This window comes from Mesoplodon densirostris, chromosome 8 (assembly GCF_025265405.1).
Source record: "Mesoplodon densirostris isolate mMesDen1 chromosome 8, mMesDen1 primary haplotype, whole genome shotgun sequence".
In the NCBI taxonomy this organism is placed as follows: Eukaryota; Metazoa; Chordata; class Mammalia; order Artiodactyla; family Ziphiidae; genus Mesoplodon; species Mesoplodon densirostris.
Window position 1 is genome coordinate 36,222,541 of NC_082668.1, and position 288,358 is coordinate 36,510,898.

Below are 288,358 nucleotides of genomic sequence, written 5' to 3' on the forward strand. Positions count from 1 at the left end.
AAAAAAAGAAATCCTGAATGGTAAGTAGAGTATTTAGGTATTGCTCATATTAAAAAAGATAATTGACTATGCCCTTCCAGGCAATCTGTGTTGAAAACCGGTTTGCCCTGATTAAAACTGGTTAATTATAAGGTGGAGAGGCTAAGGCTGGCAGTAGGAATCTACTGAAGGATTTGTTTCATTTGTATTTTTAAATAATAAGTTTTTGTTTCAATATTGCTTTATGTTAGTTTATGAAGTATTTTCATATATTTTATTTCACTGTGTTCAGTTTGCTTTTTAGTTTCAGAACAACATAATGAAAGTAGTCTTTTCCAGTCCTTTAGAGATCGAGAAAATGAGGTTCAGTAACGTAAAGGCTGTACAGTAATGATCCCCCCTCCACACACACATTTTAGCCACGTAATCTAATTTCACAGAATGCCACAGCAGCACTGATCAAAGGAAAAGCCAGAGGGAGGAAGTAGATGTCAAATTGTGGATTTGTTTAATATTTAAAGTTTTTGAACAGGAAGGTATTATGGTGTTAGGATGACATGTCTGACTTCTACTAGAGAGTGACTGCCACCTCTGTACTTGCAATGCCTGGTACACAGTAGGCCTCCGGTAAATTGCTGACAGGGCAACGCCCCCTCCCCCAATTATTTTATAAACTGTATCTGGTATGGTCTTTGGGGGCGCAGAAACTGATTTCCGACCTTGGAAAATTTATCCTGTCAGAACAAAGGAGATGCTGGCGGAAATCCCTTAATTTGGTGATGGTTGCTAATGACCACAATTACCATTAGTAATGACAGTAACAGTTATATAACTTGTCAAGTTGTTTAAAGTAATTCAGAGACATGGCTCATGAGACCCCAGAGAGGTCAGACAGATACTGCCTGACTTCTGAGAAAGGAAAAAAGCAGTCTGGCCCCTCTCCTCCTGCTTTACTGCCCCTGCTAGACTTGCTGATGCAATTTCTTTTTCATTCACAGATGGAATCCTATTGCTTCCTTAGCGAGTGCTAACATTGAAAAAGTTGTTGATTCACTTCCCAATCTATGGTTAAATACAGTGTAATTATTATCAACTATACTTTGATTTCTAAAGAAGGAATTAATGTACAAGCGTATTTGGCTTTTCCTGAGAAATTGTTCATAGAAGAATTTTTATTTAAATAGCATTTTGAATGTGCACAAAAACTTGTGGTAGTAAATTGTTCAGTAAAGGGAAAACTGCTAACATATGAGTATGAGGTGCCTTATAAAGGATTGCCTTATTTATACCTGCAATCCCTTTGAACAGCTTTAATCTATGTTTGGTAGGATGTTGGTTAGAAACTAAGTAGAAAATATGCACTTAATAAAATGAAGGGAAAGAGCTTTTACTATAGCAAATGAAAAATATTTTTAAATGATTTACATATGTGTATTCCTAAGTTAACCAGGAACTTTTTAATTATGGAAAATACTGTCATTTTCCCATATGCTGAAACTCTCCCTTGGAAACTGTCAACAAGTTGCTGAATTCCTCAGCCAGTGAGGAGTGGATGAGTGATTCTTTGTCGAGGGCTGCAGTTTTCACTCAGATGAAATCAAATGCAGGATTTCAAGCATGTAGTACAGCCAGAAAAGGAAACATCCTGAATAACTAACAGAAAAGAAAGATTGGTTTCCAGCTGTTTTCAGAATTTCATATCCACGGAATTTGGTTGGTGGAGCAGCCAAAGAACCGTTTTCACTTATAGTCCTGTCAGCCTCATGAGCTACACATGGTTTATATTGTTACAGAAAAGCTAATTTTTCTTTGTTCACATATGTTGCCTCAGACAGCCCATACACATTTCATATTTGCTGGCTAGACACTTCCTGATGTAAGCTGTGGCTAAGACAAACATAATTTTACAGTAACTGTCAATCAATATTCTGTCCTACTTGTTTATTTAACAACTTTTCATTTTACAATGTTGTTTCTCATACTTTCCTCTCTTTTACCCTAAAACCTTCATTACCTTAGTAAAATTGTGCTCAGCTACAGGAATGAATCTGAGGGCCTGAAGCTTAGAAGAGAAACTTGTTTTAAACAGCACTTTATGGAAAGCAAGAGATTGGAAAAAGTCGGAAAGGTTTGCTAAAGTTGGAAAAAGACAAATATTGCTTCCTTCTGCCAAGATTTCTTAAAATTTTGGACATTCTGCTTCAATAGCAGCTCTTTCAAGAACTTATGCCCTAATTTCTTGGTTTGGAAGATGTGGAAACCCAGCTTCTATGTAGATGACATGAATAGCCCAAGGACATCAGAAATTGTATATTTAGACTCCAGCTGTGGGCCAGACAGTCTGGATTTCATGACATAGGCTGAACCAACCAGGAACCCAGCGTAACTGGAGGAACAAGGCACAATGTCTCTGCTCATCCACCGTTTCTGTTTTCTTTCTCCAAAGCCCCTGGACCCTCCAGATCAGGGTTTTTCAACTGTGACACTTGGCATTTTGGACTGGATAATTCTTTATTGAGGACGACTGTACTGTGCACTGTAGGATATTGAGCAGCATCCCTGCCCCAGTTGTGACAATCAAAATGTCTCCAGACTTTTCCAAATGTCTCCTGGAGTTGGGGGGTGGACACAAAATCAGTTACCCCCAGTTGAGAACCATTGCATTAGCTGGGTGACTTAACCTGAGCAAAATACTGGTAACTATTTCTCCTAATTGGGGGGTGTGGATGAGTAAGAGAACATTAGAGCTGTCAGTCACAGGCAGGAGTGGAACCCTGGGAATTGAGGGGGAGGATGATACTAAAGGATGTCTCAGGCCTGCCAATTAAAGAATTCGATCCTGTTAGCTCTCACTTACATTTCTGGTTTTGGTATAATATTAGAAATATTTTTGTTTGCTGTTCTAACCAAGCAACTATCTAATGAAAACTAAGATGTACCCTTCTAAGCCCTTTATATGTTAACTTATTTAATACAGCAACCCTATAATGTAGGTATATTATTATCCCCATTTTTCAGATGGAGAAACTGAAGCACAGAGGGGTTTGGTAAGCTGCCTTGCATCTAGTATGAGGCAAGGGCAGGATTCACGTGTATGTCATCTTAATCGAGTCCAGGCCTTTAAGCACTATTTTAGGCCCCTTCTTATAGGAACTTGACATTCCTCCCAGAGATGAGCTAGCCAGGACTTAGAAAATTTGTGTGCCTCATAGCTATTTATCAAATACTGTTTATTTGTTTTAGATTTATTTATCAAATACTGTTCTAGTGCTTTCTAAGGGTATGCCAGGTATCAACTCTTTGCCTCTTGGTTCCAAATCTACTCTTCACTGCCCTGCTGTGATCCTGGAGCTGGACCCCCCTAAGCACTTCCCTTTAGCCAGCTGGCTTTGTCACTGGAGGGACACTGCAGCAGGAGGGGGCTTTTTCCTGGTTCCATGAGTGTCCCTGTGTTCTTGCTCCTGCAATGAGTGCTTGGCTGGGATATGGGAACCCCAACGGGCCCAAGTTTCAGCAGCAGCAGCTTCCCGTCCCATGGGCCTCCTGGCTGGCTCCCCAGATAATTCAACAACACGCCTGCAGGAAGCTTCCTGGCAAGTTTTGCTGGCGCCCCAGCAGGATTCCCAGTGGGTTCCGTGGCACCCCTGCAGGTGGCCCCCTGGTGAGTCGGCCAGCTCCTCCGGGGAAAGCTCCTCGGTTCTCCAGTGCCCTGGGGGGTGGGGCTTCTCCCTTGCCAGTACTTCAGGGGGCTTCTTGGCCTCTACTGGGGCCACAGGGTCACCCTCCCTCACAAGGTCAGAGTCTCAGCCTTGGGGGCAGGGGTGGGTGGGCAGGGAGTTCTCCCAAACTTGTCCTTTCCTCTGCCTCAAGCTCTAGTAATAGCCATCCCAGTACCTGCTATTCCTGTTTTCTTTAGTAGCTAATCCCCTTACTAATAATTACTTCATATATACATGCATTTCTCTCTCCATAAAGCTTCCCCATATAAATTTATAAAGTGTCTCCACTCACATTGCTCTGTGGTTGCTGTCTCCCTACAAAGTACCAGGCATTACTCCAAGTGCTTTGCAAAGATTAACTTATTCAGTCCTTGTAACAATCCTTCCAAGTAGGTATGGTTATTTGTCCCATTTACCCATGGAGAAACGGAGGTATTGAGATGTTTAGAAACGCATTTACACAGCCAGCAGGTGGTGAGGCCCATTGTGAATCCAGGGGTCGGAACTTTAGCTGCTGCTCTCTTCCCACCTTCTCTAGAATTGACGTACTGGATTATTTTGCATGGGCCACTTAGAGTCCAGAATTTTCTAAGGGTATTAGAGAAATACTAGGGGTCATTCTTTCATAGCTGCTCTCTCTTCCTTGTATTTACTGAGTACCTACTGTGTGTCAGGCATTAGCAGAGGGGTAATGACATTATTGGCCAGCTTGATGACAATAATTTACAAAAAGTATGTTCTCTCAAAAGGCTAGGAATAGGTAAATCTAACTCAAACTTAAGTTAAAAAATAGAATAGTTTTCTGGTTTTGATAGGAAGTGCTTTTTTGTTTTTTGAAGCTGAAAAAGAATTTATTTTTTTTATTGGCAAAACAAAAATTTTTTTATACAGCATGTTCTTATTAGTTACCTATTTTATACATATTAGTGTATATATGTCAATCCCAATCTCCCAATTCATCACACCACCACCACCGTCCCCCACCACTTTCCCCTCTTGGTGTCCATACGTTTCTTCTCTACATCTGTGTCTCAATTGCTGCCCTGCAAACCGGTTCATCTGTACCATTTTTCTAGGTTCCCCATATATGCGTTAATATACGATATTTGTTTTTCTCTTTCTGACTTACTTCACTCTGTATGACAGTCTCTAGATCCATCCACGTCTCAACAAATGACCCAATTTGGTTCCTTGTTATAGCTGAGTAATATTGCATTGTATATATGTACCACATCTTTATCCATTCATCTGTCAATGGACACTTAGGTTTCTTCCATGACCTGGCTATTGTAAATAGTGCTGCAATGAACACTGGGGTGCATGTGTCTTTTTGAATTATGGTTTTCCCAGGGTATATGCTCAGTAGTGGGATTGCTGGGTAATATGGTAATTCTATTTTTAGTTTTTTAAGGAACCTCCATATTGTTCTCCATAGTGGCTATATCAATTTACATTCCCACCAACAGTGCAAGAGGGCTCCCTTTTCTCCACACCCTCTCCAGTATTTGTTGTCTGTAGATTTTCTGTTGAAGCCCATTCTAACTGGGGTCAGGTGATACCTCATTGTAGTTTTGATTTGCATTTCTCTAATAATTAGTGATTTTGAGCAGCTAGTTTCTTGTGCTTCTTGGCCATCTGTATGTCTTCTCTGGAGAAATGTCTATTTAGGTCTTCTGTCATTTTTGTTTTGGGTTGTTTGCTTTTTTAATATTGAGTTGCATGAGCTGTTTATATATTTTGGAGATTAATTCTTTGTCCGTTGATTCATTTGCAAATACTTTCTCCCATTCTGAGGGTTGTCTTTTCATCTTGTTTGTAGTTTCCTTTGCTGTGCAAAAGCTTTTAAGTTTCACTAGGTCCCATTTGTTTATTTTTGTTTTTATTTCCATTTCTCTAGGAGGTGGATCAAAAAAGATCTTGCTGTGATTTATGTCAAAGACTGTTCTTCCTATGTTTTCCTCTAAGAGTTTTATAGTGTCCAGTCTTACATTTACATCTCTAATCCATTCTGAGTTTATTTTTGTGTATGGTGTTACAGAGTGTTCTAATTTCATTCTTTTACATGTAGCTGTCCAGTTTTCCCAAAACCACTTATTGAAGAGACTGTCTTTTCTCCATTTTATGTCCTTGCCTCCTTTGTCATAGATGAGTTGACCATAGGTGCATGGGTTTATCTCTGGGCTTTCTATCCTGTTCCATTGATCTATATTTCTGTTTTTGTGCCAATACCATATTGTCTTGATGACTGTAGCTTTGTAGTATAGTCTGAAGTCAGAGAGTCTGATTCCTCCACCTCCGTTTTTTCCCCTCAAGACTGCTTTGGCTATTCAGGGTCTTTTGTTTCTCCATACAAATTTTAAGATATTTTGTTCTACTTCTGTAAAAAATGCCATTGGTAATTTGATAGGGATTGCCTTGAATCTGTAGATTGCTTTGGGTAGTATAGTCATTTTCACAATATTGATTCTTCCAATCCAAGAACATGGTGTATCCCTCCATTTGTTGGTATCATCTTTAATTTCTTTCATCAGTGTCTTATAGTTTTCTGCATACAGGTCTTTTGTCTCCCTAGGTAGGTTTATTCCTAGGTATTTTATTCTTTTTGTTTCATTGGTAAATGGGAGTGTTTCCTTAATTTCTCTTTCAGATTTTTCATCATTAGTGTATAGGAATGCAAGAGATTTCTGTGCATTAATTTCATATCCTGTAACTTTACCAAATTCATTAATTAGCTCTAGTAGTTTTCTGGTGGCATCTTTAGGATCCTCTATGTATAGTATCATGTCATCTGCAAACAGTGACAATTTTACTTCTTCTTTTCCAATTTGTATTCCTTTTATTTCTTTTTCTTCTCTGATTGCCATGGCTAGGATTTCCAAAACTATGTTGAATAATAGTGGTGAGTGTGAACATCCTTGTCTTGTTCCTGATCTTAGAGGAAATGCTTTCAGTTTTTCACCATTTAGAATGATGTTTGCTGTGGGTCTGTCATATATGGCCTTTATTATGTTGAGGTAGGTTCCCTCTATGCCCACTTGCTGGATATTTTTTATCGTAAATGGGTGTTGAATTTTGTCAAAAGCTTTTTCTTCATCTATTGAGATGATCATATGGTTTTTATTCTTCAGTTTGTTAATATGGTATATCACATTGATTGATTTGCATATATTGAAGAATCCTTGCATCCCTGGGATCAATCCCACTTGGTCATGGTGTATGATCCTTTTAATGTGTTGTTGGATTCTGTTTGCTAGTATTTTTGTTGAGGATTTTTACATCTATATTCATCAGTGATATTGGTCTGTAATTTTCTTTTTTTTGTTGTATCTTTGTCTGGTTTTGGTATCAGGGTGATGGTGGCCTCATAGAAAGAGTTTGGGAGTGTTCCTTCCTCTGCAAATTTTTGGAAGAGTTTGAGAAGGATGGGTGTTAGCTTATCTCTAAATGTTTGATAGAATTCACCTGTGAAGCCATCTGGTCCTTGACTTTTATTTTTTGGAAGATTTTAAATCACAGTTTCAATTTCATTACTTGTGATTGGTCTGTTCATATTTTCTATTTCTTCTTGGTTCAGTCTTGGAAGAATTTCTAAGTCTTTCTAAGAATTTGTCCATTTCTTCCAGGTTGTCCATTTTATTGGCATAGAGTTGCTTGTAGTAGTCTCTTAGGATGCTCTGTATTTCTGCAGTGTCTGTTATAACTTCTCCTTTTTCATTTCTAATTTTATTGATTTGATTCCTTTCCCTCTTTTTCTTGATGAGTCTGGCAAATGGTTTATCAATTTTGTTTATCTTCTCAAAGAACCAGCTTTTAGTTTTATTGATCTTTGCTATTGTTTTCTTTGTTTCTATTTCATTTATTTCTGCTCTGATCTTTATGATTTCTTTCCTTCTACTAACTTTGGGTTTTGTTTGTTCTTCTTTCTCTAGTTCCTTTAGGTATAAGGTTAAATTGTTTATTTGAGACTTTTCTTGTTTCTTGAGTAGGCTTGTATTGCTATAAACTTCCTTCTTAGAACTGCTTTTGCTGCATCCCATAGGTTTTGGACCATCGTGTTTTCATTGCCATTTGTCTCTAGGTAGTTTTTGATTTCCTCTTTGATTTTTTCAGTGATCTCTTGGCTATTTAGTAACGTATTGTTTAGTCTCCATGTGTTTGTGTTTTTTATGTTTTTTTCCCTGTGATTGATTTCTATTCTCATAGAGTTGTGGTCAGAAAAGATGCTTGATGTGATTTCAATTTTCTTAAATTTACTGAGGCTTGATTTGTGACCCAAGATGTGATCTATCCTGGAGAATGTTCCATGAGCACTTGAGAAGAAAGCGTAATCTGCTCTTTTTGGATCGAATTTCCTATAAATGTCAATTAAACCTATCTGGTCTATTTTGTCATTTAAAGCTTGTGTTTCCCTATTAATTTTCTGTCTGGATGATCTGTCCATTGGTGTAAGTGAGGTGTTAAAATCTCCCACTATTATTGTGTTACTGTCGATCTCCTCTTTTATAGCTGTTAGCAGTTTCCTTATGTATTGAGGTGCTCCTATGTTGGGTGCATATATATTTATAATTGTTATGTCTTCTTCTTGGATTGATCCCTTGATCATTATGTAGTGTCCTTCCTTGTCTCTTGTAGCATTCTTTATTTTAAAGTCTATTTTATCTGTTATGAGTATTGCTACTCCAGCTTTCTTTTGATTCCCATTTGCATCAAATATCTTTCTCCATCCCCTCACTTTCAGTCTGTATGTGTCCCTAGGTCTGAAGTGGGTCTCTTGTAGACAGCATATATATGGGTCTTGTTTTTGTATCCATTCAGCAAGCCTGTGTCTTTTGGTTGGAGCATTTAATCCATTCACATTTAAGGTAATTATCCATATGTATGTTCCTATTACCATTTTCTTAATTGTTTTGTGTTTGTTTTTGTAGGTCCTTTTCTTCTCTTGTGTTTCCCACTTAGAGAAGTTCCTTTAGCTTTTGTTGTAGAGCTGGTTTGGTGGTGCTGAATTCTCTTAGCTTTTGCTTGTCTGTAAAACTTTTGATTTCTCCGTTGAATCTGAATGAGATCCTTGCTGGGTAGAGTAATCTTGGTTGTAGGTTCTTCCCTTTCATCCCTTTAATTATATCATTCCACTCCCTTCTGGCTTGTAGAGTTTCTGCTGAGAAATCAGCTGTTAACCTTATAGGAGTTCCCTTGTATGTTATTTGTCATTTTCCCTGGCTGCTTTCAATAATTTTTCTTTGTCTTTAATTTTTGCCAGTTTGATTACTATGTGTCTCAGCATGTTTCTCCTTGGGTTTATCCTGTATGGGACTCTCTGTGCTTCCTGGACTTGGGTGGGTACTTCCTTTCCCATGTTAGGGAAGTTTTCGACTATAGTCTCATCAAATATTTTCTTGGGTCCTTTCTCTCTCTCTTCTCCTTCTGGGACCCCTATAATGAGAATGTTGTGGTGTTTAATGTTGTCCCACAGGTCTCTTAGGCTGTCTTAATTTCTTTTCATTCTTTTTTCTTTATTCTGTTCCGTGGCAGTGAATTCCACCATTCTGTCTTCCAGGTCACTTATCCGTTCTTCTGCCTCAGTTATTCTGCTATTGATTCCTTCTAGTGTAGTTTTTATTTCAGTTATTGTATTTTTCATCTCTGTTTGTTTGTTCTCTAATTCTTCTAGGTCTTTGTTAAACATTTCTTGCATCTTCTCGGTCTTTGCCTCCATTCTTTTTCCAAGGTCCTGGATCATCTTCACTATCATTATTCTGAATTCTTTTTCTGGAAGGTTGCCTATCTCCACTTCATTTAGTTGTTTTTCTGGGGTTTTATCTTGTTCCTTCATCTGGTACATAGCCCTCTGCCTTTTCATCTTGTCTATCTTTCTGTGAATGTGGTTTTTGTTCCACAGGCTGCAGGATTGTAGTTCTTGCTTCTGCTGTCTGCCTGGCCTGCAGTCCCCAGGGCTGTCACGGCTTCCGCTGCTGAGGCCCCTCCAGAGCCAGTAGCCTAAGTGAGGCTGTCCTCCCCTTGGGCTCCAGGGCAGTTCAGTGACGGTGGAGGGAAGAAACCCCGAGCCAGAAATTCCAGCTCTGCGGAAATGCGGGCTCCATTCTGGGCGCAGGGGGTGGGACTGCTCCATAAAGTGCTTTTTTACACTTATTTTCTGTTAAGAGTCTTTGGTCCTGGTTGCAGTCATGGTTCTGAAATATATACATATATATATTTTTGGCAGAATCTACATACTCTCTCAGGCAAATAATTTTGCCACTGAATTTATGTATTCTCTAAAAACTGTGTGCTGTAATTTCTCCTGTGAAACTTGAACTTAGTGGTAACACTGAAAACTCTTCTGAGCTGTAGAGTTCACAAACAAGGGGACTTCTGAAAATCAATCACCAAAAACAATTTGTGAGAAACTTGTGTGTTTCTCAGCATGACTGGGTACAGATGGGAGTTCCTTTGCCTGAGGGGCTGTAATGAGATTAAACTCTGGTTTGGGCTGATCTGCCTCCAAGGCTTGGGGACTTGGTTCTTGGAAACAAGGAACAGACAGAAAACTTCTTTAGGAGTTATAAAGGTTTGTTGGGAAAAGGATGAAAAAAAAATCCTTTTAACAGTTTGCAATGAATAATATTAAAATTATGCCTCATATTCTTGAGCTAACAAGGGAAATCCTGGGGCCTAGCAACTCTTCATATTTTTTCTCACAAAATTAGATCAGTTAAGATGGCTCAGTATTTTCAGGAAAATGCGAGAGCAATGTATTAATCAGTTGAATAATTATTATCTATTATTATCTTTTGCTATTTTATGGTTTGTTTAGGAAATTTGGGAGTGACTCTTTCTCCTTTGCTTCATTTTTTTGGCACCTGGGAGCAATGTGGAATCCTAGCCCACCTGTGCCTGAATTTTAGGTATAGGCTCTGAAGCAAGTGTGGTTAAAAAAAAAAGTGCCATTACATATTTTACGGATGCTGTCACTAGAATGTCTGCTGAGAAATGAAAATGTTACCATCTCCAGACACAAGAGGGCACTCTAAACAGCGTAGGTTACAGCATCAAAAGGGAGGGATGGAGGGAAGGAGGAAGCTTAGTCAAAGGTACTATTGAATTCAGGCATCTCCCTAGCTGTCTCCGTTGTTCCCCCTTCTCCCCGCCCCTCACCTCACCCCACCCCCGCCTTGCCCTGGGAAAAGAACTGTCCAGGCCTTGGATTCCCTCTTCTCATGGTTAAATCGAGATTGAGGCTTTCAGAGTCAGAATTCCCAAATCTCTTACTTCAGTAAAAATCTGCATGTCGCTTTCCTCTGCTAACTCACCTCATTAACTTCATTTGATGTTGCTTCCCTAAGAATGTTAAATTAAAATCTCGTTTTCTGATGCCAGCGGAATTGAACTGAGCTCTAAATTGGATATAGTATGGGTTTCTTATTTCTTCCCCACGGTATGCGGGCCTCTCACTGTTGTGGCCTCTCCCGTTGCAGAGCACAGGCTCCGGACGCGCAGGTTCAGCGGCCATGGCTCACGGGCCCAGCTGCTCCGTGGCATGTGGGATCTTCCCGGACCGGGGCATGAACCCATGTCCCCGGCATCGGCAGGTGGACTCTCAACCACTGCGCCACCAGGGAACCCCCCCCACAAACTCTTGTATGGCCTTTATTGAGGGTGAATTTTGCACCAACTTATGTTTAACCTTCTGAGCCTTGCTGTACTCAGCACCCCTAGAATAGGGTCAACGGCACAGAGCTGGAGTATGTAGAGATTCTCAAACGAAATGTAAATTTGGAATGTAATTGGGAACCCAACAGGGAGGTTTTGCCTTTAATGGATGGAGCCTTGGTTGTACAATGTAGGTGAGTTTTGAAGTTATTCAATCTTCACAGGTATCAAAATGGTTTAACCTCTACTAGAGAAGTGTTTAAGAGAAAAGAATCTATTCTTCTAGGTACTGTGCATTAAGTAGAGAGATTAGAGTGCCCATAGCCCATGGATTTTTTTTTTAAGAAGTTTAAAATATCTTAAAAGAATGGCAAAATTCAACCCAGATTTCTAGGATCACACCAATGATTCCACCGGAACAGATGTAGATATGTAATATAGTATTTCAATGGACTGACACTGGCACTAAAATATTGAAACGACTATTTCAAAGATGCACATTGGTGAATGCTTACATGCCCAGGGTCTACAAGAAAGGCAAAAATCTAGAAAAAAATGTAAACAGGTCTGAATATTTCTTAGCATTCTTTTTTGTTTCTTTTCAGTGACCCGGAGCATTTGCTACGTGCTTAGGAATGTGGCTGAGCTTTCTTAACCCCAAGAACAGCATAATGGGTGCATCAAGGTTGAGGGTGGAGGGTCCACCCTGACAAAGGCAGATGTACTCCTGACCTGGCAAACCCATCATTTTCCTGTTGCAATAATCATTTGACTCATCTTTAAAGCTGTTACGTTTGAACTGACATTTTTCTGTGGTGAGCCAAATCTTGGTACACAAAATTTGTGCAAAGTCCTCCTGTCTTATAAAATATAAATCCAGGGCCTCAGATGGAATAAACGGAGATTGCAGTCCTGAACATTTACCTTTCTTATTTGAACGAACAAACCTTCCTTCCTTCCTGGAATGTGACTTCACATTTAAAATTCCTACTAAACCTAGAAAAATGGTACAGATGAACCGGTTTGCAGGGCAGAAATAGAGACACAGAAGTAGAGAACAAATGTATGGACACCAAGGGGGGAAAGCGGTGTGGGGTGGTGGTGTGATGAATTGGGAGATTGGGATTGACAGATATACACTGATGTGTGTAAAATAGATAACTAATAAGAACCTGCTGTATAAAAAAATAAAATAAATTCAAAAATAAAATAAAATAAAATTCCTATTAAATCTCTGGGTACACCCAGAGACCTCAGAAGTTTCTCTCCAGAGAGAGCAAACATCCTCCCTGCACTTGGCGAAAGAAGAAATGGATGCTTGCGTGGTGTGCAGGCTCAGGTGCTCGGGGCTGCTCTGTGGAAGAGAACCACTGAACCTGGGCTGCCAGAAAAAATGTTAACTTTGAGTTGAAAATAAGCATTTGAACTTGAAAGAGGCCAACACATCTGTAGGACACATGGAATTTCGATGGAAGCAGTGGCCAAACTGAGCTGCCTTGCCCTCCAAGACAGGGGACTTGGGGCTCCTTGGGGTGTGGGCCCCGGTGTCCCCTCTCCCTTCCTCAGATAACAGGAGCCCTGCTGCACACAGCCCCTGTGCTTCTGGGCAGCCGGCCACAACCCAGCTTGGGGGTGGGCTCTGATTAGTCTATGCTAATTAGCACATGTCATTTGCTGATTGGTTGAGGGACAAGCCTACCAGCAGTCTGGGCCAATGATATGCAAGACCCTCGCTGGGACTTTTGAGAAAGACACTTGCTCCACGTGGACGCTACCTGGAGAGCTTCTCTTTTCTTCTGGACAGTGTAGGGGTGGACATGACTCTTAGGAGTGAGGCAGCTATTTGCCACCATTCTGAATACAACGTCAGCCTAAGGAGAAAGGGAGAGCTGAGATAACCAGGAGAAAGGAGCTAGAGTCCTGATCCATTTGGACCCAAGCATACTTTGATACTGGGCTTTGCAGCCACTAAACCAATACCTTTTCTTTATTGTCTAAATGAGGCTAAGGTTTATATTACTTGCAACCAAGGTTTCGTCTAAGACGATCGGGGTGCACATCGATCTATATGTGTGTAACGAACTGGCAGGGCCATTGTCAGGCATTGTTTTTTTCCAAAAGGTTACCTGTCCCGAGAGAAACAGTATTGTTCAGAGCTCTGTGCCACAACTTCTAGTCTCTAAAGTTTTCTTGAAAGTGCTACCTAGTACACTGGATGATAAAGTGGGCATAAATTTAAAAGGAAAAAAAACAAGCCAGGTGTCAAATGCAGCATATTTTAATTGGTTTCAAATAAAGCAATATATGTATATATATATTTTTCAGAAAAACACCAGATGTTAAACTCTAGAAAAGCGCACGTGTCTTCAGCAGATCAAGTTTGTCTGATCAGTAAGAATTTTGTTTTCAACATGAACTCTCTAAAGACGATCTATGGACTGACATCACTGCTACAACATAGGTTGCTACTGAGCCTCTGATCTTTAGCCACATCTTGATTTTCCTAACAAATGAGTAAATACTGCCTGGCTAAAATGCTGCAAAGTCTTGATGAGAAAAAGCGCCAACAGATCAAGCAAAGCCATGAAAGTTATGAAGCAAGCTAGAGCTGATTATTAGAATTAGAAAAAATGATTAAGAGAGGATGACACAGCCGTACAGGATTCGGATATTCGGATTGACTCTCTTTTGGCAGCGAATTGGGTCAGCACCTCGGGCAGGGAACAGAAACTGAATGAAAACGGCTTTTTTTCCCCTCTCCTAGCTCAGGCCACCAACGTCACAGCTGGGACGGAGAGAACCGCGGCATCTGTGGAAACTTCTATTCTCGTGGGGCAGAGATTGCACTGTGAAACCCTGGAGACGTTTCCCCGGAAAGGCCTGGCCTCCGAGTTGTCTGCAGCGTGCTGCCTTCGTCGGGGCTTTTCCGGATGGGCTGCGGCCTCGGGGGTCTTGGTTCCCAAAGAGGCCTCCTGGTTTTTGGTGCCGCCTTTGTTTTTGGGACGGAAGCCGTTGTGTGGCTGTCTTCTGTGTTCATGGCGGTTGTTGCCTTTCCCCATCGGATCAGCTTCGTTACCACTGCCCTGGGGCTTTGCAGACCCATTTAGCCTGTTGTTGTGATACTGCGGATTAAATCTTCGTCTTTGGCTAGAAGACCCATTCTACCAAAAAAAAAAAAAAAAAAAAAAAAAAAAGAGGTAAGTATTAGATGCCAACAAACCTCAGATGACATCAGTAGACATCAGGGAAACCAAATCTCTAAGTCACAGGTAAGCTTTTTTACACCCCAGAAGAATGTGACAACATGCAAATGAGGTCAAGCTGATAGAATCCTCGAGCTTAAAAGAACAGCGGACTGTCTTGTAAATGGAACTCCAAGAAAATAAAATCACTGATGTTGAAAGAGAGGTTACAGAAGTGTAAGAGAGACAATTCCAGAACCAGGCCAAATAAACCCCATAAAGAATGCCTGAAATAAAACAGAATGAAATGTAACACAGAGGCAGGGAAACAATGATTCTCTACCATAAACATTTCTAGGACATTCCCTATAGACTATGTATATGAATTCTCATGACATATATGAAGAAAAACATAAAATTCTATTTGTCATTTTTCATCTCTGAAGCAGCTTTTCTATTTTATTTCAAAACAAATACCATAGTTCAGAAATCTTATCTTGGGTAAATACAGGGATGAGGTGTCTCTGGTAGATCTTGGTGAGATGTAGAGGTGATGTGTATTTTCAAAGAGATAATTAGTTCTTTTTCTAAACTTTTTGCAGTTCTCAGCTAATGAATTTTGAAGCATCAGACTGAAAAACTGGCAACGCTCAACAAATCAGCAACCAAGAACATAGATGGATAAGTAAAAAGGAAGCAGTGGATTAGCCAGCCTGTGTGTCTTCATACAAGGGAAAGATGTCTGAACTCCTTGAGGTCAATAACAGCCAACAGGTATGTAGTGCTTAAGTGTGCCAGGCACCAAGCGAGGCACTTGACCTTGTGCCACCTCATTTGTCATTGCCATCACCTTTTAAGAGAGCTTCTATAATGCACTTCATTTTATCGATGAAGATAAGGAGTTTAAGGGACTTGCCCAAGGTCTACAGTTAGAAAGTGGTGGAGCCATTCTCACTTCACATATTCCCTCCAGACAAGATTCATAAGCAGGTTGTTACATGAACACAGACCTTTTTTTGAAAATCAAACCTCTATTACTAAAATGTGTAATTTTTTGAGTTACAAATATATCAAGTTCTTAATTTGTGCATTGTGACTGGATGGTATTGGTTTAGGGCAGATGCGCCCCTAGTAACTCAGGGCCCAGGGCAAGAGTACATAGGCAGAGGCCCACATACCATGTGTCTGAATATTTTCTCTTCCTACCTTTGGCTCCATCCCACATTGTGAGGGGCCGTGCCCACAGGAATGTGGACGCTCCAGCCTGCTCACCTAAGCGTCGTCTCCACCTCCACAAATCATCACCCTTTGGACCTACGGGTGCGCAAACTGGTAGTGTGGTCAGCTCGGCCCTCAAGGTGATGCATCCAGGGAAGTAGTCCAAACAGACCCTGAGAGTAGGCTTGGGGCTATCCGGGAATAGAATTCCAGGATCTCGAGTATTTGAAGCACTTTCCAGAAGGGAGAGTGCAGATTCTGGGTAGTCACATCTTGGTCTCGCTCCGTAGGGAGGGCCATGGGCCATGGCTGGGGGAGGGCCATGAGGGTTTACGCTAAAGCACAGGACCCAGCACAAGGGCCCTTCTGAGGCTCAGATATATGTTTAAGGTTAAACAGGCCATCGCCTGAAATGCTTTGCTGAAAATGATGAAACAGTGAACTGAAAAAGTATCTACATGGACAGCATTTAATCTGGCCCCCTTTACTTTTAAAAAAATTGTGACAGAGAAATTCAGACTAAATTTTGGACTTAATTTTAGCAGGGGGTTTAATGATAAGCAAAGAAAAAAAGCTATGAAGCTGTATTTAGACAAGTGAAACAGATTTGATTATGATCTTGAATCTATGACTGTATGAAATACTCCTTGTCCAAGTGCTATTTTAAAGTTCATGAAGACATCTGGGGCCAGAGAAATGCCTGTCAGAGTCACTAATGAGAATTCTAAAAGACCAAGACCACAAAATCCAACAGGGCACTTGTTAGAAAACCAGCATTTTGGAATGCTTAAAAAAAAAAGTCTCTTTATTCAAGCTCTCTTTCTGAGAGCTCAGGAAAAATGTCTTTATAGCATTCCCAGCTTCTGAATCATCAAATCCCATTTCTTGGTCATTCTCTAATGATAAGGAGGAAATCACTTCTCAAGGATATAGTGGAGAAGCAGAAGGAGAGAAGCCTGTCCTCTGGATACTTCTATTTTTAAGGGTCATAGTAGATAAGAATTAATAATGTCATTTTGAAATGTATTCTCTTTACTGAAAGCCCAAGAGAAGAAAGAGCAGTTTGAACTAACTTTGGCCTCTTACAGAAAAACTAGACATAAATGGGAGTTAAAGGATCATAAAAAACATGCCAGGGGGCCTCCCTGGTGGCGCAGTGGTTGGGAGTCCGCCTGCTGATGCAGGGGATACGGGTTCGTGCCCCGGTCTGGGAGGATCCCATATGCCGCGGAGCGGCTGGGCCCGTGAGCCATGGCCGCTGGGCCTGTGCGTCCGGAGCCTGTGCTCCGCAATGGGAGAGGTCACGGCGGTGGGAGGCCCACATACCGCAAGAAGAAAAAAAAAAAAAAAAAACATGCCAGATTTCTTCTCACTAATGGTGTCAGTGGCCAGGTTCTGAATCTTGTTCCCATGTCTGTGTGAGTCCCTTCCACATGTGGGCCAGTTACGAGGACCTGGGTGGCACTCAGGGCATGAGAAGCACCGTCTCATTTAGGTGGACTCTTTGCTGATGCTGTCAAGTGTGTGAAGACCACTTCCTCCACAGGGGACAGCGCCTATGAAATGGGGACCGGATGGACCAAGGGAGCTCTGGGAGGCCGGACAGGCAGATGGAGGCTCTGGAGGTCGGGCTGCTGCTGGGGGTGGGCGGAGCCTGGGTGTGACCAGTGGAGGCTGTTTTCTTCCTCTGCAAACGAGTGGTTTCTTGCCCAGGCAATGCATTAGGGTCTGCGGGACTCCTGGAAGCAGGGCAAGGTGGCCTCCCTGGAGCAGTTTACCTGCTTATTAGCCGGCACAGCCTGGTGAGAGCTGTCAGCGGTGCTGGGAAGGTTGCTCGCCATTTTGGGGTTTGCTGCTTTACCCTCAGAGGGCTTGTTGTGATTGGATGATTTTCTGGTAAAGTTACTCTGTTTCCCAGAGGTGGTCGCGTGAGCGTTGAGCAGTGGCAGCAGGGAGCTGCAGGGAGTTCTTGAGGAATAGTTGTTCTTTGGATGTGTAACTGCAACAAGAAAGCACTTGGTGTTAGGGGCTGTGCCTCAGTAACCCATTAGGAGATGGAGAAATTGGCAGAAGTTTCATAAAAACATTAAGGTTTTTTTTTTTTTTTTTTTAGAAAGATATCGTTTGAAAAAGCACCGAGGTGCCTGGAGACCAACAAATGTCTTCTGTGAGAATCACTGAATAGACTGAACAGCATCATCATTCAGGTTGGGAGACATTTGTAGGAAACAAGACAGATCTGAGCACCTTTAATATTATGCCTTAGGTCAAGAACCACCGAGGGAAGAGGGCTAATGAAACCCCGAAGTGCCCTCTCAGCCCTGTCCACAAAGGTACGCTGCCTCTTGGGCTCCCCATTACCAAACCTGTTCTTGCCGATCTTGTCATATCCCTAGACCAGTTGGTGTTGCAGAGATGCAGAAAAACCTAGAGGTACACGGACACTTGGCTGGTCAGAGCCACAATATTTTGAGAGCTTCAGAATGGGGTGATGCCAGGTGTCAGGAATTTTGTCACCCCGGGGTGGTATATATCCCCTGACCTTACGGCCAGGCCTTCCAGCCAAAAGATGCCCCAAAGAATCTTCTATATTCCATTAGAGTTACATTATCTGGCCTTTTATCAACTCCATTTTCTACAGCCCCACTGCAAATCTGCAACAATTCCAATGCTAAAGTCCACACAGGCTAATCAGACAGATCCCCGGCAGGGCTCGGACAGGTCTGTTCAATTTTTATTATCACCCTTCCCGCTGGTTTTGAAAGGGGTGGTTTTTGATGGGATGTTTCTGTGTGATTATGCTGAATCAGGGCCAGAGGGAATCAACTTAACGATATAATCATGACTTTCCTCTCATAGTTCACCAGAATTTGACTGCCGGTCTGGACAGCAAGACCTCTGAATCTTAAAAAATTGTCACCAGTTTTTAAAAGCAATTTTCTCTGCTACCTGTGTTGGATCAGACTTAATCCTAGCATTCTTCCTGAGGATTTGGAGTGTGAGTAGGGATCCCAGAACATTAGAAGTGGAAAGCACAGGGAGGTATCTCTAGTCCCTTCATTTTACAGGTAAGGTGTGATGGCACGTCGGGGACTGTCCAAACATGATGAGGGGATTTTAGTGACTCTTTGCTAACTAGATTCACTTTCATAGGGGTCATTACTATTTCCGGTTCAGTAGCTGTGGGCTTTCCATGTGCTCTCAACAAAGCTGAGAAGAAAAGGGCCTTTCAAGGACTCTTGTCTCCAACAAGGGAGGCTGGCTTCCAATGTGGACACCTGGGATTTGGTAAGGGACGGTTCCTCCCACTAGGTGGCACTGGAGTGCTCTGGAGGACAGCAGGTGACGCTGCACCGCCCTCCCCTCCTCAGATGGTGGCAGAGTCACTTGGCATCAGGGTCTTGCCCATTATCAGGCTGGAGTGGAAACCAGGATGGGCAGTTAAATTTCCAACTGTGAATCAGATCGTCTGGTTTTCTAGAGGTGAGGCAAAATCTGGGGGTGGAGAATGGCAAGTGGGGGTAAATTCATAAGGGAGGGAGTGTATAAAAAATAATAATTTAAAAGAAGTGCAGTCAAAAATTCGGATAATTGCCAAAGATATGTGAGCAAGGATGCTCACAGCAGTGTTATTTTAATGGTGAAAAACTGGAAGCAACCTAAATGTCCACAATCAAGGGACTGATTGTGCCAATTATATTTAAATAAATTATGGGTTAAATATATTGACATGGAGAAATATTAGCCATATATTGTGAAATGATAAAAGCACAAATTCTCTTACTATATATGTATATTGCATAGTATAGTAAATGATGTAGTATAATTAAGTATACTATATAATTTACACAGTAGATTATATGTGCATAAAAAGTGTGATGGAGCCACAAAAGTAACGTCATGTTCTATTTTATATAGTTTGTAATTTTTAGATCAAGCTTATATTTTTTATACTCAGAAAAAAATGCAATTTCCACATTGAAAAAAAAAAGTGAAGCCAAATCTCAATTTGTCAGCTCACTACGAGGCTGTAGATATTGCATGTCCTTCACCAGTTGTTCCTTCCTCCTTGTGGCGTCCTTGAAGCCACTTTAGTGCTAATTCCCACCTCCCCTGGTGGGTGGGCTGGAGCAGGGGAAAAAGGATCAGCCAATTTTGTTGCATGTTAACTGCTCTAATTAAGGGAGAGGCTCAGTCAGGCACTGCTGAGCAGCGTGTGTGACACACACACACGCACACACGACAGCTGGGCCCTTCACGACAGTAGCCCATTGTTCTCAGGCTCATTAGGGAGACTCCCTCTCCCTGTAACAGGTCTCTATAGAACCAGGCTGTTTGAAATCAGAGAGGCAGTTGACCTGGCAGTGCTTAAGAAAAGTTTGCGAAAGGTATAAACTAGATGACCTGTTCCGTTCCGCTTAATAAATCCTGGGGATTTACTGATGGGCAGTGGCATTTGAAGACTCGAAGTTCGGATCTTGACATTTTTAGCGACTTGTGTCATGACCTTAGATCATTAAATCTCTTTAGACCTCACTTTAGCCCCCTGGGGGACCGCACACCTGACATTTCTGATATCAACTCCAAATAGCACCAGGCTTATATGCACACAGAATTATTTAGCAAGTATGCAAAACTCACTTTCTCCACAGAGCATGATTTGGGCCTTTAGCTGTTCAATGTCACAGGAGAACCGGGCAGCTTTCCCAAGCTCTTCATCATATTTACGCTCGCTGACAAAGTGCTGTAGGGAAGAGACAGGAGCCCCATGATGACAGAAATGACTGAGGCATGCTGCAGATCCATTCTCTGGTCTCCCGCCACCACTGATGACGTGAAAGCATCCCCAGGTGGGGAAGCATGCCAGCTCTGTCACTGGGAGGCTCTGTTAAAGCAGGCTTGGTTTTGACCTGCCTGGAGCACGATCACCTCCTTCTTCTGGGAAACACGTGTGGGTCCTGTCTGTACAGGCAAAATGTGTGTCTGGACTCATCTACTTAAACCTTTTAGCACCCCACGCCCTCCTTCTAGCACTTCCTGTCCTATTGTAAGTTACGGGATTGCCTTCTGGCAGTCTTCCTAATCTGGCCAATGGCCTCCTAAGGTATCACCCCTCATGAGAAAGCATGTCATCCTTCCTAGACGTCCGTCTCCATTTTAATAGGGTGCCAGGAAGTCCAAAAAGCCTTCAATATCAATAACTAGAAACCATTATCTTGAAATGTAGAATTTCAAGTGCTGTTAAAGGAAGTGGGAAAGAGATTACTCTTCAGTTCATTTAAAATTAAGATCTATGTGTAGATGACAGAGTGAGCAGAAATAACTATGAGTCAGTCCCTCTGTGATCTACCAGGGAGTTTACCACATGGCAAGAGAGACAGATACCACAAAATACAATGTAACGTAGAATGTAGTAGGTGCTTTAAGAATATGAAAGAGGAAGAAATTATTTCCTACTGAGGGGAATGGGTAAAGAGTTATGTAAGAGGAAGCACTTGAGCTGGAACATTAAAAAAATATTGAACACTTACCAGACATGGGCCAAATTCTTAACAGTTAATCTCATTTTCAGCTGATCACATTATTATGAAATCAGTACTATCATTTTTTTTTTTTTTTTTTTTTTGCTGTACACGGGCCTGTCACCGTTGTGGCCTCTCCCGTTGTGGAGCACAGGCTCTGGATGCGCAGGCTCAGCGGCCATGGCTCACGGACCCAGCCGCTCCGCAGCATGTGGGATCTTCCCAGACCGGGGCACGAACCCGTGTCCCCTGCATCGGCAGGTGGACTCTCAACCACTGCGCAACCAGGGAAGCCCAGTACTATCATTAACTGTAATTTACAAAGGGGGAATCGAGGTTCTAAGAAGCTAAGAGAATATATAATTTATCCAAGGTTGCAAGAGCAGGACTGTTGCACTCCAAAGCCTGTGCTATCAACCATTTTACAATGAGTGGGGTTTTGATAGGTAGAAGTGAAACCTGGAAGATGAGTGGATTTCAGTTGACCAGGAAGCTGGCAACTTCATAGTTATCAAAACAAGTGTGTGTTTGTTTGTTTTGCTTTCCAGGATGTTCTTCTGGGTATCAAGATGGGTTCTGCCAACCAGCCCCATTCTCCATTCTAATCTCCTTTGGGACCAGGGAACATCTGTGACATTAGAAGTGCATCTGTGTCCACAAGACGAAGGGTTTTGTTCTACTGAAACTAATTAGCACTGGCCATAATAAATATATACTGGAGTCCAGTGGTGGATTTTATTTTGAAGGGAAGAGGAGACCATAGTGGGGGAGACCAGACCTGCTCTAATAACTCTGGTCTCAGCGTGAATGACCAGGCTGGAGGGAGACAGTGGATGCAGAAAGACTAGTCAGGAGGCCACTGCAATTGACTGGGTTGGAGGAAACAAAGACCAGGAGAGCAGGTGAGAAGGGAAAGACCTATAGAACTTCTCAGAACCTTCAGGGGAAATCCTCATCCCCATGGGGCGCTCTTTTACACTTAACCAGGATGGATGGGACCAAAGTCACTTGCCACTTTCTACCATACCCAACCAGTGGTTATGCTGGGATGAGCAGACAATCCTACTTATAAAGCTGGCAACAAATATGACTTCAAAGTACACTAGTTCCCTAAAAGTCGGTCAGAAGCTGGAGTGCGTGTGCATGTGTGTATGTTTACTGTATTGGGGAAAATGAGGATAAGGGTAAATTTATAAAGTGTAACTTCCTATTTTGTTGTAGATACTTGTTTTTGCCTTTCTGGTAACAATTTCTCCTTCTGGTAACTGTACCCCAATGCAGTTTCCAAGATTCACAGCGTTGGTGGGTCTTTCAATCAAGACCTCTCTTGGCCAAATGGTGGATGTGACCCAAGTGGAGGCCAATCAGAATCTCTCTGTTTGGGATTTGAATCCAGTGGGGCGGCCCAAGGGGTGATGACAGCTGGAGGTCACTCACTCTGATGGTGCCCTGAAGAGTGTCTGGTAATTACTACTGCCAACATTTCTGCCCAGTTATAATCTGGAGTCTTCAGAGCACACTCTGCTTTGGTGAGCTACTCTCATATCCTTTCCAATTCTACTTGTTCTTGAGGTTAGCCAGGATCAGCTTCTGTTGCGTGCAACTGAAGAAATCCACTAAATACGTATTTGTGGGTGGTATTCTTAATAAAAGGGCAAGTAAGCTTGAAAAGGATATAGGAAAGAAGTCTCCACATATTGTACATTCTTTAGAATCCTTACTGTTATACTAAGTTCATACTTAGTGTGTGTTCACATGTGTGTGTGTTTATATACATATGCATAAATTACATATGGTGAAAATAATGTCCCCCTTCCCAGCTATAAGTTATGGTTGAATACATTTTATTTGGGTCAGTTCCACTGGCTAAAAAAATAGCTTGTACCTCTCCTCTGTAATGATATAGCCCTTCAACACATAGTATACATAAATATAGTGATAAGGTGGTTCTTTAACCTTTCTGTATTCTCGATTTCAACCCTGTGAAAGACAGCTGGGTGTCTGATGTTACATCTTCAGAGAGCAGCACTCTATGTATGCAGAACAGACAGAATGGGGATCAGAACTCTGGCTCAGGGTTCAGGCTGTGATATTTTAGAACTGACCTTAATTTCTGCCCTGAGTTCGGCCAGCTGCATCTCTGCCATCTGACTGGCTAGATCAGTAAGTCTCTTTAGTTCTTCTGCTTTCTTTTGACGAGCAGTCAGGATTTCCACTGCCAGATAAGAAGGAATAATACATTAAGGCCAAAGATGTAAACATATTCAACGACCTAATTTCTTGGATCGGTTCTCTCTCCGCAGACTGATCGCTTTGTTGGGCCATGGCTGTTTTCTGAGTTGGTCACTAAGCTGGGTTGGCCCTTGGTGCTCATCACCAACCACTCATTTCCTTATGTCTTTATTCACCAAGCCCCAAACCAAACACGGTCCTTTCTGATTCACTGTACACCCACAATCTTCTTCATTTTCCCCACTGGCATCTGATCTCACTTACTTAGTTTGGACTTTCAGATTTGTGCATTACTCAGAACAACTATCTCCAAGAAGAAAAAAAAAAAAACATTAAAATCCTATCTGAATGATAATGCAAAGACAGTGAGTCCACTAAGCAAAAACCATTATTCTGTAGGTGCTGTACTATTAAATTCTAACAACATCAGACCCTCTGAACTTTAACACATATTCATTTAGGGCAACTAGCTGTGTCATTGAAAGTTGACCTAAAAGTTTTCCTTTATTAGCTTTTTGTGAGCTAAAAAATGCCTCTGCTTTTGCTACTCTGCAGATATGTTTCCATTTTGCAACCAGAGAGAAGTTGCAAACCAGAGTTTTTGTTATAAGTGTCCACAATGGAAAAATTTCAAGGGTGAGTCAAAGCTTGCTTAAGCTGAATTCATGTGCACTCTTTAGCATCTGCACATGCAGCGAAGTCACAAGGGAATTCTCGGCATCACATTTCACACACCTGTCAGATGAACTACTAAAGGTTCAAGTAGATGTAGGAGCCCACAGGTTAATTGTCTGTGTGTGTGTGTGTGTGTGTGTGTTTCCCAAAAGACCATGGAGCTCAAAGGCAATGAATACAAATACATTGGGTGAGATTTAAACAAGAAGTTTGATTTTATAATAGAGAAGATTTGTAGTTCTCTCATTCCAGTCACATATGAATTGTCTTCATTTCTTTTGGACAAAGATTTTGAGTGATAACAAAAGAAAAGTCCACCTAACTAATACGATATGCACATGGAATTCACATTCCATTCTTGGCTGAACAAGGGTCAACTGCTTTATTAGACCAGATTCACAGCACAATGCCCAAACAAGGTGCTTTCTGATTTTAAGAGTTCTTAATTTATAAATGTCAAAAATAGTTGCTTCAAAAGCCCCAAAAGAAGTTCAGAATCAATCAAAAGTTAAGATTTCCTGCAAACCATAATCCATGCCTCAGACAGGATGAGAAATATCTTTTTATGCTGATACCAATGTTGAGATGTCAATAAAATAACTAATCTATAACTCATAAAGCCTAACCATCTGCCAAACTACTCTAATCATGCTTTGATTATTTACCGGGACGCCCCCTGCCTCCCATTTACAATTCCAGGTAGCTGGGAAGAGACTGAATTGTGCCTGGTAGCATTTCAGAGTACAGAGAAGCTAGTGAAAAACTTGTCCTGATGATGGGAGTGAAAGGAATTTTCATCTGAACATAGAAAATGTATTACTGAGTGATGTCCCAGGTTACCCAGTCAGACCAGAGGTCACAAAAAGGTAGCCAGCTATCACTTTCAGTGACAGGGTACATATATTTTGTTTGGTCCACACATTACTTTTACAAATAAATCACCCACACTTGAAAGTTAAGTGATTCCATTCAAAAGCTGGATTTCTGGTTGCTCTTAAAATATTGTTACTTCTGGCTACAGCAGGCATCTCTAGTCCTGGCAAAAACTGCACATTTAGTTCTTTGTGTCCAGGATACCTAGGGCCTGGTACACAGTGGGTGCCCAATATGTTTGCTGAATGAAGGATTCCAACGAATGGATCAGTGCATTACTTAAAATGAATATGCAAAGAATGAATCAATGCATTACTTAAAAGGAATATGCAAAGAAAGGCAGAAGTTCCTTTTCTACAGGGGCCACTTGAGAATATCTAGGACTCATACCTTTGACTGATTATTTATTTCCCATTATAATTCAACATGTGGCTGGGACTAAAGCCTGGAGAATAAGAAAATGATTCTTGAGTAGGAAGATGAAATGAGGTACTTTCCTTTTGCAAAGTAAGATAAATAAGAATGCTGAGGGCCCAGCTTTGATGAGCAGCTAGTAAAGGGGTCAACAGACCCTGAGTGACTACATGGATAAACAGATCTGACTTTTCTTAACAGATCATTTGTGGGACTGGTGACAATTAGGGGTGATTGTTCTTTTTGATTAAGTAGAGCTTGGGCATTCATACCGAACAAAAGATTTTGTAGAAATAGATATAAATGGGCCCTAAAATAGAAATGCAGGTGCAAGATCACCAATAAATTCTGAGTTACACTCATGCAAATGTGCATGGGAATGAATACTTTGCATCAGCAAGTGTTGGGATGAGTTTTACATATAGTCTCATTAACATTTCAAAGACTTTCATTATGAAAAAGTCCTAAAACTTGAGATCCAAAGCCAATATTCTCTGGGGGGAAGCCAACATTTTCACCTCAAAAGCATCAATCACAGAAACAGAAAGCAAGACTGAAACAGATCAGTTCCTAAAATTCATTGATCCTATAATTTAAAATAGAATAATAAGTATGTTTTGAAAGCACCATCCTTTTGGAAATTTGTAGAGGGAGACAGTCCCATATGGCTTTAGATTTTCACTGCATTCAACACTCGATTAGTATTATTTATGTAGTTTTATAAACAGTATCTGGTATGCTGAAATCCATTCGCTCAGTAGGATTTATAATTTCTTTCAAGTTTCTGGAACACATTAGAAGCTTGTTCTTATTACTTGAACCATGGAAAATTTTAGGGCTTCTCGAATAATGTGTCTTAGCAGAGGGTATACTTGAAATCCTGGGGGGGTGGGGGGCCAGGAGCTGGGGCCCAAGTAGCTCTTCAAGCACAAAGGTTCTTTGAAATCCTTTTAATTCCTTAAAAATTCTTGCGAATTTTGCGTTTTACTTCATAATAGATCTATGTTCCTGTTAATATAAAGTAATGTTTTCTTCCCATCTCTAGTAAATTTGACACTCTGAGAACACACCTGTCTAGGCCTCCAATTCCCTGGGCAGGCAGAGTTTGAGATCATAGCACGACAGCATCCTTACTTTCTTCATCTGTAAAATGTAATAATCATATACCCCTCACAGGGTTATTGTGGAACTGAATGAAATAACCTATATGAATTGTTTAGAATAGTACCCTAAAAAACCCTAACTACAAATACTATTATTTTTTTAATTAAAAAAATAAATTTATATATTTATCTTATTTTTGGCTGCACTGGGTCTTCGTTGCTGCACGTGGGCCTTCTCTAGTTGCGATGAGCAGGCGCTACTCTTCCTTGCAGTGTGTGGGCTTCTCATCGTGGTGGCTTCTCTCATTGTGGAGCACGGGCTCTAGGTGCATGGGCTTCAGTAGTTGTGGCACGTGGGCTCAGTCGTTGTGGTGCACGGGCTCTAGAGCACAGGCTCAGTAGTTGCGGCGCACAGGCTCAGTAGTTGTGGCTCCCGGGCTCTGGAGCGCAGGCTCAGTAGTTGTGGCGCACAGACTTAGTTGCTCCATGGCACGTAGGATCTTCCCAGACCAGGGCTCCAACCATGTCCCCCTGCATTGGCAGGTGGATTCTTAACCACTGCACCACCAGGGCAGCCCACAAATACTATTATTAAAGTGAGATATATTTATCTAGAATATACCTCCCTCTTGTTGCAATTACGTTCATGTTCACTAATATTGGATCCCACAGCCTGTAGATACTGAATTAATTACAATAATTCTTTTAAGAAATACAATGAAGTACCCACAGTCTTCTCAGCTTTGTGTTAGGTGCCATGAGGGATATAGGAGCTTATATTATAATTGGGGAAATATGGTTTATATCATGTGCAGGAAATGGAAAACGTGGAAAATACTCTTGAGACCATAGATAAGGAAGCTCAAAATGGTGGTTGTAAAGACAGTTCAGCACTTTGTGGGGAGAAATTCAATGGTTCTTTCTATCGATGGAGAAGACTTACAGTTGACATAGGTGTGTCACCTGAGAGAGGCTGCATAAGCCCTCTGACCTCTGTTTTCTGAGGGGTTGGACTAACCTCTCTACTAAGATGAGCCTTTCTCTTTTTATACACACCATGTCAGGCACTGTGCTAATAACTATTTGATATAGACACTCTGCTTATGCCCTCTTTTCTGATTAGGAACCTGACTTTAGAAATTCACAAAATAGTTCAATGTCACACAGCCAGTAAATGGGTGGAACCTGGATTTGATTTCATTTCTGTTCACCTCCAAGGTAAGCAAATTGGTTTCCCCAGGGTGCTGGGCAGTTCTAAACCAGGACCGATTCCTGAAGTTAGGGGAACCCTGTCAACCAAACTAGCCGTTTCAGCTAGCCTGAAAGCTCCATGTGTGCAGGTCCCAGATTTATCTGTTTGCTGTTTGTCCCTCTCTCTGCCAGTGCTTAGCACATAAGGAAGCACACAGTCAATGTTTACTGATTGAATGAGTTTTCAAAACGGGGATACTCTCAAGAGATGCCCAAATTCCACAGGTCTTGGGACTGAATACTACTGTCCCAAGAAGGGAGAATGAGCCCTTGAAATCTGAGGCCCTCTGTTAAACTCTGAGAAGTGATGTGCTAGTAACTTTCTATTTGGTGCTAGAGAAACATTTGTGTTTGTGTTGGCTGTTACATTTTTATCATTAGGATATGAAACTGAAAGGGAAAATAAGCTGTACCTGAGAAACAGGGAAGATCCCAAGTCATGGGGTAATCTACTGCTACTGAAGAAATCAACAAATTTCAATAAAATAAAATAATTTCACAGTCAAAGAAACTGTGTAACTATCTAAATATTCCACAGCTTAACCCTGGATCACATTTAGTTTTATTTAATAAAACCTGCTGTATTTTAGATTCTAAAATGTTGTTTAAAATTATTTGGAAAAATTGTCTAACAAAAATAATGATAGCTATTTTCCATAAAATAACTACTGAATTTATGGCCAAGGGCCAGGCAAGAAAAATATTTTTAAAAGAATGAAGAATCTGGTCTGATCCTTCACTGATAAAAAGGAAAGCACTGAAGTCAAAAGTAAAGGAATTTTGCTGAAACCTGACTGGGGGTGCAGACTGCCATTTATCCAATTTATGAGATAAGATTTGGGTAAGGATGAAGAATTTAAAATGCCTAGGAGATATGGATTGTAAAACTAAATCCCAGCCGAAAAATATGGTCTTAGGGAAAAAAAAAAGAAAAAAAAATGTTCTTAGGGCTCCCATTAACATAGCAAATGAATTTAAAAATAAAAGAGGGATCAGCATGTACGCTTGCGTTGAATCAGACTGAGCAATCTTGTCTCAGTTGAAATTTCCAACCCATGAACCTCAGCCTATTTGAGATGGCAAATCCACCCTAATGGCTGTTGGGTAACCTTACAGCAGTGGAAAGGTTTAGAAATAGGTATAAAAATAGTAAAATAAATCAAACCCAGAGTACTAATATTTTGTGTTAAATTCAGAAAAAGTTTTGCAATGATCAAGATTGTCTGCGTGTGTTCATTATTTAAATATAGAGTATTCTGTATATTACACAATCTCACTTGTGATTTCAAACACGTAACTGATTTTCTTCTGAGGTGTTAAGTTGGCAGGTGTTAGCGAATTTGGCTGAGTTTGTAAACAGAATTGGAGTGTTTTAAGAGAACTTCATTTAGTACATCTCTAAGTTTGAATTATTAATCTTATAAGAGTTGCTTAAGAGCTTGGAATACTTTGCTGGTTAGGTTTGTGAGTTTGCCTTGTCAGGTATCCGAAGTGCTTGAAAAAAATAAGATATATTAAATTTACAAACGTAATTCAAAATGTTAAGGGGAACTGAAGTAACCTTCAAATAGAACACATTTTTTAGGGGAACTTAATTTGGTAAACTTGAGTTAGTTGAAAGAACAAGTGAAAAGGATTGTATAAGTAGTATAGCAAGATTTGTAAGTTGCGAAGGCATAAAAACTTATGTTTTAAAATTTAATACTACATTCAATGTCATTTTAAACCCAATTAACTATAAGTAGTCCTCTACAGGCACAAAAGTCTCCCTGGACTTTAAATAAACTCAACTGGCACCTATTCTTTGCTGCATGCCTATTCTGCCCTCCGCTCAGTGGGTGCTACTACTCCATCCTGTTGGACCCCACTCAGAATCTGTATCATTGTCAATCTGACCTATGGATTACTTCTGATTGGGAGACTCCTAATCAAACAACCATGTGTCTACTTACTGGCTTCTTCTTTAACTTTATCCATTTCTGCCATTAATGAAACTTCTTTGTCAATGATGCTGGGGGAAAAAAACAAAAACAAAAGCAAAGAATGCTTAATCAAAGATAAACTTTTAATAAGCACTGGAAGTAAAAGAAAAATTATTTTCATTAAACAAAATACAAGATTACCATAAATATTTCTATGTTACATTGCCAGCAGCAGACTCTGCCTTTCCCAAAATGAGGCAACATGGAAGGGATGCTCCCAGAGTTACATAGTGACATCTGCTGATTAAATCATTGTCAGCAAAACTAAAAAAAAAAAAGCCTTTTCAGACTTTCAGAATTGCACTGCTTTGAATTTCAATTTGGGAGTATTTTTGCCCTATGAATTTTTGAAGTCCCAAAACAATATAATAAGTATTTAAAAGGTGGCACTCAGGTTATCAAGGCCTGTAATTCTCAAATGTCTCTGTGCTTCACTCTCCCAGATTTGGGCGGGGAGGGAGAGAGGTGGGCCCAATGCTGACGCAGAGGGTCCTAGGACCCACTTTGAGAAATATGGTTCTGGGTCAATCCATCCACATGCTCTATAATGAGTCTATGCCTTCTCATTCCCCCAAATAAGCCTTGCAAGGTTAAATTAACTTTTTTCCATTATATTTAATATATTTTTGGCTAGTCCTTTGAAAAGGTATTACCTGCAAAAGTAATAATTTTCTGTCCAAAAGTTCATTTCTCTCCCATCCTGACTCTTCGCTCCCCTTGCAGTATCAACACATCATCACAAATCCCTTATGTACCCTTTCACAGATTTTTATGTGTAAATAAGCACAGATGCCAGATTTTTAAAATTTTCATTTCAACCATAATATTTCAATATAGGTATCTCAAAGATAAGGACTTTTGGGGAATATAACCATAGTATTACTGTAATACCTAAAAACATGAACAATAATTTAATGTTATCAGATATCTACTCAATATTCAAAATTTCCTAATTGCCCCATACATGTTTTTTAAACAGTTTGTTTGAACCAGGATCTAAATAAGGTCTGTTCGTGACAATTTGTTGACTGTCTCTTAAATCTGTTTTAATCTATACATTCCCTCCCATCTCTCTTTCTTCTTTTTCCTCCCTTGCAATTCCTTTGTTAAAGAAACCAGGTCCTGTAGAGTTGTCCAAGGTCTGAATTTTGCTGACTCCATGGCCATGGTATTATTTAACCCATTCCTTTATATTTTCTATAAATTTGTTATGAGATACAGAAATCTGATTAAATTCATATTTGTTTTTTATTTCAGGAGAAATTATGTTATGTACTTCCATCAGCAGACACATGACAGGACACACTTATAAATACTCCTCCTGAAAAAAAATTAAACCTGAAGGTACTCAACTTTATACATCTCAAAATAAATGTACAGGAAATACAAAGAACCTCTCTATTTTTTATGATATTAGCAGCTATTGGTGATCACTGCCTAGATCAAGAGGGTTTGAGAAATGAGGATATTCAAATTCTCTCACTCCTTGGTTTAGTTACTGAAAACTTCCATAAAGAGAAATTTTCCTTTATCAACTATTTGGTTATCATGAAGTACAGTTTGCATAGGCAGGGTAAATGCTTGGTTCTCTCTTTTTATTTATCAGTTTTCAAAATGATAGTTGGCTCCTCCAAAAGTAACCAATGAGATTTTTTTTGCTTGTTTGTATAGTTTAATTGTGAACTCATATTTAATGTGCTTCAATACACTGCAATTATTATCCTTAAAACATCCTTATTTATTACTACTCAGATTGTTCCAACAGGTGTACATTTTTTTCTCCATCAGATGTATTCTTAAAATTTAAAGTGTGTTGAAAATCTATTTCCCCTTAAGAGGAAATATTTTGTAGCATTTGTCAAGGTACGAAGTGGCTCCTAGGATGTATCTCTAGGAGTTTGGGTCTCCTCATCCAAATGATGTAAACTAAACACTTGGAGAGTAAGGACTGTGTGTTGAAGAGCTTGGCGCTTTCCAACCAGGAAATCCTCATGGAAAGAGCTGACGTGAACAAGGAACGGCAAATTCTCCAGAACTGGGCTCGAAGCCTAATCCATCAAGCATAGACATCAGCTCTCCCCATGACGCTTGTGGCTTTAGGTCACTGGCTATAACCACTTTGGTGTAACTAGCGTATCAAGAGAATTGTACCTTATTTATTGACATTAAACACATATGATGTCAGTGTGTTTTAAGCACAGGAAATACACAATACAGAAAGGTGCACAGCGAGAAGGAAGTCTTTATCCAAACTCTGTCTCAGTTTACTCAGTCCTCCTCCCTGGAGGTCTCCACCGTCACCAGCTTCTTGCGTTTCTTTCTGGAGATCATCTATTCATAAACCAGCACATATTCGTTAATTGTACGAAATGCTGAGTGAAGTCAATAGGCTTGTGCTCCTGTGATTATGAGGTATACTTAGCCTTCCTGTCAAGTTCACAAATGTAGCCACAAGTGATTGGAGAGGGCAGTTCTATGTTAGTTTAGAAAAACAAGGCTAATAGATAAGCTGGTAGGGAGATAAGGTGAGAACCTAGAGATTTGGAGTCAGGAGCCCAAATTATAACAACACGGCTAAGCTATTCTACCTGAGACAATGTTCTGAACGTTTATTCCCTATAGAAAAGGAGGTGAAAAGAGAGAGAGTCAGCCAGAATGCTGGGAGCTGTGTAGGGTGAAGAGGTGGGGAGAAATCACCAGTAGTGGGGTGAGCAAAGGAGCTTCCAGAAGCGGGAGGACCACATATGCTACTGTGAGGTATCCACTGTAAGGTGTGTGATGTGAGCCTTGCTTGGGATGTCCAGACCTTCACCACGCTTGGTGTGAATGGTCTGAACGTGTGTGGGTGCGCGCGCACACACACACACACACACACACAGAGGAAGTGGCTGGGTTTCACGTCTGGGTCAGTGCAGGGCTGAGAAATGGGAAGAGCAACAGCCTGAAGGCAGAGTGAGCATTGAGAATGTCGGGCCTCACCCGCATCCCTGAACTGGCACAAATCTTAGAGAGGTCTTTTGACTTCCAACGGACATGAAACGGGAGTCCAAGGGGCTGGGACTCCGCTGACTTATGGGCTACAGGTCAGGTGAGACTTGCTCCATTCTCTTAATCAACGAAGTGAAGCCGGCTTGCACAAGTGTGGGGTGACGGTACAGAATATGTCACAAAGAGCACTAGAAGACTCCAGTCTCTGGAGAGACTGACAAAACATTCATCCACTGGACAAACATTTGCTGAGTGCCTGCCACATGCCAGGCGAGGGTGGAGCTGGGAATACAGCTGTGGATTAAAAAAAAAAAAAAAAAGATTCCTGCCATCCTTGTGGAGCCTCCATTCTTTTGGGTGAGCTGAGAGGAAGAGGGTGAGAGGACCTGCCGAACTTGTTGGGGAAAGAGCGTAAAACAGATGGAGAGGGAAGAAAATGATGATGGCAGGAGGAAGAAATTAGAATTGCCCACCCTCCATCAACCAGAAGGCTGTAAGTAGAGTCTCCAGGATTTGAGAGCATGCAAGGTGCACAACCAAAGCAAATACCCGCACGTGATACAAGATGGGGTACCTTTAGACTTCAGGGGGCAGGAGGGGGTGGACCGCAGTGACAGTGCCAAGACAGCCTCATGTAGTCCCCACGCCCTCAGTCCCCACACAAGGCCACGGACCCTGCAGCCTGTGTGTGTGCTGGATGAGAGCATGGTGTAGGAAGGGGCCTTTGCTCATTTCTTTACCAGCTACAAGATTATAGTGCATTTTTGTTGATTAAACTTGTTAATATAATCATGTGCCCAGAGAGTTTACAAGATGGATATTTGGGGTGCAATCCGTATCCCCAGGTCTAACACATTAAACATTGTGGATATTCACACAATGGTTAGTTTAGGCCTCCTGGGCTAGCAACAGGAGGGATGAAGGCTATACACAATAAATTGTTAATCTGCTTAATGCCCACTGGAGGATGTGAAAAGCCTCTGAAGTCGGCATCAAACCATGCTTCCATTCCTCTGGGTATTTCAGCAAAAGACTGTCCTCAAGCATCTTAGTAATTCAAGCACCGCTATGTATGATTGCTTTCAAAACTCACGCATAAAAGCAATCCAAGGGATCTCTGCTGAGTCAGGACCCTGCTCAGAACCCATGAACTGGATGCAAACCAGCATCAAGGTGCTAGCTCGAGGCCGTGCCCCAGGACCTCCCATGAGAATCTCAATAAGGTGCACCTCAGAGTTTCGCTGGATTTTTTTTTTTTTTTTTTCCTTTCAAGGCAGCAGGCTTGTGGAAGGGAATACTAAGGGAAGAGGATGTGGAAGATGAAGAGAATGAAGTAGCGGAAGCCGGCCGGTCCGCTGGCAGGCTGTCAGACAGTGGGGAACCAGCATCACAGCAAGCTGAGAGCCAGACCAAAGGACTGTCCAAGATGAAAGGCCGCGTCTAACACCTTTTTGGGCCGCACCGTGGGGCCTGCGAGATCTTAGTTCCCCGACCAAGGATCGAACCTGTGCCCTCGGCAGTGAGAGTGCAGAGTCCTAACCACTGGACCGCCAGGGAATTAATTCCCTGTGTCTCACACCTTCTAAATGCCCGCAGTGCTGGGGGCCACACCCAGCTTCCTGAGTCACTTCCTCAGTGCCATTTACAAGTCCCACTGAATCTTCTTAGAGACCCCAAGACAGAGATACGCACTGAAGTGCTGCCTGACGCAGGACAACTCTGCAGGCTGGATAAAAGAGGAGGGTGCTGGGCAAAACCCAGTAGGGAGTTAGCAGATATGGAGGTCAGGAGGGAGGAATGGCACAGAGGGAGGAGACGAGTCACAGGAAAATCACAGGCAGTGTCACTGTCCCCATTCCTACTGGAGAAGCAGGAAGGTCACGTGCAGGCTTTCGAGATACCACTGTGTATACAGCCTCAAAATGACAGCTGCTCGTAACTAACCCTCCTGAGTGCTTACTGTGCGAGGCCATCAGGGAGAGCACCAGTGCCTCACGGGAGTGATCTCACTGAAGTTTCCCAACACCCCAGGAGGTATGAGCTCTAATTCCCCCTCACCACAGGACCTTGGCACGTGCCCTTCCCACTGCTAGAGGACAGCTCTCCTCCCCAGCTCTGCCTTTCTTCATCTCCTTCACTTTGAGGCTTCCTTCAGGTCTCTGCTTAATCATCCCTTCTTCAGAGACGCTCTGACAGAGTTTTAGAAAACTTCTGTTCAATGTTACGGTCTTCGACCATGGTGGGCTGCTCGACAAAAACTGCTTGACAGTGATGAATGGAAGGGAAGACAGCATATTTATTTTCCTATGGCATAAAAATAATGAAACTCCTTAATTGGTACACTGTGGTGCTTGCATATAAATCTTTATGCAAAAATTTATATAACTTTTGTCACTGACAGAATCTAATCATTTGAGACATAAGCTTACGAATAAAAGTACAACGATATTCACTAAACCACACAGGGTTTGGCTCAGAATCAAGACACGTAGTTAATGATTCTGTTTGTAAATTGGGATGGTAATAAATTACTGAGATTTGTACTTTCCCCCACTAATCCTCTGCAATTCAGGTTTGGGGCATTTTTGCTTTTCAACGGTGATCCTCCGTACGTGATAGAAACACAGAACTCTTTAATCGGCTTTTCGCTGACCACTGAAAGTTCTCTAAATGGCTGGATAAAGTCCTCAGGAGGGCACCAGACTGAAGACACATCAAACGTGTTCTACATAAACTGAGCTCACATAAAACCCATGCTGAACTCACATGTTTCAGATGTGCCCTTTATCCTTCCAAAAACACATCTTCTCATTTTATCTAAACTGCCTGGATAGTAAAATTTTATTCTCTTGCCATAAAAAAGCTTTTATTATTAAAGCAATAAGGTGTAAGGAGAGGGAGATGACCATGGCAGAGCCTTCATGGTTTATTATATTGTTAATCACAGAGATAAAGTGTCATTTTATAAAAAATGTTTCCACTGTCTTGATTCCTTTCTATAGAGGACTAATAATAACAATAATAAAAAGAAACAGAGGCACTTTAGCAGGAATAGATTTATCATTTTCTGCTCTGTGAAAGACTCTTCTTTAAATGTGGAGACAAGATACTGAGAGACAAAACGGCTTCATTTGGCAGCTCGAAAGAGCCACGTCGAGTCTGGTGTGCTTCATAAATAAAGATGCTGTGATGGGGAGCGGCCATAGGACTGTCAGTGGGTGAGAAGCTGGAGGGCAGAAGCTTCTGGCGGATACTGAGGAATGAAAGTAGGATTTCAATAGGAGTTGAACGAGATCAATCTGCAACAGCAGCCAGAGTCAGACGTTAAGAGAGTTAAAACTAGGCTACATTTCATCTGCCTGAGCTGGCCTCAGGGAGGCCATAGTGAGAGAAACGGCCTGCGACTATCTGATCCCAGACAATTTTGCTTCAGGACCTTGTGGTGGACGAAGTGCTTCGGTGCGGAGCTTCCTTAACTCCTCGGTTGCCAAGCAGAACAAAGCAGGTGGAGAGCCTCAGGAAGCAGACAGAGCCCCGCGCTTGCTGGCAGGATGATCACGGGGCAGAGCCTCCAGACCGCCGGCCCGTTAAGAGAGAAAGAGAATGTGGAGATTGATGGGGAGGAAGGATCCTACCGAATGCTAAGGGGATGTTTCAGCCCTCCTGGCCCGTAACAGACAGTTTAAAGCATGCGAAGGAGGGAAAAGCTGTAAAGCCAGACTTCCTGTTTAAAGAATTTCTATTTCTTTCACTAAAGAGAGAGGGTAATGTACAAACATTTCCCCCCACTGTGGGCCCTGCTCCTTACCTGCTGCATCAGGAGTAAGAACTGTGACCACGGGAGGAATGCCTGCTGAGCGCCTGGCAGCCTAGTAGCACCCAGGGGCCGCTATGTGGATCCTGAGCTGGGAGCAGGTACTGATGGAAGAGGCCACCTGTACTGCCCAGGAGTTTAGGCATCTACGTCCCTTGCCCTGGCTGAGAGGACTGTGCCCACCAGGTGGAGGGCAGAAAAACTCCCTTTATATACTTAGGATGTACTCTACTGTTACCATGGGTACCATGTCTAGTCCAATCTCCCAAGTATTACCAGGAATTCTTGGGCCCAGGGCAAAACTAGTCAGGGGTTTCGGCCCACCCATTTCTCAACTATTGTTGCTGTCACCAAAGGCGTCCCTGGCATGACAGGCACAAATACATCAAGACTGTGTATGGTTCTCTATTCTCAGGGTCAGAAGGACAGGCAGCCCTAACACGACAGGTGCCCACAAATGGTGCCCACGCTCTTGCATGGCTGTCAATTCCCTGTTCCTCCTTTCTCTGTTCTGCTCCCTGAAGGCTAGCAGAATAGGCCACCCCAAATATGGCACTTTGGTATATTGATCATGATGAGCTGTGGGCACGTGAAAAACAGCAAATGCAGGGACAGGCTTTCTCCAAACTCCCCTTTTCTGCTTAAAGACAGATTGTCTAAAAGGAACTCAGTTGTCATAAATTCCTTCTCCAGAAGTTTCACCAACCAGGGAGGATGCCGACTCTCGCCCATCAAAGGAGAGAAGACTAGACCTGACACCACACTCAGCAGACTGTGTCACAAGCTATCATACCTCCACCTGTTCTTCTAAGGACCCATTCATCTTTCCTAAAAGTCATTTACTCTCCCCTCAGAGGCCTACACCCCCTCTCCCCTTTCCCTATGAAGATGGTATTTGATCCTGAATTCCAGGCCACCTTGGGGAGTTCTTCATTTTTCCCTGGGTCTCTCCCATGTGTACATGAGGCGTACATGTTAATAAACGTCTGTTTGTTTCTCTCTTGTTAACCTGTCTTTTATTACAGGGTCTTAGCCAAGAACCCAGAAGGGCAGAGGGAAAATATTCTTCCTCCCCTGCATGTCCATCCTGTCCCCACTCCTGCACCCGTCTGCTGGCTACTGATCTCACTACTCACCAGTTTCCACGACACCCCTTCCTTCACTTCCCACGTGATCAAGTCCTCCCAAGTCTACCCCAGAAATGTCTCTCCTACCCAACTCCACTTGCCAATTTATCTCAGGCTCATTATCAAGTAGCTGGCTATGCTCATGTATTTATGTTTTTTGTTGGGATTCCTGGGTCCCTTACCTTCTACTCTGTACACTTTTGGATTTTGGTTTCACAACAACCTGCGTTCTTCTTGTAATTGGAATTCTTTTTCTGAGTGCAGCAGTGATTGACAAATTGATCTAAAGATTTCTTGAATTCCACAGCGTTATGTGATAAACATATAAAACCCAACATACATGTCTACAGCCTGTCAGCTGGGGTTGGGACACAACTCTTTGAAGCTGCCTAGTAATCATGACTCTCAGGGTGACAGAGTGTCCTCTAAGCATGAATCACTGTTGACATATACAGCAGAGTTACACCCCTCTGGCTGCCAGTGAATGTGGCCAGTGCACTCAATCTGCCAATCAGGTTGAGCCCATTTTCTTTCTATTTCTTTAATCAGAGGTAATATAATTTGTTAATGTTAATATCTCTTAGTCTGCATATTTTATATTGGAATTCGACAATGATTTAAATTACTGTTAATGAATATGTCATCACACTGTCCGAGGTATGCTTCTGGAATGAGACACGAACAAATGTAGCATAAGGACTAACTCCCAATGCTTGTAAAATCCTGGAGTTCCTCACAGATGACACAGTTGATTGAAAAAACAAACAAACACAGACAGGGATTCCTTTTTCTTCTTGGAATTTAAAAAATGACATCAGAGTTATAAAATCCTGCAAATTCTACAACTCCCACAACATCACATGTTCACCTGAAAAATCTGTATTCCTTGTATACCTCTATTTAGAATTTTACATATATTTGGCTTAATAATGTAATTTCTTATCTTTGCTGATTACTTTTTAGTTTTGTTTCTTTCCATGGAGATCACTATTGAGGGAAAGTAACTAACCTGTATGTCAGTTTCTATAGCTATAAAAGTGATATGACTTACCACCATCTCTTTTTAAAAAAATAAAAAACAACCAAACTACATATAAAGAAAAGAAAGCACACTTCTATCTGTGGGTGTTGTTATAGCACAAGGGTACCAATGAAGGAAGTAACATTCTTGTCCATTTACTTCATTTTACATGCTCATTAAAAAAAACTGGGAAATGTAGAAAGCAGGATAAAATAAAACAAATTTCAAAATAAAACAAGGCAAAATCTCTCTTTGTTTCATACCCAAAATAGAGCCAACCACTCTGAACACTGTTGCCTTTCCCTCCAATTTTGGGTGATGGGGGGCATCTGTGCAGAAGCCATCATGGTGACTGAACCTGAATAACTCAGGAACAGAAACTAGAGGAGACTGATGTGGCACAAAAATTCATAGAAATGCCGGCCCACTTCCAACCCAAGGCAGCCAGGCTTAGCCTCCACTGCTCTGGCCTCCTGGGGTCTCCTGAATTCCTTACCTCTCCTGTGAAGAGGGGAGGGGAGAGAATGTGGACTTCCCGGTTTGGGCCAAAAGGCTCTCGTCAGCCAGCATCTCCAGGCTCACTTGCTACCCCTCCTCTTTAGGACCTGACCTAGCCAGTGGCTTCCCAAATGGGGGCAACAAAGAAAACAGTAAACTGTATGTACTTTTTTTTTTGGCTGCGCCATGCGGCATGGGGGATCTTAGTTCCCCGACCAGGGATCGAACCCGTGCCCCTGCATTGGGAGCGTGGAGCCTTAATCACTGGACCACCAGGGAAGTCCCATGTACTTACTTTTTATTCTAAAAAGTAGACTTTCCTAATCTTTAGTATACAGATTAACCACAGTACACATATATGATTTATAAATAAATTTTCTGGTTTGAGAGGGATGTGCTCAAAATTCATTTATTGCTGGAGTGAGACCCAGGGAACGCACTCCTCCTAGAGCACACCGTGGTCTCTCTTATTTCTGGTTCCTTGTGTTGTTTCTTCTACATGGAATCCTTTCTCCTGTCTCAGGCTGATAAATTACTAGTCTCCCTTCAAAGACCAGCTCAAATGTAACCTCTGCGGTGGACCCTTCCCTAACCAGCCAGCCAGTGTTGATTTCCCCTCCTCCACTCCCAGCTCCATTGCAGGATTTGCCATCGTGCATTACACACTTGTTTCTGTCTTCACCCACTAGCTCCTGGGCTCTGCTGGGTGGATGAATGAAGAGAGGGGAAGGGAAGGTAGAGAGAAGGCATGGCAAGACGGGAAAGGGGCAAGAGGGCTGATGTGGTGACAACTGTGGCCACTCAGAGTCGGGGTCCCTTTGCCTGACTTCTCTCTTCTTCAGGCGTCAACAGCAAAAAGCTGTGGTGAAATGCCATCTCCTACAGCTGGCATCTACTGCATAACCAAATAAACAGAAAGGTGGAACAGATGAACTTCCTCCCAGTGTCTTGGTAGAGAGGGAAAGACATTTACTAAATGCTCATCTGGAAGAGAAGAGAACCAGCCTAGATTGAACTTCGATCATGGGCCAGGCAAGAGATTTTCTAGAATAATCTGAGACGTGCATATCTTGTCCATGAATCTTCACAAAACCCCCAGAAAGTGACAGCCGTACACCTGTTTTGTAGCTGAGTAGAAGTTAAGAAACTCAACCATATTCAGAGCTAGAACACGTGGAGATGAGATTTAAACCCTATTCTGTCTAAGTCTACACCCCACACCTCTTAATTATGTTGTTAATAAACCTTGGAAAATGTCACTTTTGTTCGAATATGGCCTACTAAGAATCAAAGGTCACCATCACTAGAAGGATAATGTAACATACATATATGGAATTGGCTATTCTATTATACTGGCTTCAGGTACAGTTTTTGTATGATTTGTTGCTGTCCTAGCTGACAAATCGCCCCAAATTTCTCCTTGGTCTCACTCTAAGAGACTACAGAATCTCACTCTGTACTAGTCTAATAAATAGAAATAAGCTCCAAGATCCACTCTGAAATTGTGATCTAGGATATTCCACTTTTCAAACTATAATGTATTTATATTTCTACTAATGTATAGGAACAAATTTGTCTTTTCTGCTCAGTGAAAACGGATTATACTGTATAAATTCAAAACACACACACAAATGATACATACTTTCCTTCTGGGATTGTGTAGTTAGAACAATTTGGTTAATTCCTTTTTATATTTCTGTTCTATGATGAAAGCTAACAATTCCTATTCAGGAGCATGTTACAAAGCTGGTTTGACGGGTAGCCTTCATTTGCTGAAAAGATTCAGAAATCTTTTCAGATCTCAAGCTGAAATCAGAATCAACTTCTTATCCTCCAGCTCTTCTTGTGGGTTTAGTACTCTGCAAGAAGGCTACAGTGAAGGAAAGCTGTCTCCCAAGGCTAAGTGTAGCACTGACATGACGTATAGAGGTAATCACACATGGAGCTCAGAAAAGCTATTAATACAAGGCGCTATTTATGCTAGTTTCCTGGGGACTACACCAAATTGAAAAGGCCAGTTCTGTACTTTCTGTATTTATCAGCCTGCTTTTCCTTCATGTCGACTGATTCACTAGGTCCTTGCAGTGGCCCTGGGGAAACATCTAATGCAGAGAAAAACCTCAGGGAGGAAAGAGAATAGGAAAAGAGAAGCTTTCTCCTCCAAAGAGCGAGCTACCCCTATTTAGAATGACACATAGTCACAAACAAGGCAAGATATGAAATGCCCTGTACCATGGGGACTTGCCATAGACCCAAAGTCACAGGGACCTTGAGTTCCTCCCTGGCATAAGGTATTTACCCTTTTCATGATTTCAGAATGGCTCCTGGAGCTGATTTCTGTTTATTGGACTGGTGCAGAGTAAGAAAAAAGAGCCATTTGGGGCAGTTTGTCGGCTAGGACAGCGACAAAAACTCATTATGGCTCTCTTGAGGCATAACTATATTTATTAGCCTCTTCTATTATTGTCTCTTGATCCTTTGCAGGTGGATGTTCATCTCAATAATGTGTGTTCTTTTAATATGCTGGTATAATCTCCAATATTGGGTGTTGGGAGAAGGAATGGGTTTGTTTAATTTCTACTGTACAGTACAAGTCACTAGCAGGTGGGCACTTAGAAAAACCATCTGTTGAGAAGAAAAGAGATTAGTCAGAAAGTTTTGTTTGCAATAGGTTTTGATCAATGGGAAGTATGTATTCCTTTCCAGAGCAGAAGGACGTAGAGACCTTGTATTAAATTTCTTTTAAAAACCATAAAAAAGTGTAATGTTAGACTCTTGATTTTGCCTGTGTCTCGTGTATAGGCTAAGGAGCTGGCAAAATCTAGCAATCATTTAACACGTTGTTGATACAACGTGGGAATAGGGAACTGAAGTCCTGGTGAAGTTATCACATGACAATACTAAGTGGCTGCAAAGGTTCCTAACGTCAGCTCTCCTACTGGTGGTAACATCCCTTGTTGAACGGCACAGAGAAAAGCATCACTTTATTACTGGCCAACACACTGCTCCAGACACTCGATGCTCATGGGCATGCTCAGAATGCTTGCTGTTTCAGCCACGTGGTTTTACAAAGGAGGCCCAACTCATCACTCATGCTTACACCCACACCCTACACGTGACTGAACTCAAAAACCCCATTTGCTTGTTTTCACAGCACCTATTCTGTGACACAGATCTGATTCTAGGACCTGTTTCACCTAATGCATATTTTCCCGGTACTTACCTATCAGAGTAGACAGACTGTCATAATTTCAATATTCTCCTAATTATGAGAGGGTAATTCAATGGTCAACAAGTATTTGCCCAACCACTACCGCACCATAAGATTGCAAAAAGACCTTCTGTTGGGAATTCCCTGGCGGTCCAGTGGTTAGGACTTCACACTTCCACTGCAGGGGGCCCGGGTTCTATCTCTGGTCGGGGAACTAAGATCTTGCAAGTGGCACAGTACAGCCAAAACAAAATCAAAAACAAAAACCTTCTGTTGTCATTCAATTTAAATAGCACAAGGGCAGGCGCACCTGAAGATGTCACTGGCATCAGAGTAGATGGATATATACCATGTATAGCCAGGAACACCAAGTAGTATTGCTGCTTGACTAAAGCCCAAGGAAAATAATAATCCCCCAAAGAGACACTTAATGGAACAATTCCCTACTGTATTTATCTTCACATGCCTCAGATCTTCATCCTAATCCCAGTCCCCACTGTGATATTCGGTTTTATTGCAAAATGAGAAAAAAGACTCAGGTTGAGACAGAATGGTGAATGAAAGTGATGGCCTGTCACCAGCTACAGCCTTCAGTTCTTAATTGTTCCATTTTCTCCTAAGGACTGACTTGCATTCCATAATGAAAAATAGACAAAGCAGCAAAGCCCTCAATTTTCTACACTTCAGTGTAATTGGTTTTTTTTTTTTTTTTTTTTTTTGCGGTATGCGGGCCTCTCACTGTTGTGGCCTCCCCCGTTGCGGAGCACAGGCTCCGGACGCGCAGGCTCCGGACGCGCAGGCTCAGCGGCCATGGCTCACGGGCCCAGCCGCTCCGCGGCATATGGGATCCTCCCAGACCGGGGCACGAACCCGTATCCCCTGCATCGGCAGGCGGACTCTCAACCACTTGCGCCACCAGGGAGGCCCAGTGTAATTGTTTTTGCTTGTCTTAAGGAAACAAAAATGTAATTTGACCTTTAAAATGTGTAGCTAGAAGGTTTATGTTTCAGGAAGTATGGGGAAAATATCTCGCGACTGCACTGATGTGGAAAGAGAAGACACTATGGCTGTGTTCTGGGGTATGTGCCTGATCTGGGCATGTGAAGGAAATTTCCTCCCTCGGGTCTGCAGTGGTGGGTAGGAGGGCGGCTGGGAGAGGGGCAGAGAGGCACTCAGGTGCGTTGCAAAGGGAGGTACAGCAGACCTCGCAGAAGGGCTGTGCAACCTTCCTCTCCCTTTCCTCTCACCCAGGCTTTCTCAGCCTTACTGATACCTTGGACCAGATCATTCTTTGCTGGGGGTGGTGGTGGAGCGGGGGATGCTGTCCCGTGCATACGAGGATAAGGAGTGGCATCCTGGCCTCTGCCTACTATATGCTGGTAGCACTACCTCTCCACAGCTGTGATAACCCCAAATATGTCCAGACATGCCAACTGTCTCCTGGGGGGCAAATTCATCTGGCTGCAAACACTGCTCTAGCCCCAGACATATCACCTCCTCTGCAGGATTCTCAGTCCATGGTTTTCAACCACAGATGCACAAGAGAATCACCTGGGGTTCTTTAAAAACAAAAAAAAACCCTCTTTCTGGGTTCACTTATGCCCAGTGAAATCAGCATCTCTCCGGGTGGTAGCGAGGCAAAGGATGACCACAGAGCTCTGAGAGTGTGTAATTACAGTGCAGACACATACACTTTGGTATGGAGAAAAGTACATATTCATTTACAGACATCATCTTTCAGTCAGTGTTCAGTTACTTATAAAGAGAACAAACAAAAAACCCAGAGCACAGAAAAACCAGGTTTTTAGCATCGTATGGAAAGCAAGGTATTAAAAAAAAAAAAAAGGCAGCTAAAAGTTTAGGGAATTTTGGGGGGAGGGAGGAAACAACCAAAAAAGAAAGAATCCTATGTGATAAATCTGCAAAAGTGAAGAAAAATGGTCTTATTTGGACTCAAACTGAAGTAGTTCCAAGGCTGCATGCTCCAAGAATTTGATATTATTTGGGTACCCAAGGAGCAGTAAAGTGGGAATATGGGACAGATTGCTGCTTGGCTTGTTCTGAAATGCAAGAGCCCCACTGGCAATTTCTTCTTTGGGAGGCCTTCTCGAGTTTATATTCCAGAAAAAGACACAATATTTAAAATGTCACAGCAATGATATCTGGTGGTCTGTGTGTGATTCTGCTTGGATACCAACAAGGCTTTAGTAGAAGATAAAGAGCCCTCCTCTGGAGTGGGATTTGAGGGATGCAGAAGAAGATATCTCAAAATCGTTCTTTCTGGGCTTCCCTGGTGGCGCAGTGGTTGAGAGTCCGCTTGTAGACTCAGGGCACACGGGTTCGTGCCCCCGTCCGGGAAGATCCCACATGCCGCCGAGCGGCTGGACCCATGAGCCATGGCCGCTAAGGCTGCGCGTCTGGAGCCTGTGCTCCGCAACGAAAGAGGCCGCAACAGTGAGAGGCCCGTGTACCGAAAAAAAAAAAAATTGCTTTTTCTTCAGCCTGCAATTCTCACTTTTAGAGTTATTCTTTTGGCTGCTGGAGAGTCTCAACAGACTGTCAACTTTGGTTTACATGCAAATCTGTCACTTTGGGACGGATGACACATGGTCATCAAAAGGATGAGGTTACCAGTTACACGAAAACGAGTTTCAGTCGTTAAAAGGAAGGAAAGGAAAAGGATACAGGGAGTCTGCTACAAGGTCCTATGGCGTAGTGAGTGGGGTCACGGTGGGGAGCCCCTAGCCTGTAGGGGGCAGTAGGAGGCTCACCTGCCTTTGCTGGAAGGGAGGAAACTCCAAGATGGAGGGTAAGTCGGCAGAGAAAGGGGAGGTGGGGGAGGGCTTCGGGTCGGGGGAGCTGGGTGAGGGCTTAGGGTCCGGGAGCTGGGAAACTCCTGACCCACTTCTAATTTCCTGGCACTGCTTCAAGAGAAAATAAACACCGACCGGGTCCAGGAACACTTCTGGCCCCTTTTTTCACAGAAGGCATGCTTTCTTTGACTGATGTCCCTTTCCTTTTTGAAAGCAAAGCAGCCTAAAAATATTATCCCCTCGGGCCCCCATTACCCCAGTACACACCCTAACCCTCTGGCTTGTTACCATCTTCTGTTTTCTTTAGGAGTGCTTTTAATTAGATGTTAAATTGACAATAGCACCTAGCAATTTTTACAGCTCTATTTTGGAACCCTTTCTCCCCCAGCATATGGAAAAACTATCAAGTATTACTCTCCTTCCTCAATGTTTTTTGAATTTAATGTTTTATTGCTCATTTAAAGCCGTCAACATCAACTTGGCCATGCACACACACAGATTTGTGGTGAGAAGCTAGACTAGTTTGCACACAAAGCAATTAAACCTGGCAGCTATGATTCAAAAGGATGAATATTTTCCAGTTGTGGTAGAGGCCAATCATATAGGAAAGAAACCAGCTGTTTCATGTTAGTTCCTGATGTGACTTTTCACATAGACGCTCATGTTGCAAAATTTATTTTCTGTGAAGACATACTGTGAGGGCATTGTGTCATCTTTGTTCCCCTCTTAAATCCCCAGTTCTTTCTGGAAAAATGAGAAGGAGTCATGTAATGGTCATTTGGCCCTGTGTAACTGTGTCCTGGTTAAGTGCCAACTCTGATATTATAATTTAGCTACTTAATGGTTTTCTTCAGTAACATACTGAGCAAAATATTCTTCACAGCCAGATGGGAAGGACAAGCATTTCCTTCATTTCACTCAGATATCCGCTCACTCAGTACTGAGCATATGCAAACAAGGGCTTTCTCCCAACCTCACACAATCACCATTCCCATGAATTCCAGTGAGATCTGGGGGGAATTTAGTCACACAGGATTCACCTCCTGAAGTTGGTGCTTTGGTAGCAAAGTGAATGTGGAGAATTCTTTTACCAAGAGTGTCTATATTTCTAAACTACACGCACCGCCTATTGAGTGCTTAGGTGAGAGAATGGGATGGCCCCGAGGAAAGGGAGCAGAACCTGCAGGGGGATGTATGCCACCTCCCTGTCGCCTGTGCACCAGATGAGTCAACATCTGCCTCAGAACCAGCACTCTTTCTGGAAATCTCCAGAGGACTCCACATCCTCCAAATCTGGGTATACTTTACGATGTTACCCTGAGGTTTCCATTCTATTAAATGAATAGGGCTATATTCAAAATTCTCTCTGGTGCCTAGAGTTTGTGATTTCACCACCACTAGGAAAGCTTCATTTTTTAAGCATGTAAGCTGCCTCCTTCGATTCCGTGACCCGCTCTTTCTCAAGAGCCCCACAACCCCTAAAATCCATCCTTTGCTCCTCAGAAAATTAGAGAGAGGCTTAATTCAAGCACATCACGCCGTTGCCTGGGCTGCAGGCTTAATTGGAACAGAGGCAAAGTTTTTCCCTCTGGCATAAATGCATGTAAATGGTTGATAAAAGTGGTTTTATTTTTAAGTTGGCATTTATGTAATTATTTTGGGATCATTTTAATGAAGGGTTAGGTCAGAAAACAAGTGTTTTGCAGCAATAGAAAATAGTTGATCTAAAGTTTTTCTTCTTCAGTTTGGAGGAAAAGTTCCATTCTGTCAAGTAGGTGACTTTTAAACAGCCGTACTGCTTGGCAGGGCTCATTCAGAAGTGATCCTTCCCATCAGTTTAAAACACAAAATGAATTACAAGCAGAGACAAGATACACAACTTCCCTGGGCGCTGACCTTCCTGGCCTCACACTTCCACCTCTTGAGGAGTAAAGCGCTCAGAGACTCTGTTCTAAATCTCAAGAGTCTCGTGAGCCATGTGATGTTCATTTTACTAAGGAAATAAAATAAAATAAAAAAGAAAAGTATTCAGAGCAGCTGGAGGAGAGAGGTAATTTGGGGTCATTGCTACACTTTGTCAATTAGTGCGTGAGTCACTCAGTTGGAAGGTATCATACAGAGGCCTCAGAGGAAGAGTTTATTCTAAAACGCCACACAAAAGGACAAGACAGAGTGGTCTTCTGTGAGCAGCTCACTAATACCTCCAGACAGAGGCTGGCAAACTACGACCCCCATGAGCCAGAGATGACTCACTGCCTCTCTGCATGATCTCTGGCTGCTTCCACGCCACCACAGCAGGCCTGAGTAGGCGCACTCAGACCTCACCACCCGTAAAGCTCAAGATTTTTACTAGCTGGCCCTTTACAGGTGAAGTGGGCTGACTCTGGCTCTCGAGAACAGGCCTGGATGTTGAGTGTGCTTTTATATATTAGGGTAGCTTAAGGATAAACTGTAAAAGTCATATAACTGTAAAATTTAAAAACCAATGATGATGATGATAATAATAACACCTTTTATTTGTATAGCATCTTTACCTTCTCCAAGTACTTTCAAACGTATTCTCGGAGTTTGCTTTGAACAATTAGTGAGGTTATAATCTGATCAAACAGAGAAGGGTTCCACGAAGGTTGAGACGGTGTGACGGGGTGGAGGGTAAATGATTCCTCACTGAATAACTGAAGGAGAGGCTTTCTTTCAAGTCCCTGGTGTCTATGCACTCTTGGAATCTCACATTATATGTAGCAGATGGTTTAAAGTTCAAGAATTTTTAGATTAGGCTAGCGCTCGGCGTAATCCTTAGTTTTACGCAACTCTACAATTAGCAAAAAAGCACATCAGTGTCAAGGAAACGACTTAGAATGGGAAGAATATGCGGAAGATGTGATCAAATTCTAGAATCACAGGACGCCAATATAGGGAACATGTTATGTGAGCCTGGGCATTGCGGACATGTGTTTTCTTTGTTCTATATTTTCTTCTTTAACACCATGTTTCCTTCCGGGAACCATGGCTCTTCAAGTCTCACTTCATGGAGTTCAGGTGGGGCTCCCCCCACCACTAACTCTGTGGTAGGCACATGACTCCGGCCTGGCTAGTGGGAAAACTCCGTCCCTCTAGCCACAGGGACAGGTTTATTGACAGATACATGACCCAACCCGGCCAATGGGAATTAGGCCTTTTGGACTTTTTGTTGGAACTACTGGAAATGAAGCCCTCTCTCAGATCACAGGGGCTAAAGATTATGTAAGCTTGGAGCTGCCAGCGTGTCATCTTGGCTGCTACATGGAGTCAGTACCTAAGAATGAAGCCAAGAATAAGCAGAACCAGGAGATTGTGGGAGACATTGAAAGAGGAAAGGAGGCAGAGACAGAAAAATTGAATCCTGATAACATATTGGGCTTAGAACCAAATTTGCCTAAAGGAATCTCCTGGAATTTTCATGTACATCAGTCAGTAAATCCTCTTTTCTCATTAACTAGTGTGACTTGAGTTTCTGTCACTTGAAAGTGAAAGCGTCCTGATGGATACACTGGTAACACTTTTCTGCTGATAATAACTTAAACTTTTTACTAAGAGGTATTTCATTCCAGTTGTGGACATGAGCAAAAGCATAGGGCTGAAAGAAATGTCTTCCATCAAAATCTGTTGCAGAGCAGGGCAGGGCAGGACCAAAACCACACTGGTGTACCATTTCTTAATTCCAGTCTTAAAGATACCCAAGAATGGGGTTCTATCACTAAGCTTACGTAAGATGTTTCTCAGTTTTGTTAAGGGAGTTTTTCTTATTTTATGATGATATCAGGCTGGAAAGTATTTTCTTCTGAGTAGCATTCATGATGTTAACCTTCCAAAGATCTGTCAAAAATATCATTTTTCATGTTTTGTTCTTTGTTGAGGTTGCGTTCTACATCATTCATATACTTTTGGGCCAACTTCAACCTCCAATGAATTATGTCTATCAGGTTTCTCTTTATTCCAACATTTTCTCTTCTTTTTTATTCTCAAGATATATGCACCTGTCTGCAGGGCTTAAGAAAATCTGCTGAAGTGTTGTTCTGTGATGTTTATGGATTAAATAAACAACATTTTCCATCTGATGTCTTTACCTATAGGAATAGCTGAAGTGCCATAAATTCATAGTTTCTAAGTCAAATTACTCACCAGTTGTGTAATTCAGCAAAGGCAGCTTTGATCTTCTTCACTGAACTATCCACTTCCTCCTTGATCATGACGCGATATCTAGTTAGAGACACAGTGCAGCGTTGCAAATCCTTCACCGATTTCTCAATATTTGGGCCTAAAATTAATGTCAAGAGAAAGCATGTTAAAGCGAGCACTTAATTTTTTTATTTTTGAGCTAAACAACAACAACAAAAGCAACTAACTCACCCCCTTCCAATAAAAAGAGAGAGATTTGTCTCTTGTTTTTCAATGGAAAACAAAGTTCCTTTAAGAGGATGTTTATAACCCAGACTGGGTGGTTGTGTGGCCCTGGGACCGCTGGGATCTCACCAGTGGGCTCTCTGGATGGGCCATTTGGGGCACATGTGTCTCCTCTGCCCTCTGGAAAAAGGCTCTGATCATTATGTTCTATTGCAAACTGTAGTTTCTTAGACTCTGATTTGTCTAAAGACCATTTGTGCTGCCGGCTCTCTCGAGAGACACCACTCTGCGTAGTTTAAAGCCAGCGGGGCTTTTGGAAGAGGAGAATGACAGAGAGGTTGGGAGAGGTACAAATGGGCTAGAGAGAGGACAGAGCATCGCTGCCAGGTACCTGGCTCTGGCCCCAGCAGTCCTGAGCCAGGCCTGTAATTATAGCAGCAGCACTTAAAGCAGCTCTGTGGGTGCCAATCTTGCCTGATTTCCTGAAACTGTCACTAGGGTTTACAGACAGTGCAGAGCAAACAGGCAAATTGTACTTATCCCAACAAGGGCATGTTTCTTAGAAGAAAGAAATCTCTCTCAAGAAAAGCGAGAAGGTATAATCAAACCCAAGCCAAGGAAATCAGATGCAACTGAGGCTGAATGAGAAGAGTATTATTTAATCTTCTGGCAATCAGAAAGGAAGTGATTTAGCCCCTTTCATTGTTCATACCAGTTATGTGTAAAGTATATCAAAGCTCAAAAAGTGATAAAAATATAATGTGTCAAATATAAAACTCTCTTTCAGTGTATATTGTCTGCAAGTCCTAACACAGAACTGAATTTACGTGAGGAAGGTCATATCAGAAGAAGACACAGCAGCCTCTAAACTCATCTTCATTCAGTGCAAGTTCAGCACTTACAAACTCACATATTGGGGAAACATTCAGCCTTCACATTGCTAAAAGAGCTCCTGCATTAACATTTGCTTTATAGGATGTAAGGGGAGAAAGTATTTGTGGTGCAAATTTATCCATGCCTACAAAGAGAAGAACGGCCACAGAGGGGCAGAAAAAGGGGATATAATTCCACTTAGACATTCAAGACCTTTAATTAACAGTGAGGGAATCACATCTGGCTTTCAATCTATGTGGCTCACAGAAAGAAATGCAGTTTCATGTGTATCTCTCTTCACTAAGCAGCATCTTTTGGAAAGTTCTGTCATTCGGGTACTCCTCTGTGTGTACAAAATATGTTGAATCATTTGTGCAAAAGAAATCACTTTACCTCTTTTCTTTGCCAACTCATCTGGCTTTATTTCAAGATGAGCTGCAGGGGCATTGGACTTAACAGGAGAAGTTTTTGCCTTAGGCTTGCTTGGGTTACAAGGCTGCTCAGCTGACCAGTGTAGGCCATCTGACCCCTCTGGTGTTCCATGTATAGGTTTGGGGTTCCCATCTAAGGATAGTTTCTGTTGCAGTGGTCTGTTGCCTTCTGTAAGAAAACACCAAATAATGACTGTGAAGTGATAAACTAAAAACACTGATGATAAAGTGATGGGGGATGCCGCGATTTTTGTTTTTGTTTACATGTTGGCAATAGTACCCTTCACTGCAAACAGTCAAGAAACTGTTTTAATAGATGCCCCAGGAGATGAAAGGGTATACTGGAAAGAACCTTGTACTTGGAGTTACAAGACCTGGGTGGGTGTTTTGGCTCCAGTAATTACTTGCAGAGTGACCCCCAGGCGAGCCACTTATCTCTGAGCCTTAGTTTCCTCACCCATAACCACCCAGGAAGGTCATTAGGAGCTTTACATGAGGTGAACAGTTTGTTTTCCCCCATTCAGTAAAGGCTTAGGCGTCTTTAAGTATGATTTCATATTGAGGCAATAAAAACATAGCCCTCCCATCTCCAAGTGCTACATCAATGTCTTGTGGTATTTTATTCAGAATTAATGAAGGCAGAAGAGTGACTGGAGATAGGGCAAGGATGCAGTGACAACAGGTTCTATGATCATTTCATCTAATTTATGGAAGGATTAAATCAGGAAACATCATCACAGTAACTCAACTATATTTAAAATCTAGGGAGTCAGATTCTCTCTGGAGCTTTAACAGATGTGGCAATAAATTAAGCAGCGCATTGCTTTCAGCGTCTTTTAAAGGTAGGTTCCGATTTAGTTATTGCTGGAGTGAATTAAATGGCACCTTAGTGGCCTGAAAAGGAAATGTATCACCATTAACATCTTACTCACAACCAGAGAGAGCTTTGGGTGTGAGAAAAGGGCAAGCCGGCATGCTTTTGCAGGTCAGGTTCTTAGAGAAAGCTGGGGGTAGTGGAAAGAGGGCAGGTTTGGCACATTCTGATCTTCCCAATGTCTGGGTGACCCTGTAGGAATGACTGCACTTCTCTGGCCAACTGCAGCTTATACCCAAACAGAGCACAACATCATCTCTGCGACACCCAGCCCCCTTTCAGACAGTCACCCTGCCTCACTTCTCTCTACTCCGTGGTGCCTTGTAAAAACTTCGTGCATTATACTCTAACACAGGGTTTCCATGTCTGTCCCTTCCTTGCAGAGGCTATGACGCACTTGAAGGCAGGTGCTAAAATCATATTCGTTTTTGAAGCTCCAGTACTTGTGTCTAGGTCAATAGCTATCTGTAGAATTGTGACTGAATTAAAGTCCTCTTCAAATGATTTCATAGGAGAAAAACAAGAAGCAAAGAATACCTTTCCTGACACTGTCACAAACATTACAGCGACTACACTTGGAAGGTACAAAAGAATACGATCTGGTCCCTGTCAATTTGATTTTAGACATTTGCCCATTTATGATGGGTAAATTTGACTTTAGTTGAATCCATCATTTACTACCTATATATCAAAAAGGCACAGCATACGTTTTTATGGGCTGAATACTGAGTGCCCTTTAAATTTTACTTAAAGGGAAATTATAGCATCCAATGAAATGTTCAGCCCAGGTGGTGAACAAAGTAAATAAGTACTGAAAACATCATTTCCTCCAGTAATAAAACAGATTTAAATGGTAGTATACAATTTTATCTTTAGTTATAATAAAGTTTGGAACTTCCCTGTAGAGCAGTAGTTGTCAAACTTTAGTGTGCATGAGTTTTTCCCCTAGTACTTACTGCAAATGCAAATTCCCCAACACCACCTCCAGAGATTTCGATTCAGAAGTAGATCCAGGGCCTCCCTGGTGGCGCAAGTGGTTGAGAGTCCGCCTGCCGATGCAGGGGATACGGGTTCGTGCCCCGGTCTGGGAGGATCCCATGTGCCGCGGGGCGGCTGGGCCCGTGAGCCATGGCCGCTGAGCCTGCGCGTCCGGAGCCTGCGCGTCCGGAGCCTGTGCTCCGCAACGGGGGAGGCCACAACAGTGAGAGGCCCGCATACCGCAAAAAAAAAAAAAAAAAAAAAAAAAAAAAGAAGTAGATCCAGGATTCAACTTCCTAGGTATTTCTGTTGGGATGGAGATGGGTGGTACCTAGGTAGTACCACCCACCAGGAGAAACTCTATTGTGAAAGATGAAAAACTAATTTTTGGGGGTGGGGGCATGCCCCGTGGCATGTGGGATCTTAGTTCCCTGACCAGGGATTGAAGCTGCGCCCCGCCCCCCCCGCAGTGGAAGCGTGCAGCCTTAACCACTGGACCATCAGGGAAGTCTCGAAAAACTAATTTTTTGATGAATCTATAAATGTTTTGTTAAAAGTAATTAAGTATAGGCTGGTTCCACCTCACTCCCTCTCTAAATCATAGCTGAGATTCAGGCTTGATGAAATATTATAAATTGAGAATCTAAAATACAGCTCATTGTACATAGTATAGTAAATTACTGTTATTCTTGAAAATAAGGGGATTTCTATTATAGCCTAGTGGAAATAAAGACCTTAGAACAGAGGAAAATATTATTCTGTTGAATGCAAAACATTTTAAATGAAGACAAGCATGCAAATGAGCTTGGGCTCATTAACCTAGAGCTGAAAATATTTTGTTTGTGTATCAGAGAACTGATATGTGGGCTACTGGTTCATTTCATCATTCATCCAAAAACTATTTATTGAGAAATTTGAGTAGTAGTATCTTTTCAGGTCCTGAAAAGCTGTCTCATTAGTGAGGTCATTGAATGCTGGAAAGATCTGAATTCTCAAAGACTACTTGGATATATTTTCACACCTGTTATACAGATCTGTCTCCAGATATAGTAAAACTCTAGGACTCTTTCAGATGAAAATTGGTGGAGAGTTATAGAATCATAATAGAAGTAGGTTCATCTTGACCACAAATCCAGATATTTCTAGCAACAGAATAACAAGAGTTCTTTCCTGGATACAGTGATTTTCCTCTAACATTATGGGCTAGAAGCACCATCAGTCTTCTACCTTTCTGGAATCCACTTGTAAACTTCAATAGACTATAGTTGACTTGGAGTTGTTTCATATCACTGTCCATTAAGGTAGCCCCTAGCCACATGTGGCTATTGAACACTCGAAATATGGCTTGTCTGAATCAAGTTGGCTGTAAGTGTAAATTACACACTGAAATTTGAAGACTCAGTACAAAAAAAGAAGAGTTAAAAATATTCCTTTGATAATTAAAAAAATATTGATCACATGTCAAAATGATTTTGGGTATGTTGTTAGGTAAGATATATTATTCAATTTAATTCACCAGCTTCTTTTTTTTAATGTGTCTACTAGAAAATTTTAAATTACATATATAGCTCACATTACATTTCTATTGAAAAGCACTAATATACACCAAAAGAAGCACGAGATTGCTGGTCTCTCTAGACTAAGAGAGTATTGATTTTAATGCAAACTTAAAATATCCTCTGCAATTTCTACATGAGAAAAGTGGAGACAGTGATGTATTATCTTGTTCATCATTACATGCTTGGTGCCTTGTGAGTACATGATGAATACTGAATGGATGCCTGAATGATTGAATCAGCATTACTTTGGTACTGTGCATGCCTGGGGCCTTTCCAATTATAGGGAGCCTAGTTTGATATGAGTCTCTGGTTGTGTCTTTATCCTATAGTCATCAAATTCTTGAACCAAAGTAGCTACATCTTGGAAAGAAAAGTTCTCTCTGGAAACACCCAATCTGCCCAGATTTCAATAAAAATTATACATATTTTAATTTAATCCTTGTCCATGTATCTAAAAAATTGCTCCTAGAAGCTTATGTGTTTTTGAATCTATTACCTAAGCCTTCCTTCTATTAAAAATACTTATCAAATCCCAATATTTATATAACTTCTTGAGTATGGCTCTGGTTTCTGATTCAATTTAACTCAACAGACCTGTATGGAGTGCCCACTCACTATGTGCTTGCCTTGGCTAATTCACAGGAGTTAAATGGGACATAGTCTCTCTGCCATTAACAACTAGTATATAAAATTGAAAAAGTAATATAAGACTCCAGCATGATAAATCTGAGTTGACCTTTCCCCACTGTACTGTCTTGGCACCTTTGTTGAAAATCAATTGACTGTACATATGGTATTCTATTTCTGAACTCTATTCTATTCCACTAATCTAACTGTTTCTCCTCACTCTGATACCACACTACCTTATTTACTAACTACTAAATAATGAGTCTTAATATCAGGTAATGAATGTCCTCCAACTTTGCTCTTCTTTTTCAAGACTGTTTCAAGATCTTAGGCCCTTTGCATTTCAATATGTGTATTTCTTACAAAAAAATTCTGATGAGATTTTGACTGGTTTGCATTGAATCTATAAATCAATTTAGAGATAACTGGTACCTTAACAATCTTGCATCTTTTGATCACTGAACATGATATATCTTCCCATTTTTTAAGGTTTTCTTTAATTTGTCTCAGCATTGTTTTATAGTTTTTAGTGTCTTGTGCATCTTTAGTTAAATTTATTCCTAGGTATTTTAGATGACATGCAAAATGTCACTGTATATAATTTTCTTTAAATTTCATTTCCCAACTGCTGGTTGCTAGAATGCAGAAATACAAATTAACTTTTTATATATTTGAGCTTGTACCTAAAACACCTTGCTACTTTCCTTATTAGTGTTTTGTTTTGTTTTGTTTTGTAGCTTTCTTAAAATTTTCTACATGGGCAATAATGACATCTGTAAATGAAGTTTAATTTCTTCCTTTCCAATCTTTCCTTGCCTTATTGGGCTGGTTAGGAACCCTAGTACAATGTAGAATAATCATTCTTGCATTGTTCTTGATCTTAGGAAAACTACATTCAATATTTTATTATCAAGTATTATATTAGCTGTATAGTATATTTTTCATATGTTTATCAGTAAATTCTCTTATATTCTGGGAGTTTTTATTTTGTCAAGTGATTTGAGATGATCATGCTGTTGTTCTCTTTGATTTTGTTAATGCAGTAAATTACATTGATTGGTTTTTAAATGCTAAATCAATGTTGCATTTCTGGAAAAAAGTACCCTGGTCATGGTGTATTACCTTGGGTTTAAATATTGCTTACTTCAGTTTGCTAATATTTTGTGGAGGATTTTGCTCTTTTACTCATGAGCAATATGGTTCTTAAATTTTTCTTGTAATGATTTTTGTCAGGTTTTGATAAGGTTATGCTGGCCTCATTAAAAGAGTTGAAAAGTGCTCCCTTCCTTCTATTTCTAAACTATTTCAGAAAATAAAAATATGTTTAAGATTGCTATTATTTCTTTCTAAAATGTTTTTAAGCGTTCACTGGTGAAGCAATCTGGGCCTGGAATTCTAATTACCAGTTGCTTTGATAGGTTTTGGGCTATTCAAATTTTCTATTTCTTATGTACATTTTAGTAATTCGTATTTTTTAAGAAATTCAGCCATTTCACTTTTTGGCATAAAGTTGCTTATAATATCCTGTTTGTTGTTAGTCTTTAAATGAATGAGGGGTCAGGGTCAATTTCATTACCGATATTGGTAATTGGGTTATTGTATTTTCATTATGATGTAGTTCAAAATATTTTCTAGTATCTCTTGTGAAATTTTTTTCTTTGACCAATGGATTATTTATTTATTTTTATTTATTTATTTTGGCCACACCATGTAGCTTGCGGGATCTTAGTTCCCTGACCAGGGATTGAACCTGGGCCCTCAGCAATGAAAGCGGGAGCCCTAAGCAATGGACCGCCAGGGAATTCCTGACCAATGAATTATTTAGAAGGCTGATTAACTTCTGAATTTTTGGAAATTTTCTAGATATCTTATTCCTATTAATTGTTAATTTACTTCTATTTTTGGTCAAAGAGCATATTCTAAAGATTTCAAAACTTAAATTTTGTTTTGAAACTTATTTTATGGTCCAGTGATTGGCCTATTTTGGTGAAAATGCCATGTGCTCTTGAAGTCGTTGGGTGTAGTGTACTACAAATGTCAATTAGGTCAAGTTGATTGATAATATTTTTCAAATCTTTTACACTCTTACTGATTTTTAATATACTTACTCTATCAGTTGCTAAGAAAATGGTGATAAAACCCATAATTATTGTGGATTTGTCTCTTTCTTTAGTTCTATCAATTGCTGCTTCATGGGTCTGGAAGCTTTGTTGTTAGGTGCATGTAAAGTTAGGGTTGTTATGTCTTCTTAAGGAATTGATCAATTTATTATTATGAAAAGATCCTAATTATCTCTGGTAATATTCCTTGTATTGAAATCTTCTATGGTGTTAATATAGCTTCACCAACTTTATTATGCTTACCTTTTGGATAGTATATCTTTTCCTTTCTCCTTTAACTTTAGGCCCGTCTCTCTTTCTATGTAAAGTGCATCTCTTATAATCAGCATATAGTTGGGTCTTGCTATTTTATCCAGGCTGTCAATCTCTGCTTTTTAATTCGAGTTTTTAATCCATCTCCATTTAATGTAATTTTTGGTATTATTGGGTTATGTTTACCATTTTGAGTTGTGTCTATTCTTTATTTCTTTGATCTGTTTCCTTATTTCTTTTAGGTGAATTTGTTTTCAAGTAATAGTTAGTCTTATCTTTTTTTGTGATACCTCTTCATTCTTTGTCTTTAGAGACTGTTCCAGGGATTACAGTATGTATCATTAATTTATTACAGTGTCTTTTGAATCAATATTATACTGCCTCATGTATAACGTAACAACCATACAATAGTATAATTCCACTTACCCACTCCTGTCAATTGTATATTTATAGTCATATATTTTACCTCTACATTTGTTGTAAACCTCACAATACATTGTTATTGTTTTTGCTTTACACAGTCAGTTGTTTTTTTTAAAAAATATAAGAGAAAAAAAACATTTCTTTTTATCCATATATTTACCATTTTCAGTATTTTTCATTTCTTCCAGCAGATCCAAATTTCAATCTGGTATCATTTACTTTCAGCCTAAAGAATATCTTTCAGCTTGTTTTGTAGTGCAAGTCTGCTGGTGATGAATTCTTTCAGCTTTTGTTTATCTGAAATTATCTTAGCTTTACCATCCTTTTTGAAGGATATTTTCACTAGATATACAATTCCATATTGGCAGTTATTCCCATTACATTACAGATTTCATTCTAGAGTTTTCTGGCCCATATTGTTTCTGATGAGAAGTCAACCTTTATTCTTTTTGTTGTTTCCTGTTTGCAATGTGTCTTTTTTTCCCCTGGCTGCTTTTAAGATTTTTGTCTTCACTTTTGACTTTCAGCAGTTTGACTAGGATATGCTTTGATGTGATTTTCTATCATTTACTCTGCTTGGATTTTGCTGAGCTTTTTGGATATGTGGGTTGTTGTTTTATGCTGAGTTTGTAAAAACTGTGGCCATTGTTTCTTCATAAGCGCCCTCCCTCCATTCTCTTCTTTTTTTCTTTTGAGATTCCTATTGCATATCTGTGAGACTGCTTGATACTGTCCCTTAAGTCACCGAGGCTCTGCTTTTTGTTGATGTTTTGTTTTTTCTTTTAATCTTTTTCTCTGTTCTTCAGTTTGTTTATTTTTATTTTTATTTTTAATTAATTAATTAATTAATCTTAGTTCCCTGACCAGGGATCGAACCCATGCCCCATGCAGTGGACGCATGGAGTCTTAACCACTGGACCTCCAGGGAAGTCCCTGTTCTTCAGTTTGGATGATTTCTTCTGACCTGTCTTCAAGTTCACTGATCCTTTAGCCTTTATTGTCCAAACTGCTGCCAAAGGCATCTGATGACTTTCAAAAAAATTTAGTTATTGTACTTTTTAGTTCTAGGATTTCCATTTTATTCTTTTTATCTCTCCTAAAATTCTCCTCTCTTCACCTTTTTTTGGTAAAATTTTAAAACATATTTATAATCCTCATCTGCTGATTCCAACATCTGGGTTGTCTATGGGTCTGCTTCTAATGACTAATATTTTCCTTCACTATAGGTCACATTTTCTTCTTCCCATGTCTAGTAATTTTTTAAACGGGATACTGAATATTGTGGATGACACATTGAGAAACATTGGATTTTGTTATTTTCCTCTAAAGAGTTTTGTATTTTGTTCTAATAGGTCATTAAAATACCAGCATATCACTCTCTGCTCTCCCCACCCTGCCTTTTGCCTTGAAGGTACATGTTAGGCATCTTATAAAACAAGCTGGAATGGAAGTAGGTAAGGGGATAGTAGACTGTTCCTTAAAATACCTTTATTTAATTACCCTGTTTTATATTTCTTTTCTTAAGTTTGCCCCCCATATCTACTGACTCCAAATCCAGAGTTTCCCCATTTTCTGACAGGCAGTCAGCCTCCTCCCTCCCAAAGCTCTCTCCCTCTAAATTCTATGCTGCAGTTTCCCATACTCTGCTTCATCAGTCAATCCTCTTCCACCTACTTTCCTTCCTCTAGAAATTGAGGCCCTCTTCTCCCTTTTCTTCATTATTGTGGATTTCTATATTTAAAAATCCTTTACTATAATTCAGTGGCGTTTATGATGAAGAAGATATAAATTCATGCCTTTCTTTTTCTTAAAAAATTCTTGATATGCTTTGCCAAATTATTTTCCAGTCACTTGGACCCACTGACATTCAGCTGTAATGCATGCAATTGTTCTCACACTTAACTCTTGCCAATACTGAGAACTATCAATTTTCCAGTTACTAAATCTCAGTATCAACTTATATATTGGACTTGTCCTTGACTTGATTTATTTTACAGAGCAAAACATGAACTGTGGTGGTTATTTTTTGTTAACAGCACCAGAGAAAACAAATCTTCCTTTTGGGAGAAATACAAGAACTTAGATTCAAAGATTTTCATAATATATATACAGCCATGTATGTGTTCAGATTTGAAAGTTTCTGAAAACTCCTTTTTCTCTTTAGCTTTTACTTTTTAGTGAAAGCCTCATGTACTTAAAAGTAGACTGAAGGAAGTATACGCAGAATTCAAATCTAAATTTAAAGGATGTCTTAAATACAGAGTAGTTCTAAAACAATTATTTTAACCCATTGAGTTAAGATGATTTCATAGTCTCCTACACAAATGTAATTTCAGTAAATCACATCACTTCATGACAATTAACTTAGTATTGTAAAGTATTTCTATCTAGAAAAAACCGATAAACAAAAAATAATTTTGTTGTTATAAAATAATGCCTAAAATTGCTAATATCTGTGTTACTTAAAGCATTACCATTCTCTTAAAAGTATCAATACTTAAGTGAATTCAATAGTGTTTTATAATAACCAATAATAAAGTAATTGGTAGTTCTTTAATCATTGATCTTAGTGTTCTTAAGTACTCACAAAAGAAGAAATGGAAATGGAAATTAAACATTTTAAAAATGTTCCATCTTTCTACTAATCAGTTTTACAAATAAAAACAATGAGATTAGTGCAATGTTTCTGGACAGCAATATATATATATATATATATATATATATATATATATATATTTTTTTTTTTGCGGTATGCGGGCCTCTCACTGTCGTGGCCTCTCCCGTTGCGGAGCACAGGCTCCGGATGCGCAGGCCCAGCGGCCATGGCTCACGGGCCCAGCCGCTCCGCGGCATATGGGATCCTCCCAGATCGGGGCACGAACCCGTATCCCCTGCATCGGCAGGCGGACTCTCAACCACTGCGCCACCAGGGAGGCCCCTGGACAGCAATATATTAAGCACTTAAAAAATATCCATACTCTTTGAGCCCAATAATTCCACTTCTAAGAAAATATGCCAAGGAAATAATCATAATTGTTCATAAAGATTTATATACAAGAAATGTTTGCTACAGCATTGTTTATAATAGCAAACAAATGGAAACAATGCACATGGACAACATTATGGGAATAATTAAAATAAACATGGCAAATTGCAGTCATTAAGGTCATGTTTTTAAAGAACATACAATGATAAGGTAATGTTTATAATGTCATGTTAAGTAAAAAACGGAATACAAAAGTTCACCCGCTAGGGCTTCCCTGGTGGTGCAGTGGTTGAGAGTCTGCCTGCCGATGCAGGGGACACGGGTTAGTGCCCCGGTCTGGGAAGATCCCACATGCCACAGAGTGGCTGGGCCCATGAGCCATGGCCGCTGAGCCTGCGCGTCCGGAGCCTGTGCTCCGCAACGGGAGAGGCCACAGCAGTGAGAGGCCCGCGTACCGCAAAATAAATAAATAAATAAATAAAGTTCACCTGTTATATAATATTTGTAAAAACAACTCCTATATATGTTTGCATTTAAATCATTCTGAAATGAAATTTAACAGTGTTTTTTTCTGAGAGGATATTTTTCCCCCTAAACCTTACTGCATTTTTCATATCTCTCCAAGTAATATAAATGCCTTTTAAAACCAGAAATACAAAATCCATAATTATCTTTAAAAAGCAGCACAGCAACTTAAACTTTTTAATTAACCTACACTTATCCACATATTTTATCATTAATAATTCAAATACAACCATGAAAATGGCTTGTTTGAGTTCCTATCATGTCCAGTTATTGTTCTAGACGCCAAAAACACAACAGTGGTAAAAGACATTTGTGGTTCTCATCTTTATAGAACTTGCAGTCTCATAGGAAGACATATAAATCAAACCACCACACAAAAAAATGTCAAATTACAGCTGTGTTAAGTGTTATGAAAGAAAGGTACACAGTATATGAAATCCTCAATTGGAGTATTTGACTTAGGGATATCAAGAATGAATTCTCCATGGAAGTAACAACTAAGCTCACCTGAAATTACATGAAAAACTAATCAGATGAAGAGGGCAGGCAAGTACATTCCAGGCAGAGACAGTATTTGAGGCAGTTATCAAGTTATTGTCTCTCAACTCCAAATCCACTCTTCTTTGCCCTACTTTGTGATACTGGAGCTGGACCCTGTAAACAATTCTGTTTTGCCAACTGGCAGAATGTTAGCTTTGTCAGTAGAGGGCAACAAAGGGGTCCTGCAAGGCGATGAAGACAGAAATACACTTCCCGTCTAGGTTCTGGTCCTTCCTTATTATTATTATTAGTCACCACAGGAGCCAGCAGCCATGCAGAGGAGCTCCAGCTGCACTCTCATGCCATGTTCCCTGGCTCCCCTGCCCTGATAGTGGCTTTGAGCAGTTCCAGTCTATCTACACCCTATGGCAATGGTGGGCTTTTTCTACAGAACAGCTTGGGCCAGGCCCTATGCCAAGATATCTTGCCACCGCAAGGCGGCATGCATGTTCCTCTGGGTAGCCACACACCTTGTTTGATGAGGTCAGTCTCAGTTTTAGACTGGGGGCCTCTCCCAGTCCTAGTTCCTTTATTGTCCAGTCTTCCTGGAGATAGTGACTGCTCTCTTGACACATCTAGGCCCCTGAGAGTCCTTACTTACCCCTTTTAGTAGTTAGCCACCTCCTACAGTTTTAGTTAGCAGTTCTTCCTATTACATGCCTCCCATCCAAATAACCGGTGTGGCTTCTGTCTCCTGACTTGAACCTGACTGTTATACACGGCCAGTACGTGGGAGTAAGAGGACACCAGTACGACTGACGCAGAGAGCAAGAATGAACATGCTGTGCATTGAGGCTGGAACGAGACACAGGGGCCAGAATATGCTGGGCTTGCAGGCGAGGGTAAGACTTTTGGTCTTTATCTTAAGAGTTCAAATATGTGTTATCTGAAAAGATTACAGGATAGAGAATGATTTAGAGGGGAACAGAGTGAATGCCAGGAGATGAAAGAGTGGACCCTTAGAGCAGCAGAGGCAAGAAAGGATGGTTTTGATCGGAAGGTAGAGGTAGAGACAGTGAGAAATGGATGGATTCCAGGAATATTTGAAAAGGAGAATCAACAGAACTTGGTGATGAGGAAGATGTCATGACTGATGCCTGGATTTCTGGCTTGCAGAATGGATGGACGGTACACTAAGATCAGGAACAATAAAAGAAAGCTAAGACTGCGAAGGGAGATCAGGAGTTTGTTATGAGCATGTTGTTCAAGTGCTTTGAAATTATCAAAGTGAAAATGTCAGGTAAGAGTCTGAGTTCAGAGAGTAGCCTCAACTGGGATGATGAGTTTGTGAGCCAGGGCACGTAATTAAGGCTAGGGTATGGCTGAAATGATCTACAAAAAGAGCAGAGCTCTATATGAGAAAGGATTTGGCACTAACCCAGCCTTGGTGAGCCTCAACAACTAACAGCCAGTAAGAGAAGACTTAGAGGTAAACGTGGTGGGAGCAATTTCCTTGGAGTAATGGGGCTGTAAGCCATAGGAAAAGGTTGATAAGTGACAGAGAGGTAAAGGAATGGAGACCGTGAGTAAAGACAACTCTTTTAAGATGTTACAGAATAACGGTCCAGTGATGAAGCCCCAGGAAAACTCTTTTCACATTACAATTATTGTACACCTTAATTTGCATTTTTCATCATTCTTCTATCTCTACATGACAGGCTAATTAACAGAAATTCAGAGGAACCAATAACTTTGGAACAGAGACCAAAACAGGTTTATTCAGAAGACATAATGTCAGTCAGTTCTGCCTTTTCATAACTTCTTTATCATATACAGGTAGACTTTATTATTTCATTCACGTTCTATAAGACTTGATCAGCTCAGAGGTCATAAAAGCTGGAAACTTTCTAATTGGAAACCAATCTCTTAGTTTAATTTACGTTGTCTTTACAAGGTCTCATACGTCATTCATACTTTTACAGGTTTATTTACATTAAAAGATAATAGATAACAAAGTCGATGGATTAATAAGCTGTCAATGACACAAGGTAGCCATATTAACTTGATTTGTTTTGCAGATTTATTTCTCTGAAAAACAGGCTTAATTCTCATAGCGTTCTGATAGAACCATTTAGATCTTTGTTCAAAATTAAGAAAAAAAAAGGGAAGGCCTTTTATTCTTTGCAAGGAGTGCCTTCCATTTAATTAAGTCTATTTTTAACTGAAACTGCCGTAACAAGGTTTGAGTGGGAAGTTACGAAGGTATCAGCTATTCAGAGATGAGTAGGTTTGTGGTTTTGCTGTTAAGGATGCAGCAAAAGTAGTTTTCAAATGAGAAAGAGAAGGGAGAGGGCTCTGGATTTCGCTGTACCCAGGTAACAGAGAAGCACCCGAGGGGTTTTAATATCCTGTGTCCTCATGTTGATACATCCTATGTCTGTCTCCATCTCTTTCTGCTTTATCACACACACAGAAAGGAAGCAGAGGCCTAAGCCATTGAAAACACAATGTAAGGCCACCCCTAATATTACCTGAACAGTTCAGACACAGTGCTGCCGGAAGCAGATGTTGAGACTGAACAACACACAACTACAGACAAGAGTTAACACCAAGGATCTGATGCCAAAATAACAGAGTGAGAATAATGATTAATGTGCTCTAAAATATAAGCTTCAAAACGCCTGTTCACATGACAGTACTTAAGGTCAGCTATATATACGAATAAAGTACTATACTTTTAATTAAAAACCAAAGGTTATAACCCCACAAGGGCTTCACCTAAAATAATCCTTAATTAAAGTTTAAATAAAACATTGGCTGTTCAGACCAAGATAGCTTGATGTGACAGAATGTGAACAGGGGCATCCTCAGCCTCAATGTCTCAGCATCCATATCTCCTCTTCATTCACTCATGTCACGTATGGCCTTATCTGAAGTTGCTACCCACACTTCCCTTCCTGCCCCAGTCTTTCTCCTACTTGCTGGCTTCACAACATTTACTATAATCTATAATCATTCAGCTGTATTCTGCTTTACTGTGCATCTCTCCATGAGGGCAAAAACTTTTTAATTTTGTTTACTTCCTCTAGAAGAATTCCTGGCACATGTTAGATGCTTAAAACATTTCCTGGATAGATAAGAAATGATTTGAGGGTTTACTTTGTGCCAAGTGCTGTGCTGATCACTTTATGTATCTCATTTACTGCTCACCACAATCTTGTAAAGTAGGATATTTTGCAAGTGAAGATAAAAACACAGGGGAAAACTCTGGAGCTGCCGAAGAGGCAAGAGACTTTTTCTTCCCTCTTGGTTTCCTGGTGCGCGAGGAGAGGGGATTAAGAGCGCTGCTTAAAGGAGCTCCACAGACGGGCGCAAGTCGCGGCTGAAAGCGCGGAGCCCAGTGACGGGCGTGGGACGCTGGGGCTGCTGCTGCCGCCGCCAAGAAGCCTGTGTGCGAGCGCAGGTCACTGTCCACACCGCCCTTCCGGGAGCCTGTGCAGCCCGCCACTGCCGGGGTCCCGGGATCCAGGGGCAGTTTCCCTGGGAGAACGCACGGCGCGCCTCGGGCTGGTGCAACGTCACGCCGGCCTCTGCCGCTGCAGGCTCGCCCCGCACTCCGTGCCCCTCCCTCCCGCCCGGCCTGAGTGAGCCAGAGTCCCCGAAGAGGCTGCTCCTTTAACCCTGTCCTGTCTGAGCGAAGAACAGACGCCCTCCGGCGACCTACACGCAGAGGCGGGGCCCAATCCAAAGCTGAGACCCAGGAGCTGTGAGAACAAAGAAGAGAAAGGGAAACCTCTCCCAGCAGCCTCAGAAGCAGCGGATTAAAGCTCCACAATCAACTTGATGTACCCTGCATCTGTGGAATACATGAATAGACAACAAATCATCCCAAATTGGGGAGCCAGGAGTCAGTGCTGTGCCTCTGAGGTGGGAGAGCCAACTTCAGGACACTGGTCCACAAGAGACCTCCCAGCGCCACATAATATCAAACGGCGAAAATCTTCCAGAGATCTCCATCTCAACACCAGCACCCAGCTTCACTCAACGACCAGCAAGCTACAGTGCTGGACACCCTATGCCAAACAACTAGCAAGACAGGAACACAATGCCACCCATTAGCAGAGAGGTGGCCTAAAATCATAAAAAGTCCACAGACACCCCAAAACACACCACCAGGCGTGGACCTGCCCACCAGAAAGACAAGATCCAGCCTCATCCACCAGAACACAGGCACTAGTCCCCTCCACCAGGAAGCCTACACAACCCACTAAACCAACCTTAGCCACTGGGGACAGACACCAAAAACAATGGGAACTACGAGCCTGCAGCCTGCAAAAAGGAGACCCCAAACACAGTTAACATAAGCAAAATGAGAAGACAGAAAAACACACAGCAGGAGAAGGAGCAAGATAAAAACCCACCAGACCTAACAAATGAAGAGGTAATAGGCAGTCTACCTGAAAAAGAATTCAGAATAATGATGGTAAAGATGATCCAAGATTCTATTTCCAAGATCCAAAATCTTGGAAATAGAATAGACAAAATGCAAGAAACAGTTAACAAGGACCTAGAAGAACTAAAGATGAATCAAGCATCGATTAAAAACACAATAAATGAAATAAAAAATACTCTAGATGGGATCAATAGCAGAATAACTGAGGCAGAAGAACGGATAAGTGAGGTGGAAGATAAAATAGAGGAAATAACTGCTGCACAGCAAAATAAAGAAAAAAGAATGAAAAGAACAGAGGACAGTCTCAGAGACCTCTGGGACAACATTAAACGCACCAACGTTCGAATTATAGGGGTTCCACAAGAAGAAGAGAAAAAGAAAGGGACTGAGAAAATATTTGAAGAGATTATAGTTGAAAACTTCCCTAACATGGAAAAGGAAATAGTTAATCAAGTCCAGGAGGCACAGAGAGTCCCATACAGAATAAATCCAAGGAGAAATACGCCAAGACACATATTAATCAAACTGTCAAAAATCAAACACAAAGAAATCATATTAAAAGCAGCAAGGCAAAAACAACAAATAACACACAAGGGAATCCCCATCAGGTTAACAGCTGATCTCTCAGCAGAAACTCTACAAGCCAGAAGGGAGTGGCAGGACATAATTAAAGTGATGAAGGAGAAAAACCTGCAACCAAGATTACTCTACCCAGCAAGGATCTCATTCAGATTTGATGGAGAAATTAAAACGTTTACAGACAAACAAAAGCTGAGAGAGTTCAGCACCACCAAACCAGCTTTACAACAAATGCTAAAGGAACTTCTCTAGGCAAGAAACACAACAGAAGGAAAAGACCTACAATAACGAACCCAAAACAATTAAGAAAATGGGAATAGGAACATACATATTGATAATTACCTTAAATGTAAATGGACTAAATGCTCCCACCAAAAGACACAGATTGGCTGAATGGATAGAAAAACAAGACCCATATATATGCTGTCTACAAGAGACCCACTTCAGACCTAGAGACACATACAGACTGAAAGTAAGGGGATGGAAAGATATGCCATGCAAATGGAAATCAAAAGAAAGCTGGAGTAGCAATTCTCATATCAGACAAAATAGACTTTAAAATAAAGGCTACTAGAAGAGACAAAGAAGGACACTACATAATGATCAAGGGATCGATCCAAGAAGAAGATATAACAATTGTAAATATTTATGCACCCAACATAGGAGCACCTCAATACATAAGGCAAATACTAACAGCCATAAAAGGAGAAATCGACAGTAACACAATCATAGTAGGGGACTTTAACACCCCACTTTCACCAATGGACAGATCATCCAAAATGAAAATAAATAAGGAAACACAAGCTTTAAATGATACATTAAACAAGATGGACTTAATAGATATTTATAAGACATTCCATCCAAAAACAACAGAATACACATTTTTCTCAAGTGCTCATGGAACATTCTCCAGGATAGATCATATCTTGGGTCACAAATCAAGCCTTGGTGAATTTAAAAAAATTGAAATTGTATCAAGTATCTTTTCCAACCACAATGCTATGAGACTAGATATCAATTACAGGAAAAGAGCTGTAAAAAATACAAACACATGGAGGCTAAACAATACACTACTTAATAACGAAGTGATCACTGAAGAAATCAAAGAGGAAATTTAAAAATACCTAGAAACAAATGACAATGGAGACACGATGGCCCAAAACCTATGGGATGCAGCAAAAGCAGTTCTAAGAGGGAAGTTTATAGCAATACAATCCCACCTTAAGAAACAGGAAACATCTCGAATAAACAACCTAACCTTGCACCTAAAGCAATTAGAGAAAGAAGAACAAAAACATCCCAAAGTTAGCAGAAGGAAAGAAATCATAAAAATCAGATCAGAAATAAATGAAAAAGAAAGGAAGGAAACGATAGCAAAGATCAATAAAACTAAAAGCTGGTTCTTTGAGAAGATAAACAAAATTGATAAACCATTAGCCAGACTCATCAAGAAAAAAAGGGAGAAGACTCAAATCAATAGATTTAGAAATGAAAAAGGAGAAGTAACAACTGACACTGCAGAAATACAAAAGATCATGAGAGATTACTACAAGCAACTCTATGCCAATAAAATGGACAACCTGGAAGAAATGGACAAATTCTTAGAAATGCACAACCTGCCAAGACTGAATTAGGAAGAAATAGAAAATATGAACAGACCAATCACAAGCACTGAAATTGAAACTGTGATAAAAAATCTTCCAACAAACAAAAGCCCAGGACCAGATGGCTTCACAGGCGAATTCTATCGAGCATTTAGAGAAGAGCTAACACCCATCCTTCTCAAACTCTTCCAAAATATAGCAGAGGGAGGAACACTCCCAAACTCATTTTACGAGGCCACCATCACCTTGATACCAAAACCAGGCAAGGATGTCACAAAGAAAGAAAACTACAGGCCAATATCACTGATGAACATAGATGCAAAAATCCTCAACAAAATACTAGCAAACAGAATCCAACAGCACATTAAAAGGATCATACACCATGATCAAGTGGGGTTTATTCCAGGAATGCAAGGATTCTTCAATATACGCAAATCAATCAACGTGATACACCATATTAACAGATTGTAGGAGAAAAACCATATGATCATCTCAATAGATGCAGAGAAAGCTTTCGACAAAATTCAACACCCATTTATGATAAAAACCCTGCAGAAAGTAGGCATAGAGGGAACTTTCCTCAACATAATAAAGGCCATATATGACAAACCCACAGCCAGCATCGTCCTCAATGGTGAAAAACTGAAACCATTTCCACTAAGATCAGGAACAAGACAAGGTTGCCCACTCTCACCACTCTTATTCAACATAGTTTTGGAAGTTTTAGCCACAGCAATCAGAGAAGAAAAGGAAATAAAAGGAATCCAAATCGGAAAAGAAGAAGTAAAGCTGTCACTGTTTGCAGATGACATGATACTATACATAGAGAATCCTAAAGATGCTACCAGAAAACTACTAGAGCTAATCAATGAATTTGGTAAAGTAGCAGGATACAAAATTAATGCACAGAAATCTCTGGCATTCCTATATACTAATGATGAAAAATCTGAAAGTGAAATCAAGGAAACACTCCCATTTACCATTGCAACAAAAAGAATAAAATATCTAGGAATAAACCTACCTAAGGAGACAAAAGACCTGTATGCAGAAAATTATAAGACACTGATGAAGGAAATTAAAGATGATACAAATAGATGGAGAGATGTACCATGTTCTTGGATTGGAAGAATCAACATTGTGAAAATGACTCTACTACCCAAAGCAATCTACAGATTCAATGCAATCCCTATCAAACTACCACTGGCATTTTTCACAGAACTAGAACAAAAAATTTCACAATTTGTATGGAAACACAAAAGACCCCGAATAGCCAAAGCAATCTTGAGAACAAAAAATGGAGCTGGAGGAATCAGGCTCCCTGACTTCAGATTATACTACAAAGCTACAGTAATCAAGACAGTGTGGTACTGGCACAAAAACAGAAAGATAGATCAATGGAACAGGATAGAAAGCCCAGAGATAAACCCACGGACATATGGTCACCTTATCTTTGATAAAGGAGGCAGAAATGTACAGTGGAGAAAGGACAGTCTCCTCAATAAGTGGTGCTGGGAAAACTGGATAGGGACATGTAAAAGTATGAGATTAGATCACTCCCTAACACCATACACAAAAATAAGCTCAAAATGGATTAAAGACCTAAATGTAAGTCCAGACACTATCAAACTCCTAGAGGAAAACATAGGCAGAACACTCTATGACATAAATCACAGCAAGATCCTTTTTGACCCACCTTCTAGAGAAATGGAAATAAAGACAAAAGTAAACACATGGGACCTAATGAAACTTAAAAGCTTTTGCACAGCAAAGGAAACCATAAACAAGACCAAAAGACAACCCTCAGAATGGGAGAAAATATTTGCAAATGAAGCAACTGACAAAGGATTAATCTCCAAAATTTATAAGCAGCTCATGAAGCTCAATAACAAAAAAACAAAAAACCCAATCCAAAAATGGGCAGAAGACCTAAATAGACATTTCTCCACAGAAGATATACAGACTGCCAACAAACACATGAAAGGATGCTCAACATCTTTACTCATTAGAGAAATGCAAATCAAAACTACAATGAGATATCATCTCACACCAGTCAGAATGGCCATCATCAAAAAATCTAGAAACAATAAATGCTGGAGAGGGTGTGGAAAAAAGGGAACACTCTTGCACTGCTGGTGGGAATGTGAATTGGTACAGCCACTATGGAGAACAGTATGGAGGTTCCTTAAAAAACTACAAATAGAACTACCATATGACCCAGCAATCCCACTACTGGGCATATACCCTGAGAAAACCATAATTCAAAAAGAGACATGTGGGCCTCCCTGGTGGCGCAGTGGTTGAGAGTCCGCCTTCCGATGCAGGGGATACGGGTTCGTGCCCCGGTCTGGGAGGATCCCATATGCCGCGGAGCGGCTGGGCCCGTGAGCCATGGCCGCTGGGCCTGCGCGTCCGGAGCCTGTGCTCCGCAACGGGAGAGGCCACAGCAGTGAGAGGCCCGCATACCGCAAAAAGAAAAAAAAAAAAAAAAAAAAAGAGACATGTACCAAAATGTTCATAGCAGCCCTATTTACAATAGCCCAGAGATGGAAACAACCTAAGTGTCCATCATCGGATGAATGGGTAAAGAAGATGTGGCATATATATACAATGGAATATTACTCAGCCTTAAAAAGAAATGAAATTGAGCTATTTGTAATGAGGTGGATGGACCTAGAGCCTGTCATACAGAGTTAAGTAAGTCAGAAAGAGAAAGACAAATACTGTATGCTGACACATATATATGGAATTTAAGAAAAAAAATGTCATGAAGAACATAGGGGTAAGACAGGAATAAAGACACAGACCTACTAGAGAATGGACTTGAGGATATGGGGAGAGGGAAGGGTAAGCTGTGACAAAGTGAAAGAGCGGCATGGACATGTATACACTACCAAACGTAAGGTAGATAGCTAGTGGGAAGCAGCTGCATAGCACAGGGAGATCAGCTCGGTGCTTTGTGACCGCCTGGAGGGGTGGGATAGGGAGGGTGGGAGGGAGACGCAAAAGGGAGGGGATATGGGAACATATGTATATGTATAACTGATTAAATTTGTTATAAAGCAAAAAATAATAATAAAAAAATAAAATTAATAGAAAACATTTTCCAACTTAAAAAAAAATAAAAAAAGAAAAAAGAAAAAAGCATTAAATCTAATTTAAAAACACAATTTTAGTCAGCCAGTACTCTGTTTTAAAGAAAGAAAGAAAAGGAATTTGTAAAAAAAAAAAAAAAAAAGATAAAAACACAGAGCGGTTAGCTTGTCCAGGGTCACACACCTAGTAAGTGACAAGGCCAATATTTGAGTCCAAACATATTTAATGCTAAAGCCCTGGTTCTTAGCTATGATATTATGCTGCTTCCATCTGAGAGCTGGTACGGCTGAAATCCTGGAATATTCACGTTTGGCTTTTCTATTAAAGTTCTCGGCAGGCTGCTTTCTTCTTGTTGATCTTTTCTAATCCTCTGGTCCAATATAGGGTTTAGAAAAGCAGGGGGGATAATCTTGTAGCTAGGGCCAACAAGAGCATTAAAAAATCTGCTTGGAAATCCTACAGGGAACCTCACACCATAAAAATATTGTAAAACAGTCTGTTGTTGTTGTTGCTTTTTAATAAGAAGCACAAATGAAGGACAAGGAGCCAACATTCTAAAATAACAGGACCCTTTCTCTCACATTTGGTTCAGTTCACCTAGAGAATGAGAAAGCAGTTCTGTGCCAGAGGCATGCCAAACACAGAATCTGCACTGCAAAGGTAAAACGATGGAGCTGCTACTGTCCTCCAATACAGGGCAGACTGCGAAGTCTGGTTTGTGGAGGTCAGTGAACACTGCATGGGGCTTTCTGTTTGAGACAAGTAACAGGTAACAGAAGAGCTGGCTTCCCAGGATCCTTGACAAGATGAGAGGGTATAAAGGAAGCCTGCTGGGAAGAGAAGCTGAAGACAAGGAAAGCCCCGCCCCCAAGTTTATCTCAATGGAGCCAGTTGGTGGCGCACAATCCTGCTCCTTTCCTATTGGATGGGAATTGTGTCCAGAGGGAGAAAGACAACACAGGAATCTGAATTCCTATTCTGGCCCGAACGGTGATAAGCACCTATACATTTCAGCAATCTGAGCCTTAAGAAAAATAGAGCAGGAGCAACATTTAAGATAATTGCACCCTAAGGGTATAATGTGCTTTAGTCATTTAGATGGAGCCTTAGAAATAAAAATGATCCTTGGCATTACATTTGGTAAAACTAAATCTTGATCTACTCCTTGTCTGAGTTTGTACTTGGACACAGATGATCTTGATTGGATTATGTAAAAGATCTAATTTGAGCTGTTATTAAAAATTCTGAAATACAGAAAAAACTACTCCAAGGCTTAAAAAAGTAATTTTGTACTAAGTTTAAATCAAACTCCCCAACTTCAAAGCTATATGCTGACATGCAGTGTTGTCCCACTCGACAGTACTATATTTACAGCCTGAAATGATGATGCTTTGGGTGGTTATTTTTCATGTGGGAAGTCACACTAACACCCTGGAACCACCTGCATATATCTTAAAGCTAACTTTTCTCCTACCCGAAAATGATCCTTTTAAAACTTTTAAAAAGAGAGATCTTGAATGTCAAGGTGTTAAAAAAAGATAAAACATGCATTCCACATGTTCACAGCCTGCTGCCCAGCTGGGCATTCAGAACAGGCTTTCCTGAGGCAGTTTCATTATTGGAAAGCTTGATAAATGCTCCACCACTAGCAGACTGGAGATTTCTTTTAGGCTCATACTTCAAACTCATTCAAGTAAAGAATACCATTATCTAGCTTTGTTATGATTACTTTTTCCTAATTTTTCAATTATACATCTTTTAGGAGTAAGGGAGCCTGTGGTTTTAGCAATAACTCTCTAACATGTGCATAAAATTGCATTGACTTGAGTCAGGCTTTTGCTAACCAAAGAGAGTTACCCCCGGGTGTGGGTCTTCTCAGTTTCTCGACCCAAGGGCCTTGGTTTCCTCAGCTATAAAGTGAGGGGAGTAAGGAATCGTTCCCATCCTTTTCAGTTCCAAAGGTCTACTCAAAATGGGGTGCAGAATGCCCAAGACCCAGCACTCATCTGTGAAATATCTAGCAGAGGTCTCAGGATTTCTGATAGACTGAATAAGCATTTCAGAGTCATTTGACAGCTTTGGCATCAACTTCCTGATGAACCTTCATTATCTTTGGGAAGGAAAACTTAACTAGTTATAAACTCATTTTAAAATTTATGATCACAATAAGTGAGCTGCTGATGAATGGTCAACCAGGAGGATTCCCTTCCTTTTGCAAAAACATCTAATAACCTTCCATTATCATCATTTTATTCTTTAACAGAAAAATTTACATGAGTGATAGAGTTGTATTATTAATTATTAACAAATAATACTGACATACCTCAATGCCTTCATGCTAAGCTTATAAAACCGAAGGGATATTGGGATGGCTCTTTGTGCAATAAAGTATTCTTCACCAAAAGTTTCATGATAGGGTTCACAAAAGCCCCCTGGTACAGAGAACTCATCTGATGGGTACTTTCAAGGCAGCTATCCACTGTGAAGTGAAGCGATTCAATACTGCATTTGCTCTAATGTCATATACTTGGTAGAGTTACTGAAATTGCTTTAGGAAGAAGGTATAAATTATAAGTAAATGAACAACTATATGTGCTGGGCTTTTAGTGTATGATTGATATCACAACAGCAACTTGAAATAATTGGTGTGAAGGCAAATCACAAGCAAAGTTGGGAATGTGCCACTCGATTATTTAATTTCTTTCTCCTGCCCTGACTATAAATCAAAACATTCTCAAAATTGTAGGCAGAGGAAAAGCTGAATTAAAAGATTACTGGAGGGGCCTCCCCGGTGGCGCAGTGGTTGAGAGTCCACCTGCCAATGCAGGGGACACGGGTTTGTGCCCCGGTCCAGGAAGATCCCACATGCCGCGGAGCGGCTGGTCCCGTGAGCCATGGCAGCTGAGCCTGCGCGTCCGGAGCCTGTGCTCTGCAATGGGAGAGGCCACAACAGTGACAGGCCCGTGTACCGCAAAAAAAAAAAAAAAAATACTGGAAAATCCAGATTCTAAATAGAAGTAGGTTATTTTCGTGGTTTTTTTTTTTTTTTCTTTTTTTTTTCGTGGTACGCGGGCCTCTCATCTCTGTGGCCTCTCCCGCTTCGGAGCACAGGCTCCGGACGTGCAGGCTCAGCGGCCATGGCTCACGGGCCCAGCCGCTCCACGGCATGTGGGATCCTCCCGGACCGGGGCACGAACCCGTGTCCCCTGCATCGGCAGGCGGACTCTCAACCACTGCGCCACCAGGGAAGCCCTCGTTGTTTGTTTTTAAGAAATCATTGTGTAGTAAGGATTATCTGAATTATAGCACTATTAATAGTGTTGTTAGGTAATGTGTTTATGGAAGAAAATTAGAGCTTTGTGAGCAATTAAAAAACTTCCTAGTGTGTCATATGGTGTCAGTTATGTAATGCTTCCTCATGGTATCCCTGATTCAATACTGGTTACCATGTGATTTTCTGTTTGCACTTGTCTTTTCTGCTAGACTAAACTCTTCTCAAGTAGGGCCCCTGTCTTATTCATCCTTGGTTTACCTTAGGAGGAATTTTGAAAAACAGGGCCCTTTTAAAATTTATCTAAATGATTGTATATGGGGGGGTGTTGGGGGCAGGATGCTAAATGACTCACAATCACAGGAATCCCACACAACGAAGAACTGCCCTGTGACCTGAACTTTCTCACATCCTCCTAGACACATGACATGTAAACCCAAGTATTTTTTGTACAGTTTTCCTATGGATTTCCAAGGTTTACTTGGATTTCTAGGGTTCAACTACTGTGGAAATTAAGAGAAAATTGTACTCTGGTGTTCAGAACTTTACCAAGAGTTTTTCACCATTTGGAAAATCCCATGGCCAATCCCATGGGCAGTCACATTATTTGAGTTGACAATCAGCACTTGTCAGTCTGTATTTGTAGCAGCTGCATTCACAGTGACCCCATGTCTACATGAAAATATACTTATTCCGTTCTTCCTTCACACATCACATCTACAGAAACAGTGTTCATGTTATCCAGTTGACTGCTGTCTCCCTTCTTTTAAGTGCAAAGTGAGTCATTATAATTGGGTGTCAACATCTGGCTATTTTACTAGGCCTTCTATTTTAGTTGTTCTTGAATTTCTTATGTTTTTACATTATTGACATTTTGTTTCTAGGTAGATTATATTATCTATGAATTTTATTTGAGTATTTGATATAAAAATGGAGCATTGGGTCAGACAGTATTGGAGACCACTGATCTAGTAGATATCTGTACAGCTGCCTTATTTGGCAGAAAAGAAATGGGACACTAGAGATGAAATGATGCCCCCAAGGTCATACAGTTGATTAAGTAGGCTTTTGTCGAGTAATGAATGTATAGCTATAGCACAAGTAATTAACATTCCAGATTCTAACACCCTGGGATATATATTCTACCACATAATACAAAATACCGGGAGTTAAAATAACTTGGCCTACCCTTTAATAACATTTCCTTTGGTCACCAATTATCCCTCCCTTATCCCAGCAAAAGTGTCTACAAAGAAGATTTCTTTAAACTGGAATTTCCTTTGTCCTGATGATCCCAATACAGACTAGAACTATATTTTTTAGATTAAAAAACCCTCTGACTTAGTGCAGGGCTAGATTGCACACTTCTTCTTTAGCCTTGTCACCTTCCTCCCCGCCTCCACCATCCTGCGAGAAGACCGCTTGAATCTGTGGACACCATAAAAGAACAATCTTTCCCTTCCAACAACATCAACAGTAGCAATGACTGCCCCAGTGGGTCCCTTGGCATCCTTTTCTTCTATGTCTTTCTAAGCAACTTTACTTAAGAATAACTGACCTGTGACCCCACGGAGTGCCTTGGAAGGTTCCTCGAGTATTGAGATCTTTTTCTCACGGGGGGCAAGGGCTGGTTTTTCACTGGCAGAATCAGTGGATGAGCTGTCCTTCTCACAGCCGTTGACGTGGCCATTTTGTATCTCTGGCGGAGGTGGCTGCACAGGCCCTGCTTCGGGCCTCTCTGCCTTGTCTTTAGCATCTTTGTTGCCTTGATGCTGCTTGGACTTGCTTCTTTTTCTCTTATTGTTCTAGAATGAGAAACAAATGAGAAGCTCACACCCTTGAAATAGAAGGTGAACCCGAGAGACCAAAATAAGATATGTTACCCTTTTTTTGTTTTCTGGCTCTTCTAATAGAATGGGTGAAAACGCCTATGTCTTTATTAACCACCCAAGTCAATGTAAATATCTTCTTTCCTATAGTGAGCTGTATAAACTTTTACCTCGTAAATATAGGAAACAAAAAGTTTTCTTTAAAAGGGAAAACGCAGCAGGAAATGGCTTCAATAGCTGACACATTATTTGAGCACATTGAGTTGCTACATATTTGAATGGTCATACAGTAGAGTCTTGTGATAATTGCCCTGGAAGAATCTGAATTCAGCTATTGTGCTATTGAAGAAGAGGTCTCATTTCTTAAAGAGACGATGGGTCGGGGGGGGAGTCCAGGCTGGGTCTAGGAAAAGGCACCAACCAACCAGGAGATCCCTGGATTGCTGTCACTGTCCGGGAATCATCCCCATGAATATTTAAGCTGGAGTGGACAACTGCTACAAAGGAACGCTGAACCCACGTGGGTCTACCTGGATTCGCATTGTGCACCTGTATCTGGATCTCTCTGCTGCTACCTGAACGGCATTACAAGACTTCAGTTACATTTAGTTCAAAATAACACAACCCTGCATTCTAGATCATTGAAAACTTTTAGACCCTGGTGCAGGCCTCAGCCAATGAGAGCAGACATGGGGCCCATCAGGGCAGACACTGTCCTGCCTGTTGCATCAGTGTCCCACCAGCTGAACATCAGCCCGGCTTTGTTCTTCAATACATTTGGAAAAAAATAAAGAGAAGGGCTTCCCGGGTGGCCAGTGGTTGAGAGTCCGCCTGCCAATGCAGGGGACACGGGTTCGTGCCCCGGTCTGGGAAGATCCCACATGCCGCGTAGTGGCTGGGCCCGTGAGCCATGGCCGCTGAGCCTGTGCGTCCGGAGCCTGTGCTCCGCAATGGGAGAGGCCACAACTGTTAGAGGCCCGCGTACCGCAAATAAATAAATAAATAAAAATAAATAAAAAGGAACAGTTTTCTCTTGATTCTCCTCCCCGCTCTCCTTCTTTTCCTTTGAAACCACAATCATGCCCCTGAGTAAGGGCTCCTCCAGGGGAGAGAAATGCACTGACTGGGTAAAGGAAGGCCCAGGGGCACTTATTCCCGCGCAAGCCCTGCATCTCCTGGGCTGGGGAGACAGTTTTCCCACTGAACCTCTAAGAGTGAGGCTTAGTAATGAGTTGGGTCTGCAGCTGCCATCTGCTCTGTTTCTCACATCAGAGAAATTTCATACCCAAACCACACATCTGAAATTCTTCCAGGTAAGTATAAATACTGCCTTTCAATCACCTGCAAATTGTCTTCATCTCACATAGAAGCCTGGGAAGCTATGATTAAAGATAAGCAGAGATTGTCAAAGACGGTGGCATACAGAGGTTAAAAAAATTTTCATAATTCTTCCTATTCTCCATGAAGCTAGGAGGAGAAAAAGGAGGAAAGGATCATTCCAGTAATTTCAGTAATCTCGGGATTTTATGAAAGCAATACTGGTTTTTTGTGTTTGTTTAAAACCTGTGCCACAGGCCTGCGATCTTCCCTCAGTGGGAAGGAATCCTGGGATTCCCAAAACACAAGGCTTCTCTGGGAATAGTGGGAACGGGTGGGGAAGTTACTTTGAAAAGAGAAGCAGACGTTTTGTGAAAGTCATGAAACAGGTTACAGGCCAAGAACAAGAAGGAAGCTGCACCTCACTGAAGCTAGTGAGCGCTCCAGTGCTCCATGGTCACTCACAAGACCAGAAAGGCATGTTCTGGAGACAGAGGCCAGTGTGTGCGCTGCATACCGCACATGCGCCCGTAAGTCGAGACTGTGTGACTAGACAAGAAAGCAAAATAACTTGAGAGGGGCAGAGTAAAATCTCCCCTCTGTTCTCAAGGAGCAGTCAGTCTGTCAGGGTTCGAAAGAAGGGAAAACAGGTCCCTTACTTACTATGGCTTTAAGGCGCTTTCCTTTTTTCTTCCTTTATTAAAAATCTAGCTTATTAGAACTCAGGAAAAAAGTATCTCGGGGCAGCCCTGGACAGATTCTCTCAGCTGGAAAAACATGTGAAAATATATTTAGGGCTTTTCAAGTATCTTTAAAACACTCCTTAATTTTTTCCTTTGTGCTACAGGATATGTTCAGGCACGTTAACGTCTAGAATCCTTTGAATTCTCTGGTTGGGCTCGCCTTAATACTTAAAAAGAAAACTCTGGGATTTCTAAAGCACACCTGGTAGTTAAAAACACTTGAACAGAAAACAAGGGCATTAGTAGGGAGGGAGGCTGGTAATTTAAGAGAGTTGTGAATCTGGAAGCTTCCTGGGTGTACATATTAACATATTTGAAAGAAGCACACAATCGGCAGCCTTGTTAAAATGATAACAACCATGAAGGTTCTGATGGAAGATGCTACTAATTTACAATCAATATCAATCTTACCTTCTTTTTTCCTGTCATATTCCATTCTTTTAGAACTTGAATTGCACTGCCTAGACAAAGACAAAGAATCTTCAACATGCATTCACATAATAAAGCACCACACAAAATTCATCTCTGTCTTTCCATCTTGGTAGCGATTTTTTTTCCCGCTTTTTCATTTGTTTTGATACATCCTACCTTAATAAAAATGTCAGTTTCATTTTTTATTCCCAGATTTTCATTAAATTCACTGCATGATCTTGGTTTTATCAAAGTATTAAGCCCCACTACATGAAGCTGACTTTGTTTTATCATTATGTTGTCTTAGAGAAAATGAAATATATCTTGAGAATTTTCTGATAGCTTCATTGCCATAGGTAGAATTAAAATTGTTCTGTTTGATATATGAATCAAAATACCTCTAATCTTCCAGGCTAAACATGAGATTTTGAATATTATTAGCCATGTGAATCCTAACTTTTTGTTTGGCTATTCCTGCTCATTTTCTGCCTCTCTACTCATTACGTTCACAACCTGCAGGGTGATAAGAAGGCCAGATGATCTGATGTTAGCTTTGCTCTCATCACTGTGAATAGGGATGGGATGCAGTCTTTGCAAGGTTCCACTTTGAAACAAAAGGAGCTCATCAAGTAAGTTGAGTCCTAGGTTCTGTCAATGCCATTCACATGCATACGTGGCATTGCTCAGATGCACAAGAAAAGCCTAACTTGATTAAATTAGAAAACATTTTAAAAGAAATGCTTAACCACTGGTCAGCTACAATAAGTATCTTCATGTAGTCTAAGTAAGTTCTTCACTCATTCCAACTCTGCTGGGGGTAATTTCAACAATAAGTTATTGGTAATGAGTAGACCAGTTGTTCTCATTTAAATAGGTGCTTCTAAAAGAGTAGCCCTTAAATGTATCCTTTTAACAATTTTAAGCATTCTCATACAGTCTCATTATACTAATGGTTCTCTACAATGAGTGTGTTGGCTAAACAAAGATAAACTTCAGGCCGGTCTTTATAACACATTTCAAATTAGTAGGGCCCCAATTATTGAGTCTACTGTTACTGGTTGATAAGCAGAAGGCCACAGTGTTTAGACTAATGTTGAGAAAGGCTAATTATTCCTATCCATTCACAGTTTCCAATTCAATGCCCCTCTTAGGCCTTTTGCGTTACATGTACTTGAAATAATAAGACTGCACTTAAAAGTAAGCTATAATTCAGTCTTTTTATTAACTGGGCTGGTCTTTTTCTAATTTGCCCAGAGAATTAATGTTTCACAGTATTTTCCTTTTGAAGAACTTTAGGAAGTCACTTTCACTAGGTTACTTCGTAAGTCACACCAGTAGTTAATAATCATTAGGGTAGTTCTTACTTATAGCTCAACTTCAGTTTTCCAGATAAAATTAAATTTTAAAAAATGTTAAATACTGTTCTTTTTAATCAGAGGAGGGAGGTGAGTTGCTTACTGCTTTCAACTGCAATATTCAATTATTCCTCTAATTTGCATATTTTGACATAAATTCTATTTGCAATTTGGACAACAAGCTTTTAGAGGGTAATTCTGAAGAAGAAATAACTATGTTTACAGACAATTTTGAAATTGTTGTTATTAAACTTTAATTATACTGAAACTGCTTGGAGGTCTTTAAGCCGCTCAGACAGAGTGATTTTAGTGTGCCTCGTAAATGATTCTTAACAATTATTTCTGATTTTCAGTGATTTTTAAACAAGTTTTCTGACTGCTCCCCATCCAAAATGATATGAGGTTTCTCAGCAATTGAGGAGTCTTTAAAAATGAGACCTCAATACCGACAAGGTGAAAATGTCAAGAAGGACAAGCATGGTGCTCTATTTAAATATGATTGGATTTGATGACAGTCCAGCAGCTACTGAGTATCTGTGCATCTCATCAGGGGTCACTCTGCAATAAAAACTTTCATGATGGAGAATGTCCGGGCCTCAATCCAACTGAGGCTGGGGAGGCATGGGGATAATAACCTTTTTCCTTTCCTAAAGCTTTTTTCCGTGTGAGTGATGTTGGCAAGTGAAACCTGAAAAGAGTTTATCTGAGCCAGGATATGCATGTTTCCCCCAATTTTTTCTTGAGACGAATTGCACTAAATGATGCAAAGGTGGAGGAATAATCACATTCTCTGTATTTGTATCTGGTGAGTAAAGATTCTTGTACATGAAGCAGGAAAAACAGTCAGAATAGTTATGTACCGTGGGTCTGCTTGTAGGTCTATTTTGAATGATAATCATTTTTAATTCAGTTAGGACCCTAAACCCTGACTGCAGATATCAGAATGTAAGTGTGTTGCCTGGTTCCAAGACCTTATCTGAAATGCAATTGTACTATATGTAGAAACTTAGGAAGATTATTCTACTCCTAGGAAAGTAAGTAAATCAAACTGTCCTTAACAAATAAAGTGTAACTAGGATAAACCCGAGGAATGTGCTGATAGGTCTTCCCTGACCTTTCGGTCAGATTATGTTTAGTTAGTCCACACTGACAAAACAGAAACTAATGCTGGGACAGAAGACATATGATAACTAAGGACAGGTATGAGATCTCTGTTCATAAATGGAACTTTAATTTGAGTAGGAGAGAAGAATTTCCCATAATTTATAGGAAATCTAAAGCAGTAGGTTATCCATTTATAGAATAAATACATTCCTGAGACTTTAGATTCTATACCGTCACTGGCAATGGGCTGTCCAAAAAAACATTTTTTTTTAGACAGCAAAAAGTTCTAGAGGTAGATAAGATGAACTGATATTCTGATTAATTAGGTAATCTCAAAATCATAAACTAAGGATATTAAAGACTAAACCAGTCCTCTCAGGCTACATAAGCATCAAGTTCAAGGATTCCAGTCGTAAGGCCAAGTAGAACCATACTGGTTGAAGAGTTGAGAAGGCTTCCCAGATCAGGAGTAAAGTACATTATCTTCCATTAACAAGGGCGCCATCAAATAAAGGACATGTTTAGTAACAAATTGGACAGACTGCTTGACAATGGAATCAGTAGCATTATAATATCTATCCTTTGCAAACTATCTACAGTCTGTCTTTTTTTTTTCCCCAATGAGGAAAAAAGAAGTTCCAAATTCTGCTCTTAATATGTAGATGTGTTTTTAAAACCTAGCACATTTTAATGAAAATTAAAGTATTAGTGAATAATTGGTATTCAATGCATTCAAGGAAAAAAATACAGAATATATGGAATATCTAGTTCTAACATCTTCAGGTTCAGGGGACATGTATACTTACCATCCACGAAGGCCTGCACTGCTTTATCTACATTAAAATCAAACTGTTGTAGCACCAGAACTATTTCATTATTGCTTTTGTTGGGAACAACTGATCGAACCGCATAGATCTGAAAAGGAGAGGAAAAGAAAAAGAAGGGTAAACATTTTGAATATTTTTCATCCATATTAGTCTCTCACTGGATAGAATAATAACTGTTAGAAAGGCCTTGAAAAGCCAACTAATCTACCTTCTTGCCATGAAGCATACTCAAGGCACTTCAGACCACTAAAAATTAATCTTGGTGATCACCTTGATAGCCTCTTTACCTGAATACACATTTCTACAGAGACGTCCTTGTTAGGACTGGAGTAGCACGTGGGAAAAGCCAACTCTGGTTTTGCAACCTACTCCCCCCACCAACCCAGCCCCAAGACTCCAAATGCACCCAAGGTGTGCTTTCAGTGAGGACACAGATAGTTTTCTGTCTCAGGCTCTCTTCTCTGTGGGCTCAGGGCAGATCTTTGGAAAATTTACAGAAATAGCTTCATGCCTCAGCTTCTCTGATCTGCACAGTGGAGACAGTCATAGTGAGGTTCACAGAAGCGTGTTGTGAAACTCCATTAATTTTTATAGAGATATAAAATGTGGGGCATTGTATTTTTGAAATAGCAATCTTAGCCATAATATGGAAAACGTTCCCCAACACACTTCTGAAAATCAAACATTTAAAACAGTAAAAGTAAATACATATATGAGAGCTAAGGACTTCAACAGGTTAAGCTGATATTCAATTTTTAATGACCTATAGGTATTTCTTCATCAAATTTTGCACATGTTCTTTCTTCTTGCCTAATAGAATTAATTGACCTTTATCTCACAGAACTTGCAATTACTACAGGACGCTCTATCCACTTCAGCAAAACCTGGCTCACCCAGCTTTCTATCAAGGGGATTACTTCAGCCACTACGGACAAATATGAGAGTACTGCATGGTGCCAAGGTGAGTAGCATCCATAATGATGACCACAAAAGCACTGCACAATCCTTACATGTTTTCATCAATGGTTAAACTGAGTTTTAGAGTTACAAGCAATTTATTGTAATCAGATTCATGGACTATGGATTGTATGTGTATGATAATGTGTAACGTGATTCTATTGCCCAGAACACTCAATTAAGCAGCATAGCCTATTTCCTAATTATGTTAGAAAATAGACAGCCTACTCCATATCAATGTACATGTAAGAGTATTTAGATTATAATGAGAAAACAGCACAAGGTATGAGTTTATAACTTGGAGAGGTTCTGACATTATAGAAAGCTGGCTTTGAATCTTGACATTCAGAAATGCTACATATGTAGGGATTTTCAAGGACTCTAATTATACACACACACACACACACACACACACACAGAGTTGTATATATGTGACAAGAGTCCTTTGATTTTTTTCTCTACTTTACGGTTCTTAGTTTTCCTAGCCTCTATTTTAAAAAAATATTAACTTCTTCAAATCTAAGTTCTTTCTCACTTTTTCTCTTGCTCTCTTTAAAAATCCTTTCAGTGAATAATTTTTAAATGTCTATTGTGTGACAAGGCACCAAACTTCCTGTAACTTATAGACTAGAGGGGGATGCACAAATTGTTCAAATGATCACACAAATACATACTTATACATTGTGATAAATGCTACAAATCATAGGACAGGGAGACGACTTTATATAGGTATGCTGAAATCTGAAGGACAGGGGAGAAGAGAAGGGTGGGAGGTTAAGAGGAAAGGCATCTTAGGCAGAGGGAACAGCATGAATGTGGAGCAAGGCACAGGTGAGGGAGTATAGAGGGAGGCAGAGGCTGAGGCTTCCAAAGTACAAAGATGAGGCCAGAGGCGGGCAGGGACCAGATCATGCAGCCTACAAGGCTATGCAAAAGACTTAGGTCTTGTGAGCATCCCATAACCATCCTTTTGTGTTGTCCTTTCTTATTCATTCATCCTGTTAGAAAGATAGCTCTCTCTCTTTTCTCTCTCTCTCTCTAATTTATCCTTGTCATATACACATTTTATATGTAGATAAATGTATATTTATATATCATTATATTTAAGTTATGTGTGAGTTAAGGTGTACAGTATGTTGATTTGATACATTTATATACTGCAAAATGATTACCACCATAGCATTAGCTAATACCTCCATCCCATTAGATAATTACCACTTCTTTTTTGTGGTGAGAACATTTAAGATCTACTCTCAAGTATATGAATCAGTATACAATCACCATACTGTGCATGAGATCCCCAGAACTTATTAATCTTGTAACTGAAAGTTTATACCCTTTGACCCAAATCTCCCCATTTATCTCTTTTTTTTAAAGAGAAGCCAAGATGGGGACAAAAACAAGAACAAAAACACCTGCATTGACCCGGGAGAATCATTAACAGTGCATGTCCAAAACTAAATACAATTGGCCTAGCAGGCACCAGTGCGCCGGAGTTATGTATAAGCATTATGTGTTGTCCTTCTAATGTAGTTCTTTTAAATAAAATTCTAGCATTTCAAGCCACTATGATTGGTTAGTATTATATAAAATTTCTTAATAATAATTACCATCATTATTACCACATCAGTCATGCCCTTCTAAATAATAATTTGCAGTAACATGGATGAACCTAGACAATATTATGCTTAGTGAAACAAGTCAGAGAACACATATGATATCACTTATATGTGAAATCTAAAAAATAAAACAAATGAATGTATATAGCAAAACAGAAATGGACCCACAGATATAGAAAACAAAATAGTGCTTACTGGTGGAGAGAGGGAAGCAGGGAGGGGCAAGATTGGGGCATGGAATTAAGAGATACAAACTACTATAAAAAAATAGATAAGCAACAAGGATATATTGTACAGCACAGGGAATTATAGCCATTATCTGTAATAACTTTTAATGGAGTATAATATGTAAAAATACTGAACACTATGCTGTATATCTGAAACTAATCTAATGTTGTAAATCAACTATACTTCAATAAAAAAAAAAGTTTTCGATCCACCTACATAGTTGTGTGACCAGTAAAGACCTAGAAGTATGGAATAAACATAAAATAATTGTTCGCCCTGTTTCCAGTCTCTCCTCTGCAAAACATAATTTATTTTATTATGTTAAGGCAAAATATAATAGAAACCCGAGCTTATAGAGATACTTCTTCTTCAGATGTTTATACTACTCTTGCCTGTCCCTCTTTAAAAGAAAAAAAAAAATCAACCACGGTAGGATATAGAAGACATCTATCCTTGTCACTTTATATATCCTAGCACTGAACATATCCTTAGAATAGTCAGTAACTGAGTTCTGATATCAAATATAACTATGAATATTGCATATAACTCCTGGAGGAAGACACAGTTAAAACAGGAATGTCGAGTTTTAAAGAAAAGAGAAAAAAAAAGGAAAAAAATAATTTCTGCCTATTCTTAGATATTCCATTGTAATGTTGAATTCTAGTGAATTTCTGGGCCAAGTTTCTGCTTTAATCACAGCACTTGGCTAATGTGAAGAGAGTAGTATTGTTTCTACACCTTCTTATTTATAAATTCACTACATTTATTTTTCTATGAAACTGTGTTTGAGAAAGATGCAGAAATCCAGGCACTCATATGCACGCATAAAAATACAGGAACCTGGGCTTCCCTGGTGGCGCAGTGGTTGAGAGTCTGCCTGCCGATGCAGGGGATACTGGTTCGTGCCCTGGTCCAGGAAGATTCCACATGCTGCGGAGCAGCTGGGCCCATGAGCCATGGCCGCTGAGCCTGCGCGTCTGGAGCCTGTGCTCCGCAACGGGAGAGGCCACAACAGTGAGAGGCCCGCGTACCGCAAAAATAATAATAATAATAAAATAAAAAAAAATACAGGAACCTCACAGTGTCACTATTCAAGATGCAGCAGTCATAAGGGGTCTAAGCATTTAAATCTAAAAAAAACCTCCTTATGAAGGAGGTTTAAAATATAAGGAGTGGATGACAAAGGCAGTGTTATAGTGAGGTAGTGCTGAAAAGCTGCCTTTGCATTTGGAAATGAAGCTCCTGGAGCAATGGATCAATCAATGCATGACTAATGGTAGTTTGCATGCGGAGAACTCATAAAATTCACGCCTGCAGTGGCTGTTTTGCAGAGGCTGTCTTTGGCGGCGATGCTTCAGATACATGGCCTTTACTTCACTGCCACAGCCCAAGCTGGTGAGTCTGTTGCTGCAGCTTCACCCCGAAGCCCACTGTTTGCAGCTGCACGTGAGTGCATCCCTCAAAGGTTCTCATGCCATAAACATGCGTTCCAGGGGGGTCAACCAGGCAGCGGCGCAGGATGTCAGGTGACAATATGCCCCGTTAGTTAGTGGTTCATTTAGCAACTGCTTTACCTTTCCCAAATCACATTCCCCTGTTTTGCTTTTACTAGTTTAAACTTAGTTTGGCAAATTCAATTTGCTATTGAGAAATCTTCCTTTTGCACATCAAAAGTTGTTTTGATTTTAAAAGCTTTTACACAGCAAAGGAAACCATTGATAAAATGAAGACAGCCTACTGAATGGGAGAAAATATTTGCAAATGATATGACCAATAAGGGTTAATATTCAACATATATAAACAGCTTACACAACTCCAGAGAAAAACAAACAACCTGATTAAAAAATGGGCAGAAGAACTGAATAGACATTTTTCCAAAGAGGAAATGCAGATGGTCAACAGGCACATGAAGAGATGCTTAACATCCCTAATCATCAGGGAAATGCAAGTCAAAACCACAATGAGATATCACCTCACACCTGTCAGAATGGCTATCATCAAAAAGAACACAAACAGCAAATGTTGGCAAGGATGTGGAGAAAGGGGAACACTCGAACACTGTTGGTGAGAATGTAAATTAGTGTAGCCACTATGGAAAACAGTATGGAGGTTTCTCAAAAAACTAAAAACAGAACTATAATATGACCCAGTAATTCCACTCATGGGTATATATCTGAAAAAAACAAAAACACTAATTCGAAAAGATAACATGTGCCCCAATGTTCATAGCAGCATTTACAATTGCCAAGATATGGATACAACCTAAGTGTCCATCAGCAGCTGAATGGATAAAGAAGATGTGAGATATATATATATATATATATATATATATATATATATATATACACACACACATACACATATATATAATGGGATACTACTGAGTCATAAAAAAGAATGTGATTTTGCCATTTGTAGCAACATCCATGGACTTGGAGGGTACAATGCCAAGTGAAATAAGTCAGACAGAGAAAGACAAATACTATATGATGTCACTTATATGTGGAATCTAAAAAATACAACAAATTAGTGAATATAACAAAAAAGAAGTGGACACAGATATAGAGAACAAGCTAGTGGTTACCAGTGGTAAGAGGCAAGAGGGGAAGGGCAAGATAAGAGTAGGGGATTAAGAGGTACAAACCATTACGTATAAAATAAGCTACAAGGATATACTGTACAACGTGGGGAATATAGCCAATATTTTTCAATAACTCTAAATGCAGTATAACCTTTAAAAACTGTGACTCACTGTATTTTACACCTGTAACTTATGCTGTACATCAACTATACGTCGATAAAAAATAAACATTTAAAAAATTGTTTTGATTTAACGTCAGCATTCTAATCTCCCTTTCTCTCCTCTCTCTGGGGCTTTCTATCTGGCTTGGCAGGTTTTGCCCCATTCTGCCTCAGGCCCACCCTGTGTCATTTTGACTGCAGTAAGCAGCAAGGCAGTGTGGCTTTCATGTTTGATTTCAGCTTCCCACATTAACCTACCTCCCCTGGACCTGACTTGTCTGGTTTAAGAGCTGTTAGATTTCCTCATTCACACTGCACATTTCTTGAGCCTGTCTATGATGATACCTTAGAAATTCTTCTTGGCTTACTGATGAGTCACTTAGACTATGTCTGAGTTTCAAAAAATGGTTCTGACAGAAGTTTTCAATCCACCTACACAGCTGTGTGATCAGTAAAGACCCAGTATTATCAAATAAACAGAAAATAACAGCTCCCTCTGCTTCTGGTCTCTCCCCTGCAAATTCACCCCAAGGCTGTTGCCAGACTACTCTTCTTCAAGTATAATCATGACTATTTCCCCACCTTCTTTAAGAGTAAAGTTAAATGTCTACAACCTGGATTCAAGGCCATCAACAACTGGGCACCCACTTGCTTTTCCAAGTGCCCCTCTTGCTCTGCCCTTTATAGATAAGTGCAAGCCCAGTGTTGGCCCCCTACCTCTGTGCGAGGTTTGCCCTTGACCTGAGATGTGTTCACTTGCCCAAATCTTACACTCCAGCTGAGATGCCATGTGTTCCGTGAAGTCCGTCCCAACCATCCCTGCTGTAAGTCATCTCTGTCTCCTTTCGGTTCTCACAGACCTTATCAGTGGGTGCCTCCTAACCTTAGCATCTTCTACGTCACAGCCTAAGTGTCTGTGTAAGGTGTGTCTTCTAAACGGTAAGCAACATGTGGGCAAAACCTTCCTCTCAGCCTTTGCATTGTTGCCAAGCGCACCCCGAGTGGCTAACAATGTGCACATAGTAGGTATTTAATAACTATTTGTTGAATGAGAGAATGCTAATTTGTACCTATACAGGCTGCTCTTTTTTTTTGACATGTCATGCTAATATTTTTATTACTTTTCCATTAATTCCTATGTGAAATTGTGCTACAGTGGGGTTTTGCTAAATACGCTATAAAGCTCTCCTTCATTCTCTACCCTCTAAAACCATTTTTTTCCACTGGAGTATAGTCGAGCTGATAACGTTGTGTTAGTTTCAGGTGTACAGCAAAGTGAATCAGTTATACATATAGCCACTCTTTTTTACATTCTTTCCCCATATATGCCATTACAGAGTATTGAGTAGAGTTCCCTGTGCTATACGGTAGGTCCTTATTCAGGCTGCTCTTTTGAGTCAAAGGAATATTCTGCCAGTGTTTGGACCATCCCATCACTCTGTACTTACCATCCACAATAACAGGCAGGTGAGTCTCTGTAGACTGTGATATGACCTAAACATTATATGGTTATGGAGAATAGACATATGTTCTTTAACTTTCAACAACAGAGATGGGAAGAATATTTATGAGACTTCTGTATAATAAGATACTCATGGTATTTTGTGGAGTTTTAAAAATACAAAATAGCATAGTAACTGCCTATCCTTCCAAAGCTCAGCCCAGCAGACAGGTATTGGTTGAGCCTCCACAAGGTAACAGGCACTGAGGGCACAAAGGGGAGCCAGCTACAGTCCCTGCCCTAAGACAGACAGTGTAGCAGTGGTTCCAGAACCGTCCATACCTGAAAGCACGTAAAACGCTGTGCTGCCTCTATGAAAAAGGCTGTAGTATCACAGAGAAGGGAGCAGTTAAGTTGGCCCAAGGAAAGGAGAATATAGAGGAAACAGCCAAATGTCGCAGAAGCAGCTTTGGAATTAAACAGACCTATTTTCCAATCTTGGCTCTGCTATATGCTAGTTCTATGACCTTGGATGAGCTGCTTAAATTGTTGAAACTTGGTTCTGTAGCTGTAAAATGAGGATATGACCAGCTAGAGTCTCAGTAAAAATGAAAAGAGATGATGCATGTAAAGTGTCTGATATAGAATTTGGCATATATTAGCTGCTCAATAAATTTTAAAAAGGAAAGGGTGGGAGCATTTACATTGGGCCATGAAGGAGAAGGGTCTCTCTAGGTATAAAGGTTGGTGTGTCTTTGAAATGGAAAGAATGTGTGTCTAGAGTGTTGGCCAAGACTTATTTGGGGGAGATTCCCCCATATACTTCCCTTCTTTAGAACCTTCCTCCTCAGCCTTGCTGAGCAGTCAGTGGACCCAAGGCTCTTCTCAATCTCTTTCTCTCCTGCAAGTTGAGTGGCACCACAAGGAAGCCCATCACTAGGGTGGTTAATAGCATGCACTCCCAGACTCCCCCCACCCCACCCCCACCTCCTGCCCAAGTCTCATTCTTTCATTTATTTATTTACTAAATGCCTACTATGGTCAGGCCTTGCACTAGTGGCTGAAGACAGCAGTAATAAAACAGACACAGTCACTACCAAAGGCAGAGAGGAAAACAGATGTAAAATACACAGATTAAAAAATACACAACTGGGCTTCCCTGGTGGCGCGGTGGTTGAGAGTCCGCCTGCCGGTGCAGGGGACACGGGTTCGTGCCCCGGTCCGGGAGGATCCCACAGGCCGCGGAGCGGCTGGGCCCGTGAGCCATGGCCGCTGAGCCTGTGCGTCCGGAGCCTGTGCTCCGCAGCGGGAGAGGCCACAACAGTGAGAGGCCCGCGTACCACAAAAAAAAAAAAAAAAAAAAATTTATATATATATATATATACACAACTGCAACTCGTGCTAAGTGAGTGATATGAAGGAAGCAGAGTATAGTGACAATGATCGCAGCAGTCAGGTTTGAAAAGACAAAGTGGGCCAATCAGATTCTCTGCTTTGGCGTCTGGACTATTCCACACAAAGGGAGAGAAGCCAGAATGGAGATGAAGAGGGGCCGTTTGGAGCTGCCTTACTTCCTGGCTTTCCTGCTTCTTTAACTTGTCCTGAAGTCCCATGAGTCCCTACCAGTTCTTTAGAGTAACCTCTTTTTCACTTGCACGAGTCGGAGAGGTTTCATTTTCTAGAACAAGTAGCGAGTGCCTAGGGCCAACATTAGTAACTAGAGCTGAAAATAAAAGTAATAAAGCCAGATTACTAATCCAACTGGCAAAGGGGAAAAATGGGCGATTTTAAAGATAAATCCTGATAGAATGGGAATGACATTTCAGAGAAGAGAGGCCCACGAGCCTTGTTCACAGACCTCATCTAGCACTAATGTTGCCCTAATTATTTACTTATATGACTATTTGCCCCACTGGAATGTGAGCTTGTAAATGACAGGGATCATAGCTGTATATCTACAGGGCCTAGAACAATGGGTGGCATTCAGTAGATGATTCATAAATGTTCAGATAGATGAATGAACAAAAGGAAGTAGGGAGTCTAGTAAGATGATCATTGAAATATTATTTTTATTTATCCAGTTTTTTTTTCCCAGTGCATCTCTGTAATTCAGCTTAACATATTATACGGTAGTAAAAAGTATTCAAGTCCAAAAATGTATGAAGTGCCTCCTAGGTCCCAGGCACTGTGGGTCCCAGCCTTGAGGACCTTGTAATCTTGGAGGTGAGCTTAATCCTATGCCCTACAAGAAGGACAGCAGTCAAACAGCCTGCAACTTCCTTTTTGCACCAGTGAGAACCAGAGTTATTTATGGGTTGCCGTTCCTGCAGCTCTGAAAGGAATTTTATAATCAGCTTTGGTCACATTTCTCAAATGCTGAGCAGTTCAGAGATGCCTTAAAAACAGCTCATCTGTGTACGTTTCGCTTCACTTGCTGGGCCACTAATATTATCTACACTCTAATGAAGGCAGTTCGCCTATGAATCTTCTTGGGGAAGAAAATATTCTTTGCAGACCAATACCTTTGCATCATGGATAATTCTATAATTTAATTGCCTTTTCTAACATCTACTTTCTGCCAGTAAAAAATATGCAAGAAGTGTTGTCATGTTCTACTTGGCTGGCTTTTGGGGAATTAACACCAGGCATATAAATCAAAATTAACTTTTTTTTTTTTTGGCAGGAAACCAGGATTAGAAGGAATAATGAAGATTTGAAGGTGGAAGAAAGTGCAGTTTTCACAGAATTGTGGGAAGTTTAAAGTTGAGAGAGTCTTACAGATAGTCAAGTAGTGGCTCCACAAACTTTAAAGTATATTCACCTGGGGATCTGATTAGAATGCAGATTCTGACTCAGAGGCTTGGGGTGGAGCTCAAGAGTGCATTTCTAATAAGTTACCAGGTGATGGAGATGCTGCTTGTCCAAGGATGTGGTGACAGAATAATAGCCCCCAAAGCCAACCACCCCCTAATCTCCAGCAACCTGTGAGTACGTTAGGCTACTGGCAAATTAAGGCTGCAGATAGAATTAAGGTTGTTAATCAAATCACCTTGAGAAGGGGAGATTATCTGGATTATCTCAGTGGACCCAATATAACCATGAGGGTCCTTATAAGTAGAAGGAGGAAGAGAGTGTCCGACTGACTCACTGTGAGAAAGACCTGACCAGCCATTGCTGGGTTTCAAGATGAAAGGGGGCCACGAGCCAAGAAATGCAGGCAGCTTCTAGAAGCTGGAAAAGGCAAGAAAACGAATTCTCCCCTAGAGCCTCCAGAAAGGAATGTAGCCCTGCTGACACCTTGGTTTTAGCCCAATGAGACCCATTCAGACTTCTGATCTCCATAACTGTAAGATGGTAAATTTGTAGTATTTTAAGCCACTATGTTTGTGGCGATTTGTAATAGCAAGTCCCATTTGTTACAGCAATGGGAAAATACTACAACAGACCACACACTGAGGAACAAACTCTACTTTTTTCTTCCTCCTAATATGGAGCCATCTTTCCCTGTCTCAACAGCTATCCTCTTTTTTAAAAAAATATACCTTCCAGAGTGCTGCTCTCCCTCTCCCGCACTCCCCCTGACACAAACATTTTGAGGGAATTCTAACCATTCATTCCAAGCCAGATTTCATGAGAGAAAGTGAGATGAATCTGTGAGATGAATCTGACACAGTATTTGCCCCCAAGGAGCTGACAAAGCCATAGAAAAATAAGGCAACGTCATAAATAACAACTAACTCAAGGTCGTTCTGACAACAAAATCCTCTCTGAGTCTCACCTGTTCTCTCTTTTTTCTTTCACTACCTTGGACAGGTTCCCTTTGCCTTTCACCTGGACTCTGGAAAAAGCCTCCTAATTGGACTCTCTGGCTTGGTTTCTGTTCTCTCCAATCCATCTTAAAACAATCACCACACAATTCATCTCCACAGAGTGCCTGAGTGTGTTGAGTGACGGGAGAATGGAGCCGGCAGTGAGAAAGAATTTGAAGAGAGGAAAGACGGGAGATAAATTATGAAACAAAGTCCCAGAGGAAATGAAAGAAAATGGTATCAAAATCCATGTGGAAAGGCAAGCTTTGGAAGGGAAGGCAGATTCTTTCTCTTTCTCAGAATTCTGAGGAAGGAAGAAAGGAGAGAAAGGAAGAGTGAAGATAGAGAAGAAATTTGAGATCCTGAGGAGGACAGTCGAAGGAAGGTATTTCCTCTGAGTGAGAGTTTTAGAGTTTGCCTTAGGGCTAAAATGTGGAGAAAGGTTTAGAGCTGCCTTATGGCAATGTGATAGGAAATGGCCTAGATGAATGAAAGAGGGCCGAGCTGGACTGAAGGGCCGCTAATGCCGGATGATGGCACGGGTTTGTCATGGAGCCAACTGGTGTGGCTTTCCTCAACAAGCCAGAGGTAGAAGCAGACAAAAGGAAGGATCCAAGGTTATGAACTCTAAGAAACATAGTGGTAGATCCTAGGACTCGGGGATACGGCGGCTGAGAATCATAAGGTAGATGATCAAGGCGTCTGTGGGCAATGAAGGAGGACAATGAATTGGGAGACTAGGGAGAGACTAAGGGACGAGAGATCCTGTTGAGAACACAGAGCAGCTGCTCAACAGAACGAGAGGATAAGAGAGGTCAATGATAAGAATGTGGCCAGAGAGGGGATGTTAGATGTTGCCAGTCCTTGGTCCTGGTTCTGCCTTCTGGTGTAATCTTTTCCCTAAAGACCAGCCCTTCATTTTTTTTTTCCAAGGAACGAATGTGTTCCTCAGAATTCCATCTCCTACGGAGCACAGTTATGCTCTTCTGTTTTTCATAAGCTGTGCTTCCCAAGCTTTCACCACCCTGGTCGAGCTCCTCTGAGTGCATCCTGGTGAAATGTGGTCCTATAAATGACGGACCTTGTTCCAGAGGTGGCTGGATCAGAGCAGAGGATTGTGGGACCTGCACCTGTCTTGGTGGGGCCCTACTTACCCATTAAAGGAATCTAAGGTGGCATTAACACTTTCAGGGTCCTCATCAATTACCGGTTCAAACAGAGCTTACTATGTTAGTAACACACCCTGGATTGTTTCTGTGACAAGCGTCCCCCATCCTATACTTGTATAGTGACTAGAACGCAATGGTAGGATATTGCATTCACCTTTATTAAATTTCAGTCTGTAAGTTCTGACCCATCACTCCAGTCAGCTGTTAGCTTTTAGAACCTTGCTTTCTGCCATCAAAAACAGGGAATGTGGGCTTCCCTGGTGGCGCAGTGGTTGAGAGTCCGCCTGCCGATGCAGGGGATACGTGTTTGTGCCCCGGTCCGGGAGGGTCCCACGTGCCACGGAGCGGCTGGGCCCGTGAGCCATGGCCGCTGAGCCTGCGCATACAGAGCCTGTGCTCCGCAATGGGAGAGGCCACAACAGTGAGAGGCTTGTGTACCGCAAAAACAACAACAACAACAACAACAACAAAACACAACAGGGAATGCATTAGCCATTCCTTCCAATTTTATATCATTTAAAACATTAGTTGCCATCATCTGTATCTTATCCAAATTGTTGATCTGAATTTAGATGGGCCAGAGCCAAGTACGGAGGCCAGAGTATCATGACAAGAACTTCCCTCAGAGCTGATACTGCTCTTAATCCACATTCACTTGTTTATTCACTCATTCAGTCACAATGAACAGACTATGCCAGACGCTGGAGTGTAGCAGTGACAGAAACACTCCCTGACCTGCTTTGGAGCTTATAGTCTAAGGAGGCAGATGTTTGATGAGTGTTACAGAAGGGGAGGTAAAGATGAGTTGGGCACCTGTAACAGGGAGACCTATCCTAACCCAGAGAATCAGGGAAGCTCCATCTGAGGACTGAAGTTTGTTTACGCTGAGAATGAAGGGTAATAAGTCCAAGCCAGGAGAGGGAAAGGGGAGAAGAGATGGAGTATTCCAGGAAGAGTATACAGCATCTACTCACGGACAGGACTGAGTGACTGGAAGCACGTTCAAAGGAATGAAGACCCAGGATTGTTGGAGCATTAAATGTTAGAAGAAATGGGATTTCTGATGAAACTTGATCAAAAAGGCATGAGGCAGGGCTTCCCTGGTGGCGCAGTGGTTGAGAGTCTGCCTGCCGATGCAGGGGACACGGGTTCGTGCCCCGGTCCGGGAAGATCCCACATGCCACGGAGCGGCTGGGCCCGTGAGCCATGGCCGCTGAGTCTGCGCGTCCGGAGCCTGTGCTCCGCAACAGGAGAGGCCACAACAGTGAGAGGCCTGCGTACCGCAAAAAAAAAAAAAGCATGAGGCAAAGTGTGCAAGGCTCTGCAAGCCATCTTATGATTCTGCGCCTTATCCTAAAGGTAGCCATTGGAGGCATCTACTCAGAGGAGTGTGATATTTGCGTATTTAAGAAGGTCACTGTGGTTTCTATGTGGATGAGCTGGAGGAGAGCAAATGGATGCCAGTTAGGATTCTAATACAGTATCGAGGGGAGAGAAAGTAGACCAAGATGGAGCAGTGGAGAGAATGACTCACACATTACTTGGGGGGAAGTGACTGATTTGTGTCGCGAGGAATGAGGAAGACGGAAGATGAAGGAATCGGGATGACTCCCAGGCGTGTGGCTTGAGCATTTCTGTCGATAGTGCTGTCATTTCCTGAGAAAAGAAGTAGTGGTGAAAATGGAACCTTCTGCTTGAGGGGGTTGGGAGGCATCCATGTCCAGACATCTAGAGAACAGTCAAATCTATGAATCTGCAGCTCCAAGGAAGAACTGAGCCAGGGATACAGATTTGGGCACTGTCAGCATCTAACAGTGGTTCTCAGCCCTGGCTGCAAACTGGAAATCACCTGGTGAGTTTTAAAATGTACCTACATCCGGGTCCCACCTCAAACAATTAAATATGGGCCTGGACATTCACTATTTTTTAAAGTTTTCCTAGTGGTTCTAATGTCCACTCTGAATTGAAAACCGCGAGTAAGAGATATAAGGGAAGGCTTGGAAGCTAAGGGATAGTGTGGAAACAAGAGAAAAGAAGGTGGCTACTAGGACAGACCTCTTTTTAGGTATAACTGCTCACCTATTAACTAATTTACCTGCATGTAAACACCCACGCCTCTGTATTATTTAGGCAACATCATCATTTTAAAAATATCAGTTCTAGTTTGAACAGTTTTAATTTTTGAGAGGGTATTCCACTTATTTACTGCTGCATAACAAGTCAACCCAAAACTCTGTGGCTTAAAACAACAATCAATTGTAATTTTTCAATGTTTCTGTGGGTCAGGAGTTCAAGAGGAGTTTGGCTGAGTGGGTCTACCTTGGGGTCTTTCATGCAGACAGAGAGAGCAGCTGGTATAGTGGGGGAGGTGCAGCTGAGGTCTGGCTGGCCATCTCTCTCTTCCTGTGCTATTCTCAGGTCTTCTCCACGTGGTCCTTATGGGCTAAGTCTGGGCTTCCTCAAAGCATGGTGGCCTGAGAACAGTCAGATTGTTTACGTGGCTGCCCAGAGTTCCAACATAAGTGTCCCAACTAGTGAGGAAGAAGCTCAATCACCCACGATGAAAGCCACAGAGAGACACTTCCTTCCACTATCCTGGTCAACCAGTTCCAAAAGCCTACCCAATGTTAAGGGGAGGGGCTCAGACCCCACCTCTTAATGGGGGAGATATTTTATAGCCATTGAAGAATACAATCTGGCTCAAAGGGTTAAAGCAACAACAACCCAGACTTCTTTCCATCCATTCAGAGTCTATACTTTCTCAAGTCACTGAGCATTTGAGGGCAGAAAAAAAAAGCAAATTAATGTAACAGTTACAATACTAAATGAAAATTGATAGCTTAAAGAAGTTATATAACTTCTCTAATTCCTAGAAATAAGCCTGATAAATTGACTTGTTGAGTATCTGATACTTAAGTGAATGCTTCTCCTATGCAAAGAAATAGTAAAATTAAAATCAGATAGAGTGTCTTAAAGGTTTTAATTTAGTCCATGACACATTTTTCATATCAGAATTCTCGTCTTTAATCTGGCACATGTAGGTTTAATGTTTAATGCTGTTAGTAGCAGCTGCCCTTCTAATCTATATTGAGACAAGCAATGGACTTAATACACATTTCATTCCCTTAGCTACTAGCTTGTATTCAGTGTGTACCTGCACGTTCTCCATAACTGTGCTTTATTCTTCTTCATGTCTTCCCAGAACTACCAGTTAGACCTGCACATAATTTAGGATAGGGTGAGCCTCTGAGTCCATTGGAAGTCTATTTTCAGCCAGCCTTTTATACCCACACAGTATTAGGACTCAGGTAAATGTTCTGTTGAGCTACTTTCTCTGATGAAATCCATATTTGGATTTATTAGTGAAGACAAAAAGAAAAAGGGAATTTTATTTTTTTGTTTGTTTTTGTTTTTGTTTTGCTGTACGTGGGCCTCTCACTGTTGTGGCCTCTCCCGTTGCGGAGCACAAGCTCTGGATACGCAGGCCAGAGTTGCTGAGACTGCGCGTCCGGGCCTGTGCTCTGCAACGGGAGAGGCCACAACAGTGAGAGGCCCGCGTACTGCAAAAAAAAAAAAAAAAAGGAAATGGGAAGTTGTTGTTCAATGGTATAAAGTTTCAGTTATGCAGTTTAATTAAGTTCTAGACATCTGCAGGGCAACACTGTGCTAGAGCTAACAACACCACAGTGAACACTTAAAGAGAATAATCTCCTGTTAGACACTCTTACCACAATTTAAAAAAGAAAAACGTTAACTTTAAAGTATATCATTGTGCCTCAATCATCATTTCAGTACATTTTTGTTGATAGTTATCTTCAAGAACTGAGCAGCAGAGTTCTGAAGTGTCTGTAGACAGGGAGGCATCAGAAATGACATACCAGTGAGCCATAAATGTACCTTATAAATAGTTTAATCAAAAAAAAATTTTTTTTCTGGTATGCAGGCCTCTTACACTGTTGTGACCTCTCCCGCTGTGGAGCACAGGCTCCGGATGCGCAGGCTCAGCAGCCATGGCTCACGGGCTCAACCGCTCCACGGCATGTGGGATCTTCCCGGACCAGGGCACGAACCCATGTCACCTGCATCGGCAGGCAGACTCTCAACCACTGCGCCACCAGGGAAGCCCTTTTTTTTTTTTTTTTAAACAAGGAACTGAGTATGGACAGGTTGTGTACCACATTCAAATTGAGGCAGCGATTTGTATCAGGACTAAGGCTGCCCCCAGGTTCTCTGATCCGTGGTACAGTTCCCCTTTTCAGTCTTTTATGGGGCCTATGAGGTGGAAAAGACCATGGATTCATCCAATATTAGAGCTAGAAAGGATTCTGGAGATCCTCTACATAAAGGAGACCCCTCATTTGGCAGATAAGAAAACTGAAGCCTTGTGAGGTTCCACAATGTACCAAAGGACACACAGTTTTTCAGTAATATTAATGTGTCCCTTTGTTTCCTTAAATGTGGTTAGAGAGTATACTTCTGATAGAAAATAAGACTCCTAAATTATCCTTTGCCCTAGAAGTTGAGACGACTCCATATAACAGTGGCAGTATGGCTCATCTTGCTAAGGGAAGGGAAATTCTAGTTTGTATTTGAATTTACTAATTAACAAAGGTTCTTGAAATTTTTATTAAAAATTTTTAAAATCTCATGCTTTTCTCTTATGTGATTGAATTCCAAAATAGACATTTCAATTTCCTTTTTAAACATAAAATTTTGTTATACTCTCAAATATTGTGGTGGCACAGAAATCTCCCTCTGTGGGAAACAGAGTTGACTGACAGCCTAGCTACCGTCCCTCTGGGTCCACTCAAGCCTCAGTCCACCCAGGATGCACCCAGTCAATGGCTCAGGTAGGGGGTCCTAGTGAAAGCTCATTTCTGAGGGATATGGGAGTTCCCCAGCTGGGGAATGAAGACTCGCCATCGACCTGCACAAACCTTCTTAGAACTGCACTGCCCAAGGAGACTCTTTCTTCTTACCCAATTTTTTTTCCTTCTCCTTCTTTCAGCTATGGCAGACCTGCATGCTTGGCAGTCTGTAGACTCTCCCTGCCCGCACATCCTTCCTCCCCTTTCTCTTTTACAAGCACCTGCCTCCACTGCTTCCCACCCCCAAGGCACCTCTTAATCATCTAATCCCACCTTGGCTTTGGCCTCCGCTCTTGGAAACTCAAAAGAACACAAATATGCTTTTTCTAATTACTCCCGTCTTTTCCCTACTGACATTCTAATGCTCGTCCCAGCACAGGGAGGCACGCTCCACTTTCTTCTCCTTTCTTCCTACTGGCTGAGAATCACCATTATAGAATCTTGGCTCAGTTATTTGACTAAATATTGTTTCACAAGTATTTTGGGGGCATAAATTCTATGATATTACTATTACAGGAGCTACTGAGTACACAAATAAATTGAAAATCCATTTGTGCTTATAAGGAGTTTGTAATCAAGTTGTGGATAAATCACAGAGAAAAAGTTGTTATAATAATAATAATAATACAAGCAGTATACTGTTAAGTGGTGACTCAATCAATCCACCTAACTACCTATCTAATCCATCTGGATAGATTTTTAATGCTCAAGGTCAGAAGAGAAGAAACCACTGCAGCTTTATCATTTTTTTTTAATTTGTAAAAATTGGATAATTTAATAGGAAGGATCATTGTGAAAAATAACTAGAATATTGGTAAAGTACACATAAATTCCAAGGGATTGCCAACAGAGGTAACTTTTTTCCTGTCACCAAAGGTTTTAATTTTGACATGCTCTTGTATTGTTTAGCATTAACCCTCTACCTTGTATGTAACTCTCAGCCAGAGTGCAAAAGGGGCTGTGATGAAAGGCTGGAAGCAGGGGGGACGGGAGGGCAGGAGAAGCAGAACAGAAACACTGAATTCCGATTGTGTAGCTTGGGAAAAAAAAACAATGTGATGCTAATCCTACAATAGTAAATTTCTTCTTATCTGCAGAAACTGATGCTGACATTTCCATTTATTCATTCAGTTCCTTTAGACTCCTTGTCAGATCTCTTCTAGTTGCCAAGCAACAGTAACAGCAGTTCTGTACATAAGCATTAGGCAATAACTATTGTCAGTGTTTCTCCGTTCTTTGAAAGGGAAATTTAATGACCCTTTCCTATGAGAAAATGATGACAAGAACCTATTCATGGTGAAACCTAAAAGCTGTGTGTGTGGTTTGTGTTTTTGCTGTTGGAATCCAAGGACTGGGCTAAAGTGAAGTAAACCCTCGTACAAAATGATGAAATTAAGTCTCGCTCCAAAGCTTGCATGGTTTGGTCTTTAAAAACAACTGCATATCATTAAAACTTGTACCACTTCCCATAAAATGAGTTCACTATTAAAGGGAGTTAATATTTTAAAGATGCTTGATGATGGGTTTCTTTTGTACTTCCTCTGATCCTGTTAAAAATCTCTTTAATCAAACTCTTGGGTTTTTCTGACAATACTCCCCCACATAAAGACTTGAGCCATATTTCAGTACTTTATAAAACATAAATCAAGACAGTTACAGGAAAAAATAAAATAAAATGGGACATCTGTCCACCTGCTGAGGACAGACTCCAGGACACAGAGTCTATGTCAGTCACCTGCACAGATGTTGAGATGGCCCCTCCCTGTTCCCACTGTGGACAAAAGGCTCCTCTTCCCTTGTCTAGTCCTCCTCCTCCATTTTCATAAGTCTATATGATTATTGTTTACAACCCAATTTACTTCCATAACTTTAACAGCTCAAAAAGCTATTCATAATAAGTGGCACATTGCAGCGAGGATATTATAGACTAAGTGATTCCCCATTTCCATATCATCATATTTTCTAATCCCACTTATTTTTTGTGAGGCTCAGCAATAGCTATAAAAGTTTGAAAAAGTCAAGTCCAGTTTTATGTTCTTTTTCTCATGTGGGCTTTTTATTGTGTTTTCTTTCTAATCTCAGTTCTACGTGAATTTATATTTTGAGTCACTAACAAAAACATTAACTAGGGCTCCTTTTCCATTTTTTAATTGTAAAATACACAGATGAGCTCCCCCAGATCCTTTATAGTTTATAGGATTAAGAGCTCATAAAGCAGCTCTACTTTTATTACTGTATTTGATGGTTTTGTCAGGTAGGTTTTGTTTTCATGTCCAATCTACAGATTAGAAAACTGAGGCCCAGAAAAGTTAAGTGACTTCTCTAGGCTGCTCAACTAGTAATCAGGGAGCTACTTATCTCTGCTACTGTCTCCAAACTCCAAGCTCCTTCCATGACTTTACCTTGCTGGAGATCACTTCCCAAGCATACTTGATTCCCTACAGTGGCTTAAGGAGCACTTTTTGTTGGAATTAGTTATCAGACCATAACTAGACATTCAGCAAATATTATTTTGTAACTCCATTTGTAATCCCATTTTACAAACAAGGATACCCTTGGATTTCCATCACCAAATTGTACTGCTGAATTGTATTCTATATAAACTGATTTATAATAATGCATGAAAATATCTGACTGAAAATGTTATTTCGTGCATGACAGTTCCAATAATCCTTTCTTACTCAGTTGAGAATTACATCTAAAACTTTATAAATCAATTTAGGTTGGTACCCTAGTGCTTCACATGAGAATAATGTAATAGTCACTACTGAGCCCTATCCTTAACTCATCTATGAGGTTCTAGTGTTAAATTTCTTCTTAAAAAATACGTTACTTAGAAAAGAGCTGTAGAAATTGAATTGGCCCTAAATATGGGATCCCTGATTAGCCTGAAGGTTTTGTTCTGGTATCTTTCCTTAATAAAATGAGATATGGAGATTTTTTTCATTTTTTTTTTTTTGGAGGGGTTACAGTGGGATGTGACTGGTTACTCACCAAAGGACCTCATCTGCTATTGGCAAAACCTACCTGAGAGCACCAGTATTTGATAACCATCTGATAAAGACGCTGCTTTTCTGCAGAACCACAGGTAGTCAACCTAAGTAACCTAAGGTTGTTTTTAGAAGCAATTTAAAACTTGCTTTATTTAATAGCAAAGAGAGTACCAAAATAAGATGAAACTTCCATTAACCCACATTTCAGTTTTCAAGAAGGCTTGAGGGGGCTTCCCTGGTGGCACAGTGGTTGAGAGTCCGCCTGCCGATGCAGGGGACACGGGTTCGTGCCCCGGTCCAGGAAGATCCCACATGCCGCGGAGCGGCTAGGCCTGTGAGCCATGGCCTCTGAGCCTACCCGTCCGGAGCCTGTGCTCCGCAACGGGAGAGGCCACAACAGTGAGAGGCCCACGTACCGAAAAGAAAAAAAAAAAAAAAAAAAAGGTAGGCTTGAGGTTTTGCAAGATATCGTGAATGGGAAATCTGTTCCTAAAGAACGTAACAATTCAAGCAGGCGTGTTCATTCATTTGTTATCCATTCATTTATCTAAATCGAACTGGGGTCAACTATGTGTCAAACCCAAGAGTACGAAAGGCCCAGTGCCTGCCCCCAGGGAGCACACAATCTCCCTTGGGGAGACAGACCACTAACCATCATGGTATGGAGGCAGAAGGCAGAGAGCCTCACTGAAGCACAAAGGAGAACAGAGGAAGGGCCAATAATTCAGGAGGGGCAGGAGGGCAGAGAAAGGAGCCATCTGAAAGGCTTCCTAAAAGGGAGGTGGGTGAGGCTCGGGTCCCTGTGGAGGATGTCCCAGAGAGAGGAAACTGCCTTTGCAAAGGCCTGGAGGCAGAAACATTCATGGTCAGGATGGCTGTGTTGAAGGGAGAGAAGAGAAATGGCTACTGATAAAGGTGGAAATGTAAACAGGGTCAGCTCACACAGAGGATGGATGTCACACTCCTAAGGAGATCAAACTTTGACTTCAAGGATATTTCCAATTTAAATCCTTTCAGTTATCGTCCAATAATATAGAGATACTTTAAAAGAGTGTCAACTGTAAATTTCATTCTTGGATATGAGAGACCTTAAGTTAAGCCGCATGAGGACAGAAATGATTCTCTCACCAAAGCACCTCTCCCTTTCCAATTCATCCAATAGAGATAACTGATGAACTCATTTCACTGCAAGACTTTTTACTAAGTATTTAATTTCCCACAGTGCTTGGCTAGCTAGTGTATAAAAACACCACATGGATCTGTTCTCACATCTCTAAAAGCTTATAATTTATAACTTAAGACATAACAGTTATTATTCTTAATTTTCAGAACTAAAATGTCATTGCTGTGTGACAGATTGGGAAACAAACTAATCATAAAAAGGCCATAAAAGCTAATCACTAAAGGAAATAAAAGTACGAAAATAAATCAATGTAAAATTACAAATGATCAGAATTTTCCGTTGTTTATTATGACTTATTTTATTGAGCTGAGAAATTTATTAACCTTTTGATACGGGAAGATGGAATTTACTAACTGAGTTAGAGGAGTTTTACTTCCATTGTCATGCAGATGGATAATATTTACAACTTAAACATCACCCTCTTTCAAAACGATGCCAACATTTTGATAAGTTGCTGAAGTGCAATGGCAAAAACACCATCTCCTGTTACTCTTCGTATGTGTATGTGACACTGGTCATGACAAGTGGATGAATGTGGCGCCTGAGCCCATACACGGAGCATTCACACTGAACCTCTGTGGTCTGTGAGATCACAGATCGGCCTCCTTCCCCATTTTGGCTCGAGGCTACCTCTGTTCTGAATAAGACACTCTATCTGCTGAGCCTACCATACTGGTCTGTCCACTGGCCATGTTTTGCAGGGAATCAATTACTATGACTGATTCTTTAAAGTGCTTTTCCTTCCCATAACCCAACTTTAGGAGCTGTTCAACCCATCCATCAACAGATACTTGGAAAGGGGCCAATATTTGGTCAGCACTGTGGTGCCGGACCCAGCTTCTCAAACTGGGAACACATAGTCTCACCCGAGTGTATGACTGTGAGTCACAGAGAATATGAAGCCACAATGTAAAAGGGCCCAGACTTCTGCCACTGTTTGCTCAATGGTCGATAAGTGAAAACAGTTCTGTATTAATATAATATATGGAATATATTACGGAATACAATGGATAAAAAGATTGCATCCATTTTTAAGATCACACAGAAGACTCCAAAGAAATTATATGTGGAAGTTGGTTTTGACCATGTCCCAAAGTAGCAAGTTTGTTCTTCTGTGCTCTGGGGTTATTTTGGTGGAAAACTCTGGGAAGCAGTAATACAGTGGGAAGAGCATGAGCTTTAGAACCAGACAGAGCTGAGTTTGAATCCTTGCTGTTTCATATTCCCTGAGACTCTGACTTTGACCAAATCACTTTATCTCAAGCCTCTGTGCCCTCATCCAACAGAAAATTATTTAATATGAAGATCTATAAAATAAGTAGTACAGCAGCTGGCAAAGCTGGGGGAGGTTTTAAAAATATACCACACTAAGTCATGTTCCTGCTTAATTCCTTTCAACGGCTACTTTCGCCCTTTGAATAAAACCTTACATGTTTCTGTCTCAGCTTCTAAACCTTTTGGGGCACAGACCCCCTTGGGCAGTCTGGTGAAGCCTCGGGGGTCCCTCTCAGAATAATGGTTAAATAAAACATGCACAATTACAGAGGAAACCACTCATATTGAAATAATATTAAAGTATTAATAAAAAATTTTATGCTACAGTGATGTACGTGCTTCTCTGTCAACATCAAATAACACAACACAGCGGCAGGTTCTGTAATTACAGTAATTTTGAAGTAGTGATGAACAAACAGCTTTTCAGGATATCTGCAACCAATGTAATTTGATATGAAGACACCTGTGATTTCTAGTTGTGAAAGTCACAGGTACTCCTGCTACTCCTGTGGGTTGTTTTTCTCCCTTGCCTAGATTCATGATTGAAGGAAATGCTAAATATCATTTACATATGAGTAAAGATGAAAATTCATTTTTTATTTTCATCCAACTTTGTGAAACCCTGGCTTCCACCCCTGGATGCTGTGGAGGATGAGGAAACAGGTGAAGGGTCAGTATTCTACCAGTTCCGGTTCCTGGCGTACTCTATGCCCTCATCTCCCATCACCACCCCTCTGCCTACCACACTCTGGCCACACCGGCCACTCAACCACTTGCTCTTCAAACACGATGAACTTTAGTCTTCCTCAGGCACCTGCTTTTGCTTATCTACCTGGAATGCTCTGCCCTTGGATCACTGCATGGTGTTTCTTTCCTGTTTTCTCTATCTCAGCTCAAATATCACCTCCTCTGAGAGGGCTGCCCTGACCAACCCCATCTAAAGTAGCCACCTGCCCGTGCCGCCCTGCTGTATTTTCCTCATCATAGACGTCACTATATGAAGTAGTTGTGTTCATTTATATGTTCTTGTGTTTACTTTCTGTTTCCCTGCCTTAGAAAACAAGCTCCATGGGAGCAGGAACCTCATCTACACGTTCAGTGCCACATCATCAGTATCCAGAATAGTGTTTGGGACAAAACAGGAGTCTGATACATCCTGGCTAAAGGAAAGAAAAATTACTGAGGATTCCAGTAATGTTACTTCTCTCATCCTTCATTCAGGGTTTTAGGCACTGTGGGATACAAAGAGATGAAAGACCAACTCCAGCCCCCAAGTAGTTAGCCTAATGGAGGTGGGAGGTGGACCTGTGGAAGGCTGGAGTGAGTTCCAGGTGAGGCTCTCTCACTTTGCTGTGTGACCATGGACAAACCCCTTCTAGGGCCTCGGCTCCCCTGGTGCCAGACGAATGGTTTGGACAAATTTAACTCCCTGGTCTCATGGGATCTACAGTGTATGATCATTTAAGATCTAACAGTGTGGGCTTCCCTGGTGGCGCAGTGGTTGAAAGTCCGCCTGCCGATGCAGGGGACGCGGGTTCGTGCCCTGGTCCGGGAAGATCCCACATGCCACAGAGCGGCTGGGCCCGTGAGCCATGGCCGCTGAGCCTGCACGTCCGAAGCCTGTGCTCCGCAACAGGAGAGGCCACAACAGTGAGAAGCCCGCGTACCGCAAAAAAAAAAAAAAAAAAAAAAAAAGTTAACAGTGCAAGGGAGCATATATGGCAAGGGAGGGGTTGTGACCCTAAGCGGAGAAAATTCACAGAGGAGGACAAGACTTGGAAGGGCTCTGAAGTACACTCAGCCTCCAACGAATAATGAGGAGGGGGGATTTTCAGAGTCATGAACCCTCAGTGTTGAAAGAAACTGTAAAGGCTACCCAGCACGACCACTAGGGAATGCTTTGGATATCTCTACGAGGCTGTTTTTGGAGATGTAGCATAATGCCCCCGCTCTTAGATGGAACCCAGCATGGTGGTTAAGAGTATGAGCTGCAGAATAGCACGGCTGGGTTCAAATCCCAGCTCTGTTGCTTCCTAGCTGTGTGACCTCAGGCAAAGTACTTACCTTCTCTGTGTCTCAATTCCACCCTCTGTAAAATGAAAATAACTACATGGCGTTATAGTCAAGACTAAATGAGAAAATGAATATAATATGCATAACACCCATTTAGTAAATGCTACTTATGATTCTGTGGAATGGCTTTCTCGTGTGTCAAGCTTACTATGTATTCTCCCAAACCATTTTTCCCTTCTTTCATTATAATTGAGTTTTTACTAGCTAGAGACTACATTATCCAGTTTGGAGTATCTGCAAGCCAATATTTAACTATATCTTACCTTTTCCTTGACATTCACATGAGTATTGAGTTCAGCCATCTTGCTTCTAGTGGAATAAGCCCTACCAAGAAGGGGGAAAAAAAATGATTAACTTTAAAGTTTTAAAATTGATTTCTCAATGTATTATTTTTATGCTCTCTTCCAATATAGTAAACAATTTCATTCAGCCATAATCATAAATACCAATTTAGAATATAAAAATACTTTCAAGCTAAGCACTTGTCTTAGATATGCTCTAAAAGCATGTTATGATAACTCCAGATGACAATGTAAAATATTTTATTCATACTGTAACAACATGGAAAATGACAAACACAGATGGGTATGGACCTAAACTTTGTTTCTTATTATGTAAAAGAACGGTGGTCAAAAACGGTGAGAGGAAGAAAGTGTACCTATTTTAACTAAGCATTGTCATCACAACCTTTACTGTTCCAATGTTTTTATTAGTCTCTAGTCAATATAGCAAACATTGATTGAGTCTTTCCTGCATGTATGTAACTACACCAAAACACTCCAGGAAGAAACAAGAGAAAGGTTCCAGATTAAAACATAAGAAACACATAATAGTTTTTAAACTTGCGTTTTCACTTATCAATATATGCACATTCTTCCAGATCAACACATATATACCTGTATCATATTTTTAATGACCATAAATTCATGATCTGTAGTCTCAAATGTACTCTTCAAACTGCCCATAACCCTTCTGTTTTCCTAAATTCTTTAGGTTTTCGGCCTTTGGCGTCCAATCTTCTTTGAAAAGTTGCCCACTATGAGAAGATCTGTATTCTTAATATCAAGCTGTTTTTCTTCTTCTCATCCGGTCTAAATCTTTTACCATTATTATAGAAGCTACATCTTAAGTCTTTAATAGTTTCAATCTCTTTTTGAAATAGGGCATAACTGACTTACAATGGGCAAACAGATTGGTTCAGAAGTTAGCAGCTAGACAGGCCAAGATATCAGTATATTACCTATTTGCATGTTTAATGCTTTTTGTCAATCAAGAACCACTGAAACTCTTTCTTATATCCTTTTTGACTTTGGCTACAAAGAGTGTATCTAGAATTGATAACATTTCAGGGATAACTTGCAAAAATTCTCTGATTTCTCCCCACCATTTTCTTTTAAGCCTAGGTCTTAAATAAAGCATAAATTCAGATCCATTACCTTTTGTTGATTTAGGATGAAAGCTTGGCAATATGTAATCTTAACTCTATTACCACTCAAATAGGAATCCATATACTATTATCTACTATATTGTTAAATATTAGAAACAGTAAAATTTTATTTTTACAAGTTTCCAAATGACATTGCCACTGATACATGCATTTGGGCACGGTGGCAGGGGAGACCCTGCATACTCAATCTCCAGTAAGACAGCTCCTTCCCATATACTGTGCAAAGAGTGCCCATCCCACTGGATACACCTTCCATTTAAATAACTCTTCCCAATGGTAAATGCTATATCCTCTGCCTTGGCATAAGGGAGAAAGTAAATAATGCTAGCTGGCAAATAATGTCTGAATTTCATTCTCATTATTCTTGCCCCTGAGAGTTACTAGTAAAAGACATTAGGATTATTTTCTGATTATCCATAACAGTGAATACAGATGGTATGTGAAGTATAAGGACAAATAATCAGGTGTTTTTGTTTACAAGCCATAGATGTGAAACCTTTGATCAGTCATCACAATGCCTGCAAGGTAGTCTATAAGCGTGATATCTGAAGACATTTGAATGGTTGATTTCCTTATTCAAATGGAAGTTCTGGCATTATGTAAACATACACTGCATACACATAGATTTTTCTACATGTGATAGTGTATGTATGTATGTGAGAGAATGAGGATGGGGAAGACAGAGAAAGAGACACAGGCTGTGGCTATGGAGTGAGGAAGGCTCAAAGAAGACAGCAGCACTTGCGGCAATTTGTTAGGATGGATCTGAGCCACAATTCCTCTCATTAGACTGGATTAGCTGCATCTTCTGGACACATCAACTGCTGCCATTATAGATGTGTGAAATCTGATAGAAAAAGGGTTTTGTTTTTGTTTTGCTTTGATGTCTAGGATTTGGGTGTGCAGCATTTTCTAAAGCTGGAGTGTTATAATCTATAGAGAAATCAGGGAGGAATTCCACAGGGGACAGAAAATTCCTGAGATCTGAGTAGGTGGCAGTACTGAGCTAGATTCATAGGAATACATACATTTCCTCGGCAATTCCCTTTCTCATTGCTTCGGCGTCTAAGTCAAGGAAGACTCTTCTTTGGTTGTGATGCCAGCAAGATTGATTACAATATTATTTTTTTTGTGGAAGGAAAAGGCTGGCTGTGAGAGTAGAATGGGGCTATTACAGGTTCCTCAGATGGGAAGATAAGATAAAAATAATTGGTAGGGAGCTCTTCTTTGTCCATTTTACTCTTTATTTCCCCCCCTGTGTGCTATCTCTACAGGCAATTCCTTCCAGCTGGATTCCTATGGCCTTTGCACATCAAGGCTTTCCGCTGGCTGGTATATAACAGAGAGATTGGGAAATCAGTTCCAGCTCCAGTTATGGAAACTAAATGAAAGATTTCAATATAAATAGAAAATAAATCTGATTTGCTTTAAGAATTGAGAATTTAAGTGGCTAGATAGTTAAATTGGGTTCTATTGATAAGGACAATCAACGGGGACAAGATTGACCTTCAGTGTCAAAGGCCCTTCCTGAGTGTCCACACCTCAGATTGGCACTAGCCCTTCCAGAATATTCAGAAGCACACCTCGCCCTGGCATGGCATCACATGCCCATGACCTTTCCTCTGACTCCCTTGCCCCTAGGAAAATGAAACTGTGCTGTGCCCCTATTCTTCTGGGATTCTGTTCTCTGCTCTGAACTATATCGGGAAAGCCAGATCCACTTAATCTGAATCTTAACTGTTTAACTTAAATAGTTAAGGAACTTTTCCTCTAAGAAACAATATATTGTCACCTCCTCCTAAATGACAGGCCCAGAGTTCAGCAACTTGAAACTCCATCCCTCAAAGCTGCAGACCCCCTGGGTTAACCCGAGAAGCCTTTGAGGCTGTGAGTAAGTTGACATGTTTGGGGCCAACGGACCTCCTATTTCCTTCTCATCACGCTTGGTCACCATGCTTGATGGTCTATCTCTAACACAGCTCGATCTCGAGAGCTTTTAAGTCCATAAGGAAGGTACAACGATCTCTGACTTCTTGGGGAAGAACCTGGTCTCTAATTCCTATTATCACTACAATTGTTCTGAGAACAGACCAATTACTGGGGCCTAACTATTCAAATCCACACATACATGTCCCATGCATATAAATAATTGGGGCCTAACTATTCAAATCCACACATACATGTCCCATGCATATAAATAATCAATAGAAAATGAAGATAGCCAGAAATACAAGTCCTGATATTGGTGCAACATTTTAATAGCTTAGGTATTGTTTGAAATTTTTTCCCTATAATTACACCTCAGCTTTCAGTAATAACATTACAAACATACATATACATCATCTAAGTTTTACACATATCCTAGAGAAAAATAAAGATCAAGGAAACTGTTGACTGAAATTTTATTTATGAAATCTCAGATTGATCTCTCACCTCAGTTTAGATATATGTTCCATAATCAAAAACTTATTAGGAAAGATGTCAATCCCAAAGAAAAGCATTTCACCATTAATCTATCACCAATATATCATCTATACACGTCTCCAGTGTAAAATTAATAATCCACAACTATAGTTACCATCAAACTGAACTTACTTATGCAAAGATCTTAATATGCATTAATGCTAGTCAGAAAATCTATTAGTTTGTAAAAAAAGACAAATATTCTTTATGAAAAATACACCTGAATAGTGCAAATTCCGGCACATACGTTTCAGTATTTCTAATTAATACAATTCAGAGAAGTTTAATATATACCACAATCTGATCAACTACCAAACTTGGAGTTTAAAAAAGATATGTATATGTTTATATTTCTCATGCAATCATATAAACTATAAAAAGTTAAAACAGTATATTGAAATGCCAATTGCTTTCTGATTTACCAATCTCCGTTTTCCCTCCTGTTTCACTATGTAGACAGTAATAAAGTTTCACTTTTGTTTCTCTGAAACCTATTACTGCTCTTGGACTGACTTTCCTGTTCTCAGGTGTCATATCACTTTTCTTGAATGGAATTTAGAGAGCCAGAGGAAATACATAAGAAAAAATTTAAAATAATGATTTTAACAATTTTTTCAAGGTCATTTATGCAAAGTTTTCCCATGATTTATAAAAAACATAAAAATAGAGAATGCCAGTTGGTATGGGGGGGAGGTGGAGGCCAGAAAAAAGAAACTTCCTCGGGTCATTTTCTTGCAAAGTCAGATTTGAATGCGGCTGGTCTGAACCAGAATGTCCTGGGAGCGTAAAATACATCCTGGATTTCAAAGGCTTGCTACAGAAAAGGAATGTAAACTGTCTCAATAGATTTTTATGTCAGTTGTGTGTTGAAATGATAATATTTGACACGTTGAGTTAAATAAAATATAACATTAAAATTAACTTCACCCATTTCTTTTTACTTTTTTAATGTTACTACTAGAAAATTTTAAAGGGCTTATGTTGCTGACATCATACTTCTACTGGAAACTGCTGTCCTAGAGCAGTGGCTCTTAAAGTGGGATTCCCAGAGAAGCAGCAACAGCAGCGTCTGGGAACTTGTTAGAAATGTAAATCCCTGCCCCTCTCCAGAAGGACTGGATCGGAAGCTCTGGGAGGCGGGCACAGCAGTCAGTGCTCTAACCCGCCCTCCAGGGCATCCAGACACACGCAAACCAAACTGTGAGAACCACTGTTTATAGTCTCTGGCCTGGGAATATTAAGAATGGGCCACTTCCTTGATCCCAATCACCACACACAACAAACAGATTCTCCAGATGCCTAGACAGATAAATGGGTGGGGAGCTAGTTTCGTTAGGGAATGGTCTTTTCACCAACATATTAATAATAATAATAATATGAAGCACTTAGATTGTGCCAGGCACTCTGCTAAGTGCTTGACACGTATTTATTCATTTAACCCTCATACCCCCATAAAGTAGAAACTGTGATTATCTTCCTTTCATACATGTGAAAGCTGAGGCACAGAGATTCAGTAACCCACCCAGGGTCCCACGGTAAGTGGCAGGGCCAGGACTCAACCCCAGGCAGTCTGAAGCTCTGGAGCCCAGAGCCATTGTGCTGATAGCACCTCAAAAGCATCATAAACAAGTCATGGGGCTCATTGTATAAGAACTGCAGTAAGAACTCTGCAAGGAGAATAAAAGCGGTCCCGGGAGCTGCCTTCTCCAGCCGGTCAGGCATGTGACGTATGCTTTGTACATTCGCAGGGCACACAGACTGCAGAGCAAAGCACTAAAGTCTCACAGGAATGGGAGGGAATGTACCTATTATAAAGAGATGGCTGTTTTCCTGTGGCTTCTACCTCAGATGAGAATGTTAGAAGCTTCACTTAGTGGGCCCTTGACCAACAAGCTGCTTTCCTGGTTCTACAACGTTGCCCAGAGGCTCCACGACATTCCAGGGTCTAAAGTTTAACTACTCCATCTTTCTAAGTTAAAGTAATTAAAGTGCCTCTGTATTTGATTTTGGTACAGCCTAGACAGTGTTTTGATCACATAGCTCCTGAGACATTTCCTCACGGCTGCCTCATAGAGGAAGAATCAGGACTGATCTTGTGGGAAGTCAATTATGCGATGTGATTGGAGAAGCAGCAAAAAGCTTCTCCGTCAAAACAGAGCGTCCCACAGTCTCCCAGAGAGCCAGCTCCTAACCTGGGGAAACTTCTTAAGAGGTGTCTACATTTTTACTCAGCTTATGGGTTACCACCACCTCTGGAAGCAGGTGCAATTTCACACATTCATTTATTTCATTCTCTACTGCCATCATTTGGCCCTTAGCAGACAGTGGTGCTCTGAGAGAATGGGAAACAGGACAGGGAAATGTTGACAGAGAGCTTGGGGAAGCCTGCACATCTGTCTATGTGGGCCACCATTTACCCTGATGGAACATCTGAGTAAAGGTTCTAGATTGTCAGAGTAGAGCATGAGGGCCTCAGGCACTCAGTTGCAGAAAAAGAGATTGGAGTTGTAGGGAAGAAAAACAAGTTTCCCTCTACCCTTTGAGTTCTTAGCTGGGACCCCTGTAATAAAAGATGAATACGTGAAAAACAAACAGACGTTTATTAACATGTATATCTCACATACACATGGGAGATACTCAGGGAAAAATGAAGAACGCCCCCGAGGTGGCCTAGAATTCAGGATTAAATACCATCTTAACAGGACAAGCAGAGGGGAGAGTAAATGACTTTTAGGAAAGATGAATGAGCCCTTAGAAGACCAGATGGAGGTATGGTAGCTTGTGACAAGGTCTGCTGAGTGTGGTGTCCATTCTCTAGTCTCCCCTCCTGTGATGAAAGTCAACATCCTCCCTGGCTGGTGAAACTCCCGGGGAGGGAATTTATGACAACTGAGCTCCTTTTGGACGATCTGTCTTTAAGAAGAAAAGGGGAGTCCAGAGAAAGCCTCTTCCTGCATTTGCTGGGGTTTTTTTTTCTTTTTTTTTTTCCTTTGCGGTACGCGGGCCTCTCACTGCTGTGGCCTCTCCCGTTGCGGAGCACAGGCTCCGGACGCACAGGCTCAGCGGCCGTGGCTCACGGGCCCAGCCGCTCCGTGGCATGTGGGATCTTCCCGGACCGGGGCACGAACCCGTGTCCCCTGCATCGGCAGGCGGACTCTCAACCACTGCACCACCAGGGAAGCCCGCATTTGCTGTTTTTCAAGGGCCCACACCTCACAATCATCAATACGCCAAAGCGGCATATTTGGGGTACCATGTCCTGAACCACCACTGCCGTATTTTGGGGTGGCATCTTCTCTAGCCTTCAGAGCACAGGACCTCTGTGGTCCTTTTCAGCTCTCAGGTATTCGAGTCTGTAAGGGCCCTGGGGGTGATGCAAGCACTTAGTAGCCAGGGTAGCTGAAAGCTGAAAATTCACCTTAAAAAAAAAAAAAAAAAAAAGACGTGGGTGCTGTCTCCCATGTACTAGGCTATTTCTCTGTAAAGATCACCTTTAAACTGGTCATGGACTAACTGTGCAGTCCCCTAAGCACAGTCAAGGGCACTTACATGCCAGCTGGAGAGGAAAACAGTGCTCCCTCTATAAAACTGGGACTTTGCCTAAATGTATCAATAACATCATATAGGTTTTCTGTTGCTTAACTCTTCCATTGCCTAATCTTCCCTCTCTTCCATTTTGTGTCCTCTTCCCTTTCACTCCTACCTTAGCTGTTCCTTATCTGGTCTTGTAATTACTGAGGTCTCTCATAATCTAAGTACTTTAGCTCTTTTTTCTGTGGTTTAATTCCCACAGTTTAATAAAGGTTCTTGTGCAGTGCCTTGCTCCTCGGAGGAAAGTTGCTTTAATTATTGGGAATGGTGTATGTGTATGACTGATTCACTTTGTTATAAAGCAGAAACTAATAAAAAAAATTATTGGGAATGAAGACACATAAACAATGAAACAGAGAATAGTGACTGAAATATGAATTTCATATGAAGACTCTTACCTAAACTTTTTTGTTTAATTTGAAGGGGGGAAAAAAAATCTCAAGGTTGCATTTTTATTCAAAGACACTTCAGTGTTCTAAACCCACTGTTAGAACAACTTCACTGAAAAGCATTTTAAGGGCAAATGTCAGGAAAAAAAATTTCACTTTTAAAAGCCCTGTCTCTGCTCCTTTTGAAAAGCAGGGTTAGCCTTTGGTTTAGAAATGTCACTGCCTACTAAGTTCTTTGTGGGGGGAAGAAAGAAAATTGAATGTTTTCTTTAAACAGGTCATTAACAGTCAATACTTACTCGAAAAATCCTGCTTCCAGAGGCAGATAAAAGCTTCCAATCACTTAGGATATCACTTGAGCACATCTAGGGCAAGATGTGCTGATGCCAAGTTTCAGACCTTTATGAGAGAATGTCTTGACTCAACAGCCCCGAGTGCTTGCGTAGGAAGCGGAGTCATCGGGACTGTGCGCCCTTGGACGTGCTGCACACACAGAGCCGCCGGGAAGAGCACAACGCACACTTTACGGCAGGCTCGGCTTTGCATTTTCCATTTTAGTACCGGCACACGCGTATGAATGAAGATTAACCATTTTTGCATAAAGTGCCAAACCACCTCCCCAAGGCAGCAGAATGCAAATGGGCGGAAAAGAGCAAAGGACAGCTAAAATAAACGTGCAGATCTCAGGCACCGCCAGCACAGGGGGAGGGCGCACAGGGGGAGGGCGCACGGCAGGCTCTATTAGCATTCATCTGCGGCCTGATTTCTCTATTTAATTTGAAATTATTTCATTGCATAGGTCTCTGACAGCTCGAGAATATAAATAAATGCCTTTTTCTAAAAGTGACCCGATGCTGGCTCCTGGAAGGCTCTGCTTCTGATTGCTGGGCTTTCAAGCAAACATGTGTTTCCATAGAGATGTGGGTGACCCGGGGCCCGATGCAAGTACCCACTTGTATCAGCAATTCAATTATGCTCAGTTCTTTTAAGATGCGATGATGTCAGCTCAAGTCTTTAAAACAGGCCTATCCTCAGAGACGCCTCGGGAAAGGTGAAGTGGCCAGCGTTACAAGGCTCGGAGGAATAAATTCCACTCTCTCCAAGCACGCCATAATAGGCTCTCTCCCCACAGATCGCACCGCCTTGCCCACCATCCCCTACTGCCCGCCTGCAGAACAAATCCCAAACTCCAGAGGGGTTTAGACAAAAGACTAAGCACAGTTCTCCTTCACACCTCTGAGCACCAAACTCACGCCAACTCCCCAAATGTTGAAAAGGAAATACCATGCCTTCTCTTTCTTTTTTTTCCTTTCCCCCAGCTCTTCAACCAGCTATGGCAATTCCTACACAAAGGGCAATGATTTTCATTAGTATGTGACAAACATTTACTAAACACCTACAATGTGCTGGGCTCTATGGGGAATGCTGGCAATGGTTACAAAATACCACTTATGCAACTCTTGCTGTATACCTGGCACCTTCCATGTATGAACTCATTTAATTCTCATAAAGACCCATATGGAGTATGGCAGCCCTCATTTTATAGAAAAAGAAGTGCCAGCACAGAGAGGTGAGCTACTCAAGTCACACTGCCAGTAAGTGCCTGAGCTGAGATCTGAACTTGGACCTCCTGACTGCAGCGCTCCTGGCCCCAAAGGAGCTTAAACCCTCTGATGAAGACAGATATACAAGCAAAAACACAGAAAAGAGGAGGTGGGGAAGGAAATCAGCGTGTGAACTCAGGAAATTAGACCAGGAATTCAAGGCTCTGGGCAGAGCAATGCTGGTGCTGTGATCTGCCCAGCTGGCCAGTCTCACCCCAGAGACCGGGCTTCCCATAGGGTTAGAGGTGGGCTCGCAGTTAGAGGGGGTGGGCTGGAAGTGGAGGCTGTATACTGTTTTAAAGATTTTACAGCAAATTTTGAAGGAAAACACTGATATTCATCTCCAAAGAAAACATGAACTGTGGTTCTGCACTATAGCTCTGGCCTGGCAAAGAGAAACCCTGACAAAACCTGGCAAACAAAAGCTCTACGTTCACAGCCAACTCTGGGCAAGCGCGCTCATCTGTCATGGAATAAACACCTGGTAAAGGAAGCCACGGTCTCTCCTGAGGATATTCTGGTTTCAAAAACCCCTGTTCTGAGGTACTCACAATATCCCTGGTTCATTAAGTCAGAACCCTCCTAGTAAACATTTAATGGTTTTCTCAAAGTAGCAGAGCAAGTCAGGTCCCTCCTACTTCCTTGAAACGTCCGTCACTGGCACTGGCTGAATCAAAACAGTCTGTGATGTTCTAACTTACAGGCACTGGCGTTTGCTGGGAGAGCAGTGCTAGGGAACTGAGGCAGAAGAGAACTACAGGCAGCCAGCCCCTCTCACGCCTCCTCCCCCGACCCAGTACTACTGCTCCTAAGCCGTTCCAACAAAATCCATCTCGACTCACTTGGTAAGGTGTCCTGGTGTTCCACATCAGGGCTTCCAGTGCACGGCTTGCCTGCCTTTTCTCGATAGACAGATAGACAGATGGCCTGTCCCTGAACTGGCCACCTTTATCAACTTGCTTTTACTGCGTCAAGTTATCTCAACAGCGAGGCAGGTGGAGTCAGAGACTGGGGTAGGTAGCAGGATCCTGGGGGTGGCTGAGGCCACCTGAGGCTCAGAGGGACTCACCTACTTCGAAAAGACTTGTTTCCTTTTTGTAAAACTGCCCCGTGCTTTTGCCTTCAGGCCCCTGGTAGCGAATGCCCAGTTCGTCGTTCTTCTCCTCTTGGGAAATGCAGAGCCGTAAGACTGCACTTGCGAACTTTACACGGACCGCCCCGGAGGCTAAGAGACAGTATGGGCTGGGACCGCAGTCATCGTTCCAAAGGTCAGTTCCTGAGAGTGGGAGTCAGCCAGGGGCTTCTAATCGTCCAATGACAGCAGTACAGGCAGATCAATCAATTAGCAAACATTCCTAGCACTGCACCCTGAGCCTTTCTCCCTCCCCTCCCCATTCTAAAACCTGTTCCTGGTTCTAGACCTAACCAGAGGTATCTGCATCTGCTGGCTAATTTTACACTAAATGAATAATGTTCTACTGTGTCCAGGGGTATATACAGTTTATTAGGGGTCATGCCCTCACCCAAAGGAAGGAAGTTTTCATGGTGAATTTCACCAGGGAAAAGCTAGTGTGAGGAGCGCGGGAGTGGGGATAACCATTGGGGGAGCAGAATGGAGAAGGCCTGTCAGGCCTGCGCCACCTACAGGCACCTCCGTCCTATCTATGTTTGTTTGCTGGTTTGACTCTTAAAAAAAATTAACTCGTAAATTCAACATGTTCTTAGAAAGGCACTGTTTCTCTTTAGGGTCAGGCCTCTCACCCACCATCTTGCTCACCGTCCACAGGCAGCCAGCCCGGGAGCCCCTAGAGCCAGCCCTGTGGCAGAGACATCTACATGAATTACTGTGCCTCTGTCACCACCACACAGGATCTTGGGCCCCCAAATGATCGCAAACAGGAAACACTGCCCATTTCTGCTACTCAGATTCTTCCTTATCCTCTTATGATCGAAAATAAGTAATTGCAATTTGCCAAGTTTGAATCTCAACTTTGCCTCTTACTGGTTTTGGGATTTGAGCAAGTTATTCAACCTCTCTACATCTTCACTTCCTCACAGGTAAACTGAGAATGATTATAGTAACTACCTCATGGGGTAGTAATTTGGATGAAATGAGTTCATATTTGTAAAGCGATTAAAACAGTGCTTAGCACACATTATGTGCTAGAAAATAAATATAAATAAATAATCTCATTCGATTCCTCCATAGCTTATGTGGTTGCTTTCCCCTCCATCCTCATTTTGCAGGTGAGAAACTAAGGTGGAAGAAGTTATGGTCATGCATCTAGCCAGTGATGGAACTGGCCCTTGAAACACAACCTTCTGACCACAAGTTGCCCTCATCTGCATACACCTTTCCCTCACCATGGACACTGCCACCTTAAGGGAAGCCTAGGGCAATTCTAGAGAGGTGTGGGTAGCAGTCCAAGGCTGAGGCCTGACTGCAGCACTGCTGAGAGAGATAGAGACTTCCAGGGCTCAGTGTCCACAGGGTCATTTGTTTATCATGTTCTTAAATTTTCAGCACAGGCAAAAGTGAATCCAAGACTATAATACCTCTTCCTTGTAGAATGGCTCAGAAACCCATGCCAGGTCACGGTTCCCTGTCTTGTGGCTACCAGATGTGGTCAGTGCTCTAAGTGACCAAGTTCACAGCTAAGGTACTTGTCTTTAGAAGACAATAAGCAGTTATAACATGGAAAGAACAAAGTATAATAAAGTCTTAGAGCTAATAACAGAACAGCCTAAAAATTACAAAATCTCCTTTCATACGTGCTGATTTCAGGTAATTGTATCAAGATGGATAAAAGAGAATTAACATGATTTTAATGCCCTTGAATTTATTCTAACGCAATCACAGATAATAAAACTCATTTTGACCATTTTATGATATGGTCAAAATTCTAGAGGTCATATTCACTGCCTTAGTGAATTTTATTTCAATTTCTAACTATAATAAAAAAATAGAAATTTGTCACCTGAAATATATGCTGTTTTGGGGAAATTAATAACTGTTTTTAAAGTGCTTCAAATATATGAGATATTAATAGATTTAATGAATCACAAAAAGAATTTCTTCCTTTTAAAAAGCCTGTCTCTGATCAATTCCACTTCTCCTTTCCCTTTTCCAAAGTACCTAGTAGAGTGCCTTTGACCTTTTAAATGTTCAATAAAGACATGTAGAAAAGAGGAGTGAATGTCCTCTCATTTTATTTTTCCTTTCTTGGTTTCAGTGAGTCTTCAATAATTTATTCCCCAGGTTTCAACATCTAGTGCTGGAGTATCACTTTAAATGCCACCATTAAAACCAGCATTGTCAAATGCTGCTCTAGCCACATCGCTTTACACCCCGTCCATTCCACCCCTTCTCCCTCCTCCCCCCATATCTCCAACCCAGTAGTGTTTCAGTCATTCTCAGAGTCAAGGTCGAATCATGAGCGCTGAAGCCCTCTACATCTTCCCGTGTTGGACCCCACGTAGCCCATGTCTTTAACCAGGTAACTTCCCCAACATCTCCTACTTATTTTATTTCTTAACTCAGAGCCTCGTATTCAGGATAATCAGGTCACTAGGCTAGCCCTCTAGTTCCCCTGCACCAAAGCCTATGCTCTGTCTAAAAGAGATAGGCCAAAAATTTATCCTTTCTGTGGAATACAAGGGGAAAAAGGTGGTTTCCAACCCAATGCTAAACACCTTTAACCACTAACCTCACCAATATATACCCTGTAACTCCACATATAGATAGGGATTTTTATTGCTGTTGACACCCTTATGCACTCTATGGGTTCTTTGTAAACCTTCTCACAACCTGTCTGCTTATCCCTTTAGTTTACAGCAATCAAAGTCCTGCCTGAAAGCATACACCTTGCTCTGAGTCCCAGCCTGACCTATGGCTCAACTCACATTGGGGGAAGTTTGGAAGGTACCAAAGGCTTATGGTGGTCTATAAGCCATAGCAATATGTAGTTTAATCTCTTTCAAATCATTTTTCTAAAGATTGAATGAATCGAAACTGGGTTTTGTACAGTAGTTCAAATATTGTACGGGTCTCTCAATTAAATATAATACCATATATTATTTCCCTTTGGAAGACTTTCTGTTAGTCATCCAATCTCCTTTAAAGCAATTTTGAGGTGTAAATATATTAGGTTTTGATCACTTGTCTGATGAAAAAGATCCATCTCTCACAGCCTTGATTCCATTTATACCCATTCTTGGCAGACCGATAGAGACAAGCAATCAGGGTTGCCTGGTTTTCTACACTAATGTTAAAAATTTCATTACTTAGCTGTAGAACACATCCTTTGAGTGTGCTTTCCATAGGTGGACACTGAATGTGCAGGGGTATCCCTGTGTGTGTCCCTGTGGGAAATAAGACTCAATGCCTATTCTTGATGTGTGTATATTGTGGGGCATGGGGGATGTCAGAGCCAAGAGAAATAAGAATCTTAAATCATTCTGAAATGACTACAACCATGTTTATAAAAGGGGCTTCTCGATGGGTGAGATGGCTTTAGTTCAGGTGGATTAATCAGAGAAGGCTTCTAGGAGGAGGTGTTATTTTGCCCTGCATTGAGGCAGTATTGCCAATGATGGGAATGCCATTTCAGGTAAGAGAAAGAGCAAAACTGAAACCTCTCTGGTGGAAACAAGTAAGTCATACATGAGATCAGAAAGAAAACCCACCTGCATAGTGCACAGAAGTCATTCAACAAATATTTACTGGGAGTCCACTATGTGCCTTGACTACGTGCAATGTGTTTAGCTAATTGCAACGCAGTGTAATTTTAAGATCGGCTCCTGAGGGAGATAAGATTAGCAGGCAGTAAGTAATTAGATGACATCAGAAGGCAGTATGTGAAAAGGTGTTCACAATTTGGTTTCAATTATACACATGTCCTGTTCATAATACAGCTAAGAGTTAACATCCTTCTATCGTTTTCCTTTTAGCGAATGCGAGAGTTTCTGCTCATCCGAACCCCACACCAACTCCCCATCCCACCACACTGTCATTTTTGGTTACAAGGTTCTGAAACCAGACCCTATTTTCTCCGTTATTCTTGACATGCTGAATCAGACACTGGAGATTTTTTTTGTTTTTTTAGCTATTTTAACATAATTCTTTGTCCTTACAGTTTTATAAAAACATAAGCTTTAATCTGACTAATATTAAAGGCCCCAAAACAAATAAAAACTATGAAGCTGAGTTTCACTTAGCTCTAAGAGAGAAACTCATAAATTACATTAAAGACTTCATTTGGTTTTATTTTTTACCCGGAAGATGACCAACAGCTAATACTATGTAATTTACCAAACTCAGTCTTGAAAAAGAGATAACCAGACACTGAAAAGATATTCCTGTTTTATTAAATGCTTCTTTAAAAACAAGGAAGTCTTAAAGAGGAAAAATGTCTTTGAAAATTAATCTACTTTAAAAAAAAAATCTATTTCTGAATGGCTACCAGCCAGACTTAACTTGGTTTCATTTTTCATTTCAAGCTTTCAAACAATATCTGACTAGGCAGAATGAGACCTCTCTAGATACCTCATGGAAGAATGGTGTAAGGACTGAAGAAACACTACAAAGACGACCTAATGGTCACAGTTTTACTTTAATTTTCAAAAAATCCTGAAGCTACCCTGCATGATGGGAAAAAGTAAACTTAGCTATGGCAAAGCATTCCCCTTCTTCAAACCTGTGAATAATCAGTCTCTTGCTTTACAAAGACTTCTCACATCTGAAAACACTGCCATGCCTTTAGTAAGAACTATCCTCTACTGAACACATTCATTCACTCATCCATTCATTCATTCATTCAGTATTCACTTAGCAAACACCTCTGAGCACCTCCTCCGTGCCAGGCACTGGCCTACATGATGGGGCTACAACAGTGAACCAAATGAAACACCCTCGGGCACCACACTTTGATGATTTTATCTCTTTATGTCTACTTCCCTGAGTCCTCAGGATGCTCCTGCAAGGTAGGCATTATTATCGCCATTTTCTAGATGAGGGAACTAGGCGTACAGACGTTAAGGCCAAGACCCCAGAGCCAGTCAACAGCAAGGAGGGGACTCAACCTCTGGGAGTGACTCCCAAGCTTGTGCTTATTCCACTAGTCTGCTGCCATTATTTTGGTTCAATGAAAATAAAGGGAATCGTCTGAAAAGTATTTAGTGGGTTCATTCCAAATTAGAAACCTTAGTATTCCCTAGAATTAGAATAAAAAATGTAAAGCTGACTTGGTTAAAAAAGAAAGTCAAATGGGGTGGAAAATTATCAATGGGAAGAAGAGCAACATTTTTAAATTTTGCTCTAAGATTGCATTTTGTTGATAATCACACTGTACATCGGTCATAATGAGCCTGTATTAAATGAAACTCCCAAGACTTCCTCATTTGATCTATTAGTAGGTCCCATCTCCCCAATCTTTACGTTTGCAGTTGAGTTATTTGGAACTTAAGTGTATGAGTTTATATTTGACTCAAATTAATTTTATCTTTATTCATTTGGCTACTTTTTCCAGTCTATTACAGTTTCTTTTTTCTTTTTTTGGATACCAAATCTATAACTTTACAATTTTAGCTATACACATCACTTCGGTCATCCACAATTTAATGGATATCATTGATGTAACTTATGCCACTAATTAAACAGTCTGGGCTTGAATGTCAGCTCTGCCACCTAAGAACGGTGTGACCTTGAGGAAGTTACTTCAACCCTCTGTGTTACTCATTTATAAAGTGGAGATAAACATAGCAACTGCATAGGGATTGTTGTAAGGATTAGGTCCCATTTGTTTATTTTTGTTTTTATTTCCATTACTCTAGGAGGTGGATCAAAAAAGATCTTGCTGTGATTTATGTCAGAGAGTGTTCTTCCTTGATTTATGTCAAAGAGTGTTCTTCCCATGTTTTCCTCTAAGAGTTTTATAGTGTCCGGTCTCACATTTAGGTCTTAAATCCATTTTGAGTTCATTTTTGTGTGTGGTGTTAGGGAGTGTTCTAATTTCATTCTTTTACATGTAGCTGTCCAGTTTTCCCAGCACCACTTATTGAAGAGACTGTCTTTTCTCCATTGTATATCCTTGCCTCCTTTGTCATAGATTAGTTGACCATAGGTGTGTGGGTTTATCTCTGGGCTTCCTATCCTGTTCCATTGATCTGTATTTCTGTTTTTGTGCCAGTACCATATTGTCTTGATGACTGTAGCTTTATAGTATAGTCTGAAAACAGGGAGTCTGATTCCTCGAGCTCCGTTTTTTTCCCTCAAAATTGCTTTGGCTATTCGGGGTCTTTTGTGTCTCCATACAAATTTTAAGATTTTTTTGTTCTAGTTCTGTAAAAAATGCCACTGGCAATTTGATAGACATTGATTGAATCTGTAGATTATTTTGGGTAGTACAGTCATTTTTACAATATTGATTCTTCCAATCCAAGGATGATGGATGGTGTATCTCTCCATCTGCTTGTGTCATCTTTGATTTCTTTCATCAGTGTCTTATAGTTTTCTGTATACAGGTCTTTTTTCTCCCTAGGTAGGTTTATTCCTAGGTATTTTATTCTTTTTGTTGCAGTGGTGAATGGGATTGTTTCCTTAACTTCTCTTTCAGATCTTTCGTTGTTAGTGTACAGGAATGCAAGAGATTTCTGTGCATTGATTTTGTATCCTGCAACTTTACCAAATTCATTGATTAGCTCTAGTAGTTTTCTGGTGGCATCCTTAGGATTCTCTATGTATAGTACCATGTCATCTGCAAACAGTGACAGTTTTACTTCTTCTTTTCCAATTTGGATTCCTTTTATTTCTTTTTCTTCTCTGATTGCCGTGGCTAGGACTTCCAAAACTATGTTGAGTAACAGTGGCGAGAGTGCACATCCTTGTCTTTTTCCTGATCTTAGAGGAAATGCTTTCAGTTTTTCACCATTGAGAATGATGTTTGCTGTGGGTCTGTCATATATGGCATTTATTATGTTGAGGTAGCTTCCCTCTATGCCCACTTTCTGGAGAGTTTTTACCATAAATGAGTGTTGAATTTTGTCAAAAGCTTTTTCTGCATCTATTGAGAGGATCATATGGTTTTTCTTCTTCAATTTGTTAATATGGTGTATCACATTGATTGATTTGCATATATTGAAGAAACCTTGCATCCCTGGGATCAATCCCACTTGATCATGGTGTATGATCCTTTTAATGTGCTGTTGGATTCTGTTTGCTAGTATTTTGTTGAGGATTTTTGCATCTATATTCATCAGTGATACTGGTCTGTAATTTTCTTTTTTAATAGTATCTTTGTCTGGTTTTGATATTAGGGTGATAGTGGCCTCATACAATGAGTTTGGGAGAGTTCCTTCCTCTGCAATTTTTTGGAAGAGTTTGAGAAGGATGGGTGTTAGCTCATCTCTAAATGTTTGATAGAGTTCACCTGTGAAGCCATCTGGTCCTGGACTTTTGTTTGTTGGAAGATTTTTAATCACAGTTTCAACTTCATTACTTGTGATTGGTCTATTCATATTTTCTCTTTCTTCCTGGTTCAGTCTTGGAAGGTTATACCTTTCTAAGAAATTGTCCATTTCTTCCAAGTTGTCCATTTTATTGGCATAGAGTTGCTTGTAGTAGTCTCTTAGGATGCTTTGTATTTCTGCGGTGTCCGTTGTAACTTCTCCTTTTTCACTTGTAGTTTTATTGATTTGATTCCTCCCCCTCTCTTTCTTGATGAGTCTAGCTAAAGGTTTATCAATTTTTTTTATCTTCTCAAAGATCCAGCTTTGTTTTATTGATCTTTGCTATTGTTTTCTTTGTTTCTATTTCATTTATTTCTTCTCTGATCTTTATGATTTCTTTCCTTCTACTAACTTTGGGTTTTGTTTGTTCTTCTTTCTCTAGTTCCTTGAGGTGTAAGGTTAGATTGTTTATTTGATATTTTTCTTGTTTCTTGAGGTAGGCATGTATTGCTATAAACTTTCCTCTTAGAACTGCTCTTGCTTCATCCCATAGGTTTTGGATCATCGTGTTTTTGTTGTCATTTGTCTCTAGGTATTTTTTGATTTCCTCTTTGATTTCTTCAGTGATCTCTTGGTTATTTAGTAATGTATTGTTTAGTCTCCATGTGTTTGTGTTTTTTACATTTTTTCCCTGTAATTGATTTCTAATCTCAGAGCGTTGTGGTCGGAAAAGATGCTTGATATGATTTCAATTTTCTTAAATTTACTGAGGCTTGATTTGTGACCCAAGATGTGATCTATCATGGAGAATGTTCCATGTGCACTTGAGAAGAAAGTATAGGCTGCTGTTTTTGGATGGAATGTCCCATAAATATCAATTAAATCTATCTGGTCTAGTGTGTCATTTAAAGCTTGTGTTTCCTTATAATTTTCTGTCTGGATGATCTGTCCATTGGTGTAAGTGAGGTGTTAAAGTCCCCAAATATTATTGTGCTACTGTCGATTTCATCTTTTATAGCTGTTAGCGGTTGCCTTATGTATTGAGGTGCTCCTATGTTGGGTGCATATATATTTATAATTGTTATTACTTCTTCTTGGATTGATCCCTTGATCATTATGTAGTGTCTTTCCTTGTCTCTTGTAACATTCTTTATTTTAAAGTCCATTTTATCTGATATGAGTATTGCTACTCCAGCTTTCTTGTGACTTCCATTTGCATGGAATATCTTTTTCCATCCCCTCACTTTCAGTCTGTATGTGTCCCTAGGTCTGAAGTGGGTCTCCTGTAGACAGCATATATATGGGTCTTGTTTTTGTATCCATTCAGCAAGCCTGTGTCTTTTGGTTGGAGCATTTAATCCATTCACGTTTAACGTAATTATCGATATGTATGTTCCTATTACCATTTTCTTAATTGTTATGGGTTTGTTTTTGTAGTTCCTTTTCTCCTCTTGTGTTTCCCACTTAGAGAAGTTCCTTTAGCATTTGCTGTAGAGCTGGTTTGGTGGTGCTGAATTCTCTTAGCTTTTGCTTGTCTGTAAAGCTTTTGATTTCTCCATCGAATATGAATGAGATCCTTGCCAGGTAGAGTAATCTTGGTTGTAGGTTCTTCCCTTTCATCACTTTAAATATGTCGTGCCACTCCCTTCTGGCTTGTAGAGTTTCTGCTGAGAAATCAGCTGTTAACCTTATGGGCATTCCCTCTGTGTTGTTTGTCATTTTTCCCTTGCTGTTTTCAATCATTTTTCTTTGTCTTTAATTTTTGCCAATTTGACTACTATGTGTCTCGGCATGTTTCTCCTTGGGTTTATCCTGCCTGGGACTCTCTGTGCTTCCTGGACTTGGGTGGCTATTTCCTTTCCCATGTTAGGGAAGTTTTCAACTATAATCTCTTCAAATATTTTCTTGGGTCCTTTCTCTCTTCTCCTCTGGGACCCCTATAATGTGAATATTGTTGTGTTTAATGTTGTCCCAGAGGTCTCTTAAGCTATCTTCATTTCTTTTCATTCTTTTTTCTTTATTCTGTTCCGTGGCAGTGAATTCCACCATTCTGTCTTCCAGGTTACTTATCCATTCTCCTGCCTCAGTTATTCTGCTATTGATTCCTTCTAGTGTATTTTTCATTTCAGTTATTGTTCATCTCTGTTTGTTTGTTCCTTAATTCTTCTAGGTGTTTGTTCTTTAATTCTTCTAGGTCTTTGTTAAACATTTCTTGCATCTTCTTGATCTTTGCCTCCATTCTTTTTCTGAGGTCCTGGATCATCTTCAGTATCATTATTCTGAATTCTTTTTCTGGAAGGTTGCCTATATCCACTTTATTTAGTTGTTCTTCTGGGGTTTTATCTTGTTCCTTCATCTGGGACAAAGTCCTCTGCCTTTTCATTTTGTCTATCTTTCTGTGAATGTGGTTTTCCTTCCACAGGCTGCAGACCTGTAGTTCTTCTTGCTGGTGGATGAGGCTATCTAAGAGGCTGTGCAGCTTCCTTGCTGTAAGGATTATATAAACGAATACACATAGAGTAATAGAAAAGTGTTTGACACTTAAGAGTTCAAAAGATGTCACTTATTTGTATTATCTCTAACAGATTAATCATCATTCACATTACTGATACAGAGAGATCTAGAGAAAAACAGAAGTAGATGTCTATAGATCACCCCTGCAATCACATGGGCCCATTCTTTAGCACTCCTTGGGTTTGGTTATGCAAACCTAGCTGTGAATCCACTTGACTATTCTGTCATTCAGTTCATATTTCTCCATTAAATCCTAATAGGATCATAAGATATTGTGAAAACTGCCTTGATGAAATTCATACGTACTGAATCTACCACATTTTCTTCATCCTGCATTCTAGTTACTCTACTGAAGAGGAAAATCATTTAGTCCTGCTTGACTTCCTTTTGGTGCCTAATGATTACCTCTTTCTTTTCTGAGTGTTCTCAAAAAGTTTCAGAATAAATTTTAGAATTTTGCTGGGATTTTATATTTTCTCTTTTTGTCAATCTCCAGGCTTTTGGGGACTTTTCCATTCGCTGAAATGTCTCCAGTGTGGCTGGCTGGAGTGGGACAGTCACAGGCATGAGTGTTCTCAGGCTTGTGGATACAGTCTGGGCCAGGAGACCCCAATCCATGCCAAACAGCTAAGGATCTAGTGTTATGCTGCTGTGTGCCTCAATTCCCTCTTGTTCACATTTTGTTCTACCCTACCAGGTGGGAAATCATGATCCTCAATTAAAAGGCAAAAATAAGAAGAGATGAATAGGCTTTTGTTTTTCTCATCAGAGGTCCTGTCACTTTCTTGTTCTTTTTTCTACAAAAGTAAAACAAAAAGTCTACAATAAAAATAATATTCTAGTCTTGACAGAAATTATAACTATGTCATTAGCAAAAATGGGTACAATACTGAACATCACAAGCATTCCAGTTTTCTATGTCTGGCTTATTTTGTCACCATCATTTTCTGTAGAATTGTTCCTTGCCAGCTTTTTAAGTCTCTTTTATTGTTTTTAGAATTTTTTACATACTTCAGCTCACTCTGGACTTTAGGCTTCCTGACACTATTCTAATGGGATTATCTCTCTCTTTGGTATTCTCAGTTATTTGCCTCTCCTTGTGTTCTTCTTGAAATGGTCTTTTATATTTTGAGTTAATTTAAACATGCCCTTTGCAGCCACAGCCATTTCTTTTCCTCATTATTTAGAACTTTCAAACCTTTAATTCGAATCATTCAAAAAACTGAATTGTTAGACTTGGAACGTGTGTGTGGGTGTATACATTATCTTTGATAATTTGGGAAAATATTCATGATTATATTATCAGAATTTCATCACTATTTATTGCTTAATTCATTATATATATAATGAATTGTGGGTGTGTATGTATACATAATTTATTGGGCATATATAAGCTATGTGTCAGGGACTGTCCTATTTGCTGGGATACAAAGATAAACATGATAGATGCAGCCCTGCTGTCTTGAAGCTTAAAGCTTCAGAGTAAATAGAGATGAGCGCAGGGGAATTATGACCCAGCATGATACTGGATTTGAGAAGAGAGTTTTGAGGAGTCTCGGGAACACATAGAAAGGGCCCTAATTTGAACTTAAGGACTGGGTTTCTCATCTCCTTTGTCATCTCCTCTTTTACGGTCTCAGACTATGGAATCACATCTACTTCTTTGACTATTTGAAATTTCCCTCCTAAAGTCTGCTGTATGTAAGTAACCTGCTCCTTGGTTATCACAAAAGTTAAGAGGACATCACGGCTATAGTCTTCCAAGTGCTTGGCACATAACAGACGTCCAGTAAATATTGGTTGAATAAATGGATACACATTCCTTCCACTTCTATTTCAGCAAGCAATCTCTTCTTGGTTAAAATTTGATCCCTAAATAGAAGTTTCCTTCATTTTCTTTACCTTTCTAAAAATGAAAATGTCAGGTAAATTGGTATCTGAGATTTGTCTTCATTTAAACATGAATAAGACTTCTAGCGATGCCCAAAGAGCTTAAGTCTCTCCCCACTCCTACTAACTACCTTTGTGTCACTTTTGTATGCTATATCAGAAGTAAATTAGATCAATGCTTCATATGGTTGGGTGGTCTAAGTTCATTTATTCACTCAAAACTACTTATTGAGTGTTTACTATTTACAAAGGACTCTTCTGGGCACTGTATTCCTTCTTTCTTCCTTTTAACTTCTCCAAGTGTGTGTCCTTTCTTGGGTCTTTAGATATGTACCCTTCTGCCTCCCCAAGAATGTCTGGATTTCTGCTCAATGAGAACAACTCATTTTCCTTCTGTTTCTTGGCTGTCAAAAATTATGCCATGGACCAACCTTTAACTGCACATTAGTTAAAATGGGTTTCTCAGTCTTTTGATAATGAAAACCTTTCTTATTTTCCTATAATGCTATTGGAAATATCAAATTAAGGATAGTAATTTAAAAAATCAGAGCTATGAGAGAAAGTACTACATTGTTTACAAAATAGACCCTTACCACCCACCATTAAGAATCACTGACCTTAATGATGGAAATAATTAACATTTTAAAAGAATATGGCCAAATTTACAATATTCAGTTGATTATCAACATAATGAGTAACTTTCAGGATTTGAACTTTAATTTACTTATCCATATACCCCATGTTTAGCATAAAAATTGGAATTCACTTCCAATACTAGGACATGTAAATATGAGCATTACTTTCTTAATTTCTTTAACCTACTTTTTGCAAAATAATTTAAGTAGTCTATAATAAAATGTCTATAATAAAATGCAAAAGCTGTCCCAAATAAACCACCACAATTTATCTTCCATATGAAATAAAGATATACTCTTATTTTCTTGAAAAGTATAGATTTTCATCAAGGTTTCTGTACCAAATATTTGAGTCTTTAAATCATTTTTACCAGTTATGATTTGAGCTCAGAGTTAACTTGTCAGTAGAGAAACAACAAATCCATTTGTCTTTGGTGTTTTCTTGATGTGCTGCTAACAGACCATGCTCTGTCCACACAAGGTCATGGCCACCTGACCTGGAAGCAGGCTTTGCTGAGTCAGGAGGTCAAAGATCATCATGGATTGCTAAATAAGCAACAATACATAAAAGTAATGGAGAGAGAGGAAAAGAACCCTAATGGTAATTAGCCTATAACCTAAGCCAAATACAGTTTTGTCCAAAGATAAAAGAAATTCTGCATTGGGCAAGATAACTTTCAGTTAAAAACAGAAAATAAAATCCATTTGTAGTGAGTTTACTTAGAATACTGATGATACTGCTGTTTTAACCCATCAGGTATATCATTTCAAAAATACTGAATTGTGAAAGACTTCGTAGTAAGGTTAAGAGGTAATTTTTGAAAAAAAATTCAGTTTATTTTTAAGTCTTGAATTAGTCATAATTACCAGGAAACAGAGCAAATTTTAGGAAAAATTAATTGTACCTATAGAAACTCTTAGTAAATTACTACTTCAGATTATTACATGTAATATATTAACAAAATATCTAAGCATGTTTAATTTAGTAGCAAGAAGTACTTGAGACATGGTAAGATTCTGATACGTATGATAATAAGCGTTAGGAATGTAGAAGGAAGCAACCTCCAAAATCTGTAATCTCAGATGCAATCTTGTAGTTTGGTGTGGATTCCCTCTTCAGGGATAACCTAGCAGACATCATGTGTGAGCTATTACAATGATTTATATTTCACATTCGTACTCTTACTACTGGCATGTTAGTAGTTCTCTTTTTTCCTTTTATTTTCATATCAAATATTCCACACTGTTAATATATGGTATTATGTCCATTACGAACTCACGTTCACGAATAATCAGCAAAATTTGCAGTTTTTTTCTTATTTGATACCGCTGTTCTCATATAATGGTTTATTTAATTACCTTCAATTGAAATTATTAGTACAGCAGAAGATTTCATTAAGTCCCTCTCTAGGTAAAAACAGATGGACATAAGAACAAAAAAGTAGACATAAACAAAATTTATCATTTTCTCAGGCTTAAGACGCTCCTTTTGGATGTGCTTAGTGGCATAAATGAAGACTATCCGGCAGAAAATAAACCCTTGAGTTAAGGACGTAAATATCAACACAAGTACAGGTATGAATCTATTGACCATTAATGTATATAAGTAGATGAAGTGAAATAATCAATCTACATTAAAGAAATGAATTCCATGGCAATGCTCCCAACTTATCATTTGCAAGATACAACTGACTGTTGATTTATGTTTTCTGGATGGCTAATGAGTTGCATTAGAATCCCAATATGTTCATGTTTGGAAAGAACTTCATATCATCTCAATGAAATTTCTCTTTTTAAAAATGAGGCAACTGAGGCCCTAAGCATGTAAAGAACTTGTCAAAAGTCGCACACTAGAAAGTGGCAAGGCCAAGACTTCAACATAGGTCTTCCATTCTCTATTCATTCAAGAAAATTTTATTGAGCACTTCCTGTATACATAGGCTTGTGCCAAGTAGTAGGTAGCAGAGTAATAGTGAATGAAATATGGACCCTGGCCTCAGAGAACTGAGTAGATGTGGTCACGCAGATTCTGGTGAGGGTTACCAGACAAATAAACAGGACACAAGTCAACACAAGCTATTACAGAGGAAGTACAAGGTTTTATTAGATCACTTTGACTTGGGGGTACAGGGTGGGAGCAAAGACCGAGATTAGGAGGATCAAGGGAAGCTTCCAGTTGGATGTTAGAGCTAAGCTGACCCCTGAATTAGCCAGATGAATGGGGTACAGTGAAGAGGAAAAAAAGGGGAAGAACATGATCTCAGCAGAGGGACCAAAATACACCAAAGCACAGATGCAAAAAAGATTCAGGGCTGACGGGGGTGTTCAGTATCCTTAACACTGAGTGAAGGGAGGAAAGATGAATCCAAAGAGAGAGAGGCCTGTGACTTAAGTAATGGAGCCTCAACTTTATCCTGAGGGGAGCAAGGAGTCCCTGAAGGGTTACAGCAAGGGAGTGAAATGGCCGGATGCATATTTCAGAAAGAACTCGGGGGCACTGGGGGGATCAGATTGGCGTTAAGGGCAAGAGAAGTCTGTGAGCTCTTGATTTTGGAAAGAGGAAGTCCTGGTCCTTAGAAAGAACAAATGCCCTAATAATAAAGACATAATCTTTCTGGTTGATCCATCATCCATAGAAAAACTCTGTTAGCCTGAGTATATCACTATAGAGTCTGAGCATCTCTGAGCTCACAGAAAAAAAGTCCAATGTATGGACCTCCAAGGCTAAAAACTGGGCTTTGAAACAAGGCCTCAATGGAAAGGTCCTGCCTAGGCAACCAGCTTGCAGCAGCCCCACACAGCAGTCACCTCGCTGTCCCAGACAAACCAGTACAGCTGCCGCCCTCCCTGAGCCTCTGGGCCCTCAGCTGGAATTGGGGGTCATGATATCTATTTATCTATTTCATAGTGATATTGTGAGGATACTCGCCCTTCCTCAGCGGGAAGTGAGAGTAATAATATCTATTTCACAGTGATGCTATGAGGATTAAAAGACAACATATGGGGCTTCCCTGGTGGCGCAGTGGTTGAGAGTCCGCCTGCCGATTCAGGGATCGTGGGTTTGTGCCCCGGTCCGGGAAGATCCCACATGCCACGGAGCAGCTGGGCCCCTGAGCCATGGCCGCTGAGCCTGCGCATCTGGAGCCTGTGCTCCGCAACAGGAGAGGCCACAACAGTGAGAGGACCGTGTACCACCAAAAAAAAAAAAGACAACATATGTAAACACACATAGTTTTAGCACTTTAAGTAGTAGGAACACCATTCCATTGGTTTCTTTTCCTGTGATAATGCAAAAGCTGTTCTCTGTGAAAATAACTGACTCAACAAAGAGAGAAAAACCTGTGGCCTTCACTTCATTTACACCAGGCTCAACCCAACTGACTTAATGAAGCAAGTCAGTGAATGCTACATTGTGAAGATTCTCATTTTCAGAATTTTCTGTCATTAAAAAAAAAAGAATGAGCACACACACACACACACACACACACACACACACACACACACACACACACTGTCCTTAAGTTAAAAAAAGAAAACAATGCATCTGAGTTCATTCTTCTCAGCCCAGGCAGGCTCTAACTTGGAGTGCCTCTCAGGAATGGCAGCCCACTTGGGGCTCCCCCTCCCTCACTGGGGTGCTTGGCAGCTGGCCCCTTTCTCCTCTCTGCTATTGCTGGAAATTTCCTTCTCCATACACTCCACCAAGGTTTCAGACAGAGCAGAAGAGGGGAAGAGAATGGGGCGAGAATTTGCTTAGGGGTGGGATCTAAGAGTTGGTGGTACCTGGAAGGCACTGAAAGAAACATCCCACAGTTGAAATATAAAATAAATACATGATGGTTTTCTGAGGTCAGTCTCCCAGGGCAATAGAAATAAAAGTAAAAATAAACAAATGGGACCTAATCAAACTTACAAGCTTCTGTACAGCAAAGGAAGTCATAAACAAAACAAAAAAATAACCTGTGGACTGGGAGAAAATATTTGAAAATTATGAGACTGACAAGGGCTTAATTTCCAAAATACACAAACAGCTCATACAACTCAATAACAAAAAAATAAACAACCCAATCGAAAAATGGGCAGAAGACCTAAATAGACATTTCTCCAAAGAAGACATACAGATGGCCAATAGGCACATGGAAGGATGCTCATCACTGCTAATTACTAGAGAAATGCAAATCAAAACTGCAACGAGATACCATTCATACCGGTCAGAATGGCCATCATTAAAAAGTCTACAAATAATAAATGTTGGAGAAGGTGTGGAGAAAAGGGCACCCTCTGATACTGTTGGTGGGAACGTAAATTGGTGCAGCCATTATGGAAAACAATATGGAGATTCCTCAAAAACCGAAAAATTGAGTTGCCATATGCTCCAGCAATCCCACTCCTGGGCATATACCCAGACAAAACTATAATTTGAAAAGATAATGCACCCCTATGTTCATAGCAGCACTATTTTCAAAAGCAAAGACTTGGGAACAACCAAAATGTCCACTGACAGATGAATGGATAAAGAAGATGTCATACATATATACAATGGAATATTACTCAGCCATAAAAAAGAATGAAATAATGCCATTTGCAGCAGCACGGATAGAACTAGAGGTTATCCTACTAAGTGAAGTAAGTCAGAAAGAGAAAGACAAATACCACATGATATCACTTATATGTGGAATCTAAAATACGACACAAGTGAACCTATCTACGAAACAGAAACAGACTCACAGACATAGAGTACAGATTTACGGTTGCTGAGGGGAAGCGGGGTGGAGGAAAGAAGGTTTGGGAGTTTGGGATTAGCAGATGCAAACTAGTGTATATAGGATGGATAAACAACAAGGTCCTACTGTATAGCACAGGGAGCTATATTCAATATGCTGTGATAAACCAAAATGGAAAGGAATATGAAAAAATATATATATATTGGGTTGGCCAAAAAGTTCGTTCGGTTTTTCCATAGGATTGTACAGAAAACCCAAACGAACTTTTTGGCCAACCAAATATATATATATATATATATAACTGAGTTACTTTACTGTACAGCAGACATCACCACAACATTGTAAATCAACTATACTTGAATAAAAGTTAAAAACATAAAATAAAATCAATACATGAAGAATCTGAGAAATCTACAAAGTCTCCTTAAAATAACAGGGCCAGTTTGAGGCTTGACTGTAGTCACTGAAATAATCAAAGAAGTCTCTCAGCAACCTCAACATGGGAAAGTACACTGAGGGTGCAAACCTTGCCTGTCTGAGTACTGTCAAAGCCAGCATATATCACTATGTTCCCTATGCTAAGTACCACTCACAAATTATTTTATTTAGTGCTTACAACAAACCTGTGACAAAAATCATTCTATTCTTCTCAGTGAACAGGAGAGGAAACTGAGTGTATTCGTTTTCTACTGCAGCTGGAACAAATTAGCACAAACTCAGTGGCTTCAAACAACACACATTTATTATCCTACAGTTCTGTAGCTGCAGAGGAGGATCTGTTTCCCTGCCTTTTCCAGATTCTGTAGTCTCTCCACATTCGAGAGCCCATGTCCCCTCCCTCCATCTTCAAAGCCAGCATGTAGCATCTCTCTGACTATCCCATAGTCACATCTCCCTCACACTCCGACTTCAGCCATAATATCTGATTTTTTTAAGCCCCAAGAACCAATTTTCACCCTCATGAGGGAAATACAGCCCCTGTTGAGAATGCACAATCTATACAAACAGGAATAATAATACTGAAGTAGAACCTATTGTTTATCTTCCACCCAAAGCTCCCCAGTACCCCTTCCTCTGCTGTGTAGCGGCCATGCAGTTTGGGTGGGACCGATTCAAGGCTTAAGCTTTGACCACAGAAATTGGCACAGGGAAGATACACACTAAACACTCAACAAATGAGTTTTTATTATTACTATATTATTATTTCTACAATGAGCGATGAAAATGTTAAGATTTGTATACCGAATACATGATCAGCTGAGAAACACATTTTAAATGCAATTTTTAACATCCCCTGTATACTTAAATTAATCCAATACTTAGGTAGAGCCATATATTTCTTTTTTGTTCCTGGTTAAAATAATGGATGTCCCTGATCTAATTCTGCCTCGGTTTTTATTACTTTTCTTAATAACAAAAGCCAGGGACAAAATCTGATTTTGCTTCTAGCAGTTTAAGTAGATAAAAATCCGTGTGACTGTCAAAATCCAGGTTGGTCTTGTCAGGTTGAGATGAAAACCAGGGTTACATTTGAAAAAGATGAATGTGGACACTAACAGGAAAAAGCGCCTGGCTACTCAAGTAAGCAAATATGACATGCGAGTCCCAGATGGAATATGTATAGCACTGTAATCAGCAAAGTGTATTTTCACCATTATTTTCCTAGAACATTCTTAAAACAATGCAGATCTTACAATGGGGTGGTAGCAGTAGTACAATTTTTTAAACTTAAAATTTTCATTTACTAGGATTTTAAAAGTTTTATCTTTACCATGACAGGGCTCAAATATATGTTACTGCCCCTTTCAGAGAAGTGTAGCACTTTCTTAGACTAACGGAATGATTTGGATCGAAGGGCGATAGGGCAGCATGGCTTTGGGAGCCTGAAATCACAGTCATGAAGCAATGTGTGATCTGGGTTTTATATTGAACCTATTTAGTCTGTAAACTTCACCTAGATAATCTATTTTAATTCAGTTATACAGTAGTAAAAGACATTTCTGGAATTTAGCTTCAATTTCTTTCCTAGTAGCAGGAGAGGTATGCCTCATTGTTATCCCCAGGCCTGAAATCCACGAGGTTGCAACACCAGGCTTATCCAAGAGTTTGGGCTTCTACTGCAGAGCAAGATTCTTTCCTTCTTTATATCCTTAGGTATCTTCTACGTTGCTTACAATTTCCCTAGTTGAGATCATGCTCAAAACACGTTTCTCAGGCTTCCCTGGTGGCGCAGTGGTTGAGAGTCTGCCTGCCAATGCAGGGGACATGGGTTCGTGCCCGGTTCTGGGAAGATCCCACATGCCGCGGAGCAACTGGGTCCGTGAGCCACAATTACTGAGCCTGTGCGTCTGGAGCCTGTGCTCCACAACAAGACAGGCCGCGATAGTGAGAGGCCCGCGCACCGCGATGAAGAGTGGCCCCCGCTTGCCACAACTAGAGAAAGCCCTCGCACAGAAACGAAGACCCAACACAGCCATAAATAAATAAATAAATGAAGCAAACTGTCAACAAGTAAAAATAAAAATAAACACTATTAAAAAAATAAAAGAAGGAGTGCAGATGGACTCAATGACCTCAACAAAGTCCCTTGGCCAGGGACCAGATATGCTTCCAATGCATCCCTCTCTCTCTCGAGAATGACACAAAATTGTTTTCTGCTTACGAACAATGAGAAGCAACAAAGCTTTTGTTTCTCTTTGCTTTGTTTCTCGTGACCACATGCCTTGACCTATGTCTTCCCTTCCACAATGTGCCAGAGACTGCAAAATTTAATAGTAGGAACAGCTTGGGTCGGGGTGGCATGCTGTGCATGGAGGGGAATGGGCGAGTGGAGCTTGGAAAGGAGCTATATGTTGTATCTAGATGAGACTGACAGCCAGACCATTCTTTTCAAAGAAACACACACACACAGAGCACTCTTTTCTGTGTAATGAACTCTGGGGCAGGGCCACATAATGGCATATCTTAGGCCTTCAAGTACACAATTCAAAATCTGGTCAACAGGTTTATGTGTTTTGCTTGTTCTTTTGGTAAAAGAGAGGAGTGCTCTTTTTTAGGCAGATACATTTGAAAGAACAGGAAACCTTACTTATTAGGAGATGATACAAGCTGAAGCAACAGTGGCCTATTTATGAGGAGAGACCTCTCTCCACCTGCTCCCTCCTTTCCTCCCCCCAAGAAGGAGTGGCCTCTCTCATAGGCATATTTGAAAGAATAAACTGAGCCTGCCCCACTCCATTCCTCCCCCTCTCCTCTGTTAGGAGCCTCTGGCCTTCTCACCTGCTCTTGGTCACGAAGGAAGCTTTAGGTGCAGCCCCTGGTTGGGGAGGAGGGAGGTAGAAAAGGAGCTATAATTGCCCACCCACTTTACCTGTGACTTGTCTGCTAACCGCAGGGGTGAAATATTAGCAAACAATCCTGGCCCTGATCTAAAGCCACATTTTCCAGCGAGCTTTTTTCAGAAATAAAGCTGACATTTTGATCTTGCCTGATCTCTCTCTCCAACTGCGTGGCACGCTGTAGGGGATGAGTAAACAATTTTTGAACGAGAGGATGAATGGACCTGGGTGGGCCAGTTTGCTGACCTCCTAAAACCCCGATGAAATTGTCCTGAATTTGAGGCTTTATATATTTTTTGACCATTCACTCTATTAGTAAAATGGACCCCAACATATGTATATTATTTATTTGTAAATGTTACACATGTATCTTTGTACTAAATACACTTTATAAAAACACTCTAAAATAGGCATTTTTAGAGATATGAAAAAATGTAAATATAAGTTCCAACAGGTTCTTCCTGCACCATGGGGTTATTTTGAGCACTCCACTCCGTTGCCTTCTGGTCTAGACTTTAAGTACTTAGAAGTTCAGAAGAGAAGGATGTGGAGGTCTGGAGCAGTCCAGACAGACTCAAGCAGTACAGTATGACCCTGTTTCACACAGCCCTGTAGTCCTCACCATGTACTCACTGTAAGGTGATTTTCAATTTGATGGCAGGTGCTCAGTCAGTATGTGTCAAAATGAATGGGGAGGAGATAGTGAGTGGGTGTTTATCAAGCTAGAAGGAGAAAGGGAGGGGTGTCCCAAGTAAGACTTATCTTGGAATGCCTTATTCCAAGAACAGACATCACAGAAATGGGAGAGAGGCTTGAGCACCAGTACACTGTAGAGGAGCAGGAAATAAAGTCAGTTATTAGATGAGAGAGAGAAGAGAGAAGGTAGCAGGTTATCCTGAACCATGAAATCTAGGCAGAGATCATCCGGATCTAAGTGCTGTAGAACAAAATAGGATACTATTGAATGATTTTGAACATCATCATGGTTTCAATGTTTTATGAAGATTACACTGGAATTAGGATGCTATTCGATGGAACAAAATTTGGATTGGGTCTGAGCAGCTCTGAAGAGTCTAGAATGAGAGACCGTGAGAGTCTGACTAGAGGAATGAAGGTAGTAATGGAAAAAAAGTATGAAACTAAAAGTCCATTAGAGGGCTTCCCTGGTGGCGCAGTGGTTGAGAGTCCGCCTGCCGATGCAGGGGACACGGGTTCGTGCCCCGGTCCGGGAAGATCCCACATGCCGCGGAGCGGCTGGGCCCGTGAGCCATGGCCGCTGAGCCTGTGCGTCCGGAGCCTGTGCTCCGCAATGGGAGGGGCCACAACGGTGAGAGGCCTGCATACCGCAAAAAAAAAAAAAAAAAAAAAAAAGTCCATTAGAAGGAATAGGAATCAAGCATTGGTAACCAATGAGATGCGGAGGAAGAAAGAGAAGAAACCAGATATGCCTAGAGATGATCCCACCCTTATGGAAAATGAATGACCTTAATTGATTTCTTGAAATTTTTCTCTAACCTGAATTGTTATGGTCTAAGTAATCCCAGTGTGAGTTGATGTTTCTTTGTTCCTATTTAAAAGCTTGGGGCTCACCCTACAACCTCAAAGTAAAATTCTTAAACACAGAACATGAACTAAATCTTCATGAGTCCAAGGTGCCTAGTTTGCTGGAAGATGCAACTTAGAAATGGCACTCTGCCTCAGAAAGAAAGGAAACATCATGTTTGAGTGTATGCAGTTGAGAACTGCTGGCTTTCTGCACTTGGGTGAACAATCTAGTCAAAGACAACACTAGTAATAAGTCCATGACCTTTTCAGCCACATTTTTCCTTTATGTGAACTCCACAGTATTGTAAGCTACAGAGTTTAGCTCTGGAGTACTTTAGCCTGCTGAATAGTAAAAAAGATAGGATAGAGGAGTAGGTCATAACAGTGCTGGAAGAGAAAGAAATCCAAGCACTTTCACCAAATAGCTATAATTCTGTGGACAGGTTATATGACATGCCTATGTCTGTGCAGCTCATTTTTTCGAAACCTGTGTGCTTTATCCCTCAATGACTCATTCTGAAAATGGTCTCCTAAGATGGTAAGAAATGACCAAAAATTACATAAAGCTCACTTTCCAAATAGAGTTCTGCAGAAAATACAGCTGCCATCTGGCCTTCTGGCTAACTTCACTTCTTTCCTTTCAGGCAGATATTATTTAATCCAGACCACATAGTTTGTGCGTCTAGTTGGTTCATGAACATTTCAGAACATGAATCTTTAGCAGGAATGTCTGGCAAGTGACAGAACATTAACTGCTTGACACGAGGGCAGTTTCCTTGTCTCAGTGGTTAAGCAAGTCTCTCCCAGGCTCTGTGTGCTCAGGTGCCTTCAGCTATGAAGCCAAACTGATTACCCTTGTCATTTCTCAAAGATGACGTCTGCAGTGCACTTTGAGACAGGTACTGCTCCTGTACATATATTGATGCCTTCAAATTAACTACAAAGACTTTAAAACCCAGTGCTAGTTCACGGTTAACGTGACGATGGTCTACCTGAATGTAAACGTATCTAAACCAAGTCACCGTACTTGTCATTTCACGCGAAATAGGAATAAAGTTTCCCTATTCTTATTATATAAAATACAACCTGTGCTTTAAAATTTATCCAGGGTGTATTAAAGTATGGAAAAAGTAATTTGGTCTGGGTTGGCTTTTCAAATCCTGTTTAAATGAAGAAAAGAGGCATTTAATAAACTAACTCACATCAGTTACATAGTTGCTTTTTCTCCTTGCCAGGTTTTTAGGCAGAAACTGCTGGTGTCTGTAACTGCCTCCCTGCCTCCAAAGAAAGTGAGAGGGTAAGGGACTCACAGCCTGAAAACTCCTGCCCTGTTCAGATAGGGCAAGTCTTTTCAACACACTCTAGGCTTGGCTTCATTTTTCAGTGGTCTCACTTAAGTAGCAGCGCTAAAGACTGCGGCAGAGCCCAAAGCATAATTCTATAGATTCTGCCAATGAAATCGCCATCAGGAATGGTAGTAATCCATCCCAGTGAGGCAGATTACCAGGGTCAACATAGGTCAAAAAAAACCCAAAAACAAAACCTGGCCATACAATAAAAGTGAATGGAAAAACTTACATCTGTTAAGAATGTTAGAAGATGATATACTATAGTTTTCAAGAAATATTCAGGTAGAACTTTACACAATTCTAATCAAGAACAAGATTCTAGCAAATAATAATTCCATGATCCTTAAGGTTTTATTAGATATTTACCAAGTTTGTTTTCAGATTTTCATTTCCTATTAAATCTAATTGGTAAGTTTATCTTTTATTTGTATAATTCCATTTCCTTCATCATTTCTTATTCAGAGCATGACATCATGGAGTCAGAGAATGGAAACTGTTTCTATACTTTGGGAGGAAAAATAGCAATGTTTGTGATAAACCAATTTTTTTTCCTCCTTCTAAGCTAAACTCTTAGAATTCTTAACACATGCTTTTTTCTTGGAACCATTTTTACTTCTGGCTTTATGTAAAATGTGAGAATTTTCTATCTCAGGAAGTGGCATTAGTTCGTCTCTTATGACGCTCCCATTGTATGTTCACTGCTAGTGAGATAATTTGTTTAGAGCCACCATTATTATTACTATAAATTGACCTGTATAGTGTACTTTTATGCATGTTTATCATTTTCAGTTTCAGAATTGTGTTACTTAGGCCCTGATCAGAAAGGTTATCACATGAAAATATCTAATGAACCTGGCTTTAGGGTATGGAATTCAAATATACTTTGTAGCTACAAATAATACCCATTTACTAAGAGTGGACTGACTTACTATAAGTAATTCAAAACCACAGATGTAAATATACTATCAGTGTTGGAATTAGGCCTGTAAACAGAGATATAATTCATGAGTTTTATTATTTAATCAACCACTACATAGATATTTCTACGTCAAGTTGTAAAATCTTAACACTCAACTTTAAGTGTGTTTTATAGGTACACGCAGTACTCTCTATCTCTAATGCTTATGAAATGAAACCCCGTCATCTAATTTTCACCCTCCAGGTATAAGGATCTTATAAAATAGCAGAATATCGAGGTAAGAGATGGTTTGAGCTTCTCTGGATTGTTTGCTGATCACCTGCACATGTGTCTGCTTCACTATTTAAAAAGGCAGAGATGTGATCATGTGTGTGTACATACAAAACCCAGACATGTATAGAAATACTCACACACACAACGGGATATGGAAGGCAAGGAGAACTCAAATCTGAATTTAAATTTGCAGTTTCTAAAGTCCTGCTTGCAGCACCTCAAATATTTCAAGCTCTCTGAGTCCCAGTCTCACCATTTGCAAAGCAGCTGTGAAGAAGAGATGCGTGTGGGGAACCCTTTGTAAACAGTGAGATATAAAACACTAAGCATACATGAGAGCTGTGTGTTTGTGTGTGTGGCCACTGTAGCTTGACCCAGTTCACACAAACATACAAATGAACGAAGGTTGTTTTCTTCGTTTCTCTCAGACATCTGGACATTTTTTTTTTTAAAGGATACTTGTAAGTCCAAATGAGTAAAAGTAAATGGTATTTAAAAGACTCCTACCACATTAGAAAAAATATTGGGGTGTCCACCTGGTCCTGCCCAGGAGTTGTCTCTGGGGTCAAGCCCAACTGTGCCCATTGTGTTCAGCTTCTTCTTCCACGTTAGAAACGACAGTTTTTCCAGAGTAGCCAAGCTTTTCCACGGGCAGTTTCCATGGCAGTGCTGAAATGGCTCTGGCATTGAGGGGACGGGAGGGAGGGAGTGGAAGGGCAAAGAGGAGAAATGAAAGGGATCCTGAGAGGGGAGAGGTGGAGGAGGGGCAGCCTTTTATGTCTGCTGGAAACTTGTTTGTCAAGTTCTTGTAAATCAGGGGTTGTACGTATATCCAACCATACTTTACTACAGTTTTTTAAAAAGCCATTCACGGCTGACATTTCCTAAATGTCATGTTTAGCTACAAAACACAACCCTGGCAAGACATCAAAGGTGCTGCCTTTGTTGCTGAAATCTGGTTTCTTCAGTCACAGCAAATAACTAACAAACTTATGGCTATTTTCTCTTAAACACAAAAGCATCTTCTTGTATATACCAAAAAGTGCATTAAAATACATGTACAGACAGTTAAAAGCTATTTGTATTTTCTACAAACTACCCCCCAAGATGGGAAGAAAGGACATTAACAAGAATCCTTGGCACTACTTACAATAGCCAGGACATGGAAGCAACCTAAGTGTCCACTGACAGGTGAATGGATAAAGAAGATGTGGCACATATATACAATGGAATATTACTCAGCCATAAAAAGGAACGAAACTGGGTCATTTGTAGTGAGGTGGATGGACCTAGAGTCTGTCATACAGAGTGAAGTTAAGTCAGAAAGAGAAAAACAAATACCGTATGCTAACACATATATATGGAATCTAAAAAAAAAAAAAAAAAAAAGGTTCTGAAAGACCTAGGGGCAGGACAGGAATAAAGACACAGACGTAGAGAATGGACTTGAGGGTGCGGGGAGGGGGAAGGCTAAGCTGGGACAAAGTGAGAGAGTGGCATGGACATATATACACTACCAAATGTAAAATAGAAGCTAGTGGGAAGCAGCCGCATAGCACAGGGAGATGGGTGCTTTGTGTCCACCTAGAGGGAGGAGATATGGGGATGTATGTATACGTATAGCTGATTCACTTTGTTATACAGCAACAGCTAACACAACAATGTAAAGCAATTATACTCCAATAAAGATGTTAAAAAAAAAAAAAAGAATCCTTGGCACTAAATAGCCTCCCACTTTGGTGAGGATCTCAGAGGCATGACAGTGAAGCAGGTAAGAGATGGCCACATGCAACTCTACTGGGGCTGGTTAACTGCACCAGCCCTACAGCTCCACTGCCAACGTCTCGAGCTAAAGCTGAAGTCATCTCATTGCATGAAGGTGAGGGGCGTCAATATCCATTTCTACTGAGAACGAAGAGCCTTCACTAAAATGCACGGTGTTGGCCAATGCATCTTTTCCTCTTTGGGATAAAAGAGGGGGTCTGAGCTAATGATTCACAGTGTTTATAAAATGACAGACGTAGGCAAACACTTATTCACGGTCAGCTAAGCTTCGGTCTGCTCCAACATGCCTTCCTGAAGCGACTCCTCTCAAAAACAAACTCACTTGGCAAATGTTTAACTTCATTAAGTCTGAATGACATCAAGAGGGTACATTTCCAATGGATTCAGACATGCAAAATGTGGATCGGGCATCTTTACCAAAGGCCCATTTTGATATTTGTGGAATGTTCTCAAATGGAGACAAAACTAGAGCGTGGCCAAGAAAAGGTAAAAGCTGTGGTTTCCTACAATAGTGTGGTACATTTCTGTTTTAGACTCTAGCACTGCTTCCATAAGAGTTGATTACGTGTTTATTTTCTCAAGAACAATGTGTCTGAGTGGCAAACACCTTTGGAATTATTTTTTTAGGGATAAGCTAAACTAAGTCAGATTTCTTTGTGAAAGAAGGGATGCAGTAAGACAAAGGGTGTTGAGATTTAAAGTCTGAAAATTTAGGGTCTGGCAGCTATTGGGGGTGGGGGATGGTGAAGGCCTCTTGGAAGAGGATAAGAAGATCCAGGGACCACAGCCATGTGCTCTGGTTTTCCTCTTTAGGGGCAGTGACTTCTTTTGAAAAATGAGAGGTTTATTTTCCTAACAGGCAGTGAGGAAAAGCTAGGCAGATGTGTGTGGGCTGGTTCTGGCCCTTGAGGAGCAGACAGAAATGATGCTGCCTTTATGTCTCACCAAATATATCCATCCAAACATATATGAGGGGCCTCCACTTGAGTTGCACATTCAAGATCCTAAATTTCAATGCAGTGCTGGTTCTGTTTTAGGAAAGTTTACATGGCCAAATTTCCATTAGCAGAACCGTTCTCAGATGTGGTTAGCAAATTACACGGACATTTCCTCCCCCCCCCCCCCGCCCCCGCTGCTCACTCCTCTAGGTTGAAAAGTCTGAAATCAAGGTATTTTGAAAATGTTTCTGTGATTTGATCAAGTAGGTAGTTGATAGGGGGCCAGATGTAATTCTTAGGGCAAAGTGAAGACTATGACCAAACAATCCCCTTCCTTTGAACAAGAATGCTCCCAGCCTTTTAAAGACTGTCCCTGTCATGTACAACATGTAGATGCTCTTGTCAGTGTAGCTCAGGTTTTTGACAGCTAAAAGTGGAATGCGGCTTTGAGCACTCACTAAAAAGCTCCCTGTGCAGCTATGTTTGTGTGTCAATGTGGGTGTTCCCCCCAACCCCGCTTTTTCCGTGTTTTTTTTTCCCTCCTAGAATAGGGGGTTTTGTGCTGTTAATCCTCTTGGAATGTAGCTCTTATCACCACCTAGATGAATTCATTACCCTTTTGCCCTCAATGCTCCCCGGGCCCAGGAGACTTGGGAACAAGAGAGCAATTGTCTCGGGAGCTTCCCCCTGAATTCAGGTGTGCTGGCACTGGGTTACCCTGCACCCGATTTTTCCTATAATCAAAAGGGAAGGGGAGAAATTAATCATGCTTCCCTCTCCAAGGGAGTGGGAGGAAAAGAGCCTTCAGGAACAGAGGCTGAGGCCCCCTGCCATTAAATCCAGCTATTCTAAAGCTAAAGGTTTTTTTTAAAAAAAAGGCAGCAGGCTCAAAAGAGCATTCTGTAGCTGTATCTGCACAAGGCCAGAGCAACTGATCAATACAGTGGGGGAAAATACTAGTTAAACCTGTTATCTGGGAGGATGTTTAAGAGAGAGAGAAGGAAACATTGCTTGCTTGTCTTTATTTTTCTTAAACTTCTGCTGGTTATACAATGGCATCAAAACCAAAATGTTCTGTACTTTATACAGAGCTTGCAAAACTTATTTTACGTCTTTAACTGTATGTCCTTCTCTATCATCTTTAAATCATGAGTTTTGCTCACACAAGAAAACAAACTCAGAATACAGATGCAGCGTGCATCTCTTAGGGTTGTAAACCATAAGGCATTGTAATGTCATCTAGGCAAGAGGTGCAGACACAGGAGTGCATCCGTCTCTGGTTCTTCCTTCAAGCACATAAACATGAAACTGAGATGTACACTGGAACGGGCAATGACCCAAACCAAAAAGGTGGCCAAATAGACTGGAGAAGAGATATGAGCATTCTTAATCCATTAAAAGGCGAAAGAAAGCAACCATTAATTGAACAATACTGAACTAGATCCCCCCTCTTAAAGAACTCTGTCAGAGGGCAGGGATTTCTAACCAAACTCCTCAGATATTTCTAGAAACCAGTACTCCCTGAATAAAGTCCACAGGACCACTTTACACTAAGGTCTACATTCTTTTTTTTTTTTTTTTTGAATTCTTACAGCCATTTATTGCGCTTTTTTTTACATCTTTATTGGAGTATAAGTGCTTTACAATGTTGTGTTAGTTTCTGCTGTACAACAAAGTGAATCAGCTATACGTATACATATATCCCCAGATCCCCTCCCTCTTGTGTCTCCCTCCCACCCTCTCTATCCCACCCCTCTAGGTGGTCACAAAGCACAGAGCTGATCTCCCTGTGCTACATAGCTGCTTCCCACTAGCTATCTATTTTACATTTGGTAGTGTATATATGTCAATGCTACTCTCTCACTTTGTCCCAGCTTACCCTTCCCCCTCCCCCCTCCCCGTGTCCTCAAGTCCATTCTATACATCTGCGTCTTTAACCCTGTCCTGTCCCTAGGTTCTTCAGAACCCCCTTTTTTTTTTTAGATTCCATATATATGTGTTAGCATACGGTATTTGTTTTTCTCTTTCTGACTTAACTTCACTCTGTATGACAGACTCTAGGTCCATCCACCTCACTACAAATAACTCAATTTCGTTTCTTTTATGGCTGAGTAATATTCCATTGTATATATGTGCCACATCTTCTTTATCCATTCATCTGTCGATGGACACTTAGGTTGCTTCCACGTCCTGGCTATTGTAAATAGTGCTGCAATGAACATTGGGGTGCATGTGCCGTTTTGAATTATGGTTTTCTCAGGGTATATGCCCAGTAGTGGGATTGCTGGGTCATATGGTAGTTCTATTTTTAGATTTTTAAGGAGCCTCCATACTGTTCTCCATAGTGGCTGTATCAATTCACATTCCCACCAACAGTGCAGGAGGGTTCCCTTTTCTCCACACCCCCTCCAGGACTGATTGTTTGTAGATTTTTTGATGATGGCCATTCTGAAGGTCTACATTCTTGTTAGCTGTGTTTTCACAAGGCTGAAATGTCTTGTATCAAAATAAAACTCAATTTATAATCCCTCACTACAGGTATGGTGGGGGAGGAGTGAATACAAAACTTTTCATGCCTCCTCCTTCAGTTTAAGGCTATGTAAATCCATCATGGATTCTGAATACAATATTAGAGAATCCCTTTGGTAACAATTATGTATGTCAGAACACCAGGAATAATGGAATACTAACTAAAATACATCAGGTTTTGGATAAAAGTTCTGACAGGCTAATATATTTATTTTTTAATGGAAAATTTTAGTCCCTGGTAAAATAAAATACGTGCCATTCATTTAATTTTCTCAGGATCTTGAAAAGCATCTTGCCTTCACTGTTTTTATTGCAAACACGTTGCTGTAGTCACAAAATTGTCTACCATATATTAAGTTTATTCACTTAACAAACACTTCTTCCTCTGCATTGCAGGTATGTACACAGTCGGAGGAAAGCTTCCCATTGCTGGTTGGTGCATCTAAAAACACAAACACCAAAAGATGTTCTGCACTTCCTCCCAACAAGTGTTCAGCTACAGAAGAAATACACAAACACGCCTCTCCCTCAGCAGTTCTCATTGATTTCCAGCCATTGATTTCATAGTGGCGCATTTCATTTTCAAAACACTTTCATAAACGTGATTGGGAACCATGCTGGGAGATTAACTTTTGGTGATAACACAAAACCTGATAAGATTTGTTTTTCGGAAGGTTCTTGGCAGTGAAGGAACATATGGTGCACTCTTCGCTGAGCATAACTCCTTACACCCGAGAACTGAGATTTCCTTAACTCATTCTCTGTATTGCTGAAGGCCAAAGTCCTCAACACCCCCCCAAAAAAATTAATTGTACTCAGTCCTGGTCGGTCACTATCCACTTGGCTTCGGGTCCACATTAAAACCTTGTATTAAGAGAGAAAGAAATAGGGCTTCCCTGGTGGCGCAGTGGTTGAGAGTCTGCCTGCCGATGCTAGGGGACACGGGTTCGTGCCCCGGTTTGGGAAGATCCCACATGCCGCTCGCGGCTGGGCCCGTGAGCCATGGCCGCTGAGCCTGCGCATCCGGAGCCTGTGCTCCGCAACGGGAGAGGCCACAACAGTGAGAGGCCCGCGTACTGCTAAAAAAAAAAAAAAGAGAGAGAGAAAGAAATAAACAAGGTATAAGCCTCAAAGGAGACAAAATGGCTGAGACACAACAATTCTGAAAGATAGAAAGCGAACAGAGGAGTGGTACCTGACTCAGCAGAGGCAAGTGAGAAGAATACAGAGGAGAAGCCAGCTAGTTGGGCCCCAAAGAACCCCCAGGAAGGCTGGAGACCAGACATTACAGAGGACAGTGTGAGGCACCGGGCTGAAAACAAGGGGCTGAGGAGGAAGCCTGGACAGTAACCATGAGGCCTCCAGCCCTGCTCCCACTCAAAGCTGAGGATGGGGGCTACTCTTAGACCCCTAGGCAGCAGATGTGGGTTCCATCAGTGGCAGATTAAGTGGCCACAATAGGAATCATTTGGGGAGAGAGTAAGATGGCTTCTAACAAACTGAACTGGCTGAAAGAAATGAATTCCTGTCCTTCAGTGGTTGGATGAGACTAGCAATTAGCAAAAGACCAGAAGGAGAGGTTTTGAGGATACCCAGGAAAGTCTAGGGACTACTGTCATGATCTCCTTGACCTGGACACCAGGAACCTTGGGTTTAAGATCGTGCCTGTGTCCCTGACTCTTCATGTAGCCTTTGAGTTACTTTTCCTTTCCAGGCTGCAGTTCCCTCATTGTAAAATGAAGGGCTAACAGTCCTAGGGTCCTGTTATTCTGAGATGCTCACTCTTCCCAGCAGATCCAAAATGACAGACAGAGTCTCAGGGGTCTCTGACATGGTGCCATGCAGCCCAAGGCTTCACTGACTTCTCGGGGTCCTTGCAGCTCCCACAGCAGGTGTTTACCATTCCTGGATGTGATGCAATGACATCATCCTTCCAAAAAGGCTGTTTTCAACAAACTTGCATCAGAAGTACAGGACAGGGGCTTCCCTGGTGGCGCAGTGGTTGAGAATCTGCCTGCTAATGCAGGGGACACGGGTTCAAGCCCCGGTCTGGGAGGATCCCACATGCCGCGGAGCAACTAGGCCCGTGAGCCACAACTACTGAGCCTGCGCGTCTGGAGCCTGTGCTCCGCAACAAGAGAGGCCGTGATAGTGAGAGGCCCGCGCACCGCGATGAAGAGTGGCCCCCGCTTGCCACAACTAGAGAAAGCCCTTGTACAGAAACAAAGACCCAACACAGCAAAAATAAATTTTAAAAAAAATCAATAAACTCCTACCCCCAACATCTTAAAAAAAAAAAAAAAAAAAAGTACAGGACAGGACTCTAAGGCACTTACGATATGCCCGTATCCACTCTCCATTTTTCCATATAACAAAGTAAAAGCATTGTCAGGCGCAGCTAACCCAAACTCAACTGCTTTACTCTCACACTTTTCTTTTTTTCTTAATGAAACTCAGGAGAAAAGAAAAGAGTGAGGGCCTCCCTGGTGGCGCAAGTGGTTGAGAGTCCGCCTGCCGATGCAGGGGATACGGGTTCGTGCCCCGGTCTGGGAGGATCCCATATGCCGCGGAGCGGCTTGGCCCGTGAGCCATGGCCGCTGAGCCTGCGGGTCCGGAGCCTGCGCGTCCGGGGCCTGTGCTCCGCAGCGGGGGAGGCCACGGCAGTGAGAGGCCCGCATACCGAAAAAAAAAAAAAAAAAAAAAAAGAAAAGAGTGAAAAACTCAACACTCCTCCCTCTTTTCAAGGGGCAACTGTGAAAACAGAAAAATAGTTAACACTTGTTGAACACTTAGGACAGGTCTGAGGTACTGGGCTAGAAGCTTTACATGTCTTTTCTCACTAGATTCTCAAATACCCCCATTTTACAGATGAGGAAATTGAGGCTCCAAGAGCTTAAGTCATCTACTGGTACACGTGGAGGGGCCAGTGTCAAACCAAGGTCTCTAAACTACAGGGGCCACACTCTTGTTCCTACTATCTTCAGCCCAGGTAGCCAGTCCCCTGGACACTGCAAGAGAGCATCCTGCAATCCAGCCTCCAGTGTTATTTCCAGTAGCTTCATAGGATTGACATGATTGGCCCTTCTGCTGAAAAGCTAGGAGGCATTCTGAAAAATCAATACTGGCTTCTGCAAGAAGCAGCCTTGCCCAAAGCTAATTGAAAGCCATCTCAACATTTTCAGAACTGTGGCCATAGTCATCTGTCTTGTGGCATACCCTGTCCCATCATGCAGTAAGTCACTTCCAAATCACATCTACATGTTCACTCATACAAAACAGCAGACCACGATATTTTTTGTCATTGCCCAGTAACTCCTCCACCTAAACTCAGAGCACTGGTATTATGGTTTACATAATAGGCAGCTTGCTGACATTACTATTTTAAAGTACCACTTTTTCAGGGATTATCACAAGTCATTTTAAATTTCATTTAGCTCTAACTTGTTATGTAACTTTATGTTTAGAGACAATGTCCTCTGCTGCATCAACAAGCTGTGTTGGAAAATACAATTATTTGGGGTCTAAACATTTTTTTGGCAAACTTTGATTCTACCCTTTTAGAAGGCCATAAATAGGATGGTAATGAAAAAGGGAAGTTATATGGCTTTTTGCAAGACGTTAATCTGGAAAACTAAAAGATATATATTTTGATATTTAATCTGGATTTATGGTATGGCCTTGAGACTTCAATTTCATTTACCATAAGTGAACCCAAAGACCAAATCATTATTCAGTGTAACTTTGCAAGCCAAATGATCATCTACCTCATTACTAGAGACTAGAACTCAGAGAAGAAACTGACAAATTTGGTGGGGTGGATATTTGTGGTTTGGTCATCATCCAGTATCTACTCACTCCCACTTCTCCTGGCCACGAAAGCTCCATTTTGCTACCTCCCGAAAGGGTGGGGAGTGAGGTATATGACCCAGGATGAACCCATCAGCACATCATTCCATATGTCTCAGTTATGGGTTCCACAAAAACCCAAATGGGCACTCAGACCAAAGAGAAGCCAATCCAGGGCTTTGCTTAAGGCTATTAGGAAACTGGACTTTCTTTCTGCTAGGCTTGAATGGAAGAGGATGATGGAACTGAAGCTGCCTCAGCCATCTTGTGAACACGAGCTCAGAGAGGAGAGTACACAGAAGAACACAGAGGAAGCAAGAGTCAAGAATACACAGCCCAGTCAACCCCTGCCAAAGAGGTTTCCTGAAAGTCCCATCTAACGACCTCTCCACTGGCTACCCCTAACCGCAAGGGAGGCTAGGAAATGCAGCCTTTTGGCTGGGCACGTTATGCCCTTGAATAAAACCAGGGTGTGCTGCTAAGGAAGAAGGAAAGAAAGGGTGTCGAAGAGACAATTGGTAGTCTCCTCCATGGCCTGTTTCGGTTGGGTTTTCTGTGCTCACTGTAGAAAACAGAGATCCTATATATGTAAAGGAGTCTACAAATTAGAGATAAAGTAAAAACACACAAGTGTTTGATTTATAAAATCTTTCATTAGGGTAACCTGATTCTCCTTTTATAGTAGATTCATTTGAAATCATTACTCAATCTTAAAATATGGTATCTACAATTAAAAGTGCAGGATCAGCAAGCATGTGCAGCAGCCCAATTTTGCGTATTCAGTGTAGTTACTGAAAAAAAAATGTTGCTAAAAATGTTAAATATCCTAATTTCTTCTTAAATTATAGGGATAAATCATACTACATATTTATGAGTTCACTGTCTCAAGGCAGGAATTTTTCTGTTTCAGATTATGCCTTAGAATTCTATAGGTTAGGTTAGAAATGATAACAAATATGGGAATCTTTGAATTGACATTTAGTTCTCAGGCGATAGCTTTAAAAACTAGAGAAGCAGCTGCTATTAAGAATTTTTTTTCACTAGTCACAAAGACACATCATACATTAGAGGATATACAGCATACCAAAATGAGATGCTCTCTGAAATTATTTAGTGTGGCACAAGAAAAGCAAGATGAACAAGAAAACAGCGTTTATTGCACCAAGGGAGATAAGAGACTGAGGACTCATAAGGCTGGATTGTTAACAGACACCCTGCCTTTGGTCTAGAGTCATGCAGGCAACAATAAATGGCCTCTGTAAATCATTTTCATATAATTTCAGAACTGGAAGGAAGCTTGAAAATCACTGAATTCAACCCTCTCGCTCTACAGAGGAGAAAAACTTGGACCTAAAAAAACTCTTTCTACAAGTTCATGGAAGAGCCAGGATCAAAATACAGTTTTCTTTCCTAACTCGTGGCCCAATATCCTTTCCACCAACTTCCATTCAGAAGTTACAGAATTAACAAGTCAACCTGCCAGATGTGTCCTGTCATTTACCTCTATGTTGACTGTGAACTCATTCTGAAATTGTATTTTTACAGGTAGGAGGAACTGATGGTAATACCATAACATCTGCCAAGGGTGATTAATGAGAAAAATATATGACATCTCGCCTCACTGAGCTAAACCTGGCCCAGGGTGTATGCACATACAGAGGCCTTCCTTGATACCAAAGGAAGAAGCTGAGGGGCTGTAAGGGTTAACAGCTGGCGGGACTTTTATTTTCTAGTGGAGGTTAATTCTCTGTCACTCCTTCCTTCAACTGCTTCCCACCTACTGCTGAAGTTCCCCTGAAACACTGAGCAGTTCCCTGCAATGTGACCCTCACGGTAAGCTCTTCCCAAACATTCAAAACTAGGGTAATCAACAAGTGATGGAAAAACTAGATCATTTGAAGGTCTCTCTCCAAAGCATCAGAAGACAGAACCAAGAAAAATCTTTCAGAGTGGGCTGGTTTGAATGTATTACAAATAATAAGATGAATCCTTCTTATTAATACACTTTCATCACATGGCAGCTTGTAATTATGAGAAATGCAGGAAGTCCCCACTCAGCAGTTTTTCTGAATAAACCAAGAAGGTATAGACCTGGCATTTGGGAGTAGGAAGAAACCCCAGAGATGGTCTAATAAGTTGAGTTCCTTCGTTTTGCAGAGATCAGGAAGAAAGCTAATAATCTCTGCTAAATCAGGGAATTTTATAGGAAAGAGCAGTTACTGTTCTCAAATCACGGCATATTCAGCTGAAGTATGTTTACAAATATATTCTCCTAAAGAGCATCACATGAGGTCTCTAGAACCCATCATTTTCAGATGGCTTGACTCATATTTTCCTTTTTTCAATTAAAAATAAACTTTGTTGGTTCTTTCTTATTAGAAAAGGCAGTATAGGGAGGGCTTCCTTGGTGGCGCAGTCGTTGAGAGTCCGCCTGCCGATGCAGGGGACACGGGTTCGTGCCCCAGTCCGGGAAGATCCCACATGCCGCGGAGCGGCTGGGCCCAGCCATAGCCGCTGAGCCTGCGCATCTGGAGCCTGTGCTCCGCAACGGGAGAGGCCACAACAGTGAGAGGCCCGCGTACCGCAAAAAAAAAAAAAAGCAGTATATGTTTAGAGTAGGAAATTAAAAACACACAAAAATGAAGAACATTTGAAATGCTCATGGATCTTACTACCCAGAGAACCACTTTAAAAACCCTTAAATATATTTCCAGGTCATTTTCTAAGAATATATCCATATATTACCAAAATGTGATCATTCTGTGCATACTTGTTTTTTTTTAATAATGGGATTTTAACACTTAACAATATATGATGAACACCTTTTTATTATCAGTATTGATCTATATCATCTATAGTAACTGAACAGTATTTCACTATTTGTAACATAATATATTTAACTAATCTGTTATTGTTGTACATGTAAGCAATTTCTTATTTACCCTATTATGGGCAATGAATGGTGTGATTAACACCTTTGTGGCAAAAACCTTTGCACATATCTTTAATTATTTCCTTAGCATAAACTCCTAGAAATGAAACTTCTGTGACAAAACAGTGAACACATTTTAAAAGGTTTTTTAGAAATACATATTGCCTCCACAGATTGAGTCAATAGTTTAATTGACTTGAGTTACATGCATATCAAGTGCTCTGATCAGTTCAGCACTTCATGAAGAGAAACCATATAGGCTTGGGTTGGTGAAGTGTAATAGATGTGCTATTATCTATAATTCTGATGAGTGTTAACTGCAAACACTTTAATCAATTAGATAATTGTTTTTACTAGAAGCTCTCTCTTTATCTACTTCCAGTCATGGCTGACTTATACACTCCATTTTGACTCTTTCTTTGTAATTTGATGCCTTTTTTCCCCTCCTGTGTAAGTACTCTTTTTACACACTTACCAATATTCTTAAAGAGATTCTAGATGTTTAGTTCCTGGCAACATTCTTGTAGTGCACTGATTACATGCATCAGCTAGAAAATCTATCTTCCAAGTTATGCTCCCCATTAGATGGCAGAACCAGTTTGCAGTTGGACATTTTAAGGAAATGATAAAAACAACACCTGAAGTTCAGGCAAAATTGACAAGTACCTACAAGACTAAAGAGAGGAGGTAGAACGTGTTGTCAGGCTGCACATTGTACTTCAAATTTTTTATTTATTCATTTTTATTCTACCTGGTTCCAAAAAGGACTGAAAACAGCTTTTCTTTTTAAAAGTATCTTCTAAATTGGACATTTTCACATCACTGAGGCTGCCAACTTCTTTCCTAACATAAGGATATTCTTCTACCATGACTGCTTGCTATATTTGAAAACTGAATGGCAAGGATATTGTTCTTATCCAGAAAAGAGGAAAAAATAACTCATTATGATCATGACTCCTGCCTGGAAGACCCTCCAAACAGCATGCCCTAGGTATGAAATGCAAGTCTCATAAGAAACCAGGAAGAACTCCATTTCTAGGACGTATGAGAGCTCCAACAAATCACAAAAATTCAGGCCTTTGGGTATTCACTTCTCCCAAGGGACTGTAAATACACAGATCTCCAGCATCTTGACTTGTGAGACCCAAAAACACATAGGGGGGCCTGAGAGCAGGGAAAGCCAGGCCGGGCATCACGGGGAAGAGGGAAGCTTCCATCTCCCCTGGACCAGCTGCAGGAAACACCCATCTCCTGCTCGGCTTGTCCTTCTGAGTCTCCTCTTTCTGCTTCTTCCCAAGTCCTCCTCTCTTCCAGCACCACCCATCAGACCTCTCGGGGGTCTGGCTCTGATGTCCTGTCCCACATTTTGAAACATGGGGTTTTTCAGCCCGTGGTCTTTCTATTTTTTTTTTAATAAGGAAATGGAGATCCATTTTTTAAAAATAAATTTATTTCGTTTATTTATTTATTTTTGGCTGTGTTGGGTCTTCATTGCTGCATGTGGGCTTTCTCTAGTTGTGGTGAGCGGGGGCTACTCTTCGTTGCGGTGCGCAGGCTTCTCATTGCGGTGGCTTCTCTTGTTGCAGAGTATGGGCTCTAGGTGCGGCTTCAGTAGTTGTGGCGTGCAGGCTCAGTAGTTGTGGCTTGCAGGCTCTAGAGCGCAGGCTCAGTAGTGGTGGCGCATGGGCTTAGTTGCTCCGTTGCATGTGGGATCTTCCTGGACCAGGGCTCAAACCCGTGTCCCCTGCATTGGCAGGCGGATTCTTAACCACTGAGCCACCAGGGAAGTCCCAGCCCATGGTCTTTCTAAATCCTCATCTTTAGACTCGATTTCCACCTCTCTTCCATTGGCCTAAATCTTGCCTGATATCTCCCATTTCAGGGCTGTGTGTTGAGAAGCATGGTCCCAGACCCCATGTTATACACTGAAGGACCCTTCATGACAAGTACTCGGTATGTAGTAAACAGAAGACTTGGAAGAAAATTAATTTTGCGTGATTTAGAAGAAAAGGGAGGGGTGTTAAGTGCTACATTAATGTTAAAGGGGTTAAAGGGAACGAATGTCATTGAACTTACTTGGCATGTTAAAAGTGTTACACTGAGTTTTGCCTATGCTCTAAATACTCCCAGATGCTACCATTTAGGAATAAAAGGATCATTTTCATTGTGAAACCTGGGGTTTTCTGAAATTTCAAAAAAACCCTCAAGACAAAACACGCAGTATTTCATCTGAACCAGCAGTATATCCAAGGAGCAAGGACCAGATTCAACAATAAGACCCACCTAACAGAAAATATCTTATCGACAGTTAGCCCAAAATTAACCCGGATGTTTTAGCATTTCACAATCTACAGTGGGCCCTTTCAAATAGTCGTTACATTTGATCCGCCCCACAATTTAGTAAGGTAGGTGTTACTAGTACCACCTCAGAGATGACGAATCAGGCTCCCAGGGGTTACATGATGCACTCAAGGCATTTAGGCAGCTAGTTCAGTAGTTGAGAACGTGGGCACTGAGGCAGACCCCCGAGGTTCAAGTCCAGGCTCTGCCCATGCTAACTGTGTGAACTTGGGCAACTAACTTGTTTTCACTATGCCTCAGTGTCTACATCCTAAAGCACAGACAAATAACAATACTACCCGCCTCACAAGGCCGCTGTGAGGATTAGCTGAATTAGTACCCTGACGCGGTTACAGAACTAGTCAGTCTGTCTGTGGGTGCCTGCCACACAGTCGCCACTTAAGAAATGTTCACAAGACTCAATTCCCAGAGCTAAGTGTTTTAAGGCCAGACGAGGTATCCTTATCTTTACATTGCTTCTATGATTCATAATTTTATCAGTAGAGAAATTAGCAATTTCTCACCAAAGAAAAAGACATGCTAAAAGGAAACCTTGAACTGGATACAATGACTCAAAAAGGAAGGAAAGGGCAAAAGTTCAAGTGTGGCTTCTTAAAAGAACCCCATTTATTTTTGTTTCCGGAAACATACTGCATACCATTTAAGTATTTTCAGTCATTTTAGAGCACAATGAAAGGTCAGGCTAAGTGGAAGTAATATTTGTATAGCCCATGGTGACTGTCCAGGAGTCTGTTTCCCATGGCCTGGTCCTGGGTGCGGACAATGAAGCACTTCTAGAGCCGCGGAGAAAGGGGCTGTGCCCCACCGCCAGTCCTCCCCCCACCCCTGCGCCCACTCCACGCGAGCTCTCGGGCAAGAGAGGAGAACAAAGATGCAGCTGGCAACGCTGGAGTGCTGGAGAAAAGAGCAATTGCACCCAGGGAAGAGAGAGGGCAGTGGGAAACGGGCAGAGGAATACTACCAGGACACATTTTCTAGTTTCCTGCAGCCATGGGGGCAAAGAAGGAGCAGAGAAGGTGGTGTTGGGAGGACAGAGAGGAACAGAGAGACCGACCGAGACACGGTGATGGCAGAAAAAAACGCAGGTGCCTGGAATAACTACCGAAAAAGGACCAGCCTGCAGAAGATACCAAAGCAGCAGAGTGTCATGGCAGAGAAGTTCTGGAAAAGTAGGCATGTCAGAGGCCCATAAAGGGGGGCCACATAAGGCCAGGAATGAGTGATTTCTCAGTCGTATTCCAGTGTGCAGGAGGGACTGGGAGATGACCACGGTGGGGCTCTTAGCCGTCATCTATAGATTGCAGTTGTGATGCAGGTTGAGGTTCCTTCCTAGAAATCATACCACCTTCTAAAGCATCATGTGAAGTGTGCTTCTCCTGGCACAAGCATGGTCTGGAGGGTTCAAAAGTCAAGTACAGTGTGAAGGAATCCAATTAAGGAACTCAGGGAGTCTCTGACACAAGGGTTACATGTGAAAAAGGAAATCTCCCTTGAAACAGGAACATATTCAGCATTAAAACATGAAGTTATGGACTGTCATTCAGCCCAGAAGTTCTGCATGTCACAGATGTAAAAATAATGATTACATTTGTACAGCACTTTAAAGTTTACAAAGAATTTTTATAAAAGTCTGTCCCACATGGGTGCTTTTCATGCCCCAACATGACATGTTCTTTGTATTATTATGAGTCCCTAAGAATTGGCTTTATGCTACTGCATAAAAATACTTTTTTTAATCTATAAATACTCCTCATAGAATTTTATCTAAAGTACTATACATAATAGGCAAACAGTGGGTTCTAGGTACTGAATCTATTCTAAAATATCTACTACTTTCCCAGAATGACTAATTAAATAAAATTTACATTACCTGAACTAGGTGTAAATATTGCAATACTCTGCACAGACCATTAAACATATTTCATTAAGAGAAGTTTCTATATTTCCAAACCCTCAGATATTCTAAAGGGGTACTATAGGTGAAAGACCCCTCAAGGGTCTTTAAAAACAGCTCTTCATAGCATAAACAGGAAGCCTGCTATAAGGTAATGAAGAATGATTGAATAAAAATGATTGTGGCCTATTTCCACAAAGAACCATGGAAAAAAGAAAACAAGCTAATATTACTCCCAGTCTACTGAGTTAAAATGAACTGTTTTGTCATTAGGCAAGTGTCATGTTCACTCTTTGCCCTATATACAATAATAACGTGTTGTTGAGAGTCAAGGGTTCACATTAGCATTTTTTAATTTAGGGAAAAGGGGAAATTGTAAACACTAAAGAAATTTTTCTGGTTGACACAGTTGAGCATGCCTGGAGGGTGATGTGTACTTTGTACCCAAATCTATATTAAATGTTCTATCCTTGAGGGACTTCCATGGTGGCGCAGTGGTAAAGACTCCGCCTGCCAATGCAGGGGACATGGGTTTGAGCCCTGGTCCAGGAAGATCCCGCATGCCACGAAACAACTAAGTCCATGCGCTACAACTACTGAGCCTGCGCTCTAGAGCCTGCGAGCCACAACTACTGAGCCCACGTGCCACAACTATTGAAGCCCGTGTGCCTAGAGCCCGTGCTCCGCAACAAGAGAAGCCACCACAACGAAGAGTAGCCCCCGCTCGCCGCAGCTAGAGAAAGCCCGCGCGCAGCAAAGACCCAACACTGCCAAGAAAACAAAAACGTCCTGCCCTTGAGATACAAAGATAATATTTCTGACCCACAGTTAGCAGAGCATTCATTTTGAGGTTCTTTCTCTCAGCTCTGACGATAAATTTGTGCTGATTTACCCTCTTTTGGTCATCTGGTTTCCTACGTTACTGACAGCATACATTTGGGAGACAGCTGCCTGGCGCTGCGAGAGAAGTTGCAGCTTGGAGGAAGGAAGTGAAGCAGCGAGCTAACCCTTGGTCTTGGCACTGGGTGCTTGCCAACTGATGTATTAAAAGCAAAATTCTATAAAGTTGAAACTGATACTGTCAGTATGGTAAGAACTCTGCAAACCTATTTACGTTAAGAAAAACTGTGATAAGCTAAAACTTTTCACTGGATATGCTAACTTCTGGAGTAAATTAAGCCTCCTGGAAGGTTGTATCAGTTCCTTGTATATTGCTGAGTATTCAGGTTGTTCCAAGTTTTGGTTTCTCCAAGCCCTTATTCTCCATCATACTGGAAGGTCCCAGTCTACTAAATTTGGATACTGATTCCTTGATCAGAAGTAATGTGGCCCAGAGTATATCTGGCCCAATATATAAATCACCAATATACAGATCACAGAAAGACCTACCTGAATATATTCCTTCATTCAACAAATACTAATGGAACATTTCTTATGTATCAAGCAGTAGTCACAGCACTGGAAATACTAGTGAATAGAATTTACAGTCAGCCGGTGGTCTACCGTGGGGCTAGCTGAATATATCATGCACCATTTTGCTAAATCTTTGAGCAGACCATAGAGAAAGAAGAAGAAAAGAGAACATCAACTCATTAGCAGAGAGCAAGCTTAGAGGACAAAGCCACATCTCTCCTACTTGCTGATTTCCTCTCCCTAACTCTTTGTCACTCTAGGTGAGGAACCGCATGCCTCTTAACTGGCTGCCAGAGCCCCCTTCGAGCTCTCTTTTCAGAAAGCTTTGCAGAAGTCTTATAAACAATTTTGCTATTCCAGAAAATGTTAATGCTCAAGGTACTCCTTTGAAAAAAAAGGAAAATTCCTATGAGATTTTTGTCTCAGTAACCAGGAATGCAATTAGGCCTATGCTTGGCACTTTGTTAGTTCCCAGAGCCAAGAGATCTCAGGGTTAGGAGAACAAAGTTACCAAGATGCTTTAGCTATTGACTATGGCTGGCCCAAAATTCAAGAGTTAAAGCCTGAGAATGTTTTACCCCTTTACTTTAATTTCCCGTTTAAGTAACTTCCAAATACCAAAGCTTAGAGGACCTAGAAGGCAAAATCCTTTCCACTACTTTATCGAAAAATTATGTATGCTGTGATTTATTGCTAATGCTGGTCTTTCAAAGCATTAGTCAGGACACCTGCAAACCTTTGGACAACAGCTGTCAATACAAGTTGAACATTTCATGGGTCAGCACTTAAAATCTGACAAATAATAAATCATCCTTATAACCTAACCAGTGTGAGGCACTGGGTTGGTAATCTATTGAGAGTTGGTTTAAAAAGTATAAAATACAGATTACATTATAACTCAGCACTTGGGAAAATGGAGACCGGGTAAAATAATGATTGTTGTTACCACTTCTCTTTCTTCGGTGGTACTCTTTCTCTAAGAAAGAACTTCTCTTTTTACATAAAGATACTTCACTGTCTGTTAACAACATAAAATTTGGTTCTTACATTATGTGTATGTGCTTTAAAAACAAAGAATTTCTGCACTCTTTATAGCTAATAGTGAATGTTCCAAAGGGGACAATACTCTATTTAGGACTTGCCAGGGCAATATTTGATAGCAATTTTTTTTTTTTTTGCGGTATGCGGGCCTCTCACTGTTGTGGCCTCGCCTGTTGCGGAGCACAGGCTCCGGACGCGCAGGCCCAGCGGCCATGGCTCACGGGCCCAGCCGCTCTGTGGCACGTGGGATCCTCCCAGACCGGGGCACGAACCCGTGTCCCCTGCACCGGCAGGCGGACTCTCAACCACTGCGCCACCAGGGAAGCCCTTGATAGCAATATTTAACTTGTTTTGGAAGATATGCATCGATTTTTCAGGGATATAAACATTTTCATCATTTCCATTATTAAAATATTATAAGTAATTGCTTGAGCCCTGGTAGAACAAATGCTATGTATCAAATACCCACTGGTGTGAGGAACAGCTGGATACGTCAGTCTAGAAATGGCTGTGATATATTCAAATATACTTTAATAGGTTCACAAGAGAAAAAAATTAAGGTCCTTTAGTGGTATGATGACTTGCCTGTGGTACACAGTCTCTGTGTACTTCTCTTACCTTCTTTCCACACTGGCATAAAATTTTAGGTCAAGTCAGGCTGTCAGTGAAGAGAGCATCGGCATTAGGAATCCTAAAATTCATTTGATGCCTTCTTTCTAACCAGAGGTAGAGCAGTAGCTAAAGGTAGAAGTGGAGTCAAACCTTAGAGAAGCAGCCTGGGCAGAAGGACCCCTTGGTACCTACAGAGAATTTTCAACATCTAATGAAAGTGATTTCAACTTCAGTGTTCACCTCAAGAAAAATATGAGAAGCCCAGACTCAGTTAGGTGCATTGACATTTATTGAAGAAAATGCTCATATACACTTCCTTATTTAAATTTCTTTGATTCCTTTTATTCAAACCCCTTAAAGAGAATTGAGTCATTAGCAACTATAGAAACATTAATACCGGTGGTAGGCAGAAGCTCACAGGGATGCCTGGTTTCCTGAGATGGCCCAGACATGCAGGGCTAGAGCTCCCAGGAACCTTGTCTATCCTATGTGACCTGTTCCCACCTAAGGCTGACTGGTCAAAAGGCGGTCATCAACCTAAGTTGGATAAATTAGGTTCCCTCTTCGTGGAGCCTCAGACTTTGAACTATGAACCCCAGCAGGTAGACGTCATCAGCACTCCATCACACTGACAGCAATGCCTTAGAGAAGAGACCACAAAGCCCCGTGTCGAGTCTGCAAGGCCTTCCCTGGTGGTGGCCCCTCGTGCAGTTTGAAGGTTCTACCATCCCTTCAATGCTATAGATGCCCCAGGATCCTGCCAATAAAACAATTCAAAAATAATTCTGTTTTGGTTTAAGCTAGCCAGTCAGTTTCTGTAGCTTCCAATCAAAAGAGCCTTGTAGGTTAAGGACGTTAGTACTTTAATAAGAAGCTACGTTTTGTTAAAGGTGAAGTAGAAGGGACAGGACCATAATTCCTTCTGTTTGTAGGAAACTCCATTTCACAGATGCCCTCACATGTGATCACTGTCAGGGCCAGGGAAGGGTTGCTATTATCCCCTCAGGAGAGAGAAAAGGCAAGGACAGCTCAGCGAGGGCACTGCCTCTGTGCTGTGGCCTGATTGCTGGCAAGTGGCAGAACTAGGCTTAGAACCAGGTCTCCTGACTGCCGGTCAAGCACCCTTCCCACTACCCCTCGGTGTGTATGTATATATGTAATCATAAACGAATCTTACAGGGAATATAAGCAAAACAGAAAAACAGAGCTATTCTGAGTATATACATCGTTTCATTTTTTCCTACCCTACTCCAAACCAAGGGCTTGGGGAAAGTCTTAATAAAGTAAAAAATACAAACTATTGCCTTATGATGATATTTGACAATAAAAACATTAAGACCAAGAATGCCTCTTTTTGACACGGATAGTAAGTTTACCTTCTCCTACACATTTTAACTATTAGCAGGGAGTAGCCTTTGAACTACAAGGAAGTGGTATCCAAGGTATTTTCATCTTACATGTTTGAACAAAAAAAGGTTTGGCTATTTGTTTACGATTCATATATATGTATTATTGTACTAACTATATATAATGGTTTGTTACAATTCATATACATATATTATTGTATATACATTATAAAACATAAAAAAATAGAAAGGAATGACAGAATTGATGTACTATTTTGCTAACCATGATGTCTCAAATCTAATACACCCAGGACGAGATTCATGACTAATTAACCACAGTGGATATAAATCTGTACGTCTTCTAGATAATTTAGAATTTTGGTGGCCAGCTTCTTGCAAGCTTGGATTAGATGAGCACTGTCATTACCTCATAACAGGGCTGACAGAGTTCATGTTAAACTTTGACATTTTCTTGTTGCTTGAAATATTAAAATTATCTTCAATTTATGGGAATTCTTTGTAGAATCTTTTTAAGACTCTGTGAGGGTTTGTTAAAACTAAAACATAGAATTTGTAAATACAGTTGACCAGGCATGATATATTCCGCAAAATAACCAAAGCAGATGAGCCAGAGGGGAAGCCACTGTGAAGAGGAGGCCTCACATCCCTCCCTCCAGGTGATACTCGACCATTTGACACGTGGACCCAGGAATGATGCCAGTGCCAATATAGTCACCATCTGTTATCATAATGTTTCATGATAATAAAATGAATGTAAATGAAAATTCTAATCAATGTCTTTCTCAACCAAATGAATCTTCTCAAGAGCTCCCTGTGGGTACATATCCTATTTTGGAGGCCACTTTGCCAGGCAGTGAGGCAGTCGGTTACTTCTAGAGTCACTTATAATCACAGGAATCTCTTGGCCTAAAACTATGCAGGGCAAGGATAAACCAACCTGGGTGGGAAAAAGTTTATTTTGCCTTTTTAAAAACTTTTAAAATTATGAACTCTAAACCACAACCAGAAAAGCACATGAAACATTAATGTTTGATGTATACACTGTGTATTACCCATGCAACTGACAGCCCCTGTCAAAAATCAGAACATCGCCAGCACTCGCACGAGACCCGCAACTCCTCTCTCTCCCCCAGCATGCCCTTCAGAGGGAACCACTATCCTGATTCTTTCAGTAATAAATTCCTGGCCACTTATGTCTGTAACCCTTAGCAACAGAGTTTAGTTTTGTCTGTTTTCACACTTTACATAAATGAAATAACATTGCTATGTATACTTTGTATCTTCTTTCTTTTAACATTACCATCTTAAGATGTATCCCTCTTATTGTGTGTAGCACTAATTTATTCTTTTTTCATTGCTGTATAATATTCCACTATATAGTTATAGACATCATAATTCCTTATGATTACACTGCAGTTTATTCATCCATTCTACTATTGATGGATATTCTGTGTTTCTAATTTGAGATGAATACAAATAATGCTGCTAAGAACAATTTACACATCTTTGGATGTACATTTCTCTAGAATACACAGACAACTGCACACCTGTGCATGCATGAGAGTGGAATTGCTGGATCGGACCTTAGTTTCTAAAAAAAAACAAAACAAAAAAACCTAAGAAAGGTAATTCTAGTGAATCACTTGGAAATCAATTTTAATATAAACTAACTCTTACGTAGCCATGAGGAAAGCTCATTAAATTACTAGATTTATCTTTCCCTAGACTTTCACTCCTGCACACTGACTAAATTTGAACCAAGACATTAAATGCACTTAACTCTGTTAAAAAATAGTTTGAAAATTTCCAATGAATTTACTGAAGCCAATACCCCCAAATCTCCTCTCCCTGCCACATATATGTTTTTTACATACTGTAATGTAATTGCATTTTTCCTTTTAATGAGGGCCAATATTGTGTCTGCTGAGAGAAAAAAAATGTTCATTGAAATTTTAAAGCAATTTTGCACCAAAAGGTTTCAAGTTAGCACTCATATTGATCAAGCATGGAAAGCCAAAAATGTTAATCCTGAGCTAAACTGAGGAGTACAAAATACAAACAATAGAGATTAATTCCAACCTCAGTCTCCAATGTTTCATTACCATCATGAATGATCTCCAAATGGACTACAGAAATGGGACATACTTGGATGACAATATTGTGGCACCAGCAAATCTGCTCCTCCATCTCCCACTGTATTATTGACAAAAAACATAATAACTAGCATCTATGATAATGCCAGGCACTGTCTGCATATTAGTTCTTACATGCAATGCCTTTTTTATTCTTTTTTTTTTTTTTTTTTTTGTGGTACGCGGGCCTCTCACTGTTGTGGCCTCTTCCATTGCGGAGCACAGGCTCCGGACGCGCAGGCTCAGCGGCCATGGCTCAGAGGCCCAGCCGCTCCGCGGCATGTGGGATCTTCCCGGACCGGGGCACGAACCCGTGTCCCCTGCATCGGCAGGCGGACTCTCAACCAGTGCGCCACCAGGGAAGCCCGCAATGCCTTTTTAATCCTTAAAACAACCCTATGAGATAGGTACTATTATCCTTCCCATCTTACAAAAGGAAACTGAAGCCCAGAGAGGGAAAGTAACTTGATCCAGGTCCCATGGCTGTAAGTAGTTGAGTTGGGAATCAAACCGGTTCCTGGTGCGTCAGTTCACACTCTACTGCCTGGCAACATGCTAGTTTTGTTGTTATCATTGTTGTTATAATTTTGATAACAAGAAGAATAGTTCTTTAAGACCAGGGCAAATGTGTGAACCAAAGGGAAAAAAAAATCTATGTACGTTTGCTTTTATTGGAAAATATTGTAGAAATGACTGTAACCAAGCAACTCTAATTCTGGGAGAACTAATTAAGAAATGAATTAAGGGATTCGATGGATACCCAAATTAGTCATTAGAGCTTGAAGATCTGGAGTTCTGGTCTAAATCCAGCTTTGGCACTTGCATCCAAAATAAACATGACCAGATAAGTACCATAGCTCACAATTAAAATGGATTTATATGGCTTATGCGTCCACATGGGGGAGGTCGCTTCCTAATTGAATTCGGACACCTCTTCAGTTACTGTGGGTTTCATTTGCCATCTCCCTGTTCTTTTGTGACTGCCGGCAATAGGATTATGCTGAGGGAGAAATCATTTCAATCAGTGATGTCTGCAGAATGAGCGTAAAAAGATAAAAGTAAAGACTTTGAACTATAATTAGAAAATTCCTTAAGTGTGCTCATGTGACATGGGTTTGAGACTATGACTAACTGGCAAGATGAGTTACAGAATGGACGTCCGATGTCACTGTTCTGGGATAAGCAGCCAGTAAAACTGGTGCTCCAGCATGAGACAGCCGTAATCTTTCGCAGGCCAAAACATTCCTGCTTTCTATCTCTAATATAATTAGTGACAGACAGCTGGAGGTATCTCATTCTCCTGACAAAAATATGATCAGAATTGTTTTCAGTTGGTACATCTTTCCATCAAGCTGTTTGTTGCCTTCCAGCAGAATAATCAGAGTTTCTGATTATCTGGTATGTTCCAAGAAAACAGGAATTGGTTGTGCCCTTGCTTGTCTGATGGGGAGAAGGCTGCCAGAATTTACATAGTAACTCTTCAGTTGCCTAATGGAAAGCAAAACTAAGCTCTGTGTGTGTGTGTGTGTGTGTGTGTGTGAAAGAAAAACTAAGGGGTGTGTGAGAGAGAGAGAGAGAGAGAGAGACAGAGAGAGGAAGAATCAACCAGTAGTTTCCATAATAATTCTCTTTGAACAACAATAAAGAAAATGTTTTCGTGGTGATTCAGATTTCAGATATGAGGAAGCAAAGTATTCTATTCCATTCACAGAAAACAACCAACGTTAATGGCTCTTTTCAAAAAGTTACAGTCATCTTACTACTGAAGTTTCAGGGTTATGTAAAAAGAATCAAGTTTAAACATTCATGGAAACATCCAGGTGCAGTAAGACCTCATTATTTTGGACTACTTCTATTTGGAATTTACAATCATTTGACAGGATCTAGACCAGAGGTGATCTTTTCACAGTGAAAAATGGCTTGCTAAGCAAATTACTTTAAACAAGCAAGACTGCTGGGGGGAAAAAATAAGAATAAAAATATTTTTGTAAAGTATGAGGAACGAAAAATAACAACATGCTTCCCCTCCAACAAATACTTGTGATGAACCCAGTCAAATACAAATAACTGATAACAATAATAATTACCATTTAACTGAATGTCAATCTTATATAGTCCACTTTACATACATGAGCTAGAAATATCCCAACAACTCTGCAAGATGGGTATAATCATCCCCATATTAAAGAGAAGGAAACTGAGGCTCAGAGAGGCAGGTGACATGCAGAGACCATACAATTACTAGGCAGCAGAAGCAAGATGCAAAGCCAGGCTGTCTGGCTCAAAAGTCTGTGTCCTTCCACTCCCCACTCAACGCTGAGTGAGCACTGACGACTGCAAGCCAGACTTCCAGATTCACTGGACCAAGTTCTTCGACAACAGCAAAAAAGGTTATCCCTTCAAGGAGGGAAAGCCAAGTAGTCTGGCCCCAGAGCCCACCACTCTTAACCATAATTCCTTTCTACAACACAATGACCTCTATAAATAAAGACTTTTTTCCCCTGGTACTTTGAGGTATTTCACATGCATGCAACTACAGGAATCCATAGAAACGTCGATGTAGGTGATGTAGATGGAGAAGGCACAGGTGGGTGGGGGAGGATTGCTTCCAGTCCTCCGCTCCTTGCCTCCATCCCCCATCCCCCATCCCCCATCCCCCACCCCATCATGAGCGACTTGTCTCTTCGGTCTGTACACCTATACAGGAGCACTCTGGTGCTAAAATCCTGAAAGGCTGACAGACTGTGACAAGACCTGTGGGAGTCAGCTGCAGGTGCAGGGGCAGCCAGCCATGTGGGCAGCAGGAGGATACAGAGAAGGGAGGGATCAGCCTTTACTTACCTGGGAATCCACGGAGATATTCCTGACAGTGGTCAGAGTCTGGAGTGCTCTAGGAAAAAAAAGAAATTTGGGAAGTCAGATCTCACATTTCAAAGCCACACCACTCATCTCCCTCACACCCACACCCAAGCACGGGCTCTGGAGTCAGGCAGACAAGGAATTGGGTCTTACCTGTGACTTAAAGCCTCAGTTTACTCAACTGTAAAATGGGGGACAATATCAATAATAGTAGCTTCCTCACAGAGATGTTGGGAAGACTGGGTAGTATATAATTTGTACAATGAATTTGGCACACACAGTAGTGATATTTTAATAACAACAGCTAACATTTATTACTTTCTTACAAGGTGCTTGGCGTTGTTCTAGGGCTTCAGTGGGTTAACTCTTCGATACTCTGAGGTAGGCACTATTACCACTGGCATTTTGCAGATACAGAAAATGAGGCACCAAAAGGTGAAAGCACCTCTCATAAAAATATACAAGGGGCTTCCCTGGTGGCACAGTGGTTGAGAATCTGCCTGCTAATGCAGGGTACACGGGTTCGAGCCCTGGTCTGGGAGGATCCCACCTGCCGCGGAGCAACTAAGCCCGTGAGCCACAACTACTGAGCCTGCGCGTCTGGAGCCTGTGCTCCGCAACAAGAGAGGCCGTGATAGTGAGAGGCCCGTGCACCACGATGAAGAGTGGCCCCCGCTTGCCACAGCTAGAGAAAGCCCTCGCACAGAAACGAGGACCCAACACACCAAAAATAAATAAATTAATTAATAAACTCCTACCCCCAATATCTAATATATATATATATATATATATATATATATATATATATATATATATATATACACATATATACAAGACAAGTGATGGAGCTGGGATTCTGTGACCATCTGACCACAGGACCTAGACTTTAAACCACAGGGATATCCTGCCTAATTGATCACAAATAAATGTTAGTGACTGTTATTATTATTATTATTTCTGTAATGATCTCCTTTCCAAAACATAGCCTGTAATATCCACACAAGCCCAGGGAACTCACCATTCAGCTAGTAACCACTTAGGCACAGAGACAGGTGCTGGGCTCCTAAGTCAACCAGGCAATTACTCACTAAGTCAACAATCTCTTCAAGTGTTCCCTGAGAATCCCTCTGCATCCGTTGCTCTGTTAAGCACCACGTGGGGCTTCAAATGCTCTGGTCACTGATCCTGCAAAGTCAGCTCAACCTCCATGAAACAACCGGGGAACGAGGACAGGAGGGAGCACTGAGAAGGACGGGACAAGACCTCAGGACGCTGGATGCTGTGCCTGGCTTGGCGCCATCTCTCTAGGTGACCTTTTCCAAGTCAGCTGACCTCTCCGGTTCTCATCTTTAAGTGAGAGGATGGACCTAGAGGCCCTTAAGTCTTGAGATGCGAAGTCACCATTCTATTCGGACTCTCTTGTAATCAGACTACCTTTCCTCCGAACAGTCCATTTCTGCGAGAATATATTGTAACCCTTCATTTCTCTAACACACTGACTGAACACAATGCCAGGCACTGTGAATAGTGCCCAGGATTAAAACACAAGACAAAGCCTACACTTTGTAATGAGCTCTGAGAGCACGATGAAGTCTTACCACGGGAAATCTCGGCAATCGGAAGACCAGGGAAGAGGGCAGCCCTTAGGACACCTGCGCATGCCCAGTGGGCCCCCGTCGGAGCTCTGGGTGTGGCCCCGAAGGACTCTGCACCAATCTTAGGACCCAGGGTCCCAGTGTCCCAGGTGCCCAGCAATCTGGGAAGGGGGTGCCATGCTAACCTTATGGGGCAGATAAGAATGTCTGAAAAATAAGGTAGAAGCCAGACAACCAGGGAGATGCTTGAGCTGAGGGTTAAGTTTGTTTTCTGAAAGTAATAGTGTTGTGTGCAATAAACCAAAGAGATGAGAACTCAGCTGGCACTTAATTACTTGACTTTCTTCACTTTGATAAAGTATACCCGTGGCCATTTTGATAGCGATCTTTTATGTATGTGTGTGTGAGTGCGCATGCGTGCCTGCTTCTTTGCGAAACACTCTGACAAAAGATGCTACCAACTTTATTTAAAGATCAGTTCATCACACTTAAGATATATTTGCTTTTACAGAAACTCCTTGGAGGGAAATAATTCAGTGAGTATAATACTTCCATTAAAAAGAAATTGATTTTAAAATCTGCTTTTCAAACTTTGACAAAAACAATTCTTTGATTTTCTTTATGTACCACAAAAGGCAAACATTGTTGTGTGGACAATGTAACACATAACATGAGTTGTCAAATGAGACATTAAACATTTATTGATTTAATTTTTAATAAAGACTTTTAAACATAACCCAAAATGTCCATCAATCTTTGACATGGGAGGAAGTAGCATTTTGGTAAATTCCATCTCCTACCACAATTGAAGTCGCAGAGGATGTTTATGGTTCTTAGAGAGGGCAATGACGGTATTCTTTACAGGATGGTCAAATATTTGCAGCATATAACTTTAGAAGGCACAAAAAGGTAGAACATAAAAATGTATTATTTTGACAGGTATTTAGGTAACGGATACACCCTCTTTGCTATGTCTCTACCAAAGTACCCAGTGCATGGGAGTCTACAGAGAATTTAGTTCCTAAATTGGCTCCAAAAATGTTTTAAGCAATGGCAACATTGTTAGAGAACATGAATAAACTTCAAGGATGACAATTCTGAGGAACAATACCCTCTTGGATATATAAATTATAGCTTTCTTAAGCCTAGAAAGAAAAATAAAATAAAATTTTAGTAGTGATCATCCCTGGGGTGAAGAATTATGAGTGATTTTTTCTTCTTTATAATTTTGTCTGCTTTCCAAACTTCCTATAATGAGCACGTGTAATTTTAACAATTTGAAAAAGAAATCTTTTTACACTCTCAAGATTCCTGATGTAAAAAGTGAAAAGGCTTTGGAAACAGACAAACTTGGGTTCAAATCCCTGCTTATACCCTTTCTAGCTTGGTGCCCTCAGATAAGTTACTCAGCAGCCGAAGTTGAACATGAAATGGAAATAATAATACATGCTTAAAGCATCATTTTGACTGTTAGAGGTGAGATATTGTAAATGCTTAGCACAGAGTAGGAGCCCAATAAATGACAGTCACTCTTCCATTTATAGTACACAGGCAAGAGAAGTTAGGCTCTTCTAATAACAGTAAATAAATTTGTTGGTGTTTATAAATTGATGCTTCAGGCCATTTGTTTATGGAAACACTGAGTTTTTACTACATAATTTTCAGAAATTTTCTAACAATTAAAAGTTCAGAAAAAGAGTAAGTAAGAGGCTTCCACCTCACTCTCCCTTTCATCACATTGATTAGATTCCTACAGTCTGAGACTCTTGAGTTTACTGGTATTTGCCACTTTGCGGCTGTGTTAAGAAATCCTCTGGTTGGGATGGGAGTTGGGAGAATGGGTTACAGCGAACCCTTTAGAGAAAAGAGAAAGAAACCACAGCTACCACAATCAAGATCTTTTCCATATTGTCATTCCTTATGATGAAAGTGAGCAAAATAAACTATGAGATTGCTTAAATGAAGAGCGAGGGACTAGATCAGAGATTCTCCAGCTTTTCTTTTTTTTTAATGGTAGTTACGTTGATATTTTCACCCTATTCATGTGAAAGTAGTTCAGTCAAGTAGGTTTATGATAAAATACATGTACTTAACAAAATATGGCTGGTGGGGGTATGTTGCCCTTGGTTATATGTTGCTGTACTTGACTACAGCAAGAAATATAGATTTAACTGGCTTTAATATCAAGTCAAGTATTTGTTGACACATGGAAACGAAAAATATCAAGGAAAAGCTTGATATATAGGTCAAATCCCATTTCAACTCACTCCAAGGGACTGTCCAAAGTCTTCTGCTGCCCTAAAATTGTGTTCTAAATGATGCTTGTCCCAGTCATAGATAACAGGACTTCTCATTACAATGGGATTTGCTACGTAAATGAATACTGGTATAGATTTTCAGGCAGTACAATTTATTGTAGAAAGTACAGCTCAAAAAAAAGAAAAATCATTACATACTTAACCTCTCCCTCTCTCTCAACCCTGGAGGCTTATCTTGCTTTCTGCCTGAGGTGTGAACTGCTCTCTCCTTTTCAATGTTTGATGGCTTTTTGTTCCTCTCACTTTGCCTAGTACACAGCAGACGCTCAAAAAATAGCTGATGAAGAAATGAGCTGAATGAAATGAGGTACCAAAGCAAATAAGTGAAATTCAGAATAGTTTCCTGCATAGAAGGAGAAACAAACTTTAGAAATTGATTCAAGATGAGTATAGCAAGCAGGGTTAGCATTCCCAGCTAGCGGGCTCAAGGAGTCCGGGGCTCCGTGGGCCCTCTGTTGGCTTCCCTACTGCTAAGTGTTCATGGGGGTTTGTATAAAACATCCAGCACTTGGTTGACCCACACCCCGCCAATCTCCGAGGAATGCCACGGAGACATTTCAGTCATTAAGTACCTGAAGCACCTTCATAAGGGTCCTGCAGTGAGCCCAGGCTGGGGTGGCCAATGAACAAATCCTGTCCTTTTAAAGGACAGAGAGAAAGGGCCACCACGACCACCTGGGAGGCAAGAAAGGGAAGGCGGGTTAGCCGGCAGCAGCCCCAGGGGAAAGGGAGTGAGCGCAGCCCCTGGGGTGGGATTGACTCTCTGTCAGCCAGACTCAAAAGCAGTTGTTGAGCCCTTGCCTACATTACCAGGGCTGGGGGGAAACCACAGGAGACTTCAGAAAAGTATGCGTGATGTCCAGTGTCAAAATTCCTAACTTCTTCTCTTTCATTCTCCCCTTTGGCAAAATGATTGCTTTAATAATCAGAGTTTCCTATAATTGTTTATAATGCAACCCTGTTGGAATATGCTTTTCTATCTGATAGTCTTTTATTGTGAGCCCTTTTTTAGTTGAAAGCTAAAATAATGCATCAAATATACAAGTTTTGCTTCTGTCTTGGAACAACTTAATAGACCTAAATGGCTATTTTTATAAAGGTCTGTACTGTATTCAAAGGAACCACGTACTGATGCCAAGGGCTTCCTTCCCTCATCGAGGGATGTGCCACGGGAGTGAGTAGTTAAGCTCTGAGAGATGCCAAGATCGCTGGGCACTGGGGGCTTCTTGGGCAGAGAAAGGGCCTGTCCCTTTATTATTGGATAGAGTATAAGCAAAGAGTTAGGGGGGTCTGGTGAGGTTAGCCCCAGGAGTGGTGTATTTTTACATATATTTTACAAATATTCCCATTATTCATTTGAAAATATTTTCAATGGTAAATCAGCTTCTCCTTGGGAGGCATGACCTGTGGCCATTAATTAATAACTTGGGAGCTAACCATGAAAGCACTTTTGAGTTCACCCACTGGTTTGCTCAATGCGTTTAATCCTCCCTATGACCTTTGTGCAGGAGTCATTACCTCTGTGAGAGCAGAGGGAGCCGAGGCTCAGAGACAGTAAAGCACTTTGCCTAGAGGTAGACAGCTACGGAGCAAGCGCTGGATGGAGCCGCATCTCAGATCCCATCCACAGATTCACACCCATCGTCTTGTGCACAGTTCTACCTACTCACTAGCTGTGCAGCAAGCCCAAACTGAACTCGCTGGGCCCTTCCCACCTGCAAACCACAACGGGGCACAGACTCTCCACAGACCAAGCTGGTGGGCGTGCTGTGTCGATACAAACCTTCTTTTTTTTTTTTATTAGTTTCTGCTTTATAACAAAGTGAATTAGTTATACATATACATCTGTTCCCATATCCCTTCCCTGCTGCGTCTCCCTCCCTCCCACCCTCCCTATCCCACCCCTCCAGGCGGTCACAAAGCACCGATCTCCCTGTGCTATGCGGCTGCTTCCCACTAGCTATCTACCTTACGTTTGGTAGTGTATATATGTCCATGCCTCTCTCTCGCTTTGTCACAGCTTACCTTTCCCCCTCCCCATATCCTCAAGTCCATTCTCAAGTAGGTCTGTGTCTTTAAACCTTCTTAGTCATTGGGCTACGACGGACACTGTTTCTCCCTTGTAAGAACTAAAATGACTGCAGGAACACGGGGACACTACTAAGGCAAATGTGTAAGTTCAAGGGCTATGAAAATTCAAGAACTCAAAAACCAAAGATAACTTTCTTGACTAGACAAGAGTTGGGCATAAGCTCTGCAACAAAGTAGCTCTTGGATATGAAATATTACAACTAGGGTTTTTTTTCTTTCATTTTTACTAAGAACTGAAACCTACAGAATGACAAACCAGGATTACCCTATTAAAAGACAACTTCAATTGCTCCTTTGTTCTAAGAAACTGTGTGTTGGGTACTGACTGGCAACACCTTATACCTTGATTTTCATATTAATTATGCGTTTTTCCTTCAAAAATTGACTGCCACACTACACGCTGTGAGTCAGATTTGAGAGCTGCCAAGATAAATGTTCCGAATGGCTGACTTTTTAAAGACAACCTGTCAGTTCACCAAATAATTCTTTGGGGGTTTGTCCCAGTAAACGTTATGTCTCCCCTATACCTATACTTATACCTACAGCAATTGTTACAGCTCTTTCCTGGTGTAGCATCTTACAACTAAGGCTAAAGATTTTCCCTTTCAACCCCTAATATACAAGTAATGAAACTTATAACCCCTTTTGACAGCATCAATTTACTTTGGCTGTTATTGTTTAATTCCTATACTGATTTGTGTGAAATACTCTGATTCCTAGGGAGATAAGTAATTCTGGCCTAGTCCATCCAACTAAAACAAAGATGACTTTTGTGTTTTTGACTAAATAAATGTTTTCTTCCCTGACGTTTGCTTTCATCAAATAATCACACCAATGTTTGATTTCCTTTAGTTAGCACCTTATTTTAATGAGGCTTGATTCCAAAACATATTAGAACATACGCACACAAGAGGTACTATACTGAGTAAGCCAAGAGTTCCAGCCAAGTGTCCTATCTTTTATGTGGCACCAAGTGACATTTTGTGAAAAGCACAATGGTAACTATTCATTCCGCCAGCCTTAAAAAGATAGGCATGAACTGCCTGCCAGAATGGAAAAGCTTAAGCTTTGAAATCAGACAGCTGGCTTCAAATACCATCTCTACCACCACTATCTCTGTGACCTTGGGCAAACTACTTGTCTCCCCTCAGAGCTTTTTCATCCAAAAATAGGGGTAACAGATGTACCTCAACGGGGTTGTGGAAGAGTTAAATGAGAATTTTGACATTAAAAAACCAAGCATATAACCTGGCATATTAAGGAGATACTAAAGAATTGATCATTTTTTTCTGCCTCTCTGTAAAATGCCATTAGAAATTCATTTTGTTGTCTACGCACAAAAAAAATGTAAAGGATATTAACTGTGGTGTTCTTTATGACAGCAAAGAACTGGAAATGGTCTAAGCATAGAGAAATGATTACATTAAGGTACATTCATATATTGAAATGTATGTAGTCATTCCAAATATTTCTCAAATAATGTTTTTTGACAAGAGAAATTGCTACCCTAGAATTTAAGTGAGGAAAACAGACAAGAAAACCTGTATAATAACAATAATAGCTCACATTTACTGAGCATTTACTATGAGGCATACACCATGCTATGTACTTTACATTCATTATTTTATTAATTCTTACAATAAACCTACTAGATACACGCTATTATTATCCCTATTTTATAGAAGTAGAAATTGAAGTTTTGATCGTTTAAGCAATTTACAGTCACTACATGAGTAGCATAGCCAGGACTGAAATCTCCAAGTGTCTGATTCCAAAGCACTTTTAACTACTATGTCACACTGATTGCTCAGTATAAACTGCCTAGGTCTACCATGAAGCTAGTTTAAACACACACACACACACACACACACATGCACATACTCACAACTACACATACATCCATGTCTGGAAGGAAAACACACCAGATACTAACAATGACAATCTCTGGGTGGTGAAATTTTAGCTGACTTTTAATTCTCTTTTATCCATTTCAGTATTTTTTCCAAATTCAAAGAGTATGCAATTATTTTTACAGTCAGCAAAAACTTTTTTCAAAAAAAAACTTGTGAGAGTATTTTGTAAAATCTAAAGCACCACCAAAGAGAAGTATTTCTATGAAGCAAGAGTTTATTCCTTGACTTATTACAGATTTGAGTTCCTCGTGCTACTACTCTTTCAAATTATTTTTTCTTTCCATCCAGTCCAAGGTAAAAAGCGTGGAAAAGACCATTTTGTACACAAGTAAAACAAAACATAGTACACAAACACCATATTATAAGTGACAGACATTTGATATTAATATAAAAGTCAAAGAGTTTGTGTGAGAAGGAAAAAAACCCTCTGAATAATACAGGATTTTCCATTTAGAGAAAACACATCCATTAGTGACATGATGCCATCAGTGCATTCTCTGTCATGGTCACAGTTAGTGAAACTGTCATGGAGCCATTTACATAGACTCCAGCATGCTATTTGGACATGATTCAGCCTGATTACTGTCTGTCCCAGGAGATGTGAGTATAATGATGTGCTGGAGGGACACCTAAGGAGTGATTTCCTGTCCCACCACCAATTAGTTTCCAAAGCAATGATTCCATACAGAGAACTGAATGATATACAAAAAAGCAATGTCTCTGAACCGAACAAGTTCACGTGAATTGAAATTATGGGTGAAGAATGAATTTATTTTACAAAATTATTTTTTAATAAATTAAAACTATTTACACATGTTTTTTAGTAAACTTTTCAAAAGAAAAATGAATGCAATCTAAAAGTTACTCCAATTCATCTCGCTTCATTTCGTAATATAGTTCTACGATTGGCAATAAGTGGGTCAATCACGATAGTGTCACTAAGGCATCTAAGTCCTTCCTAACTGTATCCTCTTGGAGAGCTTGGGGGCAAGAAAGTAAACACGACTGCGAGATGATCAAACTAGTTCCAACAAAGAAACAAAAAACAGCTAACAAAATTCATGTACGGATGTCAAGAAGTCTCTTGTAGAAAGTCACAGGGCTCTTTCTTTGGCCTGTCTTGGTCCACATTTTATCAATGACAGAGGAAGTACCTTTCTCAAAAAGTGTAATTGACAAATAAGTGGAAAATGTACCACTGAGAGATTGAACTTTTAGAAATTATAATTCAAAAATGTCTTGATGGAGAGGAAAAATGATTTGCCAAAATGGGACAAAATGTAACGAGAATAAAGGTAAAGTCCTCTACGTGTGTTCCCAAGGTTAACTGCACAGATACAGAATACGGGAGAGCAGGCTTTGTAGGGGTTGTCCAGAAAGAGACTGGGAAGTTTTATTTGACTTTGGATATAAACTAACAACGTGCTGCCCCTCATTTAAAATGGAGGCCAACACAGGATCTGACTAGATCAGCAAAAGAAGGTGCCCTGGATGGGGAGTTAGCTGCAGCCGTGTGTCCTCCGCCACTCAGAGAACTCAGGAGCAGGGTGTTGAGTTCAAGATGCCTCGCTTTTAAAATGGCACAGGCGGAGTGGCAGGCGACCAGAGTGTTAACAGGATGGCGAATCTCAGCCAAAAGAACTGGAACCACGTAAGCCTGAAAAGAGAAGACTTCGAACAGGAGATACAATAGCAATGGTCAAATATTTGAAGACCTACCACACTCAGGTGCATGACTATTCTGTGGCACTCCAAAGGGTGATAGGAGATGAACAGGGAAGCTACAGGGAGGCAGATTTCAGTATCTGATGTGCGTGATAATGAGTATTGGTCCAACCACAAAGGAGACAAGGTCCAAATCTAAAGGGGCTCAAGATCTAGGAGCACTGCAGGCTACCGTGGGCAGCAGTCCTCAGTGTCACAAAACTGTGACCACCTCATTCCTGGCAGGGTTCGAACGGCAGCTGGCTGACTGGGATACTGTGGAAGGGATTCCTTCTTCTGGGGGGACCGTTAGGCCACAGCATCCACTACCTCTTTCCAGTGCCCACCTTCTATGCTTCTAATTTCACGTCAGTAAATTTCATGAAGATATTCAGTGCATTTATGTAAGCAATAGCTAAATATGCCTCGCCTTAATAAATGAGAAATAACTATAAATTTAAAGACAATCCAGGAGATTCAGAAGGCAAAATCCTACCAAAGTTTGGAAATGATAAATTAATGTTGCCATGACAACCTTAGTTGATATCACCCATTGCAACTGCAACAGTTCTTTTTTTTTTTTTTTTTTTTTCTTTTCTTTTTGCGGTATGTGGGCCTCTCACTGTTGTGGCCTCTCCCGTTGCGGAGCACAGGCTCCGGATGCACAGGCCCAGCGGCCATGGCTCACGGGCCCAGCCGCTCCGCGGCATATGGGATCCTCCCAGACCGGGGCACGAACCCGTATCCCCTGCATCGGCAGGCGGACTCTTAACCACTGCGCCACCAGGGAGGCCCAACAGTTCTTGCTCTGGGACTACCAGAACAATAAATGAGTTTATATATTCAGTGCCACAAACCAGCACTAAATACTATTTTTAATGCTTTTATTTTTAATTTTAGAGGTAGTAGGTTTATACTCTCTCCTTGAGTATTCTCAGGTTGAATATGACACTATACTGAGGCTGTGGTATTGCAGTGGGGCGAGCGAGATTACATCAAGAGCCCAGGAGCGAGATTACATCAAGAGCCCATTCAGCCCCCTGCGTGTACTGAATCCAGTCCACCATTCAGACTTCACAGGAGAAATGAATGAGAAAGGACAAAGACCTTCTAGATCAGGACGTTAGCAGTCACGGTAGCCAGCATAACATCTTCCACTTTCCCCTTTAAAAATGATAGGACTGCCCACGTTCCTGTAATAAACACAGGTCGATCATAAGTGGCAGTATGTCAGATCAGACTATCTTACTGCCATTTATGGGTTTTCTCGGTTTTGTATTAGCAAGCACTACAATACAGGAAAGTGAGCCCTCACTGAGAACAACACTGCCTCCAATCAAAACCATTCTCTCCTGAGTATACTAAAGCTTTTCCCCCCTTCTTGGAAGCAACAAAGGCTACAATAAAAGAACTTCCCAAACACCCACAGTTAAGGAAAGAATGGCTCCTACAAAGCAAGTGTGAAATCTGTCCCTGGTATCTCATTTGTATATGAATCTTCCTTTTCAGGGTATTTTAGTGGCTTCCTTCAGCTATAATTTATCAGCAAAGAATAGAAATAAAAATTTATTTTGATGGCAGTGCACCTAGCTATTCAGAGACTCAAAAACTTGCTTTGTTTATTCTTATATTACCCTGGCAGAGGATGTAAACATTCCTTTTTTTCCATGGCTTCATGTTGTATTCATAATCCCAGACGAATATTTTCACAAATGCAAACCATTAGGCAGGACGGGCCTTAAGCAGAATGTGAAGGCAACTTCCTTCTGGTCCTTTTTCACCCAGAGATGGCTGAATTCTGGCCCTCCTGGCCCAGGTTTCTTATCTCCTTCTTATCAGTCTCAGGGAAGGGTCTATAAAATCATTCAGTCTAAGGAGCACATGTCTGACCAGTTTAAGTTACCACTTTCATAGCATTGCATTTTAGGCCCTGATGCTGGGCACTTTATATCTTGTTTTATTTAGTCGTAGAAAATCATAACAAAGCAAGTAGGTATTATTAATTTCACTCCATAAATGAGAAAACTGAGGTTCAGGAAGATTAAATAATTGGCTCAAGTTCATTACAGCCAGCCAATTACATGCGTCAAAACCAGGCTTTTCAACCATCAAATCAAATCTGTTTTCCTTCTCGTCTAAACCATACTGGTCTTAGGAAAGAGAATAGAGTTTTTATCATGTAGGCTTTTGCATATTAGAGAGCAGGAAAGAGAAAGTGTTGATATTTGAAAAGCCCTTTTGAGTAGAATGAATTCTGAAATCACACCATAAAGGCAGCCACCTTTCTTGCCCACACTTCAGACCAGCCTTCTCCCAGGGAACAGAGAAGCAGATGTACCATAATTTAGGAAAATCAGCCCTATACTTGCCTTCCCCTTCCCCTCCCAAGTTGCACATGTGGTACAAATGGGACCCAGAGACCAGTGGGGCAGCCAAAGAGTGTTTGGTGTCAGGGGTCTGGAATCAGGGAACAGCCAGTATCCAGGCAAGCTCTTCAATTCCACAAACACCTATTAAACTAGCTGAGTTTCCTGCCCATTGCTGGCAGGTGTTAGTAGAAGCTTGAAAGTGGGCAGCAGGCACTCACTCTAGGGCTTGTATCTCAGAGTCAAGACTACTGGCTTAAGAAGGCTTGGAGATATGTGATGAGATCCTTACCCCAGGCAATTTGAGATTCCTACACAAGACCTCAAATCAGGGACTTGGAAATGTGAGAGAGAACCTGGGGCACAAAGTGAAAATGTGGTACACAAGAATGAGACAGTTCTAGCTTCCCAGGTAAGGCCAGACAGACTGCATGGTCAACCCAATGGAGAGTCACTCGGGTACAGGTGGAAAGGAGTTGTAGCTCCTGCCAAGCGGCCAAACTGGTCCCAGATCCTGCAACTGGGGGAGCAATCACCACACCACGGCGGTCACCACTTTCTCAGGCCAGTCTCTGTACAGGTATGACTTTCAAACTTTTATTTTTAGCCTAAGAACCTTTCCCCCTACCAGAATCTTATACTAATGCCTAATATGTAAAAGCAAATCAAAGCAACTGCCCAGGGGCATTCTTCTCAGAACCAAAGGGCTCAACAGAACACAGCACACAAACCACCAGGAGAGAGGCGCTGAGCCCCACTGCCTATCAGACTCACTGGCACCTGATTCCATTGAATTTTTCCCGTGATAGTCATGGTTTCTTCCCCTCACCTCCAGGTTTCTCCCTCCTGCTCCATCCTGGTAAGCTCTGGTTTCCCATCACTGGTTTGGCTTTTCCACTTGAAAACAAAGCTCTGCATATCTCTTAGGACATATTATCTTCTGGGTCCTTGTGACAAGGTCCTTGGGACCTTGAGAAAGGTCCGTATACCTTCCTCAAGCCTTCTGGGCCAAATGATCCACAGACTGCTGCCCTCAGTATCTTAAGGCATAACTGAGGAGGACTAGTTGTTGGGCACGTCATTTTGTTTGATGCACAATGGCTTTATCATGTACATATTATTGAGGCTCAAGACAGTGGAGGACCTGGGACTTCTCCCACTGGGAAAGGGTCCATGGCAGCATGGGGGAATCTCAAAGACCTAGGCGTGGCTCTTGGTGTTTTGTCTGTACCTCACAAGCAGGAGGCCTCCCGGGACTCCACTTGCCCTGTCCTTGCTCCTCCTGTCTACCTCAAATCCTCCCTCTAGCACACAGTATCCCTGTTTCCCTCTCCTGATGGTGCCTGGGTGGGCCTGGCGAGACAGATGTGCCAGACTCGTGATTTTAGCCCCGTGCACACTGTAGGAAGGACTCCTGGCTGTAGTTTTCACAAACTGTCTCTCTGATTCTGAATCGTATCTAAAGCACTTTAATATCTGTGGATTTAAGAAACTGAGCAACTGCTGCTTCTCTATACCTGTAGGGCTGACTTAATCACTCAAAAAGCTCCTGGGCTTGGCTCGTACAGGATGCATCTCCCAGGAACAAGGAGATGTTCTATAACGATGTGGTCCAATACGACTATTATGCCGCCACACAGGTAGTTTAAAATTTCCTAGTAGCCATGTTAAAAAAAAATAAGATAAAGAGAAACGTGAAATTAATTGTAATAATATATTTTATTTAACCCATTATATCCAAAATGTTACTGTTTCAACATGTAACCAATAAAATTTGTTCATGAGCTATTTTACATTCCTTTTTGCATACCAAGTCTGAACCTGTGGCGTATTTCACACTCATAACACATCTCAGTTTGGACTAGGTGCATTTCAAGTGCTCGGCAGCCACAGGCAGCTAGTGGCCACGGTACTGGACAGCAAAGTTCTTCAATCTCTTCCCTGTTCCCATCCCTCCTCCCGTTTCTCTCCTGTAACAACTCATTTCCTTTAGTAGGGATGCTGTGGGGAGGGGTAGTCAGTGGGGACCAGGATCATTAGAGAAGACTTTGGTACACACCCGAAGGGAGAGCCCAGATCACAAAGGAGCTTTTGTGCCAGGCTAGGGATCTTAGATTTTATCCTGGAGAAACAGTGACTCCGCTGAAGGAGTTTAAGCAGCAGAGAGTCCATGATCAAATTTGCCTTTTAGAAAGGCGGCAGTGTGGAGAAGGGATTGGAAGCAGGCCAGGCAGAAGGCAGGGAGACCAGTTACAAGGCTACTGCAGTAACCCTCAAGAGAGTGATGAGGGCCTGAACCTAGGCAGTCGTGGTGGTAATGGCCTAGAGAGGTGAGCGCGGACTCAAGGGTTTGAGAAAACAGTTTTTACACAGCTTAGTCATCAATGAAAAGTACGGGTTGAGGAAGAGTGAGGATCCTAGAACAGCTCCCGGATTTTAAACTTGGTCAAATGGGTTTCATTAATTGAGGTAGAGAACACAGAAGGGATATGCTGGCTGCAGAAGTAGAGTTCTGGGGCTTCCCTGGTGGCGCAGTGGTTGAGAATCTGCCTGCTAATGCAGGGGACACGGGTTCGAGCCCTGGTCTGGGAAGATCCCACATGCCGCGGAGCAACTAGGCCCGTGAGCCACAACTACTGAGCCTGCGCGTCTGGAGCCTGTGCTCCGCAACAAGAGAGGCCGCGATAGTGAGAGGCCCGCGCACCGCGATGAAGAGTGGCCCCCGCTTGCCACAACTAGAGAAAGCCCTTGCACAGAAACAAAGACCCAACACAGCCAAAAATAAATAAATTAATTAATTAATTAAAAGAAGGCTCAACATTAGAAAAAAAAAAAAAAGAAGAAGAAGTAGAGTTCTGAACCCCCTGAGTTTAAGACACCTGGAGCAGATGTCAGAAGAGTTCAGAGTTGCAGATTCAGGAATCGATGGCATATAGGTGGTAGCAGAAGGAAAGAGTAGGTGAGCAGCGGGTTGAAGGGGGAACCCTAGAGGGTACCGAGGTCCGGGAGGAGGAGAGGAACCAGCAGAGAAGCCTAATACAGAGCGGTTGGGCAACAGGAAAGACATCAGGAAAGGAATGACTCAGAAAACAGGTGGGCAAGGTGTCAAGGAGTAGTGATCAGTAACACCAGAGACTCCTGGACAATGAAGCTGGCGGTCTGCAGGACAGAGGTGGCCATTACGAGAGGACAGGGCTGTAGAGAGTTGGGGAGGTGTGGGTGTTGTGTGAGGACCTGTTCTTCAAGGAGCTGCCTTCTGAGCCCAGGAGGGAGAGGCAACGTGACCAGACCAACAGGGAAGGGGCCGCAGGGATTTTGTTTGTTTTGACTTCTCTTGTTATTAAAGAACGAAAAGGCTTATGAATGCTTATGCGACGCGAGGAGAGGCTGGTTGAGACCCTGAAGGAAAGCGAGATAATGGAGCAAGATCCCTGAGGAAGCAAGAGGGGATGGTGTCCAGACAGATGAGCCTCTGCCTGGAGGAAAGTAAAAGGTAGAAAAGGAATGAGGAGGGCTTCCCTGGTGGCGCAGTGGTTGGGGGTCCGCCTGCCGATGCAGGGGGCGCGGGTTCGTGCCCCAGTCTGGGAGGATCCCACATGCCGCGGAGCGGCTGGGCCCGTGAGCCATGGCCGCTGAGCCTGCGCGTCCGGAGCCTGTGCTCCGCAACGGGAGAGGCCACAACAGTGAGAGGCCCGCGTACCGCAAAAAAAAAAGAAAAAAAAAAGAAAAGGAATGAGGAAGAAGGCCCTGCCATTTATAAGGAAGATACAACGTGACCATTGCAAAGCTACTTTTCTTTATTTAGAAATATATGTGAAATATAATTACAGGTGAAGGCTTTTTTTCTTTAATAGTACTACACATCATGTATAAAATCGGATAAAAGTCACTAGCTTTCTGGAGCTCCAGATGTGTGGTCTTGGTGTATTACCAAATCTTTCACATCCCTTTGGACTTGGCCTCAACATCACCTCAGGGGACGTTCATCACTGGGAAGGGCCACAGCGTGGTATATAGCTGGTGGCCTCTCTGATTGGTCGGTGTGTGTGCCGAACTGATAGGTAAATATTTCCCGTATCACCACGAATTACCTTAAAGGGCGGTGTAAGAAAAAAGCCACTGATCAACTCTGCGGATTGATCAAGCTACGTAACTTCCTAGAGTCCCCTCCTTAAAAGGATACATAATCCCTACCTTGCAAGATAGCTGTTAGGTTTAAACGAGATGGTCACTAAGTGGTGGCCATCAGGATGATGACAATGATTGTAATTCACTTTGTTCTGAATTTCTAGGAATTGGGTGCTGCTGTTAATGAATTAGTGCTTGGCAACAATTAGCATCTTGATCCCCCAAGGAGAATTAAAGACTCAATCCTAGCGTTAGGAAGGGCCCCTAAAAATCCTAATGGCCATCTGACGTCTGCATCCTTTCTTCATCCAGTACATATTCAGTCGCTGCCCTCAAACTGCCTGGGCTGACACCTGCTCTACAATGTGCTCACTACTCACCCTTCCTAGGCTTCAGTATTGCCTGTCAGTAAAATGGGGGGACAGTAACACTGCTTTGAGGAAAAACAGAGATGATGCATGTATTGAGACATTGCCTGGTATATGGTATAGCTCATGCTTAAATACATTTAACCATGGGGTCTTACCACCTCATGAACTAGCACAATCCATAACAGGACCACCTTCCTTATACTGACCCCAAATCCGTCTCCCTGAAACTCACACCCATCGGTCCTAGTTTTACAATCCATGGAGTAGTTATACAGAATCAGAATCTGGGAACTATAACAAACAGTATGTTTACTCATTTACTGAGCTCTGCTAGGATCACTGGGCAGTGTCCCACGGATGGCTGGCTACTTGGGACCACAATCAGTGCTGACCTCTTCCTATTTACATTACTATGAAAGTTTCCATCTTCAGTGGTGTTTCCATACTGCAGGAGACCTCTTCAAGCATTCTAAGCCAGTTGGATGCTACCCAGAAACGCACCAGTTATACTGCTTACAAGACTTATTTTGCGCTTTATGTCATGGTCAGTTCAGCACCTGGCAACAAAGTACCTATTTCAGGTTTCCATATCTCCTTTAAGTTTCATTACGGAACATTGCAGACCACCAGTACCCAGGAGAGTCCTAGTGGCATTTCAGCTTCTGAAGCAGTGGTAGTATATTAGAGGATTCATGTTAGAGTCAAAACACCCTGGAATGCCTGGCCTGTGTTCCTCCCAACCCTGCTGTCCTTCCCTCATCTCTATATTCCCAATAATAGCTATTGAAATCTGACCCAAAGCCTTTCAATAATCAGCTCAAATAACTGTCACTCTAGGAAGGTCCCCACCGCCCTCCAATCTGAAGGAAATTTTCCCTTCTGAGCTCTCTTAGACCTTTGTTTCTGAGATACATGTGTTATTTCTCCTGCTGGACTATAAACTCCTTCCCGGCAGAAACAGTGCCTTGTACAAAGTGAGTCTTATTAAAGTTAAAAGAACTGAATTTTGTCCTGAATACAATATGATGGGTGTGGCAATTTTTCCCTACCTCACTTTTCATCCCTAGATGGATACCCAGATGATTTATTTTTTTAATGTACGAGAAGCTTTTAAATGAAAAAGTTGGGTAGCTCTGCAATACAGTCTTGGAGTTTGGAGCCGATTAGCTGAATATTTATAAAACTGATAACTCTAATTGTTTTATGTATAAAATACTGGCATAAGGCCTCAATCCTTTCATTTTTGCCAACTAATGGGACCCATCACTCCACCTTAAAATAATGACAGCCTCCTTAATTCTAACTCACAACTACCAGCCTCCGTCAGTACCTCAACTCTGGAAAATGCCAAGGCCTCAGAATCCTCACAGCTGATGAATGGAGAGGCTGATTAGAACCACTGAAGAAAAATGGGGAAAAAACTCCTTGACAGACGCCTCCTTCAAACGTTTGTCCCTTTTATCCAATGTCAACATTAATTTCTCTGTTAACAAATATTTATTGAGGTCATGACTAGGTGTCAAGCTGCAAGCTAGGCTCTGAGGACATGATGATGAGCAGTACACAGGCAATATCAAAGCCCATCTTTAAAAAAAAATTCACCTTTCTAGTTTATTGATTCTATAGGTCAACTTATCAAGGGCTTGCTATGCCCAAAGCTTGTAGATGGTTCAAAGATAGCATACAGGTACATCAGTGCCCTCCAGGGTCTTGCAATCTTGTTGGAAAAGCAAGAATTGTGAACACGATAGTATAAGAGAGTATCTCTTGGTCTAAAGAATGATGTAGACAAAAGGGCAGAAGAGGAAGAATCCAATGAGAGTAACATGATTCGGGTGAGCAGACTTAACTTGGAGATTGTGCTTAGGTCAGAGGAAAAAGGAAAAGACATTCTAAAAGGGAGAGCATGAACAAAAGGGTACAAAGTCATCTTAGAAGGACAGTGAGATCCAATTAGTAGGAATAGAAGGTTCATGTTAGAAAAGTAGAAAATAAGGTTGGTAAGTAAAATTTGGGCAAGAGTGAGGTATATCCAAACCAGGTTGAGGGGCTTCCCTGGTGGCGCAGTGGTTAAGAACCCGCCTGCCAATGCAGGGGACACGGGTTCGAGCCCTGGCCCGGGAAGATCCCACATGCCGCAGAGCAACTAAGCCCATGTGCCACAACTACTGAGCCTGTGCTCTAGAGGCCGTGAGCCACAACTACTGAGCCCATGTGCCACAACTACTGAAGCCTGCGTGCCTAGAGCCTGCGCTCTGCAACAAGAGAAGCCACGACAATGAGAAGGCCGCGCACTGCAATGAAGAGTAGCCCCCGCTCATGGCAACTAGAGAAAGCCCACGCGCGGCAAAGAAGACCCAACACAACCAAAAATAAATAAATTAATTAATTAATTTAAAAAAATAATAAAACCAAGTTGAGACCTTGGACCAAAGGTGGGGGGAGGGGGAGGGGGCATAAAAAGAATTTGAACTAGTGGAAAGAGCACTAGCTTTGGAATCAGACAAATCTGAGTTCAACTCAGACTTCCTGTGAGACAATCCTTGGATAAGAATTCTAAGGAGAAGAGGCTTTAGGAAGGTTAATATGACAAAGTGCGAAGCATGGGGAGAACTCAATTACAGAGAGACGGGATGTAGCAGATTATAATCATCCTAGAATAGGGATGGCCGAGGGCCTGGGTTATCGGGGTGTGGGGAGTGAGGAATGCCATGGAAATGTGGGAGCTGGCTAGGAAAAACTCTTACAAAGGAAGAGTTAACAGGACTTGGTGCCCGATTTTACTGATGGAATGAAAGAGAGAGAGAGAAGAGTCAGGGATGGTTCCTGGGTCTCCAGTCTGGGTGATGAAGAGAACGCTAACAGTATGAAGAAAAGAAAAGTCTTTTCAGTGCGAAAGGAAGAGATTTAGCAGAGGATATTAAAAGTTGATAGGCATGCAGCCGTTGGCCTAACAACAGGACATCAACCATGAAAACTATTAAACAGGTGCATAAATGAGAATAGAGTTTGTGTCAGGACTAGAGAGAAAGATTTGTATGTATAAGGATAAATAACACCATCCCATTTAAGAATATTTTTATTAGAAAATAAAAACTCTAGCTGTTAAGCAAAAATAATGGGAAGGATATAAATAGTAGAGAGAAATGCATCCTCACAGACTATTTTTCTTAGCTATGGTACTTAGGGGATCCTATCCATTATCACAACACTGAACGAATAAACTTCTATAGGAATTCAACATATGGCCTATTTACATAACAAGCATCACAACTCCAAATTAGCCATTTTGATGTGTCAAGGAAATAACACCTTCATAGCAGACTACTTCAAAAAAATGGAAGAAAAAAGAAAGGTTTGTTTTTCTTCTATAATTATGTGTACTGGGTTTTTAACTGTTTGTATCGTGAAAATCACATTTTAATTGTGTGATTACACTCTAAGACAGAACAGTGATGGAATGAATTGATGGGCTGAATTATGCACGATCATTCAGAGATCAATAAACAGACTCCATCGCTTAAATCTGCCCATATTATGTATCTGCCCTCATGTCCTATGTCATGCTTGTGAAAGCAACTGTTCTGTGTACAAAAATTATAACAGCCATCTGATTCAATTATCACAGTCAAATAACAGTAAAGGGTCTACAGAAGATGACAGGGAAAGAAGCACAAGGGAGCAGTGAGTAAGCAGTATCTGTCTAATACAAAACCCACTCCACTCTAATCATATGGCGAGACAGGTGGTAGAAGCTTAGATCTTACCATGAGCAAACCTCAACCTCTTCCATTTATCAAACTGTAACCAAAAGTTCTTGTCCTGCCTCGTGAGACACTGATTAAAGCTGTGTAAAGGTAAACAGGATGAAGACCACCTAGGTGCCTTCGACACAAAAGCCATAAATGAATGTTCACTGATAACAACAGCACAACTCTATGATCAGAGGCTGAGAAACTGATAAAACTTAGAACCAAAAATGAAACATTTCTAAAGCTTAACTTCTGATGGAAAGTATTTCCATTTGCACAGCAAAGCAGGTCTTTGAGATGCTTCCTATTGGCAGCGCATCAAAGGCTGAAATGGTGTGGCCTAAGCATTTTCTTTTCCTGATCATTACAGAGGTTGGCCAAGCAGCCTCACAAGCCCACAGACACCTATCCCCACAAAGCCCACTTGAAAATCAGTGCAAGCACAGAAACAGTCAATTGAAGGCTTTCATTAGGGGGCTCCCTAAAACAAAATGAATACAAAAGGAGTCTTGATCATTTTGCCTAAGTACTTTAAACTAAGTTGATTCCTAGAAAATTATTTAATATTTTCAGAGGCAAGGATTAAAGAAAGAAAGAAAATTTCCAATTAATATACTCCTTCCCCAGATGTTGAGGTTTTTTTACTATCCTCTTAAATATTCCCTGCATTCAAGTGATTGTATTTTTATGCAAATTATCCTTTGGAGCTAGTCGTGTGTGTGTGTGTGTGTGTGTGTGTGTGTGTGTGTATTTTTAAAGCCACACAAAGAATCGGACATATTTTTTGTTCTGCTGCCCCATAAAATAGATTTTAACAAAGCTTGAGTTTAATCCAAAACTCTAATTAGAGACTGGAGCAGTATTTGCCTTGTCCAAATAGAAAATCATTCCCAAAGTTGATTTTTCCCCACTTAGAGCTCCAACAAATATTTTCATACACAGATTTTTTAAAAAACACTACAATTAAAAAAAACACTACAATTACTTGATAAAAACTGCTCCCACCCATACAACACACTGCTTTCTGGTTGATACAATTTTATAAGGCCAATCAAATACTTTATCCAGAAGGCCACTGTAGACTTCACTTTCAGAGTATCTTTCAAAGCCACTGTATTTGTTACTTGAATATTCTTTTTTTTCTTTTCCAGAATGAAGCAATTTCTGACTTCCTGTCCCTTCTTTTCCCTGCCATATTGCACATCTGCTTTATCTCTAGAAAACAAAATCAATCATAATGGCAATGAATCGTTCCTTGAAGAAAAACTAAACCGGTCATAAAGGTTACACGACCTTACTCTTTTAAATACTGGCATAAAGCCTCTTCCTCTGCATAGGTTCTAAAATTTCAGAGTCGTTTGTTTTCTTACTTGCAAGACGATTGGTAAAAGTTTTCAATATAACATTTCTTTAAATGTAAATAAGTGAAAAATATTACACATAATATTTTATGTAAAGAAAGAGACTGTGTTTGAAGTTCAAGGTTTTTCACTAGCTCTCAACCTACAGATTCTGTAATACACTCAAAGGAAAATGCTGCACAGAAAGAAGCTTTACATGTCAGGTCTCCAAAACCTTGGCATCTGCTAAAACCCGGACTGCTGGGAATTGAAGGCTCAGGAAGTTCACAAACACACAAACCAAACCCCCAAGAGGTGGAAACCTCCAGTTGAGAAGATGGGAGGTTTCAGTCGCATCCCCGTCCAGGTAAAGTCTCAGCCCTTCACCTCCTACGTCTGCAGTAAGTATTAATCGCCGAACAGAGTGGGAGAGAGCGGGGCCGATCTTCCAAGACTCGGAAAAGTCAAGCGTGTGGAGAGAGCGGGAAGACCCTATCGCATCTCCGGAGCCGCCGCTGTCTTGGGCTCGGGCCGCTGTCGGCCGACTCCGGGTCCGCCCGCCCAGACGCGGCAGCGCGACCGCTTCGTCCCGCGGCCGGGTCGCTCGGCATCTACTCCTGTCACGCCGCGGGCAACTGCGGCGACTTTGCCGGCACCGGGGGTCGCCGCATCCTGCTCCCGCCTGGCGCCCAAGGGGCGCGGGTTTCCCCGGACCCGCGGCTCCCGGGCCGGGCGGCGATCGAGGGCGAGACGCTGCCGGCGGAGGCGGCTTGGAGCGGGAGGGGGTGGGTCTCCGTCCGCCGGGCGGGTGGAAGGGGACTCTCACGCGGGGGAGGGCAGGCGAGGGACCGCGGCCGATTCAGATCCGGGGCGGGAGGGTCCACGTCGGAGCGCGGCGGCCACACGCTCGCCCCGGGCGCGCCAATGTGCGCCGCACCCGGCGCCTCCTCCCGCCAGCCGGCTATCTCGCCCGCGCCGGCCCGAGAAAGGAAGGACGGCGACCTCCGCGTCCGGTCCGCGCGGCCAGCCCGCGTCGGCGCCGAGCGGGGGGCCACACCCAGCGCCCCGAGAGGCGGCTGGGGCTGGGCAGCCCAGGCTGCGGATCGCGCGGCCCAGGCTCAGCCACCGTCCCGGCCGCGCAGGCCCCGCCGCATCCGCCCGAGCCCCGCGTCCCGGCCCGGGCCCGGCGGGCTGGCGGGCTGGCGGGCTGCCGGGGAGGGGGTCCCGGGCGGCGGCGGCGGTCGGGGATCCCGGGCTTACCTCTGTGCCGAGCGCCGTCCGCTCCGTCCCGGGCCAGGGAACAGGGATCGGGGGCGCGGTCGCCGATGGAGGCGCGGCGGCGGTGGCGGCCCCTGCGGCGCGGAGGGCGGGCGGAGCAGGAGCCGCTGCCTGGGCCGCGCGCCGTCCGGAGCTCGCCCCGCGCAGCCGGCGCTCGCGGCGGAGGGCGCAGCCGGTTCGGCCCCCGGGCTAGATTCCTTCACTGACACAACTCCGGGTCGGCCCGCTCCACGCAGGGACACTCCCGCCCCTCGTAGGCTGCCCCCGCCCGCCGGCCGGCCGGCCAGCCCGCCTCTCGGTGTCACTCACCCAGGCGCACACACCCCGAGCCGGCGCCCCTCGCTCCCGCTCGCATACACAGCGCTGCTCACGCCTCTCTCGGGTTTTGTATCCGCTCACACGCACGTTCTGACACAGATCCCTTCCCTCCACACGCCCTCCCTAGCTCCTTTCCCACCCCACTTTCTAGAAGAATCCCCGTACAGCTTCCGCGCTTTGCTTGCCCCACACCAACCTCCTCGCCTTTCCCCGAACCCCCGCCTCACTTAAACTGCCCCTGTTATTCAAAGGTTTTGCCACACCCCGCACGTGTTGCAGGAGAGGCATCCTCCCATACCTAGAAGAATGAACTTTGCTCCCCCCCAGCACCGTCTACAAATGCAAGATGCTTCTATTTTTAGAAAGCACTGATGCTTTCTGGTGCTGAGCCAAGCTTAAAATGTAAACAAAGGTAGCCGATTCCGAAAAGACCTGAAGAACCAGACGCGGAAAAAGTACTGGGTTTGGTTGGGTCTGACCTTAGAAACGCGGCTAACCGGGAGTATCCCGGCTCCTCCCTTTCGCTGCCTTTCAGGCTGGAGGACGGGTTGCTCTAAACGTGTGTGATAACCAAGTTCCAGATAGACACCGTGGGCACCAGCCCATGGATTTCTGCCTGGGAGTACAGTAGTCGGGAGAGTGAAGGCAGTTTCTCAATCATTATTCATGATGGAAGCACTTTAGATAACACACCTCTTCCAGAGGCAGTAGAGTGAAATGCAGGCAGCTCTCCAGTTTTGTTTTGTTTTGTTTTTTTCAGGGTGACTTAACCTCCCTTTTTCTCAATACCAATAACCGTTTCTCAGCGGCTCCTTGGATGTCAAAGCCCCCTGCAAATACGCAGGCCGGAGTTACTTAACGCCTCTCACGCTCCAAACTCTAAGGGGCCCCTGAGTGTATAGCAGAATGGTATATCATCTGATGTTTAGGAATTCATAATTTGAAATTAGATACAAACACCTTTCTGGTAAAGTTCAAATGTTCTAACAGTGTACCCCTGTGGACAAAGCACAGCCCTAATAAGGGATAAAGGAGCCGAAAGCCAAGGAACCTATTTTCTTTTGTGACTTGTGGTGGCGGTTCTTGTTGCACTGGATGGGTGTATGGATCATATAATTTATTTTAAAATATTTGTAAGTGCTTTATAAGTATTAATTTATTTAATCCTTCAAACAGTCCAATCAGGTAGGTAGTATTTTTGAACTTTTTTTATAGATAAAGAAACTGAGGCACGGAGAGGAGAAATGTTAGAGGGAGGGTTTGAACCTACACAATCTGGCCTCCTATGCTACAGAAAGGAAAACCTGCTTCTAGAAGCTATATTACATGTAAATATAAAGGATAAACATCATATTGCTTATTGAATTTAGATGGAAAGGTAACATGTAACAGTTTGACTTGGAATTTGATGTACTTTTTAGGTCCTCTGGCAAAATAATTCACTTAAGTTTTGGGGAGTTTCTCCTCATAATTAGAATTCCAAAATGAGTAATAAATTATTGTTTTCCTAGGAAGGGCTTTGGAAAGAACATTGAACTCAGTCTTCATTCCTTTCTTCTACCATTTCATTACTTCCTAGGACTCCAAATCTAATTTGTTTAGTAAAGTCTGAAAGAAGAAAGCTTTCAAGACCTGAATATGACCAGAGGGAAGAAAGGGTTTTCAGAAGCCCATACATGGCCTTTTACCTTTAAGGGCTATTTTCCAGTAAGTAGGTAGTAACCACAAGAATAACTGGTGTGTATAGTGAGAGTGAAAATATTAAAGCATTGAATTTGATGAAAAATAAATAAATGGAGAATGGGTGTATATTAGTAGCCACTGTACCACAAACTAGACTAAAACTAATTTTCTACTGGGAATGGAGTGACGGCCTAGTCCATGAAAAGACAATTAAAAAGTAACTAAAGAAAATAATTACAACTTTCAAGGGTTATTAAGGGACCCAGCAAAAGAAATCAGACTTTTAAAAGTTTATACACAGTGAGTTTCAAATAAAACTTAAACCTTTTGCTGTTCAAATTAATTTACTCTTAGAAAAAAAAAGTGAAAACTTTCTCGGAGAGAGGGTTTATTCAATAAGCATGTAAAAATTTCTTGGACATCAAATAACTAACAAAGCAGTATTTTGATGAGTCAAGCATAAGTGATTTTTAAAATATATGAATTACATTCCTATAATTATGTGGAGATATAAAAATCCAAAGAAATAAAATATGAAAAAGATATGTATTGGTGCTAGTACCAGATATTGAGAATTTATTTGAAAAATTACGTTATTTGAAATTTTGATCAGAAGGTTATCTGTAAAATGCTAACATGACTCTTTTTCAAAATGATTCTCTATGATTATAATCTGTGAATCTCATTTTACTATTTTCTAAGCTAAATGGAAAAGTGAGAGTCTTTTCTTCAGCAAACAAACAAGAATTGTAAGAGTCGACATTTTCTGAGAGAAGAACAAAGTATGTTAGTTTGTATATTATAATATTTCCATATAGGTATTTTTAATCTGTGTCTACTGCTTTCCTCCATATTGTCACTTACACCCTTTATCTGATGTGCTTAATTGTAAGCATGGGGGAACAATGCATATCCTGCAATGAGGCTGACCTTTTCCTTGAAAGATTTCAGCAAAATGCCATATTTCCTATTTTCCATCTCCTAGATTGTCCTGATTCTCTAGCCATGGCCATTCAGAGCAGGGTTCACATTCATGGAAGCAGCTCAGATCCCAGAAGCCAGTTTTAGGCCATGGTCAATTGTCTTTATCAGAATTTTGGCATCTGAATAAGTATGGAGACAGAGAGTGATTTTTAGTTGCTAGGCTCCAGACCACTGACCGCTGGGCTCCAGGCCGCTATCCAGACCTACTGGAAGGCCTTTCATCTAGAGATCCTTGACTTTGACTAGGTGCAGGGACTGGGTACAATCTAGGGGATCTCCCTTTGGGAGGAGTTGAATGTGTTCTGTGTGTGTGAGTGTGGTGTTCATCAGAGCTGTTTACAAATATTCCAGCTCTGCTTTCTTCAAAGCATTTGGTAGGATTGTGTGTCCCCAGCATACTGAAGTACAGGGTAGCTCTGCAACTTGCTTCAGCCAATGAAATCAGCTCTGGGCAGAAGTTAACAGCTAGTGTGTGTATCACCACGTTCTATTTTCCCCTGTAGCACTACAATCAGCAAGGTGCCTGGCGGTGGCTGCTCCATTGGACTGCAGTGCATGATGATAATGAGCAATGCCACCCCTGCTGACCTTCCCTTCCTGGACAGGAGTATGAGTGAGAAATAAACCTTGTTGTTTTAAACCACTGAGATGTAGAGGTTGTTTGTTTCTGCAGTATAATCTAGCCTATTCTGATTACAAGTAGGGAGGAAAAAAGAAACAAATAATTGCAGGGCATACTGTGGCAGAGAATGGCCAATAATTCCACAACTCTGTTTCTCTTTTCTCCCTGGTGCACAACTAATTCACATTTCTCAACCTCCTATGTAGTGAGGTGAGGCCATGCGACTGAACTGCGCCCAGTGTAATGTAGGTGAAAGTTTTGTGCTCCACCTCCAGTCCCGAACAGTGGAAAACCTCCTGCATGATCTCTCAGTCTCCATCTGCCATATGGAAACGAAGGGTTCTGAGACTCCAGAGCAGGAGTCAGCAAACTTTTTCTATAAAGGGCCATATGGTGAATATTTTAGGTTTTGTGGATCATGAGGTCTCTGTCATAACTATCTGCTGTTTTAAAGTAGTCATAAGCACTTCGTAAACAAATGGACATGGTTGTGTTCCAATAACGCTTTATTTACAAAAACAGGCAGTGGGTCTACATGTCCTGGGGGTGGTAATTTGCTGACTCCTTACCTAGAGGAGGGTAGAAACACAGGATGGAGGGAGCCTGAATCTCTGAGTCACTCTGAATCACATAGTCACTCTATGGTATTTACTTGCTGAACACACACATTGAAATGTTATCTGAGTGAAAAAAGCAGGCTTCTGATGAGTTAAGCATAACTAATATGCTATCTTATTCCAGATTCCAGAAAAAATTCCGGATGGATTAATAATCTAAACAAAGAAAACTATAAAATACTAAAAGAAAATGTAGGAAACTCTTTTACAGTATTGGTTATCTTAATAAAACTAGTTAGAAATATCATGATGAAAACCCCAGAAACTAGGGCTTCCCTGGTGGCGCAGTGGTTGAGAGTCCGCCTGCCGACGCAGGGGACACGGGTTCGTGCCCCGGTCCGGGAAGATCCCACATGCCGCAGAGCAGCTGCGCCCGTGAGCCATGGCCACTGAGCCTGCGCATCCGGAGACTGTGCTCCGCGACGGGAGAGGCCACAACATTGAGAGGCCCGTGTACCGCAAAAAAAAAAAAAAAAAAAAAACCCCAGAAACTATAACAGGAAAGATTAAACAGATTTGACTACAAAACAAATAAACTACCCAAACATTTCTATACAGTGACGGGTACCATAAACAATATTAACTAAGGGGAGAAACTATATGCAACATATATACACAACAGGAAAGAGTTAATATGCAAAATAACAAATAGCTTCTAGAAATCAATACAAAAAAGAGAACCAGCAAAATAAGAAAACGAACACAGGATATGAAGAGGTTATTTTTCAAAAGAAGGAATATGTGCCAATAAGCCTATGGAAACATATTCAACCTCATCAATGATCAGAGTGTAAATAAGAACAAAGCAGCATTTTTTACTTATTAGATTGTCAAAGATGTTTTAATATAAGGTGTTTGTGAGTGTGTATAAAAACGTAACAACTTTCATACTCAACTGACTATAGTATGAATTGATAAACATTTCTGGAAAGCAATTTGAAGTATCTGTAAATATTAAAAATGCATATATATTTTGACCATGCATTTCCACTACAAGTAGTCTATCCTACAGAAATACTAAGTGTGCAGAAATATATTTACATGTATGTCTATATACATGTAAATACTATAATACAAATATTATAGTATTATTTGCAGGAGGAAAAAAAGTTAGACTCCACCTCAACATTTATGAATAGAGGAATTGTTAAAAAAATGGAGCGTATGTACACTGTGGAATAGTAAATAACTGTTAAAAACCAGGGAGCTATGCATGTGTTGACATTGAATAGTGTTCATGATATATTTTTGTGTGATAAGAGCAAGTCAGAACAATATGTACAGTACGTGCTCTAAAAAGAGGGGAAGGAGGGTGGAAATCTACGTATCTTAAAGGATATGCACACTGTTGACACTGGTAACCGCGGGGGTAGGGCTCTTCCATTTTTAACTTTGTACACTTCTCTTTTTCCCTTTGTATATCATTTTTATAATTACAATTTCTTTAAAAAGTACAGGGACAGAAGTCAAGAGAGACTGAAAGAAAAGCCCATTGTGGACCCTGGCCAACGCCGAGAGGTTGAGAGATGGCTGGGCAGAGGAACAAAGACTTGTTGAAGACTTGCTGAGGCAAATCCAAAGGCATGAGTCACTCCCGTGGAGTTCCAATGGCAGCAGATTGAGTGGTTATGATCTGGAACCAGGGTTCTGCTTGGAAATTTTCCAGGAAAGAGGAAAACTTGGGGTGAGAAGAGAAAGGATACCCTTGCCGGCCTGAGGGCAAAACATGTTGGAAACACAAAAAACAAATAATGTCCCTTGGCTGAACTTTCTTAGTCTATACAGGTGCTAAATATTAGGTTATCTTTTCACTTCTTCAGATTTTTTTTTAGGTTAAATACCTTCTCTTCTCAGAAGTTGAAATGAATATATACCTAATAGAAGGGGTTCTTTTTTTTTTTCTTTTTTTTTTTTTTTGGTTTTAAAGGTTACATGTCACTGTGTATTCTAGGAAGATAATTTGAGGTTCATTCAACCTTAGTTGTGCCAGCAGGAAGACAAATGGCCCCAGTGTGTGTTATAGGTGTAAACGCTCTCACTAATTCAGGATGCCTTCATTCATTCGTTCTCTGATGTGTATTAGCATTTTCTGTTGACCAATAGTAGTTTTGTCACAAGTCTGATTAGTAGTGAGATGGAACACCTTGTATGTTTATTAACCATTTATTTTAACTAATGCCTTGTTGATGTGTTACTTAAAAGAAAGTTTTATTTTATCTCTTGGATATAGCTTGTACTCTAAAATTCCCCACATTATTGTATATTACTTACCTTATAAACAAAAACCCACTGGCGCAGCTTTTGGATACCACACCAAAGGAAACTTTTTGTAAACCCAAACCCACTATTTAAAGAAATCTCACGATTCCTCTGGGTCACAGCATAGGAATGAGCCAAAGGCAGATTCAGGCATTTTTCTTTTTGGTTGTACTCTGAGCACTTTTGCCCAGATCTTCACACATGTGGGACTGGCCTTGCCTGGCATGGAACCTGAGACGTGGGGGTATGCTGGTAACAAGGAAATGGTGCATTAGTTTGCTAGGACTGCCATAACAAAGTACCACAGATGAGGTGGGTGGCTTACAACAGGAATTTATTGTCTCACACTCCAGAGGCTAAAAGTCTGAAATCATGGTGTCAGCACCGTTGATTCCTCCGAGGGCTGTGAGGGAAGGATCTGTTCCAGGCCTTTCTCCTTGGCTTATAGATGGCTGACTTCTCCCTGTGTCTCTTCACATTGGCTTCCCTCCATATGCATCTGTCTTTATGTCCAAATTTCCCCTTTTTATAAGGACACCAACCATATTGGATTAGGGCTCACCCTATTGACCTCATGTTAAAGACCCTATCTCCAAATGAGATCACATTCTGAGCTACTGGGGCTTAGGACCCCAACATATCTATTTTCTTTCTTTTTTTTTTTTTTTCAGGGCAGGGCAGCAAGGACAATTCAACAACAATTGATGGCATAATAATGAAGTTAATAGTAAAAGTGGGGTCAGAGCCTGGCTCTCTGACTAGTTACCCAGGATTTTTTTATCAGACCCCACACCTCTGCATTCCGTGCTGTCTTCCTGCCCTTTTCCCTGGGTTCCTGTTGATTCCTGTGCATTTCTCTAATGTAATAATTAGGTAATTGGGCATTTATCTCCATGATGAGACTTCAGCACTAGCTGTGAACAGGGACTGTGTCTTTTGTTCCTGTGTCTAGCACCGTGCCTGACCCAGGCAAGGTGATTGAATGAATAACAACATCTATCTTGTAAAAAGCGCCGGTCCACACTGCCATTCGTCTTCCTGATTGCACAACTAAATATAAGTGAATCTAGACTCAGCCCTGTGAAACAAACATGAGAACTTGAAACATTTAAAAATCCTTATTAAGTATATTGTGGCACATTGTGGATAGAAGCGTCTAGATGGGATGGTGGAATAAGGAAGTCCAAAATGGGGGAGTCCTTACATGCAGCTACTTCATGAGTGAAGCAAGTTCAGCCAAAGGGTACTGTGCCCTACTTACATTAATAATGAACTTTAGATTTAAAGTCTAAGTTAAAAATTACAGTTAGAGGGGCTTCCCTGGTCGCGCAGTGGATGGGGGTCCGCCTGCCAATGCGGGGGACGCGGGTTCGTGCCCTGGTCCGGGAGGATCCCGCGTGCCACGGAGCGGCTGGGCCTGTAAGCTATGGCCGCTGAGCCTGCGCGTCCAGAGCCTGTGCTCCTCAGCGGGAGAGGCCACAGCAGTGAGAGGCCCGCGTAACGCAAAAAAAATTAAAAAAATAAAAAAATTACAGTTAGAGATAATGGAAATACTTCTGTGGAGATTATTCTATGGTTAATAAATAGAATTCATGAGGAAGGCCTATGGGAGTTGTGTGTTTTTAAAACCAAGAGAACACAGAACCAAGTCAGAAGGGCAACTTAGTAACAGTCTTCAAGTGGAAACACAGGGATGTTGATGAACTTTCCCGTCTCTGCTGAAGACAGAACCAGAAAAGTTTATGCCACAGCATGCAAGGGTTTGGTTGACTATGAAGGAAGGATTTCCCAACAGAATACTAAATATCCAGGTGGCTTGGATTCCAATACAAGCTGTGGTTTTACATCTTTCTATCATTTAAATGAAAACTCCTAAAATACATCAAGCCAAGCTCTTTCACTTATGGGCCATGAGACCTTGGAAAAGTTACATCATTTCACTGAGAGTCTGTTTCCTTACTCATAAAATGGGTTTAATTTTTACCTCAAAGGGTTATAGGAGATTGAATATGAAGCATGTAGTACAGCTCCTGGCACACTGTAAGCACTCCAGAAATAGCATAAATAATGAACACGGAGCAAATATTAATTAATTACTACATGTCAGACACCATTCTAAGCACCCTATGTGCTATTTCATTTTGGTTTCACAACGATCACGTGAGGTAGGTGCTTTTATTTCCATTTTACAGGTGAGAAACTTGAGGCACAAAGATATTAAGTAACTTGCCCCAAATCATATAGTAAGTGACAAAGCTCCAATACAAGTCCAGGCAGTCTGTCTCCAGAGCCTGTGTGTCTAGTCACTAAACTGGCAACCTCTCTGTGTTTATAGCAACTAAATATTAGCTCTTTTAAAATAAAAAATTGGCACGCTCTTTAAAATTTCATAGTCTAGTGGTCCCCAGTCTTTCAACATCCTTTTTATTATTGTTTTCCTTCCGTGTTTTGAATGGTTTTATTTACTACAATACTGCAATGATAAGTAATAATTTATTTTTCATTGCTATTAATGGAAGAAATATGTAACAGAACTCCAGATCAGTATGAAGTAACAGCGTGATCTTACAAGAATATTGTCAAAGGCAAACAACTTGATGTTTTGGTTGGCTCATGCAGTTTTATCACCGCACAGTTTGTACCAGCCTTTCTGAAATAACTGTAATAATTAACTGGTCCTCTTTCTTCCACTATGAAGTTCACAGAAGTTAATATTCTGTGATGAGTCATCCATGATACTGATATATGAATTCCCTATACTGAAACATCATAGTAGGTAGGTAATCCCCAACGAATGACCCCTTCATGTGATTAAATGCAATCTGAAGACACAGATGTACTACATTAGCATTCTCAAATAGTGTGGTCAGTAGTTTTGGATACGTCTGGTTAAGGTCCCAAAGGTATTTTCAAAATACATATTCCAGGGGCTTCCCTGGTGGCGCAGTGGTTGAGAATCCGCCTGCCGATGCAGGGCACACAGGTTCGTGCCCCGGTCCGGGAGGACAACACATGCCGCGGAGCGGCTGGACCTGTGAGCCATGGCCTCTGAGCCTGCGCGTCCGGAGCCTGTGCTCCGCAATGGGAGAGGCCACAACAGTGAGAGGCCCGCGTACCGCAAAAAAAAAAAAAAAATATATATATATATATATATTCCGTTATTAAATGTTAAAAGTGAATGTTTTAAAGTAGGAAACAAAATGTCAAATCCCTGGATGTAGGTGGGTATGAAAGGGTTCTCTGCAGCTGGAGGCTAAGGTAGACTGAAAATTGGCGGATCTGGAATTAGAGCTGTCCACTGCGTGCGCAATTCTGCAGGGGCAATTATGGGGAGAAACAAGCAATGGTGTGCTAGTAAACCACCTTTAAGAAGGGGAAAAGGCCGCAATGGTAGCATTTGCCAATTTCCATATTACAAATACTCCTACCATGGCCAATTTCAAGGTACCAACAGTTTGACAACATTATATATTTATATATTTATGTTTATTTTATCTTAATATATATTTATATTTTACAGCTGGCTCTATCAAGCCAACATAAGCTTGCTCCATCAAATCCCTGGAGATAAACAAACTTATTTATGAGTAGTCTCAGGATGGAGCCTGGAGATGCTACTAATGAGAATGAGTGTCTGACAGGGCAGGTGAAGGAGAAAGTCAAGAAAACAGATTTTCTGAGATGAAGTCCAAGACTGAAGACTTATAGCCAGAAATGATTTTGAGCCAAGGAGGCCACAAAGAGGAGAAATTCTGGAAGGTAGCAATCTAGTCACCAAACTGGGGATGAAAGGCTTGGATGCATGGGCATATCCCAGAGATGATGACTGATTGGACAAGGAGGAGAAGGGGGGAAGATGCTGCAGTATAAGTAGGGTGAGGATCTGCTCACCTCAGACCAGATGTGTTTCCGTACCAATTGAAATTCTTGTCTGATACAGCCAGCTAATAAGCCAGGTACTAAGGAATAGGAAGCAGAGTGGGGATTTTGTTCCAAAAATTCTAGTACAAGGTGAGGAAGAAGGAGGAAGCACAGTTACTGAGACTAGGACATAAGATAAAGCCTAAAATAACAACCCTACTCAAAGTCAACTTCTCTGAAAGAAAGCTACTTAAATCCAAATCTGAAAGGCTTCCACCAAGGATCCCCTTTTGCCAGTAAGCCACAAGCAGGAGAACAGATGGTCTACAGACAGCGATCAAGTGCTTGCAGCTGTTAGCAGAAAAGGGCCATCTCAGGGCAAGGGAACAGGTAAGTCATTATACTAAAGAGGAAAGAGCTTTGGTTGTGAAGAGTTCAGACACTTCAGTATAGTTCTCGGCTGGAAAATCAAACCACACTTAGCTTCTCACAGCTTGGCGACCAAACTCTCTAGGCTACCCCCGATCTTACAGTACAAGCCTTTCCCTGCCCACCCCCCATCATATCAGGACCAAATTTCTGGATGCCCGAAGATGGTGACGAGCAGAGTGTGAGGAAGTGGAAACGGTGGACATGGACCACTGTTTCTAGCAGCATGAAGTGGAGAGATGGAGCTACAAAGAAGTAAGTGACCTAGGGGTTTGAGTGAAGGGGAAAAACAATAATGAAGTGACGACTGCCATGAATTCTGATCAAAATTAGGAGTATGATTGTGTTTATCTGGGGAAAAGAAAAAGCAGAGAAATAAAAGCTAGAGGTCTAGACACACAGGCGTCATCTTTTCAGTGCTCCAGTGCTCCAGTGTGCTGTAACGTCCTGAGAAGGGACGATTCAAATGTCCAACTGCTTCTTTTCTGCCTCCTTTATAATAACCAAACTGCAAGGTGAGAATATTAGAGCACTGGTGTCTGGCTTCTTCTCTGCAATGACACACGAAGTGTCTCTCTCCACCAAGGTCACTAGAGACTTCCTATGTGCCAGAATCAGTTGACAGTGTCTACTCCTTATCTCCCCTGGCCTCCTCGAGCAATCTGACACTGTCCTCCTTGTGAGAACACTCCACTCCCCTGTGCTATCACTCTGAGCTCATTCAAGCTCTGGGAGGGTCTCTTTCCGGTCTCACACTAGGGCATCTTCCTTCTCCTGCCTCTTAAATGTTGGTACTCCTGGTGTTCTGTCCTCAGTATTTTCACTCCTGAGTCTCTACTCTATTTCTAGATGACCTCCTCCAATAAGTAATTTCATTTGCTCTGTACAAACGATAACTCCAGTATCTTTATCTTTGGCTCACAGCTCTGTCCTTGTCTCTAGACTTCTAGATCCTAAATCTATGTAATTATGTCCCACAAACAACTCCATTCCACAAGTCCAAAATTAGAACTCTCCAACCACTTCCAAAGCCTTTAGAGTACAGGAGTTACAACTCATGCCTTTTTTCATAGCCTCAGTGCATGGAGGGTTCAGCAAATATTATCAAATGACAACATGGCTGGCTATTTTCAACAAATGTATATATATATATATATATTTTTTTTTTTTTTTTTTTGCGGTATGCGGGCCTCTCACTGTTGTGGCCTCTCCCGTTGCGGAGCACAGGCTCCGGATGCGCAGGCCCAGCGGCCATGGCTCACGGGCCCAGCCGCTCCGCGGCATATGGGATCCTCCCAGACCGGGGCACGAACCCGTATCCCCTGCATCGGCAGGCGGACTCTCAACCACTGCGCCACCAGGGAGGCCCAACAAATGTATATTTAAATTTCATTTATTTATTTAATATATTACTGAGGTACAATTGGTATACAGTAAATTGCATATATTTAAAGTGTACAATTGGATGTTTTAACATGTGTATACCTTTCACCACAGTCAAGATGCGGAACAAAGGCATAACCCCCAAAATTTTCTTCTTTGTGCCCCTCTGTGAACCCTCCTTCTGTTCTCCCTACCCCTTCCCACTGCCAGACAACCAGTGATCCAATTTCTGTCACTATACCAGTTTCCATTTTCTATAATTTTATGTAAATTATCTCATACGTTATACGCTGTTTTTTTGGCCTGGCTTATTTTGCTCAGCATAATTATTTTAATTGTTCTTATGCCTCATGTATCAATAGTTCACCCCCTTTTATTGCTAAATAGTATTCTGTTATGTTGGTATATCACCATTTGTTTATTTATTACCTGTGGATGGACCTTTGTGTTGTTTCTATTTTTAGCTATTACAAATAAAGCTGCTATGAATCATTTGTGGGAAAGTCTTCGTATGGCATATCCTTTCATTTCCTTTGGGTAAATAAATAAGAATGGAATAACTATATTATATAGTAGGTATACGTTTGACTTTATAAGAAACTGCCAAACTTTTCCTAATGTTTTGTACTATTTTACTTTCCCACTAGCAGTCTGTGATGTTCTAATTCTTCCACATCCTCAGTAACATTTGGTATGGTCAGTGGCTTTAATTTTAGCCATTCTGATAAATGTGAAGTGGTATCTCACTGTGGTCTTAATTTGCCTTTTCCTATTGACTAATGATGTTGAGTATCTTTTCATGAGCTTATTTGCCATCCATATATCTACTTTGGTAAAGTGTTCACTTCTTTTGCCCATTTGAAAATGTTATTGTGAGTTCTTTATATATTCTGAATATAAGTTCTTTATCATATATATATGGTTTGCAAATATTTTCTCCCAGTCCGTGGCTTGTCTGTTTATTCCTTTAACTGTGTCTTTTGAAGAGCAGAAATTTTTAATTTTGGTGAAGTTCATTTTGTTCTTTTATGGAGTGTGCTTTTGGTATCACATTCAAGAAATCTTTGCCTAAACAGTAGTCACAAAAATATCCTATATTTTCTTCCAGAAATTTTATAATTTTAGATTTTATAATCCATCTTGAGTTAATTTTTGTATATGGTGGGAGCTATGAATTGAAGTTCATTGTTTTCCATGTGGATATTTAATTTGTTGAAACACATGTACATTTAAACAAACTATAAGGGAGTCTGTCTTTATTGTAAATCAGTGGAAACCTATACTTTAAAAATTTTAAATCAAAAATAATGTGCCAGGGACTCCCCTTGTGTTGCAGTGGTTAGGAAATCTGCCTTCCAGTGGGGGAGATGGGAGTTCGATCCCTGGTCAGGGAACTAGATCCCACATGCAAGCCGAGACTAGGAGTTCGCATGCCACGACTAAGGAGCCCACAAGCCACAACTAAGGAGCCCACAAGCTGCAATTAAGACCCGGTGCAACCAAAAAAAATAATAATAATAATAATAATAATGTGCCAACAGCCCAAACTGTTTGCCTAGTTTTTAAAAACATACTGTTTACTTATTCTATTTTCAAGGTATCTCAACTTTTAAATTTTTAAAAATTTATTTTATTGAAGTATAGTTGATTTACAATGTGGTGCTAATTTCTACTGAACAGCAAAGTGATTCAGATATATATATATATATATATATATATACTCTTTTTCATATTCTTTTCCATTATGGTTTATCACAGGATATTGAATAGAGTCCCCTGTGCTATACAGTAGGACCAACTTTTAAATTTTTATAGTAAAGGAATAAGTCAACATTTATGTCTTGTGTCCTATTGGCTTATCAGCTTATCAAGTTTGAGTTCTATTAGCTTGCTTTGATCCAGATTGTTCCTAGGCCTTTCAGGGTGGGAGAAGAGTAATGGGAAGCAGGGTAGGCATGAACTAAGGATAAATGTACCTTATTTATGCCTCATTAAAATGCTCATAACTCTGAACTGGCACATTAGGGGGGCTCCAGGATTATTGCATGAAGCATCTTTTCTGTATGGATTTTGACCCAGGAGAGAATGGAATACTTTTAACAGTATGTGTATGTCTGTGTATTTTATTAGGAGGCAGGAAGAAGATGGCTGATTACAGATCTTGTTTATTTCAGTTTAGTAGAGAGAAAAGTCCTGGGACAAACCCATCTTCCCTCTTCGAAATGGCCCACCAGAGTTTAATAAAAAATGACTCGGGCTTCCCTGGTGGCGCAGTGGTTGAGAGTCCGCCTGCCGATGCAGGGGACACGGGTTTGTGCCCCGGTCCGGGAAGATCCCACATGCCGCGGAGCGGCTGGGCCCGTGAGCCATGGCCGCTGAGCCTGCGCGTCCGGAGCCTGTGCTCCGCAACGGGAGAGGCCAGAGCAGTGGGAGGCCCGCATACCACAAAAAAAAAAAAAAAAAAAAAAAAAAAACACTCAAGTATCTAGAGTGGTCTGTGAATTCCTAAAGCCATTCTTAGACTGGAGATGACAAATGGGCATCCTCAGCCTGCTCAGTGAAGCTGCGAGGAACCTTCTTGTGGGTATTGGGAAATAATTTTGACCATTAAAAAAGTATCCACTTTTAAAAATGGGACACAATTTGTCATTAGCATCCTAAGTCCCTTCTTCACTTCTCCTTCTGGTAGTTTCTTCTCCTCTTTAGGTATTGAAGCCTCTCATGCTTTTGGGTGCTCTCTCCCTTCCACAAATCTAAACCTGCCCATGATTGATGATTATGTCTGCATGTATTATGTTAACAGGGATACTTGCACATTAGCAGAGGACCAAGCCTTAACCAAAGGACTTTCTAAGGTTGGAATGCTAGGGCTCAATAAGCCAATAGAAGAGATATATACTTGGGTAGCCATTTAGGCTAGCTAGTGGACATATGTAGTTACTGTGTTACTTCCATGCATTCATTTTCCGCTCTCCCATTCTTCATAGCCCCCAGTATCTTTGGGAAGTCATGAAGTTCCATAAAAACTGAGCCCACCTCTAACTTCAGCAGTGGAACATTGACCAATTAGCTCTTTCAATGCTCCTGGCCCTTGAGATTGGTTCACAGATGGGAATATTACACGAGTTGGTTCAGTGAGAGTGAATCTCAAGACATGTGTGGAAACTACCAGAAGTTTCTTCTCTATTCCTCCAAGCACTGGATTGTAAAATTGTAAGGGCTGAAATTGCTGCCACCAGGAGAGGAAAACTTCTATCTGAAACTTGGAAATGAAGCCAACACTGTAGATGGCCAAAGGGATATTCAATGAGAAAAGTTCTTGGTGATGTAGTTGAGCTGCTGGACCAAACTTCACTTGATTACTTCAAGATTGTTCCACTGTGTGAGGCAATATGTTTCCTTTTTCTTTTATGGCTGTCACTTAACTGAAAGAAAGATACAATGGGGTAGCTTAAGGCTGCAAGGGACTGAGATCTGCTCAGGTTTCCTCAGGGTTATGAGGATAAAGCACAGTGCCTCAGCAGGTCTCCTGAAAAACTAAAACTTGGTTCAAGAAACAGATGAGCTTGAGCAAATCTAATTTTTAAAAATCTCCTCAGAAATTAGTATCTAACCTTATTCTGATGCTCTACTATGTTGGTGATTTAGCTGCCTTCCTGTCCAAACACTACCAGTTACCTGATTCTCTTCTACTCTATTTCACATTCATATTTGAGTCCAGTCAGTTGGTTACAATTCCAGAACCCCTCTCAAGCATCACTGGCAAAAATAGATATCTGCTTGGTCCACTCCACCCTGGTGAATAATCAGGTGGAGGGTTAAAAAGCATGGTGAGGAGGGCTAAGGAAATCTTCAGCTGTAGGCTGTGGGTGTGGAAGTCACTCCAAGCTTTCTCTCAGGAGGGAGTCTTGTTAGGCATTGTGCATGGGCTGTGCCAGACAGTGTGCTTTCTGGAATCCCTACACTTCTGATGGGTACTGTGGGAGAGCTGAAGGAGCCAGGGAGCTGAGAGTTGCCAGGGATCTGACTGTGTGTGTAGGAACTTCTGGAATGGTCTTGTTGGCAATTCCTATGTAATCATATGATAAAAATGATGAAATATGATTTTGACAAAAATCACGTGGGAATGTAGATGCCAAGGTGATGTGGGCGGGGTCCACAGTGTCTGACAGTGTCTCATATGATTCTATCAACCAGCTTTCCTGTCCTTGTCTTCTGATTGGGTTCAGTCAAGAAGGAGCCATCGTGAAAGGTGGGAGAGAATGGAGGAGAGTAATATTAGGCTATTTATGCCCCTGGCTCCCATCCTATGGGATTGCCTTAGGCTGGCTGTGTCCTTCAACCAAAGGTCACTGCTCTGCAGTCTGAAGATCACAGCTCTTCTCAAGGCGACCTTTTCTAGATGAGTCTCTTTTTGTGGTTTCTGGTAACTGTCCCCTGCCCTCTGTTGTTACCAGCTCTGGTCTGGCACTATCTCTCTGGGTTTCTCTATATCCTTATTACACCCTTATAAATAGTCCTCTGCTAAATAAATCTCAGTTTTGTCCTAGTTTGTGGCTTATCTATTCTTTTTCTTAACCGTGTCTTCTAATAAGCAGAAGTCTTTGTTTTTGGTGAAGTCTAATTTATCATTTTTCCAAAACAGTGATTGCTTTTGCATCCTAAGAAAATGTTGCCTCTCCCCAAATCATGGATCCAGTTTCCTGGATTCTCTTCTAAAGCATTATGACTTTAGCTTATATATTTACATCTCTGATCCATTGCAAATTAATAATTGTGTACAGTGTGAGCTAGGGGTCATTTTTTTCCGCATATGGATAATGCAGTTATTCCAGTGTCTTTTATTGAAAAGACTCCTTTCTCCATTGAATTGCTTATGTTGATATGGTTGGATTTATGCTACCATTTTGTTATTCATTTTATGTTTGTTCTTGTGGCTGTTATTCATTTTATGTTTGTTCTTTTTCCTCCATTTCTCCTTTTATGCCTTCTTTTGGATGAATCACATATATTTTAGAATTCCATTTTAATCTATCTATTGGCTGTTTAGCTATACTTCTTTGCATTAAATGTTTTAACTAATTTCTCTAGCAATTACAATATCATTCTTAACTTTTTATGACCCTCTTAGGTTACTCTTTATTATTTTATGTAAAATGAGGAAACCTTGCAATCATAGAGGTTGCATTTACCCCCTTTTTCCTTATGCTATAATGGCCCTATTTATTGCATCTCCATATAGTATAAGTCCCACAAGACAGTGTTATAACTTTTGCTCTAAACTGTACGAATTCTTCAAGTTTGAAGAAAAAAGAGGCTTTTATAATTACCCAGCTCTGTGCTATTTCCAATGCTTTTTATTCCTTCCTGAGGATCCAAGTTTCCATCTAGTATCATTTCCTTCAGCCTGAAGAATGTCCTTTGTATTTCTTGTAGTACAGGACTTCTGATGATGAATCGTTTTAGCTTCCTTTTCTTAAATCTGAAAATGTCTTGATTTCATCTTTATTCTTAAAGGATATTTCCACTGGATATAAATTTTTTTCAGCCCCTTAAATATGTCACTCCACTGTATTCTGTCCTGCATTGTTTCAGATACAAAGTTAGCAATAACCTAGATGAAATGTGGTAATTATCTCAGGCTGCTTTCGAGACTTTTATTTTCTTCTTTTTAGCAGTTTGATTATCATGTGCTGGGTGTGGGTTTTCTCATCTGGGTATGGTTTTCCTTATATTTATTTTGCTTGACTTGGCTGAGCTTCTTCAATCTGTAAATAGTTTAATCTCTGCTTTAACACTCTTGTCTCCTAATTCTAATTTCTGAATCATTTTGGGTTTGGTCTGTATTGATTGTTGTTTCTCTTGAGACTGAGTCACAATTTCCTGGTTTTTATATGTTGGGTGTATTTGGCTGTATCCTAGACATTGTGAGTATTACGTTGTAGAGACTAGATTGTAATAAATTCTTCTGAAGAGTGTTGACTTTTTCGTTTTTTCTCATCTGTGTTTGGTTTATCAGGCAATTGACTTGGCTAGACTCAAAGTTCAAACTTTGTTCCTTAGGTGGCAGTTCAAATCTCAGTTCAGTTCTTTTATTGTTATCTAGACTTGAGGGGTCTGGCAGAGATGTGTGTAGAGTATTAACTCCATCTATCTAAACACTTTCTGGGATAATTCTCTTATTGCAGCTGTATTTCTCTACACTCTGTCTTCTGGTTCTTTAGGGCAGAATAACTTTGAGTTTCCTATCAGAGTTCTAGCTGCTCTGCCTGGTGCCAACTGCAGCCTATCCCTGGGCTAAAAGCCATAACAATGGAAAATTCACCCTATGCCAATCTCTTCTTCCAAGCATCTTCTCCCTTCCAAAATCTATCTTCTTTTATTCACTCTCTAACCTTCAGATTGTTATTTATTATATTTTTCCTGGAGTTTATAATTATCATCTATGGTCTCGTAGGAGCTTACTCACCTATTTCTAGAAGCAGAACCTCTTACTTCTTGAATTTTTGGAATGTGTTCTCTCATAAAACAGGCAGTTTCTGGATTCATGCTACGATAACTGGATCACTGTGAAATTCACCTACCTAACAATGTTTTGTATATTCTATGTTGATTTTCTCACACATTTTCTCTCCAAGTTGTCCAAGTTTTCTGTTACCACTTGGTAGAGCCATTTCATTCTCCAAGGGATACTGCCCAGTTTGCACTTTTGTGGGCTTCCTATTTATGGCTTTAAGGGAATGCTGTTCAGTACTTCTTGCATCTGAATTCTCTCAAGGAATGCCATTCTACTTTGCTCCCTGAAATCTTGAGTCTTTCTCTTTCACATTTCTTCTGGGCCCCATCAGCCTCTCAAGGGCGAGCCATGACTAAAACATCACCCTGTTTTATACTCCCATATTTATAACAGGTTAGACTTTCCATACTTTATAGATTGTCTGGCCTCTAGTATATTATTTTTTTCTTCATATCTTTCTAGCCTGACTACTAAGATTCCATTTTTCCCAAGGAAATTTCTTTCTTCCTCCAGCTTAATCAGCCTATATTTCTTTAGTTTTCTTTTACTCCCCTGCTGCTCCATTCAGAAAGTAAGTCAAAAGCATGTTTTAATATTATCTTTTATCTTCATAAAAGAGATACATGTACATGTATCAAATAGTCAAATGATATTACAGAGTTTTAAAAAACACCAGCTATTTCTTACCCACCTGTTTCCCAAGGCTTTTCCCAAAACCCCTCCCCAGAGCAATCATTTGGAATTGTTTTACTTCTTTCTTCTGGTGCTGTCCTCTATGTTTCTAAATAATATGCTTAGACTCCCATAGTCAGTTATTTATTGATTCTTTTCACCCTGTATGTACTACTGGTGTAGTTTGGGCGCACCCAGAGCAGACCTGAATCAAAGACTTGAGTAGGGCCTCCCTGGTGGCGCAAGTGGTTGAGAGTCCGCCTGCCGATGCAGGGGATACGGGTTCGTGCCCCGGTCTGGGAGGATCCCATATGCCGCGGAGCGGCTGGGCCCGTGAGCCATGGCCGCTGAGCCTGCGCGTCCTGAGCCTGCGCGTCCGGAGCCTGCGCGTCCGGAGCCTGTGCTCCGCAACGGGGGAGGCCACAACAGTGAGAGGCCCGCATACCGCAAAAAAAAAAAAAAAAAAAAAAAAAAAGACTTGAGTAAAGTAGTTTATTTGGGAGGTAATCCTTAGAAGTACAGGTAGGACAATGGGGAAATGAGACAAGGAAGGGCAAGGAGCCTAATAAAGAGTGTACTATCAAGCATATTGCCAATGTGGACACCTAGGACTCAATCATACTGGAGAACTCTGGGAGATAGTATAGAAGATGCCTTGGAATTATTCCTGAGGAGCAAGGGGCTGAGATTGTTGTCCTTCAACTCCTATCAGTCATTGACTGAGGGGTTCAAGCAGAACCCACTATCTGTATGCACTTTCAGCGACTCAGTATGCAGGTCAAGTAGATTCTATTGGTCTGAGAAATCCATCAGACAAAGAGTTGCAATTGCTTTCAGTTAGATGCCATTGAGTAGCACGCATTGAAATGGGCAGCACCAAAATGGCAAGATAATGTGAGTGGGACTCCCCTAGCATATTTGTATCAGTCGTAATTCTCTAAAGAGACAAAACCAGTAGATGGGGGTGAGGGTGGGATTTATTATAAGGTATGGGCTCATGTAATTATGGAGCCTGAGAAATCCCACAGTCTGCTGTCTGCAAGCTGGAGAACCAGGAACGCCAGTGGTGTCGTTTTAAGGCCTGAGAAGCTGGAGAACCAATACTGTAGATTCCAGTCTGGCTCTGAAGGCCTGAGAACCAGGAACAGCAAGGGCAAGAGAAGACCAATGTTCAGCTCATGCAGAGATCAAATTCAACATTTTGTCTTCCTGTTCTCTTCAGCCCGTCAACAGATTGGAGGATGGCCACCCACGTTGGGGAGCTCTGTGCTGGCACAATCCCTTGCACTTTTCCTACACTCTGCTCCCATCTTTGTACATTGTCCCTTTGTAAATATACCCTCTTCAAATTATCCTCATTTGAGTGCGCCATCTGTTTTTTTGTTTTGGGACCCCAATGGGAGAATGTGGTTTGAAACAGCAGCTAAACGGTTTTGAACTAGACTGCCTACTCAGCTCCCCGACACAAGTATAAGATTCTCCCCCATGGAAGGCAAGCCCCTTCTTGGCAGAAGAGGATAATTTGTTTTTCCTGTGGACTCACCATACCAAAAGCAGAAAGAACTAAGCTAAGAACAGTTCTGTTCCTTTCCCCAAATTCATCAGTTAGATACATCACTCCTCCTTCCTTGAGGTGAAATGAAGACAGACACTCTCTTCCCATTACTTTCAAAGCAGTGGACTTTATGGGCCAAGGAATGAAAGCTGGGAGGAGGAAGAGAGGATGGTTTTGACAAATCAGTGAGTTTGAGTTCAGCAAAACCTGCTTATCTGATACTTTCATACTCAGAGTTGTGGGTATGTATCAGGTGTCAAAACCTGGTAGTAAATTGAAGTGGTAGTTGAATTGCCAGTTTACATGCAGCAGAGATCAATTAGAAAAACGAATTACTCATGGTGTGTGACTAATAGTAAAATAATAAAGTTACTCCCATCACAAGAGGGAATGCTTGCGATCTGTATTCTTACGATTACTGTAATTTTTAAATTTCTTTCCTTTGAATGTCCTTGGAACTCACTAGCCTGTGAGCACGAAATAAATTGCATTTATTAATAATATTTGTCAAGCTTTTGATTCCCCACTTGCACTGCTCCAAGCTCTCAGCCCCATCCTCCAATGGAATCTCCCTGAGCTCCCCCTGCCCCTTCCTGGGAGTCCTTGGGTGGTATCTCAGGGTTGCTCAGTTCTTCTGACCCTGCCTTTGTGAGGTTGGTGAGGGAGGCATTTGTTTGCCAGCCACCTGGAGGAGGCAGGTTTTCACTGCTTCTGCTGCTGGTGTCCTTGCTGACGGCGCCTTGATACTGTCTCCCAATGCTTTCAGGGTCCCCGTGCCACCGAAGTCACCAGGTGCTCTGGGGGAAAAAATGGGTTGAATGATCTTCTTTCCATCTTTTTGATGGCTTTTGTCCTCTGGACTCCAAATAGGACTACATGAACTTCAAGACTCCCCAGATTCTTTGGCCACTAAACAAAATACCATAGACTGAGTGGCTGATAAATAACAGAAGTTTATTTCTTATAGTTTCTGGAGGCTAGAAGTCTAAGATCAATGTGCCAGCAGATTTGACATCTGATGAGAGCCTGCTATCTGGTTCATAGATGGCTGCCTTTTTGCTATGTCTTCACATGGCAGAAGGGACTAGGGAGCTCTTACAAGTCACTTCTTATAAGGGCACAAATCCCGTTCATGAGAGCTCCGCCCTCATGACCTAAGCATCTCCCAAAAGCTCCACCGCCTAATACTGTCACACTGGGAACTAGGTTTCAACATACGAGTTTGTGGGGGGACACAAACATTTAATGTCTAGTACCTGGCTTCCAAAGCTGATCCAAGGTTTTCTCCTTAGATAAACTTTCTGACCCTGAAGCAGCCTGATTGGACAGGTTATGATAATATTCCTGGATCTGGGAGATTGCAAAAACCCAATGGTCAAAACAATACTGTTTCTTTCCTTCCTCTTCCATTCCCACTCTTCCTTCTAGAACACACACAATTTAGTACTTAAGGATGAGGTTGACAGTTGTACAGATTGTAGCCTGTGTAAGTAGCACACTTTAGAGTTGTGCAGCTCACACTCACACCAACTGGCCCTGTTAGCATTAAAGCCATTATTGCTGACCTGTTGGATATCTCCTTATGGCTCTAGCAATCTATTCCTTTATTAGGCACTACATTAAATAAAACCAGTAACATATAACAGTATAACTCAAAGAGTGGACCATGGGAAAAGGGAACCCTCCTGCACTGTTGGTGGGAACATAAATTGGTACAACCTCTGTGAAAAACAGTATGGCCATTCCTTAAAAAACTAAGAATAGAGTTGCCATATGATCCAGCAATCCCATTTCTGGGCATATATCCGGAGAAAACTATAATTCAAAAAGATACATGCACCACAATGTTCATAGCAGCACTATTTACAATAGCCAAGATATGGAAGCAACCTAAATGTCCAACAGTAGATGAATGAATAAAGAAGATGTGGTATATATATACAATGGAATACTATTCAGCCATAAAAAAGAATGAAATAATGCCATTTGCAGCAACATGGTTGGACCTAGAGATTGTCATACTAAGTGAAGTAAGTCAGAAAGAGAAAGACAAATACAATGATATCACTTACATGTGGAATCTAAAGTATGACACAAATTAATTTATTTACGAAACAGAAACAGACTCACAGACGTAGAAAACAAACTTATGGTTACCAAAGGGGAAAGGGTGTCGGGGGGGATAAATTAGGAGTCTGGGATTAGTAGATACAAACTACTATATATAAAATAGATAAACAACAAGGTCCTACTGTATAGCACAGGGAACTATGGAAAAGAATATGAAAAAGTATATATATATAGATATATAGATATAGATATATAGATATATAAAACTGAATCACTTTGCTGTACACCAGAAACTAACACAACATTGTAAATCAACTATACTTCAAAAAAAAAAAAAATAGTGGACCATGGACTGACAGCAAGAGCGTCACCTGAGAACTTGTTAAAATGTAGGTTCTCAGGTCTCACCTAGACCTACTGAATCAGAATCTTTGGGGTTTGGGCCTGAGAGTCTGTGTTCTAGCAAGCTTTCTAGGTGATTTTTATGTGGGTTAAAGTTTGAGAAGCACTCGCCTATAATCTACACAACTTCTTGAGTTTGGTTAAGCTAACAGGAGTTGAATGTAGGTGAGATATAACAAAAGTAAATAATCGTGTCCATCTGATGCCCCCAATTAAACCTCTTGGAAAATGGGGCCAACAGGGAGTTTAAAATCAGTTACCAGCCACTCTTATCTTGGCCTGCCTCTAACATCAGTATCAACTGTAAAAAGGGAATGGTGATGATGATAGAGAACTTACTGGGCTCTTGCGAAAATCAAATGAGAAACTAATGTGATGGTTCTTTCCTCCCAAATGTCAATAACTGTTATTAATAACATAAATCTTTTGAGTCACTTGAATCCCATTTATTAAATTTCCACTTTAGTAAACTAAATGGTATGCATCAATTTCTCATAATGACAACTTTCAATCAATAAAAAAGCCACTGACATTGCTATTGTAAATTTTAATATTTGAAAATATTTATTCATCTTTTATCCATGTTTTTCTATTTATGGATAATTAAAGAATACCTTCTTATACTATACCTTCCACAAATTGCTCCTAGAAGGGGTAGGGTTTGTTTTGTTTTTTCCTTACAAGGAAGGATTTTTAAAAGTCTTTTATCTTGGTAACTATTCATTGCCAATCAGGATAAAAGAGCTTTTACCCCACTAATAATTTCTATTTTATGGTGACATGCTTGGTCAATTTCAGTACAATTTTAAGGTACAAATGGATCTACTTAAGTGCTATTACTTTTTTTTTTACAGTAAGTGAACATTTTATTAATAAAACAAAAGTATTCTCTATGTATCTAATCATAGAAAAAAGATATTTGCCAAGAGGTTAGCAGATGATTTTTGTTTTCTCCTCTTGGCTTATCTGTGTTTTTTATTATTTTTTTAGAAACATCAATTACACAGATTATTTTATTTTATTTTATTTTATTGAGTTTCAAATTCTGATGATCAATTTTTTTTTATTGGAGTATAATTGCTTTACAATGTTGTGTTAGTTTCTGCTGTACAATGAAGTGAATCAGCTATATGTATACCTATATCTCCTCCCTCTTGGACCCCCCTCCTACCCTCCCATCCCACTCATCTAGGTCATCACAGAGCACGGAGCTGAGCTCGCTGTACTATACAACAGGTTCTCACTAGCTATCTATTTTACACATGGTAGTATATTTATGTCAAACCTAATCTCCCAATTCATCCCATCCTCCCCTTCCCCCCGTGCTGTGTGCACATGTCCATTCTCTACATCTATGTCTCTATTCCTGCCCTGAAAATAGGTTCATCGTACCATTTTTCTAGATTCCATATATATGCATTAATATATGATATTTGTTTTTCTATTTCTGGCTTACTTCACTCTGTATGACAGACTCTAGGTCCATCCACATCTCTACAAATGACCCAATTTCATTCCTTTTTATGGCTGAGTAATATTCCATTGTATATATGTACCACATCTTCTTTATCCATTTGTCTGTCATTGGACATTTAGGTTGTTTCCATGTCCTGGCTATTGTAAATAGTGCTTCAGTGAACATTGTGGTGCATGTGTCCTTTTGAATTATGGTTTTCTCAGGGTATATGCCCAGTAGTGGGATTGCTGAGTCGTATGGTAGTTCTGTTTTTAGTTTTTTAAGGAACCTCCATAGTGTTCTCCATAGTGTCTGTATCAATTTACATTCCCACCAAAAGTGCAAGAGGGTTCCCTTTTCTCCACACCCTCTCCAGCATTTATTGTTTGTAGATTTTTTGATAATGGCCATTCTGACCAGTGTGAGGTGATACCTCATTGTAATTTTGATTTATATTTCTCTAATAATTAGTGATGTTGAGCATCTTTTCATGTGCCTCTTGGCCATCCATATGTCTTCTTTGGTGAAATGTCTATTTAGGTCTTCCACCCATTTTTTAATTGGGTTTTTTTTTTGATATGGAGCTCCATGAGCTGTTCATATATTATGGAGATTAATACTTTGTCCATTGCTTCATTTGCAAATATTTTCTCTCATTCTGAGGGTTGTCTTTTCGTCTCATTTACGGTTTCCTTTGCTGTGCAAAAGCTTTTAAGTTTAATTAGGTCCCATTTGTTTATTTTTGTTTTTATTTTCAAAGTGCTATTACTTTTTTAATTGCTATTTTTGCTACAGACTCGTTAAGAATTCAAAACTTGAGGGCCTCCCTGGTGGCGCAGTGGTTGAGAGTCCGCCTGCCGATGCAGGGGATACGGGTTCGTGCCCCGGTCTGGGAGGATCCCATATGCCGCGGAGCGGCTGGGCCCGTGAGCCATGGCTGCTGAGCCTGCGCGTCCGGAGCCTGCGCGTCCGGAGCCTGTGCTCCGCAACGGGAGAGGCCACAACAGTGAGAGGCCCGCATACCGAAAAAATAAAAAAAAATTAAAAAAAAATAATAATAATAATTCAAAACTTGAATTGGAAGGAACCTAAAAATATCTTACTTTATGTCAATGGAGTGTATTAGATATCAATGAAATGAAATCCACTTTTGCAACACTCAAAGAAGAACATATCACACCTAATGCAAATCTGTTCTCAGATTTCCTAGAAAATAAGCTGAACAAAGGGAGGACTAAATAAAATGTAATTTTAATATTGAATTAACATGACAGAACAGGAGAAATACAGTCAAAATGCTGAACACATTTTTAGTTATCCAGGGTAGCCCAGGAGGTTTTATTTTAATTATACACTAGAGGTAATGTTTTTAGGGAGTTCAAATAAATACTCTTCATTCAACTTGACCTTTAAGTAGGCATTGAAAACCTTCTGCAAAGGGAAGGAAACCATCCAACAAAATGAAAAGGTAGCCTACTGAATGGGAAAAGATATTTGCAAATTATATATCCCATACAGGGTTAATATCTACAATATGTAAGGAACTCACAGAACTCAATAGAATCAAAAAACCAAACAATTCCAATTAGAAAGTGGGTAGACGACCTGAATAGACTTTTTCCAAAGAAGACATAAAGATAGCTAACAGACACTTGAGAAGATGTTCAACTTCACTAATCATCAAGGAAATGCAAATCAAAACCACAGTGAGATATCACCTCACACCTGTCAGAATTGCTATTATCAAAAAGACAACAGGGCTTCCCTGGTGGCACAGTGGTTAAGAATCTGCCTGCCAATGCAGGGGACATGAGTTCGAGCCCTGGTCCACGAAGATCCCACATGCCGCAGAGCAACTAAGCCCGTGCGCCACAACTACTGAGCCTGTGCTCTAGAGCCTGCAAGCCACAACTACTGAGCCCATGTGCCACAACTACTGAAGTCCGTGTGCCTAGAGCCCGTGCTCCACAACAAGAGAAGCCACAACAATGAGAAGCCTGCACACCGCAACAAAGACCCAACACAGACAAAAATAAATAAATAAATAAAAATTTTTTAAAAAGAAAACAAATAACAAGTGTTGGCAAGGATGTGGAGAAAAGGAACCCCTGTGCACTGTTGGTGGGAATGTAAATTGGTGCAGCCACTGTGGAAAGTAGTATGGAGATTCCTCAAAAAATTAAAAGTAGAACCACCATACAATCTAGCAATTCCACTTCTGGGTATTTACTCAGAGAAAACAAAAACACTAATTTGAAAAGATTTATGCATTCCTATGTTCATTGCAATATTATTTATCATAGCCAAGGTATGGAAGCAACATGTCTATTGACAGATGAATGGATAAAGAAGATCTGATATATATAATATATATAGTGTGTGTGTGTATATATATATATATATACATATATAGTGTGTGTGCGTGTGTATATATATATAGTGTGTATACACACACACAATGGAATATTACTCAGTCATAAAAAGGAATGAAATCTTGTCATTTGCAACAACATGGATGGATCTAGAGTGTATTATGCTAAGTGAAAAGAGTCAGAAAAAGACAAATACCATATGATTTCCCTTATATGTGGTATCTAAAAAACAAAACAAATGAACAAACAAAACAAAACAGAAACAGATTCATAGATAAAGAGAGCAATTTGGTGTTTGCCAGAGAGAACTTGAGAGGGGAGAAATAGATGAGAAAGATTAAGAGGTACTAACTTCCAGTTACAAAATGAGTCACAGGGATGTAGTATAGAGCATGAGGAATACAGTCGATAATACTGTAATAACTTTGTATGGTGACCAATGGTTACTAGACTTATGGTGATCATTTTGTAATATATGTAAGTGTCAAGTCATTATGTTATACACCTGAAACTAACACAATATTGTACAACTATACTTCAATTATAAATAAATAAGTGAATAAGCCATTTAAAAAATCTTCATGAATTCATGAAGAATCATCAGACTTCTGTTATATCCTCAAAGTTCATTACTTTTCCTTTGTTTTACTATAAGCTTTTTATCTATAATTAAAAGCGAGAAAATGTATGAAAGTACCTAGCATAAAAGTTAGCATATATACACATAATAAATGTTTGTTTCCTTTCTTTCCCTGTTGTATAATAAACTTAAAGAAACTTATTAAATTTCTGGTCGCATATTTATCGGATTTCTCTAGCCATTTTTAAAAGAGCAAGTAAATATGCTTGGAAAATGGAATTAAAACTCAAGGGAAAATTAGAGCTATATGAAGACAAAATCTTTTAAGTGCTTAAAATATTACATAATCACATGCATTAATGGTAGGCATTTTAACTTGAGCATAGTTGTGTGTATGTTGTTGATATTCACATTTTTAACTACTACTATTTTCAGGCATTGCAAATCCATGCACAGAATTCAATTCAGAGGGAAGCTAGGAGCCTCAGATGACAGATGATTAAGTCAAAAGGAATTCATATTTAAAATAAAAGTAAAAGAACTTCTTTAACTATTTTTAGATCATTGGCAGAAATTCTAACCAAAAGAATATTATTAAAATGATTAATCTTGCAGTCTTGGAATTATGAATATTTGCTTCTTCCAATTAAAAATGTTAGACTCATACAAAATGGTATAAAGATTCAATTGCATAAACCTACAAGTCAAAAAAAATCAAAGTTATTACTACGCAGAACAGCTGTTACCTATTAATGAAGTTGGAATTTATGGGTGTTTGTGTGTGAACATGTTTATGACACAAATGGATCATAGATTGTTCAGCTTTTCTAAGTTCAGAAATGTTGGGCCAGTTTTACTCCCTTCCAAAGTGAAATTAGGGCTCTCAAAGATTCCAGACTTGAATACAGGAAATGAAAGTTCCTGAAATGCCCACAGAATAGGTACCAGATGGAGATCAGGGTTACCAAGTATTTGGGGCAAGGCAGTGCAGAAAATTATACCCAAGTAAGTGACAAAATGAAAGTAACTGAACCATTCAGTAAATGCTGTAGTTCATTATGCAGTCTAATGTACCTGTACTGTCTCGTCATCTTCTCTCTTTAATCATTTAGGTTGGAGTCTTCACTAGGGCCATAAGGGATTTTAGATCAATCTAGTTTGATCCTTTTATTATACAAATGAGGCTCAGAAAGATTAAGTGACTAGTTCAAATCACAAAGGCAATAATAGGAAGAATAGGGTCTTGAACTCTGCTCTCTCTGTTCTCAGCCCAGAGCTTTCCCCATTCTTTCCCAAGACCCTTTTCCAATATTATCAGCATCACAAGTGCTGCCTGAGGGCTGAAGTCAAAGCTTGGCTCTCCCTTTGGTGCTGCAAACAGGGAGGGATTCCAGTCCTGCCCATACCTGCCTGGAGGTTGAGACTGGTACATGTGAGAAGTCTTAAGGAATCCTTGGAACGTGGAAAATAACGTCTTTGAGGATGAGTGTGTGGTATGTGAAGATACACCTGAAAAGAAGGCTGGAACCACACTGTAGGGCCCTCAACTGCCAGGCTACTGAACTTGAAATTTATTTGACCTGCCAAGGAGTACCTCTCCTGGTGTCTAACACAGTGTAGGTATTAATGTATATTTGTTATATGAATGAATGAGTCGTTAGTAATCTGTGAGCTGATTCTGGGACATGTTTTATCAGAGATGCACTTCAGGCTGTGTTAGAGCTTCAGTGAGATTTGACTGAGTTTCAAGGAGGCTGGCAGTTGGGAGAGTAGGTTCAATCACAAAGATGAGAAAGAGACTACAGCGAGTTATATGATATATATATATATATATATATATATATATATATATATATATATATATATATATATAATTTTAGTAGCCTTGTTGGTATATAATTAGGTTTTTTAAAAAAGATTGCTCATGGGTGAACCAGCATATATAATGTTAAGTGAAAGAAGCCAGACACAAAAACGTGTCAGTTCAGGTCCTCTAGGAAGCAGATGCCAACATGGAATCAAAGTCCAAGAGATACAATGTGTGAAATAAAGGGAAGAGGGGGTGGAAAGATAGGCAGGGTGAGCTGTCATGGTACAATGACACCTGTGACCCCTGTGAAAGGAGAGGGGAAGGAAGGAGGATTGGTAAGAAGAGACTCAGACTGTAGGACTGCCAGGCCGATAGGGCTCCCTAGAGCACAGCTTGCCATGAGAGGGTCCTGCTTTGAGCAGAAATAGCTTGGCTCTGGTACTCCCACCCTGATAAGTCATTGGCTGGGTTCAGCCTAGGGAAAGCATGGTCTTGGTGTAAATTCGGCTGACTGCACTCCTCCATGCAGGTTCTCTCCTAAAGGGAGATCTGAGTGGCACATATCCATGGCCATTATAATATTATTTGAGTCTGTTTATATACAATTTAAAAAACAGACAAGCCAAGATAGTGGTTACTTTTAGGGAGAGGTAGTGACTGGAATGGGATACAAGGGGGACTTCTTCTGGGGTGCTGATAATGTTTTTTCTTTTAATCTGGGTGCTGGCTACACACCAGATATGTTCACTTTCTGAAAATTCATTGAGGTAACACTTATGATTGGGTATTTTTCTGTATTGTGCAATATTAACATCAAAGGATGAAATAAAAAGATTGCTCGCTAAGCTGAAAAGAAAAATAATATTGAAGATTTTAATACAGTAGAAAATTACAAAGAATTGGCTGGAAAGTCAAATACTTACTTCAAACATAATAAAAATAAAACAGTTGGCCTAGCTTCTTGTCAGGGCTTGAAATTGAATTAGAATGGAACAGTGTGGACTAGGACAGGGAACAAGCCGGCAGAATCTGACAAATCTGTAAAGCTTCTCAGTTGGGGGCGGAGGCAGGGTGGGTGGGAAGAGGGACCTATAAATGGAGACCAGTGGTGGTGGGTGAGGGCAAAGGTCACCACAAAGAATGACCAGGCAAGGTGTGGGATCCCAGAGGACAGAAAGGCATCAGCACCCAGAGAGCCAAGTTGGGCGGGAGAACAAAGATGTATTTTGTGGTCTACTCATGGCATGCAAGCGTTTAACACATACTTTGTCAACTATGGGACAGAAAAATGTCAATATGTAGACTTGAGGCATCAGCTCAGTTGTTTGAATTATGAGATTGGATTTCAGGTCCAAGGCTGGTTATCAGGTAAATGGATGAAACTGCTGACCCATTAATTATACTAGTCCTCTGCTCATCGCTGATTATGTTATGTCTCTGGTAAAAGGAGCAAACATATAACAAACACAGCAATTGTTTCCATGCATAAGGAAAAAAATGACCGCCTTATAAAAGATATTAAGCTTGAAGTTGAAAAAGTGGTTTACTCGTGGTGTGAAAATATTAGGAGGTTCTATGTGACCCTGATCAAAAAAATATATATATATATATGAAGCTATAAAGGCATTTCCATTTTCTCGATTTTAGGAATATGAGAATGTCTCAGGTCATCTCCCTCCGACATTGTTTTAGACAGGGATCTTGTCTTCATCATCTTTGGACGCTCAGTGTGTGGCACATGATGGATTTTCTATAAAGCCTTGTTGGAGGAATAGGTTTTTTAAAAAATGAATGAACAAAGAGGTCACTGTGTCATCAGTCTGGTCTTAGTGAGTAAAGTGTACATGAAATCAGAGGTCACATGGCAAACTTCTGTGTACCCTGGTAAAGCAAGTGGGGACCTGTTAGAGACAAGTTAGGACCACCCTCTCACTAAGAACTGGGTTAATGACACAGGGAGAACAACCTTGACATTCACCTTAAAACAGCACCACTTTTTCTGAGGCCCTTGAGGCCATACTTGGGTCAGACTTGTCTGAGCCCACTGGTGGAGACCTGATCCAAGGTTAGAAATTCATGTAAGGGCTGTTTGCAGAAGAAATTTCTGGTGCTCATCTTTAAGTAAATTGCTGAGTTACTATAAATTCTTGAGTTCAAGGTGTACTGAAAAAAATCCTGTGTTTGTTCAGTGATTTATTTATTTCAAATCTCTTTTGCACATATTATTTCTTTAGCTCATCATAGCAGCCATGATGTCTGTAGAATGGATTCAATTTTTTCCATAATGTAAAATGGAAAAAAAGAGGGTTGTATTAGTCAGTGTTCTCCAGAGAAACAGAACCAATAAACTTAAAAAGAGAGAGAGAGAGAGAGAGAGAGGACGAGAGAGATTAAGGACGTGAGTATAGAGACTGGCAAGTCCCAGCAGACTGGAGACCCAGATATGAGCTGATGCTGTATTTCAAGTCTAAAGGCTGTCTGTCTGATGCAGAGCTCTTTTTTGCTCCAGGGAGCAAGTCTTTTTGTTCTGTTCAGGCCTTCAACTGATTGGATGAGGCCCACCTACACTACAGAGGGCAATCTGCTTTATACAAAGTCCACAAGTCCACAAGTACAAAGTCCACAAGTGCAAAAGCACTTTCACAGAAGCATCCAGAGTAACATTTGACCACCTATCTGGACATTGCGGCCCAATCAAGTTGATACATAAAATTAACCATCTCAAGAGTCCTAGACTCCAGGACTTGTTCAAGCCTATGGATTTAATTAGTCAGGATTGTTTCTAAAATTCTGAGCTTCTGACATTTAGTCCCCATGAGAGACTTACTGAACACTAGAATTAGGTGATGTTTTTTCATTAATTCTGATGCGGGAAGCAAGAATGGGAAGGAACTAGCTTGTAGTCAGAAATATTAGTTAATCAGTAGCTGCTGAAAGTAAGAATCAGACCTCAGGTCATCAGAAACCATGAAAAACCTCAGTCTTCCTTAAATAATGTTATGTGTAACAGTATAAAATCACAGAATCATAAACAAACTCAAAGCAAGAGAAAAGAAACTAAACCATCTGCTAAATTTAGAAAGACACCCATAGAGACACAAGTCTAGGTCTGGAGTGAGGATTTCATTATGATGATGTCTAGTACAGATGTGAATAGCCACGGCCTAGGGCAGGGGTGGGCTGGCAAGGAACTGGGCTCAACTGGGAGGCTAGTCTCTTTCTGGGAAGGCTGATCTACATTGGGGGTCAAGTTTAGGCTTCCAGACTACCAGACAAGTGAAGAAAGCAGGATATCAAGTAGCACACAGCTCTTTCCCTTCCACATACAACTCCCCAGCCCTCCTCATGTTGGCAGGGGTCTCTGTGTCTCACACAGCTCAGCCAGAGGAACTCCCCATCACGATGAGTGTGTGATCTGTGGCAAAAATTCATATTCAAACCCCATACATCTATGAATTGATGATTCTAGAGGTTTTCCTGTCACAACGCTGGGCAGTAAATTCTTATGCACTGCACATTCTCTCCTATGACCTGTGATAATGAAGAATACAATTCATATGAATATTTGAAGACCTCAGATAATCCCCAAAGCTAATTTTAAGTTAAAAGCTTTTTAAGTTTTCAACTTCCTATTTCAAGAAACGGCTGTTCTTTTGGTCAGTTCTTCCTTCTAGCCCTTGCTTCACAAATCCAAATGGAAGCAAAATGGCCCACACAAATGTGTGCCCTGTTTCTTACATCCTCAAAGTATCACTGAAAAGTTGTATATGAACTGTGCATTTTAAATGCACCCCAAAAGAGGCAACTTTCAGTTTAAAATCATCCTGCAGTAAAGAGTCCTTTGATTTTACAGTATTCGTGTCCTAATTTAGCAGCCTATGAGGTTCTGATTTTCACAAATCGTATTTACATAAAGTAGACAGTATTAATGGAAAACTGGGGGGGTGGGAATACAAATTATTAAGCACACACTAAGTGCCAGGTAATATGCTGGACATGGCACACTCAGTGAGAACAAGGTGTGTTGATGCCTCTACTTCCAAGAAGTATTTTGCAGCCTGACACCAATGCTGAGGATGGACATGTTTCTAATGAAAGGCAAACTACAATATTTAGCACGGTTATGGAACAGTAAACGTGCGACTGCTTAAGACAGAACAATGAATCACGTTTCATTTCCCTGCCTGAACAAGAGAAGCAACTCTTTGTCCTGCCTTTCCTTCAACCTCAGCAGATGTTGGCTCCTCCCAAAGATAAAGCATTCTTTGTGTGCTGTGCCCTCAGCTTCCCTGGGTATTGGATGGCAGCTTCTGTATGCAGATGCTGAAAAATCTTTCTGGGAGTGTTGACATAGTATTTGTCTCTTGAGCACATGTTTATTTTTAGCAGTAAATTATCAGAGCTTGTGAGGCTGAAACCTCAGCTACTTTTTGCATGCGTTTTCAGTAGCTGAATTCCAGACCAGGGCACCACAGACCGCCTATCAGCCATGACGATGATTTCCAGACCTCATCCTCCCATCTTGCCAGGTAACTGAAATTGATTAATGACTTACCAATTTAACGATGGTCAATGAGGGCCCGTAAAATGCCTATTTTCAGATTATTCATAGTTGGAAGTCTATTTATTCATCACAGAGAGGAATGAGAAAATATTTCTCTTTGTGGAGGTAGAAACCTTAGATCAGTGATCTCAATTCATTGCTCAGCATCTGCAGGGAGTCAGAGCAAAGAAAAATGGTCAAGTCCCAAGACCTGAGGGCAAACTGCTCAAATTGCTAATGGGGAGGTGAAGGCTGCCTTGGTTGCTTAGGATTCCAAGATGCTGCTTTCAGTAACATCCTTGATACTGAAGGAGGGTGGCAGGGATTGCTCCACATCTTTTTGGAAGAGACCTGGGAAACACAGTGAACTTATACCCAAGAGAGGTGTTCTTCTGGGCACAGCAAATGAAGAGCAGGGCATCTGCCCCAGGCCCTCTCTTTTGCATCTCGTTACCCTCAGAGATTTAAGGCTGCAGCACCACTAACTGCAGGGCTTAGGGATATTATAGATTTTTTTCTTTTTAAAGTCAGGACTCTTGGGTCCAAGAAACAGATACTCAATCTAACTTCTTATACTTTCAACCTAACTTCTCATACTGCTTCTTAAACTTGCAGTTACATTAAACAAACAAAACCCTGAGAAAATGAGTACCTACAATATGTTTGGCTTATGTCTCTGTGTGTGTGTTTCCTATAACTGAAAGTTTAAGGAATATATCCAAGAGTTCAAGTGATGTCATCAGGGTCCTGTTACTCTCTCCATGTCTTCGCACTGCTCGCCTTTGCCTGGTTTTATGCCACTCGTACACTCTTTCCATATGGTGGGCAATTACAGTCTGTGGTTAGAAATCACAGTGGAAAAAATAGCTTCTCCTGCTGTCCATGTATCAATCCCCAAAAATGGATTCTGATAGGCTCTACTTGGGGCACAGGCACATCTCTGGACCAATCACAATGCCTTAAGGGACATGATTGGATGATCTGAGGAGTCATGCACTTATTCCTATGGGGAATGGAGACAGGGCTGTGTTGAGATTAATAACTCCATTGGGATCTCACTGTGTAAGGAAGGGATAGATTCTTCAAGGAAGGGATGACGATAAATTTTTTAAATGTCTACGACAACAGATAAGTGATCCATAAAACTCTAGTGGTCTTAAAAATAAATAGGAGGGCTTCCCTGGTGGCGCAGTGGTTGAGAGTCCGCCTGCCGATGCAGGGGACACAGGTTTGTGCCCCGGTCCGGGAAGATCCCACATGCCGCAGAGCGGCTAGGCCCTGTGAGCCATGGCCGCTGAGCTTGCACGTCCGGAGCCTGTGCTCCGCAATGGTGGAGGCCACAACAGTGAGAGGCCCGCGTGCCACAAATAAATAAATAAATAAATAAATAAATAAATAAACAAATAGGAGATTGCCAACTGTTCCTCCTTCTCACTCATGCTCTTCCTCTGCCATTCAAGGCAGTTCTTGATGCTATGTTAAATGTATAGACTTGGAAGAGGTCCAAACAAGTCCTATGCTAAACTGATAAACCTTAAGTTGCTGCTACTTTCATTAAACCTAATTCTTCTGTTACGATAGTATGTCATCCAGTGATGTTTGATAGACCAAGATGGAGAGAAATATGAGCTTCTTGGGAGATAGAACTTGGTTTCATATTATCTTTGTTTCTCCTATAACAATGAGCACCGTGTCTAGCACATAGAGGCCTCAGATCACTGTTTGTTGAATTGAATCAAGTAGGTAAACATGTTGTCTGGGGGTTTAATAGGTCCAATAGCTAAAGAACCTACATCCTCTGAGAACTTCTAGTTCCCCCAAACTCTTCCATATCAAAAATTTCATTTTTTTCAAAAAGATTCCCTTTAGCTAAAGACCTTCGAAGAGCCTAAGCAGATAACATATGAGGTCAGCATATTGCAATAGCTGAATTTTTAGATTTAGACCTGGTTTTAAATTTTCCAATGTCTTGGAGTATAGAGGTTTCTCAAAACATTTAAAATAGAACTATCAGGGCTTCCCTGGTGGCACGGTGGTTGGGAGTCCGCCTGCTGATGCAGGGGACATGGGTTCATGCCCTGGTCCGGGAGGATCCCACGTGCCACAGAGCGGCTGGGCCCGTGAGCCATGGACGCTGAGCCTGCATGTCTGGAGCCTGTGCTCCGCAATGGGATGGGCCGTGGTGGTGAGAGGCCCACGTACTGCAAAAAAAAAAAAAAAAAAGAAAAGAAAAAAAAATAGAACTATCATATGACTCAGCATTACACTTCTGGATATTTATTTGAAGAAAACAAAATTTGAAATTTTGTTTGAAGAGATATATGCACCCATCCCCCATGTTCATTGAAGCATTATTTCCAATAACCAACACATGGAAACAACCTAAATGTCCATCGATGGAGGAATGGATAAAGAAAATGTGGTATGTACACACAATGGAATATATTCAGCTGTAAAAAGAATGAAATCCTGTCATTTGTGACAACATGGATGGACCTTGAGGGCATTATGCTAAGTGAAATAAGTCAGACAGAGAGAGAGACAAATACTGTATGATTGCACTTATATGTGGAATCTAAAACAAAATAAAAAATATAAAAGGCACTGAGCTCATAGATATATTCTGAGAACAGGCTGGTGGTTGTTAGACGTAGGGAGTGGGGAGGTGGGCAAAATGGATAAAGGGGGTCAAAACATACAAATTTCCAGTTATAAAGTAAAATAAATCCTGAGAATGTAATGTACAGCATGGAGACTATAGTTAATAACACTGTACTGCATATTTGAAGTTGCTGAGAGAATAGATCTTTTTTTTTTTTTTTTTTTTTTTTTTTTTTTTTTTTTTTGCAGTACGTGGGCCTCTCACTGTTGTGGCCTCTCCCATTGCAGAGCACAGGCTCCAGATGCTCAGGCTCAGCGGCCATGACTCACGGGCCCAGCCACTCCGCAGCATGTGGGATCTTCCTGGACTGGGGCACGAACCCGTGTCCCCTGCATCAGCAGGTGGACTCTCAACCACTGCGCCACCAGGGAAGCCCAAGAGAGAATAGATCTTAAAAGTTTTCATCACAAGAAAAAAATTTTCTAAGTACGTATGGTGATGGATATTAATTAGATTTATTATGGTGATCATTTTGCAATATATACAAATATCAAATCAAATTATGTTATATACCTGAAACTGATATAATATGTTAATTATACCTCAATAAAATATTTCCAATTTTAATAAAATTTCCAGTAAGTTGGACTACCTTGGGCAAGTTATTTAATCTCTTGGATCCTCAGTTTCCCCTCATTATTACCCTCAGTGAAGGGGTAACAACAATACCTACCTCACAGATTGATATGTGGAAAAATGGAAATAATATTTGAGAAATCTGGTACCTAACAAATGGACAGATATTGTGGTTGCTGTTGAAGGAACAGAGACAGGTACTGATAGATGGGCCAGGAGATGGAAGAAGTACTTAGGGTGGTAAAAGGTTGGATGGAAAGTTGAAGGTCCAGAAGAAAAAATTAATTCACTTAAGACTTGCCGACAACAATGTATTTGTGTTGTGGTGACTACAAAAGCTAAAATCACTGGTGGAGAGGATGTGTCTCTTAATCAATTAATTTCCTGCCCATCTTGCATCCTTGGAGTGCAGCCCCTACCTTTGGTCACAATATTATTTTTATCACCATCTGGTGGTATCATAACAAAATTGCAGGGATAGCTATCAAAGTGAAACACCATCACCTGAGAGTAGATGACGAAAAAACTAATCCCAGAGGTGAGAACAGCTCTGAGGAGGCAACACCATTCAGTGACATTTTTATTAAACCCAAAGACACATTTAAAACTTTACTAGAACATGAAAATTTCAGAGAAGTAGCTTAGTATTAAACTTTTTTTTTAAAATGTGTTACTGGAATATAAAAAGTCTCTCCAGAGAAACCTCCCACTACTAATGACTTGTGTTGAATTAAGTAGTGTTATACTTGGGAAAGTTTTACCTTTCTCCCAATGCAAATCTATTTAAAGGTAAGCTAAGCTCAACTTAAAAAAAAAAAATCCCATTGTAGGCCTGCTGCTAATGCTTTATACACCCCATTTATAAAAGGACTGGTTGGTGTGAAGTTGTATATTGATAACTGGTAGGCCTGTTGTTATATGTTGATTATTTCTGTATCAGCCCAACTGGAAATTATGGGTTGTGAGGTTTTCAGTACATAATCATTTGTTTTTAGTATGACCTATGTGATAAAAACTTATAAAAATTTGGGATTTTCATAACTCTGAAAGTGTTTTGTACTATGATTTTAAAAAGAATAAAGTCTAAAATAGTATGGAAAAAATTCAGTCCCATATTAGACCTCCATGGACCTGCACATGGTATTAGGATTGGCCTAGGGCTGCTTCTAGCTCAGGCTATCTGTATGGCTGTCCATTCTTCCTTCCTACAGGTCTAAGAGATCTGTCTCGTTTCCTCTAGGGAAATAAGAAAGGCATAACTCAGGTAATGGCAGAGAAAAAATTTTTAAAGGGTTAAAAAATCTTACATTCCTTTGGCAAATGTCCTTGCTTGATAATTCCTATTGGTTCTTCCTCTATGCCTGATAGAGTTCTCACAATCAATATGGCTAAAACTCGAGTTAATCTTTTCCTTGCCAAACCTATCAATTCATCATTGATTACCAAACTGTGCTGATGGCACTATTTCCACCCAGTCCACCTGACTAGAAGCTTGAGTCACCTTTGACTAGTCCTTGTCCTTTATCTCTATATCAAATTGATCACTAAGTACTTCCCCAGGATATATCCAAATGGTTTCTTGGTTCCATTATCACTGTCACTGTCTGATTTAGACACAACTGTTTTTCACTTTGACTTTGGTAAGAGTTCTCCGTGGCTTCTCTCCTTCCTTCCCTACACTTTTCTTTCTCATTTATTATCCATGGAACAGAAAGGTTATTTTTACAAAATATAGATATAATCATTTACCCCCTTGCCTAAAAAACAAGACAGTCATCCAAGATTTTTGTTGATTACTTTGGTCCATGAAAAATCTTTTCAATATTTAAGAAAGAATTGAGAATCATTACATTAATATTGCAACAAAGTTTATAGATAGGTGAAACTTAGTGAAGCAAGATCAGCACAATTTATTAGAACTTAGCCAATATTTATTACATTGAGAGTTATATCAGAATCCTGTTAAGATCATGACTTCTTAAAGAGATATATCAATCTCTATCTGTACCTCAAAATGGAGACTTAAAACATTAATAAGTTAAAAGCTAAGTGGTCTATATTATTAAAAGTTGAGTCATTTTTCTATTCAAATTAATTACCAAAATTACGTTAAAAAGTGACAAAGATAATGAACTACCACTATTCTTAGTTAATTCCAACAGACCATATATACTTTGAACAACAAGAGAATAACACATATACTGTTTTAAAGTGTTTGGGGGGAAGGTTTCTACACACTACAAGCCCCTTCGCGGGCGGAGACTGCAGGTGGCGGAGGGGGAAAGCTTCGGAGTAGCGGAGGAGAGCACAGCAACAGGGGTGCAGAGGGCAAAGCGGAGAGATTCTGGCACAGAGGACCGGTGCCCTCAGGCACACACCAGCCCAAGAGTCTTGTCTGCTCGGCCGCCGGGGCGGGCGGGGCTGGCAGCTGAGGCTCGGGTATCAGCTTTCAGTCGGAGCGCAGGGAGAGGACTGGGGCTGGCGGCAGGAAGAGAGCCTGAAGGGGTTAGTGCACCACGGCTAACCCGGAGGGAGTCCGGGGAAAGGGTCTGGAGCTGCCGAAGAGGCAAGAGACTTTTTTCCCTTTTGTTTCCTGGTGCGCGAGGAGAGGGCATTAAGAGGGCTGCTTGGGGAAGCGCCGGAGACAGGCGCGAGCCGCGGGTAAGGCGCGGACCTCGGAGACGGGCGTGGGACGCTGGGGCTGCCGCCGCCGCCGCCGCCGCCGCCGCGGGGTCTGTGTGCGAGAGCGGGTCACTGTCCGCCCCGCCTTCCGGGGGGCCTGTACACCCCGCCACTGCCGGGGTCCCGGGACCTGGGGACGGCTTTCCCGGGAAAGCGTACGGAGCGCCTCGGTCTGGTGCAACGTCACGCCGGCCTCTGCCGCCGCAGGCCCACCCCACACTGCGCGCCCTGCCCTCCCCTCTGCCTGAGTGAGCCAGAGCCCCCGAATCAGCGGCTCCTTTAAACCCGTCCTGTCTGAGCGAAGAACGGACGCCCTCCGGCGACCTACGCGCAGAGGCGGGGCCAGGTCCAAGGCTGAGACCCGGGAGCTGTGAGAGCAGAGACAGGGAAATCTCTCTGTGCAGCCTCGGAGGCAGCGGATTAAAGCTCCACGGTCCATTTGATGTGCCCTGCGTCTGTGGAGTGCATGAATGGACAGCGAATCATCCCAAATTGAGGAAGTGGACTTTGAGGACAAGTTTTAAGACTTTCCCCCCTTTTCCTCTTTTTACAACGAATTATCCCAAATTAAGGAGGTGGACTTAGAGAGCAAGATTCCAGACTTCTCGCCCTTTTCCTCTTTTTACAACGAATTATCCCAAATTGAGGAGGTGGACTTGGAGAGCAAGATTTTTGATTTTTCCCCCTACTCTCTTTTTGTGAATGTGTATGTGTAACCTTCTGTGTAAGATTCTCTCTGTATAGCTTTGCTTCCACCATATGTCCCAGGGTTCTATCGGTCCGTTTTTTTTTTTCAATAATTACTTTTTAATTTTAATAACGCTACTATATTTCATACTTTATTCTATTTTACTTTACCTGCTCTTTCTTTTTTTTCCTACCCTCCCTTCTTCGCTCCCTCCCTCCGCTCCTCCTTTCCTTCTTTATTTTTCTTTCCTCCCTCCCTCCCTCCCACCCTTCTTCTTTCCACTTTCTTTTTCTTTCCTTCCTCCCTCCCTCCTGTCTTTCTTTCTTTCTTTCCTTCCTCCCTCCCTCCCTCCCTTCTTCCATTCACTCTTCCTTTTGCTTTCATTCCTCCCTCCCTCCCTCCTTTCTTTCCTTCTTTCTTTCCATCCTTCCTCCCTCCCTCCCTCCTTTCTTTCTTTCTTCCGTCCTTCCTTCCTTTCTTCCCTTCTTCCTTTCTTTCCCTCTCTCTTTCTTTCTTCTACTAATTCTTTCTTTCTACTTTTTCTCCCTGTTATTCTGAGCCGGGTGGATGAAAGGCTCTTGGTGCTGCAGCCAGGAGTCAATGCTATGCCTCTGAAGTGGGAGAGCCAACTTCAGGACACGGGTTCACAAGAGACCTCCCAGCTCCACATAATATCAAGCAGCGAAAATCTCCCAGAGATCTCCATCTCAACACCAGCACCCAGCTTCAGTCAACGACCAGCAAGCTACAGTGCTGGTCACCCTATGCCAAGCAACTAGCAAGGCAGAAACACAACCCCACCCATTAGCAGAGAGGCTACCTAAAAACATAATAAGGCCATAGACACCCCAAAACACACCACCAGACGTGGACCTGTCCACCAGAAAGACAAGATCGAGCCTCAACCACCAGAAAACAGGCATTAGTCCCCCCCACCAGGAAGCCTACACAACCTACTGAAACAAACTTAGCCACTGGGGACAGACACCAAAAACAACGGGAACTATGAGCCTGCAGCCTGCAAAAAGGAGACCCCCAAACACAGTAACATAAGCAAAATGAGAAGACAGAAAAACACACAGCAGGGGGCCTCCCTGGTGGCGCAGTGGTTAAGAGTCCGCCTGCCGATGCAGGGGATACGGGTTCGTGCCCCGGTCTGGGAGGATCCCATATGCCGCGGAGCGGCTGGGCCCGTGAGCCATGGCCGCTGGGCCTGCACGTCCGGAGCCTGTGCTCCGCAACGGGAGAGGCCACAACAGTGAGAGGCCCGCATACCGCAAAAAGAAAAAAAAAAAAAAAAAAAAAAAACACACAGCAGGTGAAGGAGCAAGATAAAAACCCACCAGACCTAACAAATGAAGAGGTAATAGGCAGTCTACCTGAAAAAGAATTCAGAATAATGATAGTAAAGCTGATCCAAGATTCTATATCCAAGATCCATAATCTTGGAAATAGAATAGACAAAATGCAAGAAACAGTTAACAAGGACCTAGAAGAACTAAAGATGAATCAAGCATTGATTAAAAACACAATAAATGAAATGAAAAATACAATAGATGGGATCAATAGCAGAATAACAGGCAGAAGAACGGATAAGTGAGGTGGAAGATAAAATAGTGGAAATAACTGCTGCACAGCAAAATAAAGAAAAAAGAATGAAAAGAACAGAGGACAGTCTCAGAGACCTCTGGGACAACATTAAACGCACCAACATTCGAATTATAGGGGTTCCAGAAGAAGAAGAGAAAAAGAAAGGGACTGAGAAAATATTTGAAGAGATTATAGTTGAAAACTTCCCTAATATGGGAAAGGAAATAGTTAATCAAGTCCAGGAGGCACAGAGAGTCCCATACAGAATAAATCCAAGGAGAAATACGCCAAGACACATATTAATCAAACTGTCAAAAATCAAACACAAAGAAATCATATTAAAAGCAGCAAGGCAAAAACAACAAATAACACACAAGGGAATCCCCATCAGGTTAACAGCTGATCTCTCAGCAAAAACTCTACAAGCCAGAAGGGAGTGGCAGGACATAATTAAAGTGATGAAGGAGAGAAACCTGCAACCAAGATTACTCTACCCAGCAAGGATCTCATTCAGATTTGATGGAGAAATTAAACCGTTTACAGACAAGCAAAAGTTGAGAGAGTTCAGCACCACCAAACCAGCTTTACAACAAATGCTAAAGGAACTTCTCTAGGCAAGAAACACAACAGAAGGAATGTACCTACAATAACGAACCCAAAGCAATTAAGGAAATGGGAATAGGAACATACATATCAATAATTACCTTAAATGTAAATGGACTAAATGCTCCCACCAAAAGACACAGAGTGGCTGAATGGATACAAAAACAAGACCCATATATATGCTGTCTACAAGAGACCCACTTCAGACCTAGAGACACATACAGATTGAAAGTAAGGGGATGGAAAAAGATATTCCATGCAAATGGAAATCAAAAGAAAGCTGGAGTAGCAATTCTTATATCAGACAAAATAGACTTTAAAATAAAGACTATTAGAAGAGACAAAGAAGGACTCTACATAACGATAAAGGGATCGATCCAAGAAGAAGATATAACAATTGTAAATATTTATGCACCCAACATAGGAGCACCTCAATACATAAGGCAAATACTAACAGCCATAAAAGGGGAAATCGACAGTAACACAGTCATAGTAGGGGACTTTAACACCCCACTTTCACCAATGGACAGATCATCCAAAATGAAAATAAAGAAGGAAACACAAGCTTTAAATGATACATTAAACAAGATGGACTTAGTTGATATTTATAGGACATTCCATCCAAAAACAACAGAATACACATTTTTCTCAAGTGCTCATGGAACATTCTCCAGGATAGATCATATCTTGGGTCACAAATCAAGCCTTGGTAAATTTAAGAAAATTGAAATTGTATCAAGTATCTTTTCCGACCACAATGCTATGAGACTAGACATCAATTACAGGAAAAGATCTGTAAAAAATACAAACACATGGAGGCTAAACAATACACTACTCAATAACGAAGTGATCACTGAAGAAATCAAAGAGGAAATTTAAAAATACCTAGAAACAAATGACAATGGAGACACGACGACCCAAAACCTATGGGATGCAGCAAAAGCAGTTCTAAGGGGGAAGTTTATAGCAATACAATCCCACCTTAAGAAACAGGAAACATTTCGAGTAAACAACCTGACCCTGCACCTAAAGCAATTAGAGAAAGAACAAAAAACCCCCAAAGTTAGCAGAAGGAAAGAAATCATAAAGATCAGATCAGAAATAAATGAAAAAGAAATGAAGGAAACGATAGCAAAGATCAACCAAACTAAAAGCTGGTTCTTTGAGAAGATAAACAAAATTGACAAACCATTAGCCAGACTCATCAAGAAAAGAAGGGAGAAGACTCAAATCAATAGAATTAGAAATGAAAAAGGAGAAGTAACAACTGACACTGTAGAAATACAAAAGATCATGAGAGATTACTATAAGCAACTCTATGCCAATAAAATGGACAACCTGGAAGAAATGGACAAATTCTTAGAAATGCACAACCTGCCAAGACTGACTCAGGAAGAAACAGAAACTATGAATAGACCAATCACAAGCACTGAAATTGAAACTGTGATTAAAAATCTTCCATCAAACAAAAGCCCAGGGCCAGATGGCTTCACAGGCGAATTCTATCAAACATTTAGAGAAGAGCTAACACCCATCCTTCTCAAAAGAGCTAACACCCATCCTTCTCAAACTCTTCCAAACAATTTCAGAGGAAGGAACACTCCCAAACTCATTCTACGAGGCCACCATCACCTTGATACCAAAACCAAGCAAGGATGTCACAAAGAAAGAAAACTACAGGCCAATATCACTGATGAACATAGATGCAAAAATCCTCAACAAAATACTAGCAAACAGAATCCAACAGCACATTAAAAGGATCATACACCATGATCAAGTGGGGTTTATTCCAGGAATGCAAGGATTCTTCAATATACGCAAATCCATCAATGTGATACACCATATTAACAAGTTGAAGGAGAAAAACCATATGATCATCTCAATCGATGCAGAGAAAGCTTTTGACAAAATTCAACACCCATTTATGATAAAAACCCTACAGAAAGTAGGCATAGAGGGAACTTTCCTCAACATAATAAAGGCCATATATGACCAACCCACAGCCAACATTGTCCTCAATGGTGAAAAACTGAAACCATTTCCACTAAGATCAGGAACAAGACAAGGCTGCCCACTCTCACCACTCTTATTCAACCTAGTTTTGGAAGTTTTAGCCACAGCAATCAGAGAAGAAAAGGAAATAAAAGGAATCCAAATTGGAAAAGAAGAAGTAAAGCTGTCACTGTTTGCAGATGACATGATACTATACATAGAGAATCCTAAAGATGCTACCGAAAAACTACTAGAGCTAATCAATGAATTTGGTAAAGTAGCAGGATACAAAATTAATGTACAGAAATCTCTGGCATTCCTGTACACTAATGATGAAAAATCTGAAAATGAAATCAAGAAAACACTCCCATTTACCATTGCAACAAAAAGAATAAAATATCTAGGAATAAACCTACCTAAGGAGACAAAAGACCTGTATGCAGAAAATTATAAGACACTGATGAAAGAAATTAAAGATGATACAAATAGATGGAGAGATATACCATGCTCCTGGATTGGAAGAATCAATATTGTGAAAATGACACTACTACCCAAAGCAATCTACAGATTCAATGCAATCCCTATCAAACTACCACTGGCATTTTTCACAGAACTAGAACAAAAAATTTCAAAATTCGTTTGGAAAAACAAAAGACCCCGAATAGCCAAAGCAATCTTGAGAACGAAAAACGGAGCTGGAGCAATCAGGCTCCCTGACTTCGGACTATACTACAAAGCTACAGTAATTAAGACAGTGTGGTACTGGCATAAAAACAGAAAGATAGATTAATGGATCAGGATAGAAAGCCCAGAGATAAACCCACGCACATATGGCCAACTTATCTTTGATAAAGGAGGCAGGAATGTACAGTGGAGAAAGGACAGCCTCTTCAATAAGTGGTGCTGGGAAAACTGGACAGGGACATGTAAAAGTATGAGATTAGATCACTCCCTAACACCATACACAAAAATAAGCTCAAAATGGATTAAAGACTTAAATGTAAGGCCAGAAACTATCAAACTCTTAGAGGAAAACATAGGTAGAACACTCTATGACATAAATCACAGCAAGATCCTTTTGGACCCACCTCCTAGAGAAATGGAAATAAAGACAAAGATAAACAAATCGACCTAATGAAACTTAAAAGCTTTTGCACAGCAAAGGAAACCATAAACAAGACCAAAAGACAACCCTTAGAATGGGAGAAAATATTTGCAAATGAAGCAACTGACAAAGGATTAATCTCCAAAATTTATAAGCAGCTCATGCAGCTCAATAGCAAAAAAACAAACAACCCAATCCAAAAATGGGCAGAAGACTTAAATAGGCATTTCTCCAAAGAAGATATACAGACTGCCAACAAACACATGAAAGAATGCTCAACATCATTAATCATTAGAGAAATGCAAATCAAAACTACAATGAGATATCATCTCACACCAGTCAGAATGGCCATCATCAAGAGATCTAGAAACAATAAATGCTGGAGAGGGTGTGGAGAAAAGGGAACACTCTTGCACTGCTGGTGGGAATGTGAATTGGTACAGCCACTATGGAGAACAGTATGGAGGTTCCTTAAAAAACTAAAAATAGAACTACCATATGACCCAGCAATCCCACTACTAGGCATATACCCTGAGAAAACCATAATTCAAAAAGAGACATGTACCAAAATGTTCATTGCAGCTCTATTCACAATAGCCCGGAGCTGGAAACAACCTAAGTGTCCATCATCGGATGAATGGATAAAGAAGATGTGGCACATATATACAATGGAATATTACTCAGCCATAAAAAGAAACAAAACTGAGCTATTTGTAATGAGGTGGATAGACCTAGAGTCTGTCATACAAAGTGAAGTAAGTCAGAAAGAGAAAGACAAATACTGTATGCTAACACATATATACGGAATTAAAAAAAAAAATGTCATGAAGAACCCAGGGGTAAAACGGGAATAAAGACACAGACCTACTTGAGAATGGACTTGAGGATATGGGGAGGGGGAAGGGTAAGCTGTGACAAAGCGAAAGAGAGGCATGGACATATATACACTACCAAACGTAAGGTAGATAGATAGCGGGAAGCAGCCGCAGAGCACAGGGAGATCAGCTCGGTGCTTTGTGACCGCCTGGAGGGGTGGGATGGGGAGGGTGGGAGGGAGGGAGATGCATGAGGGAAGGGATGTGGCAACAGATGTATATGTATGACTGATTCACTTTGTTATAAAGCAGAAACTAATAAAAAAAAATTAAAATTAAAAAAAAAAATAAATAAAGTGTTTGGAAGCCTAAAAGAAAAATTTTAAATACAGTAATGTTTTTTCATAATTTTCTAATTATGGGAGCGTGACATGTTATGCAATATAAACAATTAATAAACAATGTATTTTTTGCCTTCTTACCATTAAAAAATGTTGTTAGATATACCCAAAAGGTTGTATGTAAATATATGTAAATTACCAGATAATACATTGAACAGCAGAAATCTGCCACACACCCAAGAACAGGAACACTAGCTATAATTTCCATATATGTTTGTTCCTTTCCTATATAGCCCCCATTTCTCCTGCAAAGGTAACCCAATCTGAGACAGCTGTGGTACCAGGAGTGGTTGGAGAAAATGGGTGATAAGATGAGGTTTTGAAGCTGGATCATAACCTACTTACTGGCAATGAGGTCCCCAAAACTGAGGTAGGAGGAGTAAATACAGTACCTGGCCCAAGGTGGTGAGCCATGGTTAACATTCTCACCAGAGGTGAATTGGGATGGTGTACTGGTGGGGTGTAGAACATTAGCTGGTGTGACATAACAGGCAGCTGAGAAGTATGTGGGGAAATGGTAACTTTAAAGGCAATGAGATTGGATGGCTATTGCTACTGTTGATGCCCTAGAAAAAAATGATGAAACGCTGTAAGTGATGAACAAGTAATTTGAAAAGCTTGGTATGAAAACAGAGGGCTTCCCTGGTAGCTGACAAAGCACTCTCATAAAAGAAGCCAGGTGGACACAATTATTGTAATGACTGGCTAGATTGGAGGGACAGCCAAAGGAGACTACCCTACAAAGACTTACAGAGAAGGGTAATAGAACATGGCATTCTTAGACACGAAATAGATGGGCAGCTGACAAGTTTACTACTCAGTTTTACTGTCAGAAAAAAAAAACAAAGATAAAGGAACAAAAGACTAAGGGTAGTAGCCCCAGTAAAAAGTCATCTTTTGCTTAATTTCTGTATGTGCACCAGTTTTCAAACTTAGAACCTAGAAAGTGAAGTGAAGACCAGGTCCCCGGGAGGAAGAACTAAGTATGCCATGGCGAATATACATGGTAATGACTAGCCCAGAGCTTCCCCACAGGGACCAATGGCCATTGACTCTGGTAACTGTATATTTGGGAAAGGGCAGTACCCAAATATTCCTAGGACTATTGGATAGGTGTCATCATGGCCTATTACCATGGAGAACAGTAAGGCCAGGTAATGAATGAAGCCCTAGCCAAAATCGACTTACAGCAGGTCCCCTGGGTTCATGGACTCACCTGGTCCATAGTCATTTCTTTGGTCTTGGAATGTATAGTTAGAATTCCTATGCATGGCAATTACAATACTTCCCATATTGGATCTTTTGCCTGTGGGGAAGGCAAAGTGGAGGCCTCTGAAACTGCTTCTCTGGGGGTGGTAGTAGAGATTGATGTCACTTTTAAGGATCTAAAGCAGCTTGGGAAACTTTCTCTTGAAGGGCCAGATGACAAATATTTAAGGTTTTGTGGGCTTAATGTTCTCTGTTGTAACTATTGAAAGTTGCTCTTGTAGCAAAAAGTAGCCACAGGCAATATATAAACAAATGGGCCTGGCTGTGTTTCCTCAGATACGGTTCGCTTCTGCTGGTGGCCTCGGGCTCTGTGCAGGGGACCACTTCAGCCTCCCTGGGGGTCTTGGCTAGCCCAAGGAGTCTCAAGTTCCTTTTACTCTTGCCACAGTGGGCCATGCTATTGTCCAACCAGCCTCGGTAACCCTGTCCCTTCCAGCTGCTCCAGCTCCTGCTACTTCTACTCTCAGGTGATTTGGGGGGGGAAAGATCTCTGAACATATCCCCTGTCTCTTGTGAAGCCAGTCATGTCTCAGTGTACCTTCAAGAGGATTTAGCAGCAAGAGAGTCCCTCAGAGCATCTAGTTAGCCATAGTGTTGGAAGTGATGACCTTTGTTTTAAAAATACCATAGACAAGGATTTATTAGGCCAAATGTGTGAGACCCTGTTCTTTTACTCTATACATGTTTACACACATGTAATAGAGCATGACTCTGATAAGAGTTTTTTGAAGCTAACTGTGTGCTTTAGATAAATATTTTTTGGAAAATATCTTATCTTTTAAGTATGGAAAATTTGAAATGTCTACAAAAGGAGAGATCATGGTAGAATAAGCCTTTGTGTACTTTTTCATCCAACTTCAACAATTTTCAACTCATGGCCAGGCTAATTTCACCTATCCTCTCCTCTTTCCTCTTGATTATTCTGAAGCAAATCCAAGACAGCCTATAATTTATCCATAGATATTTGAATAAGTATCTCTAAACAATAAAGACTATTTTTCAAAAACATAACCACCTAGAGATTTGACAATGATTCCTTTATGTCATCAAATGTAGTAGGGATATTAACCCTTTGTGATATTAAATTTTTTTCCAACTTTGTCATTTGTCTTCATACTTTGCTTATAGTGTATTTTTGCCATTTAAAAGTTATTTTTGTTTTATATAGTCAAATACATCAATCTTCCCCTACTGCTCTGGGTATTTGAGTTCTAGTTGAGAAAGTTTTCCCCATTCTCAGATTTTAAATTCACTCATGTTGTTTTTTTCTAGTTATTATATGGCTTTACTTTGTAAAAAAATTTTTACCATTTAAAAAAATTTATTTATTTTGGCTGTGTGGCACGGCTTGCAGGGATCTTAGTTCCCCGACTAGGGACTGAACCCGAGCCATGGCAGTGAAAGTGCCGAGTCCTAACCACTGGACTGTCAGGGAACTCTCTTTACTTTTTTACATTTAAGTCTCCTATCCATCTGAAATTTATCCTGGTGTTTGGCATGAGGAATGGATCCAATTTTACATTATTCCTTGTAATTCTCCAATTATTCCTAACCATTGACTAAAACATACATTTTCCCCTCACTGATTTAAGATGTCAAGTTTATCATACATTATAATCTCATATGCAATTGAGACGATTTCTGCATTTTCTTTCCCTTTCCATGGGCCTTTCCCTCTTTTCATGTGCCAATACCACGCAATTTTAATTATACAGGCTTGGTAACATACTTTAATAACTGATTCAGCTACAGCTCCCCTACAATTGATCCTTTTTAAAAGATTTTCCCCTGCTATTCTTGCTTGTTTTTTTACAAATGAACTTTAAAATCAGCTTAAAGCCCTCATACTTAATAGATATGGTTTTGACTAAAACACAAGTATTTTGCTAGTTAAGTTATATTTACTATCTTACTTGCCTATACATAAATCAATATTTCTCAATACACTGCAGTGATATTTATAAAAACCATGTATTACATAATATTGTATCCCTTATTTTGAACAATTTCTAGTATTTGTCTTTGCACTAAGCTGGAGAAGATACTAACAGAAGCTGAAGGTAGCTCACTAATGGCCTCTATGCAAAATATCTGGTTGCCCGAGGTATAAGTAACTCTCATTTCTCTAACGTTTAAATAAATCCCTCCTTGTTGGAGATCATGTCCTTTCAGAGGGATAGCACAGTGCTGGTTACTTAGTAGCTGCTTAGTAAATGTTAGTTGGCTTTTGCATGGCAAATACACATTCTCATTATATTGTTTATATTTATAAAGAACTTACCAGAAGCAAAGTAGGGTGCTGAGCACTGTGCAAGCCATAAAGATGAGATGAGATTGAAGAGTTTACCTTCAGTAATTATCCCACAAGGCCCGTAACCCAGAAGAGATGTGTAGACGAATGCTATGGAAAAAGAAAAGAAATTAGTTCCAGCTGGAGGACTGAGCAACAAGTTAGTATGCCAGAGTCTTGTTTGTTATGAGAATTAACCAACTAAGAACTCTTACCTATTGGGGAATCAGGGTAGAACTATCAGTTTGTCTAAATGGTTTGCATGAAGAGAAATTAATACACGTTTCCATGTTAAGCAGTCAATTTTTTCCTTCCATATTTACTTACTGTCCTGTAGATATGCCCCAGAGAAGTGCATATTTTTGGCTGGTGAGAAGGTAATGAGTTACTTGTAAGTCATTATTATAAAGAAGCTATTACTCCAGAATCATATTCAGGAAGGATTCCTCATCTGGATGCAAGGCACACCATTGCCTGATTAAGCCCTGGGAAGAGTTAGTGCACCCTGATGTAAGAGGGAGGGTGCGGCTCGGATATGGCTTTAGACTGCAATGTATTTCTGACTGCAAAACAAAATGAAATGAGCTGTGAAGGACCAAGCGAAGCAGAGAAATCGGCTCTCTAGGGCTGACCCGTGAGCCCAGCCATAAGCTCCCTTTTGCTTTGTCTTTGAACAACCTCATTGTTCCCTTAACCTTGTGTCCAACAAAGGTTGTCCAGCTCTTGAACCTCTGGTGTGGAGGTGTGAGGTCTGGGACGTTTCATGCAGGAAGAAGTGGTCTCTGTGGACGTGCTCTAGTGAGGCACCCAGGTAGAAGCCTCTTCGGGCAGCCTACTGAGCCCCTAGAGGCTCTTACCATGCCCCCTACCCACCCTGCTCTCAGCCTGCTGCTGATTCTGCATTTGCCATCCATTCACTTCAACTGGTGGGAAGGTGGGCCCTTCAGAAGAGATGCTGAAAGAAGGAGAACAGCTGTGAGGGGAATCCCTCAATGTTGGGCATGCCCTTGCCCCAGAAGATGAATTCCTGGATGGTGGTCAGGCAAACAGGCAGAGACACATCTCATACTACACTCTTTTGAATAAAAATATCATTTTATTTAAAATTTTATAAACCCAGCTGTGGTTAATTTTATGTGTCATCTTGACTGGGCCATGGGGTGCCTAGAACCCTGGCTAACGTACCAGCCTTGTGATAGTATTGCTCATTTTGTTGAAATGTTCAGTATGATACAAATGGTACAGACACAAATGATAATCTGATTTGTTCTCTTACTACATCCTTGGGAGTATTATAAAGAGTCAGAGAGGATGACTTCGCCAAAGCAAAAAAAATCTGTGGCTGTAACTGGAAATAGATGATAAGACACATGACTCACATGTTTATTTCTACTAAACCATATTGCATCCTGAGAAACACTCACTTTCATGTAAAACAGAATCTTTTGCTTTCTGTATCTTTGTGGAGATCTGAAAGAGTTTCTAGTTGTCATTTCGAGAATTTTTGAGGCCCATGAGGTAGGTCTCATTACTAAAATCTCACTAGATTTCTCATTTGAGTTTTGTCAGTGATATGTTATCATTCAGACAATATATATGCCATCAAAAGATGCTATGGGGCGTCCCTGGTGGCACAGTGGCTGAGAATCCACCTGCCAATGCAGGGGACACGGGTTCGAGCCCTGGTCCAGGAAGATCCCACATGCCGCGTAGGAACTAAGCCCTGGGTGCCACAACTACTGAAGCCCGCGTGCCTAGAGCCTGTGCTCCACAAAAAGAGAAGCCACCACAATGATAAGCCCACGCACCACAGTGAAGAGCGGCCCCCCCTCGCCGTAATGAGAGAAAGCCTGCACACAGCAACGAAGACCCAATGCTGGCAAAAATAAATTAAAAAAATAAAATACTATGGCTAGAGTGATTTAAGAAAAACTACAGCATCCCGTGGCCCAATGTTACTTAGTGTATTATCCAAAAAACCCCACAGCCTAGCATCCAAAGGTAATTAAAGAGCCATTCACCTCTTTGTGTTTTTCAAAGAACTTTTATCATCCAGTTATTGAATGGTTTTACTTTATGATCTAGTTCACAACCTTTAGAAACCTTCCTGAGGGTCTTTCTTCCTCTCCAGTTTTCTCAAACACCAAGAAATGAGGAGATTCTCATTCTTTTAACTTACTCTTCACCTTCTCACCAGCTCTCTTCTCTGTCTGTGTCTCAGCCCCCATGGCCCTGGTCTCCTCCCCACTTCCTCGTACATTTCTGGTCTTATTTTTCTCCTGTTCATTTACCCCATTCTGACTCTTAGAACCTGGAACCTGGGCTGGCCAATAAAGAAGACTATTTGTAAAGTAGGGGAGAAGAAGAAGTTGAGAGGACAAAAATGTAAGTCTTTTTCAAGATGAAATCTTAAAATGCTCATCCTTATTTTCTCTCATTGTCACACTTAGAGGTAGCACTTCACGTTAGCCAGGGATAAGAGCCATATTAGCTGTCGCTTCAAGATCCTGGGTATGTTTCTTTTTATCTTTTTCTTCTTTAATTGAAGTATAGTTGACTTACAATGTTATATTAGTTTCAGGTGTACAACATAGTGATTCAATATTTTGATAGATTATACTCCATTTAAAGTTATTACAAAATAATGGCTACATTTCCCTGTTATATAATATATCCTTGTTGCTTATCTATCTTATACATAGTAGTTTGTATCTGCTAATCCCCTACCACTATCTTACCCCTCCCCCTTCCCTCTCCCCACTGGTAACCACTAGTTTGTTCTCTATATTTGTGAGTTGTTTCTGTTTTGTTATATTCACTCATTTGTTTTACTTTTTAGATTTCACATGTAAATAATAACATAGAGTATTTGTGTTTCTCTGTCTGACTTATTTCACTAAGTACAATAACCCTCTATGGTACATGTTGCTGCAAATGGCAGAATTTCATTCTTTTTTATGGCTGAGTAATAGTCCACTGTATATGTGTGTGTGTGTGTGTGTGTGTGTGTGTGTGTGTGTGTGTCCCCACATCCTCTTTATCCATTCATCTTTTGATGGACACTTAGGTTGCTTCTATATCTTGGCTATTTTAAATAATCCTGCTCTGAACATTGAGGTGTGAGGTATGTTTCTTTTATCCATAGTTGCCTTCACAGTAGCCCTGGATTGCCCATCAGAAGAAAGCTGGCACATCTCTGAGACTTTGCCAAGCTCCATCCAAACTCTCTTGTGTGTTTGCTCATCCTTTTCAATGATCCAAGACACTTGGACCCCTCCTCCTATATACAGATTGTGTCAGGCATTGACAACCAGAGGCTGTGTGATAGAATGGAAAAAAAGCCTCTGTGCTGGTGCAGGGTTGGACCGCTGTTGTACATACTACTGGATCACTTTTTTTGTTTGTTTGTTTTTTCCGGTACGCAGGCCTCTCACTGTTGTGGTCTCTCCCGTTGCGGAGCACAGGCTCCGGACACGCAGGCTCAGCGGCCATGGCTCACGGACCCAGCTGCTCCATGGCATGTGGGATCTTCCCAGACCGGGGCACGAACCCGTGTCCCCTGCATCGGCAGGCGGACTCTCAACCACTGCACCACCAGGGAAGCCCGGCTCATTTTATCTCCCAGGACAACCCTGTGGGATGGACAGGGGCAAGTATGAATATTACTATTCTCATTTAATAGCCCACCAGGCTTGGCATTTCTGTTAAATGTTGGTGAGTGCTTCAAAGCAGTAGGAAGAGTTGTTCAGACTAACTGTAATTTTATTAACTCACATTAAGCATCCTGGATAGTTTTTCCATTTCTATACTAAAAAAAAAGTCTGTATTCAGACATGAAGTAAACATCTCTTTTTTTTCCACTAGAAATCACACACTGCATCTTTTACAAAGAAAAATATTGAATTTATAAGCATACTTATACTGTAATCATTTCCTGTGATTACTTTTCACTTTTATGCTAACATAACTAGAATTTATGTAGTGCATTATTTTTCCATAGTGAGTGTATTCTGATAGATACAGAAAAAGGAAAAGCACCCAAAAACATATTCTGAGAAGAGCCATAAATATACATTTTTATCATCCTTATTAGCAATACATTCTTTATTCTCTCTTCTCTCTTCTCTCTCTCGCCTCATTAGAAACAATCTGTAATATTTATATACATTACATAGATTTATAAATAGATTTATTTATAGAAATAAAGTAGATATGGACCTTAGTACACTAAAGAACAAGTCATTCATAGATTTCTGTGACTCTCCTAAATTTGCAGCCTGTTCAGATACATGATCTGACGTTTCCTTGGTCTGTGAGGTTTTGGGGGACCATTATGCAGATTACGAGCTCACCTCTTGGTCAACTGATTGCTCTGATTGACACAAATTATCTTTGGGCAAGAATACGTGTATAAGGGGGGTGCCTAAAGGCATGACCCTTGACAGCCCAAGGAATAGACCTGAGATGAAAAAGGAAGAGACCTGGCCATAACAGCTCAGATGTCCATACTATGAACATTGGCCAAACAAGGTTTCTAGAGACACCCCATGTCTTGTGAGATGGTGGTGGGGCGGGTGTAGGGAAGGACAAACTAAATGGCAGGTCTGCGTCACACTGAGGAGGTGGGATTTAACACCCAGTTGCTTGACATTGTTTTCTCCACTTAAAGTTTTAATTTAATAATCAGGTCTGAGTTTCTTTTTCTGACCAGGAAAAACAAATCAAGCTTGAAATCTGTGGAAGTGTTTGCTTTCCTCATGACGGAAGCGCAGCAACCTTCCTGTTCTACGTACGTTTATGAAGAGCAGCCGCCTCAGGGAGCTGAGTTTGTCTCCACTTTTTTTTTTTTTTTTTTTTGCGGTACGCGGGCCTCTCACTGTTGTGGCCTCTCCCGTTGTGGGGCACAGGCTCCAGACGCGCAGGCTCAGTGGCCATGGCTCACGGGCCCAGCCGCTCCGTGGCATGTGGGATCTTCCCAGACTGGGGCACCAACCCGCGTCCCCTGCATCGGCAGGCGGACTCTCAACCACTGCGCCACCAGGGAAGCCCTGTCTCCATTTTTTAAGGGACTGAATAAAGATATATATGACAGAAAAGCCCAAGGCTGATAACGATTTCTGAAAAGAGAACTCAGATTGTGCCGTGTTTAAGACACCAGCAGGGTCACCCCTGCCAGTGTTCCAGTCATGGGTGTTGGCCTTCCCTGGACTCTTCTGATCTCACGGGCCTGTGTCCATCCTGAAGCCCCCCAGGACAGAAGCCCACGCTGCATGGCTGCTGCCTAATTGCTTGCTTTCTTGCATTGTTCCCTAAAGCTCATGCCAGTTTCCTTTCTTGAGGGGTCCATCCCCCTGCATCTCCCAGTCTTTGCACAGTGTTGATTCACAGCAAAGTGCTTCAGCATCTGGAATGCGGATCATATTTGAAAGTATTAAGCAACGTGCATGTCATTTTTCTCCCTTGTAAACTGTGTCCTCGGACAGCCATGGTAAGCTCCAGGGAAGGGATGGGTAATGCCTTCAGAAAAGATGGATCTGACCAGAGCTGCTGACGGCACTTACAGTGCTTTTGTGAAAAGTAAAAAAAGGACCTTCTTGCTCTAGACACAGCCCGGTGCCAGGGCTTCTGCTGGGTGAGCAGAGGACAGCCTGGATTTCGAATCCTACTCGTTGTCTCATTCTTGCACAGGCCACATTCTGTGTGACTGCCCATGGTGGCCCCTGATGGAACATAGGGCTAAACTCTGCTAAACTGGAAGAAGGAAAAAAATAGCTCATCCTTCTGGTCCTTAGGGGGTTGGGGGGAGGAGAAAGACAGAAGTAAAAGAAGCATCAACCATGAGTCCTGATCATTCCTTTGCAGAGAGAAATCCCAGAGCGTAGGCATTTTGGATAAGTTCAGGGGAAAGCCCAAAGAAGGGGATATTTACCCCCGTTCCTATTTGGGACTCTAGGAGGATACCCCCTTGCAGCACGTACCTTGTACTCACTGTAAAGTGATGGCACAGTGTGGCTGGGCAGAGAGGAAGACTGTGTTAGCATTGCTCTGCCTTTGTGCGGCGTTGCAGAGCCCTGAGTCGTCTGCATGGTCTGTCACAGCACCTGGGGACTGAGAGTTTGGCTGGGCAACCTGCCAGAGGGAGTCACCACAGCAGGGACATGGTGACCTATACAGAGTGCCACCCAGGGTGGCCATCGAATGGAAGTCACAGCCAAACTTCAGGATGTCTTAATGCCAGGGAGATACTTGGGGTGTGTAGACAGCAGAGAGTGGGTTATCCCCTGATTGAGCCAAGGCAGCCACTGCCTACTCCCGAGTCCTAGATCAACACCCAATGCCAGCCGGGTGCCCCGCAGCCAGTGGACAAGGGCTAAGAGACTAGGCAGCAGGCAGACAGGTCTGAGCCCTTGATGCACAGCTCTGAGGTCCTCCTTTCTCCTGCCACTCGGAGGTAACACACCCTCCTTCTGTTCTCCCGGACCAGGAGTAGGACATCGGAAAGAATAGCAGTTGCCTAATAAAGACTGATTTATCTAAAGAGCCTAAATATTTAAATGATTGGATGAGACAGTGTTGAGTAGGTTGGAATTTCATGTCGTCCTCCTTATACAGTGGGACAGGGGCTTATAAGAGAGACTGAATCAGCTCTAGGAGATTAAAAAAAAAACATTTTTCCCTTACTTGCGTTTGTAGAATTGGTCCCAACTTCACCCTCATTCCATATCCTCCCTCTAGCCATCATGTAGCATGAGTGGAAACTGGAAAAGCTGAGGGTTGGGGGACTTGGCTGAGAGCAAACATCTGGTTGGTGGTGAAGCTTGGACTTGAACCCAGTTCCTCTCATCCAAGTCTAGTCTCTGGAGGTTCCCTCAAAGGCCATGAACATGCTGACGCTGATCTGGGAAGAAATGTTTACCCAAGTGTCAAGTTCCTCAGAAGCTACCCTGAGGGTTTACATGCAAGTGAAATATGAAGGAATGGCTCCCAGGAGATAGCAGGAACGGAGCAGAGGAAGCAGGGTGGGATGGGAGGGAAGCCAAGCAGGGCCATGACTTCAGAGGCAAGCCCAGCCTCAGCCTGGTCATATGGAAATTACCCCTCAGCTGTTGTCCACCTCTAAGGAAGGGATCTAGGCTTTCACACTCAAGCAGCAGTCAGGCATGCCCAGGCACTTCTGGTTTTCTGTACATGAACCCAAAGAAATTCCAGAAGCCCAAGGGCAGTCCTCTGAAGAAGGCTGCTGATGGATGTGGTCAGAAGCCAAGCACAGAAGGGGTGGTGTTGGTAAAGAACAAATAAGAGGCGGCTGAGGAGACCATGGGAGCCCCTGACAGTGTTCTCTCTCTCTCTCTCTCTCTTTGTTGTTTAAGGCTACCAGCCATCCTTTCTTAGGAAGAATAGTCCTTTATTCCAAGGTTACATTCTTCCTGCTTTTTTGTTATTAGTGTTGCTCCTTTTAGGAAAACCTAGTGGTTGTGGATAATAAGACACTGTATTATTGTTTTAATGTCTTACTTGGGCAATAAAAGTTGGCCACTGTCTTCTTGGTTTCCCAACTTATTTTTGACATATTACTGGTCCATGAAACCCCAGAGTCTGGGAACCACTGCAACAGTCCATGTCACTTTTCTTTTTCAATTGGTTTCCAAAGTACCTCCTAATCATCTCTGTGTGATTTAAAACAGGCAACTAAAACAATAAAGAGTTTGGAATCCAGCTCAGTAATAATTGTGTAAACACTGCTTTTCCTCCCAGGAGGGCCTCTGCAATCATCAGCAATATGCGCTTTCCCATGTAACTTGAAGGCAGGGGGGTGAGGGGAAAACTGACCCAGAAGGAGTGTCACAAAAGCTACCTTTGCCTCACCTCTCCATGAATCCTAGGCTGAACAAGTCTGGCTGAGGTCATAGGTGGGAGAGAATCCTGCAATCTCATCAAGAAATCCCTAGAAAATCCCCAGATGTGAGTGTGTGGGTGTGGGTAGTTATGCACTGTAGGAGACCCGGAGAATGGCGAGGAAGGATAATTGTGATCAGAGTTCAGTTAAATGTGAAAATTAGGAGTCAGTCGGTCTGTGCCTGTTCCTGCTCAAAGAAATAAGTTGCATCACCTAATATTCTTCCCAGTGACAAATTCTAAGAGCTGAAAGGTTTTTTTTCTTTCCCTCTACTTTACCAAGAATCACTGAGTTTTCCATTTGGATAAAGCTTCATGCGTTTCTCATCTGCCAGCTGAAAATTGCAAACAAGAAAATTCTGTTCTTTGGAGCAGTTCCTGGAGCAGAGGAATAGTTTCAGTTGATCAAAAGAATTTATAGTGTCTGATGCTTTTTACTTTGAACTTTAAGAATCAGAGATTTATTTTTGTAAAAGAGTTTGGCTGATTTTTCAGTTCAATTATATACTACTGACTCTTGAAAAATGCGTGACATTCAATAAAGGTATTCTAATTGTCTCATTTTAATGAGTAATAATCAATATTTCTATTTTGATTCCATATGATCTTATAAAAGACTTATTTTAAAACTATGGTTTGGGATATAATTATATGTCTAAGGTTGATTTAATGAATTATTATTATATTCAACTAATATTTATTTGTACCAAGCATGTGCTGGGCACAGTTCTAGGTGCTGGGATGCAGCAGTGAACAAAACCGTTAAAGCCGTAGTGTAGTAATTGCCAAAGAGTTAAGCTGGCATTTCCTGTGAAATTGCCTTTGAAATAAAGTATTTTCATGGGGGCAATCCAATGTTATATAATGCAGGGATTGAAAGTTACCAACAAATATAGAATTACTATTATTTTGTCCTTAGAGTAAAAAAGAAAGTTCCCCCCAAGGCAGAAAATATCACATTTTAATACAGGTGAAATCTTCTCTCAAAATAAGTAATGCATTTAAATAGAAAATAATTTTTGAAGTTCAGAAATTCCCGCGTCTTTAAGATTTAAATAGCTTAGGAGTCAGGAAAAAACCTGGATTTCATCAGCCAGATGAGGACAGGGAAATCATGTTGAGAAAAGCCCTGATTTCCTTCCCGGAGACCAAGGTGACTTGTGGATTATCTAGATAATTGTCTTAATTCTCAACCTTGAAAGATGACCTGAGAGATAAGCTAGATCACATGAAACTTATTTAGTGTCCTTTAGTTCTCTGGATTTGTTAACAATGTAAGGAGATTTACCGTTAACTGCATCAAGTCACCAAACCAGGGGTTGTGAATCTGTTGAAGTATGTCATGCTGAAATCTACAAAATCCCCAAAGAATTCCTTGTCAAGGATTCTGGGTGGACAAGTGATCAAGAGAGAACAGGCAGGCTCCTTTCAATGAATGACAATCTGGAATATGATCTATAGCTTCCTACATCACACTGATGATGCCTCTTTTTCCTCTCTAAATATCTATTAATCTGTTGTATTATTTTGCCACATGATGCCAGTAAAGGGTCTTTCCATTAAATTTTGGAGAGGGCCAAATTCAGTCTATAGAGGCCTTTCTAAATAAATATGAAGTTTTATAAGAATAATAATGCTTCTCTAACCTAAAGGGATCTGCTCATGAGTGATTAAAAAAAAAGCCTCTCAGTTATTTGTTAAATTCCTTCTTGGGTCCTAAAATTTAATTTAACAATAGTATTCGCTGTACATTTTCCATATACCAGACATTTCCCCAAGTACTTTACATGCATTATCTCATTTAATCTCCATAAAATCCTATAACGTAGGTACTCCTGTACTCCTATGCTACGTTATAGCACAATTAATGGAGGATTCGGAGAGGTTAAACAAATTGCCCAAAGTCACCTAGATAGTAAGGAGAAGAGTCAGGATTGGAACACGTCCACTTGATACCACACTGATGCTACCAGAAAATGATGTCAAATTCCAGGATCATAAGCCAATTCCTGGTAACTTGGAGAAAGTGATGGGAATCTCTTCTCCTAGAGTCGTTTCATTTCCCCCTTCCATCCCACCCATGTAGCATTACAATGCTATTGTACCTACAGTGTGAATTTCTCAGTTGAGTAAACACTCACCTAGCCAGCTGGATCCCACACCTAGCAGCTTCCTCGTATGATAAACATTCGCTATTTATAACATTAATTACCCTGTGCAGTACAATTCTTTGAGGAAAATGTATGATGTGTGTTCAAAAAAGCACTTTTCCCCCACACAATCTTGTTAATCAAAAGAGTTGGCAAGAGATCATAAGAACATCATAAACCTTGCATAGAATGTAAGAAAAATAAAAATACAAGTGAATTTAAAGAGGGTGTGTTCATTTCAGAGATTGTTTTTGCTTCTTAATGATCATTCTTCCTTCAAGATCAAGAGGCTGTGTGTCTGATGAGGATAGTCCTATTCTGTCTCCAAAGGTTACTCTTCAGTTCAACTTTCCAGGTGACCCTATAATTAGAAAATAACATTGTGAAACAAGAAAGAAGCACACATATCATTTTAAAGTTTTGCATACCTGTGTGCTCAGAAGGATTTTTTTTCTTTTAAGAGTGGAGTTTCAGAAGTAAACTTAGAATTTCTGAGGCAAGACGTTTTTAGAATTTAAATATTTTTGAGAGAAAATTGAGTTCAGTATTAAGACAGATGCATAAAAGAGAAAGCAAAATTGAATCCTTGTTTTTCAACTCACTCAAGATTCAAAATACCTAAAATTTATAAACTACAGCTGATATTTCTATAGGCAGTCATCTTCAAATTTTAAAAATATGTAGATTTAGAGAATAATATATTATTCAATAATAACTTGCAGGTAAGCACTTGTCTACTTCAAATACATTCAAATTTTCCAGCAAAGACCCTTGTATCTAAAATTTAAACCAGTAAATGTATACTGTTTTAAAAAAATAATCCCTGGGCTAATGACTAATGCTCACAAGTGTGAGCACAAAGTGGCTGCCAACTACCTACAACCTCCACTATATCACTTAATTCCTCAGAGCTTCATGTGTGTCATTTCTAAAGTCATGAGCTAGATCTAGTGGGTCACAATCCACTATTAGGCTGAGAAATCAAGTTATGTGTCAAAAGTAGTGATAAAAAACCATTAAAATCAAAGAGTAGAAAGTATCTGCATCATGCATAGGAGGAAAAAGTATTATTTTATGTAACTTTTGTTTCAGATACACACACACGTGTGGTGTACTGGGTTATGATGTAAAATTTATTTTATTCTGTATGTCACCGTCAAAAAAGTTTGAGAAATGCTGAGGGAGATAGCTTCCAGGGTGCCCTCTAGTTCTGAGATTCTTGACATTCTTTAGGCTTGTTGTGTAAGTGATAGGGTGGCAGAGATTGCAAACAGATTGTCAACCCTAATTAACGCTCCCTTCCATATCACAAAGTTGTGTCTGTGCACCCAGGGACTATAATTCCTAGCTCCTGTTCCAACCAGGTGAGACTGCAGGACTTGTTCTTGCCAGTGAAGTGTAAACAGAGTGATACATCACTTCCAGGTTGAAGGCGAAGGAGCCCGTGAGTTTTCTCACGCTTTTCTTCCCTTTCTGCTTTGGCTCAACACAAACATATCAACCTTGGGAACGCTGTGTTGAATGAAGATGGTGGAGCCAGAAGATGGAAGGAGCCTGGTGCTTCAAACACTGCTTGGAGAACAGCCCTCACCTAGGGACACCTGTTTCAGTCTTCACATGAGCAAGAAATAAAATTCTATTGATTTGAGGGCCGTTATACATGTTGAGCATCTGCTTGTCAGGAGGATGTTACTCTCACTAATCCAGAGACATCCAGCGGCTGGAAGTACTGAATTACTGGTATAACTTCCTTATGCTGCATGTCAAAGGCCTAATAGAATATGTGTTCAGTCATTTTGTGTTTTCATAACCCTTTTGACCAAAACTTTCTGGACACAGAGTAGTTTCCTCTGTCTAACTATCAGAAAGTTAGAGGGTAGACAGAATAGCCCTCTTCTGCTGAGACAGCCTCTTAATAGCAATTAGAAAAATAATTAGGAAAATAAAAGATAATATATTCCATCATCTAAAGAAAATCATAATAGGTTTAGTTGAAAACATTTCATTTGTCTTTTTTTCAAGTAATGTTTTCTGTTTCTTTGATCCTTCATAGTTTACAAAGCACTTGTATGTATAAGATACATCACTTGATTCTGTCAGCGATCTTGGTGGTAGGAAAGCAAGAATGAATTGCCCCATTTTACAGATGAGAAAATAAAGACTTTGTGAAATTAAGTAATTTAAGGTTTGTACCAAGAGTAGCGGAGCCAGCACCTCAATGCCACAACTTTAAAGTCCAAATCCTTTTCTCCTCTGAGGTCATAAAGGGCTGGGTCTTGTTTGTTTTCAGCGCCAGCCTGGAATGTAATAAAGATCTCATACTGCTTCCCCTGGTTTGGTCTCAAATACCTCCTGTCTTTGCGGTAGGAAGAAACCTCTTTTTTTTTTACATCCAACAAGGGGCATTGACAGCAGACCTGAGAGCTGAGTCAATTAAAGTCGTGTTAGAAAGCGAAAAAAAAAAAGGTGGAGTGGTGCACATTTTGCTGATTAAAAAGAGTAGTTTTTGGATTTAATGATATTTAAACAATTTTGCACGGTTTTCCAGGGAATTCAAAACTCCTTGGGAATTACAAAATTTATTTTAAGCCGCATAATGACAATATACACAGCATTGTTAAGCATTAACTGATCAAAAATATCCACAACTATTTTTGCATGTTTAAATATAGGATGGTGTCAAACAGAACAAAATGTGCCCGGATTTTCTGGGGAAAAAATGTTCTTATCAATGAAGCGCCAAGTCGTAAGCAGACGGATGGGCTCTGTTTTACTTGCTTTCTGTAGCCTTGTTTACACTTACTGAGGTAGCTGTTGAGGAAAAACAGAAGAGCTTTTGATTTTACCAGTTGAAAGAACTTCTCCAGAAATCACAAAAATATTAAATACTCAGCCCCACATAACTATTTCAGAAATGGTATTTTTGTAGCTATGTATAAATAAAACCATTTCCAAAGCAGAGGTCTCTGTAGGAAATTTCAGACCAGTGTTTCCATTATTAAATATGTCTATGAGCTAAAAAGTTTCCTAGATCCAAACCTGGCCTGTCTAGTTATTTTTGGACACAGTGGAGTCTCAAGCTTGCAGGGAAACGTCTGCAGTGTTCTGCTCTGTCGCAGGGTGACTGTAGCACAACCCACAGACCATCTTCTGAGGAGTGGGGAGCAGTACAAGTTGGCTTCCACGTGGGGCACATCTTGTTGGGGAAGAACCAAAAAAGTCACTGGATCCATTCTTGAGAGTGTGATCCGAAGTTCATCTGAAAATTTAACAGCTAGAGTTGGAGGTAACTCAGCCCACTGCCACAGGAGAGTCTGAGGCGTCTGAAAAGAGTGGCTGGGAGCTTGGCACTTATTGCAAATGTTTTATAACTGGGACATCTCTCAAACTGGTTCAGAGGGAAACGTGCCTTTCATTGTAGAGCAATCTAGCTTGGTGATCAGGGCAATACATGTAAAAACCAAATGTTCTGCTCTGTTTTTAGATTAGCTCAACTGATAAAGCATTCTAAAAATCAGTTATTTTGTGTGTGTGTGTCTGCGTGTATGCATGTCTGTGCACGTTAATAGTTTCTTCCAAAGATCAGGATGGGAGAGGCACATTCTTTGATTTAATGCCTTGATGTCTACAACGTTTCCTTTTTGGAGCCTGAGTTCACACGTGGGCTGGGCATCCTCTAAGAGACTCCTTCTTGAATACCGAATGAAAAGAAATTACCAATCCAATAAACATATGTTAATTACCTTCACATTCAATAATTAAGGAGGTGGAAAATACTACTACTCTGAAACCATCCTATACGAGCCGATAAAGATTCAGACTCCTGGTCATAGCACGTGCAAAGTACCAGCATGGTGCACAGTTTAATGAACACCTCGGCTGGAGCTGACTACATCAGGAAAGGCTCACATCAGACAGCAGTGTTTACCAGAGTACATTACATGATCATTGCAATGATTAGAGGAAAATGGTTTTCTAGACATGCATTTGCTACAAGAAAAAAAAAAGCCAACATTAGCTTCTCCTTCTGTACCAGCCTTTATATTTTCCTATTAACGTGAGCAGGAAAAAAAAGTCTTATCCGTAATTTTGAGGGGAGAAGGAAAAACATATTGTATTCAGCAAGGATTCTGAACTTAAGAGAACCATTATGGATCTGTAGTATGCAGACGGGTTGATTGTTCGTTCACTAAAGACAATTATGGAATGCGTCCCAGGCCAAAGGCAACATGAGAGGGGCTAAAGAGATCTGAACACAAATTTCTAAATTCCTGCCCTTCAAGAATTTAAAAAATGGAACAGAAGAGACCACGAACATCTCTAAAATCAGGCCCAATGTGAGATGCTTTGTGTTATAGGAGCAAAAAAAGAGGGAGGAATAATTCTGGGGATGGGGGAGATTTTAAGACGGATGTAACAGCTGAGCTGGGCTTGGAAGGATGAGTGGGATTTCAGCTGGAGAATTACAGGGAGGGCAGAAAGACATTCTGTCTACAGAGCAAGAAAGGAACAAAAGCACTGTAGGGGAGGAGGTGGGGTGTTCTGGGGACCCATGGGTAACATCATGAATGGAATCTGTGCCTGGGGAGGTGCAGTGGGAGACAGGCGTGGCAGGGAACAGGAACAATGATAAAATTCCTTTAAAAGTACTTTATAGAGTCAGGGTGTTGCCACTGCCTCCAGGGAAATTACATTCTGCACCTTACACACCAGCCGAATTGAGGACATAATTGGTTGTTTTAAGTCCAATTATATTTAACTCAGTTGAAGGTAAGGATTATGGATGTTGATATTACTTATGACGGGGTGTGCATAATAAGGCCTTTGATAGAGGCTAAAACAGTGATGTAAGGCACAGCGTTCTGCCCCTCGGCTAGGCAACAAGAAAGAGATGACAAAAAATGAGAAATGAGCCAATTAAATTACGCAAAAACATCAGGCTTGCAAAGAAACAGAAAACATAAAATCAGTCTTTAGGGTTGTACTTCAAAGTCTAATTTTCCTTCCCCTTTAACTTCCTCTTACTTCATTAGGATTTTTCTTAAACCATTTAGTAATTGGATTATGCTCAGAAAAAAAAAAAGGGTGGGGGGGAAATGAATCCAATGACTAATCTTAGGAAGGCATTGGAGTGACAGATTTGATTCAGTATTTGTTATTTCTAATATCAGTTTCTTTGCTGGGGGAGGGTGACTGTTGTGTCCCTCCCTCTCAGAAGATAATTCTAAAGATTACATTCTGTTCCTGATAAAGATAACGAACACAGATCTAAGCATATGCAGCCCAAGTGAAAGAAGAGAGGGGTAAATTATCTGATATTCTTAAGAGGTGTAAACAAATGTCTTAGAAGATTCAGTTTCAAGTGACACTTTTTTTAAAAAGGCAGGGTATTTTAACAAAGGAAGCAAGCCCAGACTCATTGATTCAAACCTGTACACAAGAGTCAATCCTGTAAAAATTACTTTCTCAATTTTTCTTATGTGCTTCCTCATTGAATACTATGTTGAAGGTGGTGGATACATGTATCTAAAGTTTAATTCGGTTTGACTTACGACCTAAAAATTGGAGCTCTTAGAGAGATCTTAGAAGAGAAAGAAGTACCAAATGAAAAGAAATGGGTGGTGGTGGTATTTTACCCGTCTTCTTCAGTCACTCTTATTTTACAAAATAGCCTTATTATTTATTTTCCTCATTATTTAAGTATGCATGCTCAATGCAGCCCTTCAATAAAGTTCATTCCATTCTAGAAGCATTTCACTCACCCTGCATTGCAAGAGCATCTTTTTCCACTTTGCAGGAGGCTTCTTAATGACACACCACCACCCATATAACGGAAATTTCGGTCCTTCGCTGTGACTCAATAAATTCACTGATGTTTAATTTTAGCCCGGAGAGAGCTAATTTTTCATTGAAACAAAATTTCAAATCAATATATTAAATTTCTTTCTTAAGAACCACATGGATTAAAAATTAAAGGGCAAATTAATGATATTTTTTGACCCACCTCCTAGAGTAACAGAAATAAAAACAAAAATAAACAAATGGAACTTAATTAAACTTAAAAGCTTTTGCACAGCAAAGGAAACCATAAACGAGACAAAAAGACAACCCTGAGAATGGGAGAAAATATTTGCAAGTGAAACAACAGACAAAGGATTAATCTCCAAAATATACAAACAGTTCATGGAGCTCAATATCAAAAAAACAAACAATCCAGTTAAAAAATGGGCAGAAGACATAAATAGACATTTCAGTAAGGAGGACATACAGATGGCCAAGAGGCACATGAAAAGATGCTCAACATCACTAATTATTAGAGAAATGCAAATCAAAACTATAATCCCACTACTGGATGTATACCCTGAGAAAACCATAATTCAAAAGGAGACATGCACCACAATGTTCATTGCAGCACTATTTACAATAGCCAGGACATGGAACCAACCTAAATGTCCATCGACAGATGAATGGATAAAGAAGATGTGGCACATATATACAATGGCATATTAGCCATAAAAAGAAAAGAAATTGAGTTATTTGTAGTGAGGTAGATGGACCTAGAGTCTGTCATAGAGAGTGAAGTAAGTCAGAAAGAGAAAAACAAATACCATATGCTAACGCATATATATGGAATCTAAAAAAAAAAAAAAAGAGGTAGACGTAGAGAATGGACTTGATGACATGGGGTGGGAGGGCGAAGCTGGGGCGAAGTGAGAGTAGCATCAACATATATACACTACCGAATGTAAAATAGTTGGCTGGTGGGAAGCAGCCGCATAGCACAGGGAGATCGGCTCTGTGCTTTGTGACCACCTAGAGGGGTGGGATAGGGAGAGTGGGAGGGAGGCTCAAGAGGGAGGGGATATGGGGACATGTGTATGAATATGGCTGATTCATTTTGTTGTGCAACAGAAACTAACACGGTATTGTGACGCAGTTATACTCCAATAAAGATCTATTAAAAAAAAAAGCCCACTCCTTGCTGGCATGTATCAATCCTCGAGATCCTTAAATATTGAGGCATGTGATAAAACCAGTTGAGTTTATCGCAATGGAAAATTAATAGCCGCTCAACCACAAGCATTTAAAATTTTCTGAGTGGTTTAAAATGATGTACATGTTTAAAACTTCTCATAGTAAATATGTTCAGAGACCATCACCCCATCTGGTCTCTGCCATCCCTCACGGTTGAAGGAGGCAGGTGACGGTGTCTTTGGAACTTTAGAATAGCGGACAGCATGTGAATGGCAGTGGCACAGCCCCAGCAGGCAGCGTGCTTCTGAAGATCTCTCTGTCTGAACCATCTGTCTAAGTGGTTTCCTACAGTCCACAAAATGCATACATGCGTGGTATCTACATCAGATAATTTTGTATCTTGTGGCTTACATGAGGTCTGGAAATGGTGGGCAATCTGGAAAAGCAAGAAATCATTCAAATGCTGGAAGAAAGATGGCAACGGCAGAGCTACTGCAGAGTCTGTTGGTTCTAGAAATGAGGGTGAGTGTCTCTACAGGGTGAGGTTGTAGCAGTGTCTGTTTAAAGGCTGGAGCCTCAGGAAATCCAAGTCACAATTCTTTCTCCTGCTCTTTTTAATCCCTTCCTGACCCTTCCTAGACAAACGTCCGTGATGTGGACATTTTCCCGTGACCATTATTTCACCCACATTTTGAGTGCTCTCCACTAAGAATTAGCTTCCCTCTCTGCTAGGGAACAACGGAAGCCAATGAACTGTGGTCATATCCTTGTAAAGCCCTGACAAGATGCTGATGCCTGATGCCTGATGTGCAAAGAACTCTCATGTACAACATGTTCTTTTCTTCCTCTAGCAATCCTATGAAACAATTAGGGTAGGAATTATTTTTCCTTGGTAATTACTTTGTCAGTAAATGTTGGAGCTGAGACCCAAACCCAGGTCTTCTGATTCCAAGCTCATTGTTATACTAACAGGGACCTCTGCTGCTCATGCACCCCTCCACCCTAATGCATACTATCATGTCAGGCACATCAGTAAACTTGTTCGCTTATTTCAAGTTAGTTCTTTAAAGGAAATTATCTTGTTTCTTCTCTTGAATAATAGTAAGAGATCTTGCGGATAGGTACTATTTTATTTAGATTCCCAGAAAGAACAAGAAGGTCCACTCAAGAGGCTTAAGGATAGATTTTAACAAAATTCCCTTTACAGAGATGTGGGCGGGGTAAAACAACTCCAGCAGGGGATGGTGAGGCACCCAGGAATTAGCAGGAATCCACATCCTCCCTAAGCCTGAAGGGGAAGGGGCGTGCTATTACTGGAACAGAGTGCAAACCGAGTCCTTGAGAAGGAACCATCTAAGAGAAGCTGAGGACATAAAGCAAGGAGCCTGGAGGAACCTAGGGGAATGCAACCACTGCCTACATCCTTGGACTGGCAGAGGCTTGGGAGTGTGGGGCAGGAAATAAATACTCCAGTATCTGTCTCCTCCCGCACATTGACCTACTATTATTGCCTCTAATTGGATGAATCTACCAAGACCAGGGGCTGAGTGAAACTGTCCAAGAAGTCAGCCTCCTGGGACACAGAATAGGGAAGAGATAGTAGACAGTAGGTCTGGAGAGGCAAACAAAGAGTCCTAGCACAGGAAGATAAATAAATACTAGGCGACTGGAATGTTTTCTTTATTCCCTTCACTTTTATACCATAATTTACCATAAACCTCCTTCCTCCTTCTTTTCCTTACAATCAAGATGCCTGTTACTTACTTTTGTGTTTTTCTGTAGGAAACACAACTCCGCACAATGTATACATATACATGTACACGTGCGTGCACGCACACACAATTAAAAGGCATAAAGCATAGTTTTCTCTTTTGCTCAGTAGAGCCAACTTAATGAATGAGTGGGGTCTGTGGAATGGCCTGTGAAACAGCTTTATTTTCTTACACCACAATATTCTAAAACTGCTCTACTTGCTCTTCTTTTTCCATCACTCAAAGATACCTAAGGCAGACACCGTCATTTTTTCCAGTCACTTCCACATGTTAATAAACAGTGCTATTCTCAGGTATTAAAAAGTCCAGCTTCATCTAGATCAAAATCTCCCATGTCTCATGCAATCTAAAGCTTTGCCTCTGCTGCCAATACCTTCACCTGATCCATGGTTGAATTCCTGCCGAGGAATGGAGGACACAGGGGTCCTCTTTTCTCTTTTTGCTCTGAGTTATCTGGCTCTGTGTGGCAGAGGTCTAAGTGATGGTTTTCTGTGTTGGGGTCCTTTGGTGACCTTCGTCTCTCAGAGCCTTCCACTATACCCTTCCTGGTTGCCTATGGCTTACCCTCCAGAACCACCGTATCTTACATGGAGGGGCACAGTGCAGTGACTCACAGTTTCTGCTTCTGGCAGTACACTTCTCACAGGTTCGGGGATGAGGTCATCCCAGGACAGACCATACTGGGCTACCTGTTGTGGTGGCCACTCTTCTCCATGTGAAGCACCAGGAATTTTTACCTTGACACACTCTGGAAGTGTAGACTACTTCTACTGTAGCCCTCTGTGCTCACAGTCCTCACTTCAGACTTAAATTTAAGTGAAAAGGGGTTGTGGGTCTATGCCCTTCAAACCTCATGGACCCACATCAAGCCCCCTGAGAGGTATTCTTAAATCCCCTTCTCCTTTGAAGGTGGCTGGGGAAAGCACAGCCCTCTGACAAATCTCTCCTAAAATACTTCTTTACTAACCTTCTCCTCACTCTTACCTTTGAGACTGAGGCAGAAGAGCCTAGAAGTCATACACACATGGTTTGGAATCTTCATGAGGATATGTGAGCACTTAACAGGTATTGCTCTCAGCCTCAATTTATACACTAGAAAAGCTGAATTTAGATTCCTGTTACCATCTTAGTATTGTGTAAATAGGAGAAAGTAAATTCCATAATCCCGCCCCTACAGGGACATTATCATCTTAAGTATTCTATTCCTACTCTTTTTCCTACTCCAGGCCTATTTTATGTAGTTGTAAACTCAATATTGTGACCTTTTCCCTAGGTTTTATTACCTTTTTGTTACAAGCACTTTTCATATACCTATATGGCTCATGTAATAATTTAACAATCCTTAATTGAGTACCAATCATGTAAAGACACTGTGCAGCCACCAAGAATACGGTAGGGGAGAAAACAGACATTATAGGTTGGTTACATTCTATAAGGGCAGTTAGGCATTAAAGAGATAATCACAAAAAAGTATGATGAGTTGTATGATCATTTAACATGTATAACTAATATTTTATCAAGTGGATAGGCCATATTTTATTTAATTATTTCCCTATTGTTTCATTTTCTGAGCAATGTCATAATAATGTAAATAGTATTTTCCATATTCTGAATCATGTATTAGGCTAGATTCCAACAAAGATTAGGCACAGTGTATTTTTTACTTAGCTTGAATTGAAATGCTTGTGTTTTGAGGCTCCTCAAGCAATTTGACAGCATTCATATAAAGCACTTAGAATAACGTTGGGTGTATGGTAATCACCCAATACACATTAGATACTATTACTATCATTACTATCCTTTGAGATAATTAGAATTATCTTGAGAGGTTGTGACTCTTTTTATGAAGAAAATATAACTCATGGTTCCCTTAAATATAGCATAGGATATATATGTACATATCCCATGAAAACAAAGCAAAAATTGCAGGAAATAGAAGTAAAATCAGACATTTCATTTAAATCTCTTTAGTATCCTTAGACTTCTAGGCTAGTGCTTTTCCCCCTGACTACTCTAATTTCTCTTTGCTCTAGAGCTAAGCTGATGGCATTCTAGAGTTAAAGATAAGGATCAGAAAATTAAGTTCCTCAGTTCATGATCACATCATCATCTGAATTTCTACCAGTTCCTTCTATGTTATCTACCACTTCTTTATGAAGTTTATGAGAGAATATTTGTAAAGCACAAAATATAAAAACATGCCTGCCACTGGAAACAATATCCGTATTTTTGCACATAACTCATTCATGCTTGCATCATTTATTATTGAGTGTATACTCTGCATATGGATGATCTGAAAATGTGAGCTATAAAATACATCTCTCTTATCTCAGCTTCTCCACTGAAGCCACAGTGGTCTTTTTTTTTTTTTTTTTTTTGTGGTACGCGGGCCTCTCACTGTTGTGGCCTCTCCCGTTGCGAAGCACAGGCTCCGGACGCGCAGGCTCAGCAGCCATGGCTCACGGGCCCAGCCTCTCCGCGGCATGTGGAATCTTCCGGGGCAGGGGCACGAACCCGTGTCCCCTGCATCGGCAGGCAGACTCTCAACCACTGCACCACCAGGGAAGCCCCACAGTGCTCTTTTAAAAATACAAATTTGACCATTTCAGTCCCATGATTAAAACTCTTCAATGACACACTTCAGGTGAAATTCAAATGCATTCCAAGATTTAATGTGCTAAAAACCTAGGAACTGGGAATAGGAGGGCATAAGAGGGGAGTAAAAATATTCTAAAAGTCATATTCTACTGAAGCAGAAGAGAAACAGAAGGGAAAGAGAATTTATCAATGAAGAAACAGTGTATCATGTTGGTGAAAAGCGTATTTTGTTTTCAAATAATAAAAGAATTAGGTGAGTAATGATGAGAAAAGGACAAAAGAAGTAGGAATTAAATGGAGTAGAAAAATATTGTGAACTCCCCAGGGAAAAAACGTAATGAAAAACAATTTGATCAAATCAGAAAAAATAGGAGAAAAAGGAAAAGAGATAATATAAAATAAATATAAGATAGAAGGAATAAAATCAATTACATTAGTGATGACAGTACATGGGCAATAAACCTAATTCTCCCATAAAATACAGAGACTATTAAATTAGGGCTAAAACAAAACTCAGTGATGTACTGATTATAAGAGAATCACTTACAATGAAGGATAAAAATAAAAGACTAGGGGAAGAAATACCAGGCAATTGCGAAAGAAAAGGAAAGAAAAGAAAAAAACCCAGAAAAGATAAAAAGTAAAGCAAGAAAGTACAAGGATAATATTAAAATCAGACAAGCTGGAATTTAAGGTTAAAAGTGCTAAATAGGACAAAGATGCAAATTATACCATGATAAAAGTCACAATCTATGAAGAATTTAAAATACTTATAAACTCATATGCACCAAACAACCTAAAAAATAGATAAAGGAAAATCCATTGGGAATTCAATGAAAACAATAAAAATTATAATAGGAGATTTTAATACATTTCTTTCAAAATTGGGTGTATCTAGGACAAAGCCCTCAGATTTTGCTCATATTTCTTCTTCTATCCAGAATGTCTTTATCCTAACTCATCACCGAGGGATTGATGCTCACCTTTAAAATTTTATTTTGGAATCATATTTTCCATGAAACTTTTCAATTACTCCTCTCTCCTGATAGACTTTACCATTTTCCTTTGGATTCCAATGAATTCCTTACATACATGTACCTAATACAGTTCTCTGAGAGAACTCACTGGGGTATTGTTTTGCTTTACTAATAAAGAGGTTTCCACCCCTACCATGGACTTCACTGAATTTCTTCTTCTGAACACTGATCTTCCTCTGGCCGAGTCACAAAACATGGCCCCACCACACCCAAGGGGTGGGAAAGAGCAATTGGGAAAAATAATCCAATTTACCACAGTGTGGTACCTATAAAGTAGAAATGTTCATCATAGTATGTGTTCACTGAGAGGCTTAAGACTGCCTCCAAAGGCATAAGAGAGCTTCTGAAAGTTCTTCTGCTCCAAGAGGATCATGCAAGTGATTGACAGGCTTGTAACACCTGGATGACGAGGACCCAACAGAGTGTTCACTGAAGACATAACTTGTCTTATTAATGCCAGATGGAAGTGTGGCCATGCCTGAGAAACCAAGCAATTGATTAGTCACCTTGGCAGATGCTAGCACAGAGTAGAGAGTGGCTGCCAATCAGATCCCTCTTCCTCCTCCCACTATACCAGCTATGTTAGTTCATGAGAAATCAGAACCTCATGACCTGGAGAAGAAAAAGAGGGAAAGGGAAAATCTGGAAGTAGAGCTTGAAACAACTGATTTTATCTGGAGATGACTAAATTAAGGAACATGCCATCAGACAGACAGAAGCTGAATCCAGTTAGCCAAAAATAAATTGCATTTGTTCTCATCCAAGTTAGTGACTTGAAAATATCACACCTGCCACACAAGTTTATACCCTTGGCATGGTGCCTGGTAGGTAGTAGATGCTCAAGGAATGATTGTTTATTTGAATGAAAGATCAAATTATAATTGAATAATTAAATTCTAAAGTTTCTTATTTGTTATTGGAATTTGGATTAATCATTTGTCTTTTTAGACTTTAAAGATTTGCTTTTATTTGTTTATTTTTTTGCTTTTCACTTTAAAGAGAATGGTTTGAAATAGTATATTCATCTAGATGTTTGATGTGATTGAGATATGGTTATTTTGAAACTAATGCATGTAAAAGAGAGACCAGAGGACTCTTTCCTCAGTGAAATCCATGTCCGTTGATGACCATCTTAGGTCTGTTCTCAAGACTCATTCATTGTTACTCGGGATAGAGCCTTAGTACCTTGGAATCCATTTTATTCTTCTCTATGAAGTTAAGAATGAAGTAAAATAGAAACAGTAAAAGAATCTACTACCACATCTTCAGAGGCTTAGTTATACACATGAGCAAACACAGAAATACTTAGCTTTGAAGTTGAACTAACAATTTTAATTTCCTGATGACTTGTGAGGTTGAACACCATTTCATATGTTTATTGGCCATTTGGATATCTTTGTGAAGTCAATAACCAGTGTTTATACTGAGTTTTCTGTTTTCTTTCTTCTTGATTTGTAGGAGGTTGTTTTTTCTTTGTCTTTTTAAATGTTCTAGATTCAAGTTCTTTATGTTAATGATACTTTCAGAAGTTCTATATCTTGTTCTATAAACAGAAGTTCTATATTTTAATAAAGTCTAATTTATCCATCTTTCTTTTACGCTCAGCACAATTTTTCTGTCCTGTTTAAGAAATTTTGCCTACTCCAAGGACACAAAGTGTTCTCCTATGTTTTTTGTACTCTCCTTTTAAAGTTAGTTTTCAAATACTTAATTTTCCACACTGGTCCTGTTGTCATCTTTTCTCCTTCTTGTACTCTTGTGGTGCAAGAAAGATGGCTCTATTACACTTCCAGTTTTATAAGCTTGGAATCTGTGTGTATTCTAAATCAACACCATCACTAAATATTGAATCTCTATGTGTAGAGTGTTGCACAAGAGTGACATTTGACTTTAAACTTGGGGTGTGAGGTTAAATTTTTCTCTTCTTTGAGAAAAACCCTTGAATTCTTAGCAATTCTCTTCCCTCCCAGTGTGCCGAGATTTTTATGTGCTTTTATAGTTTATTGTTCATCCAGAATGCCTATCCAAATCCAAACAACACAAAATCACACTGAGCTGAAGCCATGTTTTCCTTAAGGTAACCGAGGAAGCAAAAGTACAGAAGGATACTAACTCCAACCCAATGAAACTAGGCTCCAGGCCGATTTTAGATCTGAATGTGCCTTTCCTCATGACCATAAAAAAAAAAAAAAAAAAAAAAAGTAACGATTTTGTTACTGTTAAAAAAGAACGGGAACATCAAATTTGTTATTCTGTAAGATATCACCTGGTATAAGCTTCATCAAGGCTTAAAGTGTTATCTTTACTTCGACTTCATGGTTTTAGATTTAAGCTATATTTTAGGGTTTTTAAAAATCATTTTATACTTGGGAGAAGATATTATGAATGCTGGTCTCTGGGATGAATCCTTATGAGGGACAAAAATAAGTAGTTTCTCTGTGAAACTCTTCCAGAGTTTCATTTTGTTTCAACAATTTGACCAAATATTATATCAGAAGAATAAAGACACTATTTAAGCATCATTTTGAAACTGCTATAAGATTAATGGACAAATTTTATGTCCTCTGCCAAACTTCATTTTCTCTACAAAATGGGAAACTCTAGGAAACTAGAGTGTAAAAAGAAATATAATTGGCATTAAGCTTGAGAAGGCCTGTAAATCAAGCAAAGTCTGTTTAGAAAGCTTTTACTCTCCCATTTTGGTCTGTTATTATAGGAGCCTGACAGTAGTTCCACAAATGGCATTACAGTCTCAGTGTACTAAATAGCCATAACTATGAAATATGCCTACTTAAAAAAAACATACACACACAACTAATGCTTTCTTCTTACTACAACATTCTGATTTAGAATGAATGTTGTTCTTTGAGGTCTAGGAATAAAAACGCAGATTCTCTTTTCAGATTCAGCATGTCGCTTCTGCCGATCAGTTATTCATCCTCTGCACATTGAGCGCTTACTTTGTGTCAGGAACTGTACTAGGTATTGAGATTATTAAGATGAAGGAGCTATGGTTTCTGTCCTTCAGGATTTTACAGTGGGGAGAAAGATAAGTAAATTGACAACAATATTACATGAGGCAAAGTGTTATGGAGAGGAATCACAGGGTATAAGTACCATCAAAATTCAACATGGCATTCAGAGAAGACTTCTCAAAGGAGGTGTTATGTGCACTGACAATTGGTAGATGAGTTTGATTTTGCTAATTGAAGACGAGAGTAAACTAAAACTAAAATATACAAAAAGAGCCACACATAAAGGGTATTACACTTCAAATAATGATAAAGAAGAATCCTTGTGGGGAATGGTAGGAAGGAAGCTACAACGTTAGGTGAGGAAGAGATCATAAGCTGTGTTTAAGCTTAAGGACTTAAACTTCTGGAAATAAAGTGTAGAGAATAAAATGCTGCAGAGAAGAAGAAAAGTGGAAGAAGACAAAAATGTTATTGGATTTGGTAGCACTGAGATCATTGAAGAGTAAATCAAGGTCATTTCAGTTGGATAATGGTTAAGGTTAATGGATTGCCATGGGCAAGAATCAATGAGAAGTGCAGACACTGCCAGGTACCTCCTTCTAGAACATTGATTGGAGGACCAGAAATGAAGCAAAGTTTGGCTGGCTTGTTGTGGTTGTTAGTTTGTTGCTTTTTTTTTTTTTTTAACTTTATATTGGACAGAATTTTAGACTTCAGAGAATTTCCAATAGTGCAAATAATTCCTGTATCCTCCTCACCTATGTTTCCTAAATGCTAATATTTTATCACATTTTACACATTTGCTCACTCTCTCTCTCTCTCTTCCTCCCTCTCATTATATTTTTTATTGAACTGATTGGGAGTGAATCACAGACATGGTGCTACTTTACATCTCATTCTTCAGTGTATTTACTAAAAAACAAGGATATTCTTTTACCTAACTACAACACAATGATCAAAATCAGGAAATTAATGTGGATGCAGTATTATTGCTTAATCTATAGACCTTATTTAGATTTCGACAATTGTTCTAATAATGTCCTCTACTGCAAAAGAAAATCACAGCTCATGTGTTGCATTTAGTTGTCATGTCTCTTAGCCTCCTTTAATCTGGAATAGTTCATCAGTCTTTCTTCATACTTCATGAAGAATTTGCATTTTTGGAGAGAATAGGCCAGTTATTTTGTAGGATGTCTCTTGATTTGGCTCAGTCTCTGTTTCCTCCTGAATATATTCTGGTAATGCTTTTATGGCAGGAATTCTGTAGAAATGATGCTGTGTCTTTCTCAGTGCATTATATCTGGAGGTGTATGTTGTTGATTGGTCCTAGTACTTTTCAATCATTTGGCCGATTCAATCATTTGGTCAATGTGATGGTATTTGCTAGATTTCTTCACTGTAAACTTACTGTTTTTCTCTTGTAATTCTTGTAACTAATAAGAATCTTCTGGGCGATATTTTGAGACTATGTAAATGTCTCGTTTTTCTTTTTCTTTTTTGGCTGTGTTGGGCCTTCATTTCTGTGCGAGGGCTTTCTCTAGTTGTGGCAAGGGGGGGGGCACTCTTCATCGTGGTGCGCGGGCCTCTCACTATCGTGGCCTCTCTTGTTGTAGAGCACAGGCTCCAGACGCGCAGGCTCAGTAGTTGTGGCTCACGGGCCTAGCTGCTCCGCGGCATGTGGGGTCTTCCCAGACCAGGGCTCGAACCCGTATCCCCTGCATTAGGAGGCAGATTCTCAACCACTGTGTCACCAGGAAAGCCCAATGTCTCGTTTTTCTTCAGTTTTTTTACCCCAGCTATAGCATCTGTTGGTGATTTCCTGACTCAATTATTGTTATATTGGTTGCAAGATGCTAATTTTCTAAATTCATCATTCCTTCTACATTCATTAACTGGCTTCATAGTCTAAGTAAGAACTTTCCCTTCTCCATTTTTTAAATTTCTTAATCATTCTTGTCACTGTGGACCCATGGATTCTTATTCATTCAAAGAATTAAAATAATTTACTACGGTTTGTTTTTAAAGACACATGAGCATGTTTATAGGCATAGGAAAAAGAGCCAGGGGAGATATAGGAGAGAGAGTGCGTGATTGATATAGCAAAGCAACTAATTCACTTTTATTCTGCAACTCTGTTAGACTAGGCTGGGTACTAATGATGCAAAGATGAGTAAAATAGGGCCACATCCCAAAAGGAGGTCATATATTGGAAGAGGGAGTTAGGGAGGGGCAGCCCATTGGGAAAGGGAACAGAATCATTTACCAGTGTGATTTGTAAGAGCTGCAGACATGAAAGCAGAGCGGTGGGTGTCACTAAGGGGAGAATAATTAATTTGGGTGGCTTGGTGAAGACTTCCCAAATAAATGACCTTTGAGACAGATTTCAGCAGATCAGTTGAATGCGGGGAGCAGGGAAGGAATAATAAAGAAGAGTGGAAAAGACATTCCAGACAGAAGTGACAGCCATGGAAATATGGAAATGGCTTGTTAATTTCATCTAAATCTTTGAGAAAATAAAACTTTTACAGTGAGCTGACACCGAAGGCTACAAGGTTATGTGGTCACTTCAGGTTTAGGCTAAATTCGTTCAGTTTGTGGATTGAGAGTCAGAGGATGTAAACACTTTGGTTCAGAACAGATCTTGACTTTTAAGAGAAACCTCTCAAGGACCAAGCCTCAGAGAAAAATACCTTCTGTCAACCTCCAACATGACTACAATTATCAAAACGAATTCTATGCCCACTTTGAGGAGTTAGTTGCCAGATCTGTGTTGACTCATTTAGGGAATCCCATGGGAATGTAGTGTATTCCTTAAAACATTTGCTTTTAACTTCCAAAAGTGTACTCACAAACCTTTTGCATGAGCAGAAAACGAATCTGACTGCAGTGTTAATGATTTAGCTTTATTTATTTCATCCACACTAACAAGAAGCAAACGTAAATCAGAATGCCAAAAGTTTGGTTTATTTCAGATTTTACCTTAATTCCAAAAATGCAGAAATACGGTGAAAGTTTTAATAGATTAATATTTGGTACCTGAAAAAGCCGCTCTGAGAGTTTTTGGGTTTTGTTTTTAAATAATGCAGAGACAGATTAACATGGTTTTTAAAACCTGGAAGCAAAAAAAAAAAAGAAAAAAAAAAGGAATGCATCCGTTACCCCATTATCCAGGACACATAATACTCCCAAAGAAATTTAAACTAAAAGATTGTAAATCTTAGATTTCATTTTAGCAAAGGCCGTCTAGCTGCAAATGTAGGTCACATAGTTTTGGCATCCTGTGTGGGTTTCCAGCTGTCTGCTGAACACAGAAAACAGAAGAATACGTGTTCCACTGCACAGCACACTTGAGAGAGAATTTCACATTAAAGCTTAAAGTTAATCAGTTATTGAAATTTATTTTTCTTCAACATTCTCACTTCTAGTTTTTCCTTCTTTCTCAGGTCAGGATTTTTAGGTGGTAAAGGAAGTATAACATTTTCTCTCTTTCTTTGCCATCTGTGGACTTCAGTTTTCTACTACATTGAATTATAAATAAACTCAATCATGGTATTAACCTAATTAGCACAACAAAAACTGGTCTGTGATAGTTCAGGCTATTCCCAATGCAAATGCAGAAAAGCTAACATACCAATGGATTCATTCAACTTTTTGGGAAGGAGGATAAGTAAGGTAGAGCCATGCTCCACTATGGTTTATGAGCTAGATTTATACGTGGAGACTGACCAAATATGGCAGAAAATGATAAATGTCAAGTGAGTGCCACAGACAACAAATATCACAGAAAGCCAAAAGAGGACACAATTTGGGACAAGGGCAAAAGAAAAAGAAGTGTGTGAAATTCTTAACCCATGTCATTGTTCCACCAAATTGCTATAGCTGAAGAGCTCCCTCACTTTGTCACTAAACAATCTGTGACCATCTATCAGGTCAGTGAAATAAAATTCCACAGATATATATTGACCTTTTTATTTTAAGGAACAAAATCTAGCTAGAATTAGCTTAAATTAAAAGTGGAGGGCTTCCCTGGTGGCGCGGTGGTTGGGAGTCCACCTGCCGATGCAGGGGACACGGGTTCGTGCCCCGGTCCGGGAGGATCCCACATGCCACGGAGCGGCTGGGCCCGTGAGCCATGGCCGCTGGGCCTGCGCATCCGGAGCCTGTGCTCCGCAACGGGAGAGGCCACAACAGTGAGAGGCCCGCATACCGCAAAAAAAAAAAAAAAAGTGTGGACAAGTTATAAAAATCAAAGGTATCTCATAGAATTCAAGTGCCAGAATGCATCCTGACCTCTGGAAGGGTTGGGCCAAGCAGCTGGAAGGTCATCACAACCTCTCTCTGTCTCTCATCCATCTTTTTATCATACTGCAGACTGACATTTACCACTTCTCCAGGCTCTGTGGTAAAATATGGCTGCCCACAGCTCTCAAGGTTACATGCTGCCTTGGAATTCTACTTCCATTTCTCAGAAGAGAGACTCTGACTAGGTCAGCTAGGAGAAAGGTGTCCATCAGTCAGAGCCATGGGCAGTCACAGAGTAAGACAAGATGGTGGTGGCCATGGGAGTGGGTGTGGGGCAGTGGCAGTTCTCAAAAGAGGGAGAGTCTCTGTGAGATGGAGCAACACCCAAAATGTGTCTCGACAAACACCTAGTCTGCGAATGTGGCTATCTGCCCTCACGTAGAAGAGGAGGGTGCTGGGGTAAGATTAGTTTAGAGATGACCACTGTGAGGGAAGACACTGCAGAAGGGAATTAAAAGTGCTGGAGGAATCTAAGGAGTGGGAGAATCTAATGACTGGAGGTTTAGAAGAGTGCTCCTAGAGATGGAGATGGACCTGGACATGGGTAGACTGCAAAGGCAGAGATATGTGTAGCAGAGGGGGATGGGAACAAAAAGAGGTGGGTACAGTGAGCAGAGGGAACACTGGGAACAGAGAGGCCTGGAGACAGGAGTGCCATGTTCTGAGAGAACGAGAGGTAACCCTTGGTAATCCTCATGGTTAGGTGTGCCTGCAAATGATAAAACAAAGCAAAAGAACAGACAACAAAATAACTGTGGCTTAAGCAAGATAGAAGTTTATTTTTCTCTCATATAAAGGAGTCCAAATGTTGAGAGTTCAGGGTTGTTTGGATGACTCTGAGCACCAAAGACCCGAGCTCTTTCTACCGTGTTGTGCTGCCATCCTTAGTATGTGGTTCCTATCTTACAGTCCAAGAGGGTAGCCCAAGTTCCAGCCATCATATCTACATTCTGCCTAACTGTATGGAAGAAATGAAAAAGGGCAAACTCCCTACCATTTAAGGGTACTTCCCATATGATGCACACAACATTTCTGCTTACATCCCACTTGCCAGAACTTTGTCAAATGGATATGTCTAATGGCAAGCAAGCTGGCAAATGTAGTAGCCCTGTGCCCATATAAAAAAATAAGAGGGCTGTTTCTAAGGCAAAAGGTAAGAATAAATATTGGGAGATAAGCAGCCTCTTCCACTCTTACTTTGCCAAAACTGTAGGCTTTATATGAGGGATGAGGTTAGAAAGTTAGGTTAGAAGTCCTTGAATGTTAGGCCAAGGAAGTTGTCTAATTTTGTTGGCAGTGAGCAACCATTAAAGATTTTAGAACAGGCAAGTGACATGATCAGATTTATACTTTAAGAAAATGCCTACTCAACTGATTATAAAACAAGGCAGGAACTATTAAGTGCCATTTGAGAGTTACTCCTGGTTTAGGATCTATAGGCTGCGTTGGAAGTGGGAGAGGCAAAAGGTGGGGGATTGGGTATGGGGAGAGAATGGTTAGGAGATTACATTAGTCTAGAGTCTAGACAAGAATTAATAGCATCAGGGCTTCCCTGGTAGTGCAGTGGTTAACAATCCACCTGGCAATGCAGGGGACATGGGTTTGAACCGTGGTCTGGGAAGATCCCACATGCTGCAGAGCAACTAAGCCCATGTGCCACAACTACTGAAGCCCACGCGCCTAGAGCCTGCAAGCCACAACTAGAGAAAGCCTGCGAACAGCAACGAAGACCCAACACAGCCAAAAATAAATAAAAATAAAAATAATAAATTTATTTTAAAAAATTAATAGCATCAGAATTGGGCCTGCAGCAATGAGAAGAGGGGATAACAGAGGGAGAGGGAGAGGAAAAAGGCAATTCCAAAGTTTTGAGCCTCAGGGATTGAGGACTGATGGTGTCCTTAATAGAAACAAGAAAGTCAGGAGGAAGAGCTGGTTGGAATGCAAAAGGGGAAGACCATTGGTTTGGCACCATGTCCTGTGGTTAGGGCATCCATTCAGGGTTGTCCAGTGGGATAGTTGGAAAATGAAAAGATGTGACCAAGAGTCTCCAGGACAACTCTTGGTGGTTCTAGGATTCTATGGTGTCACATTGCCAGCACTTAAATAGCCAAGTGTGGCCGAGGAGTTATAATGCCACTGATTCATAGCCTGTTCTTGCATCACTCTGGGAAACTAAGAAGGCAATAAGCCTCCATCACTCTTTAGTATTGAAATTTGCAATTATTCCAGGTACTCTGGACACATTCAGCATGGGTAAATGAGACTTGGGTGCACTGATACTGCTATATTTCCAGAAAAATGTCAGTAAAGCCTCAAATGTAATTTTTGACCTAGGTTTTAAGTGGAGGAGATTGATGTCGAGGTGAACACTAAAGGCTTTTCAGAGAAATTCTTATTTCAGGGTTTTTGAATTTGTTTATAAATCAACTATTCATTCATTCAATACATATTTACTGAGCACTGCTATGACATACTAAATGCAGGGTTTATAAGGGTGGTTAAGGCAGACATGGTCCCTACCTTAGTCTAAATCAAAGGTTGGCAAAATATAGCCCATGGGCCAAATCTGGCCTGCTGCTCGTTTCTGTTCTGCTTGCAAGCTAAGAATGTTTTTTGCATTTCTCAATGGTTAAAAAAAAATTCAAAAGAAGTGCAGTAATTTGTGATACACGGAAATTACAAGAAATTCTAATTTTAGTGTTCATAAATAAAGTTTTATTTTGACAGTCATACCCATTCATTTACATATTGTTTCTGGTTGCTTTCACTCTAGAAGGGCAGAACTCAGTAGAGACTGCTTGGATCCCAAAGCCTAAAATATTTACTATCTGGTGCAAAATATTTACCATTACACAAAAAGTTTGCCAACCCCTGGTCTGGAGAGAATTAATCAAACACATGCTCACACAAGTAAATACATATTTAAGCAAAGTGGGTAGGTTTTGCTAATGTCTGGTCTTACCCAGGTACTTTTTCTCACTACCATTCACTCCTTGAATATCAAGGCCCATGGTACATAGTCTCCAAAAGATGGCCCCCAATGAATTGTGCTTCCCAGGATTCAGAGTCTTGTATCATCCTCTCACCTTAAACCTGGCTAACCTGTAACTTGCCTGTAACCAGGAGGATACGGCAGAAGTTACACGATGTGGCTTCTAAACTAGGTCCGAAGAAGCCTTACGCCTTGTCTCTTGGAAGGCTCATTCTGAGGTAAACCAGCCATTGACCTGAGTCCATCATTCTGTAGGAAGCCTGAGCTAGCCATGTGTAGAGGCCATGTGGGGAGAGAAATGCCTGGACAACCTCCAGTGGTCCAGGCATCCCCAGCCAGGAAATAGACATGTGGGTGAAGAAGCCATTTTGGATGTCCCACCCAGTCAAGTCTTCGATGGTCATCCCCAGCTGACATTCTACTGCAACCCCATGAAGGACCCCAAATGAGAACTATCCTGCTGAGACCCATCAACCCTGAGAACCATTGGAGGCAATAATAAATTTGTTTTAAGTCATAAGTTTGGGGATGACTTGTTACACAGCAGCAGAAACAAGGCCCTGACCTTTATTTCTGAAGGGACATTGGAAGGGGCGAGGTGGGTGAATTCCACGTGTTGATGTTTAGATGGGACTTGACAAAGTCTTAGGGATGGACAGGTGATCTTCTGGCTTATCCTCTGGGCTACGCAGGCCTATCCTGGAATGGAGATAAAAGTCTGCAGTTGAGACTGATCATCTGTAGGTTCACTGGTTTGACTGCACTAGTTATTAAAATATGGAAATATTTTCATACCAGTTGGGAAATAATATGAGTAACTGCAATATACAGTAAAACTAAATAAATGATAGGCATCTCAACACGTGTGGTTTAATCACTGAAATCCCATGCGCTGTAGAAATGAGACTTGTTTTTCTGGTTTGGGCACTCAGAATGCAGATCAGTGGAACATGCTACGCACTTTAGGTTATTTATTTCAGGTGTTGAAAGGTTGCCTCCAGTTTCTAAAGTTGTTGTTGCTGATTTTATGTTAGCTTTATTGAAGTGTAATTGAAATACAAAACTGTAAGATCCTTACAATGTACATTGTGATGATTTACACATATATTGTGAAAGGACTTCCCCCCATCTAGTTAATGAACACATCCCTCACTCCAGTTCCTAAAGTCTTGATGGGGGAGGCAGGACCGCAGAGCTGAGCTGAGGAGGACCTATTCTGCAAGCCCCCAAAGGAATGCATAACTCTGCCCAAGGGGAAAAGCAGGGTCCAGGTTCAGGTAGAGGTTGAAGAGGCTGCTGGGGGTGGTTGCACAGACAGCAATTTGTGTGGGCAAGCCCTCTGGTGGTTTTCATAACCTTTGTTTTCTTTGGCATCATATCCTTTGGTTGGGGGCAGCTACCCCTGAACAGGTTTGCCTAGAACCCTATTTAATGGCCAGGAAACTGTGTGCCCCAATAAGTGACAGTGTGAGTCATCTCTGTCACCTCCTCTTCCCTGCGCCTGGTCTCTGAGCAGAGGAAACAGCCCATTCCCTTATTCCTTCTATGGATGCCACTCTCTCATGCACCAGGGCAGACATGCAGAGCCAGCCCCAGCATAAGCCCTACCCACCTCTGGGTAATGTGAATGGCAAGCTTTTGCCTACTTGTCAATTAACTGCCATTTGTGTGTTCTTTTCGTTTATCTCTTCTATTCATTTTGTTCTCCTTTCTCTATGTGTTGCATCTTCTAACTGCTCCCCTCTTCCTCTCCTCCTCCTATCTACCCCTCCATCTGGCTTGTCTACCCCTGGTAGCATGAGAGAGGCTGGAAAGAGGCCTGGAGAGCAATGGACACAGCTAAGCTGAGATGGGGGCAGCTGCACGAACCATCGCTCAGGTCCTCACAGGCTCTCTAGTCACCTAATCCTTACCACTGCAATGGGGAAGTCGTTGAAAGAGTTTGATGCAATTACTGATGTCAAACCATGACTCATTCCAGGATATAATTCAGAGAGCATCTTAGTTTGGGTTTCTCTCCAAAGCAGGGCCTATGACAAGGACTTGGGTACAGGTAGGCTGTTTGGAAGGTGATCCCAGAAAGCAGGAAGGAAGGAGTGGGAAGAATGAGATGGGGAAGGAAGAGAAGCCAGCAAATGGGATGTTATTGTGTTGGTTTTCACTCTGGACAACTGAGACCTGATCCTGCTGGGGGACCCTTTGAGAAACCACATAGAACACACCTCAGAGTTGTCTTCCCTAAGGATGGGCATCTGGAGCACTGATGACCACTGACACCTATTTAACCATCGTCTGAGTTTGTCTCTGGGGTGTTCACTCCTGGGCACTTCCAGGGCAAGGGCTGGGTGAACACTTGTGGCTTCAGGGAGAGCTCCGAGGCAGACCAAAGGAAGAGATGAGCAGGCTCTTGTATTGGGATGCTGGCAGTGTGCGTGGGAAACAAACACCTCAGCTGCAGCTGAAATCAGAGAGGGGCCCGGGGGAGGTGGCATGGGGAGCACAGAGAATCTTCCTTAGATAGCGACAGCTGCAGCAAACACAAATGCACGCCCTCACTTGCTGTAACCCAGCAAATGCTTTGGGAATTGTTAGAATGTTTTAACAAATGGGTTTTGCTACAACTTAGGTTTCATGGTAAATAGTTTTATACTCCAGTTTAGATAATGTAGACAATAAAAGAGAATCTGTTCTTAATTTTTGACTTATATATCTGTTCATATACTAGTGAATATTAGCATCAGATGGTCAAATATTTGTTGTACCACCCCTGTCTGTGTGTTGCTGCTCCCTCCCAGGGCTCCCTGGTGCCAGCCAAGCATGGTACTTAGCCATCCCCTGATGCTGACTCCGTATTTCTTCTTTACTTGGTCCCCAGCATCTCTCCTCAGGTGACAACATCACCTCTACTCTCCACCCCCAGTCTCACAACCTGCCCCTTTAATCCACACAAGCCTCTATTGGAAGTCGAAAAACGGAACATTAAATTGTTCTTGCTCTTGTCACTCCCTTTATAAATATTCTACTTGTCCTTGAGTAAGTGGATGTGTCTGATTAGGGAAAAGGTCATATATAAGTTGTGGAGGGAAGAAAACACGTTTCAAGTTATTACCGTACTGCACTGACACTTATGATAAGGGCTGTGCAGGAAAAGTAGTGACTGTTATGAAGAAGTATAATGAGGGCGATGCGGTGGGGAATCAAGGAATGCCTCTGAAGAAGTGACTTTTAAACTCAAATCTAAGGGATGAGAAGAGAAAACAGACAAGAGATTTGAGGAACAGAAAACAGCATGTGTGAAGGCCCTGTGACATGTGATAAAGGATCTGAAACAAAGCCAGGAAGTGTGGGTAAATATCGCAAATATGACACACGTACTTACTTTGCTTGCTCCTGAGATTCCACTAAATGATAATAAAGGGACATCCCAGCATGACAGCTGCTCATCAGATGTAGAAGTCTGGGCAAGTGAAGGGAAAAGTCTTTAAGCAGATAAAAATTGACATGCATTTCATTGTTTGGAAGTATGGAGATGTTCACACACCTGAGGGGGAGTTTAGGGTTGATGTAGTGAAAAGAAAATCAAGCCAATGGGAAAAAAAGAGACAGTTATCTAGGAAAAGTAAAAGTTATTCAGGAAAGGAAGAGTAATCTTTGATACTATATGGCTTAGCAAAAATGTTTACATAGCCCAAATAATGTAAACACAGGGTACTAATCTAGCCACAGTGATCGAGTAACTATGTTGGAAAGACAAGCAATGGGGAGGGTGGTGTCGAGGGAGGGTCTGGAGGGGAGGGTAAGAGAACGAATTCTCATCTTCCATAGTAAGAACTCAACAGGATATGTTAAAAACAAAAATAAAAAATAGCCTTCGGGCCTCCCTGGTGGCGCAAGTGGTTGAGAGTCTGCCTGCCGATGCAGGGGATACGGGTTCGTGCCCCGGTCTGGGAGGATCCCATATGCCGCGGAGCGGCTGGGCCCGTGAGCCATGGCCGCTGAGCCTGCGCGTCCGGAGCCTGCGCGTCCGGAGCCTGTGCTCCGCAACGGGGGAGGCCACAACAGTGAGAGGCCCGCATACCGCAAAAAAAAAAAAAAAAATAGCCTTAAAAGCCTGGTATTTAGGGCTTCCTTGGTGGCACAGTGGTTAAGAATCCGCCTGCCAATGCAGGGGACGTGGGTTCGAACCCTGGTCTGGGAAGATCCCACGTGCCGCGGAGCAACTAAGCCCATGCACCACAACTACTGAGCCTGCGTGCCACAACTGCTGAGCCTGCATGCCACAACTACTGAAGCTCGTGCGCCTAGAGCCCGTGCTCCACAACAAGAGAAGCCACCACGATGAGAAGCCTGCGCACCGCAACAAAGAGGAGCCCCCGCTCGCCACAACTAGAGAAAACGCACTTACAGCAATGAAGACTCAAGGCAGCCAAAAAAAAAAGCATGGTATTTAGAGATGTGGGGACAAAATCCCAGAGAATCAGCTGAAATTATTGCAAGCATTTGCCTTGGGGAAGTGGAAGCTGGGGTGACGGGGTGCTCTGTGACATCTCCTCAAATGGGGGCGTAACTGTAAGCAAGCAACTTCAAAATCACAGGTAATAACTCTAAAATTATTTTACTGAAAATCCATTCAGATTAACGTTGAACGTAATGTTTCAGATTGGCAAGGACATTCATTTCAGGCTGAGTGCCTGTGGAAACTATGCCGGCAAGCCCCATCGTGGCCTTGCATCCAACGATCCCATTTTCTTCAACTAAGTGGCTATTTCAAAGACATGTCATCTGTTTACTGTTAATACATAATAATACAGCCATCCATGGATCAACAGCCAAGCCCATCTAGAAAGGCTACATTATACTTGTACAATTTGTATATGCTTTTTCAGATGCAGGTACGTTTCAATTCCAAAACAACATCTTCTGAGTGACATATCACAGTGAAAATAAAATGACAGTAAATTTAACTCTGCTGGGGGAAAAACGTATCAAACCTTAGATTACTTAAAAATCAATGTTCTTGGGCTTCCCTGGTGGTGCAGTGATTGAGAGTCCGCCTGCCGATGCAGGGGACGCGGGTTCGTGCCCCGGTCCGGGGAGATCCCACATGCTGTGGAGCGGCTGGGCCTGTGAGCCATGGCCGCTGAGCCTGCGCGTCCGGAGCCTGTGCTCCGCAACGCAAGGGGCCACAACAGTGAAAGGCCCGCATACCGCAAAAAAAAAAAAAAAAAAATCCATGTTCTTTTTCTGTCTCTTGCTTTATTCATGTTTCAAGTGAAGACATTTGCAGTGATCCTAGCTCCCATCCCCTACATAGACACTACCATGTAGTTTCAGGCCATTTGGCAGTTTTTCCTTGCCGGGGTTGAAAATTTTCCTAATATTTGCTAACAAAATTTGGGTGTCATTTTCTTTCCATAGCAGTCCTTTTCATTTCCCTAGGGATGGAAAGAGACTCTGAGATGTTCTGATAACAGTTTAAAAAGAAAATAAAAAAGTGAGTGAAATAACTGCCTCCAAGCTCCGTCCTTGATTCTGCATCCTAGTAACTTGATTTGCTGATTCATAAGGCAGCCAAACATGTTACAAAAACAAGCAATAGTTTGTGTGTCTGGGATTTAAAATCAAAGCCCACAAGTGATCAGAATAAGATGAATGGAGTTTGCTCATGCTTGGTAATCATTTTTGGTTTAATTTACTTTGCATTCATATCTGGAGCAGTTTCCAAATGTTGACAGGGAGTGGGGCAGGCAGAGAGAGTGGGTGGTTGGAATCTCCTGGTGTTTTGTAAGGGACAATCCTTTCTATTCCAGGGGCCCAAAACTATTTGCTTGGTTCTTGGTAACCCTTTCCTCACCAAACCTCCAGACTAATATGAGAAACATCTATCTCATTCAGCATTCAGATTTAGCAGGTATTAATATCTTCCCACATTTGCCTCATATCTTTTATATTAAAAATAGAATATCAGAGATACTGCTGAAGCCCATTTTGTCTCCCTCCATGGTCCCATTTGGCCTCTGTTTTTTCTCTAGTGGTAAATCACTGTCCTGAGGCTTAAGTATATCTTTCTCATCCGTGTTTTACATGTTTACTATATATGTACATATCTATAAAAAACATGTACTATAGTCTGGAGCATATGAAAGTGTGTCATAAATGGCTTTATGCTCTCCATTTCATTCTGCAATTTTCTTTTTGTAAGTCAACATTTCGTTTGTGATGTTTATACACATTGTTACCGGTAGCCCTGGTTTATTCATTTTCATTACTATACTGTCCTCTGATGGATGGAAACACCACAATCTATTTACCCATTCCCTTTTAGATGAACATTTAGGTTCTTGTTGTCTTGTAACAAACACTTTTGCAGTGAACATGACAGATCCCATTAATAGACCAATTCTTCACTGATCCCTGCAACCGAATCCTTTGTCAGGTGACTTTGCAGTTACTCCCCCAGGGTGTATTTTTCTGTTTGGTCATGTGACTTGCACTGGCCAGTGGAATGTTAGCAGGCACAAGTGACCAGAGGCTTGGGAGGTACCTATGTGACTGGATTGGTGCTCTTGGGTCTCTGCCGTAGCCGTGAGAATAACATGCCTCGATTACTCACGAGACCCAGGAGGCGGATCCATGTGGGTCAGAGCTGGGTTTCCTGGCTGAGCCCAGCCTATAGCAGCTGACCCCCGGATGGGTGGGTACCACCCCAGCTAACACAAATAGAGCCATCTAGCTCAGCTAACTTCCGGCCAACCTATAGATCCACGAGCTCAAGAAATGTTTCTTCTTGAATGCCATTGAAATGCTGTGGTTTTTTGTTATGCTACAATATCTAACTAATATGATAAATATCCTTGTAAGTGAAAGAAAAGTTCCAAGATTTTACCTAGAAATGGAATTGCTCAGTTACAAGGGATGTGAATTTTTTTTTCTTTTTCTTTTTTTAACATCTTTATTGGAGTATAATTGCTTTACAATGGTGTGCTAGTTTCTGCTTTACAGTGAATTTTCAATTGCACTAGATGTTCTTAAATTCCAAGGGAATAGACTCACTTACACTGGTGAACCAGTGGTATATCTTATTTTTCTACATTCTTACTAGCACTGGTTATTTTGTGTATCTTTTTCATTTCTTTCCGCATTTCCCTACTTTCTAGGGAGGTTTATAGTCCCAGCTGAGCCTGTTCTTCTGTCATCCCAGCTCAGGCTCCAGACAGGTGAGGCAGGAAGCCACCTTGGAAATGGATTCCAAGCTGCTCCAGCCACCAGCCGTTCTAGTCACGCCCTGTCAAGTGAGCTGGCCCAGCTGAGGCCCCAGGTACTGTGGAGCAGGGAAGAGCTGTCTCTCCTTTGCCCTTTCTGAATTCCCAATGCATAGAACCCATGAGCAGAATAAAATGGTTGCTGCTTTACACTGTTAAGTTTTGGGGTGGCTTGTTATGCTGCAGTACATAAAAGGAACACTGGCTCATCTTCCCTGGTGTGGGACCCTTTTAGCCCCGTGACAGGGGAGGCGTTGACCATCCCCCCGCCGCCTGGGCCCCCACTGCCTCTGGCTGCATGTGTACGGAGATCGTGGCTCCTGGCTCACTGTTTTGATTTGCTGTTTCATTTCTCATCCAAGAAAATTTTTGGTTTTGGTTTGAGCCATGTCTTTTAAATATTCTTTTCTCTCTTTGCTGTATGCCTGGAGTAGCGGTGCCAGGTTTCAATCCAAACTTACAATGCTGTCTTGACTGGTTTGCACTTTTAGTAAAAGGTCTCATCAAACATGTATCCAATTCAAGATCCTGGATCACAGTCATACTTAGCTCATTCATTTATTCCAAAGGTTAGTTAGCACCTACTGTGTGTAAGCACTTTTCTAGACACACTAGAGGATACCAAGAAAAGTTAGACATGAGCCCTGCTCTCAAGGAGCTTATAGTCTGTAGGGAGGACAAGATGCACATATATAACTGTAATAGCATGTAGACTCCTAAACTGTATGATCAAAATGATGGAGTTACAGGAAAAGTCCTATGACTCAAAGATGACAAATAAACCAAAATAAACCAAGTTGGTGGTGGCAGAGGAGCCAGACTCAGCCGTCGGCTCCCATGTGTCTGTGTTTCCTTGAGAGCATCACCAGCCATGCATTCGCCTCCATTCTATTTATTACCAGCACATAGATGACCCTTAAATTGGTATCTCTGGTCTGGACTCCACACATATCTTTCTCTTGCAACTTTGCTGCCTCTGGGAGAACTCCCGACTTTCTCCCAGGTGTATGGATGTGAACTCTCGGATTTGACTTTCACCTTTCCTCTTGCTTTCTCCTCCATCTAGGAAGTTCTCGCATCCTATCAAATGTTCTCTCAGACTGTCTCTGGTGTATATTTATCTACCTATGACCACCATCCCAGTGCAGGCTCTTAACAGCTTGCACGTGTATTACTGCACAATTTACATTTAGCATCTCTAAGGCTAAGCGTTCACATTTCCCACCGATACTTCACTCTTGGGCTAGATGTGTCTTCTTAAATGACACTTTTATTATGTTCCTTCTCTGGCTTCCAACCCTTCAAGACTTCCCTATTTTCTATTGTATCTCATTTAAACTCCTTGGCTGGACCCCAATACCTTCCTTAAATCAGCCACACTGTCAGTAGGGCATTTCCTTCGTCATATTGGACCATCTCCTCTTTGTCCTGAGTACTTATTCTCATATTCACAACTTTTTCCAATGCTGCCCATTGTCTGGAAGGCCCTTGCTCACTATTATTACTTCTTGGACACTTTGCTTCAATCAGTTCATATTACAACATATTCCTGGTCTTCCAAAATTTTCAAATGAAAAACTTCTAAAGGAAGTGAGGGTGCTGTCATGTGGGGAAATGTTGAAGGGTGGCCAGCAAGGAGGAGAATGATAGAGCTGTCAGGGAGGGTCCAACGGAACCCTTGGAAGGAGATCGAGCTGCTGTTATTGTCTCCAATTCCTAGAGCAATTGAGGTTCAGGGAAATTGATTTTTTCAAGGTCACAAAGCTGTCCAGTGTCCAAATGAGGCTTAAAGCCCACATCTTCTCACTATGAACCCAGAAAGATTTCTATACCATAGCAGAGTTAGACATTGTGTATATAGCCAATGGATAGAAGTTTCCCAAAGGTAGACCACTGCTCAAATGAGAAATAACTTTAACAATAAAAGTTATATAAAGGCAAATGAGTGACTTCATTTTAAAAATGAGTTCTGCACATTAGAAGCAAAGATAGGATGATGGAGAGTGGTCCTGTTTAGAAGAGAGGAGGTGAGACCTCTAGCATCCCTTTGAAGGATGACATACTGTCATTCCCAGCTTGTCTGTAAGTGCTGCTTTTAACTGGCTCAATGAAGTGGAGAAGGAAGAGAAGGGGGATGGGAGCTATTGTTTACCTAATAAGTATTATAGGTAACTTCCTAAGGGATTTACATTTTTGTTTAGTCATTACAGCAGCCTAGTGGATTAGGTTTTTATCATCATCCCAAATTTGAAAAAAAAACTTCAAGGTTAAGAGAGGCTAATAAATTTACTCAAGACCACATAACTGATCAGTGGAGAAAATGGAATTCAAGTCAAGTAGAGGGATGGAGGGGAGTGAGGTCAGGTATATATCTCTCCAGTTCCCTCCATGTGGGGTGTCTCCAAGGCTGGCTGCTTCTCTGGGCCAAAGGGTTCCTGTCAGGCACCTTCCCCAAGGTTCATGTTCTGTTTATCACATTGTGCAGCACATGTCGGGACCTAGAAATGCTTATTATCTGATTACCTAATGAAAGGATCAAATGAATAGACAAAGAAAAAGATGCCTTGAAAATTAAGCCAGTGTACTAGCAGGTCAAAATTGTATTGCTTTTGATCAAAGTTTGCTGCATGACTTATAGAGCAAGAGTAGATGTCAAGGAATATTTAACACAACATATAGGATTTAACAACAACAAAGTATAATCATAGGAGACATTTAGAATCATATTGTAAAAGTATTCTTGACCCAACATGGAGATATCTAAAGTAGCTTTAACTCTAAGTACAACGTAACTGGAGTTTGCAGTGACACAGATGCAGGTATATCTGTGTTAAAGAGCCAACAACTCCTCTTTCCTGGTATTATTGTGGACTAGATAGTTCTTAAATTACTTTCAAGAAACTCTGGTTTGAGTACAGATATGTGGAACAAATTAAGAGATAATGTCAAACGTCTGCTCTTCAAGTGTCTCCATGTATTTATGTTCACTCGTCTGGAGGCGTCCGGAGGCGTCTGGAGGCATCCGCAGGCATCTGCCTTCAATCATGGCAGTGGGCCGCTTTGGATGTGGAGTGCTGGAGAGGTGCGCCTGGCCAGGTGGTTTGATCTACCACAATTGGTTTTCCACTTGGAAAATACGGTATCCAAAAGAGTCAGCCTGAGGGACGTGGTGTTTTGATTGAAAATCCACTCATCGAAACTGATGTGTGCTTGAAAAACGACCCGTGTGTGACTTGAAGTTATTTTGTGCTGAAAACCAGTTCTTATGATTCTCTGGCTGGATATCATCAACTGATGCTTCTCCTAGGAGACCCAAACTGGGGGGAATTTTGTTATGGTCATATGAGGGGGAGATGGGGTGGAGGGGAGAAGAATCTCTGCCCGTGTTGGAGCAGAAAGAGTGGTGGCCAACGTAATAACTTTGCAAGTAAAATGTTCTTTATGGTTTCCAAGTTTGAATTCCATGTATCAAGCCAGATTCAAGTCCCTGTTCCATAAAGAATATAAGCTACTCTAGATGAATTTTAGCACAAAATTGATTATGTGGTTAACTTTAAGAGAACTAGCATTTTAGTCTAGCTTCTGACTGAGGGATTTTAGTTTTTACTCTTTTAGTGTAGGTGCCAGGAAAACTGTGTGTGTGTGTGTATTGTGTGTTAATGTAACCCTAGATATTTAAAATCCTAATATTGAATATTTGAATACCCATCACTGTCTGCTGATAATAAGTACCAGACTGGTTTTCTAAATAATCACTTTGGTTTGTGACTTTTGAAATAATCATGGAATTTGGAAAGTAGGCAATCAAAGTCTATGAAATTAAAACAAAATAGGCCATATAGTCAGCAGACAGAAGAATAAAGTTTCCTTGAAATCTAACTGAGGGAGGGAAAAATTGGGCTCAAAGATATCTTACGTATGTCATTAAGCTAGAAATTAAATGTGGGAGCTGGGGATGTAGTGCTATGCTGATATCTTCTGTTTACCCCTCCAGATCCACTCTCTATCCCTTTCTGCCCTGCTCTGGGCCTCAGGAGTCTGACCTGCTTTGAACATATTAACAGCTTCCTTTGCCTCTGGCTTCCATTTGGGTGAGGTCAATGGGAAGCAACGGAAGGAGATATTTATTCTGCTAGTTCTCTCTTTGTGGGGTCCCACAAACTGATGGGAGGTCTAAGCTCCTGTCAGGAGGCCCTCTCCACACAGCCCACCCTGTCTCACTAATCCGTTGCTCCCCTGCCTCTTCAGGCCTAGGCGTGGTGACTCCCAAACATGCTAGCCTGGGTACTAATGAGGCACTATCCCTTGTGCTTTTGCTACTCTTGTTAATAGCCCCTTTCTTAAGCTCTCCTCAAATTATCTATTTCTTTTTGCTTATGTCCTCTGCTTCTTGCATAGTTTTAAACTTTGAACCATCAAAATAAACAGAAAGGAAAGGAGGAAGGAGGGAAGGAAGGAGGGAGAAATCTGTGATTTGTGGTGTCTTTGTGAAGTTGCTAAAGTAAGAGACAACTGTGAATGTCAGTGCCCTGGACAATTTCAAAGGGCAGAGTAAAAGCTATAGAAGAGCTTTATAGAAGAGGAAGTGTCAGGGTGTCTTAGAGATGCTTGTAGACTTGATTGCAGTAAACAATGGAATGGTAAGTGCTGGTCGCTTGATAATTGTCTCCCCCAAATCAGCTTGTTCTGGAGGTGGATGCTATTGGATTTCTCTCAGGCTCTGTGCTTGTTCGATACCTGTTTGTCACACAACTTGGAGGTTTATTGGTCAGTAGGGTCCTGGATTTAGTTTTTTGCCCTTTTAATTATTGAGACAATAGTTTTTCTTTTCTGGCTAAATTGGATGTCCAGGATTTGAACCCAACAGAGTAGAGATTTACTAAATAATCCTGGAGGCAATGCATCCTTCTGGAAGGCCTTACCTAAGAGAAAAGATCTTTTTGTTTCTTTCCTGTTGGAACAAAAGATCTGTGAGGTAAATTGGGTATATCCATTAAAACATGGACAAAGCTGAGGAAAACAAAATCCATTTAATAAGCCATCTGTTTGGAGGTCAAATCTTAGTAATAACATACTTCAAATATGTGTTTTGACAACCGTTTCACAGGCAATTTATAGAATGGTTTAGGCTAGGTAATTCGGTCTTTAAAGCATTCAACAAATTATCTAGGGCCCATTTGGTGCAAGGCATCATACCAGGCAAAAGAGACCCAGTGTTGGCCAAGATAGACAAGATTCCTGCCCTCAAAGGGATTGTATGCTGGCTGCACATGCATGGCTGAGCAAAATTCATTGCCCCTACATGTCATGTGAAGTGAATAACAAAGTCTTTTATTATATCTTACCCTCAAGTTCAACAGGTCATAGAGGATTGATCAAATACAGTTTTTTCAATATTCTTCCATATAAGAGGCTTCAACATGTCCCTTCTTGCTTCCTGAGCTTTATATTTTTGCCATGAAGCACTTTCATCTTTTAAATGGTTTCTGCATCAATAGCAACTTCAGGGAAACCCAGCTGTACAATCAGCATCAAATACTTTTTACCCCTCTCTGGACTTCATGCTTGGGGCATGAGGATGTTTGAGCCTTCTTTTCTCTAGGTGAATATTTGGTTTGTGAATCCTTTTGACTACAATACTAGGTAGCTAAGTAGCCAGGAAGGACAATAACTTTCCAGTTTTCCATGAACAAGATGAGCCCACAAGCCATATCTTGTAGGAGTCCTCCAGTATAGCTTTTCTTTGACCAGAGAGGCATTCTGCTTTGCCTTCAAAGGACTTTTATAAGCCAGATGTTCAACCCATATTGTATTTTGTGACTTTGGAAGGAAATCTGAGCACCTGGACAAATGCTAGGAGGAGGGAAAAGTTTAAAGAATGATAACAAAATGTTTAACTTACACAGTCTATTGTAAGCACAGGAGGCACCAGTGTGTGATGAGTCCTCCATTGTTAGATCAAACAAAGCAGAAAAAACTTGCTTTGTTTTTGTCACTAATGAGATATTTCTGTACAGCTGGAGTCTTTTAAAAGATCTCAAAGAAACCACACTTTATGAAAATGCTATACATGCAATATCTGTACTTAAAACAAAAATAAAAACAAAAACTAAGCAAGATCCCATTATCTTAAAGACACTGAAAATACATCTTCTAATTTAGGAGTGAATCACAGTCTGGATGAAGTTCTAGTATTGTTCTGAATAGTTCAATCTAACTGTTTTGTAAATATAACCAAACCTTATGGTCACCATCAGCTGGAAGATAAACTTTTAAGTATGCACAGTGTTTTGTCCACTCCACTCTCCTCTTTTCTTTCCCCTTTCTGACCTTGTTTTCTGTAAGACTATTATTATTATTATTATTATTATTTGGTTGCATTGGGTCTTTGCTGCTGCACGGGGCTTTCTCTAGTTGCGGTGAGTGGGGGCTACTCTTCATTAAGGCGCACAGGCTTCTCATTGCAATGGCTTCTCTTGTTGCGGAGCATGGGCTCTAGGCGTGTGGGCTTCAATAATTGTGACACTCAGGCTCAGTAGTTGTGGCACACAGACTTATGCCGCTCCGTGGCATATGGGATCTTCCTGGACCAGGGAACCCACGTCCCCTGCATTGGCAGGTGGATATTTATTTATTGGGCTGCGTTGGGTCTTCATTGCTGCGCGTGGGCTTTCTCTAGTTGTGGCAATCAGGGGCTACTCTTCGTTGCGGTGCGCAGGCTTCTCATCGCAGTGGTTTCTCTTGTTGTGGAGCACGGGCCCTAGAGTGCGTGGGCTTCAATAGTTGTGGTGCGCGGGCTTCAATATTTGTGGTACATGGGCTTAGTTGCTCCGCAGCATGTGGGATCTTCCCAGACCAGGGCTCGAACCCGTGCCCCCTGCATTGGCAGGCGGATTCTTAACCACCGTGCCACCAGGGAAGCCAGGCAGGTGGATTCTTAACCACTGCGCCACCAGCTAAGTTCCAACTGTAAGTCTTTCTATTAAAAATTGAGTTCAGGAAAAACTTGCACAATGAGATGTAAATGACTGGGTAGTTAGACTTCCACAGAGTATGTGCACTTTAGCTGGATGCAAAGGAGTAAGTCTCCACCTGGGATGTAGGATGATGTCAGGAAAGCAGGAGGAGGGAAATGAGGGGATATTGATTCTTTCTCACCATCTGGCAGACTCACGG

The 288,358-nt window shown here is 41.0% G+C and overlaps 1 protein-coding gene across 4 annotated transcripts; it reads right to left on the reverse strand.

Annotated features, from left to right (window-relative positions):
* Positions 1-13,607: 13,607 nt before the first annotated feature.
* On the reverse strand, positions 13,608-190,779 carry SPATS2L (spermatogenesis associated serine rich 2 like). Of its 4 annotated transcripts, XM_060107041.1 has the most exons (14): positions 190,397-190,685; positions 167,541-167,589; positions 120,904-121,017; positions 106,987-107,047; positions 82,346-82,454; positions 79,081-79,130; positions 76,339-76,585; positions 50,919-51,125; positions 49,431-49,566; positions 29,768-29,826; positions 23,373-23,482; positions 20,387-20,489; positions 17,524-17,744; positions 13,608-14,506 (listed from the first exon to the last, which is right to left on the reverse strand). In XM_060107041.1, exons 4-14 carry the CDS (start codon positions 107,023-107,025, stop codon positions 14,111-14,113), a joined length of 1,677 nt encoding a protein of 558 aa, XP_059963024.1. In that variant the 5' UTR covers positions 107,026-107,047; positions 120,904-121,017; positions 167,541-167,589; positions 190,397-190,685; the 3' UTR covers positions 13,608-14,110. The 4 variants fall into 4 exon arrangements, with proteins under 4 accessions (XP_059963024.1, XP_059963023.1, XP_059963022.1 ...); XM_060107040.1 differs by lacking the exons at positions 120,904-121,017; positions 190,397-190,685 and adding an exon at positions 190,724-190,779; XM_060107039.1 differs by lacking the exon at positions 120,904-121,017.
* Positions 190,780-288,358: the final 97,579 nt, after the last annotated feature.

What these genes read in the sequence shown, in the direction of transcription:
- SPATS2L (XM_060107040.1), bottom strand. Translation starts at nt 107,025, where the DNA reads ATGGCTGAACTCAATACTCATGTGAATGTCAAGGAAAAG. An exon ending in TGAGTTGGCAAAGAAAAGAG is followed by an intron (nt 49,567 to 50,918) that starts GTAAAGTGATTT and finishes CATTAATTTTAG; the next exon opens with GCCCAAATATTGAGAAATCG. An exon ending in CTGTGCCGGCTAATAAGCAG is followed by an intron (nt 14,507 to 17,523) that starts GTAAACTGCTCC and finishes TTTTTTTGGTAG; the next exon opens with AATGGGTCTTCTAGCCAAAG.